Below are 288,358 nucleotides of genomic sequence, written 5' to 3'. Positions count from 1 at the left end.
ATGTGGTTAGAATCTAGTTAGAATTTAGTCATGATATACTAGTATTTGTGGAGTTACTTAGATTCTCTCTAGGCTGAATCCATTTATATTAGTGTATATATTTGAAGCATAACTATTTGTGTTAGATATTTGATGATTTATTAATTGGTATTTTATTTCATGTCTAACTGCATATAGGTGTGATACTTTTAGTGTTAGTGATATTTTGCATGCTTATATGTAGATCACTAATATTAATTTTTAATATTTTCTGCAAGGAGTTGTGTGAGTTTGCTTGTAGTCAATGCTTACATGTATAGGACTTGTGAACTTTTCTTCAACTTTCCCTCGGGCTTGCGAATATCTTTGTATGATTGTTATGATTCTAGTTGTTATATGCTGATCTAATAATTATATGATATTGCGTAGGTAATTATTATTTTATCTTAGTTAAATTGTGAACCATGACAATTATATGCTTATTTGTTTCATGATTGACTTTGATAGAATAATAGAAGCATGATTAATTCATTTTTGAAATATTTAATTGGTATCTCATTTTGATGCTTTATTGATGTTTTATTTGTGAATTGATTGTGATGTATTGGCACTGGTGAAATATTGTTGCATATTTCTTAAAACCACTAGTGCTAATATATTTTAGGTGTTTAATATTCTGAGTGCAAGGGAGACAACAAAATCTTTATTCTGTCTCGTATTTATGTTCTGGAGTGGTGAGTTTCTGTCAAGAAATTTCCTTATCAATTGATTTCAACAATTGGTATCCACTACTCTATTTCATAAATATTTCTTAGAATATTTTGCATCTATACATGTAGCGTCATAGGACGAGACATTGATTATCTTGTATTTGTGTACTTGGTGATCTTTGTCACTTGCAGCGTCTGTTTTGACGATGTACTAGTATGAGGTCTTTTCACTAATTAGTGTGGCGAATGCTTTATACACTGTAGCGCATAAATTTTCTTGTTCCCTTTTTAAATTGTAGTGAGAAACAAGAGTCTGTGTCTTTTTCAAAGACAAGTTCATTTAAAACTTTTATGCATAGATTCAGACTCTCGTACTCAAACAAGTTTTTAATGGAAAACTTTGATTCTTTCATCGGTTGTGATTGACATTCTTTATGAAAATCATTTTACAATCACAACTGATTCATTTTTCTCAAAAGATTAAATGCAATTGCTTTCATTTAAAATCATAGATTTTCTAAAGTGCATTTATATCTCATTATGTTCTTCGGAACTTTATCAGCCTCTTGGCTTTCCTATATAGTCATAAGGTTGAAAACCAACAATCTTTATCCCAGACTATAAAACCAAATTCAGAACACATCCCAACTTTCCCCCTGGAGTGATAAGGAACTTATTAGACTAAAGGTCAATAAGGGAGAAACTGTACTTGTTGCAGCAAATAAGGATGTGAGGGATAGTGTACCCACAGCTCTACCTCTCAAGAAGAAAAGGTGTTTTTGAACTTGAGGTAACTGTTGCTCATCTATATTTTCTCAAAAGAATATAGAGCTGAAAAGGCAATAAAACAGTCTCTGGAATCATTCTCTCAACAGGATGAGTCCATTGAAATTCGCTCGTCAGCCAGAGCATCTTGTATTGAGTCAAGCACATCATCAGTAATCACTCTGATGAAGAGCCTAAACAAAAATCTTATGGACACAATACAAGAGAGTGCACAGTAAGGTTAAAGGTTTTGTTCCAGAAGCAACTTCTTCATTCACCATTTTACGGTAAATAAGATGGTTGATGCCTTTACAGGTGTAAGGAGGAAACGAGGATCTCAATTGCCAAAGCTTCAGGATTCTCGTCTCCCTCCCCAGATAAGAACAGATCTGGATCCAATCGGAATGGATTTCCTATTTATAGGAGATCGGCAACTCTCTGACTATGAGTCAATTTATTGATGAGTCAGTTGAGGATCGGGGATTTACGAAACCCCATTGCACCGCCAGTGACCTCTCTTGAAGGGGCTATGGTGATTTTCTCATGCAGGTACAGAAGACCATACTTTGAGTGCTGAGAGAAACACTGTGAGCCAAACACTAAGAGTTAAACACTTGGTGAGATTCTGAGAAGAACCAGTGAGATATCTGAATGAGAAATATGTGAGCATGAGTGTGTGCAAACACATAGGAAATTGAGAAGAGTGAAACACTTGTGAGGTACATATTATAATATTTAGTATCGAAAACTCACATGTTGTTGAAAGAATTGACGGAAGCAACTACGGTTCATTCCATTTCACGGTGTGAACTTGTGGTTGATGATTCTCTTGAATCAAGTGTCTTCACAGACATTGAGGAGGACTTAGGCCTTTGCCATAATTAAGCCTTTGTCTAACCTCCCAGAGCAAACAACTCTGGATCCTTAATTGGATAAGCCACTTAGTGGTTGGCAACTTGTGGACCATGATTCGGATTTATCTGATGAGTCTACAGGGACTGGGAATTACGAACTCCCATTGCACCACCGGTGACCCCCTTTAAGGGTGGCTAAGGTGATTTTCTTGCAGGTACTCAGCATTTTGGAAGCTCAGTATTTGTGTGGAGGGATATACTTACAGAACTCGTGAGTGACACCCTTACCCAAACACCGAGAGAAATTTGAGTGTCGAGTGATACACCTGCAGAACATTTTAGTGAGACACCTACTAATTACCATATTTATACCTAAAGACAAAGTGGATGTTGTTACTGGAATGTCAGTTTTTATTCATTACTTTTCCGTTTGGAACCTATTCTTTCAGCATAGGGACCAACCCAATCAAAGTAAACCCTTCTTCTGAACTCTTTCTTTGACCCCAGCTTTAGCGTTGTTTAGTTCTTTATGGGGAGATTATCTTTTGGTACAGGAAGTATTGTACACGTTCCTTGACCTATTTGATACCACATATCCTCGGAGGATTCCACAACTAAGGGGGAGAATATATGAAAGGGGGAAGAAAAAGTAAGTTAGCTTTATTCTGCTGTCTACAACTAAGGAGGACGAAACTACTCTTTAGTGGTGTACTACTGAGGGGAGATTCTTCTTTCATCTAATGGAGGATAGCTACTTATAACTAAGGGGAACCAGATCAAGATAACGGGAGGAGAAGTATAAGGTGATACATCTATTCTTCAGTAAGTGGTAGACAGGAACTTATTCATTACCACTGAAGAATTCAATGAAGCTGCTGATTGTTCTTTGCATAATGGAATGTTTTGAATTCTCTTCAAGACAGACTATGAGGATTATCTGGCAGGTAAGCAAGAACCAGAGAAATAAAGGTGATATGCACATTTGTTATTTCTGTTCATGAAATCTGGAAATGTATTATATGATCCAGAAACTTTGTAGCATTATTTACTAGTCCAGGACTTTACTTTTTCTAGTGTTAGTTGAGTTATCCTCCAGAGGATTTGCTTGTTATGATTAACAAACAAATAGGGGGAGATTGTAAGTCTAAATGTAAAGACAACCCTATCTGTTACATAGGGATGATAACTCAACAATAGAACAGGACAAGTAAATAACACTACGCCTGCACCGGAATCGGAAGATACGAAGACAAAGGTTGAAGAAGCCATCTACAGTCTTGAAGGAATAAGTTCACTGGAAGAAGTTCATTAATATGTTCATGCCTCAGTGAAGAATAAAGATTGAAGTATTCAAGATTGTGGAAGCAATGAAGATGTTGTCCAAGTACTCGAAAGATTTCAGTGCAACCCCTGAAGCAAGATATTTCTATATATCTTGGTTGGTTATTTATAATCAACAAACTGAAGCATAAACTAACCCGGAACCGACTGATCAATGTTTGCTGACAAAGAAGGTACAATGTTTAACTTCAGTGTTAGTCGCTTGTGAACCAGACCAGTGCACTAAGCGTCAGCACGTACGGAGCTTTGCAAAGTATTTATCGATCGAAGAATTGATCCAGTCATATCAAGTCATTTGCTCCAAAGCCAAGCCAAGCCAAGCCAAGTCAAATGCTAGCTATGCCAAAGCTTACTGCTCAAATGCCATATGTCAAAGCTTCCACAGAAAGCCATATCAGGAAGTGACATTTTATATATGTGTGAACTTATATATTTGTATATGTACAAATATAATTATATATGTATATATGTATATTTAATTAAATATAATATATATAATATATATGTATATATGTTTTTAAACATATGTATATGTATATTTATATGTATATATATTTAAATAAATATATATGTATATAGTATATGTATTTATATTTTGCATAAACACTTATATATTTAAGTGTGTATATATATATTATATTATGTGCATAAATATGTGTATATTTATATCTATAGGTAATTATATATATATCCCTATATATATTTATATTTATATTTACATATAATTTTATGTATATTATATATATTTAAATATATGAGAATATATTTAAATATATGTATATATATTACTATATGTTTATGTAAATATTATTTATATACATTTATATATATATCTTTATTTATACATATATTTATATAATATTATGAATATAATATAAATATATGGATGGAGCAAACTTTGACCAAAGTCAAAGTTCGTCCCAAGAGATGAGAGAGAACAAGGGAACACCTTCACTATGGAGCACAAGTTGGAGTTTTTACTTAGAATTATTTCTAAGTCTTGGCTGAGTAACTGGGAAACAAAAATTGGAGCGCAACCTTTGACCAAGTCAAAGGTTGCGACTCTAATTCATCTCACTGTGGCACTAGTTGAAGTAACTACATTTGTCTAAGTAGAAGACTCTGTGGAGACCTGTGAGGCGCAAACTTTGACTAAGTCAAAGTTGGCGCCACACACACTCACATGGAAATCATGGCGCAACTTTGTTCACTTGGAATTTCTCCAAGTACTGAAGCAACAAGGCAACACAGTGAAGGAGTATGGAGGCGCAAGTTTTGACCGGCGCAACCTTTGACTTTCAAATTGGCGCAAGTTCAGTTTCTTGGAGTTAGATTTATTTTGTTAAATCGAATCCGTCCCGGACGAACTCAAGTCGTCCAGGACGAACTCGTTAACCATGGTTAGTTTATGAAAGCCTATAAATATGTGATTGTGGTTCTCACAATTAACAACATCCTTCGGGATGGATGGCCAAGTGCTATGCACAAACTCTCTCAAATATACACACACCCTAGCCTAGTTTTGTACCATAAATATTTGTAGTGGATAGGGCTTGTAATATTTAGAGGAGTGGTCATTGTAGCCAACCTTCGGGTTTGGATTTGTAGCACCTTCGAGGTATTTATCAATATACAGATATACCTTGAAAATATTGTGTGTTGGTTTAATATTTTCATATCCTCAGAAACCGACCCGAGAAATATCCGGAACACGAAACCCATTACAGGACTGCAATTTATTTATCCGCAAGATTCGAAAGAATTTTAAATTGTAGTGAGTATCGTATTCAACCCCCCCTTCTACGATACTTTGGACCTAACAGTATGTTTCCTGTTAATCAAAACCAGGTCTTTGAGAGAATCCCTGGGCTACAAGTCGGGCTTTATATCTCACAATTTCATTTCTCTCATTTCATTTTCGTACAAATATCCATCTTTTGCCAACAGGGACTACACCAGCTGGTGTTTGAACTACAGGTCCAAATATATTTCTTTTGCGCAATGATTGCAGTTCTTCTTGAATTGCAATTTTTCATTTTGGCCAATCTTCTCTTTGTCGACATTCTTCCACACTTTGTGGTTCAGGATCAGAGTTCATAATAATATCAAATGCCACGGAAAAAGCATACACATCATCAATTTCAGTACTCTCACGATCCAATAATTTCCCGTTATGTACATAACTCATTGAGATCTCATAATTCTTAGGTACCTTTGCTTCTATGGAAGCATTTGCCGCTTTTGGGGCATGTGCCTCTTTTGGGGCAATTTCCTCTTCAGGAGGTTTTGTTACAGCCACTTCAGGGGCTTGAACCTCTTCAAGAAGCAATACCACTTTTGGGGTATTTTTCTGAAACTCTTGCCACTTCTAGGGCAATTCCAATCAATTTCCGTTTTCGTGGTACAATATCTTTTGCACCAATAGGTCTACCACGCTTTTGGCGTGGCTTTGAATCACCAATCAATTCCTCTGAAATTGATTTATTGCCAGGGATTTCAATCCTGGCCGAAGCATTTACAACAGGTATATATGACTTCACAATATTTCTAGAAGCATTAAAAGCAACTGGCATTTGATTAGCAATATTTTGCATATGTATAATTCTTTGAACCTCATATTCACATTTTTTAGTACGTGGATCAATAGCATTTAATCCTGAGGCATTCCATGATATTTCTGAATTTAATTTATGCAAAATTTTATCTCCCACTAATGTAGGGAACATAGATTCATCAAAATGACAATCAGCATACCGAGCAGTAAAAACATCACCATTCAATGGTTCCAGATACCTTATAATAGACGGAGAATCAAAACCAACATATATACCAATTCTTCTTTGAGGTCCCATTTTAGTTCTTTGTGGTGGTGATATAAACATACACAGCACAATCAAATACTTTTAAATGAGAGATATTAGGTACTTGACCAAGAACCAATTCTTGAGGGGATTGTTTGTGGTAAGCAGATGGCCTTATTCTAATTATATTTGTAGGATGAAGTATCACATGACCCCAAACAGATATAGGTAACTTTGCTCTAAGGAGTAAAGGACGGGCAATAAGTTGAAGTCTTTTAATTAAGGATTCTGCTAAACCATTTTGTGTATGTACGTGAGCTACCGGGTGTTCGACTGAGATTCCTACTGACATGCAATAATCATTAAAAGTTGCAGATGTAAATTCAGCAGCATTATCTAGTCGGATTGATTTAATGGGATGATCAGGAAATTGAGCTCATAGTTTAATGATTTGGGCAAGTAATTTGGCAAAGGCTGTGTTTCGGGTTATAAGTAGACATACATGGAACCATCTAGTTGACGCATCAATTAAAATCATAAAGTACCTAAATGGGCCAGAAGATGGATGAATAGGACCACAAATGTCACCTTGAATTCTTTCTAAGAATTTTAGGGACTCGGTTTGAAGCTTAACTAGAGATGGTCGGACCATCAGTTTTCCTAAGGAACATGCTGAACAATGAAGTTCATCTTGGGTTATTATTTTTTGTGTTTTAAGTGGATGTCCTACAGAATTTTCAACGATACGACGCATCATAGATACTCCTGGATGACCGAGTCTTTCATTCCAAAGGGAAAGTAGTTTTGGGTCAATGACTTTGGGGATGTTGACACTATGAGATTCAATAACTCGTATACTCGTAACATATAATCCAGAAGAAATTGAGTGGAATTTTTCTAAGACCTTTTTATTGTTAGCGGTGTTTGAGGTGATGAGAAGGTATTCTTTTTCATTCTCATTAGTAATTTCAACGTGAAACCCATTAAGACGAATATCTTTAAAACTCAGTAGGTTTCTAGTTGACTTGGTAGAGTATAGAGCCTCTTGTATGTTGATAAGTGGTATTTATACACACTTATAGGCCTTCATTTCCACTTAAATTGATTGGTTGTACTTAAGTGTTTAGTGTCTTTTAATGTGTTTTTAGTGTTTTTCTGTGCAGGTCACGAGTTGAGGTGATGAAGTGATTTTCCATCAATTTAGGTTGTTTTTGGTGCATTAATTGCGAGAATGGAGAATTGTGGATTCATCACGACTTGGGATTTTGTGGGTACATCTTCTACAAACCCTCACGAGAACACACTCGTCCACTAGAGCTATCTAGGGGTTTAAAGGGCTTGTTGCATATGCTAAATGCAACCGTGATCACCTACGGAAGTGGTACTAGAAGCGAGGAAGGACATGCACGCGAGAATGAGCTGAAAACAAGAAAACAGGGCTGCATCACAGACAGTAGCGTGCCCGCGCTACAGGACAGCGCGCCCGCGCTATCTTCTGCACTCCCTAGCGCGCCCGCGCTAGGTTAGCGCGCCCGCGCTCAGCAGAAGTCCCCTGGGTCGATTTTGAAGCTTTCTGATGGATTTTTCGCAGCGGTCGAGGCCCGTTTGACTTGGTCAATGTATTTTAATTTCTCGTGTGTAAAACCCTAGCCAGAATAGAAGTAGTTTTAGTAGAGAGAACAATATCGAAGTTTTAGTTTTATCATTCAAGCACATTATCAGTTTGTATTAGATCGTTCTTTGCGAGGAAGTGACAGTTTCGAGCAAGATCGTGAACATCAAATCTGTAACGTGTGATCCTTATTATTATTATTAATTCAAGCATTTTTATTTCAATTGATTCTCGTCTTTTCTTTATCATGCTTTCACTAGAACCCATGATGTCGATTAGTTCGATTATGAACTAACCGCCTTCATGGGATTCTAATGGATTTATCGATGTAGTCTAGTAACGAATATTAATTACTTGATTTTGTGACGTACGTTGATTTCTTTGCATGAGCCGTACTTATTCTTCTTAGGAGCGTAGCTAACTTCTAAGTTGTTTGTTAATTCTTTCTGAAGCGAGAGTGGATGATTGAATTTAGAACCATGACATGTAAACATAGGATTATGTGAATGAAACATAATTTGTGGTAGACTTGAACTATTTTTATCACCCTGTGTAATCACGATAGACGACTTGCTATTAAACCTCTCTGCTTACACTACCGCTATAGAGATATAGGGTCTGAGCTTTGTTGGTGTCCATGAGATTTCTGTCTTAATTGCGGATTTTGATTGGTATGATATGTGTGCAACGAGAGTTGGCATGTATTACTTTCGTGTTGTCTGATTAGGATCAACAGTCGCATGTTAATCAGTAATTTCAATTCTAGATGAATTCGATAATGAAGTTAGAATCCCATGTGTTTTCCTATTCTGAATTTGATTAGTAATTTTAATTATTAGTATAAAAGAAACCAATCCTTGTTAATTGTCTTAGCAGTGATAGTTGATCATACATTGTTGCATAGGTGCGTATTCTTAATTCACCAGTCTCTGTGGGATCGAACTTAATATATTACTTGTGATCACGTGCGCTTGCGTGTAGATTTCACCGAACAAGTTTTTGGCGCCGCTGCCGGGGACTCGGTGTTAATTAATTAGTTTACGTACTTGTCATCAGTGTGCATTAAAATTCACTGACTCGGATTCTTTTCTCACTTTTCTTAGTTGTTGTTGTATCTATTGTTTTTGTTTAGTTATTTATAATGTTTCCTTTGCCTCCTTGGGACTTCAGTTCCAAGTGAAGTAGCTTTTACTGCGTTCTTGGCTGTGTTTGTGCTGTTACAGGGTTACAATGGAAGAAGTCGATACCTTTGCACTTCTATCTTCCATAGTTGAGGCATATTCGTCGAAAGCTACAGAGCCGACCTTGTATCCGATGAGTGTCGATGAGATGTCACAAGTTGCCCCTACAACATACAGCTTCTGTCAAGTTTGTGGTGTTCAGGGTCACTATAGTTATGAATGCTCTTATAACCACTTCAACTCTCAGAATACTCAGTCGGGACATGGATATAATTATCAAGAAGGATATGAGTACAATCAGTATTCTAATTCTTATGATCAAGAATGGATGGATCAACCAGATTTCTCTTACATGGACAACAATTTTGGTGATTTCCCATATCATGGTCAACATCAATTTCAAGAACAAAAATTTCAGCAACAATGTTATGAAGAACCTCCAATGCAACAATATGATCAGTTTGAGCAACAGTATTATCAGCCTCAATATGAGCAACCACAATCTCAACAGTATCAATATCCTCAAGTACAAGAGCTACAGGTTCCTCAACCCACTGTAGAAGTGCTTTCTGATCAAACAAATGAGGTATATGATATGTTGGTAAACATAAACAAGACGCTTAAGGAACTCAAAGCTACACAACTGATGATGGAGGCTCGACTTGAGCGGTTAGCTAGTTCTTTTACTGTCGAACAACCCGATTCTTCTCCACTTATAGCCACCCAAGTTGAAGATGACATAAATGCTACCATTCTTGCAAATGATGGAGATTGTGATAGTTTTTCGACCTGGGATGATGATGTGCCTATTAATAAAGAGGAAGATCGTGTCGCTGACGGCAAAATCGATGAAGTTGTTGTTGTGGACCGTGTGGGCGATGATGAGGTGCGTGAAAAAAGCAATATCGAGTTGATCGTAGTTTCTCCTACACCAGGTGTGCTTGAATTACATTTCCTGAAGGGGATTAGCTCAATCAAGGTTGCTCCATGTTCTGATATTGAAAATTTGGCTTTCAATCCAACCTCTACTCCTATACTTGAGAGTACATGTTTTAAAGCTGACATGATGATTGTCCAAGATGATCTTACACAAAATCTGGTGGGTTATCCAGTCCAAAAGGCTCTTACACTTCAACTCTTGGAAAAAGAGGATAGCAATTTCATCTCTTTATTCAGTGACATGAAAGGCCAAGAAGTTCTTATGACTCCTGTGAAAGTGAAGAGTTCTGAAAAACCACCACCCGAGCCTCCACCTTGTGTGAAAGTCGAAGGAGTTCGGTCCTTTAATGGATGTGAATTTTTTCGTTGTTTTATCACAAAGTTCTCTGAAAGTATAAATGTCGATCAATGGTTACTTCTTGAAGTGACAATTAAGTTTACTAACGTTTGTTTGGAGACTTTCTACAGGACAAAGACAATATTTGATGCTCTTGATTTTATTTGTGGTGGCGAGATTTTGTTTGAGAAAGTGGATACCCCATTTCTTAAACCTAAGCAATATCCTCCACCGGATTCACCTCCGGCAGAGGAGGGGGAGGACTCCGATTAGGTACGTGTTCGCTCTAGCCTTTTTACCGCTTTCAATGGGGACATTGAAAATTTTAAGTTTGGGGGTGGTAATCTAAGGAAGAGCATGTTATTGTAATTTTGTTTATTATTGCATGTGTTAGTTAGTTCATGTAGTTCACGTTTATTTTATTTTGCTTTGATTATTTCTCACATTTTTTTTTATTTTTCTCATTTTTTTATTTTACATGTTTAGTGGTAATTGTCGTAGTTAGTATCACGAGCATTTGCATGAATTATGAAGTTAAGCCAAGCTAATTGCCTATGATGAGTTATGTGCGTAGTTCTTGATTAGTAGTTTCAATTGCAATGCTAGGTTAGTACTTGGAAATTGCTTGTGTTGGAAATTGTAATTCACATATGTTCTTGAGATAGGATTTAGACGAAATTCCATGAATTCTAGGATTGAATTGAGCACCCTTCAGCTTAGGTCTGTAAATCTTAAGTTTGGGGGAACTGAGGGGTAGATATACCTTTCTAAAAAAAAAAAGAAAAAAAAATAGTAGTAAATAAATTCACTAAAAAAATAAGTGGTAGAATTAACTAGGTTGAGCTCATTAGTACTCGAGTAATTAAGTCTGAGGGGACTTTGTGCCTAACAACCTAAAGCCCTTCGTGGTTTGGGATTGTTGACCCAACGCTCGCTACATGGGTACTAGTGCATAAATCTTTAGGGATCTCAACCATTGCACGGTTAAATAAACCACTAGAATAGAGTGAATAATTGGTGTGTGAAGTCTTGTGGTGTTCGTAACGCATTTACACTGCGAAGCGCTCTGACCTTAGACCGAACAATTAATCACCAATAAAAAGAAAAAGAAAAAAAAATATAGTGAATAAAATAGAGGGGTGTGGACATTCTTTGGGACCTTGGCTTTTAGTTGGACTTAAGTGACGGGGTGTTAGTTTGAAACTTTTACGATTCTTGAGGGGGATTCTGTAGGAGTAGTAGTTTTTGTCTTGTCTCAATGAAAGAACATGCTTGCACACACGGGCACTCCACACTTGTAAATAGAAGAGTAATTGACTTGGTAGCGAGAGAGATGAAATTCGAGAACATTAGCACAATCTGAGGTATTAAAAATTTGCAAGGCAATTGCTTCATAGTTCACTCATTCATCACGTAGTTGCATTCATACATTGCATTGTATTATTGTATAGTGTCGTTGACGCTTGAGGACAAGCATCAGTTTAAGTTTGGGGGTGTGATAAGTGGTATTTATACACACTTATAGGCCTTCATTTCCACTTAAATTGATTGGTTGTACTTAAGTGTTTAGTGTCATTTAATGTGTTTTTAGTGTTTTTCTGTGCAGGTCACGAGTTGAGGTGATGAAGTGATTTTCCATCAATTTAGGTTGTTTTTGGTGCATTAATTGCGAGAATGGAGAATTGTGGATTCATCACGACTTGGGATTTTGTGGGTACATCTTCTACAAACCCTCACGAGAACACACTCGTCCACTAGAGCTATCTAGGGGTTTAAAGGGCTTGTTGCATATGCTAAATGCAACCGTGATCACCTACGGAAGTGGTACTAGAAGCGAGGAAGGACATGCACGCGAGAATGAGCTGAAAACAAGAAAACAGGGCTGCATCACAGACAGTAGCGCGCCCGCGCTACAGGACAGCGCGCCCGCGCTATCTTCTGCACTCCCTAGCGCGCCCGCGCTAGGTTAGCGCGCCCGCGCTCAGCAGAAGTCCCCTGGGTCGATTTTGAAGCTTTCTGATGGATTTTTCGCAGCGGTCGAGGCCCGTTTGACTTGGTCAATGTATTTTAATTTCTCGTGTGTAAAACCCTAGCCAGAATAGAAGTAGTTTTAGTAGAGAGAACAATATCGAAGTTTTAGTTTTATCATTCAAGCACATTATCAGTTTGTATTAGATCGTTCTTTGCGAGGAAGTGACAGTTTCGAGCAAGATCGTGAACATCAAATCTGTAACGTGTGATCCTTATTATTATTATTAATTCAAGCATTTTTATTTCAATTGATTCTCGTCTTTTCTTTATCATGCTTTCACTAGAACCCATGATGTCGATTAGTTCGATTATGAACTAACCGCCTTCATGGGATTCTAATGGATTTATCGATGTAGTCTAGTAACGAATATTAATTACTTGATTTTGTGACGTACGTTGATTTCTTTGCATGAGCCGTACTTATTCTTCTTAGGAGCGTAGCTAACTTCTAAGTTGTTTGTTAATTCTTTCTGAAGCGAGAGTGGATGATTGAATTTAGAACCATGCCATGTAAACATAGGATTATGTGAATGAAACATAATTTGTGGTAGACTTGAACTATTTTTATCACCCTGTGTAATCACGATAGACGACTTGCTATTAAACCTCTCTGCTTACACTACCGCTATAGAGATATAGGGTCTGAGCTTTGTTGGTGTCCATGAGATTTCTGTCTTAATTGCGGATTTTGATTGGTATGATATGTGTGCAACGAGAGTTGGCATGTATTACTTTCGTGTTGTCTGATTAGGATCAACAGTCGCATGTTAATCAGTAATTTCAATTCTAGATGAATTCGATAATGAAGTTAGAATCCCATGTGTTTTCCTATTCTGAATTTGATTAGTAATTTTAATTATTAGTATAAAAGAAACCAATCCTTGTTAATTGTCTTAGCAGTGATAGTTGATCATACATTGTTGCATAGGTGTGTATTCTTAATTCACCAGTCTCTGTGGGATCGAACTTAATATATTACTTGTGATCACGCGCGCTTGCGTGTAGATTTCACCGAACATATGTGTATGAGTGTCTAATTTGGTAGAATAAAACTAGCTTTCCCAAAACCTTCTATTATATTTGATATACCCGATACCGTCCAGACATGTGAGTTGGTTTTAGTCAACAGTGAGAAGTATTTTTGACTCTGTAAAATAGTGTGTGTGGTTGCGCAGTCAACAATTCATATATCTTTCATCTCTTATATAAACGAAAAACATCTTTATTAAAAACACACCGAGTACATTGAACAACAACATGAAACAAGTACATAAAACGAGTACATAATGAAAACACATAAAGCACAAAGGAGATAAGTAAAGTAAGACAATACATATGAAGCCTAGTCGTCTAAATTATAATAAAGATTAGCACCAGTGTCTATTTCATTTGAGGCCTTATTGACTGGTCCATTAACTAGATTATAATTAGCAAAGTTTGTTTCCACTCTCTTTCCAGTATTCCTTTTAAATGACTCGTAGAGATCAACAAGATGTTTGGGTGTGCGACAAGTACGTTGCTAGTGTCCCTCAGTTCCGCACCTATGACATATGCCTCGTTTCTCTCCTTCTTGGGGTGTCTTTCCTTTGTTTGGCACTTCACGTTGGCATTTGTTGTAACCACCACGTTGCCACTTCTGGTGGCCAGAGTTGTAACCATCACGTTGCCACTTCAGGTGGCTAGAATGATATTGATTGCGAGACCGACCACAGAAATTTCCACGTCCACGGTTTCGTCCATAACCTCGTCCTCCTCTATGCTCTTTCCCACGTTCATTCTTCTGGAATGACGTGTTATGTACTTCAGGTAACTGGGCAGAGCCTGTGGGACGTATCTTATGGTTTTTCAATAGAAACTCATTATTCTTTTCAGCCACAAGAAGGAGAGATATCAGCTCACCATATTTCTGAAAATTCCGCTCCCTATATTGTTGAGCTAGGATCATAGTGTTGGGGTGAAAGGTTGAGAGGGTCTTTTCAATCATTTCAGCATCAGTAATATTTTCACCACATAAAATTAATTTTGAGCTTATCTTGAAAAGGGCATAATTATATTCAGCTACAGATTTGAAATCCTGTAGCCTCAAATTAATCCAATCATATCGGGCAGATGGCAGGTGAACAAGTTTCTGGTGATCAAATCTATCCTTGAGATTATTCCAAAGGGTGAGTGGATTTTTGACAATAAGGTATTCAGATTTTAGGTCTTCATGGATGTGATGCCTAAGAATGATAATTGACTTTGCATTTTGTTCAACAGTTGAGATTTTTTTTGGGTCAATAGTATCTTTTAGGCCATTAGCACTAAGGTGTAATTCCGCATCAAGGACCCATGACAAATAATTATTTCCCGAAACATCCAAGGCAACGAACTCTAATTTTGCAAGATTTGCCATTCTGAATTTAAAAGACGACACAATGATATACAGTTGGTAAATAAAATAATTAATCATGTGTCATATAATAAAATTTATAATATAAAACGATAAATATTATAATCATGCAACATGAATCTTTAATTCAAACAACAATATAAACATATTTAAAAACTATAATAATGACAAGGGTGTTGATAATAACATCTATAAAATAAAATAAATAAGTTAGAGCGTACCTTCTTCGTTGAAATAAATCCCGGATAAAATCTAGTACTCCTTTATCGAAATAAACCCGGACAAAATTTTGTACTCCTTTATCGAAATAAACCTCGGGCAGAGACTCGTGCTAATAACGTGTTATGAAATAAAAACAGAAAGTAGGAATGTAGAAATGACGAAGAGCTGAATATGTTACTTATATTATCAAATATTCTCGTACAAAACTAATGCAAGCTGAGTCCTTTATTTATAGGACAAAACACAAGCCTCCTTCGGTATGAACATGTCAGCCGCGTCATTATGAATTTCGGCCAGCGTGTATTAGTAATAAGCGAAACACGGTAAAATATAGCTGCCAATTTATAAACTCCAACTTCAAGTACGTGTATATAAAAATGTGTTATTTGACAATCACGGCTTGCATTTATAACAATATTAATATAATATAGATTAAAAATATCAATTATACAATAATATAATGAACAAGAAAAACACTTCACATATCATTTAAATAATAAAATAGTACTGATAATTATAAGCAGTGGAGCATAATCAGAGTGATGATTAGCACTACCTCTTGTTATCAATCCTCTCTTAGTGCTTCATCAGCTAACAGGAATCAATCAGTTGTTTCTGTTTCTGAATCGCTCAGTTGAAAATAATGTTGATCCAAACGAGCTTAATAGATGAGGCGGTCAGATTCTACACCATTCAACTTTAGTAAGCAGCAAACAAATGAACCCTTAAAAAATGCTTGAACCGAGCAAACAGATATTGCGGAAGTGTTGCATCAATAATATTTTTTTTTATACAAAGTAAACCATATGAAAATTAACAACAAACATATTTTATGAACAAAACAAACATTATAAAAAAATAACCAACAGTTAATTTATTGACTTTTTCATCCATCAATATCATGTCAACACTTTATTCTTCTCCCGCGTTTGGATTTGTCGACTCCAACATTCGACAAACTCTTACTTTTATCAGCCAATCATCTGTATCGCCATTCAAAACACCTAGCATTGTGTAAATCATAATAGTATTAGACGGGGAAGATAAATAGGCTCAAAAAAATTATTTATGTTAAATTTTATGATGTCTGACCTCAATTTATAGGGATAATTTGAGAAAAGACCGGCTTATAAGAAATATTTTCTGTTTTTGATGTACACCTATTCCGAAAATATGGTCATAGTCTTGGAAGAAAATTAAGTCTTTTTTGGTATCAAAATAATTGGAAAAAAAGTTTCGAATTCTAATTTGATATTTATTAAGGTAATTTTTATTTTTGATATATTGAAAAAGGTAGTTTTAAAATTTTCTTCCAATATATCAAAGACTAAAAAAGGTAATTTTTATTTTTGATATTTTTAAAAATAAAATCATAATTTGAAACTTTCTTGCAATAATTTTGATACTAAAAAAGGTAGGTAAATTTTATTTTTGATATTTTGAAAAAGGTAGTTCTGAAACTTACTTTCTTTTGAAAATATCTACCTAAAAGTACAACTTTCAATTATATTACCACTTGAATATTTAATTATATATATTTATGTGTTTAATTTATTTTTCTTTGAATAATAATTTAAACGTTAAATTTTTATTTAGGAAAAAAAAACTTAAAAAATATTGTGAAACTATACTTTATAGGAGTTTCAAAATGCGTGCCAAAAATAACGTAAAAGACCTGCTTGGACAGAGGGAATATTACTTTTCAAGAATTTTGACTAGCCTAAATAACCTAATTTTAATTGAAATTTTGAATAACTTTTTTTAAATTTCAAAAAATCTAAAAATTCCATTCTAGACTATTGTTTTTAAATTATTATGTACTATATATGTACTAGCTATTGCACAGGTGATTTATAACATTTATAATTTTATTGTCTATATTTTAAATTTAATTGAAATACAAACCGATCATAATATTTTAGCTTAATTGATAATAAAAAATTATTAGAACACGTTATATATTAAGGAGACCCGTCAAATAATACCGACCGACTGATAAGACTCGACAAATCAATAAAACTATTAATATTTCAGTTTTAATAATAATAATATCCATATTCATAATAAATCCAAAAATGGTTTTTCCATGGTGTGCCCATGCGCACACAATAAGTACTAACTCCTATGAGTTTGGTTCATTTTTACTCGTCATCTAATCATAAATAAGGATGGTCTCCCTGCATTTACATAAAATCCACTAAACTCATCAAATTTAGTGTTTAATGTGCCCGCATGGGCATACACCAAAACGAGAAAAAAGGCCCTCGTTATCACAAATAATGAAACAAATGCCCAGAATAACGATTTTCTAAAATAAATCCCTAAATAACCATTAAAGACGCGTAACTATAGTAGCGTCTTATACAAGTAGCAAAACGTGACATCGTTTTGCGTTTTGTTTTATATATAAAGATAAAACGCAAGCACGAGCAGTGTTTTCACATTTATTATATAAGCTGCAGTGTGTTGCTAACCAGAGTCATAAACAATGAGTATTACGTAAACGAGATTCACACTGATTCATTAACAGTCACTTATTTATATTTTAAATTAACGATCGTTAACATTTAGGGTTTAATTTTGGGTTGTAGAATGATTAATTAATACTTTAAATTAAATTGGCTGACGGTTAAGGTTTAGGGCCTTTAGGCCCTAAACACTCGATCCTAAAAGGCCCTAAAGCCGAGGAACCGGTTGAATAAATAAATTAACAATCGTTAACATTTAGGGTTTAGGTTTGGGTTGTAGAATGCTTAATTCATACTTTTAAATTAAATTGGCCGACGGTTAGGGTTTAGGATTGAGGGTGTAGGTCCGGTAGGCCCTACTCCCTCGAGCCTAAACCCTAATTAATGCGAGGCTGCAGGGCCGAAGGCCTTAAAGCCGAGAAACCGGCGGAATAAATTAATTTACAATCGTTAACATTTAGGGTTTAGCTTTGGGTTGCAGAATGATTATTTCGTACTGTATATTAAATTGGCCGACGGTTAGGGTTTAGGATTGAGGGTGTAGGGCCGGTAGGCCCTACTCCCTCGAGCCTAAACCCTAATTAATGCGAGGCTGCAGGGCCGAAGGTCCTAAAGCCGAGAAACCGGTGGAATAAATAATTTTACAATCGTTAACATTTAGGGTTTAGCTTTGGGTTGTAGAATGATTAATTCGTACTGTATATTAAATTGGTCGACGGTTAGGGTTTAGGATTGAGGCTTTAGGGCCGAAGCCCCTAAAGCCGAGAAACCGGTTCAATAAATAAATTAATAATAGTTAACCTTTAGGGTTTAGGTTTAGAGTTTTAGAATGATTAATTTATACTGTAAAATTAAAAATATTTTTGTATAACATTTTTTATTTAATAAACTAATAAACAAAATAAAATAAATCAATAAAATAAAAAAATATGCATGTCAAACGTATAGTGCTTATGTTCAAATTAAATTTTTTTTTGTCGCAAGATACTTTCTCGTATACAGAGGAGTACAATAACCGCAGCTAGGAGTTTCTTTCGTTCAAGAAAGTTTACTATCTAATCCTCGGACATGCAGAGATGACCGGGAACACTAGACAATAAAACTTTAATGTTCAACAAGAAAACACCATAAGAGGTCTCGCTGTCATTAATCCATCCATTCTCCTACCCTGAAAAATACAATACAAAAAACATTATAAGGTCATGCCGACAATAAAATAAGAAAAACTATTTAAAATGACAGATGAAAAAGGTCAAAAACCATAATTAAATTAAAGAAATAAGATAAGTATATAATATAATTTTTTTTAAAGAACCGTAAGTCAAAACTAATGTTAAACAAATCATAAAAATCTACACCAAAGAGATTAGAGATCTCTTTGGTTGGATACATAATAAATCACATCTGAAAATAACTGACATATATAATAACAAATATTTAAAATAAGAAAATATAGTTTGGATATGGAAAACATAGTTAAGATATATCTAGTCAAATATAAGACAAAATCTTGGCAAAACAAATGTATCACGGTTATAGCTAATTATTATTATCAACGCAATACAAGTTTGGTATACACCAATCAATCAACCAGTCATTAATGGCGCAATAATACCTCATTAAGGCACAATAAATTTGGTATACACCAATTAATCCATCAACCATTAATGGCGCAATAATACCTCATTAAGGCACAATTAGACCATCTTATATGGCCCCATGAATTATGAAATTCAGGTACAGTAATCAGCAATAAAATATTCAAATTAAGGCAGGCATGTAGAGAAAGTCAAATTCCAAATTTGAGCAAATTTAAAAAGAATCAACTTGCCATTCAAAAAATAAAATTAATATCTACAATTACTATTACTAAAATCAATCTATCCAAAATTTCAATACTTAAAACTAAATCATGCAACAAAAATAGTCAATCAGAATAATTAATGGGCACTAATTAAGTCACCCCTACGCCACCTCCATTACCACCGTCCATGAACCTCCATTACCACCGTCCAAGAAATAGCAAACATTCATCAAGAACAAGAACACTAGCGAAAAACTAATACTTAAAAAGAGGATACTGAACAATACTAATCGAATAAATTTAAGTAGATTACACAAATCCAATCTTCTCAAAATCGGACAAAATAGATAGAAGTGACAATATACCACCGAAAAATCAAAACCACCGGAAAAACATTTAACAGGCCACTTCAAAACGCCCAAGAAACATAACATATCCTAAGATTATAATTATTTAAATCTTGACATACTGAAAGATAAGAATCCGAAGCATGAAGCAATCAAAGATTTCAAAATATACATAAGCATACAAATCTGTAGAGATGAGGAACAAAGATGTACCCGTGATGAAAGATCCTCCGGAACCGATCATCATCTGGGTGAATAAATACCTGATTATCGAGAAAATCGAGAATGTGAACGGTACCAATCCAAGTGCTGAGAGCGATCATGCGGTCGGCAATGGCGAGACACGTGGCGGCATCTACTAGTGGTTGCGACTTGTGTATATGTATTGCGCTGACCTTTGGAGATTGGACTTCTTCACAGTGATGGCGTGGGGAAAGTATTTCGACAACTAATCAGAGTTAATCGTCGATTGAATATCTTCGATGTTCAGGACCTCCACGCTTATGTTCAAATTAATTGAAAAGACTTAATTATCAATAAAACTATTAAACTTATGTAATTTTTTCATTTTAACCATAAAACTAATTTTGCTGCAGAATAATGCAACTAACTAATATAAAATCTATTTGAGGGAACCCCGTTTTAATGAATCTCTAACCATGGTTAATTCAAAGTTGACATGGATGTCACGTGCAGTACAAGACATCTAAACCTTCTTCAATTTCATCCCAACATCTTTTATCTTCATCTTCAGAGTTATATAAATCTTCTCCAAACAAAAAATTTTCATGACCAACCTCTTTCTCAATATTTGTATCTCGTCGAACATTCTCTTCCCATCTTCCACCTATGTACTGATCCACCTTAGTCTTATTTGTCTCAACAAGTACCTTGTTCTGTTTGTTCTAAATTTTACAATTTCATCATCACTATCACTGAGATTATCAAGAGAGGCTGCTATACTTTCAACTTCACTTAAATCATCTTCCATTATATCTTCTTCGACAATCCCGTCACCCGCTATCACATGATTGATACTTGGATTATTTTCATTGTCATAGTGTTCAACATAAATATCATATGTCCCGTATTTGGAGCCATATCGCAGCATCTACATCACGTCATTATCATCTTCTAATTTTAATCTACCATCAGACAATGTCTTATCATATAATTTGTAATATAGTGCAGTAACCTTCTTTGTAGAATCATCTTTGACGAATCCAATAATCTCAAAGTAAGAGAGTAAATCAACATCTATATTTTCCAGTTTCTTCTCACGACCTCCAACATAATGAAGAGTGGGTCAATCTAAAAACTTTCCATCATAGTGTATAACCAAATTTATCGCATCCATCCTGCAGTAATATATCGAAAACATAAGTAACACTAATGAACGGATAATAATCAAGAGTTTGATGAATTTATCAATTTGATATAAATCGCATGAAGAATTATCAATATACAGTACATGATAGATTGCATTGGTTTCAAAAAATCACACTAATATTGTCCGGTGGCTTCAAACATAGTTTTGGTACGCTCTGTGTTGTGTAAATTGGGAATTAGGATTTTGACCCGTAATTAAAGCCCATGTACCAAATAATTTAGTAATGATAATATATGTGGCACCCACCTTATTTTAACTTAACCATGGTTATTAATTAGTGAGATTGGGTTTTTAAAATAAAGTTTTTTAAAGTTACTTGCATTATCCTGCAGCAAATATATTATTATGGTTAAATTGAAAAAAACACAATAATTTTATAATTTTTTTGGTAATTAAGTCAATTGAAAAAGAATGAAACACCATCAGTGATAGAGTTTAATGTGATATTAAATGAGCCAACACGCTGGTATGTCTAGCGTTTTTGCATGTAGTAGTGTGGCCCAACCCACTTCCACCATATTCACTAAACATAAATGTTATTCTAAGTAGTATCTTCATCTTTTAAAAAAAAAAAATATTTAAACGCTAGCGTTTTGGTTAAAAAAACCAAACGCTACACCAGGATCGTCTCTAATTGTCAGTGAGAGCCTTTTATCGGGTATTTTGTTATTTGGAGCATTATTACCCCGAATTTGGTTATTTGAGGCCAACACCCCAGAACGACCCGTCTAAAAAAAGTAATTAATTGGGTGACAAAAAATAAATTTAAATTAAAGCCTTGAGCAGATAGAATTAAGGGCCCGTTGATTAGGGTTATTCAGGAAAGGGAAACTGATTGATTCCCTTTGTATGTGTTTGTTTTGTAAAAATCATCATTCCATTTCCTCTTTTTTAGTAGTGGGTTTACCCAATAATCCTCATATCTCATTCCCCACCCCCAGCTAGGTATTTGGATTCCCTTTCTCCAGCTTTTTTCTATTTTGAGTTATAATTCATATTTTAAACAATTAATATAAAAGATCATCATATAAAGTATTTTTAGAAATTAAAAATAATTTTTAATTTAGTATTTTAAATTAAATATAATTGTGACATAATTCACATGTTAATTTATTTAAAAAAAATAATAGTATGGTTAAATAAATTATATTAATTTATTAGAATGTAAATAAATTATCTTGGTATAGATATGAATACATTTAACTCTTTTGAAATTATATAATATTAAAAAATTCGAATATAAAATTAATCACACACATTTCCATTCCGTTTCTGCAACAAAACCAAACAGGTAAAACAATCCAGGATCATTCCTTTCCTTTCTCAGCATTTCCCTTTCTTCCCTTTCTGGATTCCATTCCGTTTCTCCGAAGCGAACCAAACGGCCCCTAATAGAAATTGTTTAAAATTAAACATTTATTATTGGATTCGATTTATTATAATGGTAATTTATGCATCACCTCCAGGAGACCCAAAATCGATGCGCCGTCTTGCTTATTGTTCCTTGGCAGGAAAGATCAAACAGCTTGGAAGCAATGTACAACTACTAACATTTGAATCAATTTTGTTGTTTTCAAGACATGAAACTCTTTGTGTTATCCCCCAAATCACTAAACCATCTCTACATTCGAACTAACACTTCAATCTCACATCATCAATCTCGTTACTCCACTACTTGTTCTATCTCAGACAACATTCTCAACTTAATCTCAACCGTTAATCCCATGGAACAAGCCCTTGAAAAGGTTGTCCCATTTCTCAACCACGATGTCATTTCTTCTGTTCTTGAAAATAACACTGACCCACGTCTAACTTTTCGTTTCTTTATCTGGGCTTGTCGTAGAAAACAGTTTTGTAGATTGAATTCACATAATTTTGTTGTTGGTATGCTTGTTAATAATGCTAATGCTTTTGATTTGTATTGGAAGGTTTTAGAAGAATTGAATAGTTGTAATGTGTTGATTCATTCTAGTGCATTTACTGTTTTGATTGATGGGTATTGGAAAGTGGGAAAGGCTGATATGGCTGTTGAAGCTTTTGGGAGGATGAATGATTTTGGGGTTAAGCCTGATTTGTTTACTTATAATATGCTTTTGCATATTTTGGTTAAGAAAGATGTCATCTTGTTGGGTTTGGCTGTTTATAATATGATGTTGAAGTCGAATATTGATCCCAATTGTTCGACCTTTAGTATTTTGATTGATGGGCTGTGTAAAAGTGGGAGCACCAAGGAGGCTCTGAAGTTGTTTGATGAAATGACCGAGAGAGGGATTGTGCCGGATGAGATTACACATACTGTTATTATTTCGGGGTTGTGTTTAGCGGGTAGGGCTGACGATGGGTTGAGGTTGTTTAATACAATGAAGGTTAGTGGGTGTGTTCCGGTTAGTGCTACGTATAATACGTTGCTTAATGGGTTTTGTAAGTTAGGGAGGATTGATGAGGCAGTTTTGCTTTTGGAGGGTTTTTTTAAGGAGGGGTATGTTCTTGATCTGAATGGGTATAGTTGTTTGATTGATGGTTTGGTTAGGGCGAGGAGGTATAAGGAAGCTTGTGGTTTGTTTTTAAATGTTCTTAGAGTTAATATTGAGCCTGATGTTGTGTTGTATACAATTATGATTCGGGGGTTATGTGAAGAGGGAAGAGTAATGGAAGCAATGGCATTGGTAGAGAAAATGAGAGAGAGGGGGGTGACACCTGGTGTGCAGTGTTATAATGCTCTGATTAAAGGGCTATGTGGTAAGAATTTAATGGATGAGGCAAGATCCCTTCTGGATGATGTTTACATGGTCGATCAATTTCCAGACACTCACACTTGTACCATTTTGATATGTGGAATGTGTAGAAATAGTCTGGTAAAGGAAGCATATGATCTTTACGAGAGCATGGAAATACGTGGATGCTATCCTTCTCTTGTGACCTTCAATGCCCTTATCGATGGACTATGTAAAGCTGGCGAGCTTGAAAAAGCTCAGCTATTATTTTACAAGATGGAGATTGGGAGAAATCCTTCGTTGTTTCTTCGGCTTTCTCAAGGTGCGAATCAGATTCCTGATAGTGAAAGCCTCCAGGAATTAGTTTCTAAATTGTGTGAGGTGGGAAAAGTTCATAAAGCTTACAAGCTACTTATGAAGCTTTCTGATAGTGGGGTACTGCCAGATATTGTGACTTATAACATATTGATTAACGGATTTTGCAAGACGAAAAACATTAATAGTGCTCTGAAACTCTTCAAGGAGCTCCAATTTAAGGGGCATTCACCGGATACAGTTACATATGGAACACTCATCGATGGACTCCAAAGGGTTGACCGAGAAAAAGACTCCTTTGCTCTCGTTGATTTAATGACTAGCAATGGGTGTGCTCCTAACGCATCAGTTTACAAGACTCTCATGACATGGTCTTTTCGAAGGAGAAAATTTTATTTAGCCTTTACTTTTTGGTTCAGGTATTTAAAGAGCCTTTATGGTCAGGAAGAAGAAATTGCTTCGATTGAAGTAATGTTCAGTAATGGAAATTTTGAGGAGGCAGTTCGGAGTTTACTTAAAATAGAATTTAAGTCAAGGGAATTTGATTCTGCATTTTATACAATATTTCTAATTGGATTATGTCAGTGGCAGAAAGCTGAGGACGCTTTAAAAATATTCTCTATTCTCGTTGAGCATGGGGTCAATTTGACTCCTGCAAGTTGTGTGATGTTAATCAATAGTCTTTGCAAAGAAGGGATGTTAGATCAGGCAGTAAACATCTTTGTCTATAGCATGGAGAAAGGTTTTATGTTAGGTTCTTGGATTTGCAGCAAGCTTATAAGGTCTCTTCTTAAATTGGACGGCAAAAGAGAGCATGCATTTGATCTTGTGGGAAGAATGAAGTGCGTGGGATATGATTTAGATACCCATCTTACTCGAAATACAAAAGGGTTCTTACTTAGAATTTCTTACATGCAGCAAAACGAGACAGTAATTGATGCATGTACAGTTAGATAGCGTTAGTTTCATGAGGAAGAGTTGATTAGGCCAGTAAATCTACCTGATAAAAGGTGTCTTCATTCATCTTTTTCAGTTTGTGACCCCTAATATCCATATGTCCTGAATTCATCAAGTGGGGTACAGCTCCTGCCATGAGTACTTTTTGTAATGTGTTTGGATTCTGAGCAGGGAATAAGATGATTGATTTTGGAAGGAAAGATGTGGAAAAAGTGAAAGAGGATGATCTAAGAGAGTATCATCAAGAACTAGGTACGTCTCACATCGATTAAGTTGCATCTAAAGTTAATTTGTTGATTTTAAGATTACATCTGTAAGGTTCTCATATTTGTTTACAACAAGAGTGTATATAATCTACATTATAAATTATAGTCAGTCATCTGTTTTAGGCTTCCCATAATTTTGCATGTGCGTCAAATTGATTGGTTTAAACCAGACCTGTTTCACGTTGCTTCTCCATATTAAATCTGCTGTTTGTTTGGTTCAAGTTCAATAATAGTTGCATTACTGTCAACTGTAGGTTTTTGCTTGAGTAATGACGACTATAATTTGATTTAAAACTTTCTGGAATGGAGTCAGTGCTAGTGGTGCTGCAGTGACTGTGGATATCACGGTAGCTATAGGGAAGGGGCATGATCTTTCTGCAAGAGCAAAGGCATGTACTTGGAAACTATATCATTGTTCAGAAATGTTTACCAGAAAAATAGAATTGTACTGGCAGGTTTGTTCTCTACGGATAGATTCCTTAATGGCTTCAGCTTTTGTATCAATATTCTTCAAAATGGAATTTTGATGGTATATACCTGATATTGAATTCTATCCATGTGTTTGATATATATATGTTGTATATTGTGATCTTTTTTAGAACTATAATATTATCTTTTCAAGTATTCTGTTTCCATTCAAAGTGCTTCTCATATAGATGGCAGAGTAGCCTCCTATGTTATTCATGGATTTACTAAAAGTTTTTTTTATAGAAGTTGACTGAGTTTTTTTAGTGTATTTGGCAAAAAAGTAAATAAGATGCTATTTTAGAGTAGCAAGCCAAGGTTCATACTTTTTCGGGATAATGTTGATCTGCTTTGGTAAGTGGGGACTGGGTGACTGCAAGGAAAAATCTGGAAACAAACATACACAGGGATGCCTCTTAAACGTAATTTCCTCGAACAGGCTGTAAGGGCAAATAGAAATGCCAAACTAACGGTCAAACCTAGTTTAAAACGACAACCTGTACCTCTATCCACAGTTACAATGATTAAAAGATATACATCTGTTTGAAATTATTTTAAAATTGAATGACAATGTATATCAACTAATTTGTACTGTAGTGTTTGAGAATTTGGTGTAGAACTGCTTTTCTTTTCAGCTAGATAGTTCTGTTGACTCAATTATATTGATCTACTTTTATTTCATGGAATATTCAGTAATATGATTCATTAGACTTCCATTGGATGAACTATAATGTTACATATTGCCTTTAAAAGTGGTCTGGACTTTTAAGAGTTAAATGTTTTTTTTGTTCCGTTATTAGATTCATGCATTTATTTGTTTGGACCTTGAGTTAAGGTTTTTCTAGCCTTTTTTTTTTGTATTTACATCTATTTTGTAGATGTATTGCCTCTTAATTTTGATATATGTATCGTTGGCTCCATGGTTTTGTTTGCTATTCATTAGAACCTGATTCCTAATTCCTATTCAGGATAAACCGGAAAACACGTAGAATAGTAAGCTGATTCTCCTATTCTTGGTCAAAGTGGGTAAATTCTGAGGCATGCAGGTATGTATCTAGAGGACCTGATCAGTTATCAATTATAGGACTGTAAACAACCAAGCTATGCATGAACAAGCTCGAGCTCGGCTCTTTTAAAATTTGATTTCAAAATCTATGAATATGTTTCTGATTAATAAACAAGCTTGATCCAAGCTTCATACTTGTTAGGCTCGTGTTCCTCGGGCTCGTTCAACTCGGTTCGGTTTGTTTAAATTCGATTAAACTATATATCTTATAATAATAATTATATTATTTTTCGAATATATGTATATATTTATAAAAGTATAATTGTTCGTGAACTGCATCACTCGGCTCAGAGTTCAGCCCGACTTTAGTTCACAGTTCGACTCAAGTTTGCTAAAAGTCAAAGTTCAGCTAAACCACACCTAGCTGCATAACTTTTAGAATTGTTGCCTTGTAATCTTGTAAACTGTTTCCTGCTGTGCACCTGAAAAGGGCTATGGTCTTAAAGTTACACAAGAGTGAAAAGTAGCAGAGCTATTATGTCCCGTTGCTTATCCTATATGCTATTCTATCAGTCTTATCAGTCTCATTAAAGTTACACATATCCCTGCTTATTTCATCAGTCTCATTAAGGTTAAACTTGCACAAGAGTGAAAAGAAAGCATATGTACAATGTCCCTTTGCTTATCATATATGCTGCTCTATCATTCTCATTAAAGTTACACAAGAGTGAAAAGAAAGCAAAGCTGTTATATGTCCATTTGCTTATGTTATCATATACTCCCTTCGTCCCATAATATATGACCCTCTTTGACTAGCACGATTTTCTAAAAAAAATGAATGCTTGACTTAATGTTAGCCACATAAAAAGAGGCGGTGGGTATTAAATGAGTGTAGTTTATGAATTTGTAGTTGTAATAATCTTAAATAGATGCTATAAATGAAAGGTTGATTCCTTTTTAGACATCTAGAAAAAGAAAGTGGTTCATATAAAATAAGACGGAGGCCGGAGGGAGTATGCTTATTCCATTGGTCTCATTAAAGTTACACAAGAGTGAAAAGAAAGCAGTTGCTATTATGTCCCTTTGTTTATCATATGGTTTATCATATATGCTACACTATCTTTCTCACTAAAGTTTCACAAGAAGTAACAGAGATATTCCCTTTGCTCGTCGTATATACTACTCCATCGGTCTTATTGTTCAACCGAAACAGGATATAAATCTAAAGAAGGCTCACACTTTACAGAGGCAGGTTCAGCCAAATAATGAAACAATAAACAGCAATTCAAGAAGGGAAAACTATTCTATAAATTACTAAACAGAATTGTTGAGAGAGAGCTAGTATAAATTACTCTAAACAAATTATAAATATATTTTATATACATTTTTTTTTGACAAAATGCAAATTCATTCCATCAAATTATAACATGTCTTGTCGGGACAAATCCGCAATTGATAATTCAATCAGGTTGATAAACAATAAAATGAGCTAAACAAATAGCCGCATAGTTTCCAGACTGCTTAACACACTTAATCCAAAGATTCTTGAAACTGAATTCCAAGGATTCTTGAAACTGAAAATGAATACAAAGGTTTCTCGAGTAATTCAGCCTACATCAATCCCGAAAATGGTATCTTCACAATCGACCTTCACAATAGTTTCATGGCTGTTGCGGTGTTCAGGCGACTCAGTTGTAAAAACTAAGCAATGAGGAACAAAAGTTCTCAAATAATGAACAACTATAATTTGTGAAAGGTGAGCACATGCGATCGCCACCGTTCCAAGCATACCCCGGCAATCTACATGCCGGGAGCCAGCTATAAACATGCTGAAAATATTAATAATGCGATAAGCCAGATCTCCCAAAACTTCATCCCAATCATTCTCATTGATAACATAGAAAGGCATAACAACCACAAATATAACAACGCAGAATCACCCAAAAATTGGGTACTAAATCAACACACGCCAAAAGGCGAGACGGGAAAACACAATCGGATTTTTGATTTATTCAGAAAACAATCAAGCCCGAGCTCAAATCCGAAACAGATCTGAGAATAAAACTCGATTGGAATCTTCGAGGTTTAAGCAACACTCGATTGTACTCCCTCCGTTTCAAATTACATGTCCACTTTCAAAAAATCACATAGTTTAAGAAAAGTGGATTTTGAGAAAAAAGAGGTGTATTAAGTCATTAATTGAACTTAATATGTGGTGCATAGTTGATCTTGGAAATATAAATTTGAAATATCTGAAAGAGAGTTGATTTTGAAAATATAAATTTACATTAAAACTTGAAGTGGACAAGTATTTTGAAACAATTTTTTTTTTTTTCAAAAGTGGACATGTATTTTGAAACGGAGGGAGTATTGAAAAACAAAAACCGTTAAATAGTGGAGAAGATGGGAGAGCGAAAAGGATTTGGTGGATGAAGAGGATGAAGGTGATGGAGAAGTGACGGCTAGCTTTGGGAGTCGACTCTTAAAACTCTAATTTGAGAGAGAATATCTTATTTTATATACGTTTTAAAATACCTCACAAGCAGGAAATAGCTCTTAACGAGTGTAAAACAAGGACTAACATATAAATTTGAATTTCTGTTAGAATTTATTTTATATTTTATTAAGAAGATCGATTCAAATTTCTAATTAGTATCTCAGAAATTGTCAAGATCAATTGATGTAATAAAAATTCCTCACATGTTGTCGAATATGGTTGTTGGTGTTACAAGAAGAATCGTAAGAGCATATAGAATTGATATATTCTATTTTAATAATTTAAAATATTAATAACATGTTATTTTTCAATTATATTGAGCTAATATAATCATACTAATGAAGCATTACAGCCTTACAGGTTCAGCAAATTTTAACATAATGTCTTGCAGGATGTAGGCACTGACAGTCATATTGATTAATAATATGGCCCTAATAGTCACGTTGTGTTAAAAGGTCCTCGCTGTCACACCAAAACTCTACTTAATATCCCATTTATACATAACGCCACTTAGACGTCTTCAATTTTTCCGTAGACAATTTAGCATTCAATCTAGTGGGCTGGGCTCAAATTGCAAACGTGGATTAATGTCAAGTTCAGCTTCTAGACGTGACTTAATCTCACGTTCATGTCCTTTTTTAATTTTTTAAAAAAAAATCTAAAAGACCTTTCGACTTAAGTTTAAGTGGCGTTTTGCTTAAAAACATATCTTTAAGTTGCGTTTTACCTCCAAAACGTAACTTAAATCTGTGTTTTGAATATTATTTTTTTAATTAATTTAATTTCAAGATAAATAAATCATTCTAAAATCTAAATATGAACCCTAAAATAAATCATTCTAAAATCCAAATATGAAATCTAAAATATTAAAAACTATTAATCAATATTTTTAAGATTAATTTCTTATTTTGGTTCCTCGACTTTAGGGCCAAACTTTAACCGTCAGTCAATTTAATTTAAATTATAAATTAATCATTTTAAAACCCAAATAAAAACCCTAAATTTTAATGATTTTATTTTTATTTTATTCTATTAAACCGGTTTCTCGGCTTTAGAGCCTCCTCGCATTAATTAGGGTTTAGACACGAGGGATTAGGGCCTAACGGCCCTAAACCCTCAATCCTAAAGCCTAACTGTCGACCAATTTGATTTACAGTATGAATTAATCATTATAAAACTCAAAATCAAACCTAAACCCTAAATGTTAACGATTGTAAATTTATTTATTCAACCGGTTCCTCGGCGGGTTTAGACTCGAGGGCCCTCAATCCTAAACCCTAACCGTCGGCCAATTTTAATTTACAATATGAATTAATCATTCTAAAACCGAAAACCAAACCTAAACCCTAAATGTTAACGATTGTAGATTTATTTATTCAACCGATTTCTCGGCTTTAGGGCCGAAGGCCCTAAAGCCTCGCATTAATTAGGGTTTAGGCTTGAGGGATTAGGGTCTAACGGCCCTAAACCCTCAATTCTAAACCCTAACTGTCGACCATTATTTTTAAGATTAATTTTTTAATTTGGTTCCTCGGTTTTAGGGCTCTAAAATCTCGCATTAATTAGGTTAGGCTCTAAATAAAAACCAAAATGTGAACTTTAAAATATTAACTAATGTTAAGTTTTTTTATGCAAGTAACGGTGCTGTGGCAATTTAAAATTCTACTACGTTTTGTGCGTATATTAAATTTAAAATACTAAACGCAACTTCATTCTACGTTGTACATTAATTACTTTAAAACAAAAACTCAGAAACGTGGATGCGTGTCACGTTTTGTCTGTTGATTGTAAACGCCGCTTGAAGTGGTGTTTTGAGGTGATAATGAGGGCCATATTTTGCGAGTGCGATAACTGAGACATTACGCAATTAAAAAGAGACATTGGAGGCTTTTTCTCTGTCTTTAGCCAACGATCACATTGCTCTGATCTTGTTTATTTTCAGAAATCATAATTGCGGCAACAGTGATATCTTATAATTGATATCTTTTGTTCATTTTCTTCTTAATTTTCAAAGATTTTTTAACCACTCGATTTTGTTTTGCCTATAGGAAATAGTTATAATTTTTAAATATGAAATAAAGATATGATAAACTAATATTCTCAATAAAATTAATTTTATGATTAAATCAACTTATTAAATTGTAAGTCAATATAATTATTAAATTAAATATGTCCAATATTACGTAAAGTCATGAAATTCACCTTTTTTAGTTGAAGAATTATTTTATTTGAAAATATTGACATGAACATTAATCATCTCAAAAATATAATTTTTAGTCAATTTAACTTGTCATTATATTATAAATTAATAAAAATATTTAAAATTCTATTTGTCCAATATCATATATACTGATATACTTTAAATAATTTAATTGATATAAAGAAATATTTTATCTAAAAAAGATTTATATGTTTATGATATTTTTATTTAAAGGAATAGATGTTCTAATAAAATCACAAGAATAAGAAATCGTTGGAATGAGTGTTATATAATTTGTAAATTTTATTCAAGTACTAAATGAATATCGGGGAAAAGGTTTACGGAAAATGTAATTTATCGGTTTGATTAAGTGGATGAATTCTGGTATGACATAAGCGGGGAAGTTCTCAACCCCCATTCCCCAAATATCGGGTCCAACTTGAGAAAACAATGACACTAAATGCAAAACAGTCGATCACGGTGGGACTCGAACCCACAATCTCCCGCTCCGGAGGCGAGCGCCTTATCCATTAGGCCACGCGACCATCTGTTATTAGAATTTCCCGAAATTTATATTTAGTTGCACGAATCAGAGAGGCAGTGAGATTACTTTCTTCTCTTCAATCTAGCAGGTTTTCACTTTATCCTATGGTTTTCGTTTATAGGTTTCGTTTGGTTAGATTCATCTCCTTGAAAGGACCATGTGTTCATTATTGTTTGACGGAAAAATTTGATAATCAATAAAGATGAGTTTTGTGACTGGAAAGTCTGGAATCAATATATGTCATGATGATTTTGTTATCGAAGTGTGGTGGTTTTATGTTTACGAGTGACTGAGATCAAATGGATTGTAGGTTACTTCCGAACTCTTAACTTCCAATCTCTTTAATGTGTCTAGGTACTCTGTATTTATAGGGAATAAGTATATATAGTTTTTGGATGCCAAGAAACCTGAATCAATTAGAAGTAGGTTTCTCTTGGATGAGCCAATAGCCAAGACGCTAACCCATGTCCTGGATAGATCTTCTACAGAGACAGTCCAGATATATTCAGAGGCAGAGTCCATTTCATCAACGCCAGCCGTGAACTTCAATACCTCGCTTATAATCCAAATACATCACTGATTCGGCATTACCCCTAACTATTAGAGATAACATTAATCGCTAGTTTTCTATCTTGAACAAAGGCGCATGGTATAGTTATGGCCATCCTTAATGCGTATAAACGAATCCTTACCCCAGTAAAGATAAACCACCAGAGTACATGGCAAGATGTCCCCGTAAAGATCTCATTTCCCTGGTGAGGATAACCCACTAAAATGCAGGACCAAGATATGCGATAATTCTTCATACTACCCCGGAGGGTCTTCTATAAGAATCGTGATCACCTTAACCCTTGCACAAGGATAGCCTGCCAGAATACAGGATTGATCATTGTAGATCATGCTAAATGGGCTCCAGTCGCCATGTTCCTTATATGGAAAGGGTGGATTTTCAAGATTATTCCCAGAGGGGTGAGTCTTTGGTTTTATCCGCCGAAGGGGTGAGTATTTACATTATCCTCGGGAGTGGTGAGTCTTCAATATTATCCCCGGGAGGGATAGGTCTTCGACATTATCTCGCGGAGGGGTCTTAAGTGTTATCCCGTGGGGAAGTGAAGTTTCGATATTGAGTCCTCAATGTTTTCTTAGGTATTTATTTAAGCACACCCTTACTAGTGAAAAGGCTCTTCTACATTCTAACTATCTAGCCATTTAACACAAGGTCCTTTTATAATTAGGTCGTCAGAGGGGCGTCCTATTAATACAAGTTATACAACGCTACTAGATCATACACAACAAGACACTCATAGAATGTCGCGTCTATGGCCGCTCCATATGACTTGGTGCGAATACCTTGACACGCCCGTGCTCCCCAACGAGGATAACTCATCAAACTCCAAAGCAAGGTCTGCTGGAGACATTCTTTAGAAGATCCTTCAAACTCCTTGGTGAAAAAAATTCACCGGAATATAGAGTAAGGCCTCTCGACAATATTCCAATACTATTCAATGAGGGTGGCTCATAGAGATGGCAATTCAACCCGATCCGATGGATATCCAACCCGTACCGACTCGTTTGGATTTTACCGAACCCAAACTTTCGGGTTTGGGTTTATTTTTAGAACCCGAACTAGTTTCGGGTTGGGTTTGGTTTTTGGTCATACCGCCTTGAACCCGACCTGAAAACCCAAAACCCATTCCGAACCCGATCCAAACCCGAACCCGATTCGAAACCTATATATATATATATATATATATATATATAATATTAATATATGCCTATTACTTCATATATATATTTTAGATATAATAATCCAAATTATAAAAGTCTCACAGCTTTCAAATGATATATGTGCTTGATTCTCAAAACTGCTCCCTAGTTTATTTAAACAAGAAGTATGAAACTCAAACAGAATAAAAGAATTAGTTTTTTCTTCTTAGCTATAGATAAGAAGATAGTATAATTTAAGACAGTACACAACAAATTCACTTTGTAAATAATTAACCTGTCAAGACTTGCCAAATAATTAGCCCATATTGATCATTATGGACGCTTTAAGGTTTATTCGCAGTTATGGAGCTATGGACTGAGAGAACTTTATCAAGTAGGAGAAATGTAGAGAAACTTTCACATAAAAAGATTTTTCTTTTCAACACTAATACAATTGAGTAGCAAATTATGACAAAAAAAAAATGAGTAGCAAATATATTTCGGGTTTCGGGGAAACCCGAACCCGTACCGAATCCATTGGGTTCGGGTTTGGGTTTGAAGGTTCGGGTTTTTTCGGGTTTGGGTTTGGGTTCGGTTTCGGGTTTGGTCAAAAAATTCGGGTTCGAGTTTGGTATTTCTGAAACCCGTTCCGACCGATCCGATTGCCATCCCTACTGGCTCACTAGAATACAGAACATGGTCTACCAACATTAATGACATAACTCTATCTGTGTCTAAAGACGTCCCCGTAAGTATGATATGGCTTCTCGTGCTCTTCAAATCTTTATTTAAATTATTTTCATATTAAACTGTTCAAATATGTCGTCTCCACTCAATCATGACGCAATCTGGTAGAGGTCCGAGACAAATGAGCTCGTAGTGAGAAACCATTTGAACTCATATATATGTTATATTTTTAACGGGAAAAATATCAAATTGGTGATTCGTTCCATATAAATATATCAAGTAAGTTACCACTTCCCAGTGTGACTCGTATTGGTCATCGAAGTGACTCTTTTGTTCAGCCCGTTGGAGACAAAGAAGCGAACCGATCATTTTTAACATTAAACGTTAAAATAAATATTAAATCAGCAGAATACCGCCATGCGGAGATGAGTTAGCATGCTTACTAGATTAAGACAAAAATAAACCGAAAGAATCTCGGACAAATATACACATATACATATTGCGCAGGAACTGAAGGACATATACATATATACATGTATATGTGTATATTTGTCTGAGATTATTTGGGTTTTATTTGGTCTTAATCTTGTCGGTATGACAACTCATCTCCATGTGGCTTTCTTTTGCTGATTTAACGTTTATTTTAATGTTTAGCGTTAAAAACGACCGTTCTACTTGTTTGACTTTAACGGACTGCACAAAAGAGGTACTTCAGTGACTAACTTGAGTCAAAATGGAAAATGGTGACTTACCTGATATATTTGAATGGAACGAGTCACCAATTTGATATTTTTCCTTGTTTTTAACCATTAGATCTAGGGCTGAGTATTCGGTCGGTTCGGTCCAGAATCGGACCGAAACGAAAGAACCGAAAACCGAAATTTAAAATTTTTTCGGACCGAACCGGACCGAATTTAGCATATGGACCGAACCGGGACCGAACCGAATTCGGTTCGGTTCTTTCATTAAGAACCGAATTTATTTTATCAAAAAATGAAAAAAATAATAAAATCTTTGATAAATGCAGCAAACAAGATTAGTTCTGGATAAACAAGATGGTAGCGAACAGAATTGCTATTTAATTACATTGAAAGGTGAAAATGTGCTCCCCAGATGGTGGGTGGTGGGGGAGATTAGTGAATCAATCTCCTTACCATTACGTACTCTGGTGTTGCTTGTTGGCACAGACTGGCTTACCGGACTACCAGAGTAGCAACCTCTGGCGACAAGATCTATGGCGGGCTCAAATCTCTACTTGTTGTGATTGAGGAGGTATGTTCGCGAGTCTGTGACTAGGGTTTGAGGCAGGACAGCTGGTTATGTGTATGTGGTATAAGTCGAATATAATTTGTAAAAGATATAATATATTTAATATATTAAATTATTAACATAAATAATTCGGTCTATTCGGTCCGAAACCGAAATTTTTTGAAACGGACCCGACATTTAATTCGGTCCGGACCGAAAAACCAAAAGAACCGAATTTCTAAAAAATTAGAACCGAACCGGACCGAATTTTCACGGTTCGGTTCGGTTTTTCGGTTCCGGTTCGGTTTTGGCTCAGCCCTAATTAGATCTATACATAAATAATCTTCTTTTTATAAATTTTAATATTTAATTTAAGTTTAAATTTTTACAAAATATGATTTAGTCACCGCGATCATGCATTAAGTATTTTCGTATATACTTAATAATATTTATTAAGTTCATAATGATCATTTTGTAATATTATGTTTATTTCGGACAAAATGTGATTATAGAATAGAATAAAAAATATTATTTAATTATAATGAATCACATTTGTCTCAAAATTATATAGATCATAAACTACTCGACTAAAAAATAAAATTTATAATATCAGATTATTTTTTAATTCAAATTCGAGTTTTAAATATCGGGACTGATTTATAATCCGAATAAAGCGACCCGCTAAGTGCTAACCCACCAAGCTAGACACGTTAGCCAAAATCAGTGAAATATTTTTAGGACCCCTGATTGTACACGAGTATCCCTGATCCATACATACACATACACAAATAGATAAATATAGCACATGTAAAGTTATTGGTCCATTTCATTTCCGTGTAATAAATGGAGTGAACCAACTCCAGAATCAAATTCAATCAATTAAATCAAAACATCATCTCAGGTCTCATCCCAAGTAATTGATTTGTAAGTAAACCCTTTATTGTTTTTAACCGTTTCAGCTATATACATCATTAATTAGATTCAAGGTTTTACTATCATTCTGGATTTGGTGAGACCTATTTTTGTGTGGTTTCTTAATAAAATTATTGATATGATGAATATTTGTAAAGTGAATGTGTAAAGTTTTAATCTTTAAGCATTTTGTGTTACTAAAATTATGTTTAAGGTATAACTTTTGAAGATTGACATGAATTTGTATGTGAAGGTCAATTTTTTTTTTACAAGTGTTTTATTAATGAATTGTTTGGTTGATCAGAAGTGGTGGTTTGTGAAGTTATTTAATGTATATATATTTTTTTATCAAGTTTGGATAGTACAGGGGTTCTTTTTCTTTTGTGGGTAGGTTACAAAGTTTATTTAGAGTACTAGTGGATGGGGAATGAGGATTTAGACCCATGATTTTGTCACAGGGGAAGGAGTTATGTTGCGGGGATGGCGGTTGCCACTAGGCTATCCCTAAATCCTAATGACTCATCTGTTCGCTTGCATCCAAAATTATGAGTAAACAGGATTATGATTTCGTACTTGGACGTTCAATGAATTTCAGTTGATTAGTGTTTGCTTGAATGATTTCTTCTATACTTTGTTGTCTTTCTAAATTATCCTATCTACATTATATGGCTGAGTGAGTTTGCACCTTCCAGACAAACTATAGTCTAAAGATTCTCTTATTATTATGCTGATCCTAAGTTCCTAATTACCAATTTTGCAGAGGTACAAATTTCACGTCAGAAAACTCGGGAACTCTATCTGTACACTATCATGGGTTGTACTCCAGAAGCATTTCTTCAAGTTCTTTCTGCGCCAGGAACCAACTTTTACCATTGGAATTTGTGCTATGAAAATTCAACCATGTTCCTGTCAGACAAGTACAGAAGAGGAAGAGGGTGTAGGTATTCACAGTCCGGAAGATCTAGTCCTCAAAATTTTAATAGAATCATTGCGGATCTTCGTGTTGATGGGATGACTTATAAGAAGAAACGACCATATAGTTTGGAAAATCTGACTTGCAAATGTGGACGGTCAGAAAGTGTTAGTGCGGCGGCTAATGAAGAGGAGAATAGAACATGGATTAATGGCATAGCAATGGATTCAGATATCTCGAAATTTGAATTGGCTCAACAGTTGAAAAATGAAAATGGTGCTGTCTTTTCCAATATTGATTTAGGGACACCTGGGGCAATTAATAGTAAATTGAATGGGGTCGGTGATTCTTTTGAGGATGAAGCATGGGACTTGTTACGAGCGTCAATGGTATATTATTGTGGCAATCCTATTGGAACAATTGCTGCTAATGATCCAAATGATTCCAGTATATCCAACTATGATCAGGTTTTCATACGGGACTTCGTCCCTTCTGGGCTTGCTTTCCTTCTGAAAGGAGAGTATGATATTGTACGGAGCTTCATCCTTCACACACTTCAGTTGCAGGTAATATTTTAATGCTTAAATGTAGTTTAACTGGCAACATTTTAGTCACATGCCTGAAGTTCTGCGATTAGCTGTTAGGTTCCTCCGTTTTCCATGATAAATTCTCAAGATATGATTTAAATAAGTCGTCCTCTTATTTAGGATTAAGTGGCTTCTCTTCTAAATGTAATGTTGGCTCCATTTCTTAACAAGTTATCATCTCTTGTCACCTTGTGATTGTTAGTTGCAGGGTTAATAAACAGCTTTCAAAAAGAGTACTAAGATATTAGAATTATAAGAAAACTAGTATGTTTTTATTCATTCAGTTGAATTTTGTTTATAAGACTTTGTTTAAATTTAGATATAGCATAATTAGCACATATCCTGGTTCAAATTTAAACTAATCTGACTTATCTAAATATCTATATATAACCAACTGATGTCCTGCCATGAAGGACTGTTATTGACTAGTAAGTTCTACAGACTTTTATTTGACTACTTCAGCTGGTTACGTGACAGCCATATTAGTACCACGTCACTCCTGATCAGCAGCTTTAATATACATTTTCAACAGTAATGAATATGAGATTTTAATTTAACTTTACCACTAAACTAAGATATGGTTTACATTGTCAGCATTCAGCAATAGACTTGCTAATCTTTTTTTTTTTTTTGTTGTTGTTGAATTGTATTCGGTTAATCTGTTAGGAATCCTGTTACTTAATTTTGATTCAATAAGAGGGAAAAAGGCTGGTTCTTCAGATTTAGGGTTATAAATACAGTTAGTTAATGTTTGACTGACAGGGAATATAGAAAGTCTGGTGATATATGACAAAGAGAGTGAATATGAATCCCTCAATACCAGCACCCATCTGCTATAATCAATGTTAATTACCCTTCTTAATCTCCAATCAGCCAAAGTCGAAACTCTACAGCTCTGTCTTCTATCGATCCTACTTTATTCATAATTTCATACCCTCTCTTTACCAGTTTTAATTAATCTCAAAAGGAAATAAAAGATAAGAAAATTTTGTATAAGTTTACAATGTTACCAGTAGGGATCTGCTTTAGCATTGGGACATGAGAAAAAAAATTTCTATCATACATTTTAAATGGAAGACAAGAACAACATGTATAAATTTAAGATAAAGGACACTTGAAACGAGTGGGCAATCCATCGGTTACGTCGGAATGTGTCATGAAGATGTCTTCACCTTATAAATAAAATATAAAGGGAAAAGTTTTGAAATGGAGTAGTAATACACTTACCGGTTCTCGGTAGTTGATGGTGCAAGAAAAGGAAATTTGGTGGCTTAACATTTTGATCAGTTGGCCAAATAATAAGTGGAACTATAACCAAGAGAAAGTTCCAACTGTCTTATTATTGAAAAAGTGGCACTTTTGTAAGTTGACATAAAAAGTTAAGATGGCGAGTTGGATGATGTAGAATGTACATTGTGCTTTATGCGCAGAATTACCCTTTATTAATGATACCTGAGCTATCAGGGTTGATCAATCCAAAATTGTTGATACTCACTCGGTGTGTAACATGTTTTGAAATTCTTTTTTTGTGATGAATCATGCATTACCAGCTGGCAGCTGTAATATTTTTCGCAGTTTGCTTCTAGCCACATTATCTTCAGTTAAACATTTCATCATGTTGTTAATCCTGCTTATAGGCATAGTCAAGTAGGGCTTATTAAATTGAGACTTTTATGTGTTCAGCATCAAGATCTGCTAATAAAGTTCAATCGATGGAATCAAATGTATTGAAACGTTTCGTTAGTTATATTTTTTTAATTGGAGATACTCAAGTGCTAGGTAAATGCCTCAGCTTTGTCTAATTGCGTCTCTAGTATATTTAAACCTCAATCGGCTTATCATGAGTTATTTCATTTTGCAATTTTTACTTGCAACAAATAATCTGATGTTTTGGCATATCTGCTGTAATGTATATCATCATTCTCAGCCAAGTTTGTTCCTAAAATATAGATACTTACATGAACCTCTCTTTTAGCTTAGAAGCACTTTTATGCTTATTTTTTGAAATTTATCATTGTGTTCCACTTGGATCTCGACTGTTTTCCATTTATTAAGTTACTTTTTACCAGAGTTGGGAAAAAACAATGGATTGCCATAGTCCGGGGCAAGGGTTGATGCCTGCTAGCTTTAAGGTGCGCACAGTTCCGCTTGAGGGTGATGATTCAGCAACAGAAGATGTTTTGGATCCAGACTTTGGGGAGGCAGCAATCGGTCGCGTTGCACCAGTCGATTCTGGTAGTTTAACTTCTTACTTCGTTAAAAATACTTTAATCTGTGGGTCTATTTATTTATGATTTCGAATACTGACTTTAGAGGAATTGTGCTACAGGATTGTGGTGGATTATATTGTTACGTGCATATGGAAAATGTTCCGGGGATCGTTCTGTGCAGGAAAGGGTTGACGTTCAAACTGGAATCAAAATGATTCTGAAGTTATGTCTTGCTGATGGTTTTGATATGTTTCCTACTTTATTGGTGACAGATGGTTCTTGTATGATAGATCGCCGTATGGGAATTCATGGCCATCCATTGGAAATCCAGGTAGTCTTTTTCTCTGAAATTATATCTCTAACAGGAATGGACTTTATTTTTTATTAAAAATGAGAAATGCAACCCGGACAGTGCATTTGTTTTTGCTACATGCGCAATGCATATTTAAGAACAAGTTGCTAGAAAAGCAACCAAAATTGTTTTTATTTAAATTTTATGTACTGATAGCAACTGTAATGCATTTGGGGAATGCGTTACACCTAAAATTATATTTATCGGTGTAATGCATTTAGGGATGCATTGCACTAAAAAATGTTGAATGAGTATCATTTTGTGGGCTCTAAGATTAGTCAAGTGTTACCGCAAGAGTACAACACACTTTTACTGGCGTTATGCGAGTGCCTAAGTTGTGGGCCATTTTGGCTCCTCGGATGTTAATCCCTCCGTCCCGTTTTTCTTGATCATTAATCAAAATCTACCAATTATTCAATCATAACAATATGTCATATGTTAACAAAAAAATTATATTTTTTTTAATGTAACATATAATTTATCATATTAACTTAATGTGGATATGTTCTTTGGGACCAGAAAACCGGCACGGAGGGAGTATTTTTTGTTGGTATGTTGGTCATTTTTCCCTAAACTATAACCAGATTCCGGCAACGAAATGAAATTCAGATTTATGCTTAAATGTCAATACAATTGCTCTTTCGTATTGCTCTGTCGTTTCTTTTCTCAAAAAAAGAAGAAACAATGGATGCAAACAATGAGATGACCTATGCAATGAGGATTATACTCATTAAAAAAAAATCAAGTTTTCTATATGTAATGTCATCAAATAAGTTCTTATTGTTATGCCCAAAATTTGGCCATAGATATTTATGGAAAGAGGAGCTCGTGAATATAGTTGGATAGGGATCTATAAGGAAGTTGTGTGCCATCCTTTGAAGGAAGGCACATTCCCTCAAAATATGAGGTCTCGGAAAGTGCCCCTGCCTTGCCTTGCCCTATCTTGAAACAGCGGACCTTTACCTTGCAGGGCGTGCCGTGCGCCCTTATGCAACTTTACATCATATTATATCCAAAATTTGACTGGGGATATATAGGCTCTACTATTTCCTGATGTACTTGACAATATGGGCCAGTTCTGGCCTTCTGAAGAAGAAAGTGAGGGCTCCTGATCTGCTGTTTCATCATTAGACCCCTTTTCTACTGCAAGATCAATGAACTGGGTCTGCTTCAGAAAGAAACCTCACCTGCAAAAATAACATAGTACAAGCACAAGTCACAGATAACAGGACATGGCGATTTCATTCTCAAAACAAAATAAGGATAAAAAAAGAAGAGGAATGTAGAGCAAACCTGACATAAAAACTGGTCTGAAAATATGCATATATATACACTGGTCTAAAATGGCATGTGAAAGTTTTTAACTCATAACATATTTAAGATAGAACTGCGAAGAGACAAATGAAGAGGTAAGCGGAGGTCCCCGCCATACCATACGTCTCCTTTAAAGGTATGATTAGTGTTACCTTAGGGGTAATTCTGTATCAGTGAAGTTGCTAGGTTGGAGTGAGATATGGTAGGAGTGATTAGTGTTACCTTAGGGGTCAGTGAAGTTGCTGGTCGGAGTGAGATAATGTGTTTTATGACGGGGCCCTAGGGTGATGGGTTCTCTCTCCAAACATATTGGAGCCACTTTTTTAAGGTATTCTAAAAGGTTCCCCTGCCCTTGGGTCACCTCCTCAGGCATAGGTTCTGCAAGAAACTTAACTCTAGTAGGTTTAGGAGTTGGCTTGTTTTCTATATATATGGGGTACATAAGCACATTAAAGAGATCAGGAAGTTGAAAGCATTGGAAGCAACCTACAATCTCTTTGATCTTTGCTACCAATTTACATAAAATCATCACCCTTAGATGGATTCTCCGCCAACAAACCAACACCTTGAATCTTGATTCAGGCCAGTAACCTTGAACTTTCTGATAATCAGATTCCTTCATCGACACTTATATATTAATAATCTCTATTTTCGTCACTAGAATTAATAGATAGGTCGCAGCTATAAAATCGTTTGCCTATTGGGTCCTTCTGTATGACTATTTTCTTGAGGATACGCTTTCTCTGTCCTCAAATAGTCAAATGAACTGTAGAAATGTGTTGTAAACTGAAAAACATAATGAAAAAAGAAGAAGAAAAAATATGAGAGTATAATAAAATGTACCTCTAATGTGTCCCAATTATTACTTTAAATAGGATGGAAGATGAAGGACATAGTTAAAGTAGTGGATCACACTTAGTAGCTTGAGGTTGAATGTGCCCTTTTACCAACTGTTCTGTTGTTGTCATCCTACAATAATGGTTTCCATTATTCTTTTATTGTTTATCGGACATAAATTCTTATATCAATGCTAAAGTTACACTGTCCAATTCTACAGGCACTATTCTACTCGGCTTTGCTTTCTGCACGTGAGATGCTTGCTCCCGAGGATGGATCAACTGACCTCATAACAGCACTTAACAATCGTTTAGTTGCGTTACCATTCCATATCAGGGAGTATTATTGGACTGATATGAAAAAGCTAAATGAAATCTACCGTTACAAGACTGAAGAGTATTCATATGATGCAGTCAACAAATTCAATATTTACCCTGATCAGATTCCTCCGTGGTTGGTCGAGTGGATGCCCAATAAAGGAGGCTATTTGATCGGAAACCTGCAGCCGGCTCACATGGACTTTCGCTTCTTTTCCCTTGGAAATTTGTGGTCAATAATTAGCAGTCTTGCCACAAACGAACAGTCACATGCTATATTGGATCTTATAGAAGCCAAATGGGCAGAATTAGTAGCTGATATGCCACTGAAGATATGTTATCCTGCTCTTGAGGGTGAAGAATGGCGAATTGTTACTGGCAGTGATCCCAAGAATACGTATTGCACTTGTCTCTTGATAGCAGTAAGTTATTATCATTCCCTTTATGGTCCTTTGCATTGCCACTTAACCTGTTTTCTTTTTGGATGCAGGCCTTGGTCTTATCATAACGGGGGCTCCTGGCCAACTTTGCTCTGGCAGGTCAGTTTATGATTATTGTTCACAGGTCATTGATTTTAATTTGTTATTTAAAGTCTTCTTTTAGGATTCCATTTCAACTTGAAAGAATCGTGTATGACACAGTTGTATCGTCATAACTATATATTACTAATAGGTATATAACAAACTTTAGTATTTGCATTTATTATGAGAGGGACCGAGGGAGTATTTATTATGGTAAAAGGGAGGAATAAAATAAAGGGAATTTTGCAAAAATACCCATGTCTTTTAACTTATTTTCGAAAATACAGTCAAAGTTGCATATGAGGTTACAAGTTTGGTTGAAAGCGGTTGCTTTCTGGGTTGCAAGATTTGCAAACGAGGTTGCACCGTATTTTGAATATTTTTGACAGAAGCCAATAAATATATCCAGTCCAGGGGTTTTCAGTCCTAAACAGAACCGTTTTTATAGGGAATATGAAGGATGGAAGACTGACAACAATAACTAGGTCTGGTCCAAACAACCTACCAAGACCGGTGTGTTGTGCACCATTTGAGTCTTGAGAGCTTATTTTTTGAATATTATCTATTATGCCAATAAACTTTTAGGTCCACATGTAAGTGAGCACTTCCATATAACCTCAACTTTGAATCCAGTTGCATTTTTATCAAATATCAAGAGAAACATGTGTTCTGTCGTCACTGGTTAGTTTCACATTCTTTTTGTTTGTTAGAAACATATATATGCATAATATGTTCTTCCATTTACAGCTCACGGTAGCATGCATAAAGATGAATAGGCCTGGAATTGCTGAAAATGCGGTGAAGATTGCTGAACGGCGCTTATCTAGAGACAAGTGGCCAGAATATTATGACACCAAGCGAGGAAGATTTATTGGTAAACAGGCACGCCTCTTTCAGACTTGGTCAATCGCAGGATATCTTGTGGCGAAACTTCTCCTTGCTAAACCAGAGTCGGCAAACATTCTTGTGAACATAGAAGATACTGAGCTGGTAAATGCCTTTTCTTGCATGCTTAGCGCTAACCCAAGAAGAAAACGTTCTCGGATGGGAGCAAAAAAGAGCTACATTATATGAGCATATCTCATCATCAGTGATGTCTGAAGGATCATGCCTTCTGTGTGAAAGTAAAAAATTTATATATTTTTAAGCATCATATGTACAGGTCGACTCTCAGGGATAATATTTTTTTTGCCAAAGAAGTTCATTTACCCCCAAACAACTTCAGTTATAGTATTATTTTATCCCAGTTCTTGCAACACATTTTTAGTTGCAAGCTGTGTTAATACACTAGCGGATGTTCAATAATTTTTGGGAAAATGGTCAAATATTGCAATTATTTGTGCTTGAATATTTTTTTTTTGTGCTTGGTAGCGTCATATTTGATTTTAATTTCAATAGATGAAAAATTATTTAAACTTGAAATATGTAATTGTTAACATATTATTATTATCTACCTCACATATTCTTAGAACGGGACAAACGATATATAACACTAGCGTTTTACCCGTGCTACGCACCGAATGTTTTTTTTTAAATAAAAATAATTATTTAATATATAAATTCAATTATATATTATTTTGTCATCATTTACACAATTTTATTACATAAACATAAATATAATTTTTTTTAAAACAAATATTATTTTTTAATACTCTAGATTTGATCAACTATAAAATATCCCCTTATTATGTTAAATAAAAAATAGAAAATTATATTTACTTTTCAAATAAATATTACATAAAAATCGATTATCGGTTCAAACATCATATAATGCAATTTTTTTCTCCCAATTTCAAACCAAAAATCTGAATAATTTGGATTCAGTTTCATCATGATTTCTGAATTTGTACCAACACCTATCTAGTATTAATGTGCTTTTTGATCCCCGTTGCCGTTCGAACGGGGATAAAAATCGCGCAAGAATTTGATAGAATCTTAAATAATATAAAACTGATTAATTTATATATTGCAATATATTTTGGAAAATTAGTTCTCTTTTTCATTTATAAGTATAAGAATTCGAAAGAATAACTAAATCCATAATATTTGAAATATTAGTTATGTTTTATTTTAAAAAATTTGTATTGGTTAACTGTAACTTGTATGTAATTAATATATTGGTTAAAATTATATGGAAAGAAAGTCGGAGAATGGATATCAGTCATTTAAGATTTAGAGATGACTTTATTGGTGTTAAAAATAATTCCTTTCTCAACCTGTGCTACACATTGAACGTTATTTTTTTAACAAAAATAATTTTAGTATTATGGGGCAGTTTGGCAACTGACTTAAAAGCCAGCTTCCAGGTTTATAAGTTAGAAGTGCTTATTTGGTATTATTTGTGTAAAAGTCAAGAATTATTTATAAAACGAATTTTCTATGGTGTGCCCATGGGCACACAATAGTCACTAACTCCCATAAAAATACTAGTTTTTGATTGGTGGATGGGTAATAAATGATAATGGCCCCCTGCATTCACATTAATTCCACCAATCAAAACAAGCCATTTTTATGAGAGTTAGTGCTTATTGTGTGCCCTTGGGCACACATTAGAAAGACCGTTTATAAAAAGTTAGGAATGCTAACTTTTGTTTCAGGATTTTCACTTATTTACCAAATACTTTAATCACTTATAAGTTTTAACTTGTTTCTAACTTCTACTCTTATTTATTTTAAGTAAGAAGCGCTTATTTTAAGCTAACCCAAAAGGCCCCTTTATAAGCTCAACTTGATGTTCTGAAAATCTCCGATTTATTAATATAAATTATTAATTAATTTTTGATTAATTCTTAAAAAAATTCATCCGTTTGCCGATTACACTCTAATTTTATTAAAAATCCCAGAAAATCTTCGATAAATTTTTCCAAAACAAATATTTATATGATAAATTTTTATTTTGTGCCAAAATCGACAACTATTATGTCATTTTAGTATCGGCCTTCGAGGAGCACAACCCATGTTTCTAATTTCAGAATCCGAAATCTGGGACGAATCCACCCCGATCCTAAACTCCATTTCAACAAATATAAGTTTATCACAAAACTTGGGATTTATTGAGAAATCTCTCTCGAGATGCTAATCTCCCATGGTGCCTGATAGGAGATTTTAACAATGTAAAGTCACAGTTAGACAAAAAGGGTGGGTCGTTGTATCCTAATCACCTAATAGAGGGATTCAATGAGTGTTTACATGATACAGACCTATATGATTTAGACATTATTGGGCATCAATTCACGTGGGAAAGAGGCAGAAATACTGATCACTGGATAGAAATTCGATTGGATAGAGTGCTGGCTAACACTTTGTGGCTTGACAGATTTCATATGGCGAAAGTCTACAACCTTGAAGGTTCCCCATCTGATCATAGTCCTCTTCTACTAATTCCAGAACAGCAGACAAGAGGAAATAAAAAACGCCATTTTCGCTTCGAAAACGCATGGCTTACTGAACCCATGTGTTTCCAGATTATTAAGGATGGTTGGGCAGAAGAAAACAATGGTGACGTCATGCAGAAGATCAAATATTGTGCTGATAATTTGGAGGTTTGGGGTCGTGAGATTACGGGCTGTTTCAGTAAAAGAATTAAGGAATGTAAAAAAACTCTGAGTTTGCTGAGAGGTAAACGAGATGCTCACTCAATCACAGCTTATAATGATGCAAAAAATCAGCTGCATTTGGTGTTAGACCAGAAGGAAATTTTCTGGAAACAAAGGTCCAAGCAAATGTGGTTACAAGCAGGTAACAAGAACACTAAATATTTTCATGCTTCGTGTAGCAGGAGAAAACGCAATAATCACATCCAAAGGCTGAAAAATGAGCATGGGACTTGGGTTGACTGGCAAAATGGATTATCAGAGTTAATTAAAAATTACTTTCAGCTATTATTCACAGCGAACCAAACGCATACAGAAGAGGTATTAAGCTGCATCACTAGGTCTATTTCTGATCAACAGAACAGAGACTTACTTGTACCTGTCACAGAAGAGGAAGTTAAAGTAGCAGCTTTCAACATGCACCCTGACAAAGCCCCGGGGCCAGATGGCATGACCCCGGCTTTCTTTCAGAAGAATTGGCTACTTGTGGGAAATGATGTAGTAAATGTGACAAGACAATTTTTTGAGACCGGAGTTTTGCCGAATCATATGAATGACACCAATATCGTGCTTATCCCCAAAAAGAAACATCCGACCTTGCTCACAGAGCTTCGCCCCATTGCCTTATGTAATGTGCTTATGAGAATAGTTACCAAGGTGATTGCTAATCGACTGAAAAAGGTGTTGGATTCTGTTATCTCGGATACACAAAGTGCATTCTTGCCAGGGCGCTTAATTTCTGATAACATCATGGTTTCTTTCGAAATCATGCATTATTTGAAGCGCAAGAAATTTGGGAAAGACGGTTTCATGGCTCTTAAACTAGATATGTCAAAGGCGTATGATCGTATAGAGTGGAAGTTTCTGAGTGATATTTTATCTGCTATGGGTTTCAGTGACAGATGGACTCATTTAATTCTCCGGTGCGTATCCACAGTAGAGTATAATATCATTCATGGTGATTTCGAAATGGGTCCAATTATTCCAAGTAGGGGACTGCGACAAGGGGATCCGTTGTCCCCCTATCTCTTTATCATTTGTGCAGAAGGCTTAACAGCATTAATCAAGCATTATGAGACGAGCAAGTGGATCCAAGGTGTGAAAATATGCAAGCGAGCTCCTGTAATCAGTCACATGCTTTTCGCGGATGACAGCTATCTTTTCTGTAAAGCTGAGTTGAATGAAGCAAGCAAAATAAAAGAACTTCTGTCAACATATGAAAAAGCTTCAGGTCAGCAGATTAATACCAACAAGTCAACAGTTTTCTTCAGTGCCAATGTAATCGGGTATAACAAAGAGCTAGTCTGTCGGGAGCTGCAAATCAAAGAAGCTGATGAGTCCTCCAAATATTTGGGATTACCTAATATGCTGGGAAGAAACAAGTCTGCTGTTTTCGGGTATCTTAAGAACAAGGTGTTGAATAGCATTCAGAATTGGAATGAAAAGAATATGTCGAGACCTGCAAAAGAAATTTTGATTAAGATGGTGGCACAGGTCCTTCCCTCATACGCAATGAATGTTTTTCTCCTTCCATTAGAGCTCACACGAGATATTGAGAAGAGTATGGCAAAGTTTTTCTGGAGTTCTTCGAATCAACAAAGCTCAAAAATTAACTGGATGTCATGGGATAGAATGGCGAGACACAAGCAGGCTGGTGGTTTGGGGTTTCGATATCTTCGTGATTTCAATTTAGCAATGCTTGGGAAGCAATGTTGGCGTCTTGTAACAAATCCAGAAAGCTTGGTGGCCCGAGTGTATAAAGCTAAATATTATCCTGCCAATGGTTTCATGGAAGCTAAATTGGGTGGTAGCCCCAGTTTTATTTGGCGAAGCATTCTTGAAGCTAGGAAAGTAATCTCAGACGGAGCTGCTTGGAGAATAGGCAATGGAAAGGACATTCAGATTTTAAATCAGCCTTGGTTAAACAGTAAAGAGAATCCATATGTCACAACTGTCTCCCCAGTCCTGGTAACTCAAACAGTTGACTCTCTCTTTTGCATTGGAACGACAGAATGGGACACAGATATCATTGAAGATGTGTTTGATGGCAGAGATCAGTGTATCATCTTGAACACCAGAATTGAGCAAGACTTAGAAGCTGATGTTCTAAGTTGGAAACTAGAGCACACAGGGCAGTATACAGTCAAGAGTGCGTACAAATTGTTACAATCACAGAAAGGAGAATGGAACTCAGATGTTCATGATAAGTTATGGAAGGAGGTGTGGAAGATTAAAGCCCCTCCCCAGGTGGTGAACTTGATTTGGCGAGCTGGTACGTATTGCTTACCTACATTGGTTCAATTGCAATCAAAACGTGTAAATATCAGTAGTAAGTGTCCTGTTTGCAATGATGGAATTGAGACAATTTTTCATGCTTTAGTTCAGTGTAAAGTAGCTACTGCATGTTGGAAGATTTTTGATCCAGGGATTAACACAGAGGAAACTATGGAATTTCCAAACTGGCTAGATCTGAATTTACATGGAAAATCGAAGGAATATAAAGCAAAGACCATCTCACTCTGTTGGTCGATTTGGAGGGCAAGAAACGATTTTGTCTGGAACGATAAGCGAGGGCCAGTGATGAGGATTGTTGCAAAGGCTTGGGAATATCTTTCACAGTGGGTAAATGCTCAGAGTAGAAATTTTGGCGCATCTCTAACACCTTCAATCGCAGGTGATGGTGCGGTTTGCTGGGTAAAGCCACACTTAAATGAAGTAAAGATTACAGTTGATGCAGCGATTTTTGAGAGCCATGGAATTTCAGGCATGGGTCTTATTGCCAGAAATCACAATGGTCACTTACTCTTCGCCAAGTCAAAAACCGAAGCAGAGGTACTGAATCCAACGTTAGCAGAGGCAATGGCCATTAAAGAGGCGTTAAGCTGGGCTAAAGATATGGAGTGGTATGCAGCTATAGTGGAGTCGGACTGTCAGGTAGCAATTCAATTTATACGGAGCTCAGTCCCCATGAGATCTCGGCTAGGTAAAGTGGTAGAAGATTGTAGGGAGTTTCTTCGAAATTATAACAACGTTAAGTTGTATTTTATCAAACGGTCTGCGAATATGTCGGCACACGAGTTAGCACATGTGTCTCATATGTATCCTGATCGTACCTTTGACTGGAGGTCTGTTCCAGCCAGAGTGAAGCATTGTATCGAGCAAGAAGCTTGAAATAAAACCTGCTTTCTGTCAAAAAAAAAAAAAATATATTGGAAGGCATAAGTTCCTTGGAGACCAGGTTTAGTTGGAGTATTGGAGTCCTCCCATCTGGACCGTTAATCCAAAACCAATCCAACGACTTTTATTATTTGGCAGGCTTGTATTATTTTGTATAATTTATTTGTGTACACATTCTGTTTGCACCTATACTGTAGTTTATACGTTTACAACAAACGTAACCGCTAGTAAAGACGCAACATCATTTTAAGAAATTAGTTTTTCCGATTGGTTAAAGTGCTGGATAATGTTGATTGTCCCCTGTTTTTCTCCGTTTAGTTACTCAAAACAACCTGTTTAGGGAACATTCAAAATCGACGTAAGCAATTTAGGGAACAATATGCAATTATGCAGATAAAAAACATTTCTCCAAGTTTAACAATTGACACCCAAACATTGCGGTACAGAGGAGACAATCAAACAAACCCACATTATCGAAATCAAAAACAATGCTTGCATTGTACTTGAACTCATTTTCCCAGTTCCGAAACACCGTTCCCAGAGGCAACAAGCAGCAAAATAGCGAAACCCTGAATTTGAATCTCCTTTAAACCTTATCTTTACGGTAGTTTGATTTGATTTGGTTCAAAAATTGAAGGACAGTAATTGTCTTGTAACTGTTTCCTAGTTTAGAGCAAAAAGTGGGATGTTAATTGATACTATGCTGTACAATACGGTCCCGCATAATTAGTATACGGTTTTGCAGTTTTTTTAATTAAATGAATGCCACGTGCCACTATTATCGGCCCTCCATATTATTTTGTTTTAGTGGTGTAAGATTGGGTCTCCAAGGACTCCAATATACCCATACTCCAAGGAGCATATAATATTTTCCATATACTTATTTAAAATATTATTGTTGAGATACAAAACTTATTATGCATTAACATATTGATATTTAATTATGTCTAAATTTTATTTTTCAAAAAAAATATATTTTCAGAATACATGTTATGATATGAATTTATTTTCAAATGGTACGTTCTATTTTAATAAAATCATTATGTTGTTTTTTATTTTAAATAGATGGAAAAAAAATAAATCAACATATATAAATTGGCCGAGAAGGTATTCAATCTTTCGTACAACTTAATTTTTTATTTTATAATTGTTTAAGACGTCTAATAAATATTATTAAATGCAACGCTGATTAAATTTCTTGTAAATTTAATATTGATATATATATATATTTGTCAAATTAATCTATACTATACTATTAAAGTCGAAACATTAAAAGTTTGGTCGGTCGGTCGGTACTTGGGCCAAAATACGGTCCTATCTATATAACCCATTATTCTGGGCCTATTTATATAAATAATTATTCTTTTTAATTTGGGTCAAAGTACGGGCCTATCTATATAACCAATTAATAATAATCCTTTTAAAACTGAAACATTAAAACTTTGGTAGGTCAGTACTTTATGTCGCCCATGTCCGTATTAATTGTAAAAGATTAATTTTTTAGTTGGAAGATTTATAAAAAGATAATATATTTTAGTTAGAAAAGTAATTACCATGTTTCTCAATGTTATTTTAGAAAATTGAGTTTTTTAGTCAAAAATATAAAAAAGTAATATATTTCAATTAAAAGGATTATCTGGTTATATAGATAGGCCCGTACTATGGCCCAAATTAAAAAGAATAGTTGGTTATATAGATAGATCCAGAATAATTGGTTATATAGATAGGCCCGTATTTTGACCCAAGTACTGACCTACCAAACTTTTAATGTTTCAGTTTTAAAAGGATTATTATTAATTGGTTATATAGATAGGCCCGTATTTTGATCCAAATTAAAAAGAATAATTATTTATATAAATAGGCCCAGAATAATTGGTTATATAGATAAGCCCGTATTTTGGCCCAAGTACCGATCGACCGACCAAACTTTTAATGTTTCGGCTTTAATAGTATAGTATAGATCCGTGATTTCACCGATTAAGTCCGATTTTCATTTTTTACACCACTGGTTATGTGTATTACAAATGTACACACATATGTTTTGTGTCCAAGTTAAAATTATTGCACCTTGATTATTGTGAATGATCATATATTGATATGCGGAGGTTTGACGTGATAAAGAGGTTGATGTAGAAGTAGTCAAGTAGATATTTAAGTTCGTTCAACTGCATTTTAATTTGAGGTAATTAATTAAATTCTAATTTGATTTATTTGGTCTAAAATTCAGTAGCCTTTTCTGATTATAATTTAATGAATTTAACTGTACAGTTTATCTTGAGTTGACTAATTAAAAGTTTGTTTTAATTTGATTGGTCTAAATTTAAGAGTCTTCTCTCATTAGTCCTAAATAATTCAAGTTTTCTGATTGGTTAACTGATATGTAGTTTAACTTGAGTTAACTAATTAAAACTTTGTTTTAATTTGATTGGTCTAAAATTTAGGAGTCTTCTCTGATTGGTCCTAAAATAATTCAAATTTTCTGATTCATTAACTGATATGTGGTAGACTCAGGGATTATATAATATATAGGATATATAGGATACTAGCTTATAACCCGTGCAATGCACGGGCGGTTAACATATTTGTTATTTTATTATATATATTTTAAAGTTACCTAATTTTATTGTAAAAATAAAATTATGATAGAATAACATGGTTTAATAAATTTTTTACTTAACAGTTGGATAAATTCTTCACAGTTAAGTCCGTCAAATGGCTAATTGAAAATTAGGTCGAACATATATATTTTAATGAGAGACTTTTGGCACACATCTTTACGTATAAATATGTCGCCCATGTCCGTATTAATTGTAAAAGATTAATTTTTTAGTTGGAAGATTTATAAAAAGATAATATATTTTAGTTAGAAAAGTAATTACCATGTTTCTCAATGTTATTTTAGAAAATTGAGTTTTTTAGTCAAAAATATAAAAAAGTAATATATTTCAATTAAAAGGATTATCTGGTTATATAGATAGGCCCGTACTATGGCCCAAATTAAAAAGAATAATGGGTTATATAGATAGACCCAGAATAATTGGTTATATAGATAGGCCCGTATTTTGACCCAAGTACTGACCTACCAAACTTTTAATGTTTCAGTTTTAAAAGGATTATTATTAATCGGTTATATAGATAGGCCCGTATTTTGACCCAAATTAAAAAGAATAATTATCTATATAAATAGGCCCAGAATAATTGGTTATATAGATAAGCCCGTATTTTGGCCCAAGTACCGACCGACCGACCAAACTTTTAATGTTTCGGCTTTAATAGTATAGTATAGATAGGATGCAGACCGGTAAATAATAGTAATTTTTTTTTTTGATAAATGCGGGCTTATATGCCTTACAAATTAATATTTGTTTTAATAATTCTCGGGGTGTGCCAGAGTTGAACTCGGTGTCCCGAGACTGACAACAGAGGCTGATAATTCAACCAATCTTTCAACTTTAATTTTTTAATTTTAAATTTAAATAAAATAAAAAATAGTGTTTTTTTTAAATTTTAATTTAAATAATATATTTAAAAATAGTGTTTTAATAGGCAATTATTTAAAAAAATTTGGAGTTTCATCTCCCTTCTCTCTTTTAGAATGCATTCGGGTGCTCTTAATTTATAATAAATATTAATTCATTTTTTTTTCATGTATTATTCAATTCTCTCTTCCATCTTTTTTTCAATAATAATAAAATATAAATAAAAGAGTAAGTATAAAGAGTTATCAAGACAGACATACATATGGTCCGACTCCAATAAAAACCACTAAAATACAAACTAAACACATATTAATGGGATTAAGTTTCATGAAAGCCACTTTGTATTTGACACTTTAGAAATTGTATATATCTTTGAAGTACAAAATAGTAAAATGTATTATCTTGCGGAATATGTTTAACTCGCAATTCGCAAAATATGTATGATATTTAAGATTTTCTTTTATATAACTTTTATGTTAAAAATATTTCATAATACAGTTGAAATATCGAAATATCAATTATAATTATTAAATTACTTAAATATATATAATTATTTCTCATTGAAACAAGTATTAAATTTAGTTACTTAAAATGTATCTATAATTAATTTTTTTTTATTATTATTATCATCGTCTTAAAATTTATTGGAAAAAAAAAAACGAAAAGTTTGCACACCGCCTACTCCTCTAGCGCAGGCCCATGGATAAAAGGAAATGATTGATTTGACAAACCCTAGCGCAGAGCTGAATAAAATCGAGGAGACGACGACGACACAGAAATCAAATCTCGAGGATGAACACCAGCAGTCTGTGGGTGGGAAACTTGTCGTCCGATGTAACGGAATCTGATTTGTCGAGATTGTTCGGGAAATTCGGACCGATTGTGAAGATAACTCTGTATTCTTCCAAATATTTCGCGTTTGTGCACTTCAAGCTCCCGCAAGACGCTAAATCTGCCAAGGATTCTCTCCAGGCCACTCTTCTTCGTTCCTCTCCGCTTAAGATTGATTTTGCGAAACCGGTTTGTTCGATCTTTTTCTTTTCTTTTGTATCGTTTTGTATTGTATACGCTCGGATTTATTCTTATTGGATCTCTTCCGTTTCAGATTCTCTTGATTTCTCCATCGCAGCAATCGATTCTTTGCTTTTGTAATGTAATTAGTTTTGTGATTATATGCGTAAAACACGATTAATTCATCACTTTGTTTTCCAAGGCATTCATTTTAATTTCACCTTTTAACCTAAAACGTAACATTATACACGATTTCTACTACAAACTCAGGTTCTGGATTATTTGATACTTGTGATAAATTCGTAACAAAATTTTACACAGACTTGAAAACGACCAATTACAATGGCGAAATTCGTATTATATACATTTGAGCGGGTTCAATCCAATACACAGATTCAAAAAAACATATTGTAATCAGTATAACTTTGTTTTTCCAAATCAAAAGACGACAAGTTTTTATTTATTGGATTCTTAATATCTCAGTACAAACTTGCTACAGAGGCAGAAATGTTTATATCCTCTTAAGTCTACTTCTCTCAACCTCATTATTCGACAAAGTGGTCTCTATCAAACCGTTCACAAGCATGATAAATTTGAATTTATAAACAAAGTTGCAAGTCAGTGCAAGGCTAAATAATCAAAATTTGGCATATGTTATGTTATTTGCATTCCTGCAGTACTTTTCAATCAAAATGAAGATGATACATCATTCAGATAAATTGAACCCAAAATTATGTATGAATATAAAATTAAAAAAATTTACAGCTACTTTTAGTCAAAAAATGGCTGATACCGGTGTGTACTATAAATCAGATTTGTGTTGGACTGTTGGGCCATTATTTTGTTAGCCTGTAACTTGAAGATAGAATATAATTTTCTTAGAAGTATCATGTCGACTTTTAGCTTTAAAATATTCAGGATTAGGGGGGACCAGTCTTCTAATCTTCTTATGTGTACGAGCGTAGTAGTTCACGTATGTTGTTCCTCTGAATCACAATGTTGTTTTTTTTGTTTATCAAGAGAAAAAGAGCAAGAGAGATGAAATTTGAAACCTTAAATGCGAACATGCTAATACATCCACATAGTTGGATGTTTGACTGTGATCTTTTTCTCACTCTCTCTTAATACATTCCCTTGCAAGTCCTAAAACTGTTCCTTGCTACTCTGACCTGAATATGTCATTGCATCATATATAATTGCATAATACAGCATAATCTTCGAGGGTCATGTGGAAAAACCCAATGATTTGAATAAATTCTATGAAAGGTCAAGTATATTATGTAGTTGACTATCGAGTTAAATTTCATATATAGTTTTAACTCTTGAGTGATGATCAATACATCGTGCCAGGTTTGTATCATCTTGTTGTAATAAAGATGAGGTTCAGCTATTTCAGTTTTATTTGTTTGTCAATTTATTGTGGCACCTAAATTCGTTTTCAGGCTAAACCATGTAAGAGTTTATGGGTTGGTGGGATCAGTCCATCTGTCACAAAAGAAGAGCTTGAGGAACAGTTCCGTAGATTTGGCGAAATTCAAGAATTTAAGTTTCTCAGGGAACGTAACACAGCATATGTTGACTATTTTGTGATGGAAGATGCTACTGAAGCATTGAAAAACTTAAATGGGCTAGAAGTTGGTGGTAACATGATACGCGTAGACTACCTTCGTTCTCAGGCTTCTAAAAAAGTAAGTTAGCAAATATAAGAATTTCTTTTATGCCTGTATTGTAACAAAAATCAGTTCATTTAATTAATTCAAAAAAGTGTTTGTGGATTTTTATGCACAAGATCTTTGATCTTATACATTAGGGGCCTTTCTTTGGGAATATTGATGTCAATAGTATATAATGTCTCAGTGATTCAACACAGAAGCAACATGATTAGGCAGTTCTATGATTTGGTTTAGTTGGGAAATGGTATTGATAGGTTGTGTTGCATTAGATGGCTGGTTGGACATAATGCAATACTTATATTTTAAGTTGTCTCCTAATGAAATTTGGTGGTTGTAGGCTTTGTTATGGAGATGATAGGTTCTAAATTAGTTGGTGAACATCTAAGTGTGCAACTGGTTGGTTTGATCAATGATCAGGAGCCTTACACATGAACATGGATAAAATATATGATCAACCTTCTTAAATTTTTTGTGTTAGGAAGTTGAGCCTATATTTGTCGGCCCTATTAATATTATAAATTTTGGTTTAGAGTAACTGATTCCTGCTGTTATTCGTTTAGTATTTCCCCAGAGTCAAGACCTGTGTGTGTGTGTGTGTGTGTGTATTTTGTTTTTACGAAGATTGAGTCTGTTCCTATTTATTATCAAGCAGGAACAACCTGACTTCCGTGAAGCAAGGGACACACAATCTCTTAACAGAAGCACAGGGGGCTCTAATCCATCATGGATACCTCAACATCCTCTTAGAAATATCTCTGCAGCTTATGGGGATACAAGGCCACAAGTAAATGTCATCTATTAATTTCTTTTTAAATAGAGTAGATATTTATACTATTTATCTATACTATGCCATCATAGCCGAGCTATTACATCTTTGGTAGTCCGGTCATTTGGGCCTGGTTGATTCAATTAAATATTTACTTCTCAAAGAGATCTTCAATATTATGTAATATATGAATCGGCCAGCCTTTCTGGCCGAGTTCTATAGTAATAAAAGTTTTAAATTACCAACAGTAGGATCTTAGATCATAAATGAGTTAAAAAGGTGACATTTCGATTAATAAGTTTATTTATATTGTATATACAAAATTTAGTCTTAAATATGTATTATATAGTTGAATCAAAGAAAAGGATGGCGTTTTAAAGATAAAATTTAAAGGATTTTTAAATTTTGTCATACATGTACTACCTATTATCATAATTTGACTAATTAATTTTCCCTTCATGATTGTTTATTATTTATATTCATATGTAAGATAAGTTGCGGTTAATTTGGTTATAATATGTTGGAATTAGATAATTATATTAGTAGAGATTTTTTAGGAAGTTATTAGATGGGATTAGTTTACTATTATTAAGGTTGTTGTTAATTAAGTAATGTTATATCTTTATATACAATTTTTAATCATCTTTATTGGTTAGAGTTGGGTTATATATGAATAAGTCCAAGGATTCATTGTGTCTCGGCGATTCCAGACCCTTGTTTGAAGGTTGTCCGGCATCAATTCATGTACTTTTTTTTAATAATATTTTGACTTTTGAAAGTTAATTAATATATAATACTCCCTCCGTCCCCCTGAGTTATATACATTGGGGGACGGGGACGCGGCACGAACTTTAATGCTCCCGTAAAGTATAGTTCTATAATTTATTTTTAAGATTTTTCTTTTCTGTATAAAAGTTTGAATGTTATATTTTTATTCAGAAAAAGAAAATTTTAAAAATAAGTTGTAGAACTATGTTTTATAAGAGCATTGAAGTGCGTGTCGAGCAGTGAAAAAGAAACGTATAGAATTAAATGGGACAGAGGGAGTATATATTAGTGCCGCACACAAGGCTATTCAATGCTTGTACACATATATGGTTGTCTATTTAGATGTAAATGTTTAAAAGCTAGCAAGCGTCAAGTCTTATCTATCCCAAATTATTAATGATCTTGATTTTAACAACTTTTTTCTTTGACAGCATATACAGTCCCCAGTAGGTCCAAAAGGCGATGGACAACCAAGTAAGGTTCTTTGGGTATCGTATCCTCCCTCATATCCAATGGACAAGCAGATGTTGCACAATGCTATGATTTTATTTGGTGAGATAGAAGGAATAACACTTTTTCCTTCGGGCAATTACTCACTTGTTGAATTTAGAAGTGTTGAAGAGGCAAAACTTGCCAAAGAGGGACTGGAAGGTCGCCTCTTCAGTGATCCAAGGATTTTAATTATGTATTCCAACAGTGAGGCTGTACCTAGCAATGGGCAATCTGGCTTTTATTCTGACGTAGAAGGTCCTAGGACTGATGTGTTATCTAACGATGTTCAGGGATACCCCCAAATTGTCCCATATAGCATTGCTGGAAATGTACCTTCTCGTGGTGTGAGTGGACCTGGTATATTGGGGAGGCCTTTGGGGCCTCTAGGAAGTTTTGAACCTCTACAACAATTGTCTTTGACCAAGCATCAATCATTACAGGACTCTAATACCAACCTTTTGGTAGGTGTTTCTAACAGGAAAAGGTTATCTCCATCGCCTGGGATTCTCTCATCTCCTTCACAAGCTGTTCAACCATCCATGAGACCAGCTTCTGGTACATGGGATGCGTTTGAGGCAAGCCAACTGCAGAGAGAATCAAAGAGGTTTAGGGTTGGCGGTCTTTCAGCTTTATCAGACCGTTCTCTGGAGAAAATGGATGAGCACTACATGATTTTGAATCAATTTAACGGGCATGGACAAGGTGGAGCCATACGAGGCGCTGCAGCTACTGTTTCAGGCATGAATCGCTCAAGTACAGTAGAACCAAGAGTTTTAACTGGAGGAACTGTTCAAGGTCATCCTGAACATGACTGCATTTGGCGTGGAGTTATTGCTAAAGGTGGTCAACATGTATGCCGTGCCCGTTGTTTTCCTCTCGAGAAGGAGTTTGAGTTTGAGATGTAAGTATGCGTTTCATGTCACATCTTTATGGCCATTTATTTACTGATTTTATATTCACTTTAAGGTTAATTTTTACTTCATGTCTAATTTTTAAATTTATTTGTATGAGGCCAGATGTATAATTTCTTGTATTCTTCAGCAACTATAGCTTATTGATACGACATAATGTTTTGGTTATGATCTTGTATATGTTTTCAGTCTTTGCAATTGTTTTCTCTAATTTTTTGTATATTGTGCAGTCCTGAAGTCGTAAATTGCTCAGCCCGAACTGGATTAGATATGTTGGCCAAGCACTATGGTGATGCTGTTGGATTTAATATTATTTTCTTCTTGCCCGATAGTGTAGAAGATTTTGCTCCATACACAGAATTTTTGCGATACCTGGGTGCCAAAAATCGTGCCGGGGTTGCTAAATTTGATGATGGGACCACCTTGTTCCTGGTTCCTCCGTCTGATTTTCTAGAAAGCACCCTGAATATTGCTGGCCCTGAGCGCTTGTATGGAGTGGTTCTAAAGTTCCGAAGCCATGTTTTTGGAAGCACAGCTGAGCATACCTTGCAGCGGAATTACATTGATCGACCAGTGATGCCTCCTCAATTTGATAACAGAGTAATGCTCCAGGAGGAGAGACTTATGCAAACTGATTATAACAGATCTATGCAAGGGAACCCAAATACTTTCTCAAACTCAGTAGCTCCTTCAACAAATTCTGTTCCAGGAGAAGCTTTCCCTGCAAACAGTACTTCACTATCAAATGCTGGAGTTACTCTAACACCTGAACTAATTGCTACACTGGCTTCTTTGTTGCCTGCTAAAGGTAATACATTAGGTGCTCAACCATTGTCTGGGTCTTCCAACCCAGGACCTATGCAAACTCCTGGAGCAACTGATAGAAGACACCCACATGGATGGGATCATGAGCAGACAAAAATGTCTGAGCCAAGTGGTCATCTTATAAACCAAGCTGGATATCATTATAATTCCCAAGCGCAAATCCCCTTGGACCATCATTATTCACTTGGCCAGAATCTACCTAACCATGCAGCTCAAGGAGTTGCAGCGAACAACCGAATTCAAGATGCAACTTTCAATATGAGAAATGACGAGTTTTCATCAAGGCAAATAACAAGCTCTGTATCCCACCCTCATGCTGGACAGTATTTAGTTTCACCGCAAAATAACCTGCAGTGTAAAGTTGAAACATCGCAAGAAACTAGACATGGATATGTTCAGGGAATTAATGCTTCAGCGGCTTATTCTGCATCACCTCTTCTACCAATAACAAATTCTGTGACATTGTCACACCAGGTAAGTAATTCAACAGTTTCACAGCATCTCAGCAGCAATCCTAATGATGGAGGAAATTTTGGTTTGGACTCTCAAAAACAAATTCAACCTGCTCAATCTCATCTTGGAGCAGTTCAAGGAACGTTAAATGAGGAGACAGATAAGAATGAGCGATACCGGTCAACACTACAATTTGCAGCTAACCTCCTCCTCCAGATACAGCAGAATCCGGGATCTGAAGCAGGACAAGGCCCTGGCAATAACTAATGGGATATCTTTACTCTAGGTAAACCTTTGCATAACCTTGTTTGCTTAATAGTTATCAGTCATCATAGTTATAGATATAGCTGTGTTAGTTCTATTCCTACCTGGAGTGGCTTAGTTAGCTTACATGTTCGCTTGGAGTTGCTTGTCTATTTGTCTCTCCCAAATTAAGCACTGGTGATGTCGGTATGGGGATGGGTAGAATACAGTAGAAGAAAGTACAAATATACACTAGTCTCTTTTTATGAAGAACCTAATTAAATAAGAAGCTTATGCTTTGTTTAGGTTATAAAAGGGCTAGAAAATGTGGTTAGGTAAGATTGTAATACTATATTATTAGTTGTCGAAGACTTAAATATGAGGTAAGACATAGCTTGCGTGCAGATACCTAATACTTGTGCAAGGTTGAGTTTGTGGCTGAGAACAGACAGATTCTTTCTTTCTGGAGCGCTAATAATGGCACGTCTGGTAAATAAGTTGGATTCTGCAATAATGTAGAATAGTTAATAAACAATCGTTTGCATTTAATGCAATTAGTAGGTAAGCATACTGATCTGTATGTTAGGGGAAAATTTGGTTCCCTAATTAAAGTTAAGAACTAACACACATGTTAATGTTTTAGTTATAGCATGACTAGGATTTAGTTTCTAGGAAAAATAGTTTTTAACGGTGTGTCAGATGTTATTACTCCCAAACACAGGGAATCAGTAGCAACTCTATAAATCCATGACAGTGGATATTTGTGTCCTGTTAAAATAAATATATTGCTCATTATGGGTAACAATACATAGAATAGTTTGCAGCAACTTGGGACATGTTTATTGATATTGGACCAAATTCTTTTCCCTACACCATCCGTGTCATGCGATCAACTTCAATCAATGAGCGGACATTACTTTTAGCTTGTCACTTTGATTGCGTCTTGTTTGTTTCTAAGTTGAATAGTTTACATATGATGTTTTATCGAGTTACTTGTCAGTAAACAACTTGAATGTTTGGGTTGTAAACGTCAGTCATGTCCGTTGTTGCAAATAATTAGTCGTTGCGCTTGCTTTTGGCTCGGGTTATTTGACATGAAAATTAGCAGATTACAATTATATTTCGACTTTCAAGTATAACAGGCTAGCATGTGTGACTTCTTCTGATACCCAATGTCATCCCCAGTATCTAACTTCTTCATCTTGTACCATACCCTGAACATCTATGGTTAGCATTCTATCCTAACTGATGATATTAAGTAAAAAAACAAGTCTTTTAGCCTATTAGGGATTGCAAAAAACCTTCCCTTTGTGACACGTTGAAATGCAGAATTAGGCAACCCATCAAACACATAACAATACTCATGTGAATTGTATCCAGGACTAGATATCAAGAGTATGGTCAATTACAATCTGGATTGTGTTGCTCCAGTTAACTGTTCCTTTTCGTAATATTGACTTTACCATCATATAGTGGTTAGCTGTCTCACATGCTAATTTGTTTTTGATCTTTTTGGTATGTTTTTATATCTTTCCTGGTTTATGGAGTTATGTGACTATCGGTCCTAATTGATGTCTAAAATGCAACTTTATTGTATTATGTTATTGACCTGTTGCTTATTACTATAATATTTCTTCTGCCTACATGTAGGAGTCTTATATATTTGTCTTTTTGGATGTAAATTGTTACTTTAGTATATGCTTTTAATACCATGTAGCATATTTTCGTTTTACCTATCATGCCTAGATGAATGCTTTAGTAAAACTTTGGTCAAGGCGGAAACGTGATTGTAATGGTTTGTTTTTCAGTGACTTGTGAATCTTAAAATACGTACGAAGTCAATGTCAAAATGATTTATAAAAGGATATAACACATTATTGTTTAGATCGGAAGAGTATTGTCACTGAATCTTAAAATACGTACGAAGTCAATGTTAAAATGATTTATAAAAGGATATAACACATTATTGTTTAGATTGGAAGAGTATACTACTACAAACTTCGAATTAAGTGTACTTTTAATCGATAGCCACATAATACTCTCTTTCAAGGCAATAGTTATGCTTTAAATTTACCTTTATATGTTAATTAAGCCATATGATTTATAAATTTTAAAATAAATAAATGGACAATCCATTAAGTGCACTTTTAGTCGGTAGCCACATAATACTCTCTTGCAAGGCATTAGTTGTGCTTTAAATTTATCTTTATATGTTAATTAAACCATATGATTTATAAATTTTAAAATAAATAAACGGGCTTGTCTGAGCAAACAACAAAGTAATTTCAAATCAGATATTGATATTTGATATTTATCGAACAAATGAAAACGTAGAAGTTTTTGGATTTAGAAGGGTAAACTTGTTGCATTTGACCAAGTAAAATATCATGTATGAGTAGTCTACATTAATCTAAATTTGAATTTATCATATATTTTAAGAAGTTGGCAATCAAATTGATCGACTAAAATTTGATTGAGATATTCTTACTCTTTGTTAACCAAGTCATGAAACTATACTTTTCACTAAACTATATATTTGAATAATAATATCTCTTATGTGTATGACAAGCTGTAATTGAGGTACAACTATTTTTTATGAATGTATTGTACCATTAAAGCTTTATACGGAGACGCGTTAACAATTTATCAGAAGAGAAGAAAAGGAGCGGTATAGTTGAATTAAATTCATCAAAAGAAAAAAGTATAGATAACTAGTGAATGGAGAAAAAATTGACCTAGAAGATTTAAGGGCTTTTGACTTTAAAAAAAATATTATATCTCTTACAAGTGTAAATATTTATTTGTTTATATATTAAAATATATGAATATATGTGTGTCTTTTTTGTATATAAGTAGTGAGTGCATATTTTGTAACTTTTAATATTTCAAGCAAAAGTTAGGTAATAAAAAAGGGATCATTTTGGGTGTGAATTTGTCTAATAAATTGTGAATCTCTTTGGCTGAAAATTTGTCTAAAAATTTGAGAAATGATTTGTTTGTATGGTATAAGAATTTTTACACTTTTTAGAAATGTATTCATATTGCCAAATTTTCTCATGTTTGAAAATCTTAAATTATATAATTTGGACATACAACTTGAATAAACTTTATATTTTCGTCATTTTGATTCGGGCATATAATTGGGATTAATTTTTGTAATTGTTGTTTGTAACTAAAATAGTTAATTTTATTTTTTTTATAAAATAAATACATAGATTTAATGGATAATAAACTATTTGGGAGTTCAAATTGTCCCAACACCTTGTTTGAGAATAGGAAGATAAAATTGTGTGTGTAATTATTAATATATATTTTGTTTCTTTATTACTATTTGTATTGTAATACTACTATCGAGATATTAGCTTGGGTAATATTGTTTCTCCATTTTCTTAAATTATTTTAAGTAATATTTATTCATTATTTTTGAAACATTTGTGAAAAAACATTCATGTAAAAAATTAAGTATTAGAATTTAATATAACAATGTTAAGGAGAAATTTTATGCAAAAGTATATATTAAAAACTAAAAGGGAATAAATGGATAACATTATATTATCAAAAAAAAATGGATAACATTATCAAAAATATAAGTTGATGTTCGGAATCAAAGATATATAGTTCGATGTATGAGTTTAACATTGTCTTTTATGTCCAAAGTATGGCACGTGGAATTGCATCACTAAAATGATCAATGTGGGATGTTATTGTTTTAAATAAAAAAAGGAACGGGAAAGAACAAAAATGAAGATAATCAAGTACATTATTATGTTCTATACAAGTGATATTAAAAAATAGAGCAAAACTTATTTATGATAATATTAGAATTATTTATGATAGTACTTGAATAATATAATACATAAATTCAAAACGAAGTAAAAATTTGTTTTAAAATGTGAAATAAAATATATTATAAATATTATATATAAATGCAATTTAAAAATACGATATCTTGCAAATTTGCTAAAGAAATTAAGATAGTTATCACGAAATAAAAAAATTGAGAACATGTGAATCATGTTACATACATAGGTGAGGTGGTACAAGGTAGCGTAAAGAGACATTATAATGTTTTATAAGAATGGTTTAAAAGATTGAGACAAGTTTCGTTAAATTATAGCTCGAGCCTATCAGTCCGGCTAACCGTTAATTTATTACCAATGCAGATAGTTTGGAAGTCGGGAGAAATGACAGCATTCCATGGTGTGGGCTTTGCTATGCTGAAATCTTAAAGTTATAAGTTTGGGAAATTTGACTATTGTATTTCTTTTCTTTTTGCATTGTGTTTCAAATTTCAAAGTAAGAGTTGTATTTGTTGGATTCTCTTTTGAAACTTGAAAAAAATTATGACTTTACCTTCTCCTTGGTGTGTTCTTGACAAATTATATCCTTGCCTTAAAATCAAAAATTAATATTCATGCAAAAAATAATTTCCTAAAATGTTTTACCAAGAATATCACCTGAATCTTCTATAAAAAGGGTTTTTATAATCGCTATTAAGGTACGTCTCCTGCATATATAATTGTTAAACTTTTTATATGATAGAATATTTGTACTAAGATATTTATTAAAAAATAGCAACTATAATTTTAATGTATCTAGTATTCACACTTAACTTCTCTCATAGTCAATATACTTATATAAAGGAGAAGCGAGAGGCGTGTAGGTGGCGCTTCTCACATCGCTCCGTTCTATTTTTCTATTTTTTTGGAATTTTTGGATGAAAAATATCAAAAATTAGAGCTACCTTTTTTAGTTTCAAATTAGAAGCAAGTTTCATAATCTTGATTTTATTTCAGATTATTTATGAAATATAGTAGCTTGAAATTTTTAATCTGATTTTGTTTCTATATAAAGAAGAAGCGAGGAGCGTGTCTGTGGCGCCTCTCACATCGATCCGTTCTATTTTTCTAATTTTATGGAATTTTCGGATGAAAAATATCAAAAATTATAACTACCTTTTTAGTTTCGGATATATTAGAAGCAAGTTTCAGAATCTGATTTTGTTTCAGATTATTTATAGAATATAGCAGCTTGAAAGTTTTAATCTGATTTTGTTTCAGATTATTTAATTATGGGAAAGAGTAACACACAAGTCTCTCTGCACCTATAAATACCCCTATAAGTTGTAAGGGTTTGGATCATCTAAACACACACCTACTCTCTCTCAATACCACAACCCTACCTCTCTCTGGTGATAGTTTTTTTTGCTCGATTTCTAACTCGGTAGTGCCGTTCTTCTTCAACGATAAGTAAAGGCTGTTTATACGACATTAAAAAAAATAGAGGTTGTTGCAAGCAAAGGTAGTTATAGACCGCTATGTGGGAGTCGACAAATCCAAACACGGGAGAAGAATATAGTCTTGACATGATATTGATGGATAATATCAATAAATTAACTATTAGTGATGTATGTTTGTTGATTATTCTTTTATAATATTTGTTTTGTTCATCGCACATGTTTGTTGTTGTTAATTTTTATATGATTTACTTTGTACACAGGAAAAAATTATTCATGTATTATCAGTTTGCTCCGTTTAAGCAACTTTTAAGTGAAGTGTTCATACAGTATTAAAAAATAAAGGTTGTTACAAGCAAGGTAGTTATAGATCCCTATCTCACGGATTTAAGTTAGATGTTTTTGTGCACAATCAATAAAAAAATTGGAGGAAGGTGACAATGCAAGAACATGATTACTTTAAAAAAAACACAAATAAAATTAAGATTCGTTGTACTTTAAATTGTTAATTACATGTAGAAATTTATTTTCATTTTTTCAACATGATTAATAGTCCAATTTGCAATTTTATATATTAGTATTGGTATTAAATCAAGATTTTTATAATACAAAATGTATTTTATCCTACAAATATTAATTTTTAATCATTAATATACTTTTTTATAGACAGCCGCAAAATTATTACATTCTACAAATATTAATATTGAATCATGAATATAATTTTTATAGACCGCCGCAACGCGCGGTTTCTCAACTAGTTTATAACATAAGGGACAGTCTCGAGAGTTTACTTCAAAACTTAAGAGAGTTTAATACAAAATTTAATTTGACATAATACTTTTATATATATATATATATATATATATATATATATATATAGAGGGGCTTACTCTACTAGAAACTAAATTAGCCTAGAAACTAGAAACTAGTCTCTGGCTAGTTTTTCATCATCGTTCTTAACTACAAAAATCACTTATTTTAATATCAGAAATCACTGATTTATATATGCAAAATCTGACAAATATAGATATATAAATACACATATATATATACATCGTATATCACCATCATGTTCAATCATACTACATTGATGAAACTCTTGGTATCACTATCAACCTCTTTCGCTACTGCCCGCTTCACTTACAACCATGATTTGCCTATCGCCGTTTGTCATAATAACTTGCCACTACTAATGACTATTTACCATGACCACACACCTTATCCCGTCATTTGCTACCATCATAGACCTTCTACAACTATAATTGATCATCAATAATCGACCACCAATGTCAATCATAAATAAATTTTCTCAATTATTAAAAATAAAAATACTGATGAATATACTGTATAAAATAGTGATTAAGAACATAGAAATTGGTGATTTCACTAGTTATAAACAGTGATTCAAGGAGTGGTTTCTAGTTTCTAAAATAAGATTGGATTCTATTTGATCACTTGCCTATATATATAATAGAGAGAGAGAGAGTAAAGTTCTATGGAGACCACTTTTATTGGATACCGTGGAGACCACTTATGTTCTGCAAGTGAAATATTGCATAAAAACATTGCAAAACGTATAGTTGTGCACATCATGTTGTACAAAATCATTATTTCACTTTAAAATCTTGAATATCATATAAGTTTCGCATGTATTTAGTTTGCAGGACATTGTTCAACTTGCAGAACATACATTATATACATATGAAACATAGATGATCTTCAACAATTTTAATGAATACATGATATTTGTTGAACATACTTCACAAAATAATGTATTTTATAGTGTTTTGATTGCAGAACATAAGTGGTCTCCACGGTCTCCAATAAAAGTGGTTTCCATAGAACTTTACTCTCTCTCTTCTCTCTCTCTCTCTCTCTCTCTATATATATATATATATATATATATATATATATATATATACCGACTCATAATCAAATATAAACTGCCCCTTAAATAAAAACTAAAAACCGGTACAAATTAGTGATATGCTCTTTAAATTTTAATAATATTCTTATTAGAATTTAGTGATTTGTGTTATATAAATTGGTGAAGAATTTGGTGATTTGTGTGATATAAATTGGTGAAAACTTCTAAAAACAAATGAAGTTGGAGAGCGAGCTTGAAGCAGGGGTTTAGGCAGTGGTAGCTCCGCTGCGTTTAGAAGTAGGAATGAGTTGGGGAAAGATGTATAAACGGGGGGCTTAAGGAGGTGGAAACAGCTGCCATGATCGGCCTGATGAAGATGGAGGTGGAGATTGTGTTGTTAGAGAAATAATGGAGGTGGACACGGAGGTGTGCTTATGGAAAGGTCGGGCGACATAGAAGTGGAGGTGGTGATGACGGAGGTGGAGGCAGTGGCAGAGGTGGAAGTGAGGTTGGTGAAGATGGAGGTGGAGATGGGGTTGTTAAAGAAGTTAGTGGTGTTTGCTTTAGGATTTAGTGATATTTCAGCTTGGTTTTTAGTTGGTAGAATAAGAGGGGTTCGTAGTGGAGTAGTACTCTCTCTTTCTATATATATATATATATATATATATATATATATATATATATATATATATAGGCTCATGATCAAATAGAAACCACTTTTAAAATAAAAACTAGAAACCAGTTTCTCTACCACTATTTATAACTATGGGTATCACTAATTTATACTGCACTAATCACTGTTTTTATACAGTATGTAAACAGCGAATTTTATTATCAAAATTGAGAAAATCTACTTATCAAAACTATTGATAGTCGATTATAGATGATCAATTTCATCCGTAGGAAGGTTCTTGGCGGTAGGAAGCCGCAAGAGAAGTTGTATGATGATGGGAAGTAGTCGTTAGTTTTGTAAGTTATGATGGAAAGTGTATGTGACTAGTGGTGATGATAGACAATGGTGGCAAGTCATAGAAACGTCTGGTAATGGTGGTAAGAGGTCCATTATTACGATTTGGGTGAAGATAATGGTCATATACGTTGCATATATATATGTGTGTGTGTGTGTGTGTGTGTATATATATTGTTAGGTCCTATAAACTCACTATATAAACAGATATAGTGAACACAATCAATAACACAATTCGTCAATATAAGAGATTGAAAGCAGTAAACTCTTATTCACAAAGCTTAATCGGTTACAAAAACTCTCTCAGTGATTTATATATTATCACTAAGAGCTGCTAGGGTTCTTAACAATGTACTCGATAACTCAACTCATATAGAGTAACCCTAATCTGTGTTTATATAGACACAGTTACAAAATCAATCTCTGATTTGATATCCTATAAATCAGCTATGTATTCTATCAATCAAAGATTGCTACTGTTTTCTGTTTAGTTTCCATAGTCAGCAAATCACTCCTCCGCTTCTATCCTTCCTTGAAGTATATCCGCTTCTGAGCTCTTTCCACGTGTAAACTCTGACAAGCCTTGACTATGTAAACTCTGATCAGACTTTATCAAACTCTGATCAGCTTCAAGCTTAAACTCTGATCACTCCTGTTCTAAAACAAACTTTAAGAACATTAGTAATCATCAATTATATCTAACAATCTCCCCCAACTTGTGCATAAATATGTTATGTGCAAGTTAACAGATAATTGATGATGTCAAAACAAATAAGTCAAATGCAACAGAGTTTAGCTACATAACAGAAAACTTTTAAAACTTACAAATACTTTTACTCCTTAGCTTCATAGACACCATTGGCTGTCTTTAAGTATTCTCTGAGGAGTTCCCTTTCAACTTCTGCAAGTGCTGTGATCATCTGTCTCTTGATCTCTCTTAGTTCTGGATCTGAAACTCCAGTTTGATAAATTGCAGCTCTGAGATCATAGATCTTGTTTCTTCTCATGTCTTTATCCAGCCTGATGTTGTAAGCTTTATCAGACTCTTCATTGAATGCAAGAGTACTGATTCCAGCTATTGTTTCTATTTTTGCTGAATTCTTCTTCATCTCAACTAGCTGACCTTGATAATTCAAGTACTTTGGAACAAAAGGTCCAGCATTCTTGTTTCCAGTTATACCCATTTTCCTCTTGATTTGATCCTTGATCAGATTTGAGATGTGCTGACATGATTTGTTCTTCACTTGAAATATGTATTGAACATATCTCAACTCTTCCCAGTGTTTAGCATAGAGATCTGCTTCAATAACTCTAAACACTGTTCCATTAGACATGAAGTAGATAAGAATGTTATCACCTCTGTCATTCTTCACCAGTTGGACTGAATCAAGTTTGTCCATTCTTTCTTGCAATGCTCCAGTCTTGGGAGCACAGAGAGATGAGGGGTCTGTTGACATTGATCCTATACTCTGATCAAATTTTTCATATTTAGATCCTAGTCCTCCTTTATCTCTTCCTGCTTTTCGATGAGAGATTGGTTGAATTGAGCCCTTTTCAAAATTTATCTCAGTCATCAGACTTGGCTTTGCAAATCCTGGCAATGGGGTTGTTGTTGGTTTAAACACAGCTTGAGCCTTGTTAGAGGTTGTGTCTTTCTTTGCTTCCTTATTAACTTGAGCTGTGTCAGAGGTTAATTTTTCTTCTTGTGATTCCGCAATATGAGCTTTGTCAGAGATTGCAGCTTCTGATTTCTTTTCTTTTACAACTTGATCTCTGTCAGAGGTTGTAGGTTTCTTCTTAATCCAGCCTTTCTCAAGTTGATCATCTACTATGCTTTTGCCTTTGCTTGTATATTCATCTTCAGAGTATACCTTTTTGATTGGTAAACTCTGATCAGCAATAGTAGTTTCCTTGATCATTATTCCTTTTTCCTTTGGTCTGGCAGTTGATTTTGCAGGTTTCTGGATTTTGCCTGAGGTTATAGCTTCAACATGTTCTTTCTTCAGTTCAGCTTCCTCTGCAGCAATCAACTCCAAATCCAATTTAGCTTCTGGATTCTCTTGTTCAAAAATCAGTCTAGCAAGTTCTTCATCAGTCATTGGTTTATCTGATCCAGCCACTGGTCTTTGCTTTGATCCAAATGTGACATTGTGTGTTAGAGCTGGAACAGACTTTGAGCTTTGCTTAGACTGTTTTGCACTGTCAGAGTTTGAAACTCTTCCACCAGTTGCAGCTTGAAGCCTCTTGTTCTTTGTGAAATCATCCACATCATCATCATCATCATTTTTCTTTCTTTTCAGAGTTTGAGAAGTAGACTTGCATTTGACTTTGGCTACTCTCTCCCCCTTTTTGACATCATCCTCATCAGGAATCAGTACTGAAGTTATCAGAGAAAGTGAAGATTGGATGGCTTCCAGCTGCTTGGTCATTGTAGATTGGGTGGCCTCAATCGAAGTCATCCTGTGCTCCAGAGTTTGTTGAGCAGTCACCAGCTTTTTCACATCTTCTTTCAGAGGTAGTAAGTGCCTTTTCTTGTCTATATTCTGAGTTTCCTTGAAGTTAGCTACCTCTGTTCTAAGACCATCTACTGACTTAGATGTATGAGCATGAGCAGGATGAAATATCTTCAGATAAAGAACTGTAGCTTTGAGGCTTGACATGACATCAGAGTTTGTGATTTTATTCTCTGCCATAGATAAGAATTCTTCAGCTTTTGTTGGCTCCAGAGAATGCTGGTGACTCAGCCAGAGTTTATCCCATACTTCATGAGGTGGATCAACCTGAAGATCCCTGGGAAGAGGCTCAGAGTTTGTCTTCAAAGTCTGCAGTCTGGCATTGTATTGACTGGTAGACTCCCACTTCTGTTGTTGAAGAGACAAAGGGACTTCATCCTCATTTTCATCATTGTCATCTTCATCATCCTCATCATCATCAGATGCAGGATCTTCAACATTTTCAACAGGATTTGGAACAACAGTCTCTTGAGCTGCAGATTTTGATTTTGATTTGCTAGGCTCTTCACTAGCCTGAGAAAGTGACTGCAATACCTCCAATGCAATCTTGTCAGAGTCTTCAATTACAGCATCTGACTTGTAATTTTCTGGAGCGTATCATGAATGATGGCACCCTCAGGAAACTTCAATGGAGATTGAGGAATTGGAGTGGAGGGTCCATGATCAGAGATTGGAGTTTGAGGATCAGTCAGTGTTGTCCCAGCTTCAGCTGTATCTTGTTCCTTGCAAATTATTTCCTCATCTACCTCAGATGAAGTAGAAGATGCTGTAGCAGTTGAGAGTGGAACAGCTTGAAGAGGATGCACCATCAGAGCTTGAGATAAGTCAGGAATAGTAGTAGATGGTGCTTGCTCTTCTTCAACAGTGAAATCAGTTATCTCAGTGATGGGTATCTTTGCCCTCTTAGGCTTGTTTGCCCTTGCTTTAAATCTGACTGTTTTTGACTGAGGGCTAGCCTGAGTAGGTTCAGAGTTTGTTGCAGGAGAGGGTTCAAGGTCATCATATTCATAGGCTGCAACAAGTCTCCTTCTTTTCTGCTTTGGTGGAGAAGCATCTTCAGTGTTTAAAGTCTTAGAGACTGTATCAGAGTTTATTGTAGGAACAGGATCAGAGTTTGTTGGCACTGGTTCAGACTTTGTCTTCAGAACTTGTGTAGCAACAGAGGTTCTGGTCTTCTTAGTGGAAGGGGCTGCATCAGACTTTGTAGCCCTTTTTGTCTTTGGTGTAGATGATCTGGGTTGTCTGGTGGCTGTAGGAGAGACTGGAGGTTGAGGCTGTTGTTGTTGTGGTTGTTGTTGTTGGACTGGGGGCATATCCATCCTAGCTCTAACTGGAGCTGGAATTAGGAGAGGCCTCTGAATTGAATACTTCTCATCTTTGGAGATGAGGTCCTTGAACACCCTTTTATGAAGCCTAAAGGGCTTAATCTCATCATCAGCAGCAAAATCCACCTCACCAACAGTGGCATTAAACAATAATTGACAGAATCTTGAGAAATATATGACTTGTCTATTTTCATGCATTCTTTCACCAATATTTCTAAGAACTAATCTACCAAAATCAAAATTAGTAGAGTAGATCAGAGAATACCCAATTTGTAGCATATCCATGGGTATAGCATCCCAGTTGGTGCTTTTCTTCTGGAAAGCCCTTGTGACACAGTCGAAAAAGAAGCTCCATTCCCTTCTTAGTCCTGGACGCTTTAATTGTCCCAGTTTATCAAGTGATTCACTGTAGCCCAGAGCATTCATCATCCCCCTGAGATTGGTATCTCCATTTGTGATGTAAGCTGTATTCTCTGGCATGTTGAATGCTTGACGAACTGTGGCTGGAGTGACAGCATACTCCTCCCCTTCATATGAGAACACAATGGACGGTGATCCATCTGCACCACCATTATCATATTGCCCTGTCCTCCAGAAAGTGATGATTTGGCTTCCAGAAAGTCTGGCAGGAGCGGTAAGAGCAGTAGCTAGGGCACTTTGTGCCAGGAATTGCTGGATGGGATGATAATCCCTTGGAGCATCTGCTGTGTTAAGAATGGCAGCGTGGTTGTTGGGAACAAATTCCACACCTGCATGAATAAACGCTGAAGTCGCCATTAGAACAGAGTTTGTAGAGGAAGAAAGGTGTTTGAGAAAGTGTGTAAGAGAAGATTTGAATTGCAGAGAGAAAAGCTTAAGAGTTTGTTGAAAGAGTGTGTGTAAAGATGAAGTGTATAAGTGAATAATAAGCAGTAAAATCTGATGTGATAAACTCTTCAGATTTTGTTTAGCTGTACACGCTTGGGCTTTTGTTCAGCTGGACACCTGTCAGATTTTAACTGGTAGATGAGTGTTAGTGGCATGGAGAAAAGAAAATAGTAATCATGAGCGCAGTAAAACTTGTGCAGTTATAAATGCTGATTACACGTTCTCCTATTAAAATGTTTTACATGTAAGCCCACTAACAATACAGCCGTTTGGTACACTCTCTTCACATTCTCTGAATATTTAAACTCCTGAGATGTACAAGATTTTAAAAATCAAGATCAAATCCCTCGAATTTTAAACTCTGAGATTTAAAACAAAGAAAATAAATTTCTAAGCACCTCAGAATAAGACATAATGTTTAGAAAATTCATAAAAAATCAGAGTTTATCATAAAATCCATAGCTCAATAATGTGCTTGTGAAATAATGTGTGTGATTTAACATATTAAATCAGAGACTAAAGAATTTCACAATTTCATAATTATAAGGTAGACAAAAATAATTTATTCAAACTCTCAAGACATAGACAAGGGACATACTCTGATGAAGTAATATATAAAGTAAACTACCCCCTTTTTTTTTTCTTTTTTTTTTCAGGACGCTTTTCAGTGTAAGTGAATCACGACCTTTAAATAATTTTGCAACAGTATTTCTCCAGTAATCAGAGATTGTGACTGGTCACCATAGATCATAATGTCTAGACACTTGCTTAATACCAGCAAATGTTTGGGTCTTTCCAGTCACTGTCACATAGACATCTAAGATCTCAAAGGAGTACCATGCTTATTTTCAGGGGTGTGTATAGCATCAGAGTTTATAATCACTATCTAATTTACTGAGAGAAAATGCAAATTAATCAGTCTCACTTATAATTAAGATATGTGAAGTAATAGAGTCTCAATGATATCAACATGCATATTGTGAAAAATAGTAGCACAAAATTGAGATCAGGATTAAAAGAACTTAACTGAGATTCATGATTACTAATTCAGATCATGCTTCATAGTATCTTCACAGGTTATTTGTCTCAAAGAAATAAAATGAGATCATTTAGCACGATTCAGAGTTTACAAACATCAGAGAATGTCGTCAGAGAATGACAATCAGAGTATAACAAACAGAGTATATTATCAGAGAATGTCATCAGAGTTTAACAATCAGAGTATATCATGGCAAATTTGTGAGCAATACATATGGTAATTTGACAATTTAACTTGAAAGATCTGACCATTATGTTTACTCAGTTCCTGATATCATTCCTAGCTCATTCACCAGCCTAGTAAAGGTTGCTTCACTTAGTGGTTTGGTGAATATGTCTGCTAGCTGCTGTTCAGTGGGAACAAAGTGAAGTTCAATGGTTCCTTCCAGCACATGCTCCCTTATAAAATGATATCTTATACTGATGTGCTTTGTCAGAGAATGTTGAACTGGGTTTCCTGTCATAGCAATAGCACTTTGGTTATCACAATAAATAGGAATTTTAGAAAAGGATAACCCATAGTCCAACAATTGATTCTTCATCCAAAGAATTTGAGCACAGCAGCTGCCTGCAGCTATATACTCTGACTCTGCTGTTGATGTTGATATTGACTTTTGCTTCTTGCTGTACCAAGAAACAAGTCTTCCACCTAGAAATTGACAACTCCCACTTGTGCTTTTTCTGTCAATTTTGCAACCTGCAAAATCTGCATCAGAGTATCCAATTAGACTAAAATCTGATTCTCTAGGATACCATAATCCCAATGATGTGGTTCCCTTGAGATATCTGAATATCCTCTTTACTGCAATCAGATGAGGCTCTCTTGGATCTGCCTGAAATCTTGCACATAGACATGTGGCATACATTATGTCTGGTCTACTTACAGTCAGATAGAGCAAAGATCCAATCATTCCTCTATAGTTTGTGATATCCACTGATGCACCAGTATCTTTGTCTAGCTTGGTTGCTGTTGCCATAGGAGTAGTTGCAGCTGAACTGTCTTGCATACCAAATTTCTTCAATAGATTTCTGGTATACTTGGCTTGATTGATAAAAATCCCATCTTCAGTCTGTTTAACTTGTAAACCCAGAAAATAACTGAGTTCCCCCATCATGCTCATTTGGTACCTAGACTGCATGAGCTTGGCAAATCTTTGACAGAGTTTAGCATTAGTGGAACCAAAAATGATATCATCAACATAGATTTGAACTAAAAGCAGATCATTTCCATGATTCAAATAAAACAAGGTTTTATCTATGGTACCTCTAGTGAATCCACTTTCAAGAAGAAATTGAGCCAGAGTTTCATACCATGCCCTTGGAGCCTGCTTTAGTCCATAAAGTGCTTTGTCCAATCTATACACATAGTCTGGATGCTTTGGATCCACAAAGCCTGGAGGTTGTTCAACATATACCTCCTCATCCAGTTTCCCATTAAGAAAAGCACTTTTGACATCCATCTGAAATACCTTGAATTTCTTGTGTGCAGCATAGGCCAGAAAGATTCTGATTGCCTCCAATCTTGCAACTAGAGCAAATGTCTCATCATAATCAATACCTTCCTGTTGTGAATACCCTTTTGCCACAAGCCTTGCTTTATTCCTTGTAATGACACCTTCACTGACAGTTTTGTTTCTGAAAACCCATTTTGTACCAACTATGGATCTATCTTTGGGTCTTGGTACTAGGGTCCAGACTTTATTTCTCTCAAACTCATTTAGCTCTTCTTGCATTGCTTGAATCCAGTCAGCATCTTGAAGAGCTTCCTCCACCTTTTTAGGTTCTGTTTATGACAGAAAGCAATGATGTAAACACTCATTTGCTGTAGCTGTCCTTGTTTGCACACCTGCTTTTGGATTTCCAATTATTAAATCAGGTGTATGAGATTTTGTCCACTTCCTAGCATGTGGAAGTTGGCTGCTTTCATCATTGGATCCTCCCCCTTGATCCATGCTCTCTTGATTCTGTTGATCATTCCCTGTAGCTCCCCCTGAATTTGTGCTATTAGAGTTTGAATCAGTATTCTCTGATGAGTTTGAGTCAGCATTCTCTGATGAGTTTGAGTCTTGGGTAGAGTCTGAAACATTCTGACGCTCCCCCTCAACATGTTCTTCATCATCATGAACTTGTAAATTTTCACCAGAGTTTGCTGTATTTTGCTCACAGTCAGAGTTTGACTGTTCATCAGAGTTTGTCGAATCAGAGAATATTTCTTCATTTTCAAAATGCAATTCTTCATGATCATCCATATCTGCTAAACCCATGATTCTCTTGTCATCAAATGACACATGTATGGATTCCATGATCATCTTGGTTCTTAGATTGTAGACTCTGAAGGCCTTTGTTGTCAGAGGATATCCTACAAAAATGCCTTCATCAGCTTTTAAATCAAACTTGGTAAGCTGTTCTGGATGAGTCTTCAATACAAAGCATTTGCACCCAAATACATGAAAGTACTTCAGATTTGGCTTCTTTTTCTTCACCATCTCATATGGGGTTTTGCCATGCTTATTAATCAGTGTTGCATTTTGAGTGAAGCAAGCTGTTTGAACAGCTTCTGCCCAGAAATAAGTAGGTAATTTAGCCTCATCAAGCATAGTTCTGGCAGCTTCTATTAGAGTCCTGTTTTTCCTTTCAACTACACCATTTTGCTGTGGTGTACCAGGTGCAGAAAATTGTTGCACTACACCTCTTTCTTTGCAGAACTCTTCCATTGTTGAATTTCTGAACTCAGTTCCATTATCACTTCTAATGATTTTTACTTTATCTTCAGATCCATGGTCCAGTTGCTTCACATGATCCATCAGATGCAAAGCTGTTTCATCTTTAGAGTGAAGAAAATATACATAAGTGTATCTAGTATACTCATCAACAATGACAAGAGCATATTTCTTCCTTGCAATGGATGGTACATTAACTGGTCCAAATAGATCAACATGTAGAAGATGATATTGCTTCTTTATTGAGAATTCAGTCTTACTCTTGAAGGATGTCTTTCTCTGCTTGGCCTTTTGACATGAATCACATAGACCATCTGAAGTGAGTAGTGATTCAGGGAGTCCTCTCACAAGCTTTTTCTTTATAAGCTCATTGATGGAGTTGAAATTGAGATGTGAGAGCTTCTTATGCCACTTCCAACTTTCTTCTGCAGAGATTCTTGTAGATAAGCAAATTGCTTTTCCTTCAGAGTTTGTAGGCAAGTTGATTTCATAAATATTTCCATGTCTGTGAGCAATCACTGCCACCTTGCCTGTTGACTTGCTTACTATCTCACTGTGTTCTTCATAGAAATCAACATGATAACCTCTGTCACAGATCTGACTGACAGAGAGTAAATTATGTTTTAGCCCTTGAACAAGAGCTACATTTGAGATGCTGACATTTCCAAGATTAATGTTGCCATATCCCAGAGTCCTTCCTATGTTGCCATCTCCATAAGAAACACTTGGGCCAGCTTTCTCCACAAACTCTGACAGCAGGGCCTTATTTCCACTCATGTGTCCTGAACATCCACTGTCCAAGACTAGGATATTCTTCCTGTTGCCCTGCAATCACAAAGACCACTAATTGTTAGTTTTAAGGACCCAGACTTGCTTGGATCCCTTGGCCTTATTAAGTTTGTTAGCTTTTGCAGCGGAATTATTATTATCAGAGTTTGAGCTAACAGACTTTGGATCAGAGTTTCTACTAGAAACAGATTTTGTACTTGCAGAGTTTTTATTAACCTTTTTCAAAGAAGGTTTCAATTGATAATAATCATAGTACAAACTATGATATTCTTTGCAAGTATAAATAGAATGCCATAAATTACCACAATGAAAACATGGATCTTGTGGTTTATATCTAATACTACTTTTTCTAACTCCAGACTTTGTAGGTAAGGAGTTAATATCCTTGTTCTTCCTGCAAAAATTAGCAAGATGATTAGTATTTCCACAGTTATGGCATGTCTTCCTAGGTGCATTTGGAATAGGCATGTAGTTATTACTCTTGTCTATTCCAACCTTGCCATTTCTATTTTTCCTAGGCTCCTTGTCTTTGTTATCAGACTTTACCTCTTTAAGCTTATGCTTAAGCTGTTTCTGAGTCATCAGTCCTATGTTAACCTGTTTGGGCTTATCAGATTTTAAATTGTTGTTAATCTCTGGGTCTACTCTGTTTAGACTTAGAGGATTCAGCAACAAATTTAACAGGTTTAACCTTAGGTTTTTCAGTTTTAACAAACTCTGTTTTTGATGACTCAGCTTCTGAGTTATCAGTGTAACCTAGTCCCTTCTTCCAGTTTCCACTACCTAAGATATCTTGAGTAGTTTTGCCTGAATTAGTCCATGTCTTAATAATATCCCTTTCCTTAGCAAGTTCTGATTGAAGAGATGCATACCTCTTTAATAATTCATCTTTGACAATGACAGCATCATCTCTCTCTTTCTGAACTTCTAACATCTGAACTAATTCTTTTTCTAGATAATCATTCCTTTTCTTTACACTTAGAGTTTCAGATTTTAATCTTTCATTTTCTAAAGTCTGATCTCTAAAGCTGATATGCAAAGTTTTAAGGAACAATCTTAACTCAGTTATATCTTCAGTATCAAAGGCAAGAGTAGAATGAGGTACCTTGGCAGTAGATTCAGAGTTGTTGTCAGTGTTTGCCATCAGAGAATAATTGACTTCTTCCTCTGAATCAGATCTATCTGTCCAGTTTCCTTTCTTGGTGATAAAGGCTTTTTCTTTTTCTTTCTTGGCTTTCTTGCATTCAGATGCAAAGTGACCCTTTTCACCACAGTTGAAACAGGTGTACTTGTCAGCTTTTCCAGCTTTTCCTTCCTTGCCCTCATTCTTCCTGAAGTTCTTCTTATCATAAACTCTGTCAGAGTTTCTGTCTTTCCTTGAGAAACTTTTGCCTTTGTTGAACTTTTTGTAAGCCAACTTTTTGAAGCTTTTCACCATCAATGCTGCTAACTGCATCATATCATCATCACTGTCTTCAGAGTCTGAGGGAACATCAGAGTTTGAGTCATCAGAGTTTGATGACTCAATGTCAGACTTTGTGACATGAGCTTTTCCTTTGCTCTTAGCAGCTTCCTCTTGAACTTTTAGAGCAACAGACTTTGATTTGCCTCCATGACGTTTGCTCCTCTGCTCCATCTCAAGTTCATGAGTCTTCAGTCTTCCAAAAACATCATCAAGAGACATTTCTCCAAGATCAAGATTGTCTCTTATTGTAGTGACTTTCAAATCCCATTTTTCAGGAAGAGCCAGAAGGAATTTGAGGTTTGAGTCTTCAAGATCATATTCCTTGTTCACCAGAGATAAGTCATTCAACAGTTTGACAAATCTGTCATACAGATCTGTCAAGGACTCACCAGATTTTGAGTCAAAGTGCTCATATTCCTGTGTAAGGATGGTTTTTCTGTTCTTCTTGATGGCTTGAGTTCCCTGACATCTGGTTTCCAGAGCATCCCAGATTTGTTTAGCAGTTTTGCACCCAATCACCCTATTAGACATTGCATTATCAAGGGCACTGTGCAGAAGGTGTTTCACCTTTGAGTCTTTACCAATTGACAAGATGTCCTCAGGGGTATAATCTTTCTTTTCTTTTGGAACCATCTTCTGAGGTTCATCTGCAAGCCCAACAGAGAGCTTGGTGGGCATATGTGGTCCATCATAGATCCTGTCAAGGTATTCTGGATCAACAGAGTCTAGAAATATAATCATTCTCTCTTTCCAGACTGGATATTCAGATGCCTTAAGGATTGGAACTCTGAAGGACGAAGCTTGTGATTTTTCAAACATGATTGTGATTAAGATCTCACTGTAGTTATCGTAACAGAGCTGGCTCTGATACCACTTGTTAGGTCCTATAAACTCACTATATAAACAGATATAGTGAACACAATCAATAACACAATTCGTCAATATAAGAGATTGAAAGCAGTAAACTCTTATTCACAAAGCTTAATCGGTTACAAAAACTCTCTCAGTGATTTATATATTATCACTAAGAGCTGCTAGGGTTCTTAACAATGTACTCGATAACTCAACTCATATAGAGTAATATATAGACACAATTACAAAATCAATCTCTGATTTGATATCATATAAATCAGCTATGTATTCTATCAATCAAAGATTGCTACTGTTTTCTGTTTAGTTTCCATAGTCAGCAAATCACTCCTCCGCTTCTATCCTTCCTTGAAGTATATCCGCTTCTGAGCTCTTTCCACGTGTAAACTCTGACAAGCCTTGACTATGTAAACTCTGATCAGACTTTATCAAACTCTGATCAGCTTCAAGCTTAAACTCTGATCACTCCTGTTCTAAAACAAACTTTAAGAACATTAGTAATCATCAATTATATCTAACATATATATTTATATATATATTCGCGAGATATGCTACATATAAATTAGTGATATGTTATGTACAAATTAGTGATTTCTGTAGTTAAAAATAGTGATAAAAAATTGTCCAGAAACTGGTTTTTCGTTTTTAGGCTAATTTGGTTTCTATTAGAGTAGGACTCTCTCTCTCTCTCTCTCTCTCTCTCTATATATATATATATATATATATATATATATATATATATAGAGAGAGAGAGAGAGAGAGAAAGTCTTACTCTAATACAAAACTCCTTATTCTACAAACTAAGAACTATCACTAAATTTCTAAGAGAACATAACTAAATTCTCCTACAACCCCACTTCTCCTTCTCCTTCTCCAAGTCAGCCTCTGCCTTCACCCCATTTCCGGCAGTTTCACCGCCCCCATCTCTACCATCTCCACCCCTCCACCACATCCTTCTCTTTTCCGTTGACAACATCACCAACCCCTACATACCGCCTAAATATATACACATACATTAATGCATGTTTTACCCCAGGAGCTTCCATCTCTAATAATCTCGACATCGATAGTGAAATTCATCATACACACCCACCAATACCAGCAAACACCAGTTTATCACTTTATCTACAACTACAACAACCCCAGTTTTGCGACACCCACCAATAAATCGTAACTATTGTTCCATTAACTCTCTTTATGTCTACCACCTTCAACTCCACCTCCACCACCACCTGAATCAAGTACAAGAACAGATCCACAAATTTTCATCAATTTCTGGAAGATTTCACCATTTTTTGTAACACAGATCACTAAATTTTAAAGAGAATATCACTAAATTGTATTAAGAATATTACTAAATTATATCAAAAATATCACTAAATTGAATTGATTTTTAGTTTTTATTTAAGGGTTGGTTTTTATTTGATCAATAACATATATATATATATATATATATATATATATATATATATATATATATATATATATAGGGTAACACTCCATAGCATACCCTCTTATATAGAGTTACGTAGCACACCATTATAAATATATACATAATATATATTCTATTATATTTTTTATGAAATATAATTGCAAATTTTGATTATTAAACTGAAAACGAAGTTATACAATTTTTTTATTCCAAAGATCATCTAAAATTATGCAATATCTCAACATGATTCTATAACAGAATTATAATCATCCAAAATTATTCTGTTGTAGAATCAGTTTCGAAAATATACTTTTTTTAATCAAATTTTAAGTGTTAAATTACTTAAAATAGATTTATTTTATAGTATTTTATACTAGAATCACGTTTTATATGTATTCTATAACAGAATTTATAATAAAATTGATGATTTATAGTGGCGCACTATGTAACTCCATATAAGGAGTCCATCTTTTGAATGTTGGCCTATATATATATATATATATATATATATATATATATATATATATATATATATATATAGTACTACTCCACTACAAACCCCTCTTATTTTACAAAATAAAAATCAAGCTGAAATATCACTAAATCCTAAAGTAAACATCACCAAATTTTTAACAACCTCATTTCCACCTCCATCTTCACCAAGCCCACCTCTACCTCCACTTCTATGCCGCCCCCCTCCCTCCATAACCACCACCTCCATGTCTAGCTCCATTATTTCTCTAACAACACAATCTCCACCTCCGTCTTCATCAAGCTGCTGCTTCCACCTCCTTCAGCCCCCGTTCATACATCTTTCTCCAACTCAGTTCTACTTCAAAACGCGGCGGAGACGCCACTGCCGAACCCCCTGCTTCAAGATCGCTCTCCACCCGGTAACGACACAACGATTACGGCCGCCCCGACCTCCGCTAAAGTCGTCCTTCCTCCATCTCCACCTTCAGCTCCCCTATCTCCACCACCACCACCACCACCTGAATCGACAATGTGAACAGATCTGGAGATTTTCACCCGTTTCTGAAAGATTTCACCAATTTATGTAACACAAATAACTAAATTCTAAAGAGGATATCACTAAATTGCACTGGTTTTTAGTTTTTATTTAATGGGTGATTTGTATTTGATTATGAGTTTATATATATATATGATGTTTATTCGCCAAAGATGTAATTATTAATGTATTATTGCAATAGAAATCATTTTTATATGTTCCCAGAAGATAAGGAAATGCTCCTCCGCATTATAATTGAACACTGTTGCCTGGACAACTGCCCGTGAAACTTCGAATCTCTGAAGCTAATGGCGTAATGCAGACGGTTTATAAATGAACCTCATTTATTGGTGAATGTTAAGTGACCAATTCTCCTAAAACCTCAAGGTGTTAGGAGTAGGGCTTACCAGGATCATATTCTAACATTCCCCCTCACTCGAATGCCCATTTATGGGTCGAGAGTGGATCACGGGCGCCCATCTTTTTGGGGCATAACATTGCCTTCGTGTCCTTAATAAATTTTGAGAATATTGGGGGTCACAGGGAGTCGAACTCGAGTCTCCCGCGAGCCTAAGCTCTGATACCATGTTAAGTGACCAATTCTCCAAAATCTCAAGGTGTTAGGAGTAGGGTTTACCAGGGTTTGGGCCCCAAATAACCAAATTAAGGTTAAAAATGCCCTAAATAACCAAATACCCGAAACTTGGCCCTCATTAACCAATAGAGACGCTTCTGGTGTAGCGTTTTTGTTAAAACAACAAAAACGCTACATCGTGTAGCGTTTTGATAAAATAATTTTTTTTAAAACACGAAAACGCTACACGTAATAGCGTTTCAGTTAATTTTTTTTTGTAAATTGTAAAACGCTACTTGTAGTAGTGTCTTTGTTTAGGGGATTTCTTTTTTATTCAGCTTTTAGCACACTGGCGTTTTAACTAAAACGCCACACTAAATTACGTTTCATATAAGTAAAACGCGAATGGAAATAGCGTTTTGTGTGTTTGAATTTTTTTAAACAAGTAAAACGCTACTTAGAGTAGCGTTTTAACCTATTTCTTGTGCCAAGGCAGAAGCCTTCTGCCTTACTGCCATGTACCACATAAAAAACAATTCTATGTAAAATTCCCACCACAACTCAAAAACCAAAACTTTTAAACTACCAATTCAATGTAAATTGCATAGACAATATAAACTAATTCATAACAAGATAAAATTTAATTTATATCATAAATCATTCATACAATATTCGCCAAATTCAAACAACCATATCAAATTGTACTTGAACAATAGTGCTACAACAATAAAAACAACTACAGAATTAACTGTCTCTCGATGAAGCCCCTCCATGCTTTCCCCGGCTCTGAAAATCCATCTCGTTCATGTATCTCGTTGCTTTTCTTCGCCCCTTCTTCTTCTCCATATCGGGGTCATGCACAACTCTCGGGAAAGCAAGCTCTGTAGGATATCGAGGATCACCCTTGTTTGGAATTGGCTCAAAGATACCATTATAAATCTTCGACTGGTTCTCTAACTTATACCAATCTCCAACAAACGCATGGAAGTTCATCTTCACATGTGAACAACATGCAATTACATGGGAGCAAGAGATTCTATAAGTTTGAAATTTTCCACACGTACAAATAGACTCCATAAGACGAACCGTGTGTGTGTTTCCTCATTTCAACCCATCCCTCCTTGTAACTACTTGGAATAACCAAGTCCCCCGATCAAATATCTTCACACTATGACCCGTGGAATGTCTTATAGCACGGTTCAAGAAATGGGATGCATATTTGGTGAAAATCTGACCTTTTGATACTTGTGTTGCAATCTCAAGACGACGTTGATCAAAGTACTCAACCGTCTTATGGAATAGTACTCGCACCAATGAAGTAAGCGGGAGCCTCCGAGCATCGACAATTGCTTTGTTCCAACTCTCAACGTGGTTGGTAGTCATGATGCCAAAACGATGATGCTTGTGGTCATGTGCCAGTGACCAGTTTCTTACTGGTTTGTCCTCAAACCATGTAAGTGCTCGGGGCTCTAGTGCCAACAACTCCCCCCATAGTAGTTCAAATTTCTTAGGCTGGACCTGATATGCCAACTCAACCAATCTATCCTTCAATCTAGCTTTCTTGAATTTGGTGGCAAAGTTTGTGGCAAAATGTCTCACACAGTACCGATGATGATTAAGTGGCTCACACCATCCCACCTTCTGCATAGATGCCATGATCCCTAAATGTTTATCAGAAATGACACATATCCCGTGCCTCCGACCAACCACCAAGCTCCTCAACCTATCCATGAACCAATCCCAGCTAGAGTTGTTCTCCGACTCCACTATAGCAAACGCCAATGGTAGAATGTCACTAAACCCATCTACAGCTGTTGCACTCAGAAGAACACCCGGATATGGTCCATACAAATGAGTCTCGTCTATCAGTATGACGGGTCTGCAATACTCGAAGCCATCAATGCAGGGCTTAAAAGCCCAGAACAATCTCTTAAATGTCACTTCCTATTCCAAATAAATAACAAACATTACATTAGAAAATGAATAACGACGTCCGAATACTTAATGAAAATGATTTAAATTACACGGTGATAGAACATACCTCTAGTTGCTCTGCATCATCCTCCCTAAAGCACCAATCCACCTTCGTGCCCACATTGAAGGACTGAAGAGCTTCCATCAAATGTGGCAAGTCCTCGTATGATCCTTCCCACGAGTCATGAATATCCTCCATTGCAATCTTATTTGCATTCCTAATCTTCTTTCGTCCCGGCTCATATCCAAACTTATCTTTAGCAGTGGCTAGCAACACCTTCTCCTTAATTGTCGGATCAGCAACAATTTGAGATTTAATCACTCCAGCAATCTCCGAGGATGTCAAGTTGGGATGGTCTCGTGTGATGGTAGTGCTCAAGCAACTATGTGGTCCTACACTCTCCATGATTTGAAATTTACCATGTGAACTCCTCTTTCTAGCTTTCAACTTCCAAATGCAACCATCATTTCTATACTTGCACGCAACATACCAACTACTCGGATCTGATCGTATCACTCCAATCTCTAATTGATTCTGAATGTGGTATTGCTTCACCACATGCATCAAATCCTCTTTCGTGCTAAATAACCTCCCATCCTTCAACTCCAACGGGACCTCATTATTCGCAACCTCGACATCGTCGAATGAGGTCATCCTCTCTAAATGGGAAGTATCGACCGACATGAAGCTATCAACCACATCATGGTCATGTCTAAAACGACTACCACCCGAATCACGCCCACTACTCTTCTCCCCCACACTCGAACTACTCCTTAACAAATTCCCATCACAAGACAATTTCTCTACATAAATTTCAACAAAAAAGGGCATCCCTTTTGACACCACAACACCAAACATTAATTCTACATCATCATCATCTTCAATTGGTACAATCCCGAATTTCAAATCATCGGGATTTTTACACCTATAAAATAGCCTCAACCTACTACTACTACTATCAATCTTCAACTTGGAATGTAACAAAGCACATAAATTAGCGTTATTCATAGACAAATCTAGCCTAACATGCTTCGAAACAGGTTTATCATAAACAAAACCTTCTAATTCAGATTGGATGATATTACCGTCATTGTATATCCATCCAAGAACCGTATTCCCAGCTTTCGAACCCGAACCCGAACCCGAAGCCATGTTTGCATCTATGAAATGTTTGAAGTATGAATTAGAGCAGATTTTGGGTGAATTAGGGCACAACAATGTTTGGGTGAATTGTATGGCAGTGTGTATGGGCAGTATACTGGGTTCTGGGGGTATATGGAAAAAAAACGCTAGACGCACTAGCGTCTAGCTAATATATAGAATTTATTTTAAAACAAAACGCTATTGTAACAAGCGTTTATGTGTATTAAACTTAAAACGCTATACGCAAAAGCGTCTAGGTTACATAATCAATGAAAACGCTACTGCCAGTAGCGTTTTCATCTTATTAATTTTTTTTTAGAATATTTAAAACGCTGATTTTGAATAGGCATATTAAATTTCTTTTAATTTTAAAACGCATTTGTTTGAATTAAAAATGATTTGTTTTGATGTATATTGAAATAAAAATAGGTCAACACTAATTTTGTATTTTTGTTTTAATTTGTTTACAAAATAGGTAAACACTAATTTTGTATTTTGTTTGAATGAAAAATGAAATGGTTTAAAATGAATTAATAATTCTAAAACCCAAAACACTTAATTTGAATTTTGTTTACCTATTTTGTATTTTTTTCATTTACTTAAAAACAAAAATATCAAATCTTTTTTGATAGAAATTTGAATTAAAGCCTTGCATTAATTTAAGTTAAATTAAAGTATAAAATTATCATTCCGCCGGCGTCTCGGCTTCAGGGCCTTCGGCCCTTCAGCCTCGCTTAATTAGGGTTTAGGCTCGAGGGAGTAGGGCTTACCGGCCCTACACCCTCAATCCTAAACCCTAACCGTCGGCCAATTTAATATACAGTATGAATTAATCAGTCTAAAAACGTAAACCCTAAATGTTAACGGTTGTAAATTTATTTATTCCGCCGGTGTCTCGGCTTCAGGGCCTTCGGCACTTCAGCCTCGCTTAATTAGGGTTTAGGCTCGAGGGAGTAGGGCCTACCGGCCCTACACCCTCCATCCTAAACCCTAACCGTCGGCTAATTTAATATACAGTATGAATTAATCTTTCTAAAACCTAAACCTAAACCCTAAATGTTAACGGCTGTAAATTTATTTATTCCGCCGGCGTCTCGGCTTCAGGGCCTTCGGCCCTTCAGCCTCACTTAATTAGGGTTTAGGCTCGAGGGAGTAGGGCCTACCGGCCCTACACCCTCAATCCTAAACCCTAAATGTTGGCCAATTTAATTATTAAAACATTAACGCTATACTAAAACAGAAACATAAGACATGAAATTAAAATATTTACAAGATCCGTGCTATCATATATCACAAGTTCAGCATCCTATAACTAGAAATGTCATCAAAAACCTACAAATATCATCATCCCCTATGTGAACCAGTACCACAATCAGGAGCCTTCCTATCCCTCTTTGACCGGCGAACATAAAAGACCTCAGGATCAGCCCGATCAACTCTAACTGAACTCTTCTGCGTACCAGGCTGACTAGGCTGCGTAGATTGTGTAGACTGTGAAGAGCTGCCCAAGTCAAAAGGGGGTACCTCTGGTGTACCATGCCAAGGCCGAAGTCGGTGCTGACGCTGTACAACAGGAGGAGGCTGCTCTGTACTGGTATCAAGCATGTGAGAAGTCTGCTGCTTAGGTAATGGCTGTGAAGGCCAGCTTAGGCCTAGAGAAATACTAGGAAACCAGTCACCGGCACCAGTAGTAGTAGCTGTGGCGGCAGCAGCAGCAGCGGGGGGAGTAGAAGCCTCGTAGCTGTGGCAGATACAACAGCAGAAACATCACCAACAGTAGCAGTAGCAGCAGCAGTAGAAGACTCTGGGCCTCGATCCTCGCCTGTACCTAAATGATCATGTTCATCAGCATGATCAGCATCATCATCCGGCTCATCAACTAATCGTCCACTGCCTCGGCCTCCACTACCACGAGCACGGCCTCTCCCGCCACCACCACGGCCTCTCCTGCCACCACCACGGCCTCCTCTATCACCTGCATCCTCCCCTCCCCCGTCCTGTCTAGCATCCTGCTCCTCAACTTGAAGTCGATCAAACTTGTATGCATTCCGATCTCGGAGATGATGCAGACTCTGAGTGGCTAGTTGGGACATATCCGGGAGGACGTCTGCTGTCCTGGCTGCTATAGTCTCTAGCACAACTCCCTGAAATACAACGAATACAAATGCAATATCAACTACTAGAACCCATCAAATAAAGCATGACGACTAATACAACTAATACCCCAACTACAGATTAGGAAAACACATGACACATATCACAGAAAGTGCAGATATAATAGTCAAAAAATACTTACCAGGTGGGTATGCAGTGCACCCAACTGACTAATGAACCTCACAGTCCGAGGCAAGTACCAATCCATGTACTCTGGGACTGTAGCATGACCATCAATCAGGTCATCAGTCCAAATATGCTCCAGACGATGCTACCAGTGTGTCATACTCGGCTGATGTACGACTGCATAATCCAAGACCTTCTGGCCCCTCAGCATCATAACGTGATGCTCGTGGGAGTAGTGTGGCTGATCCGGAATACGCTGTATCATGCCAAACTGTCTAGCAACTCTGTCCGGCTGATGTGGCTCGACTATGTAAACACATATCATGGGGCCGCGAAAGCACCAGAGAGGACGGCCGGCTAAACAATAATCTGGCAGTGTATCAAGAATCCCAGCATAAGGCTCCCAAATAAACTCATCTGGAGCAAGCGCATCCAATGCCGCCCGAGACGTAGTCACAGTGCTTCCATCACTCTCAACGAATGAATGTCCAACAAGCCACCTATAAACATCATAGGAATACAAAAAAACACATTAGTCAATTTAAAAAGACAATTCACAACTTGAAATGTACAAACCAGTAAAAACACAGCTACTATGTACCTGGCTCCATGTGGTCCTGGAAGCTGATGCTCCCAAAAAGCAACATCCTCTAATGGAACAGTGGTCCGAACAGGGGCAAGAGTGGGCAACCTCTCCCATGCCCATAGCTGCAGTAAGAGAAGGCATCCAGCTACCTCCTTAATACTCGCTTTGCAACCATTGCAAAGCTCCCTGTATAGACGGGCTAGAACAGCTGGACCCCATGCATAACCTCCAAGCGCCTCCAGGTCACAAACAAAATGAACCCACGAGGAGTGTATAAGTCCACCAGAATGGTTGGTGAACAGTGACCCCCCAAACAACTGTAGCAAGTAACACTTGGCGTGAAGCCTGATCTCCTCAACCCCTGCATCATCATGTAATCTCGCTGGAGTGAGATTCTCTACCCATGTGAGCCGTAGCCTCGAGTTATTGAAAGCCTCGGGTGGAGGAATCTGTCCAAATATCTCAACAATGATGGTCTCCCATCTCTGTCCAGGTGGAGGGCCTACAGGACACATCACGGGCTCTCCGTCAATGGGTAACCCGAGCAAGACACCAACATCCTGCAGTGTAATAGTACACTCTCCCATCGGTAGGTGGAATGAATGTGTCTCTGGTCGCCATCTCTCTACCAGAGCACCAAGCAAACTCCAATCAAGCTGAAGAGTGGATACCCGAGCTACCACATAAAAACCGGCTGCCTGCAGAATGGGGATCAATCGGACATCAATGTTCAAATCAGATTGGTTGGCGTCACGACGCCTGAAATACTGCAAGGGCGCAGCACCAGTTCTCCAGACAGAACGAGACCTATGAGTGGCCTGTAGGTGAAGAAGGCTAGGATCACGAGGTCCCTGGTCTCTAATAATAGCCTGTGAACAAAAACAAGGAAATACAAAGTCAGCACATCATACTAACCTTAGAGAGAAACTAATTAAATAAATCAACTAGTTAATGTTGAAATGGGAACTATAATTTGGTTGAGTGTGTGTGTGTTTGAATATTAGTGAAACAACTAGTTAATTAGCTATTTGATTAGACAAATGCACAAGTAAAGCAACTAAGTTGAAAGCTCATCTGCACACCACCAATAAAACAATAAAAACAAATAAAGTCTAGCCTAATCAACTCATCAGTAATTACACCATTAACTAAAAAGGCAAAGAATCTGGTATACAAATTAGAGCATCAATTAAAATATATATCACTAATCCCGATTTTAAATAGAAATCTAGTCAGATGCTAATGCAAGTTCATGTACATGTGGGACTAGGTCTTCTGGCAAAGTTTGAATTTATGCAAATGCAAGTTCATGGTAGCTGCATTTGTCCTCAGAAAGAAAAGGTAATGAAAATAGGGAGAGCCAATTAGCCACATTTCCGCGATACATGTGCCTTGAAACGTATCCTTAAATCGCTCTTAATCTTCACTGTCAATTCTTATAAATGTTTATATTACTCGACAGATACAATCACACATAGTTCTAGTATAAGTAAAACTTTAAGTTATCAATTATTGTACGACCACTACTATATCAAGGTTGAATGTGACCATTACCAAGTAAAAGATGCCATTTCCGCATAATATTATTGCTGGAAACATGCACCACGTATCATGTTTGGTTGAATGTTCATCGTTAAATCTCTTAGAAGTCGATTTTTTATAGTAAGATATAAAGTTCTGATGCCTTATGTAAACATCTTTCACTATTGTAATTTAATCCAGTCTGAATTCATAATTACAGTCATAAGTTTAAGTGCATGAATCTGGAGGCTGCTGGAAGTGTTATCTACCTAATCACATGGAAATCATGTAAGTAAACTATTTCTTGTTCTTGACATTTTATACTCAGAGCAGTTGCAGAACTCGATTCTCAAACTTGACAATCTTACTTATTCCAGCATTATGAACTGTACCATAAGATGCATGAATGAATGCATAAAAAGCAGTTTAAATGTTAAAAATAGTCCAAAAATTTGATAATTTTGATAGTACTTGTGTTGAAGGATCGGTAAAAACTGGTCACTTAAGTTAACGACCATTTTAAACGCCAAACTTGTGCTTGGCTATCTGTGCTTGAAGCAGATCAAAGCAACATAGAATTAGATAATCTAAAAAGTAAACTTTGTCATATCTAACATATACATAGCAAGCAGTCACACAAAAATGGTTAAATCAAATTCATACGGACATTTCAACAAACACATAGCAAGCAGTTAAACAAAGATGAAATTCATCCAATAAAATTAATTTAAAATCGTGCAAAGAGGTAGAACATACATTAAAATCCATTGTACTGAATGCCTCCGGAGTATGCACTTCACTTTGTAATAATTTGCAGCAACTTCACTTCGTAACTTCGTAGTTAGTTTCTTCTCTCGGTATGCACTTCGTATGCACTGCCCGTTAGCTGTTCAAAAAGTTGTTAATATAAAAAGATGAAAACGCTACAGCGTGTAGCGTTTATGCACAATAATAAAAATTTGAAAACGCTACACGAAGTATCGTTTTAACTTAACAGTAAAACGCTACTTAGCCTGCGTCTCTATTTGTCATTGGGGGCCATTTTTTTTAAAATTGTTATTTGGGGCATTAGCTCTGTTATTATTGTTATTCAGGGCCATTTTTCGGCTTACCAGGATCATATTATAACAGTGAAGTACAATCAATTCGACTCTAGTAACTCTTCTGGATAGTTTCCGACGAAATTCCTAAATAATACTTTTTTCATCCCAACATGTTCTTTTATATTATTTTTTGACACGCATTTTGAGTCTCATATGAAGTATAATTTTATAATATACTAGCCTATAACCCGTGCAAAGCACGGGCGACTATATTGCGATATAATTTTTATTAGTTTTAAGCTTTATATCACATTATTAGTCATTTATTTGTAATATAATAAATTAAAATGAATGATCCTATAATTCAGATAAAATAAATTGACATGAATCTAAGCAGAAGTGAAGTTGTTGTGAATTCTAATGGTCAGGGAACAGTTTGCTCATCAGTCTTATAAGCAGTAACACAAACTCCTTGAGTTTCTTGTGCAACAGACATGCAGATTTGTTAATCGAATGAAAGCATATTTCTTTAAGATTAGTACTAAATGTTGTGTACCAGATACTCGAGTGTTGTAGGAAAATCTAATATTGATGTTACGCCAGCAAATATTACAGCTACAGGAGTTGTTCCAAATTCTGTAAGATCAGAAGATATATCCATGGCTGCACAGAAGTAACAAAGAGAAAGATCAGTGAACATAAGAACTCGAGTTTTACGTGTGATAGCGCAGTTTTCATCAGAAAACTTTTTGTATGAATCACTCAAACTAAGGTCATATTTTCATCCATGTGAAACGGGAAGATGGAAAAGTTCAGTAGAAGGTGCTGGCTTGACAAAGAGTCTGTGTCAAGGTTGAGGATTGCTGTCAATTTATACTACGAAAAACCTATAGAGAACCGTACTCGACTCTGTACGGAGATACTAATAACAGATGATGTTTTTAAAGAATTAATGATTCAGGGAGATCATCATATTTGAAATAAGATATGGATTAGGGGGTAAAAGAAAGGAAGCATACTCTCTATATACATAATTTGGGGCTCCGGTGCATAGACACAATTACACTTATAAAGGGTGTAAATGGCTGAGTAATGCATGAAGTAATGATCATAAAATTGACAGGTAATACAGAGATAAGTTGATTTTTGCCAAGATTAGTAGAAGTTATATCACTTGTTACCGGTCACTCTGAAGATGAAACTTTCTCAGTTTTGTCTTCCACAATAGCAATCAACGCCAGATACTCATTTATGGCTTCCCCTTCTTTAGTCAATGTAATGTCATAGTCAGACAAAGCATCTCCTCTCTAAAGTTCTTCAGTCAATTCATCTTCCATTTCCACGTCTCGCTCCTCTTCCTGATACTGAGTCGATGTCTCACCGTTACTACCATCAGAAGTATCAGATTCAACAGATGAGTGCGACCCCAGAACGTTTTCTCCACTGATAGTAGCCACTGAATTTGCAAGATTTGCAACAGATGAGTCGAAAATATGTTTTTGATGCACCAAGCTATCTGTTAGCTATATAATTCACAATTCATTTGAGCATAATTCTATAGGTCATCACAGATAAGTTGAGCAAATATAAAAATATCAGTTTGAAATTATTTAATCAATTTCTTACACCCTGCTTTTCCAATTCATTTGGCACCAGAATAGGCAATTGTATTGATAATTAAACTCTCAAGTCAGAAGAATTTATTTCATCAGTTAACTCTGGTAGTTAGAAACCACAGGCTTTTCTGGTGCATTTTTTAGGTCTAATAATTACAAAAGATCTGGAGTAGTCTGTGTTTTCTTGTTCCCCTGAAAAACATATGAATGGAAGCAATGTTAATTTTCTTAGATATTCTTTAACATATCCGTTTTTACTAAATTTTGTATAAAAAGTTGTTTAAGTAGTTTGATTTTCAGAAGGAAACTCTGAAAAAAGAGTATTCATGGAAGAATAAGAAGTCGATACAGTAGAATTAAAAGAGCCAGGAGCTAACTCTGATAGTTAGAAACCACAGGCTTTTCTTGTGCATTTTTTAGGTCTAATAAATACAAAAGATCTGGGGTAGTCTGTGTTTTCAGGCTATTACCATAAATTAGTTCATAATTCTTTGTGTCAATTAACCAGAAACTTCAACCATAGTTTATAATTTAAAGCCTGGGCAGGCTATTGGACCGGTCCAAATGCAACATGATTCCTATTTCCCAAACCAGGCCATGTTGAATATTGATTGGTTCTGCATCAGATACTCCAGTTCTAAGACTAACCAACGCCGATCCCTGAGGGTACTAATGCTGCTATATATTATAAGTAAACTTAAGGTAGCTAGAAACTAACAAAAATATACCATTGGTCTGCTTTCTACAGTAACATTATTCCCTGTCATCTAATTAAGATATTAGAAAATTTGGCAACTTACCAGCTATCGTGGTATAAGAGCTCATAATAAGGGAGGCCCAAATTTAAACCTGATGACCTCAATTTTCTTTTAATTTTATTTTGCAAGTTAAGGTTGAATATTTCCCCAGAAGAGGCATTGTTGAAGGCTGTCAGCAATCCGAGTGTGTTCTTTTAGCAGGGGAGGTAAAACCATGAAAAAACTGAGAATGAATGATGCAGGTAAACTGTTTGATCTGAAAGTTGTTTGAAACTCCGAAATGCGGCCATGATACTATTAAATGACAATTCATATAATAACATAAAATTACTCAATGAATTAGTAATGCTTATATAAAACTTTAAATTTAAACCTCTAGAAGTTTGCAGGAAGGATAGGGAGTCTGGAGGGGTGTTTTTATGGAGTTATGCGTCTATTCTACTATTATCTTCTATTACTACAAAAGCACGAGGCTTTAACAATTCTGCAAAATGTATTTCTCATGACAGGATATTAAGAAACAATATCCACCCGGACTCATGGCACTTGGCAGTAATAAAAAAATGTGGTCGTCGCAACCGAATGTTTAAGCAACACAGTAAAAAGAATTCAACAAACGGATAATTCAAATTGAAGCATTCTCAAAGTTAAACAGCCTAGCATTTATAAAATATTCATCTTTGACCTGTTCAAGGACTGTTAATAGTACTTAATTTGTGCACTAAGCCTGAACCACGATGCAAAAATAAATTGTGTGAAAGAAAAAAACTACAATGACTACTTTGCGAGTCCTGGCCTTAGCAAAGAAGTATTAACTAAGATTCTGAAACCCTGTATCTTGAATCTTCACTTACAGAAACTCTGCGTCAAGCATCAATGCATGTCATACAGTAACCTCAAAGATAAAGTGCGGAAAGCTTAGCAAGAGTATTAAACATTTATGGTGTTAACTTATAAACTCTAATCAGGTGTTAGTCAGAGAGCAAGACATGGACACCAAAGACTGTTCTGTAGTTAAAAATATTGCAAAATTGTGGCTAGGTAAAGTCATGATACAATAAACATAAAAACAAAAAAAATTTAATTTATCACCTAAACACTTGCTTGGAAACAAAAATCTCATTCGATTAATATGACCGTGCTTGATTCAGGTAGCACCTGCAAAGCACATATGCTGAATTCCCCTATGTTTTTAAGCATAAAGCTGCTGAGTTATGGAGAATTGTTTGTCAAAAACAACTCCGAATGCAATTACATTGACTTAATTTTTCAAACAACTCTCAGATCAAACACATTACGTGCAAAGAAAGACAACAACCAGGAACCAAAGAAAGAGCACAACAAAGGCAGCTAAAAACAAAGATCAAATTAATCAATTCTTATAAGCAACTAAATTACTGAAATTTAAGATAAATAACCAATGGATAACAAACCCATATCCATATATTTTCAGAAGAGAAACAACTTCAAATATAATTGATTATATATGTATGAAGAACAAACCTTCACCGCAGATGAGGTTCTTGAGAGATGGAATGATAAGTAGAATAAACGTCCAGCTACGGAGTTCGCCGAGACGGAGAGGAAGACAGAGGGCGGTGGTTCAGAGACGGAGAGGGCGGTGGTTCATAGACCGAGAGGAGGTGTCTGTGGTAGAGACGGAGAGGAAGTGTACGTGGTGTGCACTATTTGCTTTAGTCTGTACAATCAATGTCCAGGAGATAATAGAAGTCTAAGAAGAGCCGTTGTTTATTACTAACAGGAAACGAAGTAACATAAAAAAAGACCAAAAAACAACGACCAAACCAAAATTTGTGAAGAAAAAGTAGGACTACAAAATATACCCATGTTGGCTTTTTATAGTATAGTATAGATTTTTAAAAAATTTTATTCCCGGAACAAAAATTTGAAGTTTAAACTTATATATTAAAAAAAATCTAAAAGACGTTATGAAACTATATTTTATAAGAGTCTCACAATACGTTCAAATAATGGACGTATACAATCTGTTGGGACGGATGGAGTAACCGTGAATGGGACTGAGTTTTCAACGACCATCGAATCTTACATCACCTCTTAAAGGCTTCCTGGCCTTAGCAAGGGTCATCATGGCCTTCATTAATGAGACCCAACAAAATATATTAAAATATTTAAATTTGAATAACAAATAAAAATGTATTTAAGTTAACATAAAAATACAGAATCGAAATAGAAATAGAAACGAAAATAATAATAATTGAGGTGGATGGAATTAAATGCCGGTGGTGTGAGGAAAGAGAATAAGGAAGAAGAGGAGAAAATCAAAAACAATACTCGCAGTCTCTGTAAATCTATTTTTTCAAGCCTCGGCCTCTCTCACTCGTATCATTTATTAATGTGAAGGTAATCAATTCTTTCAATTTAATACATACTTAATTTTGAAAAAAGATCTGCTTCTTGTTGTTGTTTTAGATCGAGATGGAATTTTGTAGTTAGTTTGATCCGATGATGTTTATAGTTAGTTTGATTTGGTAGTATTGATGATGCTATATGAATTTTGTTTGAATCAGTTTGTAGCTACTGCTTGAATGTGATCCTTGGTATTTGTTGTACTAGAATTGTTGAAATTTGATCTTACATAGCGTAGAGTAGGTGGTGTTGACAGAATTTTGTGTAGGAGGAGGAGGAGGGGCTTGAATTCGAAATGGGGGTTATGTCGAGGCGGGTTGTCCCCGTCTGTAGCAACGTGTGTTTTTTCTGCCCTTCGCTTCGGGCGAGGTCGAGACAGCCTGTAAAACGCTACAAAAAGCTTTTGGCGGACATCTTTCCCCGCTCTCAGGTCAGCTTACTTGTGATGAATTTACTGTTTCTTTTGTAATCATGTTTCATTTTTACTGCTCTTGTGCGTTGTCTCGGGATTAGTTAGTTTACCATTGCCTTAGTTTCTTTGAATAAACAGCAACTGATACCACTTGATATTCTTAATATAATCTTGTCTAGTTCAATAAACTTTGTGGCCTGAGTATGAATAGAATCTCTGTGTAGTGCTTGTGTGTTCAAGCACTAAATTTGTTGACAAATACTTGATGTTATGGATCAGCCATTTATCTATACCTGTCGATAAAATTGTTCTTTTCTTGAGTTTAAGCATAAGCTGCAGCTGCAATAGTTGCATTTGATAGTTCCAGTGATTTCTTGTCTGTAGGCATGCTTCTTGTATTTTTAAATTATTCCTTCAAGGCCTTGATATGTTATCAATATCCAATTTTCAGGATGCTGAACCAAATGATCGAAAGATTGGGAAGCTTTGTGAATATGCTTTAAAGAACCCATTACGTACACCTAAGGCAAGGCTGATATTCCTTTTCTATATTCCACTTTATTTAATTATGAGTTATGACCATAAAGTAATTTTGCACCTGTACATGTCAAATTAGGTTTCACATCCCGAGTTGACAGGCATTCACTGTATTGTAGCTTTTGGTGTTCTGTATGTGCTAATCATGTGATGCTTACTAGAACATTATATAACAAACCAGTCCATCAGAATCTTCATTTTCTGTTGTGTTGGACTGCCTGCTTTTTTTGGGACATGATAATAACTTGGAAAAAATGTACAAAACTCCTTTTCTATAGTCTCACTGCCTAAGAAGATATCTAAGTGTATTGTATTATTAATATTACCTAACCGTTGAAATGATTAATAGTAGAATTCTTGGTTTTCTAAAACTTTTAATTGTAACGTCCCATCATCACTAATAAATTTTGAAAAGAAGGCATTTTGGTTTAGCTCAATTTATATACCTTTCATTGTCAGTCTGCATTTTTTTTTTACAGATTACTGAATATTTAGAGCAAAGATTTTACAAGGATTTGCGGAATGAACACTTTGGATCTGTAAAAGTTGTGTTGCACATTTACAGGAAGTTGCTCTCTACATGTAAGGAACAGATGTAAGTTCAAACACGTCAAATTAACATAATCAATTAGCATTTTATTTCCTTATTGAGGATGTAATACCTATTCTCTGAGGGAATTTATGCTCCATAATCTACCATGTTAGTAGAAGAGAAATGGAGTACATTAAAATGTTTTGGAAGCCCCTTTTGCTCGTTTTATTCGATTTTTTTATATTTGAATAGCTGTTTTCATAGTTGAACCTGATATCTCATGCTACTGCTTCTTCGATTGTAAAATTGTTGATTGGCGGTGTTGCAGTTGCAATATTAGTTTTTTTTTCCCTTCTAGTGTATCCTATAATTGAATTAAGATATCTAGTCAATATATGTGGAGACCACTCTTTTATTGGAGACCATGTTGTTCTCTTAGGAAAATATTACAAAAATATATTATCTTATAAAACATATTCTAAGAAGACCACTATTTCATTAAATATGTTGAAATTTATGTAAGTTTTGCAAGCAAAAAATTGCAAAATGTATTGTTCTTCTGTGCAAAACATGTTTTGCAAGTTACAGAACATGTTCTTCTTATAAAACATACATAATTTTTTAAGATTTTCAGAGAAATAGTGGTCATTATATAACATGTTCAACAAAATAATATATTTTCTATTATATATGGTCTCCACTGTCTCCCAAGAAACAGTGGTCACCATAGAACTTTTGTCTATATATATGTGTGTGTGTATTATTTGTTGATAAATTATTAATATTACACAATAAAAATTTATAATTTCGAAGACTAAATCTACTAATGTGAGATTATGAAAAGTTTTTTTTTTTTTTTATTTATCCTTTTATATAATTAGTGTTTTTATTATCATTTATGTTCTTAAGTAAAAGCCCTAGATGTATTTGATAGCAACTTGTATTTTGATATATTAATAATATTTTGTTAGTTGAGTAGAAATTATGATAGAAATGGAAGCAAAAGTAAATTAGAATTGATGATAAGTTGCTTGCATATTTGTTTTGTATGTCATTATATTTCTGTGAGTGGTGTTAAAGGAGCTGTAACCGAGGTGCAGTAAACTCTCCACGGTTTCCCAATTCAAGGCGATTTGAAAGAGGCATACATGTTTAAGCTGAGGCGCAAGAGGCATACAAAGCACTTATTATATTAAAAAAGCCTAATAAGACTAAATTGGCTGTTTTAATTCTCTACATGGCGTGAACCTCGCGTCAAGCCTCACGCACCTCACTCCACACCTTGCACTGTGCCTAGTCTCAAGAGAAACTTTTGGGCCTCAGTGCACCTCCTAAGTAACACCTATGACCTAACTTTTAACAAAGTTGATGATATATGTTTAACCTTAGAATGTAATGTGTAATTATACATTTCGTTATGCCTCGTCTTTGTGAACATCTTCTATGGAACCACTTTATTATAGGTTTGATATCTAACCTTTCTACTCTAAAGTTTATAAACATTCTTATGTTGGGGCCTGGTACCGCACAATATTGATATGGGTGGTTTTCTGTTGAATTCCACTGGATATCTGTTTACACTTTTCTCATAAGCATTGGAATAATAATGCAACACTAAAAAGAGCACAAGGACTAACTATTGTAAGAATTTAAAAAGTTAAAGTTTTGTGTGTAGTAACTCGGTATTTATCTTTATTATTTCTTTAAAATATTCCTTTATTTGAAAAGAAGATGCCACCAGTAATTGGTAGGAATTATAAGTTTGAGATACTTGATTCATTTAACTGCCTTTTATCCAAAATGAGCCATAAGGTCCACCTGAACACTATTTACAAGTTTATTCTATTCACTAGACTTATGTATAATCTACATGTTTGCTGATGAACTACTGTAGAAACCTAGGATGACATTACTGACTAGGATTATATATTTATGTATAAAATAGAACTCTGGCATATATCGCATTAATGTTGTTTAAGTTTGATATTGTGGATGCTGCTTGATTTTGCTGTAAGATTATTGCCTGCATTGTACCACTTTCATCACATTCATCACATAAATCCCTTTGAAGACTTGGCTACAAACAGTATTATTGATAATAGCTTGTGTTGTTGGCAGGCCACTTTTTGCTAGTAGTTCGTTGGGAACTGTTCGAACTTTATTAGAACACACAGGGGAAGATGAGATGCAAATTTTAGGTTGCAATATTATTGTTGAGTTCGTGAACAATCAGGTACATGCTGTATTAAGACTTGTGATATTGATTATGAAGAAACAGGTTCTGTTGATAGAACTTGTAATATTTAAATTTCAATACCTGATCTTTGCAATAGAAAAAGAGAATAAAAGTATACAATTTATTGCTAGTTACAGAATGAAGTTATTATTAAAGAATTGCAGGTGGATAGCACATATATGTTCAACTTAGAAGGACTTATCCCAAAACTTTGTCAGTTGGCCCAAGAAGTTGGTGATGATGAAAGAACATTACAATTACGGTCAGCAGGACTTCAGGCTTTAGCTTTCATGGTAGGCTAATTCATCGTGCATACATGTTTAATGATGATTATCATCAACCACTAAACTGTGAATATTACCGACAGTTTTTTTGCCAACTATCTCATGAAATTTGAACTTACATAATATAAACATTATCAGTTTTATCATGTGCAGTTTGATTAATTTCACTTGAGATAATTTATGAGTTGCTATTGTGTTTAAACTATTCGTTATATATATTTATGTGTGTGTATATATATATAGGCTCATGATCAAATAGAAACCACTATTAAAATAAAAACTAGAAACCAGTTTCCCTATCACTATTTATAACTACGGGTATCACTAATTTATACTGCACTAATCACTGTTTTTATACAGTATATAAACATCGATTTTTATTATCAAAATTGAGAAAATCTACTTATCTAAATTATTGATAATCGATTATAGATGATTAATTTCATCCGTAGGAAGGTTCTTGGTGGTAGAAAGCCGCAAGAGAAGTTGTATGATGATGATAAGTAGTCGTTAGTTTTGTAAGTTATGATGGAAAGTGTATGTGACTATAGGTGATGATAGACAATGGTGGCAAGTCATACAAACGTTTGGTAATGGTGGTAAGAGGTCCATTATTACGATTTGGGTGAAGATGATGGTCATATATGTTGCACATATGTGTGTGTATATATTTATATTCGCGAGATATGCTATATATAAATTAGTGATATGTTATGTACAAATTAGTGATTTATGTAGTTAAAAATAGTGATAAAAAAACTGTCCAGAAACAGGTTTTTAGTTTTTAGGCTAATTTGGTTTCTATTGGAGTAGGACTCTATATATATATATATATATGTATATATGTTTGTGTTGTGTGTATATACGTGTACATATATATGTATGTATATATATATGTGTGTGTGTGTGTATGCAAAAAAACATTATATATATATATATATATACAGGTGGCCCTTTTTTGAAATTTGACTTCACTGTATTTCTCCATCTCCCAACGATCAATTTGCACCATATGTCCTATATTTTAACGCGATTTAGCAAATAATTTAGTTTAGGTTCTAGTTTTTATTTTAAGAAGGTTTTTTTAATGTAAGACCCTATTATATATATATATATATATATATATATATATATATATATATAGGCAAGTGATCAAATAAAACCAATTTTATTCTAGAAACTAGAAGCCACTCCTTCAATCACTGTTTATAACTACCGAAATCATTAGTTTCTATGCTGCGAATCACTATTTTATACAGTAAATTCATCAGTTTTAATTTTTAATAATTGAGAAAATTTACTTATGATTGATATTGGTGGTCGATTATTGATGATCTACTATAGTTGTAGAAGGGTCCATGATGGTAGCAAATAACGGGATGAGGTGTGTGACTGTGTGGTGATGGTAGATAGTCATTAGTAGTAAGTGACGGTGATAAGCAAATCATGGTTGTAAGTGACGGCGGCAGTAGTGGAAGGGGTTGATAATGATGCTAGGAGTTCCATCAATGTAGTGTGATTGAAGATGATGATGATATATGTTGTATATATGTGTATTTTTATATCTATATTTATCAGATTTTGCATATATTATATAGTGATTTCTGATATACAATTAAGTGATCTTTGTAGTTAAGAACAATGGTGATGAATAATTGGCCAGGGATTAGTTTCTAGGCTAATTTAGTTTCCAATGGAGTAAGCCCATATATATATATATATATAGAGAGAGAGAGACTATAGGCTAATTTAGTTTCCAATTGGAGTAAGCCCCTAAAGGCCAAAGATCAAATACAAACCACTAATTGTGAACGAAGAGAAACTAGACTTATATGACATCACCCACCCCCTAGATGTCATCACCCACCCAGGGCCCACTCCTGACCCCACTCAATTCACCTCGGGCCCTCTAAAGCTTCATTAAGGCTCCGGATAGGACCCAGAGATGCTCCAGACAAGCTCAAGAGCCAATACTTTAGCCCACCCCCTTCCCACTAGGGCACACCCCTGTCCACTAGCCCCACCTAGGCGTTGCCAAGGCCCACCTCGGGGTCCATTCTCAGGGTCCACAAACCTTCCCATAAAGCATTGGTTCGCATTTAAGTTTGTATTTAGTAGTTTAACTGGAATAAGACTCTCCCCCCCCCTCTCTCTCTCTCCCCCTCTCTCTCTCTCTCTCTATATATATATATATATATATATATTTTGAGATCGCATATGTTTTACCTCGAGAGTCAAGAACATTATTTTCCCATTTTTTGTATCCTTATGTCTATACGCTTCTCTCCCATCTCTAAACTTGATGCTTGGAAATGGAGAAAATTTTAAAAATAATTTTTGGTAATTGTGGGATGCAATATATAAATTACATCTCTTAGTTCATCTTAATGAAATTTATTAACTGGCCTACCTTTTCTCTAACATGAGTCTTGAGTCTTGATTGATTGAATTGTAATTTACACATACTAGCCGAATAATGTAACCAAGAACACGGGATTGTAACTCCCCAAGCAAAAGAAGATGAAATGTATTGATAAAGTTACTTGAATTGATGATAGATCTTAGAAATTACAAAAGAGCTTGGACAATTTGAGAGGTTCAGCCTCTCTCCGACAACCTAATTAAGTTACGCAATATCAATAGCCTCCCTCGATCCCCTTTCCCTCGTGGGCCCACCACTCCTGTTACTTCTTATAATTTATTTATTTATCTTTTCTCCACTCGGTTTCATTAATAATTTATTGTTCTTCCCTGGAGTCCTAGACATCCTTCCCATTCTTGTGTGACTAAAATACGTTTTTAACACCTTGGGCCTTTTTGTTTGGCAGAATACTGATCCATTTGTCCATTACACAGTTCTATATACTAGTGAGTAGTACAATTGTATATTTGCATCATAATTAACATCAATATTCAGTTTAATTATGCCACTTGATATTTTTCGCCTTTTGGGTGAGTTGTAATGTCAAACATATATACAAAAAGGCAGGGCAAAAACCGGTCATACCACTTGTCTTCGTCTTCACAATTGGAAACCTATAAGGGGCCGTATGGTTTGTCTAATTTCCGGTATCAAGTACTAGTTTAGATAAGCTAAACCTATACCAAGTGTTTGGTTGGAGTTTTTTATATTTTAATATTCATACCTCAAACCTATAAGGTATAGGTTCTTGAAACCTTAGGGGTGAGGTGGTATCATGACAGGTATGTGGAATGAACTTTAGTTACACCTGTTCATCTATTTTTTGATTGTTATTTTCAAAACAAAGTAAAATCTTAATTTTTGATGCTAAAAAATAATAAATTAATTTATTTTCATCAATATAAACAATTATTTTAATTATAAAACACTTTAAACACATGATATCAGTAGTCAAATTTTAATCATGTACCCCACAAATCTGATTCTTGCTTTGGGCTCCAAACCCTTACCACCCGGCGAACCAGACGTTTCTTTCACTACTATCTATATTTCCGAAAACTTTTGTTTTTATCATATACTTTCTTTTTGTTGTGCAATATGGATTCTGCAATTTGATTTGGGATCTCTAATCTGTACTAAAATATTGCATCATTTCCCTTTCATGATTTTTTAGGTTAAATTTATGGGGAATCATTCTCATATATCAATGGACTTTGACAAAGTAAGGTTTTCTTCAATTTCTTTTTCTTTCTCTTCTTTTCTCTTCAGGAATGATAAACTCAAACATGAAACATGCACCGACTCACATGTATATAGACATATGTGCATGTTATATATCAGTCTGCATTTCGTTTCTTCTGTTCAAACTTAATATTTTGTGAAGGTTTGTTATTGCTTGTAACTGGGTTATGACAGAGGAATGTAAACTTGCTAATTGCTGTACTTGGTGTCTACTTAAATTCATGCATGTATTTTTGAAATAGATTATATCAGTGACTTTGGAGAATTACATGGATCTCTCCATGAACCCAGAAACTACCAAACAAGATGGGCATAGTACTCAATCGCAGGAACAGTGGGTCCAAGAGGTGCTCAAAGTGGACAATAATGGTTCATCATTCCCGAATATTGGCATGAAGATCTCATCTACAGATAACCTCATTAATACTAAACGAGGCGTAGCTGACATGATGTAATGTCCATATTCGTTACTTGTTAATATATATATGCATTTACTCGATATTTAATGTTTACTCTTCCTCATCTTAAAGGGATACACATGGAACTCCGTCTTACTGGTCTAGAATCTGCTTGCATAATATAGCTCAATTGGCGAAGGAAGCAACAACAGTGCGTCGTGTACTTGAACCTCTATTCAACAGTTTTGACAATGAGGATCTTTGGTCCTCAGATAAAGGAATTGCTTGTTCTATGTTGACATATTTGCAAACACAGCTGGAGGAATCAGGTTACATATCATCCTAAAGTGTTATTTTCTTTTTTTGGTACTTGAAGTGAAAATATATTTGGCTTTAATTTAATTAAAGGTTTATTTATTATTGGGACTATCAGGAGGAAATTCTCATTTGTTTTTGTCACTCTTGGTCAAGCACCTAGAGCATAAAAATGTTGGAAAACAGTACAGTATGCAGATAGATATTGTCAACGTTGCCACACAGATCGCGGAGAATGTGAAGCCACAGTCCTCAGTTGCAATTATTGGTGCACTAGCTGATCTAATGAAGCATTTACGCAAATGCATTCAGAATGCAATCGAATCACCAAACCCTGAAGATGGCTCATATAAATGTAATTTGGATCTACAGATTGCATTGGAAAATTGCATCTCCAAGCTTTCGCATAAGGTTTGCCATAATGATTATAGTCTATGTTACTCAACTCTTCTGTTTAGGGAGCCGTACACGTGTACGACACTTGGACACTCCTTATTCCGTGTCGGATCCTTTTACTAAGATGTGGACACATTAGCCAACTTTAAGACTACATATAAGTTGAATATACAATGGAAACCCAAAAAAAAAAAAGCAAAAATAAAAAACAAGTAGAGAAGATCCTAAATTTACAAAATTTGTTACAAAATTGTATTTAATCAGAATTTGATTGTTACTTTTTGTTAAGGTATTTACCTACCATTCTTTATTATTACTGTATTATGCCGTATGCCTGTACCCGTGTCCAAAAATTTGGACAGCATCCCCTGGATTCCCCAATTTTCAGATTTTTGGAGTCCGACACTTGGATGTGTGTCGTGTCTGACACTTCGTACCCGAGTTAGAGTTGAGTAACATAGTTTTTAGTACAATTCTTAGAGAAACTTAATTTCTCATGTTAACCTAGGATTATAACTTGCTAAAGACAATATCGGACAGTAACTATGAGTTTTTGAATATTTATACTCCATATATTTTGCAATTTATTTCCTAGCCACTCTCTTTTCCTGTGGAACTTACAGTTGGAAATATGATGATCATATTTTTTTATCTTATATTCAGTCAATGGTCCAACTTGAATTTGGGGTGAAGGGGGATTTTTTATGTTGCGTGATTAGATTTTTATCTATGGATTTTTTTTGAAGTATTTATCATTGTTATGCTGATATTTTATCTACGATAAAATATTATATTACTTTTCTAGAAAAACACTATATTTCCAAAAATGGCACTATTATTATTGCTATTCTTTTAAAGCTATTATGATTGTTATTCTTTTAAAGCTAATACAAATAAATTTACATAGAATTGAAAAAGTGTATGATTTAAGAAAATTAACATGCAAACTATCTATGTGAAGGATTATACTATGCACAAGTGCACATTGCGGGACTTTAGTTTTTAACAAAAAAATATCAAACACTTTTTCCTTTTGATTCGGGGTGTGGATGCAACCTACCTTTGCCTGTCTGCGTGCCCGTCCACCGTCCTCAATTCCTGTACATAGATTATATAATCTTGATATTTTCTGGCTTGAACCACTTCTTCTTTATGTTTATAAGGATTATTGTATGATATTTCAAAAACTTTAAAATTGGAAGTGTCGAAGGAATATTCACTTGATTCTAGGCGTGGTATAATCGTAATAGGTCTCCCAGCTATCGTCATTCTTATTGGCGTTCTATTTATTTCATAATGTGTAATAGTTCTCCAGACCATAGTTCTTTTTCTGGACTTTTGGTACTTTAAGCAAGTGAAGAGCTTTATCGCACTTTTACTTTCTTGATGATTATAGTTCTTGATTCCAAAGTGTACATAGAATAAAAACCTTAAAGATATTTCGTATAACCAACTAATAAATCCAAGGACAAGCATGTTGTCAGAGATTGTTCATTCTGTATGTGGAACCACGTTTAAGTCTTGTAATAATGCTGAAGGCAGATTTTCTACCAAGTTCCTGCTGGAATTACAAAATATGTTGTTTACAGAACTCATTGAGCCATTATGTTTGTAATAGTAGCTGGTTATACGATATGTTATATGTACAATAATTTACTTTTATTTGGCAGGTTGGGGATGTGGGACCGATTCTTGATATGATGGCTGTGGTACTAGAGAACATTCCAGTGACTGGAGTATTAGCTAGGACAGCAGTTTATGTTGTTTATCGGACTGCACAGATTATATCTTCTCTTCCTAATGTATTATATTACAAAAAGGTAGTATAAACACCTTTGCTTAATACAACCTTTGCTGCACAACAGATATGTGATTAGTCAAGGTAATCATTGATGTTGCTTTTTTACTGCTTCAGGCCTTTCCCGATGCCCTCTTTCACCATTTGCTCTTGGCGATGGCTCATCCTGATCATGAAACACGCATAGGGGCACACCATGTTTTCTCCACCGTCCTATTACCATCCCTTACTACTCCTTGGTCAGTTCATGGTGGATACCCTTCACAAGACCTACTTGGCCCTCTATTAGTGGGTAGCATTGAAAGGCACTCTTTTCAGAATGCGAGCAAAACAAACTCTGGACGTATGATAGCACCAATGGAAGCTAGTGGAGTTGTCGGTATGCATCTAGATAAGCCGAAGGAAAAGCCATCGTTCGGCCAGACATATAGCTTTAAGCATTCTTCTACTGACATTAGCAATGTATGAGAAAATTATTAAGTGCTGTTTTAATTATCTGCAAGTACAATATGTGATTTTGACAGTGCCATGTCTTTTACGTTTCTTTCCAGGAATCGACATCCCTTCGTTTAAGTAGTCATCAAGTGAGTCTTCTACTCTCCTCGATCTGGGTTCAGGCAACAACTTTCGATAACACCCCCACAAATTTTGAGGCAATGGCACATACATATCATCTCGTGTTGTTATTTACTCTGTCAAAGGTGAGTGCTCTGTGCTGCACACCATCTACTGTTTTTATTCTAATACAGTACTGTTCTGCTGTAGATCATTAAGAGATTTTAATACTAAATTCTTTTTGGTTCTCCACTCAAATATCCTTCTTTAATCTCCCATTGTCCCTCTGTTTGTGAACATGTCTTTTATCATATCTTTTGTGGGGGGGGGGGGGGGGGGGGGGGATTTTAATATCTTAATCTCTCTCTCTCTCTCTCTCTCTACACACACACACATGTATATGTATATGTATGTATGTATGTATTTGTGTGTGTGTGTGTGTAAGCACACGTGTATGTGGGTGTCTTCTCTTGTGTGTATGTGTACACACAATTGTTAGCATATATGTTCGCTTCTATTTTTGGTTTTGTTTTATTCATCATATGTAGATTAAGTGATAAGTACCAGACCTTATCTAGATTAGTATTCCTTGTTCCACCAAGGCTTTTAATCTGTAAATTTCTTAAATTAAGAATTTGACATGCCTTGCATGTTTTTCATTCCATATTCTCTCAACAGAGTTTGCACTGATCATGGTTGTTACGTCGGTAAGTCGAGTCGAGTCGACCAGACTCTCCAGCAAGTCGAGTCGTGACTAGTCGAGACTAGTCGTAGACTAGTCGACACTAGTCGACAAGGTATAAAATTAATAATATATATTATATATACTTATATTTATATGTGTAATAAATTATATATGTGTGTTCCATATTTCCAGCCCGGATCAGTAGATTTGGCATCCCTTTTGGGATCATTAGACGAGTCATAAACAAACCTCGTTCGATGCATCAGCTATTCTGTAGATTAAACAAAGCTACTGTAATTGTGAGTGTGTCCTGGCATTAAACAATGGCTACTACAACTAGTGAATACTGACTACTGAGTACAAAGTGTGCAAGTGTGTGTATCAATGTGCAAGTAATAACAGAGTGTGTAAGTAATAACAGATTAAACAAGCTATTGTAACTCTGTAAGTGTTTGTGTGTATATATATTACTGTGTTTGTGTGTGTGTGTGTGTGTATGATATATCAGTGTATGTGTGTATATATATAAGTGTGTGTGTGTGTGTGTGTGTAAGAGGAGAGGATGAAGAGCTGTTGGAATCGACCGGAGGCTGCTGGGCTTTCATTTTTAGGTTTTAATACAACTGGGTTTTATGTTTTATGCAACTGTATTACTGGGCTTTTGTTTTTTTTTGAAATTGAACTCCAGTCGACCGACTAGGTCTTCCAGTCGACCAGTCAGTCATCAGTCGAGCGAAATACCTACATTTTTCCAGTCGACCAGCCCAGTCGAGCCCTTCACACCGACTGCTCGACTAGTCGACGACTAGTCGCGACTAGTCGAGCGACTCAACAACAATGGCACTGATATAACTGATTAAAAAATGTAACTTAGTGTTGTTCCTCTTTAGAATTTTTGTTTTTTGGTATTGTACAATTTTTTCAAAATTTTTTAGTGCAAGTTACACCTTTTTCATTAAATTACTATATTTTGTTCAGTCGTAGTAATCCAGATTTGGATGATATATCAAAACACCTGTCAGGGTAATTTTGTAATGTACCCTGATTTTAAAATTTAGTATAATTTTGTCGGTTGTTATTACTGCACCTTTTTGATTTCATGTCGTGCATTTTCCGAACATGGAATGGTTCTATTCACTGTGCACTGATTGCCTTTGTTCAACACAGCACTCCAGTCATAAGGCTCTTGCACGGTGTTTTCAGTTGGCATTTTCCCTTAGGAGCGTTTCTCTGGATCATGAAGGTAAGTTGGCTTTGTTGAGCACCCGTCTTCAGACGTGATAGTCAGATGACTAAATAGTTTTGCATAATTATCACAATCTATGATGTCATTTAAACAGAACACAGGGCTTTATATATTCTACGACTTATGATAAATAAGCTACCATATATCACTAGAACTTTATATATTCTATGACTTATGATAAATAGTTAGCATCATTAATGTTCCATACATCTTTTTCAAGAGGCCTTCTGTAATTACAAAAGAGGGAGAGAGGGGGGGGGGGGGGGGGAGATATTTTTAACAGAATTTCCGCTAATCTGGTGAAGTTTGTATTATGAAGACTTTTGGACATTTTAATTATCTTGTAAACTTTGAGTTTTATGAAGACAATAGATTCCAGAATAAATTTTAAAATGTTAATCAAATGGAGCTACTATTAAACCAATTTTTTTTTCTCTGGATTCTGAAGGAGGTATGCAGCCGTCACGAAGAAGGTCTCTCTTTAATTTGGCATTGTACATGCTTATAGTCACAGCTCGAGCGGGAAAATTTTCAAAACTAATTTCCCCTGTGAAATCTTCTTTGACTAGTGAAACAGTAAGTCTGTATCTCCTGTTCTATATATATAAGTTGATACCGCTGATGATTAGTAAGACTTCATCTCTGTACTATATATAATATGATATTGGCGATGATCAGTAAGTCTGTATCTCTTGTTCTATATATATAAGTTGATACCGCTGATGATTAGGAAGACTTCAACCCTGTACTATATATAATATGATATTGCCGATGATCAGTAAGTCTGTATCTCTTGTAACTTTTTTAGGGAAAATGAATTTTCTTATCACTCAACTATCTACTTGTTTAGAACTTTAGAAACCTCTCACTGAACCAGGGCCGGCCCCAAAACTTAGAAGACCTCACGCGAACTTAAGGAAAATGGCCCCCATATATAAATAACAGTAATCTAATCTCTTTTAAATTGCTATACAGGCCCCATGCCATTGCATGGGCCGCATGGAGTTAGAGCCAGGTCTGCACTGAACTAAAATCATTTTTATTCTTGTCACTAAGGTTACCTTAACATTAGAATTCAAGCATTCCGTTAACTTTTATGCTTCCCGTAGTAACTTGAGAACATACTAGAAATTGTTCATCAAAATAGACTACAAATAAGCTAGATGACACTTGACAACAAAGCAATTCTTTGAACTCTATTTCCTCGATTCACTTCTTAGAAAAACAATTTTGCCACCCTTTTTCAGAGGAGATTTAGATGAGCTTGGCTGAATTGAACCTGGTTGTCTTGCATCTCTTCCGCAGCTTGAGTAGTGGTGCTTGGTTGTGAGTCTGTCAGTAACTGTGGACCTCGATGAGGACATGTAAGTCTGTCCATCATCCTCAATGAGAACTCCAATAACACCTTGCTTTTTTCTCGCTTAAACTCCAGTATTTGAAACCTTTGGTCCCCTTCTCTTTTCTTGAGCTATCTCTGTTGGGACCTCGTGATTTGAAGGAGCCTGGGGAGTTGATTGATCTGTTGGAGGTTGCTGACTTGAAGTATCTGTGGGAGGTTGTTGACTGTGGCCTTAGGAGATTTGCCTCTTTCTTTTTTCTTTCTTTTTTGTCATGCACCTGTTGAAGACTGAGCCCTGCAGACTACAAATTGTAAATCATAGGTCAAGTTATTTCTTAGATATCAAATAATGTACAAACAAGTTAGATATCAAATAAGGTAGACTGTAAAATATACATCATGGCTGTATTGTTTTCCTGTCAATTGTCATTTCCTACTAAGTGAATCATAAAAGTTAACGGAATAGATAACGAAATGCTTATATTCTAATGCTAAGGGATAAGAAAAAAAATGTTAATAGTTCAGTGTGTGGTTTCTAAACAGGTAAATAGTTGAGTGATAAAGAAATTCATTTTCCCATTTTATTTATCTATTGCATGATTGTGTTCAAGACATTGGATTGTTTAATTGTGCAAAATTATAATCTGCTTGCCTTGGTGAATATCATAAGAAACATAATATATGACAGGCTGATCCTTTTCTTGAGTTGGTTGAAGATAATAAACTTAAAGTTGCACGTTCACAACTGGGTGATGCAAGGAATAGTTATGGTTCACCAGAAGATGAAATTGCTGCTTTGAAGTCCCTTTCTGCTGTGAAATCAGGAGATGAGGTGTTGAAAGAAATGGTAGTTGAACACTTTATTTCCTGTAAAGAGTTGTCTGAGGTAATAATTCACTTGCTTTTGCTTGAATATATATTTATCTAGATCACAACGAGAGTTCCATTTTACCCCAAAGGGTCTTCTTTATTTGTAGAGCAAATTTGTGAGAGAACAGTATTGTATTAGTGCCTTGACTTTAAACTTCTGACACACATTTGGAGGTATTAAATAATTATGTATATTATATCATTTATTGTTTTTTATGTCAAATAAATTTGAGAACTATATCTTATTTGACATGATAATGAGAAATTTATATTGATCTAAATATTTCTTGTGCACCTCGTATAAACTGTGCTAAAAAAGTCTACGGGACTACTGAAAGGGGATAGAGGGACTATTGGACATTTAAAATACTGTGGACTACCACTTATTAAAATTTATTCATCACTTCGTTGATACTTCTTTTAGAACTTGAGAAGGGATTTCAATCGGTATTGTAGGTTTCAAAGTCAGCAGGAATATGAAGCTCGGCTATATGTTACTTTATAGTTTTCAGTTTTAATGTACTTGGAATGCTAAATGTATCACTAGATACAGCAGTATTTATATATTAAATATACACTAACTGGTACATATGTATTGTCACAGGAAGAGTTATCAAGCATAAAGAAGCAACTCCTAGAAGGATTTTCTCCAGATGATGCGTATCCATTGGGCGGTCCCTTGTTTATGGAGACTCCACATCCATGTTCTCCACTTGCCCGAATGGAGTTTCAGGCATTTGATGAGGTCACAGAAGCAACTTACTAATTCAATTCCTCCTAGTACTTCATCATGCATTATTTAATCTGGCAACCATATTGATTTCTTCCAGGCAATGCCCTCTGCATTAATGGATGAAGAAGCATTTCCTGATCTTTATGGTAGTTCATCGGGACGGAAAACAGCTCTCCCTGTCAAGTCAATTGATATTTTGAGTGTGAACCAGCTCTTAGAATCAGTAAGTTGGCCTCTCTTTTGAACTGTATCACTCTGTTTGGCTGTCATTGTAAATTTGCTTCTACCAACTATATCTTAATTTTTCTAATTGTAAATCTGGTAATTTGAAAATTCTTCCTTTCTATTTTCTTATCTCTATAGTTTCAATTTTGGAAGTGAAATATTTGTATCGTTTCTTCTGCTTCTTTTTTTATGACTTGGTTTCTATAACTATCAACTTTAGGTTCTGGAAACAGCTCGTCATGTCGCGAGCTTTCCTATCTCCTCAATGCCCATTCCATATGATCAAGTGAAGAATCAGTGTGAGGCCCTAGTAACAGGTAAACAGCAGAAGATGTCAGCACTTCAAAGTTTCAAATCGCAGCATGAAGCCAAGGTGGTACTCTCTCTCAATGATTCTGAAAAGGAGACTCCTTTGGCAAATGGGGTGAGCTTGCTGCCATTTCATACTTCAAAAATTGGAATTTAATCATATATGTGATTTGAAATACTTCATGGTTACTTGGTATATTATTGTTACTCCTTGGGGTGTTTTTGGATTGGGGTTGGGGGAGGGAGAGGTGAAGCCCTTTTTTACCCCAAGTGCCAGACATTCATGGGGCCAATTTCAATATTCAAACAGGAATGCTCTGTGGGCATACCTCATTTTGTTTTTCCATATTTGGAAGGAAAAACAAAACGAAATATGGTACTCTGTGAGCATACCTCATCTTTCTTTTTCTTCTCTTGTGGTGGATTGATCGCAAAAAGGTCATCCAATTGCAAAAGAATCACTACCCTAGGGCTTCTCAACTGGTTTTTGAACTTCAGAAGAGAAGGACTTGTTAGAGGATCGGATTGCAGCTCATATCAAACAAGAACAATTATACGTTAAGCTAAAAACGAATATAATTCATTAAAATCTAATATAATTCATTTTTTTCATAAAAAATGAGAGAATTTGATACCCAGTTTGTAGTGTATAATCTGCACGACTTCTGAGCCGAATAATATTGGGTCATATTTATCAAAGGCTACTGGCTTGAATCGTATCTTGTTTTTTTTTGTATTACATATGTATCATTTACTCATTTGTATTAAAATTATACTAAGTGAACACATATTGGAGTTTGGTAAATAATCATTTTTGAGTATTCTTAATTTGAATCTAGGTTGAATCTGAACGAGTATTTAAAAGTTAGAACCTAATCTGATCTTTGCATTTGTTCAACTTGATTTCACCCCTATAATTTAGAATATTCCTAAATATATAGTTTAATCATTCAACTATATATTTTTCTTAACTGTCCTGTTACCTAGCTTTCACTCAACCGGTTTATCCAAATACGGGAAGGGTCTTTCAAACTTATAACTAAAGTTTAGGATTTTGGGGTTTCTTGCCTAGCTAAACGGAAAGCTTTGGGATAACATTGAGCCATTGTAATAATATTTGGGGCTTCATATGGAATATTCGGCTTACACGTCTAAGATTGGTTTCATTAATTACAAGGTCTTTGTTTAAAATAAAAAATGGTCTTGCCTTTACAGATTTGCTTCAGGTTGAATTGAATGGTTGATAGATTGATATTTTGGGAGGTTATGCCTTCAAAAAGTTCATGTGTTTGAAATTCTGGAAAGCATGATCTCTACATCCGTTCGTTTGAAAATACACATTGAATTGCTCTGCACTTTGTTTTCAGGTCCTGAAGGTTCCCGAGTTGGATGTTACAGTGGCAACCTTGGAGCAGCCGAGTCAGCTTGTTGTCTTTCCACATGAACATGTGCAGCAACAATCTTTCAGGTTACCGCCTTCAAGCCCCTATGACAAGTTCTTGAAAGCAGCTGGATGCTAAATAGTCCTTGCTGTTTGTATGTAACTATATGCCTACTTGGTCTCGGTTACCAACACCCTATAAATTTAATAGTAAAACGCTTGAGGGTTGAAAAACACAATTGTGTCTGTGTTGTGGGGTGGGCGGGAAGTTGTTATTGTTTCATTCTTTATATGCTCATAGAGAGAGTCGTCAATATATGGTTTTGTATTGTATAGAAGTTCCACTCTATAAATGTGTGCAAATCTAGTACAAAAGATAAAGCAGTGTCCGTATCCGCTTCTTTTATCTTTTCATTAATGCACTTGTGGAAATACCTTGCAGAAATCTTCATAAAATCTGCAAATCTTAATCCTAACACAATTTTTAGTATGCAGTGTGCTAACGATTTACATATCTTGTCTGTTATTTTGGTGTCCAATGTTGGTATTGTTATCTTTGAAATTTATTTGTGGCAAGTGTACATCAAATCATCTGATCTTGCAAAACCTCTTTGAAATATCTTTTAATAATGTACAATCTTGAGAAATCATAAACACAATTGTGCTAAAAAGCTGAAGGCTGCTATGTTGGCATTTGTGATCTAATTTGTTAAATATTAGCTCCTTGGACGGGAGCTATTTTCTTGGTTGTGGGAGGAAAGAGGAGTTCCGGTTTTGTATACTTAGAGCATCTCTAAGGGATCTCTGCACGAGCTCTTTAGGTACAAAAAATAAAGAGCATTGGTTTAAAATGAAGATTCACAACATTTTTATGTTGTGTTTACTTGGATGGAATGGAAGTAGAGAATGAAATAAAAAATCATAAAAAAATTTAATGATAAAAGAAGAAAGCATGAGACAATAGTGGCTAAAAATATGAGTCAGTTTAAATTTTTTATGATGAAGATTGTTTGGAAACATGATGAAGAGTGGATTAAGTATTCCTTTTGGAATATGTGGATTAGATTTAAATAAGCATACCGTCTGGAACATGTGAGTTAGATTTTTACTTTAAATAGTTGGAATGGAATGACATAATTAATGAAAATTATATACATTTTTTCTACTCATTCCTAATTTATAGAACAAATTTCATATCATTCCAACCTTACCCGTTCTTTGTGAATTTAAGAGTTTATTCTATGTCTTCCATCCAAGTGAACTATAGCCTTAGAGGCTCTTTATTATGAATTTAAGAGCTTATTCTTTCTCTTCCATCCAAGTGAACCATAGTTTTAGAGGCTCTTTGTAAACTTAAGAATTTATTCTCTCTCCTCTTTCTAAAGAGAATGCACATGACTCTTAGCTTATTTTTAGTAATAAAAAATACATTCTTTCCTAGTCATCGATCACTTTCCTTCTTTTGTTTCATATATTAATAAAATATAAAATAAAAAAAGAGTATAAAGAAGATTTTTGGAGTAGACACTCTTCGAGTATCTTCTAAAGGCTCTCTACATGAGTTTTTAAATAGAAAATTTGAGAGTCATCGTTCAAATAGAGTTCCAAGGGACTTTAAGAGTATCTCTAAGAGGTTTTGTACTAGCTCTTAAGTAGAAATAAAGAGCCTTGATTTAAATGGAGGTTGAATAGACTCTTGGAGGTTTTCTTTTATAAATTTTAGATCTTATTCATCTCTTTTAGAAGTTCACATTCGTCAACTTATTTTTAGTAACAAAAAATTCATTTTCTCCAATTCATCCATCACATCCGTCTTTTTTGTGGTTCATATATTAATAAATATATAACAAAGGAGTATAAGAGGACCGGTGGAGTTGACACTCTTATATCATCCCGCAGAGACTAGGGATGGCAGAAAAAACCGATCTGAATGGATACCCGACCGTTTCGACCCGAATGGATCTTACCGAACCCGATATTTTGGATTTGGATTTGGATTTGATTTTTGAACCCGAACGAGTTTGGATTTGGATACTAAGTATTCCGTATCGAAACCCGACCCGAAATCCGAATCCGATCCAAACCCGAAACCCGAAAAAAATCCATATATATACATACATATATATATATATATATATATATATATATATATATATATATATATATATGTATGTATATGTATGTATATGTATATGTATATATATATGTATACTAATATACTTTTTTTCAATTTTAAATCTACTAAATTTTGTTTATATATATATATATATATATATAGGCTCATGATCAAATAGAAACCACTCTTAAAATAAAAACTAGAAACCAATACAAGTTAGTAATATCCTCAATATAATTTAGTGATATTCTCTTTAGGATTTAGTGATATGTGTTGCACGAATTAGTGAAAACTTACGGAAACTGCCCAAAATTTCTGAATCTGTTCTAGTTGCCGATTCAGGTGGTGGTTGCGGTGGTGGAGATAATGGAGGTGAAGGTGGAGATGGTGGTGGTGGACATGGAAGGAGCCTTTAGCTTTGTCCGGCAGATTTTTGGCAAAGATCTGGAATTTAAATCGGCATTAAGCTAGATATACGGTACTCTAGGTGAGGAAGACCGAGGTGGAGGTGAGGACGAAGGTGCAGGTGGAGATGGAGGTGGAGGTGGAGGTGGAATGGAAGGGGCGGTGGAGGCCGGAGGGGGTTGGATTTGGTGGTGATATAAATAATGGAGGCCGACATGGAGGTGGTGGCTATGGAGGGTCGGGCGGCATGGAGGTGGAGAGAGTAGCAGAGACTTGGCGGGGGTGGCGGGGTGAAGCTGCCGGAAGTGGGGTGGAGGGTTGGTGGGTTGGAGAAGAAGAAGGAGAAAGTGGGTTGTTTGAGAATTTAGTGATATTCTCTTAAAAATTTAGTGATAGTTTCTAGTTTCTAGGATAAGGAGGTTTCTATTGGAGTAAAACTCTATATATATATATATAGGTAGAGTGTGAATGTATATATTCTTGGGTTCAAATAGTGCTCTTAGAGCATCTCCAATGAAGCTATAATCGTTTGCTAAATTTGATCTGTAAGACATTATGTAAAATTGGCCGAACCTGTAAGACATTGTGCTTCAGTGGTACTGACTATATTGGTTGACTATAATTTAAAAAATATATGTTATTAATATTTAAATTGTTATAAATAGAATATATCAGTTTAATATGGTACTAAATAATATGTAATCAGTGGGAAGGAAGAAAATAAATTGCGGGAGATGACGTGGAATTCGCTACGGATCTTTAGCGGATTGACAAATATAGCCATTATACATAAGGGGTTGGTGTGGTTGGAGTTCTATTTTTTGTGAACATTGCCTATAAAATTTAATTTTATAAAGCCACATGTACTTTTAGCTAAAGGCTTCTGAGGGTTGGAGATGCTGTCAGAGACTTTTTATAGACTTAAGAGTTTATTATCTCTCAATTCTTCTAGAAGACTCCACATGATTTTAAAGTTATTTTTAGTAACTAATATTTTTTTTAGTTCAAAATATTAATAAAATATAACAGAAAAGAGTATAAAAAGTATTGTTGGAGTTGGGAAAATGTGCACCAGTTTCTTAAGAGCATCTCCAAGAGATTTTTCAAACAAAAAGTTCTTAACTTTAAATTCAAAAACGTGACCCCTTTTGGAAAAAAGCACCTGAATAACCAGATTAACTAAACCAATGCCCAAAATAATCATTTTTAAAAAGTTGGCCCTGAATAACAAGTAAAGACGTATCCAAAGTAGCGTTTTACATTTTTTAGGCCCAAGCCCAGGACTAGTTACTTTTGTTTTTTTTTTTGCTTTTTTAAAAATAATTTGATAACCCCTAATAAAATAATAATTGGAACGTAAATTAATAGTCGTTAATATTTTAGGGTTCATATTTAGGTTTTAGAATAATTAATTTATATTTGAAATTAAATTGACCGATAATTAGGGTTTATGATTTAGGATTTAGGGTCATTAACAATCGTTAATATTCAGGGTTTAGGTTTGGTTTTAGGTTTTAAAATGATTCATTCATACTGTAAATTAAATTAACCGACGGTTATGATTTAGGATTGAGGGTTTATTCCCTCTCCTTCCATTCCATTTATTTTTCTTCAATTCTCTCTCCAACTTTTTCTTCAAATAATAATAAAAATAGAGAGCATGTATAAAAAATAATGTTAGAGTTGTTAATTGCGTACCCAAAATCAACTAACCCATTTGGGATGTAAGGAGCATCTTACATTTATTTACTAGGTTTCTCTTTTAAAAAACATTAGATGCAATTACACTACTGAGTAAATAAAGTACACTCGCCTCCTCTTAACAAGTCTCTTGCAATTACAACAGAGTAGCAATCTGTACTCGTTAAAGCTATCAATATTTAGTTCAGCCTTGTAATTTGATTACATGATTACAAATGTGCTGTCAGCATTTTCCTCCAGTATCAACTAGGTACTACATTATCAGTGTGTTGCTTAGATTCTTAAGAAACTCACTGCTACTCATGCACGTATTAAGATGAGCGGTTTAGTCATTTCTTGCAGAAAGCAAAGCAAGAGTAGTATTTTGGCCTCAAAACGGGCAAGAATGCTCGATTTTCTTAAGTGGTGAATTTCCCTGGTCGCATTATTGACCTGCTACCATGAATTTCCTTGACTGCTTTGTACTTCGGTCAAACTCCTAAACACCATCTTTCCGCAATAAATTAATGTTGCCAACGCTACTAGATAGAGCATAGGAATCCCAATCATGCAACCTCCAGATGCAAGATTAACAAGTGTCTGCGAATGTTAAAAGAAGATCAGAAAAATATAGAATTGAACGAGTTAAGTTGCAGTGATTTAACAAAACACTCCAATAAACAAGCTAAGTTGATTATTTGATTATTACTTGTTTAAGAATATTTTACGCTGGAATAAAACAATATAGATTCAACAGGCAGTAACATTTACTTACAACTTTTACAACTGAGATTGCTGTGACAGAACATAACTACTGTTTTTCTGAGTTGTGGACACTATATTTCATAAATTGCATGGCATATTTATGTGAGCAGTTCAAGGTACAGTGTGGTGCACTGAAAATTATTACCAGCATTCCTGCAACCAGGTGAACTATCGGAACAAACAATTGATCCACCTTATTCTGTTCTGCAAATCCTTTGAATGCAATGACCATGGAAAAAGTGTGGATTATAACAAAAGCAAGAGCGATCATTGCTGCATATCAACATGCAGTAATAAGAAGATAATTATATTCAAACAGTATAACGGAGACATATTTGCATGCATATTAATAATGATGGTGGGAGTGTGACACACATGTGTGTTAGGCCCTTTAAGTCACGCATATTAAGCATTCTTAATTATAGATTTGGAGTGAAGAATATGCTAAATTTGGATAGGAATATTCTGGAAGACTTGGTGGAGCTAATAGTGTGCCATGTTGTGTCAATTACAAATCTGAAAGGAGGATTTGTCGGGATCAATGATATCAAACGTATGCATGTGGGGTAGGCATGAGTGTGTGGAAGAGTGGGTGATATTTACCATACCACCGAAGTGATGTGTAGTACTATGTGTAATTATCAATAAAAGTTTCAGTATTCAGTAGCTATTCTGATTCTTAATTTTACATATAAGTTATATGAAATGCAGAAGAAGTCATAACGAGTCAATACATTTGGCAGATCGAGAATTGAGTAGACCAAATTGAGGAATTATTGAAAGGAGTACAATTGGATGTTAGAGAACTAAAATCATATTTAAGAATTGATTTTTGAGAACTTCAATCAGGTACAGACAAAATCAAATTCAGTTGAAACTATTCTTGCTTTGGTTAAAAATTGGATGCATCTATCGAAAGGATGGATGAAAAGACTCGAATGCCACAACCGATGGCCCAGGTTTTACAGCAAACTCCTACAGATTCTGACAAAACAAAGAACAAGGGACATAATTGTTTGATGACTCACACCTCCAAGTGCATCCAAGAAGAAGACTTGAAACAATTGTGTTTCATGGAGGGAAACCTAAAGGTTTGTTGTTTGTGAAAAACGTTGCTTAAAACTCAATACTCTCTCATAAAAAACAGAAAAGTTCTTGTATGTGGCGGTATGCCTGAAATACGAATGTTTTGAATTGGCTACAAAGAAGAAGTCAATGGCCTTTCCACAAGTGGGAAAATTCGGCACACTTTATTTGTAATGTAAGGGCCTTTGTCTACAGCATATTAAATCCTCAATTACAGATTTAAAATGAAAAATATGTAAAACTTAGACAGGAAAATTCTAGAGGATCTGGTGTAGTTAATTGTGTTTCCTGTAGTGTCAGTTACAAATCTGAAAGGGAGGATTCGTCGGTAACAAAAGATGTTTCATTGCGAGTATAAACAGGAAAACGTTTGCGTGTGCAGCAGGCAGAGTATTTTAAGAGAGAGAGAGTCGTCTCTCGAATTTGACTAAATAATGTATGTTAGAGAGCCTGATCATCTATAAGAGTATCAGTAATTATTATAATTATATTGTCTCGTGGCTGATTTATATGCAGGTTGACATGCATATTATACAAAACCCGTCTGATGCACGGGTTTCCTTTCTTAATTTATTATATTATTTATGTTTTAATAATTTTATTTCATATATATATATATATATATATATATATATATATATATATATATAGGGGAGGGTTCTGGTACAAACTTACAAACTTTTTTTGTTCAACACATATATAACATGAGTTCAACATTTTTTTAACATATTTTGTTGAACATCGATTAAAATAGTGGTGGAGAAGTACGTAAACCAATTTTTAAATGTAAGAACTAAGGTAAACATGTTATATAACTAATATTTATGTTTCTAGACCCTACCCAAACCCCAGAGGTATAGTTTAAACATCTTTTTAGATATATTCAACACAATGATAATTAGTGTTCAACACCGATGTTGAACCCCAGTTATAAATGTGTTGAAAACGCGATTTATTTATGCGTTATTTTTAAAAATTGTGATGTTTTTTGAAGAATTTTCAACATAGATACTTTATATAACTAAGGATTAACACGATGAGAGAATAAAGAAAAGTTTGTAAGTTTGTAACTTAAAAAAGTTTTTATTTGATCCTATCCCTATATATATATATATATATATATATATATATATATATATATATATATATGGGTCGCCCTCAAGAGAGAACCCATCCTTAAAATAGAACCTTAGAACCACTAAGGTTCTACTGCAGTCTGTAGAACCCTAAATTTTAAATAGATTTTCAGGATCCTAAATACATGTTTTTTGCACCGTTGTGTGTGTTCAAAAATAATTTTAAAATATAATACATAAACGCAACACTTTTTGCATGTGCAGTTCTGCTGCAGAATCCTAATTAATACTAGAAGGTTCTAAGGGTTCTTAGGTTAATGGTTCTAAGAAGAACATGACCCATATATATATATTCGTAATTCCAATGATTCCTTTAATATTTTATGATATTTTTATTCCTGTTATGCTCCCTCCGTTTCAAAATGTTAGTCTTATTTGTCATTTTCACATATATTAAGGAATCTTAAATGTGTTTATATTTCTTTATATTTTTAGCACTCTTTAATGATTGTAAATCTTGAAAACCAGCTAAGTGCATTTAATAAGTTCAACTATTGTATGAGACTAACTCCCAGATAGTATAAAATCTCAAGAGAGCATTAAATATTTACTACAGCTGGTCAACTTTGAAAACAGAAGTTCAAAGTTAAGTTTTGAAAAGTTGCATTACAAAAAGAGTAGGACACATATAATGGGAATTTTTTTTTGAGAAATAGGACTAACATTTTGAAATGGAGGGAGTAATAGGTTTGGACACATATAATGGGAATTTGTTTTTGAAAAATAGGACTAACATTTTGAAACGGAGGGAGTAATAGGTTTTTTTATATGTTTGTTTTAGTTATTCTATTATATTTTTAATTTTTTATTTAGCACAGTGTGAAAAAATATTATTAGAATTATAGTAAGGATCAATACTTGCAAACCATGGTGAATGAAGTAACGACTTTATGTATTGTTCTATATCATGTATGTATTAGTAATAACAAATATAGAAGAGTTTGGATGCAACTATAAATGTATGACATATACTCGCATAGTTATCGACTCCAACTCAAACAAATCATGTAGTTAACTGCTACTACAACTATTATAGTGGATGATGTCTTTATTATTTGTACTATATCAACCAACTTTTTGAGTTTCGAATTTAATAATATAGTATAAATGTAAATGTAATATGTACTCCCTCCGTTTCAAAATGTTAGTCCTATTTGTCAAAAAAAAATTCCATAATATGTGTCCTACTCTTTTCCTAATACAACTTTTTAAAACTTAACTTTGAACTTCTCTTTCCAAAGTTGACCGGTTGTACTAAATATTTAATGCTCTCTTGAGATTTTATACATCTGGGAGTTAGTTTCATACACTAGTTGAACTTATTAAATGTACTTAGCTGGTTTTCAAGATTTACAATCATTAAAGAGTGCTAAAAATAAAAAGAAAAATAAACACATTTAAGATTCCTTAATATATGTGAAAATGACAAATATGACTAACATTTTGAAACGGAGGGAGTATTAATTATTATAGAGGTGGCCATAGAGAGTTACTACATATGTGATCCACAATTTGCATCATATCAAAATTTAGAAATAAACAACAGTCTAGAAGGATACAGCACTAAAAGTACTGATTCAACCCACCAGAAACAAGGAAAAATGGCATTTGTGAACATTTCTGAACATAAAAAGTAGCTGGGCCAAATGCAGGTGTTAATAGGCTAAGGCAAAAGAATACACCATGTGCGAGACCATGACCTAGACCACCAGCTGCGCATAAAAAATAGATTAGATAACTGTTAATTGTAAAACAAGGGATAATAATAAAATTATGTATGTTCACTACAATTGATAACTAAAGGAGCAGAACAACAACAAAGATAAGCAAAATGCTGAAAATTTGCTGTTAAATGTGTTCAGATAGCTGTGCCCACTTATCCAATTTTTGTATTCACTGTTAGTGGTGAACAAAAGTAATAATGCTGTCATGGTATTAGAGCCTCTAAATGCAGTTTGGCCCCATTTTAAAAGTAAGACTCTCAATTGCAAACTACCAGCCCCCCCCCCCCCCCCCCCCCCTCTCTTATTTTGATATATTCCTATAAATTCACGACTGTTTTCTACTATTTACGCGTGACTGGGACAGAGATCCTTGATTTGAACTCTTTGTGACTCAAAAATTCGATCATCCACTTGAAATCCCTTTTGTTGACAGTCTGCTATATCCCGCTAGTTTGGCTTCATTAAGTTAAGAATTAAAACTTGCATATACTTTTAATTTGAGTCTTTCCTTCTTTATGGTTCAACTTTTTTGTTTGAGACTGCATCTAATTTGTGATTTGTACATTCTTATGCTTGCAAGAACTATTTTTAAAATCTAGGAGAACTAAGATATTGCCTTTAGAGTGTACTCACAGCTGAAAAAACAAAGATATATATATCCACAGTCCAGAAAACATGAAATATCAACTTTTTAGTTTTAATAAAATGGACATTATATGGTTTTATTCAATTTTGCCAGTAGAGAAACATGACATTGACTTCCCTTTTTTAATTATTGTCTGCCTCTTTCATTCTGTACTGTTTTCTCTTCAAACATAAACTTATAGAGCCCTAAACTACATTTTGTGGAGATTATAAAGATTTCCTGGAATCTTTTTTTCCCTGCAATAGTCACTCAAACTGAGCAACTACCTTAATGATCATCCACTCCCAGCAAAAAAAGCTCTCATGTATATCAATGAGACTAAACACTCTAAAATGCAGCTAGAAACACTAGACTGCAGACCAGCTAAATGACACAAGACTGCAGTTCAAAGATTTAATCAAAGAATAACCAGATAGAAAGATGAATTGAACACACCAATTTTGCGCCAAAAAAGGCAGAGAACTATTTATGAAATTATCTTTGAACTCAAATTTTAATTCAGTTAGCAGGCTAAATTTATTAAATTAGCACAATTGTCATGTGCTTAATTCAGTTTCTTTAGATGGTTAATGCTATTTATTAGGAATCAGTTTAGTAGTAGTCTATAGTAGTATGAGGAAACAGAATTAGTAAAAAGCAATAGAATCATTTACTAGTCTATTCTGGACTGAGTTACAGAGTTCATGGTCTATAAATAGTTGTTAAGTTATGTACTTTCAAATTATGTTGAATATATGAAACGGAATGATTTCCAGCAATTCTCTTTCTCTCTTTACAACTGATTGTCTTTCTCTCTCTAGGGTTCTTAACCCCATTCTATCTCTCTAAGCTCTGCCTTCTCATTGATTCTCTCTACTTTCTTGTGGATCTACCTCTATTTCTGCTAATTCTCTGCTGTTTCTTTTCTTATCTGTTGTGCTTATCTTCAAAAACACCAAAAGTACAAAATTACATTGTCAGGCCCAGGAGTTCCTGAAACTACTCCATTAAAATGGTGCGCTATTATTAGTTTTAGAGGTACTGGCTCACCTACTGTTTACATAGTGCACAACTATTAGTTGCTAATGTACTGGCTAGCACTGTTAGTTCCATCCATTATTTCATTACATGCTATCAACTTCTACCTATATATGACTAGTATTTCTAGTTAATTGATTAGATACATGTATCATGTATGTAAACAGACTTCAAAAATTAGTTTTCATCAATAGAACATGCAGCATGAACCTTCACACGCATTTTAAGATTCAAAATTTAACTTGTCAAACTCTTGTGACTTTGACCGAGTCACTAATGAGAAAAGAGAAAGTTTTAAGAAGTTTGCACATATTTAAAAAAGACGGAAATCGGTGTTTATCCCCTCAATCATACTACTTCACATACCTCTCCTATATCATTCCAAATCCCTAACAACATCTTCCCACTACATTACTATTTACATATTGAATTGAAGCAAGAAGAGCCTAAGCAACAATCTTTTTCAGAACAAGAATAAAATACAAAACTATAAACACTAAACACAAAGAGAAGAAACTAGTGAACTAAGACAGTAAACACTTTGTAATTATTTGACAAAAAGATGTACAAACAGTGAAGTAAGTGTAGAGTGAGATTAGTAAATTAAAACTCCCTTTGTCCCATTGAGTTGCATACGTTATTTTCTGTGTTGCTTGGACTCTTCCAAAAACCCTGCCGTACCCGTGTCTACAGGACACGACACCGACACCGACACTTGGATCCGGATCCTAATACCATCTGGAAAATGGACACTTCATCTTGGACGAGATATAATAACCTATCTCTAATTATTTGTTTTACAGTATAATTTAATCCTTAAACTTTTGACATTGTCCCTATTATAAATTTATATATATATTAAATATTAGTTTACCCTTGTTATTCAAAAGTCTATATAGTATTTTATATATAATAATAGATATTTATTTATAAAAAGTATCATATTATCTGAAAAAAAATATTTGTCGTGTCCAAATCCAAGTGTCCGATCCTTATAAAACGTGTCCACGAGTCTTTGATTTTAGAACTCAAAGAATCGGACACTTTGATATGTGTCCATGTCGGATCCTTCTAAAAGAGTCCGAGCATCATAGGTTATTTTTTGGCACGTTTGTAAGACTTTTTTAAAGTATAGTTTCATAATATTTTTTTTTTAAATAAAAGTTTGATGTTTAAACTTTTATTCAAAAAAAACCATTATGAAACTGTACTTTATAAAAGTCTCGCAATGCGTGCAAATAGTAAACGTATACAACCTACTGAGATGGAAGCAGTAACAAACTTAGTAAGAAACTTTGTGCGCTCTTGGCAAAAGATAGGAAATAGAGAAAGTAAGAAGCTACGGGAATGATTGACAAATCTGCTTAGGCTATCCATGTTTACGCGGAACATGTAAGTTTAGGAGCAATATAAATGGAAACGGCACTAGTTAATAAAAAGTAGCGAAAGTGGGAGGCGATTACAACTGACCTAGAGCAATTTGCATCTTATCCGTAAGATAGAGGCGAGGTTTCGAGACTCTATCAGCGAAATCATTCAATACATGTTCCAATTTCCTGTAAATAATTACGAAATGAAGAATAAATAACATATATAGCGCGCGAAAGAAGATTAATGTTAATAGCAGGCAGCAGCAGCACCTGTAAGCTGTCCACAAAAGAAATCGAACGGCTTCCTGAAAAACGATACAAGTGAGAATGAGAATGAAATAGGACCAGCCAAATTGCGTTGCTTGGAAAGGAAGAAAAGCCCTCCAGAGTGCCGAGAGGACGATGAGAGTAATGAGCCACAGTAATGTACTAGAAACATTCAGAAACAAAGAAAGAAAGATCAAAACCCTAACAACATAACGAGTCCTCCAATTGAAGTGAAATTGAATACCTGGAGACAAGTGTGAGAATGAGGAAAGGCTTAGTGGAGATGAGGGCGGTGAAGAGGGCAAGCGCGGGGCCCAGAGCTATCAAGGCGTATCCGATCCCTGCTGCTACTGTCATCCCCTCTACTCTCTTCTTGCCGTGCCCTATGTTTTCACTTTTCACCCCCTCCGTCTTGTTGCCAAATTATACAGTATATACTATAATAACCACCCTCAAAAGTCAAATCCCTGCATTCGTTCATGGATTGTAATGGATTAGATGTGATTTTGATTTTGCGCGGGTTCTTGATAAAATGTCGCAGAGTTTATAGGATTTAAGCACAATGCTTCAAAATCTCTTCGATTTTGGTGGGATTTCAAAAAACTTAAAATACACTAAAGAATGTCACAAAATCCATCATTTTATGAAATCCAAAAATATCCATCAGCATTTGAATACCTTCAGATTTTAATGGATTTTAAACAATCTCAATTGAATACCATCGGATTTTAAAGCATAATTTGAAATCCCGATTGAATACCACCAGATTTTGTTGCATAATTTAAAATCTCAATCGAATACCTCAAGATTTTAATGAATTTCAAACAATCTCAATCGAATACCCTCGGATTTCATGAATTAAAAAAATGCTTTAAAATCTTAATCCAATACACCCCTCTAAATCATATCTTTCACTTATTTATTCATTTCATTAATTAAATCTTAATTTTATTAGTTTTTTATTGATAAATTCTTTTGTAATTATAAAATAAAATATATGTTAAGATATTGTTATTGAATAAACAAATTAATTTGATAAAAATGCTCAATCATAATCTAGTCTGGGAGATTGAAACTCACGTATGTCCCGAGTCATGTCTAATCTAGGCTATTAGATTTATGCTATTTTCTTGAAGTATGAGATTATTTATTAGATTTAGACTTGAAAAGTGTTATGTCAAAAATTGGCATAAGTCTCGGTAGGGTTATATTTGGACATGGATCAGCATGATATGTTCATTCACCTCAATTGGTTATCGGCTCTCTAGCTCAGTATCAAGATTAAACTAAGTCCTTTGTTCTATTAGGCCATTTCATATATGAGTTTCCTTTGCTTAGAAGATTATCAAGACTTTCTACATCACCCTTATTGTCATTATCCCAGGGATCATCAATTCATCATCCGAGAGAGGTCATCATCCCAGGAGTCGTTATACATTGACCTCGTCATATCGGGATCGTCATGGGTTAAGACTACTAGCCTAGGGATAACCCCCTAGGCTCATTATCTAGGAAGGCTCTCACGCCCCCATCATCTCTACTACAAGTTGGCCTCAACTAAGCGGCCATTAACTTTGTACACTAAGTCCCTTATGGGCTCTCTCTAGAACTACTCCCTCAATCCTGGGATCCCTCACCCCACTAGAGAATAATTAAGACATGAATGCTCATGACCAGTCTCTGCCAGGGCGCATGAGTATACATAATGAGATCTCTACCTTCATCATAATGAGGTCTTTACCTCCGGTATCTGGAAGTCTCAACCTCCGCATACTGAATCGTTATCCATTCACCGGCCCGTTCCATGATAGCCCCTTAGCCATATGATCTTGGGCCATGTGAGTACATGCCACCTTGATGGTGGCTTTCACAGTCTAATTGACCTGTCCCTGATGGACCAGACCGACACATATCTTATCAAGGTTGTTTGGCCTGAAAGAACTACGTGGTAATTTGAACTCCCTATAAATATGATACATAGGCCTCTTGTGGCATTAACCTGATTATTGTTGATAACGTTAAAGAACTCTTTCACTCTTGCTCTCGAGAATCAAACACAAGATCAGCTACAATATCCATCACTCTTCATCCCGTGTTCTTCACAACGTTCTTCCTACATTCAAGCAAGTAATTTCCATATTTGTTGTTAACAACTTTATCCCGCCAATAATTTGGCGACCACTATGAGAGATCTATATATCCAAGGAAGAAGGATGAGTCGTAAGAAGAACAGATCCAAGAGATCAAGGAGGGGCTCTCAAAGAGACCTCAATGAGGAATGCAACATAGTCCCTCATAATAATGAGTCCTAAAGGGACCCCTGGCGACGCCTAAGGGGGAGACCTCAACATCTGATCCTATCATGAAATATCTGCAAGCCCTGTCTAAGGAGATGAAGAATGTGACTTCGAAAGTGGCCAATATAGAGAACTGAACTCTCAAAAAGAAGAAAAGAGGCCTCAAAGTGTCTGGTCGCTTCTCAAAAGGTTGAAGAGGCTCAAAAGTGACCCTCAGAAATCTTGAGAAAGATTTTGAGCGAGAGGTCGAGGGGGAGAGGTCACTTGAGACGGATGAGGTGCCCCAAAGCCAAGTAAGGGGTGCCCCCAAGCCTTCCCACCGCAGCCCCACTTCATCTGTTGCTAGGACCACGAGTGTACTTATTGGGTGAGAAATAGATTGATTGAACAAGATCTGGGCTCAAGTTAGAGGCCAAGCAAATTGCAAGAAGCGAAAGGGAGCGCTGATGCAAGGAGGACCGACCCCCTCTCAACATGACGAGTGGGAGCGGTCTCACCACCTGGGATCTAGATTGGAGAGATCCCCTCCTCGTCATTCCCGCCTACAATCCAGGCTACGGAAAAATGAGGAGGAGGTGGAGTCTGGAATTTGGGGTGACAGGAGAAATGACCATCGCACATCTCTCCATGATGACAATTATGAGTGTGGCGCCCGTAATGAGGACGACTAGCTAGGGAACTTAAACGTTAATGATTTGAGGAGGATACTGGTACAAATGAAAGAAGAAAAGAGGCTCTCTTAAGCCATTGTTGTACGTTCTCCCTCCTCTCGGGTCATCCTAAAGTCGCCTCCTTCTGTTAACATGAGTCACCACCCCAAACTCACTTTCGACGAGAAAGATAACCGACCTCATATTACATGCGATTCTACATAGAGATGGTCCCTGGTCTCATTCGTTGTAGGCTCTTTGCCACCTCACTCCGCAGGTGCGCCCAACTCTGGTTCTCAAAAGTAGGCCCCGAGAATCGTTTGTACCTGGGAATAAATGGAGAGCTTTTTACCAGGTAGTTTCAGTCTTCCATGGCTTACGCTTCTCCAATGGCCACTCTGGCCAACATCAAGTAAAGGACTGGGGAGACCCTTCATGACTACTTCAAAAGGTTCAATGTTGAGATCCCTCACGTGAGAGTAGCCACTGATGAGGCCGTTAAAAAAAATTTGATCCTGGATTGAGGAGAAGCTCTGATTTCTGGAATAATATTCAGGCCCATGAGCCCAGCACACTTCACGAATTTTATTAGCAGGTTAAGCCTTACAAGATTATGGAACAATCTATGGTAGAACTGGAGAGGGGGATACCCCCGTGATAATTATCGATCTCGAAAACGAAAGAGAAAAACATCTGTGACTCCAGAAGAGAGGAGGAGAAGAAGTCCTGGCCCAAAGAAGGATCGTGTGAGGCGGGAAAGGACCCCTCCAAAAAACAATACAGGGGCCTCCGGAAGGAGACAAAATCAATTCACTCTGTTGATGGCCTCTATCGAGCACATCTATACCATCAACGATGATAAAGGAATTTTCAAAAAGCCTACCCCGATGAGCACATGAGGGAAGAAAGATAGATGCAAGCATTTCTCTTTTCATGAGCAGACAAGGCATGACACCGCGGACCGCTATCAACTCAAGCAAGCAAATAGAGAAACTTATCAGGAATAGAAAACTTACTGAATGGGTTGTGAAGGAAGTTAAGAAGCTCAAAAAAAGATTGTACATTTGTGCCCCCTACCTCTTGAGAAAGATCCTGAGCCCGCAAATGCGAATAAGGTGCCGCGAGTAGGAAGCATTCATGTGATTATCAGAGGGCCCCATATTTGAGGGACACTAGGAAGGCAATGGACATGTATGCCCGAGAAATCCTCCTCTCACTAATGTTCATCATCTTTCAGAGAGGCCCCCCAAGCTATTCAAGAGTGAGCCCAATGATATTATGTTTACAAAGGAGGACACTAAGTGGGTACACCACCCCCACTCTAATGCTTTGATGGTAAAAGTAAAAATTGATTCTACAAATACGTACGGGGTACTTGTTGAAAACGAGAGCGCCACCACCATTATCTCCTATGATGCTTACACTAAGAGGGAATTTCTTGATAAGGATTTGGGCACCACCCTCAGCCAACTTTATGGATTATCTGGAGCAACAATCGAGGTGAAAGGCTCAATCAAGATCCACATTACTCTTGGAGAAGGCCCCCTTTCTAACACACAAATTGCTTACTCGTTGGTCCTAATCAATACTTCGCTTTCAATGCTATCATATTTATTTATTTATTTCATGTATCTCGTCTCGTCTCGTGTACCCGAGACGTAAACATAAAACCGACACTACATCTTAGTCGTATATTTTGTGTTCGTGTATTTTTCGTGTTGTGTATTCAAAGTGCAAACACAAACACTAAATTTTTATGTCATTTTCATGTCGCGTAAATATTGGTCGGGTCTACTTGTTGGGATGAAAGAGCAAAGTTAAAATTTTGCACTATAAAACAAGGCGTCTATTATAAAAACTAGCTTATAAGCCGTGACATGCACGGGTGATTTATAATATTTGTAACTTTATCGTCTATATTTTAAATTTAATTGAAATACAAATCGATCACACTGACCGAATTATTAAATGTTTTGACTTAATTGATAATAAACAGGTTTATTAGAACACGTTATATATTAAGGAGACCCGTAGAATAATACTGACCGCTAATAAAACTCGACCGACCAATAAAGTTATTGATATTTCAGTTTTGATATAATAATAATAATAATAATAATAATAATAATAATAATAATAATATAGTATAGTATACTATAGTATAAATAAATAGTATAGATCTACCATATTACTTTTAAAATGATAACATGGAGTAATTAAAAATGACATAAATGTATTTAAGTTGAAACATATCATTAAGTTGTATATTAATAATTATATATAATTATAATAATACCTGACAAAAAGAAAGTTGTATATTAATAATTATATATAATCATATTATCATTTTTATATGTATGTTGCATATGTTATTTTTAGAAAATCAATTTTTTAGTTAGTAATATGAAAAAGATACTGTGTTTTAGTTAAAAAGGGTAGTTGCTATGTTGTCCAATATTATTTTTAGAAAATAAATTTTTTAGTTTGAAAATATAAAAAGGATAACAATTTTAGTTAAAAAAGATAATTGATTATATAAAGTAGATCCATAATTCGGCCCAAGTACCAACTGACCGACCAAACTTTTAATCTTTCGATTTTAATAGTACTAGCATTTAACCTGTGCGAAATACGAGCGGATATATAATTCGTAATTTATTATTTAAATTTTAACATCATTTTATTAATATTTTAGTATAAATGAGTTGTGGTATTGAGAGAGAGTAGGTTGTGTTTAGATGATCCATAACCCTACAACCTATAGAGGTATTTATACGTGCAGATAGATTTGTGTGCTACTCTTTCCCATAAATAAATAATCTGAAACAAAATCAGATTAAAGCTTTCAAGCTGCTATATTCCATAAATAAGCTGAAATAAAATCAGATTCCGAAACTTGCTCTTAATATATCCGAAACTAAAAAAGACAGTTCTAATTTTTGATATTTTTCATCCGAAAATTCCAGAAAATTAGAAAAATAAAACGAAGCGATGTGAGAGGCGGCCACCTACACGCCCCTCGCTTCTCCTTTATATAAGTATACTAGCTTATACACCGTGCAACGCACGGGCGGTTATAATATTTATTATTTTATTGTATATATTTAAATTTAATAATTTTATTTTGCAAATAAAATTACGATAGAATTATATGATTAAATAAATTTTTTATTTAACAAATGAATAAATTTTTAGTAGTTAAGTCTGTCAAATAGCTAATTAGAAATTACGTCGAACATATATGTTTTAATGAGGATGTTAAAATATATTATTTTATATGTTATAATTTAAGAAGACCTTAAACCCAAATATATATCAACCAATCAATATTTCGTTACTAATGATTAATAATATCATATAGAATATATTATAAGTTAAAGAGACACGTAAATCCAAATATCGACCCATCATACTGATCTAATTTATAATATTTTAGTCTAATAGAAAATTAAAAATATATTATAATATGTTATAAATTAAAGAGGTTCGGGGTCGAGAGTTTCGTAGAACAGATACTCAGGCTATAAGCCATATTTGGCTCACCCCGAGAGTTTCGTAGAACAGATACTCATTTGTAAGGCTATAAGCCATATTCGGAAAGAAAAAAAAAAAAAAAAAAGAGGTTCGGGGTCGAATACCAACCGACTCGCCAAACTCGATCGGCCGACCAACTGAATTTTTCTATTTCGACTTTAGTGATATAATAATATAAGTATAGTATAGATTTATAATATTATTTTTAAAGTAAGACCATTAGAGTATTTAAAAATAATGTTAATGTATTTTAATTGAAAAATGTCACCGGTTATTTATTAATAATTATATATCATAATATTATAAATTTATGTATGTGTCGCCCGTGTTAATCGTAGAAGATCTGGCTTTTTAAGTTAGAAAATTTAAAAAGGATAATGGGTGTTAGTTAGAAAGGTAAGTACTCTGTTGATATATGTTATTTCAGAAGATCGAGTTATTTTAGTTTGAAAATATGAAGATGATAATTTATATTAGTTAAAAAGAATAATTTGTTAGATCGATAGGCCGTATTTTGGCTCATGTATCGACTAATGTTTTACTTTTAATAATATCATATAGATATATAATAATATTGTCTTTTTTATACGTATGTTCCATGAGTTATGTTTGGAAAAATTCGTTTTTAGTTAGGAATGTGAAAAAGATAATATGTTTTAGTTAGAAAGGGTAATTGACATGTTGTCTAATATTATTTTTAAATAGGCCATAATTCGGCCCAAGTACCGACCGACTTCGTTTTTAGTTAAGAATGTGAAAAAGATAATGTGTTTTAGTTAGAAAGGGTAATTGGCATGTTATTTAATATTATTTTTAAATAGGCCCATAACTCGGCCCAAGTACCGACCGACCGACCAAACTTTTAATGTTTCGGCTTTAATAGTACTAGCTTATAGTCCGTGCAAGGCACGAGAGCTTTTTAATTATTTATAAATTGCTTAAATATATTTTAAATGGTGTGAAGAAATTTAATTTATAAATAATAAAATAAAATTCGAAATTATAATTTGTTTGTAAGTTAGAACTGTGGTAAATACATCATCACAGCCATTAATGGCTTCAAATAAACTATTGTAATGAAACCATTCCTTTTCTCGTATGTACCCTGCCAAAGTATTAAATTCTTTCTATCAAATTTTAATATATTTTGAGTGGAATACGTTATTGCCAACTCTTATTAGATTATATTTATAAATGTATTTTATATTAGAATTATTACAGTGTGATTTAAATAGCCCGCAAGGGTTGGTTTAGCTGGTTAAAGAGAGGACATGTATCCTCTTGGTCACAGGTTCGACTCCCAAAGAGATCCGAAGGGTAGCGGTTGCGGGTTCCTAGATTAAAAAAAATAAAAAAAATATATAATGTGATTTAAAAAATTTATATGGTTCTAAATTAAAATTGATAAACATAATTTGTTTTTGAATTAAGAAAAGGAATCATAAACATGCAATAAGAAGGTAGAATCTATTTTGGATTAAGAAAAAGTTTTTGTATTTGCTAATCACATAAATCCGGCTTATTAATTTTAAAATATATTATAAAAAAAATTGTGACGGTGAGATTTATATGATTCTACGAATAAAACTGGGAGGAAATATTTATTTGGGATTAAAAAAAATCATATACACGTGAAAGACAGAATTTGTTTTGGATTCAGAAAAAGAATTATAAATATGCAAGGTGATATCAGTTGCCTTGTAGAACAGAAGTTAATTTTCCAATCTAACGGTGCTTATTTGTTCAATATAAGATCCAACGGATGATAAGCTTTTGTACCAGAGGACCATATGACCAAATTATCTCCCTTACGCTTATTATATATAAGTATATAGGCAAGTGCTCAAATGAGAACCCAAACTAATGTGAGATATGAGATCTAATCTCAGCCACACATTTTTATCCCTGAATTAAATCACATCCACACATTTAAATCTTCATTTTATAATTCATATCTCTCATTCACACCACCAACCACCAGTAGTCCCCCGGCCGCTAGCAGTCCGCCGACCACCGCTGTTACACATCAGATCTGCTCCCCCCTCTCTCTCTCTTCCTCTCTCTCTCATCTCCAGCCATGTCGACCTCCTCTACCAGTCGAACCACTAGTCGAACCACCAGTCGCACCCACCACCACCACGGCGAGGTCAGCCCACCGCCTCCACCGGATCTGAACACCGCCGCTCTCTCTCTCTCTCTCTCTTTTCCAGCGCTGCTCTCTCTCCCGTCGTCCATGTCTCCACTCCCCTTCCCGACTTCTTCCTTTCCCTCCGACACCTCCAGTCGCGCTATCGACTCCGTTCCATCACCGCCAGGAGCCGCCCATTCTCCAAATCAAGTGATTCGGCGATTAAACCGGATTTATTATACTGAAGAAGAAAAAGTGGTGATTTTTCCACTTTTGATTGATTTGTGTTAATTTTAAGGTAATTTTTGGGGTGTTGTCGATGATTTTTTTGGACAGTGGATGGTCTTTTGATGGTGGTGACAATGGTTGGATTTGATAGGTAGAAGTAGTGACAAGGTCAGGTGATTTTTGTTTTTAAGGGTGATTTTGCGTTTGCAGGCCATGATTTTTCATTTTCTAGTTGTGATTTTTTTATTTGACGGAGACAATGTAATTGTATGTGATTAAATTTGGTGATTTTCGTTTTTTGGTGGTGTTTTTGATTTTGCCGATGGTGATTTTGTTTTGTAGTTGGTGGTTTTTTGGGTTTCGGGGTGGTGATGGTGGCTTGTAGAAGGTGTGGCGTGGTGATTTTAATTTTCAGGTGTTGATTTTTGATTTTCAGGCGGAGATTTTTAGTTTTCTGATGGTGATTTTATATTTTCCGGTGGTGATTTTCTGGTGGTCGCCGGAGGCGGTGGTGGTGGTTAGTGGTGGCCGAAGGTGATAGGTAGTTGAATTAGAAGATGATGAAATATTAAAATATTAAATGAATGGTGAGAGATGAATATAATGTATTTAAATGAGTGGCCGAGATTAGATCTCATATCTCACCATAATATTGGTTCTCCCTGGAGCATGACTCTAAGTATATAATATAATAGTATAGATTGATGATGGTTCTTTTTGAGTGCGAACCAACATATTAAAGTTGGAAAAGGTTATGTCATGATTAGTGTTTGTATTAAAATAGAACACGTTAGAGTTAAAAAAAAAATGTTACACGAAGGTTCTTGTTAAAAAAAATATTCAAAATTAGATAATAAAAAATGATAAAAAGAGCGGAAGCGGTGTAGGTGCTACTGTGCTAGTGCTTGATCACCGGTCACTTCAAACTATTCACATCGCCCCCGAGTCCAATCACCTGCCCTACGCTTTTGACAAATTTCACACCCACACAAACGTGTAGCTGTGTGTATTCATTATTCAAACTTCAAACACCTCCCTTCCTCCTCTTCCTCTTCACACAACAGTAGACTCATATAATTACAAATTACAAATACACACATTTGTATTTCTGGTCCCCTCTCTCTCTCTCTCTCTCTCCCTCTCTCCCCATCTCTCTCTCTCTGAATGCTAGTTTGGTCCCCTCCCCATCTCTCTCTCTCTCTCCCGCTCTGAATGCTTGTTTGGTCCCCTACACGACATTTTTATTTACGCACAAAAACACGCTACAGATATATATCAACTGGTCCCCTGCTCTCCTGTCCACTCATTCGTCTTATATCTCTATATGCTTTTGCTTTGTTTCGCTTCAACACGACTGTGATCGCTTCGCTGCTAAACGATGTCGTTTTCGAATCAACAATACTCCGACCACAACGTCGACGGGAGCTACGTCATGTCGCCGTCGGCGCCCGGGAGATCCCAGCCTCCGACGTGGCTCAACACCGCCATTTCGCGTAACCACTACAGAGACAACGCCAATTTTCTCAATCTTCAGACCACGCCGAACTCCGGCGACGCCACTCAGCCGACGTGGCTGGCCAGGCCGGAGATGAACGACGACGTGGAGGCGATTATGGCGCCGGAATCGCCGGATTTGAGTGGGGAGTGGCAGAGTGGTAAGTGGAAAGCTGAGGTGTTGGCGCATCCGTTGTATGAGCAGCTCTTGGCGGCGCATGTGGCGTGTTTGCGAATTGCGACGCCGGTGGATCAGTTGCCGAGGATTAATGCGCAGCTCACGCAGTCGCAACAGGTGGTGGCCAAGTATTCAGCTCTCGCAAATGCCGCTGCTGTTGATGACAAGGACCTTGATCAGTTTATGGTAGTTATCATTTTCTCTTATGCGTCTCTGTTTACTTTCTTTCCAGCTTCATTAATATGTTCCAATTTCAACTCAATGGACGAGTTATAAGTATTAAGCTCACAACAAATTTGGATAGGCTCCTCGTGTATTTAATATTCGCTTCAAAAATCATTTTAATTATTCTAACTACTGATTCAGGTTTAAATTGGGGTCAACTTGAGTAAATATATAATCTGAGGTTTCAAGCCAATCTCAAATTCACCATAGTTGGACAGAGTTCCAATTTTTACAAAACTAGTTAGTACAGACTACATAGATTAAAAAAATATAGGGGCCGTTTGGATAGCGTGTAGGAATGGGTATCACAAGGGGTGTGTAAGGAATGATTTACCCTCCAAGTGGGAATGAGGTTCCCATTCCATGCAACAAAATTGTTAATCCAAATACCAACATGTGGGTTAGAGGTTCCGATTCCCAACCATGAACCAAACGGCCCCATAATATATTTTTGTATTGAGAAGGGTAAAGTTAGATATTAACTTGTTTAGACTTGTGAACGGCGCGTGTCAGAATAATTCAAATATTATAATTATTACGCTCTAATAGCTCACAAATTGTTTGAGTCTTTGCTCTTTCTTATATAAGCTTTGTTAAATATGGTCAAGGATAATTAATGCTTATTTATTTTATTTTTTATTCACCAATGGAGAAGTGGATTATAAGTTTGTAAAATCAATTTGAATCTTCAAACTTCAATGTGAACACATGGGAACTATATGTAGTTATAAATGGATAAAATAGTTTTAGGGAAAACTTTGTTTAGTTTCTGTTTTCCACCTTCAATTGAACTGATTTCCAGTTTTCCACTCTTAAACACTAAATTGAAGCATCGATTTCTACTTTCAAACACACTGAATAGCACTGATCTCCACTTATTAAAACACTGAAGAAGCCTTTCACTGTCCTTGTAACTTCCAGGACATGGTATAGAATCTTATTATTCCAGCAGGAATCTATATCTTGATTATTCTTCTTGGCAAGCAAGTTACCGCTGGCTTGTTTTACTATTATGAACTTAAAAGTAAATTATTACTATGCATGCAACTGAACATTTTAAATTTAGACTACTAATTGTAGCCTTGGACTAAGGTCTGACCGCAATCTAAAGAGGACTTAAACGAGCATTCAAAAGAGACTAGATATTGATGGTAACATAAAAAAATGGCGCATTTTAGAGTCTACTATATACTTTTTTACATATCTGTAGATTTTTTTTATTAGCATCCATTTACAAACTGTTGGCCTAGCACATCTAGTTCTGTTTTCATGGAACCTTTACCTGCATCGCTGTTTGTCCCATGGGTTGACATTGTAAATCATTGTTCTAATTACATTTCTCAAATATATTATGCATGTTTCGAAAATTCTGCAGGCAAGAGCCTTTTCTCACACAGTATCTACCTCTAATTATTGTGCTTTTAATAATTAGGTACAATTTTGTTTGCTTTAGTTTTTTGCATAATGTTATCCCTTGCATGATCAATATTTGTTTGGATATCTGTTATTGCAAATGCTTTGAACATTATCTAATAACTTTATTTATTCTCTACATGTGCAATACAGACGCATTATGTTCTCTTGCTTTGTTCTTTTAAAGAACAACTACAACAACATGTTCGTGTGCATGCAATGGAGGCAGTTATGGCATGTTGGGAGATTGAGCAATCCTTACAAAGCTTAACAGGTGAGAATTATATACCCATTTAAAATTCCTGCTTGGTGCCAAAATATAATGATTATAAATAGTGGTAAAAAAAGGTGGCGTAACAGTTCAATAAAGTACCAAGTTTTCTTGTTTATGCAATTATCAATTTTGTGCCAGGTTCCTGCTTGTGTCACATTCTGGAAGATCCTTATTAATGTTGTAGTTGAGAGTCTAACCTGCTAAAATTATACCCTACCAAACATTAAAAGTAGGGAGAAAATGATAATGAGAATGTGGTAGCGTGTCATGTTTTGCTTGATGAAGATAATGTGACATACAAATTGGATATCTTTTTACCAGGAAACTTGAAACTTAGAGCATCTCCAATAAATGTAGCGAATTACATTGCCAACCATTAACATATCATTGTCAATATTATTTTTTATTTCCTCTCTCATCCATATCATTATTGGCAACCTTCGTTTGAAATATACTTCAATAGTTAGCAATCTCAAAGGTTGCCAATGTGGTCCCCTATGTAAATTATAGAAATGATATAATAAGATGTGACAGTAGAAGGGGTATAATTATATATGCTTTTGGACAATTGTATGTGTTTTAACTAGTTTGAGAAGTTGCTGATGTGGTAACCTTGGTTGGCAACTTCATGGCAACCTCCCAACTCCAATAGGTGGGCAACCAAAGTGTGTCATGCCACGTCAACATCTGGTGGCAACCCCCCCCTCTTCTTGGTGACAATATTAATATATTTTTGAAAGAGATGAAGTTGTCAAGGAAAGGGACGTAGGGTTTACTCTGGCAGATATCTAGTTGGAAATATGGAGATGCCATTGTTGATGCAGATAGCTAGGAGGCATGTCAGTTGAATGTAATATTCTAATAAATAACCAGAATTTAGGTTTCTTGTTAAAACGGTTTAATGGGAAAGTGTTATATATAATTAAGAAGGAGCTTTCTCTCTGTTTTTTATTCATGATTTTTTTCACTTCATCTGGCGTCACTAACATTATATATGTATTTGTAATTTGTAATGTTATAAATGCATAATACTAGTAATTTGTACGAATACAACCCAATATAATTCTCTATATGCGAGTTATGTAAGTGGTGTAGATATCTTTAAATCTGACCGCATAAAAAATTTAGAGTGTATAGAGCTATAACTTACTCATAGAGTGATAACTAGTAGATATATAAATTGCATTTACTACTAGTATTTTTTTTCACAAATAGTTACAATATATTTTCCCTTGGATACTTCACGTGTTTGGGTTAAATTATTACGGGTGCGCTCACATTATTCTACTGGGGGCACTAAAGCAAGTACTCATATTTTAGTACTTGGACAAGGATTTTGCCGGACAAATGTTTCCTCACTACCAAGGCTATCTTTTCGCCCCTGCTGTTATGGCAATCAGGAAATGATATGTATTTTATATCCTTGCTGATTTGGCATACATATCTTTTACTGTAGATCCTTATGGTATAATTAGTTTCAGTTGAGCTTTTATAAATTTACTTTTTCTGCTACAGTTTTGCCAGACTACCTATATTTTTCTTATTGTCATGCTCACAAATCCATCGCTTGAGTTAGCAGCTAGAAAATATTACGTCGAGTAGGAGAGATCTTTTGCTTGAAAGAGATTTCTGTGGTACTGAAACATTAGTGTGTGAGTAACCTTATAAGCTATATATTGTCCTTCATTTACTGCAAACCGTTGCTGGAAAGAGATTCTTTGGTGATGAAACACTAGTGTGTCTAACCTTATTAGCTATACATTATCCAATATTTACTGCAACCCGCATCATGGTTTATATTTACAATTCAATTTTTCACTCATTACTAAAGACGCGATAAATGTACCAATACCTTGGTAAAAACGTATGTTCTTGTCCTTTTACTTTCTTATGAATCCCACATCTTTGTTATTCAATATACCTGTTTAGAGAGTTACCGGGATCATTATACCTGATGACTTGGAGGCATTGATTCATTAAGAAATTCTCCCTTGTCAATCTGATCTGGATGAAAATTTACTAGAGTGGATACTTTATTATGAATGGTATATCAGCAGGTGCAATTCTCCATATGATAATGCTGAATAATATCTTATGCACTGTGATCAACTACATGATTGTCCATATTTCTTTGGTGTGTTCATATTATATTGGACAGAAGTTGGTGCATAGGCAGTTGCAATAATCTTGCAAAGAGAAGTGCTTATCCCTGAATTTTCTTTTCCCTTGGAAATTAAGTTTGGTTAATGTGAACACTTATTTTTAAAGTTAGAATAAATAGATATATAAATAACATTTTTTACTAGTATTTATTTTCAGAAATAATTATAATATTATTTTATAACCCCTTTCCACTAGATACTTGACTGCTTTTTTGTGTTTGGGTTAAATTATTATGGGTGCACTCACATTAATCTGCCAGGGGCACTGTACTATATACTCATACATCACTACTTGGACAAGGATTTTGCTGCCAAGGTTATCAATCTGCCGCTGCTGTTATGGCAACCAAGAAATGATATGTATTTCCTTTTCTTGCTGTATGTCCTGGCATGCATAGGCCCTTGACACTGTTTTGGCATACAGATCTTTTCCTTTAGATCCTGATCGTATGATTAGTTTCTGTTAAGCTTTTTAAAAGTAGTCTTTTTGCTACACTTTTTGGAAGACTGCCTATCTTTTTTCTTATTGTCACACTCAAACATCCATCCCTTGAGTTAATAGCTAGAGAATTGTACGTCCTGTAGTATAGATCTATGCTTGAAAAAGAATTCTGTGATACTGAAACATTAATTTGTAAAGTATACACTGTCCTTTATTTACTATAACCGGCGGTCATGGTTTGAATATACAATTTATTCTCACTTGTTACTAAAGACACAATTAAATGTACCAGTACCGGTAAAAACCTTGTCCTTTTAGTTTCTTGTATTTGTTATGCAATATTCCTGTTTAAAGAGTTTCCAGGATCATTAACCTGATGACTCGGAGGCATTGATTCATTAAGAAAATCTCACCTGGTCAATCTGATCTAGATGAAAATTTACTAGAGTGGATACTTTATAAGAATGGTATAATGCAGGCGCAATTCTCTAGATAATTATGCTGAATAATAACTTATGCAATTTGATGAGCTGCATGATTGTCCCTATATCTTTTTATATGTCCATATATTATTGGACAGATTAGTTGGTGCATAGGCAGTTGCCAATTGCAATAATTTTGCAAGAGAAGTGCTTATCCCTGAATTTTCCCTTGATATCTAAGTTCGGTCAACATTAACACTTACGTTCATTATTTTCAGTGCATGGGCATTTAATATGTTAGTGTATTTCAATTAAATTGGTAAAAGAAAAATTATAATGTAATACTTTAATCAAACATTACAACAGTATGCCCTCCTTTGGCTTCGTGAGGACCGATACAGTAGGTAGATATCTTTATTTTTTGTGTGGATGACTACGGAACTCTAAAGTTGATAATAATATTGTTCACATATGCCGATAAACAGGAGTTTCTCCAGGAGAAGGCACTGGTGCAACAATGTCAGATGATGAGGAGGACCAGATCGATAGTGATGCCAACTTATTTGATGCAAGTATGGAAGGAGGTGACAGCATGGGATTTGGGCCGCTTGTTCCAACTGAGAGCGAGAGGTCTTTGATGGAGCGTGTGAGACAAGAGCTGAAGCATGAGCTGAAACAGGTGGGGAACTAAAAAAATTATGTGTGCTTAATTTTCTAAAGTTTACTTAACATCAAGCAAGTATTTTCTTATTTTTCCTTCAGGGTTACAAAGAAAAAATTGTGGACATTAGGGAGGAGATATTACGCAAGAGGAGGGCCGGAAAACTCCCAGGTGACACCACATCTGTCTTGAAAGCTTGGTGGCAATCACATTCCAAGTGGCCATACCCTACAGTAAGTTTTGGCCTATCAATTATGTAGGACTTCATATTAAATGCTTCCAAGTGGCAGTAGGTATAAATAATGTTTGGTACTCAGTTAGGGGTAAGTTCTGTTTAGGACTGGATACTCGCTTCTCATTATTAGTTAAAGCATATACTATAAAATAAAGGCTACACGAGTTCTTTCATTTGTTGCATTTGACACACAGAAAATAATCTATTCCATGAATAAATTTACCTGTCCGAGATAGCAAGATGACACCATAACTAGATTTTCCTGTGCATCACTTCCAGTTACCAACTTATTATATGTCAAGAATGAAGATACATATGCATCACCCAACAAATGTTACAATTATGATCTCCTAAAATTCGACAAGGAATCTTTTGTAGGGGTAAAGGAGTATCATTTTATCTTTCTTGCACATACTTTTCAAGGCTCATCATATGCAAAGCCACATGCAGTAAATGCGGTCCCTTTTCCTCAATAAACTTTCTAAAAAATGTGCCTTATTCATTCTTTTCAGGAAGAAGACAAGGCAAGGCTGGTACAGGAAACAGGATTGCAGTTAAAGCAGATAAACAATTGGTTCATCAACCAGAGAAAGAGAAACTGGCATAGCAATCCTTCGTCTTCTACAGTCCTAAAAAGCAAAAGAAAAAGGTATTCATTTACAATGGTGACTCAATCCTCTGTGTTCTTTTAGAGCTTGTAACTTACTTGATCTACCTGGTTTTGAAAAAGAAGCAATGCAGGTGAAAAATCTGGTGATCGTCTTATGTAAACCAAGGAGTAATTTGGAGGAAGGAGATTAGCACATGCTCCTTGGCCTTTAGTGTCCGCCTCTTCAGAATTTCAAAAATCTCACTAAAACATTACATAAGCAACTTTGTTGCATAGTATTGCACGTAATACTGGCATAGCAAAACTTTGAATGTCCGGCTCCTTGAGGAAGATGAAGAACTTTTGTTTTCACATATATGCACAAAGGAGTCGAACCAAGAAGGTGTCTATTATGGCCTGTGATCAAGGCACTGGTATTTCTTGATATTTGGAAGAAACATCATTTCATAGAGACTCTTCCTGTTGTAGTGTGAATAACTAAATATGATAGTTAATAGGGCGAGTACAATGTATCAGCTATAGTGGCCCTTTAAACTATAATAGTTGATGGTTATAACTTATATATACTTCCTCCTTTCCCGTTTTTGTTGTAGTTTTGTAATGTCAACTTGTTTATAAATAGTTTCCTAAACGATATTATTACAACCATATTACAATATTTATATGTTACACTTGTGCTGGTATTACAATTTTATATAAAATGGTAAAATATCTAGCCTCTTATTAGAATTCATCATAAATAACAGCAGTGTTTTAAAAATGAGCATTTAAATCTATCTATATTTACATTAGAATTTGACTTTTATTATCAATACTATTGCAACTGAATTATTATGGCTAGAAAAGTTAGAAAAGTATCTACGTCTATATATATTTAGGATTCGACTTGTATTATTGATACTATATTAATTGTAATTGAACTATTATGGCTAGAAAATGTTTAATCGAGAGAGAATAAAGGACCAGTAATCGACGAATCCAAATACCATTATTTACAAAATCGATCTAGTTTTGATTCAGAGTACGCAGATACTAATTATAACTTAATTGTTATGACTAGAAATGTTTGATTGAGAGGGAGAATAAGAGGGGCTGAGCACTGGACAAATCCAAATGTAATTCTTTATAAAATCGGCCGAGTTTAATTAAGAGGGAGAATAAGGATGCCGAGTATTCGACGAATTCGAATACCATTCTTTACCAAATCCGCCGAGTTTTGGCTCCGAGTACTTTTACAAAATCGGTCGAGTTTTGGCTCCGAGTACTTAGATATTATTATGACTTAATTATTATGAACAAAAAATGTTTGATTGAGAGGGAGAATAAGAGGAGCTGAGTACTCGACGGATCCAAATACAATTCTTTACAAAATCGGTCCAGTTTTGATTTTGAGTACTCATGGTCTAACTTAAACTTGACGTTATCCAAAAGTATGGTCCAAAAGTATGGATAGTGGTCAGAGAAATTATATGTAACTAATTATTAAAACTTGTTTTATTATTTTGTCACAAATTATCAAGCACATAATTATTTGAACTCAAGTGTTGTCAATATTATTATTTATTTGTTAATGAATTATTTATGTCATTAGATAAATATTATTAATATATGACGTTACCTATATATTATATAACAAAATAAATATTATATTTAAGTTTCAAGTGTTTTATTCTAAAATTTGATTGAAATTAATTTAAATATGAGACAAAAAATGATATCAAAGTAGTTTTCCGAATAATTATTCCGAGCACTATTTGATTTTGTAAGTACTCACTATTTTGTAACAAAACCGAGTTGAATCGTTTTTCACTTTTTACAACCTTAAATAAGATATATGAATATTCTAGGAATTTGCTTTCGTACATTATTAAACACGCGCTTAAACTTAATTCACCTAGGATCGGAAATTGTGAACACTTAATTTATACAGATTATCTTTTTAATGATCGGTGGGAATTATAACTAATCTATTTGTGGTTGTTTTATAACCATGTGTTTTATTACTTGATATAAGTTTTTCAGACTCGGGGTAGTACAATTTTTAGTCTTTGTAGACCAAAAAACTTGTCATTAGATTTGAAAAGTAACGAATGGTTGAGATTAATTAAAGAACAAAATATTTTTATTTTCTAATTCAATACAATCCCGTATATCGCATAGTAGTATTAATTCGCATATCTTTCTAAATAATCGGATATTACATATCGGGCCTATCACTTGACATTACGGGACAATTAGCTCGTACATCAAAGCTCCATCATGCTTCTCTTCACCGACTTTAGCCATGTTTGCATAACATATCTTTGTTCTCATCTATTAACATATCTTTGTTCTCATCTTTTCAGTTTTTGGCATTTCATCTATCCCTACGTGTTGCAACAACATATATTAAAAATTTGTTCATGACCAACCTGCCCATAATGAATTATTTATAAGCAATATAATTAATCAAAACAATGGAGGTGTGACATGGTGGAATTTGTTGACTTCAAGATGAAGAATAAGAACGATGTATGGTGATGAACGACGAACGAAGATGTGCAGAACAATTTCAAAAGAGGAGAGATATACATGAAACACAAAACATGATAATAGGGGTTAGAAATGATTCTTAATTATTTAAGGATTATTTAAAAACCCGTGAATATAAAAACTCAGTGATTAAAGGCCTGATATATGGATATTAATTAATTTCATAATTACTTAATACATGCTACAAATTAGCCCCCTTGACATCCACGTTTGAGCTATGCGGACTGTCAAAACTCATGAAATAAGCATCCAGCCCTATCAAGGCCCAATTAAGAAAGCCTAGTCCAACCAGGGTACTTCAAGAAGAATCCAGAACCTTATTTGTACAAGGATTCTAACCCTTCAATGATGACCATCTAGAATCCTAGATAATCATCGATTACATAAGACAATAACTATACAATCTCAAATACGGAAGTCTACTTCTACGAGGATTTCAATATGTGGAATCTTACTTCCAATCGTTGTAGGCATCTCGACTTTCGAGAAATGTCATAAATTAAGGAGCTCACGCTTCGTTTTCCGATCTATAACATTTGGCGCCGCCTGTGGGATGAAGACAACAACCATGACAAGATCATCTAGACTACGCTCAGAAATTTCATGCTCCATTGAACAGAGAGAATGGTGGAAACCAAAATCCGACTGCTTTTCAAGTCACTACTCAAAACTAGAACTATGTTTTGGCTTGATTTATTACACAGCTAAAGATACTTAGACATCTCGACTTTCCAGAACAGTCATAAATCAAGGAGCTTACGCTTCGTTTACCGATCTATAACATTTGGCGCCACACTACCGAAAATTAGTGGAATTAAGGTTTGAGGAGATGTGGTTTGGCCACTGGCGGTGAGGGTCAACATGATTGGAGCCTGGAGGTGAGGTGGTGGCTGGGTTTGAGGATCCAGCTCCGTGGATGGAGAGCGGAATCGGCTTTGTAGTAATTACAGTGGCGACCTAGGAATTCATTATAAAGAGGGTGCTCGTTGACAATGAAGCTTCAGTAAACATTCTCTTATGGGATGCTTATGAAAAGTGGGATATACAGACTCACAACTAACGATGTCCGATATGCCCATATATGGTTTCAAACGTGTGGAGTCTAAGATCGAGGGAATGATCTAATTACCGGTTACGATTGGAATCCAGCCCGGACAGGGCCACGTATATGTTAAATTTTCTGGTTATTAAGGCTTCGTCGACCTACAATGCTATCCTAGGAAGAACAAGGATGCATGCCTTCAAAGCTATTGCAGCCACATACCACCTGAAAATTAAATTCCCGACAAGGAACAAAACGGGAGAAGAAAAGGAGGACCAGAAGATAGCAAAGAGTTGTTATGTTGCAGCTTTGAAACCCAGAGGGGTTGGGGGCAAGTTCTACCCATTAAATACTTGGAGTCCGAGAAGAAGAAAGGAGAGGAAAGCCTGCTGAGGACTTGATTTCCATCTCCTTGTATCCAGAAGAGCCTGATAAGGTTACTTATGTAGGGGCGTCACTCCTCGAAGACCTGAAATCAGAAGTTGTGAAATTCTCGAGGGACAACCGTGAAGTTTTTGCTTTGACAGCAAATGATATGTCAGGGATTGATCCCCTCTTCATGACACACAAGTTGAATGTTAATCCTGAGAGGAAGCTCGTGAAGCAAAAGAAGAGAAAATTTGCTCCCGAGAGGCAAGAGGATTCAATTCCCAGAATGGTTAGTCAACCCATCATGGTCACGAAAGCTAATGGGAAGTGGAGGATGTATGTAGATTTCACGGACCTAAATGATGCTTGCCCAAAAGACTATTTTCATCTCCCTAGAATTGATACATTGATAGACGCCATCGTTTTTCATGAGATGTTGAGCTTCATGGATGGTTTCAGTGGATACAACCAGATCTGGATGGACAAGATGATGTTCCTAAGGTATCATTCATTACTGACTTTGGTGTATTCTGTTATTTGGTTATGATATTTGGTCTTAAGAATGCAGGATTCACGTATCAGCGTCTAGCAATTAAGATGTTTAAATATCTGATTGGGAAGACCAGGGAGTGTAATATTTGTAAAATTAAGAAATCTCCATCATTTTATTGTTAAAATTATTTCGTATCATAATATAAATTAATTATAATAAGTCTAGTTTTATCTTTTATTTTTATGATAAATAAGGATTAATTTGAATCGACGCTTAAAATATTATATAAAAGTGAAAGAATATTATTATTATTATGACATACTAATATAAAATTTACCAAAAATTATATTATATATATATATATATTATAATTTTTGTTTTTAAAAGAATGTATTCATTGAATCCCCGTAGAGATCCTCGTTCGCTGTTTCAAGGTAGAAATGAGGGAGCGAAAAAATCTCCATTCGAATTTGGTGACGAGTTCGAGGAATAGTATTAGATTCGGGGATCGGGGTGGGGATAACACATCCTGATCTCGAATTGACCCGATTCTCATCCCTAATTATTATAATAGAATATCATGCTTGAATTTTACGAGCATAATTCAGAAATTAATCAAATAGTTAAGGTAAAAAATCAAAATATCAATCAGACTTATTAATTATTTATAATCAAATGTATGAAACAAATAATTTTAAATTGAGAAAAAATTATATTCATGTTTCAAGACTTTCTTACCCCTAACACGTAAAGATATATATCAAATATAATCTCATAATTTATTTTTAAATATTTGTTATTTTATGTCAAATTATAAATATCAAAATATTTTAAATTTCAAATATGAATATTAAAATACGTGTCGAGCCATCAACAAAATAAAATAGAGTGGAGGAGGAAGTAATAGTTAATTATTACTCCTTCCGTCCCACCAGGAAGTTTACGTACACTGTTTGCACACATTTTGAGTTTCTTATAAAATATGGTTCCATAATATTTTTCTAAATATTTTCTTCATTGAATAAAAGTTGAAATGTCAAATTTTTATTCGGAAAAAAAATAAAAAAATATTATGAAACTAGACTTTATAAAAGCCTCAAAATACTTATCGAAAAGTAACGTAAGAATGTGATTGGACCTGAGGAGTATAATTTTTACTTATATCCGTTTCTTATTTTAATTTAAGCTTACCCAAAATACACGGCAATATCCAGGGATGTGGGGTATAAATATTGTATGTTTTTCCGCACACCTTTTGTCTTAAAGTGTAGTACATTAACAAGTGTTGTCAAGTGTATAGAATAGAGAGAGAGAGAGAGAGAGAGAGAGATGGAGAGAGGAGGTCAAGTAAGAATTGGCAGTGATGATGAAGATGATGTTGTTGTGTTTGCAGTAAATGGAAAAAGATACGAGGTTTCAGTACACCCCTCTACCACTCTTCTTGATTTCTTGCGTTCTTCTACCCCTTTCAAGGGTGTCAAGCTCAGCTGTGGTGAAGGTTTGTCCTCTTTTTTTTCTACAAAAATTTGATGAATTTGGAATCTTTAGTCCTTATGTATCTCCATGGATTTATACTTTTACTCTCTTCTAAGACCTGTTTTGCTTTGATTTTCTTTTCATCTTGGCTCATTGTTATGGGATGCAGCAACATACCTCATATATTTCTAATCTTTAGACTTTATTTTGCATGTGGCTTCTTAAATTTGTAGTCTTTATTCAAAGTTTACAAATTGGGTTCATGAATTTGTAATTTTTATTCCAGTTTTGCAAAAGGCCTCTTAAATTTGTAACCTTTATTCTTGCTTTTGCAAGTGGCTTCCTGATTTAGAATCTTTGTTCTCCATTTCTTTGCTGTTGATTCGTTTTGTAACATAAAGTGGTTTATTAGGATTGCCAATATATGAAAATGCAATCTTTGTCTAATACTATATACTGTACAAGATAAAATTGTGGTGTCTTTGTTACTTTAAAAAAAATTAAAAGTGAAAAGCTACACTGTTTATTCAAATTTGCCATCTTATTTCTGGGCTGGCAACATGAATTGAATTTTTGGAATTATCAAATTTTAAAGATAATATCTATGAATATAGAATAGCATGTAAAAGTATGTTTGTTACAATTGCAGGTGGTTGTGGTGCTTGTGTTGTTTTACTGTCTAATTACGACCCTTTGCTAAAGAAAGTAAAAAGTTACACTGTGAGTTCATGTCTTACACTTGTTCATAGTGTAAATTATTGCTCAATTACAACAACTGAAGGACTTGGAAATAGCAGAGATGGTTTTCACCCAATCCATGAAAGATTTTCTGGTTTTCATGCTTCTCAATGTGGTTTCTGTACGCCCGGAATGTGCATTTCGCTGTTCTCAGCGCTGGTCAATGCCGAAGAGAAGCAGAGGCCGGACCCCCCTACAGGATTCTCCAAACTCACTGTTTCAGAAGCTGAAAAGGCTATATCAGGGAATCTGTGTAGATGTACTGGATATCGACCCATTGCAGATGCCTGTAAAAGTTTTGCTGCTGATGTTGATCTGGAGGATTTGGGAATGAATTCCTTCTGGAGAAAGGGAGAGAGTAATGAAGATAAACTAAGTAAATTACCTTCTTATAATCCGAAAGATGATGTTTGTACATATCCTGAATTCTTAAAAAGAGAATTGGAGTCTACAATGTATTTGAGCCCTCATAAAAAGTCTTGGTACAGTCCTCGCACTCTTGAGGAGCTCCGAACTTTCACTGACCCAAAATTGTCTACAACTCGAACTAAGTTAGTTGCTGGTAACACAGGAATTGGTTATTACAAGGACCTTGATCAATATGAGAGATACATCAACTTGAGGAATGTCTCTGAGCTTTCATCAATTAGTAGAAACGAGACAGGGATGGTAATTGGAGCAACTGTCACAATATCTAAAGCTATCTCAGCATTGAAAGAAAAAGTAGGTGGCGTCGTATGTTCAGATTGGGAATTGATATTCACCAAAATTGCTGAGCATATGGAGAAGATTGCTTCAGAGCCTGTTCGTAACTTAGCTAGTGTAGGGGGGAATGTGGTTATGGCACAAAGACATTGTTTCCCATCAGACATTGTCACAGTACTTCTTGCTGTGAGTTCTACAGTTGATTTAATAATCAATACAAAACGTGAAAATCTTACATTGGAGGACTATCTGTCAAAGCCACCATTGGATAATAGAGGGGTTCTATTGAGTATCCAAATTCCTTTCTCGACCTCATTTACAAGTAACTTCTCTACCAAAACTAGTAAGTTGGTGTTTGAAACTTATCGCGCTGCTCCAAGGCCACTTGGAAATGCACTCCCTTACCTAAATGCTGCTTTTTTAGCCATTATTTCACCAAGTAAAATGGGATTTGTGATAAATAAGATTAAGTTAGCTTTTGGTGCTTTTGGAGCTAAACATGCCATGAGAGCAAGGGAGGCTGAAGAATACTTGGCTGGTAAGCCTATAAGTTTGAATGTTCTCTATGAAGCTATTAACATAGTTCGAGCCACTGTGATTTCCAAAGATGGAACTTCAGATGCTACTTATAAATCAAGCTTGGTTGTCAGTTATCTTTTTAAGTTTCTTTATCCCTTGTCTGATGGCGTTGTTTCGGTTTCCAATGGTTTATCTACTCATAATTCTGCTAACAACTTTAAAGATGGAGACAACCTGTCAAATGATGCTAAAAAGCCTTCACTATTGTCATCTGGAAAGCAGCTGGTGGAAACAAGCAGAGAGTACTATCCGGTTGGTCAACCAATTGTTAAATCCGGTGCTTCTATTCAAGCTTCTGGTTAGTTATGCCTCCTCTGTCTCTTCATTTCAATTTATACCTGATGCATATTAGTGCGGTAAATGCATCAAGAAACATAATAACTTTCTAGACATTATGTTTGGGAGTAATTTTAACATTAGCTGATCCATGTTCAAATAGAAAATATCTTTCTGACTGTTGTTTCCCTCATCAATCATATAGGCGAAGCTGTTTATGTAGATGACATTCCTTCACCATCAAACTGCCTTCACGGTGCATTTATATATAGCACAAAGCCACTGGCAAGGGTGAAGAATGTCCGATTCAAGACCAAGTCACTACCAGATGGAGTAACTGCTGTTATAACCTACAATGATATTCCAAATGGAGGGGAGAACATAGGTTCTAAGACCATATTTGGTACAGAACCACTGTTTGCTGACGAAATTACCAGGTGTGCTGGCCAGTGTCTTGCTTTTGTGGTAATTTTGCTCTATCCTGGCTCTTGTATGTATTTTGATCTATGGTATAACTTATTTAATGACATACAACAGTCTTTTATGTTCTTTTTGTAATATCTTATTTAGGCTGCAGATACACAGAAGCTTGCAGATAGGGGTGCATCTCTGTCCCTAATTGATTATGATACTGATGATTTAGAGCCACCTATATTAACTCTTGAAGAGGCTGTTGAGAAATCAAGTTTCTTCGAAGTTCCTTCCTTCTTATATCCGGCCCCGATTGGGGACTTCTCGAAAGGCATGGCTGAAGCTGATCACAGGATTAACTCTGAGGTAATTGGTAATATGCTTTTCATTAATAAAGTACTATTTTTGTAAAATTGACTTTTGCTTCCCTTTCAAATTGTTTATATATTTGTGCGGTTGATTTTCAGATCAAACTTGGTTCCCAATATTATTTTTATATGGAAACACAAACTGCCCTTGCTATACCAGATGAAGACAATTGCATGGTGGTGTATAGTTCTATTCAGTGTCCAGAGTATGTACACACAGTTATTGCAAGATGTCTTGGTATACCTGAACATAATGTTCGAGTTATCACGAGAAGGGTTGGAGGAGGTTTTGGTGGAAAGGCAATAAGGGCCATGCCTGTAAGTGCACATGTCAGAATTTCCATATTATTTTAATAAATCCAACTTCCTACTAATTACAGAATATACTTATCTTTTAATTTAAATAATTCATGACACGACTTCATTCTTTTAATTTTTTTTTGAAGTAATGGATTGCATGATAATGTTGTTAGACGCTTCAATCGACTACAAGATGGATATTCTTGGATTTATACTTATATTGTTGGTAGGTAAACAATTAAATTATTCTTATCGTTTGGTAAACCAATTGAATTTTTATTGTTAATGGGTAAACCAATTGAGTTATTCTTGTTTTAGGCCATGAGGACATAAAATGAAAAGAACCTATATATTAATATGTATATATGAGTTTATACTAAATCGACATGAAGAGGGGGAGGGGGAGTGCTACCGTTGCACTTTAAGTTTCTCGTATAAGATACCACTCTGTTACCCAAAAGTTAGTCAAGTGTTAAAATATAAGAGTATCACATCTAAAAGTTAAAAAGAACGTTGGAAATGAGAGTATCACATGTAAAAGTCAAAAAGTTGCGGCATTAGCTGCTAAAGTCCATAGAAATTTGTTTCACAGAGAATAACGTAAACATAATTATTGTTACTTAAAAAGTTATTTCCTCCGTCCCTCTCATTTATTTACGGTTTTTTTCACTGCTTGGCAAGGATTTTAAAATGTATATAAAATATATAGTTTCATAACTTATTTTTGAAATTTTATATTTTTAAATAAAAATTTAAACATTAAATTTTTTATTCAGAAGTACAAAAAAGTAAAATAATTTATGAAAATATACTTTATAGGAGCCTTAAATGGCGTGCGAAACCATCTGTCCCAAATTTTTAAGAACCTGGAGGGACAGAGGGAGTAAATTTAATAAATCAATGAATGAAATCCATATACCTGGTCACTTTATTTGCTAGGTAAAACAAAATAACACAAATTACAGTGGAGGGATAGCACCCTATTGTATGTAAATTCGTATGGTATATATCATATATATTATGTTTTAAACTATATTTTGATGTCTTAGACTTTGTTTTTTTCCAACTATTTTGACAATGCTGTTTATCGATGTAGTAGATAGTTACGAATGCTGAAAGTGTGGAAAATATAACGTTTATATGGGTAATTATGTCATTTACTTATATTTAACATTTGTTTAATGTTCACGTAGTGGAATGGTATTGTATCTGCAAAACTCAAAATATAAAGGGTGGCACTCGTAAGTCAAACACATGAACTAGCAAATCTGGAATAGCCAAATATAGAAAGGTACTATTAAGAATTTCCTTTATCTATTGAACGCTTCATGTTAAATTCTCTCCAAAAATATATGTGAAATACAACATTTCATGCTGACACTTTACATCATTGGAGTCTTGTACTTCCATAATACTAAAAAACGTAATGAAAAGCCAAAGAAGCTAATATGTGAGTACTATATGGATGTATCTTATAATCTACTCCAGGTACAAGCTAGTACAAGCTAGTAGTCTTATATCTCTGCAAGACTGCAACTACTTACTATGTACAATGTTGATATCATACAGTAAACAAAATCAACAAATGCAGCCTGATCTTCTGACACTCCCCTTAAGTTCCCCTTTTGCTCAGTCAATTTTGACATTTATTATACCATTCTCTCAATGTAATATAGATTCCTACGCACAAATACTTGTTTAGACTCATCCTTTGCAATATTAGTCTTGTCATTAGATCTCTCATTTCTGTACATGTAATATACTTGGTATATCAAATTTTAGGTAGCAACAGCATGTGCACTTGCAGCATACAAATTGCGGCGTCCTGTACGAATGTATCTTAATCGTAAGACTGACATGATAATGGTGGGAGGAAGGCATCCCATGAAGATAACTTATGATGTTGGGTTCAAATCCGATGGAAAGATTACAGCCCTACACCTATGTATTTTGATCAATGCAGGGATGTCTGCAGATATAAGCCCTATTATGCCAAATAACATGTTGGGGGTGCTTAAGAAGTATAATTGGGGAGCCTTATCTTTTGACATTAAGGTATGCAAAACAAACCATTCCAATAAATCTGCAATGCGAGCCCCTGGGGAGGTGCAGCCATCTTTTATTGCAGAAGCTGTAATGGAACATGTTGCCTCTATGCTTTTCATGGAAGTAGATTCTGTTAGACACAGGAACCTTCACACATTTGATAGCCTCAATTTATTCTATAAGCATAGCGCAGGAGAACTTGTGGAGTATACTTTGCCATCTATCTGGGACAAATTACAGGTAACATCGAATTTTAGCCAAAGAACTGAAATGATACAACAGTTTAATCAAAAGAATTTATGGAAGAAAAGGGGAATTTCTCGAGTTCCCATTGTGCATGAAGTAACCGTGAGACCTACCCCGGGGAAAGTAAGCATTCTTTCAGATGGGTCCGTTGCTGTAGAAGTTGGTGGGATTGAACTTGGGCAGGGGCTGTGGACGAAGGTCAAACAAATGACTGCATATGCACTTGGTACGATTCAATGTGATGGAACTGCAAACCTTGTGGATAAGGTACGGATTGTACAAGCAGATACATTGAGCTTAATTCAAGGCGGGTTTACAGCTGGAAGCACGACTTCTGAATCAAGCTGCGAAGCAGTTAGAATTTGCTGTAACATTTTGATCGAACGACTCTCCCCTTTAAAGGAAAAGTTGCAGGCTCAAATGGCTTCTTTGACCTGGGATACTTTAGTTCTCCAGGTATATCTGATTTCTTGATAATTTAGTTCTTCAGGTATCTCTCATTTCTTGATAAGAATTTATCTAAACCTCTTAAATTTCCTCATATTATGTATCTCCTTGCAAGCACTTTGTTTTGTTTTTCACTTATGCGTGCCGTTGGCTTTATAAATGATATTGCATGAGGATATTCTTCTTAAAGGTGTACACTGTATATGTATTTAAGAGACCTGCATTATTCACCCGTCAGATTAAAAAACCTCACGCCATCATGATTGGATCAGAATTAAACTGCAATACAGTATATGCAGGTACTTGACTGGATTAATTTAAATGTACTAAGGATCATCAGGGATCAATACTTAAAACTGTATTAACTATTACGTGTTATTTGGTAAAGGTCAATAGCAAGAACTTAAATACTGAAGCATAATGCACACATGCTTTCACTGGTGCTCGAACCTTGGACCTCTTATTATCAAGAGAGAAGATGTATTCATTAGCGTAAGCCTTGCAGATTAAGTGCTTCGGATGGTAAATGGTGGTTATAGTTGGATTTTATTCAAGTCTAGTATGATGACAACATACCAGAGCTCTGTACTTAATTGTGTTCTATACTTATCAAGTATAGGAATAGGATCCTGACAAAAGAAAAGAGTATATAACAACAAACTTCTATATTTTGTGATGAAAACATATGAGAAAAATGTCTCCAAAGTTATTATAAAATGGAAATGATTTAAAACTGATTAAATTGAGCTGGAAGAACAAATACAAAAAAGAAAAGAGAAAAAGAAGCTAACAAGGAGAAAGTACGGCTGCATGCTACAGAGCAGCAAACAAAAATTTGTAGGCTCCATCCCCTAGTTTGCCAGTAAGCAGAAATGTCAAAACACGATTCAGTTAGCTTATTTAAGGATTTCTGAGAATCAATTTGAATTTATTAGACTTTACTCAATAGGCACTAAATATAACACTGCTGTGAAGCTCTAGACATTTAGTTAATCACAACTCATGGCAACAAGCTTGGACAGAGTATCTGCTGTATCTCATGCAGATAATTCCCTCAACATGCAGGCACACAGGCAAGCTGTGAACATGTCAGCAAGTTCGTATTTTGTGCCCGACTTCGGTTCCATGCAATACTTGAATTATGGCGCTGCAGTAAGTGAGGTAAGCTGCCTCCTGAATTCTAATACTTATTTTTCTTGGCATCTCGGTATATATTTAAAAAGATAAGTGTTTTGATATATATCTTGAACCAACCTTGCATGCAAACAATACTTTCTGTTGGTTTTATTGAGGGAAAAGAAGAAAATGTCAGATGATTTTTACTAATCTCATTTATGTATTCTGTCTGACAACCCTCAGATTTGGGGTCTAGATCTGGTGCCACTAAAACCAAAATAACATAAACTCGGAATAAGAAGAGAAAATAAACTCGACCCCCTAAAATAGGATTGTAAACAAGAAACCGAAAACTATTACATCTATTACAACATATGTTATGTCACTAGCAAGACCTCGACAAGAAGCGTTGCTAGCAATCCAAAAATATAAACCTGTTGACAACTTAAACTGAATACATACATAGCTCCTACATCTGCACAACATCCGCTGCCTCAAAAGATCAAGCTACCCGCCCACCTACATCACGTCTAAGAAACTGCAATGTATTCCTAGCAGCGTTCTTAAGGGTAGTCTTAATGATACGAACCATCCTTGCCCCTATCTGAAAGAGTTAGAATAATAGCAGTGCTCAGCTATATAAAAAGAACAAATGTAACAAAATGATAGGGATTAAAATGACTGATCTCAAATGTAAATTGTCAGGTATTTTCAACAATAGAGAACAACACAGATAGATTTATAAAAGTATGGCAATTACAAGGAGTTTAACATTTAAAAACTATTATGTGAAAATCATCCGCCTACGGTGCATGTTCTGCGTCGGTGATCAGCCGATCATCAAGCACTGGATACAGTCCCACATTCTGTCCCAAAAAGAACAAAGGGGTACCTAAGGCACACGTTGGCCTAAAATAATGTAACATGTAACTAACGATCGGTACCGCAGTCCAACAAATGAATTCCGCCTGGTTATGAGGTTTTATAATTAGTTAGTAACACTTCTATATTAAAAGCCTTTTTAAATTTTTATTTTCATTTCACTATACTCGAAGGTGTCAAATCATTTTAAATCAAAATTCATGGGGCAACTCTCCGTGTATAGCACTTTCCTGTTAACCAAGTTTAAAAATCAAGTTTAATGTGGTTTAGTTCAACATTCTCAATGTGATATAATGTCAAGGGAATATTGAACAAGATATAATCATTTGCCTCGTAAACAGGGTTATGTGTTTCCGAATAGAGATTCCCAAAAATTGTAAGGATCATTCCAGGTAAGACACAAGAAACTGAAGTCAGCAGTATATATGTATCATGGAATTGAATTATAAACAGGACAATGGAACTGTTACTGAAAGACAATAGAAAGAATAGAAGAGAGAGGGAACTTGCCCTGGTAACAGCTTTCTACTATATTTTAATGGTCTATTTACTGCCTGACCTGGTCTTCTAGCTGGTCCCCCCCCCCCACCCCCCCCCCCCCCCCCCCCCCCCCCCCCCCCCAACCCCATCCAGAATTCTGGTTTTGGATTAAAACGAGGTTGAAAACCTGTATGTGGTGGTGCTCCTTCAGCTGTCTCTGCCTTCCTCTTCTTGTTATCTTCTTCCTTCTGTGAAAAATCACTCTCTCCATCTGTACCACCGCTGTATATTCTCTTAATTCAAACATTGCAATTTGCTTCTGATCCACTACTTTAACCTCTTGTGAAATTGTTTAGCTCTTTTCACTTCTGAATCCATATAATCTGGAACAACCCTGGATAATTCGGTGCATTTGGCCTCGTAGTTTACTACACTTGAGTTCTCTTGCTTTAATTCTAAAATTTTTGATTTCAATCTGGTCCTGCATATACGTGGGGAAATACATATAAAGATTTACTGAATTATTCCTTGAGAAGTATTTCCCCATGTATATGCAGGAGCAGATGGAAAATCAAATTTTTAGAATTAAAGCAAGGGAATCGGAGTTGAGCAGACTATGATGCCACCAAATTCACCGAATTATCCAGGTTTATTCCAGATTATCTGGATTTAGAAGCGAAAAGAGCTAAACGATTTCAACAGGGGTTAAAGCAGTGAATTGGAAGCAGAGTCGCAATGTTCGAATTAAGTGAACATAGAGCGGTGGTACAGAAAGCCATGATTATAGAAGGAGAGGGCGATTTTTAACGAAAGGAAAAAGATAACTAGAAGAGGAAGGCAAGGACAATTGAAGGAGCACCATCATAGAGAGTTTTTCAACCTCGTTTTAATCAAAGACCAAATTCCAACCAGGGAGGCGGGAACCAGCTTAAGAGACCAGGCCAGGCAGTAGATAGAGCATTAGAAGATAGTAGAAAGCTATTATTAAGGCAAGTTCAAGTTCACTCTTTCTTCTATTCTTTCTATTGTCTTTCAATAAAAGATCCATTGTCCTGTTTATAAATCAATTCCTTGATACATATGTACTAGTGACTTCAGTTTCTTGTGTTTTACCTGGAATGATCCTTGGAATTTTTGGGAATCTTTATTCGGAAACACATAATCCTGTTTACATTAGTGGCAAATGAATGATTATATCTTGTTCAATATTCTCTTGATATTATATCACTTTGATAAGGTTGAACTAAACCAAATTAAACTTTAGATTTTCAAACATGGTTAACAGGAAAGTGCTATACACGGAGAGTTACCCTGTGAATTCTGAATTAAGATTATTAGATACCTTCGGCTTCGGGTATAATGAAAATAGAAATTGAAAAAGGCTTCTAATATAGAAGTGCTATTAACTGGTTATGAAACCTGTTAACCAATTGGGACCGTGGTGCCAGTCGTGAGTTACACGTTACATTATTTTAAGCCAATGTCTGCCTTGGGTATCCGTTCGTTCTTTTTGGTACACACTGCAGGACTGTACCTGGTGCTTGATGATCGGCTGATCACCGACACAGCACATGCATCATAGGCGAATGATTTTCACATAATAGTTTTTAAATTTTAAATTCCTTGTAATTGTGATACTTGTATAAATCTATCTCTACTGTTCTCTATTGTTGAAAATACCTGTCAATTTAAAGTTTATATCTAAAGTTCTATCATTTTGCTCTTTTTATATACTTGTTGAGCACTTCTTGCTCACTCTTGCTATTGTTATAACTCTTTCAGCAAGGGGCAAAGATTGTTTGTATCCTTAATACTACCTGTAAGAGCACTGCTAGGAATCCATCGCAAGTTATTAGATGTGATGTAGGTGGCCAGGTAGGTTGATCTTTTGAGGCACCGAATATTGTGCAGATGTAGCAGTTCATTCTGATCTCTGGCTAATTCTACTTATCCAATAGCTAACAATTTAAAAATAACTTTAAAATAATCTCGAAACTCCCTCTTAATTCTAAGTACTGACCGATGATGACATCATCATTTGCTAGAAACTTCTCTTCACAAACTTCTTATAGGTGCTCTTCTTACCAGTTACAGATGTTGATGCACTTCTCATCATCCACTTACTGCCTTTAGGACCTTTTTTCTTTAAATCAGGAGCACTTCTCACCGACAATTCTACTTCTCTATTTCACACATCTATGGTGTGCCAATGTTTTTCCTTTCCTCTTTGAACCTCTCGGTGTTCTCCCCTGAGAAGCTTTATCATCAGCGTCAGAATCTTTAACACCATAAAAAGCGTCTTTGTTTTTTGGCGGTTCACTCGTAAGCAGCTTATTTTTAACACCCAGTTTTCTCAATCGAACTAGCTCTTATAGCAGTTGTTGTTTTCTCATTGGAGAGAAAAGAAGAGAATGTTAGATGATTTCTACAGTTCTCATCTATACATATTGTATACATCAATTTTGATCTATATATTTTGAATACATTAATTTGCCTTTTATGGGCCAAGACATATTGATAAACATCCTTCAAAGATAGGATTCAAAATGCATACCACTACTAACTTATTCATTCTAATCTCTAACTAATTCTATCCGGTAGCAAACAATTTAAATAATTAAAAAAAAATTAAATAACGTTGAATTAATCTCAACACTTCTCTAACAATGCTTTTACGGATGATGAAACTCTTCTTTGAGGAATATGATATATAATGCATTAAGTCTCATTACTAACATGCTTAGGGAGAAATATATTTGTATCTCAGGTGGAGATAAATACTCTGACCGGAGAAACTACAATTCTTCGCTCGGATATCATTTATGATTGCGGACAGAGCTTGAACCCTGCTGTAGATTTGGGACAGGTTCGTCAAATTTCATAAATCAGAATTTCATTCTTTTTAATCTTTCATTTGTCATATTCTACTTAGTTCTGAGCAATTTACCACATTTGGTCCTTTACATTAGAAATATCTGATAAGACCATACTGACCAAATAAAGCATAACTAACCAGAGTTGCTAAAAAAAAAAGCGCAACTAACCCGAGTTGCTGATAAAGTACAACTTGGATGGATCCTATCTGATCATGTGGTGATTTTGTTTTTTTATGTGTATTCATAATATTAGTTTGATATTTAGTTGGTTGCAATTGAGTAGATATGTTTAATGATTCAAATAAGAAGTTTACTCGTATACAGATTGAAGGTGCTTTTGTTCAAGGAATTGGATTCTTCATGTCTGAAGAGTACCTTACTAATTCAGATGGACTAATGGTTGCGGATAGCACATGGACATACAAGATACCGACTATTGATACAATTCCAAAGCAGCTTAATGTTGAGGTACTTAATAGCGAACATCACAGAAACCGTGTTCTCTCATCTAAAGGTATGGCTGCTCTCTTTATTTGGCTGATTAGGTATTAAAAATCTAATATATAAGCATGCAAATGGGTTCGCAATTAAAATTGATGACCTGCTATTATACTAAAACTGCAAGGATAGGCGAAGAGATAAGATATCTAGTAATAAAATAAAATGTTAGTCAAAATCCACTTTACTAAAAAGGAAAAATCATTAAGAGTAACCTAACACCGCCTAAAATGGAAAAATCATCAAAATCTTTATTTAATAACAGTAACAGTTCTAAACACTTCTAAACACTGACCTGGTTGATGATTGCTACCAGGGTTATACAACTAACGTGATCAGCACCCTAACAATTTAGTTACAATTACATCCAGGAGCTTTTAGTATGGAAGGCAGGAAGAACTCTGAAGCCAAGAAAGAACTCAAGCAGCAATACTTATTATTATCTAGGCTAAATGCCCTTTTAACCCTCAATGTTTCGGGATGTGAACTGATGCGGCCTCAATGTTTTGACTCGGCCGATTAAACCCTCCAAGTATATGATATGTCCTGATTAGCCCTCATACCGGGATGAAGCCAAAAAAGGGTATATAACGGAGGACAAACTTGAGAATTACTATCAAAGATAAAGTTTGCTCGTTCCTTTAACCCCTAAAAGATAGTTTGCTTATTTATTTTAACCCCTAAAGAATATTAGATATGTATTTTAACCCTTTTAACCCTCAATATTTAATGTCCTTTTAACCCTCAGGAGTGTGAAATGTCATGTTTGACCATCTGTTATATACTGTTTTATGGTATGAGGGCTAACCAGAACATATCAGATATTTGGAGGGTTGAATCGGCCGAGTTAAAACATTGAGGACGCATCAGTACACACCCCCAAACATTGAGGGTTAAAAAGGCATTAAGCCTATTATCTATATAATGTTTTAAAAGATGTCAAGTTGCCTTCAAACAAATTGTGTTATATTTAAGTTGTTGCAAAGCTTCTCATTTAGTCTTGTTCATTAGATCATCTGCAAATGCATAGACTGGCACATACATCAGTACATCACCATGACCTAAAGAAGTTTTGGCCACTTGTATATCTACTTACTGAAGTCTATGATTACATTGCAGCTTCTGGTGAACCGCCTTTACTTTTGGCAGTTTCAGTACACTGTGCAACAAGGGCTGCCATAAAGGAAGCTCGAAAACAACTTCATTCTTGGAAAAATTCATCAGACCAGTCTAACGTTTCATTCCAATTAGATGTCCCCGCTACCATGCCTGTTGTGAAGCGACTTTGTGGAATGGATTATGTGGAGTCCTATTTGCAGAACTTGTTATCTTGTCAAGGAAGAAAACAGGCTTAATGTTTTTCTTTCCGCATGTCTGATGAGAACTGATATTATACACACTTCACTTGGAATAATATTGGGGTGGAGCTAAAAATTTATCTTGAGAATTTTTTTCCTTTTTTCTATAAATTTCTTTGATATATTTTATCCAATAATATGTTTACAAGAATTTTCTTTTCAGATTTCCAGTATAAATCAGAAAATTCGGGTTTCAGATATATATATCCAATCCGTTAAAACAGAATATGAACATTAATTATCGGATATCGAATATGGTAAAAATTCAGACTTGGATATAAATTTCTTCATATCCGAACACAGCTGACCCGATTGTCTAACTCTACCGAGAAAATGAACTCGATATGGGCTTTGAGATAAAGCCCAATTAGGTTCAATGAGACCAATATATGCATAGTGCATGCTCTTTATCATGTGTAACTACGGACTGAGTGGGAACAATTATCTGCCCAAAATGGGTAGTGCCGTTAAAGGTGGGTGACGATAAACAGAAGAGTTTTTCTTGTTCTTCTTAGTTTCCGTTCAAGTTATTTCTATTTAGTCTATATTTATTGTTCGTCGTAAAAATGAATCAGAGAAAAAGATAATAGCAACATGAATCATTGCAATAGGTTATAACAATAAAGCCTTTACACAAATTAACCTTAATTGTAACAAGGAGCATTTGTATCTAGTTTCAAAGAAATGGGAAGTCAAGTACAATTTTCAGAAGCAAGTAGCAAGAATGGAATTCCAGCCATTGATAAGAATTGTAAAATGCAATTCACTCAAGTTCAATATTGCAAGCTGGTTTACTTAAAATTTTAAGCTTTTCAGCATCTTCATCATACTAAACTCGTCACCTAGTACCTGGGGCAGGAGTGCATATCCACACCTGTGTTCTCGTGTAACTGTTTACGCTAGACAATCACAGGTCAAGTCCAAAAATAAAGAATTTGTGCGAAAAGCCAAACACAAATTTAATGGGCGTGTAAAGACGGATCACACACTTTTACTACTATTATCGAAGTAGCAGTATCCGGATTACTAATCTTTGGTGATACATAAACTATAAGTTTTCTCTAGCTAAACATAGACTTTGTACACCTCTGACTTGCATAGCACCACATAAGCAAGAAGTCAAGTAGACTGTTAACAATAATAAACATCATCATCACTTGTACAACACTAAGCAACAAACGCTAGTCTCGAGTACAACCACCATATCAGATATCTTTTATAATGACCTTTAAGCTCCCCTGGCACTGAAAGAAGTAGATACATTAGATAGAAGCCATTACAGTATAAATACCAGAAAGTTGCATGCAGACAAATTCTTTGGTTTTCAGGTGATTGTTCTTAATTATTAATCTAGTGCCACCTCGTTTTCATAACCAGCATATCGTGAACGGTTTTGTCTATTTCTTAGGGTGACGTAATATGCTAGTCTGCAAAGTAAGGGTCAAGGTCCTACTAATTAAAGCTTGTAAAGAATTTAGAAGATTCATACCTCAGTCAACCTTGTGAGACTGATCATGCTCAATAAAGTCTAATGCTTCTTCTCGTGAAACAACATTGACACGGCTAACCCGATTTTTATGTGTTACCCCATATATCTTGTCAGCGACTTTCACCAACTCTTGCCGGAAAGTAGTCGTTATATACTGTGTGTTTTGCATGTCTGCCAAGCGACGCACCATATCTATTAAACAAAACGTTAAGGATAACAGCAGATAAGTAACACAAACAAAAGGTATAGCATTGTGAATACAATGGTAGCAGAGCTAATCTCATTTATTTAAACCATGTGAACAGATAACAAATTTATGCTTTTAGAAAAAGCGAGCCAATATATAGTTCAGTCTATGACCCCCCCCCCCCCCCCCCACCCCCCCCCCCCCCACCACCACCTGAAAACACACACACACACACACACACACAACTAAGTACAAGAACAAAATGTTCAAAATTAATAAAGCAGTTCTTAGTATACAAAGCATAAAAGCCTTCTATATGTCCAGCAAGGTTGACAACCTCACCACATAGAGAAGCTATAAAGGTGCATGACAAGAGATAATATCGAAGATCCCATGGCAAGTGCTATAAAGGTCATGCCAAGACAAGCATTATATCATGTGTTATAACTGTTGCAAGCTTCAGGTGATAATGGCATGAACCATAGATGGTCAAATAAAATTAGAGGTTTCTTTTTAAACTTCAACCCAGTGTAGTCTCCAGGAAAAAGATCAATAACTAGATGCATTAGAACTGTAATGCTTCACGAGTTAAGTGAGTGCATGAAAGGATACTTCCAACAGCAGTTCTGTACTGGGGATCCAAGGCAGCATCTATCTCATCAAATAGGTAAAATGGAGCTGGATCGCATCGCTGTATAGCAAAGATCAATGTCAGTGCAACCACAGTTTTCTGACCCCCGGAGAGCTGCTTCATTGACTGTGTCTCTCCTTGCCCAGTGAAAGAAACCTATATTTTAAAAGCCAATATTAGATCACATAACACAGGAACTCGCTAACTAAAATTTCTACTTTTGGATGTTCTTGCCGTCTGCATGTTGACATGACTTAGAGGAACATTAAACTATAAAATGTATAGCAATTCTATGCATATTACTGCCGCCATTGCATTAACGGATACAACTTGCCTTTACTTTCACGCCAATGTATTTCTCAACCCTTCCTTCCATATCACTTGGACGGGGCCCGTCTTCATCAGGATCATCATCAAGTTGATCAGCATCCTATATAAATTTCAAAAAGATGACATCAGCAAGCACGCCTGAAATACGGACACACCCCTAAAATATACAATCTGCATTGACAAAGTAAAATGAGCAGCATAGGGCATAAATCATTCTATCAGTAAATTTGTAAGCCCATTATAGTTCTTTCTTAAAATCAGATATGAGCAGAGGATGTATTGAGGGTGAATTGATGCATAGATATGACCATATAGCACCACCTGATCATGAGGAGAAAATGTTCCGTTATAACACACAAGAGCTGAAAATGCACCAGTTGGTATGAAGCCACAATTGAAGGATAATACATTATGTGGAAGGATATAGTACTTGCTATTCTCTTAGGTTACATATATTTGGATGAAAAACAAGGAGAAGTGTGAACAGAAATAGAGGCAAAATGGAGTAATAAATTATAAAAGATACATGACTGACGCAAACGAGAACAATTACAGTAAAAGGTTAAAGTTCAAGAAAAGGCTGCGAATTCAATTGTAAAGGTTTCACTAAAGAAACGTATTTTAAAATTGTAGAATGAAATGGTTAGGATGCATAAACATCAACAACAAATCCCAATTGATTCTATATGTACCCTACTCTCTAATCCAACCAAGTGAACACATCTTTGGATTTGGACGAGTAGAACTGCAGAAACTTAAACTGATATGTAAAACTACAATAAACATCTTGTAGCTTCACCAATTTACTCCAACTGGCCTAAACTGGTGCAATTGTTTGGCATCAATTCATTAGCACAGTATAGTTTCCAAGGTAACTTAATCTTTTTTCCATTTGGATTGTTTATTCTTTTAATAACCTGAACTGTTTGGACTTCAGAATAAACTATTGTATAAACATTTATATACAGTTTACAGCAATATAAAACTAATAGGTGCTAGGCAAACCCTTAGCCGCCTATATCTCGAGGACCTAATATATAAATAGAGAACCTACCTTTTTCTTCATCATAACCAAATGACCATGGCCATTTTGAACAAGTTCTGAAAATACTTCACGAAAATGCTTGGCAACACCTTTAAATGTACGTTCTATTGATTCATCCTTCCTCAGATCCAACACTGATATCAATTCCTTAATTTTCTGTCAAAAGATAACTTACCGTTGAAAAATTATCCTAATATTGGAAGATCCATCAGTATTGTAAACTATATCTGGAAAAGGGAGAAAGCACCTCATCACCAGCATTCAGTTCTTCTTGTCTTTTCTGTAGCTCTTCTCGTTGATCTGTAAAATTTTGATATTGATCTAATGCTTTCTTGTTGACATGGCTGAATTGCTGCAGCTGTTCATTACACTTGTGAAGCAGTTTATATAACTCTTTTATGCTTTTCCTTTTATTCCTGGATAAAATGGAATAACGATGAATTAAAAATATATATAATAACAGTAAGCTTGAACTGTGCAGCATAATGCTGCAAATAACATAGAAAACATACCAGTTGCTAGCAGCAAACAGAACTTCCTAAATATCAGTTTGTTTATGAAAATATACGAGGTAACAGAATCACTCAATAATAAAATATCAAATCAGCAAAGTTTATGACGTTTACAGTTTACACCAACCACAGTCACTAATCCAACAACAGGCCTTAACGTTACATAATAGTAGTCTTGGTAGCAATATCTATTACTTAGTTACAATTATGTTGTTTTACAGAAAGGTAGAGAAAACAGGAATCCGTGTCTGGAAGTGGTAATATCAATACCATAACCAAAAATTAACATACCTTCATTGTCATGCTACTTTTATATGCAATGGTCAAATAAATCTAGATATACAACTGATATACTTGTTGGCTACTTAGCTATGTTCGGTTCTTTGTCTTTATTCATTTTCAGAGTTGTATTTAGTGCACAGCTAGGAGGCATTTAAAATTTAATAAGGAGAAGAATCCTAAAATGTGAGAATATATTAAATATTCCTCTGTTGTATAAGCTTTTGTTCCAGAGGATAACAAAAAAAATCTAGAACTAAATTAAACACTTACTAGTACAATATATAGGACTTGAACCCTCTGGTACAATTTCGGACTTAAACCCTCTTTAGCACAATTTTAGAACAGAGGATATGAATAACACAAGATACTACTTAACACTTAATCCCTGTTCTGTTAATACTGAAAATAGACAGGTCATCCTCCAAGGTGGACTAGTTAGATGTTACTGAAGAACAAGTGTACTAAAAGAATATGATTTCTAATCCATTTACTAAGACTTCCTGAAAATGAGCATAATAGTATCAGTAATAGACCACAAACATAATTCCTACTTCAACTGAGCTACTACTGTACTGCCTTGCCAGTGCAAATATAAACATAAATATATCTAAAAATGTCTCTTTCTCTCTTTGTCCGAATTTATGAGTTCATTTTAGCATGTGCAATGAAGAATGTGAAAAAGGTATTTATACATCATTGTTAATGTTATTTTCTTTTGTATTTTCTTCAAGTACCTCTTGTTGTATTACCTTAAGCAAAAGAAATAAAACAAACTTTTAACTCAAGAATTATGAACACAGTAAAATACTTTTGAAAAAGTGAACTATTATAATGCTTATCAAAGTTTTAAATAGTTTTATAATAAAGATATGTTCAGTTGTAAACATTAACACAAGAAGTAGCACTCAAATATGTGATGCAATTAATTAGTCATATTATTAGAATTATACAATTAAAGAATAAGAGATAGGATCCTTGCAATTTAGTCATATTAATATATTATTAATATTATACATGTAAAGAATAAAAGATTAAATCCTGCCACAGGTTTTCTTCCAGTATTCATATATATGCATATACACTTACGTATTGCATGAGTATGGAACATAAAGCCAGCGGATCCACTCAACTTAAAGTTCAGTTGTCTGACAAGATATACAGTTAAGCAACTACATCTAATTTACTTGCATTAGATTGCGATTATTAATCAGGAAGAGAATTACGTTTCAAATGCATCTGAAGATAAAAGACCCAGTTCCCTGATTTTCTTCGAGTACTCTTCTTGTTTGGCAAAAAATGTATTCCTTTTACTTAATAGATGTTCTAGCTCCTTTGCTTCATCCTGAAGGGTCCTCTGATAGTCATCCTCCAATGTCTGCATTTATTAGACATATAAAAGCAATAAATGAGACAATGACAAATTGACAACACATTATTGGCATCTAAAATTTTCAACTGAAAAGAATATAACCTTTAGCTTATTTTTTTCGTCCTTGATCTTTTTTAGTTTCTTCGTGCGTTCTTCTATGCTCTCAGAAGCTCCTGTGAGACAAATTTCGTTAGAAATATAACTTCTGATTATATTACACAACAGTGTGTTAATAAGGGGAAGCATACGAGTCTATTTACTTTTTAGCTGTTGTGTCATGTCATCCAGTAACAGCTTCGCATCCCTCAGTTCTTGTCTCTTAAGTTCAGCTTCACTGTGTAGCATTTCAGGCTCTGCAGACAACTTGACTGCCTCAAGTTCTTGCTTCCGCCTAACAAGATTTGTTGACAAATTGGTCTCCAGCTCTGATTTTCTCGTTTCAATCTAAATTGAAGACATACAGAAAGAATACATAAGCTCATGTAGCCAAATATGATTAGTAAAATAAGAATTTTTAGCAGACCTCTATACGATTTGTCCTGCATGAGATGAGCCTCTCTTTCAGATCAGTGATTTCAGGGTTCAATCGTGACAGAGAGTCCTTCTCCTCTGGACTCAAGTGATCAACAAGCTCTGTACCCATCTCATCTTTTTTCATGGCCATACTTGCTTTAAGCTGATCAATTTGACTCAATACGCTTCCAAGCACCTTACGCTACAAAACATCTTTGCAGTCAGAACAGTTATCTTCAAGACGCGATGGTTATGTGATTAATATACAGCTAAAACAGAATACCTTCTTTTCAAGCGCTTTAGAATCAGAAGCCTTCTGCTTTTTAGCATTGTTTATGTCTTGCTTAATCTGTTCCAGTTCAGATTTATCATGAGACAGCTTGGCGTCATTCTTTTGCTGCTCAGATACAAGTTTATTGATTTCCTGATCTATCTGTGAGAAGAATTAAGTGAAACCAAGTTCTGATTTCTGAACAATTGCAAGATATACATTCATCAATCCCACATTAAAGGCTCAACCAGATTCAGTGCCAGAGGAGTTTTTACATACGATTTAAAAGTGTTGCTTTTTGGCCACAGATGCACTAGTATTGACATAAAGTACAGACATACAACAAAATCTAATGGTGTAAGATTTCTTATCAACAAGAAGATAAGAATCTTTTTCTTAAATTTATGGGCGAGTAGAAAATCAGACCTTTTCCCACAAAAATCAACTCTATTTACAGTTTCCCAGAACATTATCCAACTTGATTACTTTCATGGGCTACACACCAGTCAAAATGTAAGTCTGAAAGAGGACCATAACCAATACACATACAATTTCACAAGAACCAGAAAACAACAGAGTATGGTCTAGAACCAATGAACAAACAGCTTCAACCTTTCTCTAAAATAAAAAGATAGTCATAAAAGATGCAGTATACTTTTTCAAGAAAGCTTTATACACAAAAATTAATAACATTTACCATTAGCCATTTTCTTAAATAAGCATCCTATATTATAAGACAGTACACATACCACATAGAACAGGAAACAGATCAATAGTTTACTGTTATCTACCATTCTACCTAGAAAATCTACATTGCACTTGCCAAAGGTACTTATGACAAGAAGAGTGACAAAAAGGAAACAAAAGCATAGACAATTAGCATATGAATTGTTTTCTGTAATTAAATTGTGATCACAAACAGTTCAAGGATATCTTGGAGCTGGATTTTGACCCTCTCCAGTTCCTGTTCTTTCTCACCAATAGACTGTGTATCCTTCCTTATTATGTTAATAAATTTCAGTTTTGAGCGTCTATAATCATAAAATCCTCCTGTCATCCCACCTTTCTTGCTCACTTGATCGCCTATACCAGAAACAGTGTGAACTTGACAAGCATTAAACCAAAACGCATAAATTAGCAATTGAAATATAGATATAATACCTTCCAAAGTAATGCAATCCAAGCCATCAGCTCTTGCAACCTTTGTTGCCACATCCAAATCTCGACAAATCACTGTTCTAGCAAATACCTGATTGTTAACAAAACCATAAACATACGAGGTAATTAGTAGGAAGATCTGACGAAATAAGAAAGTTTGAGAAGTGACTTTATGATAAAATACTGCCAAACGTTAAACAAAAACAAAAGGATGACATAAGCAAAAGTTGTGGTTACAACAATGGATATTGATAACATTAGGAGCATCCAGTAGAATTACATGAAAATTCTTTTTCCATAGTCATATATGTAAAAATACAATACAATTATTACACTGCCCACTGAATATTGAACCCACTACTGCTACTTTATTATACACAGCATGTATCATATATTACTGCCCACTACTACCCAATGGACCTAGGAAAATAGTAAAGATATTAGAATTTGGAATAGAGGGCTAAATGCCAAAGAAGATGAAAATGTCAAATCATGGCATCATTTGTGAAAATAATTACATGAAAATCTTTATTCAAAAAAGAGTGACTATGTGAAACACCTGAACAAATAACAACAGCAAAATATATCAACTCAAATAAATCCATGTCTTATCTTACCTGGGCAAATGCAGGATTGTACTGGGGTAAGAATTTCAATTTATTTAAAAGTGGAATCACATCTGAGCTCCGTGGATAAACAACATGAGGAGCCTTTACCCTGTTCAATGGTATAAATGTAACTCGTCCACCTTTTAGTGCATTAAGATGTCTAATTATTTGGGTAGATATCTCATCATTCTCCACCACCACATGAAATAAGCTGTCAACATGTAGAAAATAGGTTACTAACAATTTTCATCATGTCCACCATCAAGTGAAATAAGCGGTAACATTAAGGAAAAGGATACTGACAATTGTACAAGCATAGTATGCAACAGGCTAAACTAGACTTTAGCAGATGAACTAGCTGAAATATTCTAGATCTATCACATAAGAATATATACATATATATATATATATACAGGGAAAGGGAAGTGAGTGAGTGAGAGGGGGGGGGGGGGGGGGGGGGGGGGGCGAGAGAGAGAGAGAGAGAGCATTAAATCTTCAAACGCTACTGGCTTACCTATTTCCACCAGTAACTTCAACAGCTGTAAAGAACTTCTCATCACAGTCTAGCAACTCTATAATTGGACCAAATACTCCTGCAATTCTATATTCTCCACATATCCGCCGAACAGAATTTAACCCTCTTCTAATATCCTGAGAACAAGATTTGCCACTAACAGTATTAAGTAATCTTCTAATTTCCTAAATATAAAATGGCAAGAAAGAAAACAAAGTAAACATGTACTGACGGCAATTCTCGTATCCCAAAAACCGGGTGGAAGGAAAAATTTTCCTACTTTTTGTTTACAAAGAGAGCAATTTGGAACTGTGTTGTGTAGATCTTGCACAACCTCACAATTTACCCTTGAAGCCAAACTTGTGATAGTCACACAACCAGCATTTTAGGGTGCAACAGAAACAACTAAGAAATGAAGTTCCTTCAGATAGTCATGCAAAAGAATCCATGCACATGTAGACAAGTTTTGAACTAAATTACAGGAAAAGAGTTACTCACACCAGGAGTAGCATGATCTAGGCTTTTTTCTGCTTTTACAATTTCTGCTTTAAGCCTTTCAATTTCAGAAGAAAGTTCATTTTCGTTTTGCCACAAGGACCTGATTGAATTTACAACAGTTAATCATACTGAAAAATTCAGACTAAAACTAATCAGTAACTAAATACATTAAATGTGAAGATAATCCTACTTTCTCTCGTCATGCAGCTTATCCCTCTGTCTCTTATGCTGATTAAAGCCTTCCCGATACTGACTTATAAATGATTCCAAGGCTTCTGCATCATTTTGACGGCCATTAATATAGGCATCCTTCTCTTCTAGATCAGTTTCGAGCTTGTCAATTTCATCTGTAAGTATTTTCTCCTGAAAGATGCGCACAGGTTCAAGCAGGTGCTTTAAGAGTAACATAATTGAAAAACCCAAGAAACTATTGCAAATGGTAATAATATATACTTCATAGGCTTTTTTATGAAAAGGGAAAAAAAATTAGATATAGACATTGAGCTAGAGGTGCACAAGACCAGATGACCAATAGGTCTTAAAACCCAGACAGAAGCAATTTTCATACTTGACAGGATTTTTAGTAGAAACACTGAAAAAAAAAAACATTCCTGTAAATGACAATAACAAGACAGAAAAGTAAAAGCACACATATCATTTCTACGGTTTTGTATTACTCACGTGCTAGTAAAAATCCCCTAGGATCTACAAAAAATTACTAGCGCAGCATTACTTGGTCTTTCATTACAGAGCTCACAAGCTCACAGATTGACTTCCTTGGTAAAAAGCATTTGTCAAACAAGACTAATTAGCAAATGCTACAGCTGCCAATTCAATAACAGCGATTAGCCATGGCTAAATTTCAAATCCGCATCTATTAGAGATAGAGAAAATGAATGCTGCTGTGATTTGGGCATGTCGGTAGTCACCATGACACCGATAAGGAGAGAGGAGAGCAATTTGGTTAAAAGGGTAAGGAGACGGGGGACATGGGATGTACATGGCAGCCATTGACCTATGTAAATCTAAGAGTTCTCAGGATTAAGTAGCAGTCACCATAGTCTTAATATCAGGGAAAAGGTATACAAGTTCATGTGGACAACAATCCTTAAATTTACATGCGGGTTCTTAAATTAGCTCCACAAAAAGCACTTGTGGCTTAAATATAAGCAATGCAACAAAATAAATACTGCATCGTTGACTAAAAGGGGCGATATGATCATTAAAACTATCCTCTGACCCTTTAGAGTACTGAAATTAATAAATTATCATTCAACTTAACAAATAACATTGCAATCTCGTACCAAACAGTGACAATTGACAATATAGACAGCTTTCCAGATGATTTACAATGGCTTTTAGGCATTAAATAAATGCTAATTGACATGCTTCTAAACTGTATTCAATTATTACATTTTCAGAGGAAACACGACAACAGAAAGGCCCAACAAGCACACCCAAACCAGGTTCACAGCATAAAGTCTTTCAAACATATACAGAAGAATTATTACAGATAAAAAAAAAAAAAAAAAAAAACAGCAACTTCACCTGCGCTAAATTCGTAGATAAAGCCCGTTTGTATTCATCAATTTCCTTTTGGAGCCATTTATCACGTGCAGCTTTATTGGCAAACTGGGTTGCACGTCCTTGTTTCTGATAAAGAATGCTAAGACGCTTTTCACGCTCCATTATTCTACACAAATATAAATGTATGTATATATATTAAATCGTACTTTAATAATAATCCTCAATATATTATGTGCACAAAAATTCCTTATTATATTTAAATATGTACAGTTTTGTAAATAATAACAAAAATGCATTTTCATATGTACATAATATCTCTCACAGGACAACTCTATTCCCACCGTGATCGAAGAAAAAACAGGATAGAGGAAACAATGTTCTACAGAAAATATTAATTAGAATTTAGAGCACCTGACATAGTTAACAATGCACAGCTAATAGTTACTACCAAAATGCTTCATTTAATATGTATTTCTCAGGAAAGAATAAATTTATAAGTGCTCTTAACGAATAGGATGGGAGAAAATTAGCAACATTTACTCTGTTCTGACACAAGCCCAGTGAAATGCGTCACCATGAGTTAGAGAATTCTGAGATTTTCATACACAGACTTTAATGACAAGTGGTCTAAGAAAAATATGAACTGAGACGAGCAAAACTTTGTGGAGGGTGTGCATAAGATTGATAATTCATCTGCAAGGCTTAGCCTAGCAGATACCCCTCTTCTCTTGGTAATAAGAGGTTGCGTCTTTAAGGCTCTCTAAAGTCATGTGTGCATGACTATTAAAATAGAGCAACTGACCTTTACCCAAAAGCATAACAATGTTTGTCAGTCTGTAATTATTTTATGCAATTAAAGCTTAACAAACATGGCGCATTAAAATATATACAAAATCCCCGCAACAACGAATTAGAAAACATACTCTCTCGTAATACCCTCCTCCTCTCTAACTTGATTGTTATACAAAGGCTTAATATTATTAAGCTCTTCTGTTGACTCCTGAATTTCTCTCTGTAAAAGCTCAAGTTGTTTTGTTGCGTCATCCTACATCAAGAAATGGTTAGATCAGCACATAAAATAATGAGGTACATAATACGTCAAAAGACTCAAAACTAATGGAAGAATACCTTTGCTTTGATGTTAGTGAAGATCTTTTCTTGAAGATCTTTGTCATCAAGTTCAAGTTGTGCATGCTTTTTTATAGCTTCAGTCCGCTGCTTCTCAACAGATTCTTTCTCCTTGCTTAAACTTTGGATTTCTTTGGTAAAATCTTTAAATGTCTTGTCCAACTCCTTGGACTTTTCATGGGCATCTAGCACATTGTTGTACATTTTCGTTGAAGCTTCAGAAACTTTATTGCGAGCATCATCTATCTGCAGAACGTAGCACATGTACAGAATCAGTGTGTCTTTAAAGTATGGACAAAATTAAATTCAAAATCTTAACAGGAACTGCTCCTATGCATGGCACAAGAAGACATTCAAAGCAATTTTTAACGATGCAAATATAATCACTCTACAAGCTTATAAAGTACAGCACATATCATGAATTGATAACGCCCTGATAAAACGAAAACAAAATAATAAGATCAAATATAAGCAACTTAGTTGAAGTGACCAAATCTTTTATGATTAAATTTGTAGCAACAGCTTTCCCAAAAGAAACTTTATTCCAAGACCAGAACAAGGAGCAATTAAAATATACACAAAAATAAAGTTCACTAACCTAGACCTAACTGGCAGCACAAGGGAGAACATCATATTCCGACTAGTAAGATTACTATTTGACATTAATAAATAATAAAAGTTGCATTCTGAATGTGTTAATTTTATATCTAATTACAATAAGAAAACTGTAGATATACTGAGCTAGTAGATAATCAATTACTAAATACATCACTACCTAATAAATATATCCAGATTATATGATATAATATATATATAACCTGTAATATATCTTAATATATCAAAAAAATATTTAATTGTAATTAATAATATTTAACGATATAGTCTTTTTGTTAAGTTTGAGTTAAAGCCAGTTGGGAACATTAAATAATGTCTTTTTGTCTATAAATCAGAAAGCGACTTCAAAAAAGCAGCTTCAAGCCAGAATAGTAGAAGGTACCTTTTTGAACAACTTATTTTATTTTAATGATTTTAAATGATTAAAGGTTGTATCATCATTCAAATGGACAGCCTATCAAATTTATTTCTATTTTTGTATTTTTAGTAAACCATAAGTTACCCACAATATAAAATTAACCAAACAAATACTAACTTAATATATAAAAATTTCACTTGCAACTTCTTAGATTAATTCACTTCAAATCATAAGTAACTACTTTAAGCAAACCCAAACGGGCTCTTAATTTCTCAATACTTCTCCCGTATACAAAAAAAAAAAAAAAAAAAAAAAAAAAAAAAAAAAAAAACTCTACTATATTAACTTGCAAAACGAAGCAGCTGATTCTGTATATTAACTGAGATTTGAGCCCAGCTCTAAACTTTCATAATAGCAAGTACTGTATTATTTTATGGTCAATTCTACTATTTTATACGATGAACATAACTACAGCAGCGTGTGGCAGAGATGGTGGTAGACTTCCAAACTCATAAAGCTTCCCAGGAGGGTTCCTGGTAGCATCTCCGTAACATTACAACAGTTCCTCATTTTCTTTTGTGACTATTCGTTGGAGGATCCACTTAAATGGAATCTCTGGCATCAACATATAATGGAAGATCTTACTTGGTTGTGTCTGTTTCAGGTATTGAGTTGTGTTTGCTAATCTGGAGATTAGAGATCAATGATTGGTGTGGTTTGTCATTATGAAAGTCAGGCATGTGGAGAAATGATCAACAGATTTATTCATATTAGGATCGAAGAAAAAATTATGATTTGGCCATCAATTATCATGCACATGCCGAAACAATATATATCATTTTGATCCATTGGTTTTAGTATGAAGCAATCAAGCACCTTTTACCACATGAAAGATCATAGTATTCCTAACTAACAAAATTGACCTCCGTTAGAAAGAAATGAAGAGTAAAATGAGATTAATAAACAATGACATCTCTTAAAAAGGATAATCAGAAAGGAACATAGAAAAAATCCACACCAAAAGAACGTACGTTCATTTGTTAAGGATTGCAATAGCAAGGGGAAGCTCAAACAATTTTGGGTAATAAAAAGAACTGCTATCTGTTGCAAGAATAAGCTTCAAATAGAACAAACCTCCACTACTTTCTGCCTTGCATCATGTAGCTCTTTGTCATATATTGTATACTCCAAGGACTTCCTTTGCTTGTCAAGCTGCTGATATATTTTCAGCTCCGCCTTCTCTTCATCGAGCTCTCTTAGTCTCTCATCCAAGTATTGGACAACTTGAATAATTTGGTTCCTCTTATTACCTGATTTTAGAAATTAAATAATAAATAATTAGTCAGAAAACGAAATACTTATGCAGGAACAATCCGACAAAAGAAGGATACTTGCCAGTTTCTTGCATAATTTTCAGACTCTCGCGTCGCCTTTCTTCATAAACTCTAGTACCTCCGATTTCCTTCAGTAGATCCAGCCGCTCTGAATCTTTCATCAGCGTCAAGGATGCAATCTATTTTACAACATAAATTTATAAATCCGACTGAAACAAGCTAAATGTATAAATAAGAAACAGAACTACAGAAGCAGAAGAAGCTACATACTTTCCCCTGCTGCACAACGTAGTACGGGTTTGAGCGAGAGAAACCAGCACTTTCAAGTAAATTCATGACTTCCGTCTTCCTGCAGATTTCTAGTAGATATTATCCCTGGTATGCAAAAAAATATATACACTATAACACTAATAAAACTTTTTACTAGAAATACAGTATTAATACTCACGTGATATGCTTCCCATCCAAAAAATACTCATCTTTTTTAAGACCAATCGTTCTCCGAAGCCGAACTTCCTCCTTGTCGACCTACCAAAAGAATATGACATGTGGACCAAGTGAGGGGAACGATTTCCAATTGGTAAAAACAGAAGTAAAAAATTCAAGTCAAGCAGTTGTGACAGCTAAAGCAATTCAAAAAGTGTTTCCCGCTTATATTTGGACACAGTAATATAGTAACATATCGCGAAGATGTACAAAGCCAAGTCAATCCAAGACAAAATGAAGTCAAGATGCATGCTGACAAATCGTTCACAATGTATGATACATTATTGTTTTGTCCAAGTCACTCTATTGAAACATGTAGACAGACTTTAATTCATGATGATTAACTACAAAAGAATGGTACATTAACCCCTTAAGAACAATAATTAGTATCAGATTCTATGTCCCATAATATTCACAAAGAAACAATTAATCATAACAACAACTAGGTATAGAAAGCAGAACAAATTCAACCAAAGCATTAACTCATCACATAAAGCGAGTACCGGAATGCGATTGTCAGAGTTATCAAACACAATCTCCACAAAAGCAGATAAAACTTGGTGACCTGCACCTTCCTGAACAATAAAAAATGTGCAACAATATTATACAAATAATTTTTTAAGTGTGGATTAAATACATTAGATACTATCAACAAAATTAGCACAAGACCCATACATGGAGAAATGCGTGCCTATCTTCGCTTCGCAGGTTATGGAAGAGATCGCTAATTACAAAACGGATTGCTAGAGAGGGGCCAAAACAACAGATTTAATTAAGAACAAACATGTAACCATGCGGATGTTAACTACTCCGAACAGACTACAGCATAGTTGCACAGAATTGAACATAAACAGGTGGTATATAACTTAATTACCATGGAAAAAGTTAGACTTCCCAGATCCATTAGCACCAACTGCAGTTTACAAACCACCAGAATTGGTTAATTATAAGAAAGATAATACAAATAACTAAACTTTCAGTAGGATTATGCAAAAACAGATTACAGTAACTAAAGTTACCATAACTTATTCCAAAAGAAATTAAAGCGATAATGGTCAGATAGCCTTCACACATAGAGACAGAGAGAGGTGGGGCTGAACATGATTTAATCCGATTGTTTCAGCTGAGCTTATCTTATATAAACAGCATCATTAGGGATGGAAGCTCATAAATTTATAGATTGGGAGATAACCTCAAGCTACAGAGTTAATCTCTTGTTATTGTTTTATTATATGGTGTTCTATTTATATAAAAAATACAGACAAGGAATAGAGTTCTAATTGTTTTGGTCCATAAGCAAAAAAACTGAAAGTTACTAGAGGTGGTCAAAATAAGCAGTCACTGTTTCCAAGTCAATTAGTTCTGGCTAAGTAAAGAGGAAAGTGTCACCAGTGCCATGCTAAGGTAGATCACCTTAAAATAAGACTCCTATAAATAAGTAACAGAAGAATATGCTAGAAGACCCTTGTACTATTTAGGAACACCAGTATGAATTTATTTAAACTGGTTTGACAAAGATTGTTCATACAAAGCAAATATCATTATAATCAACAGAGACTTGTGTGCGCTGTATTTTTAATTTAACTTTCATTAGAGTTGATTTTTGATCATTGTCAATTATTGGGTTTAATACACCAACATCAGCTTGTGGGCTGATAGTGGTTTACGTCATAGATTTTTCCAAGCTACGCCTTCACAATGGTGATGTTTGATAAAGCAATAATAAGAATACAACCTATTACAGATTGTATACATACACATACAATCCGTGCAAAACAAGTTAGTTATTATTTATACATATATCTAAGCAAATATGTTAAAAGCCAGCCGTTAAAAAATAATTACCAACACAATTAACTTTAGAACTGAAAGGCTCTGTTGCAACTTGCTCTTTGTAACTCTTAAAGCCTTCAATAATAACCTACAACCAAAATCTTACAAACATCAATCGCCAATCAGTACCTCTATTACTCCTGATATAAAACAACACAACGTATGTACGTACCTGCTTAATAAACATATTGTAATACAATTCCTCCTACTTCTGTAGACAGAAAACAATTCATAAATTAGAATCATGGTTACTACATCACATACTTACATTCCAGCGTGTGTATACATAATACAATTAAACAAAACGAAACGTACCTAGTCTATTTACGATTTAACAGTGAAAATACTGTCTCGACTCAGTCCATCACCAACACATGTTCTGCATGACGAGATTAAGAAGAAAAAAAAGGCATCATAAACTCAAACCCTAATTCTCACTCTCCGAGTTCAAATCAGTACACATTCACATACACAGACAAATTAACAACAATTCAAGTAGCTATATACATATCCGAAAGTAAATATACACAGATTACAAGAAGTTACAAAAAATTAAAGCGAGAAATGATGAAAACAGTAAAACTATATGCACGAGTGCGTGGAAAAAGCGAAAGAGAGATGAATTTAAGTTGAGAAATAGTTACCTGAGCGATATGATTGTGTGAAACTATGAGTAAACGAAAGTGTGAGTGAAGAAATGCGAGTTGTGGAGAGTGAATTTGGGGGCAAAGTGAAGAATGTGAAATTTTTGGGTCGGGGTCTGCGCTTAAATTCTTCTTGATTTTTGTTTTTAGATTCATTTCTGGTTGTTGAGACTTGAAAATCCAATTTTTGGATATCAAAATTTAAAAAAAAAATCTGATTCGAGTCCTTTTGCCGCTGACATGGAAATGAAAAAATAAGTAAAACAAAATAATAGATATGAAAAATCAAAATTTCACTAGATGAATATGATTTTAGTAAAATATCCAAGTGTCTTGTCTCCGATTAAATTATTGTTTCCATAATTGAAATTGAACTTATATTCATAGTCAATTAAATCTTTTGACTTTAAATTTCAAATTTTAAACTAGATTTTAATCATAAATTAATATAAATTATGATAACATTATAAAATCTAAGAGTAAACATTACAAATCTAAAATAAATTTAAACAAATTTATTAAATAAAATTGATAAAATTTATAGAGTACATTTAGTCAAGTTTATAAAATATATTAATAAGTTTATAATAAACTTAGTTAATAAGTATAAAATAAATTAAATCAAATTTATAAAATAAATTTATTAAGATTTAAATATAAAAATTTATAAGTCCAGTTCAAATTTCAGTATCCGACAAATAATCTTTATTTTGACATGCGGACAAATTTATCAACACAAACCCGAGCTACATTTCCCGGAAAAACATTTCCCTGATCAAATATTACTAAGTTGTGTTATTGATTTTCCATAAAATAAGGATCTTCATCTGTGTATTAATCAGCCGACTCTCATACCAAGAAAATATAATAAATTTGCAGAAAGTCAGAGCACGTGTATTAATGCAATTAGATTTCATATGTGTAGTCTATCTCAGTGTCATTTTATGTTTGGGAAATCAACATCAACGTAACCTGAAATACATAAATGTAGAACATAGTAATTAACATCGGACTTCAGGTGTGTTTTCATTCTGAGTTTATACAACAATTTTTTTGATAAAAAAGGTACAGTACCAACTAATTTTCACACAGTTTAAATTGAAATCATACAGTAGTATTTAACATGCTTCGGACTTCTTACTCTTGCAAGACAGTTATCATCAACCCCAAGTACTTGAAAACACTATAATATTTGGTTAAGGGGGTATTTCAAATCCTTTAAGATAATAAACTGGTAATCCATCTGAAGAAATATAATTAAAACGAAATGCCCCAAACAGCCAAATCATATGAACCTTCTCAATATTACTTATTTTCTTAGTTAGAAGCTTTTAACCATGGCAACCAATGTGACGATAAAGATGGACGTGTTACACCAAAAACCAGAGAGACTCTGTAGGATAATAGAAAGCATTTAACATTTTCACATGTACTTGGATAACAATTAAACATATTAGTACAAGAGTAAGGGCTTGATTCTAAATTGGAAGTGCACTTATCTGGGGAAAGAGATTGTAAATTTCCAAAATGAAAAACACTCAGCAAGTGCCAGGATGCCTTGAAATTTTTATGATACACTAGAAATGTAGAACCCAATAGTCAGTATTCTTCTGTAAATTAATGGATAGGCGTGCTATGGTTTGTCAGAATGGCGACACTTGCTTTGAGTTCCGAAATGCTGCACCCATTGCTCAAAAGGGAAAAAGTTTTTGATCTGTGGCTGTACCAATTTCACGACATATTTTGCAGCTTTTTGTTCTGTATCTCGTCTCATCAATTACCAGTGCTGCATATTTCCTTCCTTAAAATCCATCACTGAGCTTTGAATTATTTCAATTTGAATTGTTAAATTTAAACTTCTGAAACTTTCTGGTAGAACGAGAATCTAATGAATAATCGCCACCATTTGACTTTTGATGTTTCTTGTGCCTACTGGTTGGGGTTGCAGGAGAATTCCAACCTTTGTTTCTGGCTTTCCGTCGGGGCAAGTCTCCAAGGTGTTCAGTGGTCCAACCCCTGCGGGTGGTAGATTTGACAGGTGTACTAAATTCTCTTTCATACCGGGTTCTTTTCCTTTTACAAGGCTTACCCAGATCACCAGGCCATGACTTCCTGCCAAAGGAGTCTTGCTGCCGCTTTGAATGCTTATATTTTGGAAACGAAAACTCACGATTTCTCTTTGAACTCTGGAGAATTAAGAACTAAAATCATCACTCTTTGTGAGAGCAGATGTGTGAAAAAATTGACATCCAAAAAATATATACCTTTGCTGAAGTAGTGCATTCACGAGCAAAATGCCCTTCTTCACCACACTTGTAGCATGAGCTAGGAGACCCTGAACCATTTTGATACTCATGCAGCCTTGTGTATGCCTACAATGGTGGTGAATCAAGAGACAACTAAAGCATGCAAATATAGTAAACAGAAAAAGAATAGATTTCGAACTTATTCTAGTTAGAGGAGCCTTTTTTGATTAAAAAGCATTGACACCTAACTCAGGACCTTAAAATAATTTGTTGTTGAAAATGAAGTTGTTGTAATTCATATTGTAAAATAGCCCACCTCCCATTAAAACAGTTAGTCTGTAAGGTGTACTGCCCAACATATTCAATTCCAAACATTCGGAGATAATAAACTTTATTTAAACAGAAGTATTGTCCAATTCCAGCGTACCAGAAGTTTTTTGCTTATACAATACTTTGTCACAATCCATGTTTATATAATTTGATTTATGTGTATATAATTTTAATTTTGTAAGTAAGTTATTTTGAATAATGTACGTAAATATAATTTTTTTTGACAAATATGGCTTATAGCCTTACAAATGAGTATCTGTTCTAAGATATTCTCGAGATGAGCCAGGGTCGAACCCAAGACCTGGGACGACAGAGGATAAGCCCTTAACCACTAGGCTATCCAACCGTGCTCCGTAAATATAATTTTTAATTATATAGTATTATTAATATAATTACAATTATACTTGATTATGTTTTTATATAATTAAGTTATCTTATTATAATATAACACTTGTATTAAGATTTCCAAGGAAGTCCATGCAGGAACCTCAGTTTACATGTGTATTGTGTGACTACAAAAGTCATGAAACAAACGAGGCCTTAATGTTAATAAATCGAGTCATTTTCCTAAATTATTGAATAATGCAGACCTGACAGCATCACAACTCAAGATACACACACACACATATAAACTAGTATCAAATACAAACCAACCCTTAAATAAAAAAACTAAAAACCAATACAATTTAGTGATATTATCTTTGGAAAATAGAGATTTGTGTTGCAAAAATTAGTGAAAACCTCCGGATCTGACCCTGTTGTATTGTAGCTAAGAAATTATTGATTATGAGGACGAGAAACTCAAAAAGCTGCAGGCGGAGTGGGGCGATGAAGTGTGGATGGTGGTGATTACTGCTTTAGTGGAGATGAATGAGTACAACCCTAATGGTAGGTACATGTAGGTACATCATATCGGAACTGTGGAACCACAACGAAGGAAGGAAAGCAACGCTAGGTGACGGAGAATCCATACTAGAGCTGACGAAAGGGTCAAAAAGAAGTTGAAGGTCCCAAACTCTAGTTGCCTGTACTATTTTACTGTAACCTAAAGGAAAACTCTTCCAATCTACACTTACTTTCAGGCGAAGATGGCGTAGGCTAGACGGGATTTATGGAGGGATTAATAATATTTGCTTTAGAATCTAGTGATATTCCAACTGAGTTTGTAGTTTGTTGAATAAGGGAGTTTGTAGTAGAAAAAGACTATATACATATATATATATATATATATATATATATATATATATATATATAGTTGCACTCCACACAGAACACCTTAAAAAGAGAACATCACAGAACACTATCATAACACCTTGTTGTTCACAAAAAAATGATTTGTTAAGATCATAATTACATAGTTAAACACCAATTAAACTCAATATATAAAATCTAAAATCCAAACTCATCCAAATTATTAATATGAAATATTATAGAATCCTGAATAGAATCCAGAGCAGAATCTAGAATGGAATCATATATGTATATTTTGCACGATTAATATAACATAGAATCATGTTATTTTTAATCCATATTTATTGTTAAACATGGAAGATAACATTATTATTCATAATAAAAGTTTAATTAGCTTAAAATTAGAGTTTAATTCAAGTTTTAGATGAGATTCTGTATCGGATTCTAAAGTGTTCTTCTTTGTTCTTATTTTAAGAGTGTTCTTCTTTGAGCAATGCCCTATATTATATATTTATATATTTATATATATATATATAGAGTCTTACTCTAATAGAAACCTTTTTATCCTAGAAACTAAAAACCCATCTTAAATATCACTAAATCCTAAAGCACATATCACCAGTACATACACCTTCTTCTCCATCTTCCCTGCCATCTACATCTTCACCTCCACCTCCATCTCCGTCACTCCACCTCCGCCTCCTCCACCTCTGCCACTGCCTCCTCCCCCACCTCTGCCGCTGCCTCCTCCTCCACCGCCTCCTTCACCTCCACCGATGCCGGCTCCTTTCCTCCGCCTCTTTCACCTCCATTGCCGCCTTTTAACTGCAACCCCAGCTGTCTTCCACGGCTCCGGCGAAGCTAAGACGCTTGAAACCACAGCGTCACTCCGTTGTCTACCTTCTCCGCCATCTCAGCTGCCTCATCTGCTACCTCCTTCGCCGCCCTGTTTTTGCCTTGCCCAATCCCTTCTATGCTCCTGCCCTTTCATGCTCACCTTCTCTCAGAATCGATATTACTCCCAGAAGCGATAACAAGCACAGATCTGAAATTTTCGCTGACTCTGGAGTTTTTCACTAATTTTTGCAACGCATATCACTAAATTCTAAAGATGATATCACTAAATTATATTGAGAATATCACTAATTTGAATTGGTTTCTAGTTTTTATTTTAAAATTGGTTTCTATTTGATCATGAGCCTATATATATATATATATATATATATGCTTGGCCAAAGATGAACATTACAATTATCTTTAATTTCAAATTGTAATAGAACTTCTGTAATATGTTCAAATATATCAAGCAAAACAGAAATAACAATAATATGATTGAATAAAAATATGAATATTACTTGGCAAAAATATATAGAACTAAAAAAAATCTAATAAATAGATTAATTATAAATTTAAGTTCTTGTTAAAAAGAAATAATCGCAAGTGCAGTATTGTATTAGCTTTCAACATAATAACTTCATTACATTTTTCCGGTAATTACAAATTATCCTTAATTTGATTAAAAATTCAAAAATGAAGTGTGCCTCTCTGCTAGTTTAAAAATCATACTCAATCACCACAATCACTAGCCATTTCCACACAATAGTCACAGTTTGAATGTTAGAGGCTCAAAAATAAACTATATTATAATATTAAGCAAACATATGGTGCATGCATTGTGAACTACACAATGGAAGAAGGTTAGGAATTAAAGAGCAAAAAGTAAATCGTGAAAAGTATACCTCTATTGAACTAGTGCATTCACGAGCAAAATGTCCTCTGCCACCACATCTATAACATGAAGTAGATGACTCCATTTCATATAGCCCTGCCTGCGACCTAGTGGTTGCCTACATAAAGAAGAGTGAAGTTAAAGACTAAGATAGGTCATATGACCAGATCCCTCTTTTACATTTTCAAAAAGATTTATAAACGCTATTGTAATAGTCGGGTCCAGTATATGCTAATATCTACTAGTACTCGGATCGCTATATCAATTACCAGCTTATAATTTTGACTGTATGGTCCATAATATCTGTGGTCGATTAGCACTGCTCCTAATTTATGTAAGATTTCACATGACTTGATTTTTACATTGATCCTACAGCAACATCAGTGATAGATTTAAATCTCAAAGCAGTGTGCTTTACGTCTGATTATAAAAACTTATCCTAACACATAATATTAGGATACTTCATAATACATGCAAACTAACAAGCATGCAATTCAACAAAGTTTCATGCTAGAGTTCAACAAAGTTTCATGCTAGCCTGTAGCCCTAAAAATGTAAACTTACTTGTATGATTATCAAAACAAGCAAAAAAATAGTTAAATTCAATGGTGGGGATAAATGAAAAGTATATGTTAACATCTACAGTGTTTTTGCCGATTCGTAAAGTATTTGATAGAACCTGAAAGGTTACATCAAGTCTGTTAACCATTATATACAATACTACACTAGAAACAAACTCAGACTAGAAACTAAAATAAAAAAAATTCCTAAATCGGGTCAATATATAGCACATATGGTATACAAATTGATCATTGGGAGATGGAGAAAAATACAATGAAAACAGATTTAAGAAAAAAAAAATATCACCGATTGACAAGAAAAATCAAATAAAAAACAGAAGAGATTGTGTGGGATCATGTGTGGGAGGGTGTATTTTGATTGTGTGTGGTGACTTCTAGAGAGCCATTAGATTAAATTGATCCAAGGGTTTACAATTAGTGTGTAGTTTCTATTCTAACATTTGTTTCTATTTGATCATTTACACACACACACACAGATATATATATATATATATATATATATATATATATATATATATGTTTATGTGTAACACAAACATGCATATATGTATATAGAGAGTGTTTTATCCCAATACAAACCAAATCAGCTTACAAACTAAAAACCAGTCTCTGACCAATTTTTAGTCACTAGTTTTAACTACAAAAATCACCCGTTTATACATCACAAATCACTATTTTATATATAACATATTTCTCAAATATAAATATATATACATATATATACAACATATATGATCATCATCCGGCAATAATGAACCTCCTAACACTATTACCAGCACCTTTTATAACTTGCCTACCATATATCACTAGTAGCCACCACCACTTGTCACTAGGGATGAGCGGAAACCGCACTGAAAATCAAAACCGAACCAAAAACCGCAAAAACGGAACGAAACCGCACCAACTAAAACTGCACCGAATAAAAACCGCACCGATACTTTGGTTTTGGTTTTCAAAATTTCTAAAACCGAATACAAACCAAACCGAACCGCAATAATATTTATATTTATTTAATTATTTTTTTACATATTTAAATATAATATATAAACTATATGTATTATAAAACATATAAGTAGATATGTTTTATACACTGCTGCTTTACATATGGTTGCATTCTAAAAATATTTGGCCAGGTCTGTATTTAGTTGCATTTTAAAAATATTTGGCCAGGTCTCTGGACACCTCTGCATAAAAGTGCATATGCATTATCAAGCATGTCTGCTTTACAAAATGAACAGATCAAAGTGCTACAAGTGATAGCATCTGGACAGATCAAAGCTAGGAATATTGGCACTTGCAGGCTACGGCCATAATTTTCACAGGTTAATATTTATTTTAGTCACTAGTCTGCATCACATACTTGGATTGGACATTTGTGTTGATATAATTGTCACCTCCTGTATATCAACTGTTTTGACATTAGCATTTGTTTTTAATATTCAGACTATTTCTATTAGGCTATTACACTTGCTGATATGACAACAATGTATTATTCCAATAGCACTTTTAATTTGCTCGAATTTAGATGATTAGCTCAAAATGTGGTGATGCTTTTCTTACTGGTGATGTGCCGCGGAAATATTAACAGGACTTTCACGGTTTGAGAACCAAACCGCACCATATGAAACCGAAACCGCTCATGTTATAAACCGAACCGCACCAATGGTGTTTGGTTTGGTTTCAGTTTTCAATTTTAAAAACCGCCCCTTTGTGGTTCCGGTTGCGGTTTTAGGTGCAAACCGCATCATGTACATCCCTACTTGTCACCATAACTTACAACAACTAGCGACTACTTAACATCATTATACACCTCCTCTCATCACTTACTATCATCTACCATCATGGACCTCCTACAACTATAATTGATCATTAATAATCGACCACCAATAATTAATTTAAGTAGGTTTTCTCCATTATGTAAACTAAAAATCACTTATTTTACTTTATAAAATAGTGATTTATGAAGTATAAAAAAGTAATTCTCGTAGTTGTAATTAGTGGTTGTAGAACTGGAATTTAGTTCATATTTGAGAATTAATTTGTATTTAATCACTAGCCTATATACATGTGTGTGTGTGTGAGAGAGAGTTGAGTTATATGCAGACCACTATTTCATTGGAGACCATGTATGTTCTGCGTGAAAAACATTAGAATATATATTATCGTATAAAACATATGCTAGGAAGACCACTATTTTCATTAGATTTCTTGATAATTACGTAAGTTTTGCAAGTAAAATATCGTAAAATATTGCAAATCGTATTGTTCTTCACACTAACTTTTGCAAGTTACAAAACATGTTTAGCTCATTGTAAATACATGATTTTTATAATTTTCAATGAAATAGTGATCTTCATATAATATATTTGGTGAAAGAATACATTTTTCAATATTTTAATCGAGAAACGTACATGGTCTCCACAGTTTCCAATGAAACACAGTCTCCGTAGAACTTTTGTCATCATATTTATATATGTGTGTGCGCGAGCACGTGTGTGTATAGACATTAGCAAATGCATCCACCTTAAACTGATATTGCAACAGAAGAAATGAAAAGAATCAATACTTAGTTTGTTGAGTTTAAGCAAATGATCTATAAGCTCGTCAACGATGTCTGCTATAATGGCCTGAACTTTAACGTATTATCCAAAATTCAAATATTCTAACATACCAGATGATTAAATTTATCAGCTGTAAGGGTAAAACAGCAAAATCAAAAGAACAGAAGGTATGACAAAATTTAGTACCATAGGTGAATTACTGCATTCACGAGCAAAATGTCCTTCACCACCACATCGATAGCATGAACTAGGTGACTCCTGTATATTTGGTCCTCCACGCAATCTTGTGGCAGCCTGCATAAATAATACAAGCTAATGAAGAATACGCTTTAAATTGGCTGGGTCATTAATTCTTTAGCCATGTATATTTCAAAATTTACATATGAATATGATACAAGATCTCTTGCTGAATGGGTAGAAAATGAAATAATTAAAATAAACTATAAACCTAATACCTGCACAATAAAATATGCTATTTGATCATAATTATAATTTATTCTGCAGACTTGTCTTCTAGAGAATACTTTCCAATTTGTAGTGCTTGAATTTTTTCTTCTTCTACTATATTTGAAGAATTTGATTAGGTCAACATAGATAACTACGTCTGTTCCGATGCTCCAACACGAATTTATCCATAAAACACAATGATGCAATACGGTCTATGTTAATACACGTGCATAGGGGCTGACAAGTAAAAATATTTAAAGCAGACTATCAAAAAAGACATACAAAATAAGAAGGAAATGCTAAAACCTCCTGCCCCATCATGTAAGACATATTAGACTTAGATGCACAAAGAAGAATGACAAGAATATCATTTATGTCCTGTTTGGGAACTTGGATTTCATTTAAAATTCTCGATTTGATCAAATTACATGTATCGATGCACAAAAAAAGTGGGATTTGAATTTCATTTGAAATTGAGGACATTCAAATAGTAGTATAAAGCTGCGAATTTGAAATGTCCCCTCCAATCATGTCATTTAGAATGAAATACGTGCTCACAACGTAATCTTGTCTTGCTTAAATTCCTGTATAATATGACTAGCAGCAATCTGCACTATCGGGGCAAAGAATTGAGATATTAACTGATATTGAAATAGTCTACCTTGATTGATTCAGTACATTCACGAGCAAAATGTCCTCCTTGCCCACATTTGTAGCATGTGCTAGGTGATTCCATTTTATTTGGCCCCCTTAACAACCTTGCATATGGCTGTACGGAATGGATGTCAAGTGTGAATTAACACACTAATAATGTATCTCAAGATCTTAAAGTTAATTTTCAACCTTGGGTTTCTACAAATAGAAGGAAAATAGAATTTCAATTTTATCAGATGATTAAAAAATGTTGTTGAACCAGGGAAGAAGCATCATTATGGATGTGACATAAACAGTGCCATCTTAATTACTTGAGAATTAATACGATACAGCACGAACCAAATTTTCAACTCCCACTACTAGTACTAATACCACTACATTGAACCATGAAACCTGCACAATCAGTTGACAGATATAAAACAGATGAGTGACACAAGAACCCCTTACAGTATGTAGACGTGTTAGGTTCACAATAAATATGATGAAGGATGATTAAAACAATAGTAAATATTTCATTTCATATATTCCAGCTAAATGTAATCAGGGCCAAGCGGCCAACCAAATGTATTACTGGCAGACAAACATCATGCAACACAGACACAAAATGCTTCTTCATATTGGTTAATGCCCTGCTGGATCCACAAGATCAGTTATAAAGATCACAAAATTCCTGAACTTGGTGACTACAGATTAGATTTGGAGAATTAGCAGTATACCTTCAACGAATTTGTGCATTCAAGAGCAAAATGTCCTCCTCCACCACATTTGTAGCAGGAATTAGGTGATTCAATTTCGTTCCGTTCTCCACGCAATATATTGCATGCCTGGGCAGAGAATAAGGCTGACAGAATAAATAAGATAACTTGGCTGGATCACAAAGTTATTTAATTAACACCAGGTTCTCATTACCTTGCCAAATTGTCCAATAACATTCACACGTGATTTTGAATATTTACGACTAAGTTTGATTTCCAATAAGATTCACATATTCATCCTTACTCTAAATATACAAACTGAAAATTTTCCCACAAGATCTTAAGGATGTCATTTAATTTGACGGTACTCGAGTTTTCTTGGCACCAAGAGTTATATCCTAATAGCTTGAGACAATTGAGCCCATGCCAATGCTTTAGTGCCGAATAACACTAAAGTCTACACTGCTATATAAAGGCACTTCGACACTGGCTGAGAGTTAAGCCCACACCAACGCTTACATGGTGTACTCACAATTAGCGTTTCAAATATTATAATTAAAAATCTCACAACTGAAATTCATCATAAGATAATCATAAGCATTGATGCTTAGACATGCTCATAACAATTACAATTTCGAGAACTTACCAAACCAGTATGACCAGATTGACCACATCGGTAACAAGAAACCTTCCCACCAACAGTAAATGTATACTTGGCACAACAAAGATGGCCAAATTCCTTGCATATGTAACACTGTATTTTCTGAATAAAAAGGTTAAACTGAACCAAGTCAGAGAGACATCGTAAAAGTAATCATTATATATATTATATACACCTGTGAGTGTGTGTTAGTATATTATACACACACACACCCCTGCAAGTCCACATTAATATATTTATATATTTCCGCAAAAAAGGATATAGTAATCGATATCTGCTCAAAGTAAGACAAAATTATGGACCTTGAGATCATCAGAAGAATAACTGCTTTGGCATGAAAACATTCCATGCCCTGATTGACCACATTTCAAACATCTAGCACATAAATGTAGCCCAGCTATATTCTTTTCAGGGCAATTTTTTGCACGATGGCCTCCTTTTTTGCAGATAAAACAATCGTGTCCCTACATAAACTTACCAAAATTAATACTGAAGTCTTTATAGAGCCCAATAAAGCAATACCGCATTATCAAGGAAAATATAGATGCAAAAGATTACCTATAAAGATATTATCAACAGCTAATTTATGTTCCGATGAAAATATAGATGCAAAAGATTGTCTATACAGATATTATCAAGAACTAATTTTCGTTCCGGTGAAATCACAGGTTGTTTATGATTTTATATCAATTACGTTTGTTTACTTGTAGCAAGTGTAATGACAGATTACTTCATGAATTTAGTCTTGATTGGCAAGTCATGGGAGTAGGGAAAATCTTCTTATAATCATATGTAAAAATTATTAAGTGCACTTTAAAATAATTAAGAATACTACAGTGGAATTAATCATCATAAACATAAAAAGGAAGAAGACCTTCATAAAGGCTAGTGAATATGCTAAAGGAAAATACAAATGTTGTCAAACAGCTATTACAAATATATGTTACTATCTTTTTTGTTTATCCCAGCACAATAAAGTAGTAATAGTGTTTATGTCTTAACACAGAAACACTCATTAGTAATAAGAAATTAAATAAAACCAATTCAACTGGTTCAATCTATCTACTTGTGCTTGTACATGTTTATAAGATTAATAACTTCAATGTTAGAGGAAGTAGGCAAGTAACAATTTGAAACCCTTCAGTCCACTATGGTTTGTAACCTAAGCTACGCAACTCTACACTGGTCAGTGGTCACTATGGTTTCTAAGTTGTAACCTACGCTCCACAACTCCACACTGGTGGCAGAGCAGGTGCACCGATGACCCATCTAATAGCTGCTTTTACTTGATATTAATGACTTAAGAAAACAACAAAGATCAATAAAGTACTCTAATTACTAACTGAGACAAATACTACTTCTAAGACAGGATATGCAATAAAATAAAAAATTCATTTGAAACACTATTAAAGATGAGATACACCTTAAGATATTCCAGACATCGACTGACTAGGGTGTGGGCTATAATCGACCTCTACTCTCCAAATAATTATCCTTGGATTGAACAGTTTCCCTCATAAAAATCATGACCAAATAATTACTTTTGACCACTGATAGGGATTTGTCAGTTACTTATTAATTATTATTATATTATTTAATATTATTAGATGTTTTATATATTGTTGGACTTATATAATTATAAGGTTTTATTATTAACCCATTTGTTTTGGGCCCTTAGTTTTTTGGGTTTATTACAGGTATATATACCTGATGGATGCATTCTTTTGTTACACTTGATTATATACTTTTCTTGAGAATTATAACTATTGACTATTCTTGAGAATCATATAACTCTTGCGATTAATCTTGTTTTATATACTGTCCTGCATCAACCACCCTCCTCACAAGCATAGATCACAAGAACAGATTTCTAGAGCAAGAGCACTAATCAACCTTGAACAATTGTCATCATACTTGGTACAAACTATGACACAAAACTTAAGTGAAGGTAATTTTATCGAGAACATGCAATTTGTCACTATAGTGTTACTAAGATTAAGAAAGAATATTATGCCGTGATTGGAGCTGTTATTCAATATTTGAAAATTCAATAACTCTAAGAGAATCAGCCCACCTTAGCACACTTCTTTGCATTATGTTCCAAGCTCCCACAAACAAAGCAAGGTTTCCTACGCTTAGCCATTGTACAACGCACAACAGTATGTCCTTCTTCGCCACAATTATAGCATGCTCCCCGGCCGCTATCTAGAAGATCAAAGTACCTAGGCCATCGCTGACAAATAACTTTAATACAGATACTATCAAACTAAAACTTTACATGAACTTCTAACATATTACTTCTACTCACAAGAAGCTTCCGCATCACAATATTATCAGATATCTCAATTTCATCTTCAATCGACATTTTATCCGCCAGAGATTCACATCCAACTGTCTCCTTTATTTCCTCGTCAGTAATCACCTAATTTGATTTTTAAAATAAAGAAAAACAAAAGAAAATGCAATAAGTGGATAATAGCAGAGAAGCAATGTCAAAAGTCGAGACACACTACATAGACCAATAGATGCAATTCGATAGCCCTTCATCCCTTCCATTTTATAACCAGAGTTTGTTCACACATGCAAGAATCCTATGTTTGTAACATAAACTTCATTGTTCCATAGTACAAAGATGACTGCAACGTCTTTGTAGAGCATGGAGCAAAATTGCTGCCCATTTTATTACCTATACCTGATGCAAACCTCTTTCCCTCTAGACAGTGTGAAATACTATTCGCATGCACTCGTGAAAAGAAAATTTGAAGCATTGGTGTTCAATGAGTTTTACATGTACTTCAGTACTTGTTATAATGGACACACTAGTAGTGCATATACAACTTTAAAATGGTAGACCTACCTAGTCTATGTGTTAAGAAGAATTTAAAAGCATAAAAACAACAGACAGTAACTTGATCAATGTCAATACGAACTAAAGTCAGTATTTAATATATCTTCACTAACCAAAGACCAACAATCAGTCTTTGTTTTGAGATTTATTAAATTGAACATAGATTAACAAAGTTAGCAATTCAGTTAGAATGCTTACATAGTCATCGTCACCAAATTCAGTCCAATCACTTGTCTCAGTTTCATCCTTTAATCCAGTAAAGATGCTTAACTTGTTATCATCTTTCGGAACTTCAGCTGGTTCTATTACGCCATCAATTTGAGTGCTTACAGTTTTATAGTCTTTTAGAACTTCAGCTGCTTCTATGCTAGCATCAATTTTGGTTGCATTTTCTGCTTTTTCCAAGACTTCAAAGCTCAAGTCTTGGTTAACTTCTTCATCATTGCTACGCAGGAGAGCAGTATTCAAGGTCAATATCATTGATCCCTGTAGTGGAAATGTCATTTCAAATTTAAGGCCCATTCAAGATACGAAATTTCAGAAAGCAGAAGCTTCTTTTTCTTTAAATTTTAAAATAGTTGCAGTACTATCAATCCAATAAGCCAGACTAAAACAAATGGCCTTTCTTTGAAACGTAGGAGAGTAAATATTTATCCTCGTCATTTTATATATGTACCTTTATATATAAACATATGCCGGCAGTAATAAAAGCCTATCTACTGTAGTTCCACAAATAACATATAGCAGCATAGATCACATCATCATTAATAATAACACAAGCAAAAGCTAGGCCAATAGGCTTTCGAAAGTAATCTATCTATATACAATTAAACTTTCCCGGATCATAAATTAAAATTAATCAAAATAACACAACAATACAGAAACTCATATATATCATTCAGTAAAAATGCTTACTTTGTGATCCCCGGCTTGAATCAAATCGGTTTTCTCAGTCGATATACAAACATTTTGATCATCTTCTAGAGCTTCGATCACATCATGGAAAGTAGCATTTTCCACCGTCTCCGGGACAATTAAGCTTAAATCTTTGTCAGATTCTTCATCATTGCGAACAGTATCCGATGGCAATTGCATCGATTTATCGTATAAGTGTACAAATCAATTCGATAGGGTCGCAGATTGGCAATCCTAACCCTAATTATACTGTACCACGCCCGAGGCTTCTTGGCTAAATTGGACCTGTAAGATAAATTTTGCTCAATCCGTAAGAAATTTTGCTTGAATGGTATTGGCTATATTGGTTGGTTATAATTTAAAAATAGCATGTTATTAATATTTTATATTGTTAAAATAGAATATATCAGTTAAATATGGTAATAAATGATGTGCAATCTTCCGACAGATTTCTTACAGACCTGCAGAGGTTCGACAAATTTGGTCATTCATAAGAGGTTGGCTAAATTTATAGACAACAGGTCACTATGGTTGGAGTGTGAACTTTTGAAGTGGTTGGCTAAATTTTTTATTTTTGGCATGATAAATCACCTTTTAGCTAAGGGGTCTTCATGGTTGGAGATACTCTGAGTACAGTACGGTGCGAGTAAGGAAGAAAGAATTTCTTATTCCATTCTTATTAACTACTTCTATTGTGTGCACACGATAAGCACAAAATTTTATAATTTTTTCTATATTTTGATTGGCTTACACTCCTTTAATAATGATGGCCCATGCATTCACACCAATGAAAACACACCAAATTTATGAGATTCCGTGCTTAGCATGTGCTCATGAGCACACACTAGACAATCCCTATAAACTATTCAAATCAAGACTCAAGAGTCTCTTATTTCTCATTATTTCTCATTGCTCCATCCTTAAAATTAAAAGATCCGCTCCATTAGCTTCTGACTTATTTTTAATGATAAAATATTTATTTTTTTCAATTATATTTGAAAGAATAAAATATAAATTTAGGAGTAAGTGTGAAAAATATTATTTGAGTTGAGATTCTTAAATTTGTATTAATTAGAAATCTAATATTTTATATTATATTTAAAAGTTAACTGAGGGATGTTTGGTTGGAGGGTTATAGGCTTGGGTAACGAGAATGGGCTTCTCATTTCGTAACCTTGTATTTGGATTAAATTTTAAAGCTAGGGGAATGGGACCGCATGCACCTCCAGCCTGTTAACACAAACCTGGCCTGTACCCCAGGTTACGAAAATTGATTCCTAGTTGATCTTCTCACTCGATATACATCTTATCCTTCGTCGTTTTTTCATTTCTCTTCATGTCCGTCGATCTCACCTCTCTCTCTCTCTCTCAATATCTCTCATCTCCATCACTCCCTCTCCCCCAATATCTCTCTCCACTCTCCATCTTTGTATCTTATTGCTCGATAGTCAAGGCTCTCTTCATTGAAAAGTTTTCATGGTAACTCTTTGCAACTCTCATCATATCTATACTCTCATTACAAATATATGCTTATATTTGTATACATTGGCTCACTATTTATGCAATTTACGGGTATGCTGAGTTGTGTGTTTATTATCTTGCTTATACATTGAAAATTGGTATCAAGGTGTCTGATTAAATGTAGTGAGAACATTATAGCTGAATTGAACAAGTTATGTTCTTCAATGTTTTGATTAAATGCTAATATGTCTTTTCCTGACTTTTTATATATAGTACAGGAAGAGAGCAGAATAAGAGAAATTGGAGTGATGAGGAGGATCATGCTGTCATTGAAACCCTTCAAGAAGTAGCTATTGATATAAATTGGAAGGGTGAGAAGGGATGGGGGGATGGTTACTTGGTTCGGGCTGAAGAGTTGATAGCTATGAAAGTACCTATGGCAGGTCTAAAAGCAAATCCTCACATTGAGTCAAGGTGGAAGTATCTAAAGCGAAAGTATCACGCAATAGCTGATATGCGAGCTAGTTCTAGATTTGGTTGGGATGAGAATACGAAAAAAATCCAATGTGACAAAAGCGTGTAGGACGAATGGTGTAAAGTACATAATTACTTTTCTAAATTGTTTATGGCTGTAGATCTTTAGTGCATTCATATGAATCCAATATTAACATTAGAATATAAAGATCAACCATATACTAAAATTTAGACTTATTCCAGTGATCAAGTAATGATGTGTGGTGGTACTTTTATTCCTCTGAATCTTTTTTGATTTATATACTTTTCTCGGAGTTGGGGGTTCTTAAACCTATATTTGAGAAAGAACCAACAGAATGTTCATGCATTCAGATTGATGCCTTAGTTTATACATGAACTATGTACTAAGTTTTTGTTTGAAGAGGCTTTGTTGAAGTGATTAATTTCACACCTATTGGATGTCTCTATTTGCTTATTTGAAGGATGAACTAGAGCAGCTTAATAGGTCACAGGTGACAGAATTAATAAGCAGTGCTCTGCTTAGGTTATATTTATTTTGTATGTATACATCTATGATCTACTCACTCGTGCATATTTGGCATGGCATTGCTGCTTTCATTTGCCTAATCAACCTTTTGTTGGGTAGATCTAAATAGTATACACAAGTCCATTGACATTGATGTTAGGTTCTTAATTTTACATAACCTTTTCTTTTTGTGATGTCGTGAATTTATGGAATAGATTAATTTGAATGATGGTTTTTTTTAAGGTTTACATACAGGTAGATGAATTGTATCAAAATACAATAAACCGCATCCGGGATATCTTTCTTTCAAGAATGTTTATCATCTAAGTTCTAACCGATAGTCATGCAAGCACAACTCCGGACGTTTAGACAATAAAGTTTAAATGAATGAGAAAAGAATACCCATGAAGGAGTCCCATAAACCTTGCTTCCAAAGTATCCTAAAAAAAAAAACCAAACAACACATAAATCAGTATACAAGAAAATAATGTATATATAAAAATTTAATTAATGTAAAAAAGATCGTAAATCTAATAAAAACAAAAAAAACAAAAGAATATATATATCAAAAATAGAGAGGAAATAAAATAAAGTAAAAATATTAATTAAACTCTAACCAAAGGAAAATCCTTTGGTTAGACACATAAAAATTTAATAATTTAACAAAAGAATAAAAATAGAGTTTAAAAAACAATTAAATATATTATATTTAGGCGCCCCTCTGATGCGATTGTGCAGCTTTCTCTCTGCTACCCACTGCTCTCTCTCTGAAAACCCTACGGCCTAACTAGCATGCCTTCCGCTGAAAAAGATCCAAACTTTTGATCAGAATGATATGAATAAGTATGGGAAGGAGTTGCTCTCATTCTTTCTCTGGGGTTTTGTTTCTTGCTTTTATGATGACCACGCTCAAATGTTTTAAGCCAACGGATTTGAGATCAAGACATGCCATGTCTTCATATATGCCCTTCGGTTGAGTTATATATTCAAGTATGTTTTATCTTTTTAAAATTGTAAAATCACATCGAAATCGAAATCAAGAGGATCTGTATCAGGCTATCAGGTTAGTTTTATCCTTCATAAAATTTATATCCTTGTATTTTAAAATCTCTTTTAATCATAAAATTTTTTTGATTTATCGTCAAACTTGTATATTTTCCTTGTCTTTGTTCATAATCTAGCATATATTATTTGTCTCGTGAACCATCATGTTTAGACTTCCGGTGAATCACTTTTATTGCTAAATTAGTTTTGGATTGTTTCTTCATTTTGATATATATCTTCTTGAGTTAGTTTGCATGGAGGTGCATTTTTATGAATTTATCGAATTTAAGATATATGATTATTTGTTCGTGATGCCTGTATAGTCTTTTGTACGAATAATTTACATTAAAATTCTTGTTTTTTCGTGACGAGTCTGAATATTGTTATTGATTGAGATCTTTAGATATAACCATAAAATATATTAGTTTGTGTGTGTTCATGATTTTCTTTATGTATCTTTATACAAAATTTGTTTCTCGGACTTTTACAGATTAAGTTATTAAAGATCTTGAAAATCTTTTACAATTTTCATATCATCATGTTTTTTAAAAGAAACTAAAAATTAGCATTTCTCAAATATGCTAACAGTTATATCTTAGTCAAGAAATTGTTTAATTTATATGTCTTAAATGCGTCTTTAATTTTTCATTGAATTGCTTTTTAAAAGTGTTGAGAGTTGCTCAATAATTTTTGAGTCAGTTACTTTCTTTATTACCTTTAATTATAATAGTTACGTTTTAAATTGTGATTGTAATTGAATAAATATTCTTTATGAATATTTAGTACCATTTATGGGGGGTCATTATTGATGACTTTATTGTGCCGTTAATGGCTTTGAGTGCCATTTTTATGGCTTGTGTTACCATTTCGATGGTCATAATATATAATATATTTAATTGTTTTTTAAACTCTATTTTTATTCCTCATTTAAATTATTAAATTTTTATGTGTCTAACCAAAGGTTTTTCCTTTGGTTAGAGATTAATTAATATTTCTTCATTCTTTTATTTCTCTCTAATTTTGATATATATATATTCTTTCGTTTTTTTCTTTTATTAGATTCACTATCATTTTTACATTAATTAAATTTATATATATAGGGCTATTCTAGTACAAACTAAAATAATCTAAAAACCTACAAACTAAGCCCAGCGCAAGACATAACCCAATCCACTACTGCCTACACCCCAAAACTAAACCCAAAAATAAATTTATCCGTACATAGCTAAATCAAAAAAAAATATAGATACAACATATACGCACATTACAGTTATAGAGAATTACTCCTCCGCACTGTTCATCTTCACAAAAGGTAAAAATCACTGAACATTTGTTCCAAATCACAGCGTCATCTCCGTTGTTCATCTTCACAAAAAATAAAAACAGTATCGCATACAAGATGCAGTATTGAAATTAGAATCAACTATCAATATTATTCGAACATCTTTTACAAAGTCTGATCAACTTTGATAAAAAGAATAACTGACAAACATTAGTATCAGAAACTTGTTTTCGTCAAAGTTTCCCTTTAATGTTGTAGTTGAAGAAAAGGAGAATCACTAACATGATGTACCTAGACATGGAAATAGATGAAGTGTGTACTGGTATATTTTTGAGCTTGCCAAGTTTATTTGAATTGTATACCTAATTAAAGTTACTAACTTTTATATATGTTTTGTTTTCATGTCGTGTGATTATTGGAATTTATGGAAAAACATTTCCGAAAACAGCCGGTATATTTTTAATAGACTTGACACTTTTATTTGTTCTTTTTCACTTTTCATTTAGACACAAAATAATCTCCATTTATTTGGTATGGAGGCACTTTCAAGATTTTATGCAACGGTAATTTTCATGTTTTATTTTTAATTTTTTTTGTTCTTTGGAAAGTTTACAACCTTATATTCGACTCATTAAGAAGATAGAGGTGTTTGAAAATGTTGCAAATCCCTTCGTGGGAAACCTCTTTACTACAAAGGGACATTAATTTATAGGATATATCTCGGAAAGTCCATGGAGGTCGCGTTCTTCGAAAAGATGATGGATATGGATATGAACAAATTGAATTAGGTTATAAAAATTGTAACATTAAGCCACAGCGAGGTAGTCTAATTTTCGCGTTAGTCACTTCGCCATACACTAATGGTTCGGAATTCTCCATTGCAATGGCTGATTTGAATGAGTAAGTATTTATTCATGTTTCTATTTCTGGTACTCAAACACACTCACAAACCTTTATTTCATGATTATTTTTATGTACGCATCTTTCCAGTTGGGATGGTATATTTGTAACATTTAATGAAGTTCTTTCTGGAATGGATGTGTTGTAAAAGATTGAATCCGAAGTAGAAACTGTTTGTGGTGTTCTAAAAAATCATGATTATTTTTATGTACGCATCTTTCCAGTTGGGATGGTAGTTCTTTCTGGAATGGATGTGTTGTAAAAGATTGAATCCGAAGTAGAAACTGTTTGTGGTGTTCTAAAAAATCAGTAGTTGTGGCTGACTGTGGTGAACTTTGTTGATTTTTGTAAATGGTGAGTTTCTAACGTCTCTATATCAATAAGTTCTTATAATTCATGCTCTTAATATTGCTCATGTGTTGAACAATAAACATTTTATTTATGTAGTAGTGTTTTGGAAGTTGCAGTGCTTTAAAAGTTTTATGGATGCCGCCAAGAATGTAATTAGTCTATTGTTGATTTATTCCATTGACTGTACCAGCATTTTGGTCTTTTTTTAAACTGTAGTGCAGTCATCAATGATAACCTTATACCAAGTATAGATAATTTTAATCTGAGTAATAGCAGTGGAGAGTTACCCTTTAGGAAGTATGTTTTTATTATTTCTGTGCAAGTTGCTAATAGATTTAGCATGGGTTCTTTAAAAGAAGCCATTTCTAAGTTTTTTTTTTTTTGCTTTTTCTAAAAGAACTAATATCAATATAATTAACTGAATTTAGTGTGAGTAAATAGATAATGTAGAGAGTCATATATTGTTCCTTGCTTAACAGGATTGTATTAGGATGTTATAGTATTTTGCAACTATTTCAAACCCTTTAATTATTCTACTTGGTTGAGTAGTTTAAACGTATTCTTAGGAGTGTTATACGTTTTTCTAAGATTCTGATGGACATAAAAATGGGTAATAATAATCTTTGCTTTTTTTTTTCCATGAATATTTCAAAAGCTTAAAGGTACCTTGATGTTTAAGGAACAATAACTTCAAGTGTTCATTTGGTTTAATACTTTTCAACTGAAATTAACCTCATTTCTTGTCGTGTGGAGTAGAATCAAATACATATGTCTGGTAGGCAGAGTATAAGGAAACTGACAATGGGGCCATTTGTGATGGTTAGGTTGTAACTTAAAGTGGTCTTTTTTTGTCATGGCGTTCTGCTTTGATGAATACTAGATTTTGTTATGTTGGTTTGACATTATTTTGTAATGTTGATTTTCTATATGTCTATTAAAGATACTCCCTCTATCTCAAAGTAATAATACTATTTGATTTTTCGATAGTCAAAGTGACTATTTTTTATAATTTTCAAAAATTAAAAAATATATCCTATAATAAATTAAATATGCATTCTAATGAAATGTTTTTTAAAATATTCTTTAATCATATAATATATATATAATTGTTGGTCAAAATTTGATAAGTTGATTACCTAACTAAGTCAAATCAAAACTAGCCAATTATTTTGACATGAGGGGGGGATTAAATATGTATGATTATTAGAGTTAGATTATCCTTTATTAAAATAGAGTTATTTTGGTTAATAGATTAAAACTGCTAGTAATTCAAAAAAAAAATTCCCAATAATTTTTCCATATACAATTGACATAATGTGATTGGTTATCAAAATAATGAATATAATACACCCTTATATTCACATCAATCACACCAATTAAAATACTCTATTTTTACATGTATGCACTGTCAAATCATTTCATAATTTTTAGAAACTTTTTTTGGGTTCCCTAGCATTACTCTACGTAATCTCTTAAGTTAGAAAAAAAAAAAAGAAACGGAAAAAAAGGAATGGTAAAACACCTTTGTCTAAGGGATGATATAAGATTCAATGTCCACCACAATTTATCAATATTATATCAATATCAATTTATTCTTAAATCTCCTTAGAACATCTAATTTCTACACTAAAAATTATATTAATAATCTTATAAAAATACAAAATTGAATTCAGATTAAAAAAATAAGTTGTAAAAACTAATGGATAAGTATTCATAAATTTAATCTCATATTCTCATTCATGTTTATTTGCTACTTAAATAGATAAATTTAAGATCACAAACACATTTAAATAACAAATAGACATAATATTCATATTTGTGTGCTCCTAAAATAAATATCCTAAAACAAAATTTGATAACGAATTTAATCTCGTATTCTTATTCATGAATTTAATATCATATATATTTCAATAGCAAACATATATTATAATATTGAAATAAAAAAACACACATACACAACAAAATCAAATAGACTGGACTAATATATCTGACATGATGAATAAATTTAATATATTCTCATATTTTTAATATGGTTGAATTAGATGGATTTTAAAACATTAAAGCTCGTCTATAAGAGCAAGTCCAATAGGTTACCTATATGAATATGATGTCTAAAACTTAAATTTAGGTAATGTGTCAAAAAAATTACACTCCAACACTATCCTCGTGTTATCCTAAATCACTAGCACAACCTTAATTCTCCTAGCCATTACCTATTTATAAGTAACCCCTGGCCATTACCTATTTAATATTTATGAATAAAATAATCATCTCTCTCCTTCTTTCTTTGTCTATTCTCTCCTTTTCCCTTTCTCTCTCAAATTTATTATTAAAATAATCTTAGGAGAACAAATATAGGGATTATTATTGGAGTTGACACTAAAAATAGATTACCTAAATCACTAAGACACACTAGCACTCATTATTTTATATTATTTATAAGTAATGGGATATGTAACTTATTGGACTTGCTGTAACCCAATTAACTCAGTTTAATACTTTTTAATCCAATTACATATCGGTTACAAATTTCGAATTCGATCGAACGAAATATGATCGGTCAGTCGGATTCAGCAATCCGTATACACACCCCCCTTCACCTCACCTACTCACCTCACCTACCCTGTCCATGTAGCGCGGAAAGTGAGAGAAATCAATCCTATTCTTCTTCTTCCTCCCCTTGCATTTGTTCACCAAACCCCCCACCCCATCCCCTCGGATACTTCTACCTAAATAAATCAAAAGTCCATGGCAATGGCGACTGGAATGGCTGCTGTCGCCTCCTCCTCATCTTTCTACCCAAATCAGACACCCACTTTCCTCTCTCCCCATCCCACCGTTTCTCACCTCTTCGGAATCTCCTATTCATCTTCTCACAAGTCGTCGCCGGGTCGGCTTCAATTGAAGGTGGCTGCTACCGCCAAACTCGTCATGGATCAAAAAACTCAACCTTCTTCTCTCCCTACTACAGTTGATGTTCATTTGGGTGATCGGAGCTACCCCATTTACATCGGATCCGGGCTTCTCGACCAACCCCATCTCCTTCAAAGGTCCCCCCTTTGTTTTTTCTTGATAGGTTTTGAGATATTACTTTGTGTATGTGTTTGAATGTATTTATTTGTGATGCTATAGCACTCTGTAAAGAAGCTTTAAGCAAACTAAAGCAGCTCTAGTAGCTGTTGAATCCGTATTAGATGTATCCGTCGTGTTAATTCTGTTCAATTTTTTGTAATTAGCCTTATATGGCTTCCAAACTAGTATCCATTCAGGAGGGATAGGCCTAAAATGGAGTATCATTAGTTTAATTAGTAGCCAAATTCTGCTGCACTTTATTATTCATGTTATACATTCATCATTTGCAGGCACGTACACGGAAAGAGGGTTCTCGTGGTCACCAACACCAAAGTTGCGCCACTTTATTTGGATAAAGTTATTCATGCTTTAACAGTCGGAAATCCTAATGTTTCTGTTGAAAGTGTTATCTTACCAGATGGAGAGCAATATAAGAACATGGTAATTAATTTCCAACTTCTTTTTCTTCGAATGGATTACTTGGTAATGCCTAAACGGATGTCGCCCCATGTTTCTTGTTGATAGGAAACACTCATGAAAGTCTATGACAAGGCAATTGAGTCACGGTTGGATCGACGTTGTACGTTTGTTGCCCTTGGAGGCGGGGTTATAGGTGATATGTGTGGGTATGCTGCTGCATCCTTTCTTCGTGGTGTTAATTTTATTCAAATTCCCACCACTGTCATGGCACAGGTCAGCTGCACATATCTTTATTGCCTCTCAAGCTTTACTTTGTGTTCTTTGTTGTGTGAAAGAGTATAATGAGCTACACTTTTGTAATATGTATCAGGTGGATTCTTCAGTTGGTGGTAAAACCGGAGTAAATCACCGGCTTGGTAAGAATTTAATTGGCGCTTTCTACCAACCACAGAGTGTGCTGATTGACACCGACACGCTGAACACATTACCAGAGAGAGAATTGGCATCTGGGTTTGCAGAGGTCATAAAGTATGGCCTTATTAGAGATGCTGAGTTTTTTGCATGGCAAGAGAGAAACATGGATGCTTTAATGGCAAGGTGAACGATAGTTTGTGTAGCTGATTACGCATGTGAGATCAATATGCAGCATTTTAATTTTAGGGAGTAGTTTATAGAATTGCACAACTCTTTTTGACTCTTTCTCGATCAATAGAATTCATTCTTTCTTATAATAAGTATGTTAGAAAGAAGTCCCTAAGTTTTGCAGTTTAATAACACTATGAGCTTCAAGGATTCCTTGAGAATTAACATATAGGATTGTTTTTCTTTCTTTTCTTAATAGATGTATACACTAGGTTGTTAATATGCATGAACCAATGAGCCTTTATGATCCAAAACATTTTACTTGTAAATTATCATCAGGAGATATTGCACCTATGAATCTAAATATACTCTTCTGCAGGGACGCTAATGCATTGGCTTATGCGATTAAGCGTTCATGTGAGAACAAGGCTGAGGTTGTATCACTAGATGAGAAGGAAAGTGGACTTAGGGCAACATTGAACTTGGGTCATACTTTTGGTCATGTAAGTTTGAGAAACTTCCTTGACTGTTTAGAGATTATATAATACCAATGTTTAAGAAGAGCTGTTGAAACAGTTAGGCCTTTGCTAGCTTGCCACTGACATGGTCATTGGAATTTGAATGAATTTATTTTAAACAAGTACCTTTGACGTTCTGTTTTTTATCAATCTTACCAATACCCCTATATTGCATGATATACCACCATTTCAGCTATTACAAAATAAACCTTTTAGGACAGTCTCAACCTTGTTCTTCCTTTTTCTTCTTTCAAGGAGCAAACATGTTACCAAGAGTTAAGGCTATTTAAATTTATATACTTGCTCGTATCACCACAGATTAAGACTTATTAAGAAAAACAGAGTTTTGTATTAAGAACTGCCCATGTGAGTGTGTGCATATATCTGATGTTTTATCTGGAACAACTCTTTACATTATACTCGTACAATTTTGGTTTGAATGAATGTTTTTTAATATATTGACTTCTTTTTGGAGAAAATTAATATATTGACTTTCCCTATACATGATTTCGTTAAATGGATAAGATTAGCAGGGTATTTCTAATTTTGTTGCCCAAATAGCATAATCACTTGGTGCAATTTATACATGTGTTTGCTCAGTTAAGGCACTTATGAGATCGTAAACTTGCATGTTCAATGAAATCATCTGACTGCCCTAGCTAGTGCATAATGGGAAGGACTAAGGAGCCTTTCTTAGTTGATCAGTTTTGTTACTATATTTCACACTAATTCGAATTTCATAACATGATGTTATATGCAGGCAATAGAAACTGGTTGTGGCTACGGAGAGTGGCTTCACGGAGAAGCTGTTGCAGCTGGCACGGTGCAGTTTACAACTTTAATCCTTAAGGATATCTTTGCAGCGATTTTACGCTGAAGTTGGTTTTCCTTTTTCCTTGCAGGTAATGGCTGTTGATATGTCATACCGTCTTGGTTGGATTGACAAATCAGTTGTGGAACGAGCTAACAAGATCTTAAAGCAGGCTAAGCTGCCCACTTGTCCTCCTGAAAATGTGACTGTGGACATGTTCAAGTCTGTCATGGCGGTAAGAATGAAGTCGAAAATTGAAATGGGTGAAATAAACAGTATATACGCGTGATGACTAGTGAATATAGTTGCAAGTTTCTGATTAAAAATGACATATTTCTCAGTGGCTCTTTCTTTTAAATGGTAGGTTGATAAAAAGGTGGCAGATGGTTTGTTAAGACTGATTCTTCTGAAAGGCCCATTAGGGAGTTGCGTTTTCACGGGAGATTATGACAGGAAAGCACTTGATGAAACACTCCACGCATTTTGCAAGTCCTGAAACCAAGTGTGGACTATGTATCCTTTCTTATTTTTGGTAGTGAAAATATGTATACAAATTTGTGTGTGTATATTTTAATAAAAACTTGTGGATTGTCACCCAGGCCTACCCTCTCTCAATAAATCCGGTTTCCTTACTGTCATATGATGTACTCGCATATAATTAGTTATACTCGTCTACATGTCCAGTGGAAGATATTGGCGATTGTGATGGTGTGAAAAAAGTATGAACAACTATGTGAAAAAGTGTTTATGATACGAGAACGGTTTATTAATAGTTGATGATGAATGAGGTAATAAAAATGAAGTAGAAGAAACAGAGTGAAAGTAGCAAGTGATTAACTCATGCCAAACATAGTGCCTGTTTGGCAACCAGCTTATGGCTTTTTCTTCTAAAAAACCAGCTTCTATTTTTCTTGACTCATTTGTGTAAAAAAAAAATCAAAAATACTTATAGAAAGTTGAGAATTTAACTTTTGTTTCAGGATTTTTGCTTATTTCTCAAACATTTTAATCACTTTTAAATTTTAATTTACTTCTCACTTCTAGTCCACTTATTTATTATAAAAAAAACATTCTTTTTAAGATTAACCAAACGGCTCTATAAAGTATTTTTTGCCACTAATAACAAATAAGCTTAAGTATAGTTAGAGTGGCATGTGACTGATCGAAGGATGGTCGGAGAAAATATGAGAGAGTGTTCGAAAAAGAGCAAAAACTGAGAGAAATGATGGAAGTAATGGTCATCAAAGATTGATTCAACTACTTCCCCGACCTAAATAATTTGCTGATGTATTTTTACCCCTCCCTACCAACTTAACCAAACTTGTTGATTTATTTAGGAATACTTATTTTCTATGTCCAGATTTCTTCTTTGTTATAGGTCTTAATTTCGCTATGTCTGTGGTCCTCTGTCTCGCATGTCAAGAAAGAAAATAATCTATGAAAGGTTAATTCATTGATTTTGTGTATAAAGACGTTATGTGAAAGAAAATAAATTAAAAATTATCCAAAGTGTAGGACAGCTGTTAGTGACTCAAAGATTTTCAACCAGTCGGTGACTCGGAGCACCCCGAGTTAGAGGGCGCCTACATTTCTACATACACACATGTCGTGTAACAGAAAAAAACAAGCAAGATGGAACTTATGGTTAAAGAAATATAATAGATCTCGCCAACATTTTCAAAGCTACCAAGATCTGGAGGGTAGCTGTTATACTCAAATATATGAAGACACACTTTTTGGGTTAGGACCATATAGAAGAAGAAGATATGTTGTTTGGACCAACACATTCAAGTATGGGCTAGACAATATGTGGGCACGCCCACATATCTGACTCCCCCAAGAAGGCCTCCAATGAGGGTGCGGCCTGTTTGAGGGAGAAAGATGTATCTAGCTGGTTTTACATGGAAATGATCTCCTTGAAGATTTAAAGGACAGTGAGGAACATGTTGTGCTTGGGGGACGCCCTTAAGTATAGATGGATCTTGCTATAGACTGTTGAGGACTATATCTTGTATTCTAATGAGCTATCCTTTTTGGGAGGTAGAGAATGAAGATCCGAGAAGACCTTGCTCTGTAGTCTGGTGAGTAATCCTCTTCAGGAGCTTGTGGAATCTTCTTGAAGGCATACCCTGGAAGGCTCTATCTTTGTAGACTGATGAGTAGTTCTCATTGGGGAGTAAAGACGCGCCCTTGCATTGAGGGTAAGTTATGTAGTGGCAATTGTGTGGAGTTTGGGAGAATCCGAATCCAAATGAGATTCAAAAGTCATGGGCCAATCAACATGCTTTGAGGCCCATGACTAGGCCTCATCATATTAGGCCTCTTTCAGGAAGGCGGCAAAAGGGGAAACCGAATCCAAGTAGGTTTCTTAGGTGATTAGAACTATGTATGACTTGATCCCTTATAAAAAAGAATACGTAGGCACATTGTAGACATTTGACGTTTCCAAAGAGTAAAAGATTTGTGGATAAAATGCTAGTTTTCTTTGTAATAAAAAACTCTAGGTTTACAATCTCAGGCTCTCAGCCACATCTACATGCATCATCACCCTTAATTCCGACTAGTAACCGTCGCCATAGATCTTGATTCCGATTACGACATCAACCTTGTTAACTCCCATATCTCTTCATTAACATTTATATACACATATTCAATTTCTGCGACTGGTTTTTTCGATTTTTTGTTTTGAGTTCTAACATTTATTTATTTACCAATTCTTATATAATCAGTATTGACTTATTTCTTCCGATGTATTTATGGCTTCATTTCTCAATGGATTTCTGAGGTGAAACATTATGCTCCCCACATTCTAATAATTCTCTTTAGAATGGACAAGAGATCACCGCGCGATCTCTCGAGCTACTTTCGATATCATAACATTGTTGGCGGTATCTTGAATTTTGCCTTTCGGGTGGTAGCTCTATCACCAATGGTTCAAAATTTGTTAAAATGTTTGACTAAATTAGATCTTTAAGACATTTTGTAAAAATTACAGAACTTGTAAGACTTTTTGTTTGGATGATACTATCTATAATGATTGGTTATATTTTAAATTTAGTATATTATTATTATTTCAATTTATTATAAATATAATATTTTGTTTTAATATAGTTACATATGATTTGAAATCTTGCTACATGTTTTTGTAGATCGATCGATATCAATTATAAATAAAAACATCCAATTTCTATAATTTTTCTTATCTAATTTCTATAATTTTTGTTATAAGCAGAACACGTTATTAGTTAGGCTTTATATTTGAAAAGTAAAAATGATGAAATGGGCCAGATTCCATAGACTTTTTTAGACTTCCAAGGTCAGGCCGTGGAAGAAAGAGACTGAGTCAGCACTCATCTCAGCAGCCAGTAAAGTTGTCATGACTCGTGACTCGTCCATTAGTTTAGATATTTTCTTTGCCTTGGAAGCCCACAGACCATGCATCTTCAGTGCTCTTCAAACCCACTGATTTCATCCTGGCCCACAGCAATACTTTGGGCCCACTATTGAAATTATTGCCATTCAATTATTCTTAAATTAAAATAGTGTCAAAGTTTATTTAATGCGTAACGTTTTTCCAACTAGCAGTAGTACTCGTAGAAATGTGAGAACCCGCTAAACAAATTTGAAATGTGAGAAACCGCTAAACCGATTTACAATTCAATTCAAACTTGAATTTCAAATTATATGTTTATATATGATGATCTTGAAAAATATTAATTTGACAGGTAAAACTTTGCATCGAATGAAGAGTCAGTATTATATAATAATATCTATAATTAATATTTAAGTGCAGGATAAAATATTTTCGATGTTCCAAATCAAATAGATTTTGCAAATAAAATATGTTCTATACTTTCTAAACAAAATAGAACGAGGATTTATAAACAAAATAGAATTAGATTTTATAATTGAATATCAACTTATATATTTTATATCTTCTAAATATTGCAGAATGAATCATTAAATTTCATTATTCGATAAACGGTTAAGATTAAATACTAATAATAAAATATATAATATAATATAAATGATATACAAAATCTAAATGATATTTTTAAATGTTCAAATTTCATTAAAAATAATAAAGTTTTGTAAATAAAATATGTCACGCAATGTTCCTTTTTATGTTCGGAAGGGAATGTAAAATCACATAAAAATAGGTTTTGTAACTAGAATATAATTTTTTTTCATTCTTTCTAAAAGGAGGTTTTGTAAATAAAATGTAATATATTTTATAAATCATAACTATTTAAACACATTTTTAATTTAAAACTATATTACTTGTTTTATTTAATAAAATAAAATTTAAACATGTTGAATAATGTTTTTTAGTCTCTCAGAGTTTGTAGTACAACTGTACAAGTGATATAAATCGATCATTTATATATAAAACTACCTTCATTTAAATATAAATATTTTTAAATATAAATATTTAGAAACCCTAGAGATTAATGCAAACTTAATCCTAGATTAACCTCCCTGACCTAAGTTACATAGCCAAGACTTTGAAACCTGCCAACAGAAACACCAAAATTGTACACATTAAACCTGGAAGGATCAAGCACTAAACCGGTCTGCCATCTAACTCTAACTAACTACTTAAAAACTACGAACCATGGGCATGAACCGGGTCTCCACTTTTTCCACCGTCTCCTTTTTCCGGCGCATTTCCAACACCTTCCGGTGACTGTTGGAGTGAACATCGCCGGAGAAAGTGGGACTACAGGCGGGTCTGTACTCCGGGAAGAGCCGACCGGACTTGAACCGCACACCACAAGCATTACAAAGTGTTTTTGGACCCAGCGGACCGGTCCTCCACTGTGGGGTCTTTTGAACAAGACAATGACTACATCTTCGAAACGTCTGGGGCCCACTGAAACTACTCTCGCCAGCTGTGACTTTTCTTGGTTTCTTGGCCGGCGGTTTTTGAACAGAACCGAATGAGTCCATGACTTGGACCGGATACGAAGGTGTTGAATCCTGATAAGAACACATGGAAGTTGAAAACGACATGGTGAGGAAAAGTAGTCCATGGGACCATGCTTTGCCAATTGTCCTGAACCGTTTAGTCCTCGGTTTTTTATGAACCGGGTTCGGCAAGTCCAGAACCGTGAATCTCTTCCGGTCCTGTTCAGACCGGTGGCCGCCGGCGGAGCACAACAGAGACACCCCGGAAACAGAATCATCGACAAATTGAGATAACCACTCCAGATTCTCCTTTTCATCAACCTGTATTATCAAACGTTTGAATTAACACAAATTCAAAAACCATTCTTGGATTACATAATCCAAATTCTGTTACCAAATGACGTGACATACAGACGACTAATTTTAACGGGATGATTGATGTGCATACTATTATTAGTATGAGATGAACTAACCAAATTCCCAAAACATTATTTGGGGTACCTAGCATTTATAACATGTAATACTCTCAAGATATATATATTTTTTTTAAAATAGAAAGGTGAAATGGTTACCGGAACAGTGAGTTGGCCGGCAAAGTCAGCGGAAGTCGGAGAATTGGCCGAGTTAGAAGAATTATTATCATCATCAACAGAAACAGACGAGTGTTTCTCCTCAAAAGTTTCCTTGAAATCCTTGTCGGAGAAATCAAGAAGATCATCAACAGAGAAATCGTCACAAGTAACGTTGTTAAGTCCCGTGACACACCAAACGTCATCATCAGCAATAAAAACTTGTTGAGTGCTTGATTTCATGGCCACCTGGGACAACAAACTCGACTTCAGAGCCCTAGCTTCCATGCAGTACTCCATTTGTTTAGCCTGTAACAAATCTATCAATTACAACAACTAACAAGAAGTTGTGTACAATATAATTAGATACAACAAACGTTTGTAAGGAACATATGTTATCATGTGTACCTGTTGTAGACGGAAAGAAGAGGATTGAGGAGAGAGAAAGATGTTGCAGAGAGTGGGGGTAATGGGATGGATGGAAGGTAAAGAAGGGATGAAGAATAGTAATAATAATAAAAGAAAAGGGACAGCAAGTGTGTTTTTTTGTATTAAAGCACTCAATTTAGGCCTGCTTCGTGGGAGAAACTGGTGGATTGATTTGATGCGTTTTTCCCTTCTCTTTTTCCTTTTTTCCCCCTTAATTTTCCGTATGTCTAGGGATGGGCATCGGGCCCCTTCGGGTCGGGGATTGCTATACCCGGCCCCGATCCCCGAATCCAAACTCAATCCCCATCCCCGGCCCGATCCCCATCGGGGATTATTTTTCGATCCCCATCCCCGGCCCGATCGGGATTCGGGGATACCCGCGGTGATTCGGGGATTTTTAATTTAAGTTAAAATTTCTTTTTAAATACTTAAATTCATAATTACGATTAGTTTCTAATATGTCTAATTAATACCTAATCATTTTAATAAACAGATCTTGAATGATTTAATTATGACCTTTTTATTTTTAAGACTTATGTTAATAGAAATAAGTATTAAATTTTATTTCAATAAATTTAATTATATTAAAGAGGTATATAAACATGTTAATAAATGATTATAAACATGTGAAAATCCATGACTGAAGTTGACCTAAAGAGGTATATAAACATGTTAATAAATGATTATAATATATATGTATATATTTATATAATATATAATATATAATATATAATATAATAATCGGATCGGGGATCGGGTCGACAATCGGGGAAAATCGGGTCGGGGTTCGGGGATCGGGCCGGGGGAATGTGAAAAACCGTACCCGACCCGATCCCCGATTTTTTTTCAAAGTCATCCCCGTTCCCCGGCCCGTACCCGAAAAAATCCCCGAATCCCCGCACCATTCGGTGCGGGGATCGGGTCGGGATCGGGCGGGTCGGGATTAATGCCCATCCCTACGTATGTCTTTATGATTACTTCTTGGGTGAGCACAATTCGGTTTGGACGGGTTTGGAAGTTCAAACTGAACCAAACTGAACCAAACTGTATTTTTCGGTTTTGAAAATTTACAAACTATATCCAAATCGAATGTTCTAAAACTAATCCAAACCGAACCGATTCTTAACGGATTGGTTCGGTTTGGTTACGGTTTAATACCAAAATATTAAAAAAAAGTGTACACTTTTAATAATATATCATAATTCTAGGTGCTCCTTTTTTTTGTCATTTAACAAAATACTTAATGAAAGATAAATGTAAAATTTGTATAACTCTTCGATGTAAATAATTGGACGCTACCTTTTATATATTGTTATGAAAATAAATAATTTATTTTATTTTAAAAACTAAACAAAATATTTTATTTAAAAGAGAAAATGAAGAAAGTTTGATTATTAATGAAGAGTAGATAAAAGAAGGATGAAGAATAAAGCGAAGAATAATTTTAAAAGTAAGAAATATTCATAATATTGATCAATATGTGGACACTTAAATACCTAAACTAACTATATATATAACTCTCTCAAAATTTGGTTTTGCAGTTTTGAGAGTCGACCTCCAAGATTCTAGCCGCCACTTCTCCGCTCTTCATCATTCATCCTCTCTCCTGATTAATCATCTTCGATCTTCCATCTTCTCTTATATTTATCAGTTTTATCAATAAAACCAAGATCTAATCCTTTTGGTTAAGTTCTTGTTGAGTACCTTGTCATCAAGGTTGTGCCCATCTTTTTGGGATGTTTGTGTTTGTTTTGATGTTTTCTGTGTGTCTTGTTATGGGTTTCGGTAACGTTTTCAAGGTGTTACATGATATTTTGGGTGATCTGTATGGCTTGCATCAAATATGGCATGATGGTAAATATCGCAAGAGATCACCTTTCACGACATAATATTGTTCATGTTTTGGGGTCATTTTTTGATCCAATATCAGTGGATGTAACTGATAATTCTGAACATTGGGCTACAGATGTTGCTGCTTATGTGAAAGTCGATTGTGATGCTACTATGTTCACAACTGATGTAAGTTGGATTGTTTGAGATTTGATTGTAATTCTTTTTGGTTCAAAGAATTTAAATATTCTATTTGTTAAGCGATCTGAAAACAAAGCGGCTATATGTTCAGCTCGTTTTTTGTTTCTTAATCAGGTTGTAATTCACAGTTCGAGGGTTTGTCTCGGTTGAGTTCCAATTATTTATTAAATTCTTCGCATTTCGTCAAAAAAAACACTAACTATTTAAAATATTAATTATATAACATATGTGCTAACTGTTCAGTTTAGATTTTTCAGACGGTTTGAAAATGAAAACTGAAACCAAACCAAAACTTTTCAGTTTTCTAATTACCAAAACCAAATCAAACCGTTAAGAAATCGAAATATTCGGTTTGGAAGGTTTGGATCGGCCGGTTTGGACTGATTTCGGATAATTATGCTCAGACCTAATTACTCTCAAGGTCCCATGTAACACTGTGTATGGATGGAAACGCGACCCAGGATTCTAAATTGATACAGACTATCCGATGTCCCGGCTTATATCCGGCTCGAAAATATGATACATGTCTCATATTCGTTTTGAAAACAATACAAATCTGGCGAAAAATTTAAGCCCATATAATATATGATCCTGGATACGAGCACCCCTATACCCGCTTAGATCCGGTCTCATATAATTTTTCATAATATGATCCTATCCGAATACCTGAATATGATCCACGGTTCATATTTGATTCGAACAAATATACATATTATATTTTTAAATCAATCACATTTGTACTTAAATAGTCATCATTTTATAAATTTAAATATCTTATTTAAGTTTATACCTTCATAAAATATAATTTATTTAATGTGATAATGCATATTATCTTCATATATATTTAAGAAATGATATATACCAATATATAATTATAATTTTAATTTAAAATTATTATATTTTATAATAGTATGTTTACTTAGACTAAGTGATAATTATTTGAATAATTGAAATAATAATGATATTTAATGTTAGTGGATCATATCCGGCTTATATTCAATGGATCATAAACTACCCGGTTAAAAATAGTAAATATGATACTGGATCATATTCGGTTCGGATCCGGATCTCAAATATTTATATCCGAATAAAATGATCCCGGACCCAAATCTGGACAAGCTAAAAATAATATGATCCAATACTTGAGTAAAGGGGTACCCGGTATCGCCCGGATCATTTTACAACCCTAATGCTACCCATATTTTAATGTTATTGTAAAATATAGTTTAAAATTTATTTTTAAAATATTTTTTGAAAAAAAGTTAAATTTTTATAATTTTATTTGGAAATTTTCTCAAAAAAATAAGTTATAATTTTTTTTATAAAAGTATTAAAGTGTGCAAACTCTGTCTGTAACTCACTAGAAGCCCAGGAAACAAAGACAAAATATGTACGAACGAGATATCCAGCAACAAGCAACGAGAAGAAGGGTCACAAAAAAAAATTTAAGAAATTGAATGGGCGGAGGTAATATCTATTCTCCACAACCATTAAAAAATTTCTTAATTAACATTTAAATATAATATAAAATATATATCAAAAGGCAAGTTTGATAATATCCCAATAATATTTTTCTAAGTTAAAAGTTAATATATTTTTGAAGAAATAAGTGTTCCTCATAGTCATATCTTAAAACATCGAAACATCCAACAAACGTCTTATTTTTAATGTGCATTATGCATGTCCTCAACCATTCTGAACACTAAAAGAATTATTTCTCCTTCCGTTTCAACATATCTATCCTTTCCTATTTTCATTTTCATCTTATAATAATTCAAATATATTACTATTTTAAAAATAATGCATTAATATAAAATATGTTGTTGGAGTTCATGTATTAGAATTATGTTCTAAATCACTTGTACAATATTATCTATTATATTAATAAGACACTTACAGTGACATTGTTAGACTTGGTTTAATACAGATTTAAGAATATCTACTCCAACAATACTCTTTTATTTTATATTTAATTAATATATGAACTCAAAAAAGGGAAAAGTGATGGATGAGTGAGAGAATGAATTTTTTATTACCAAATAAGTTAAGAGTCACGTATGACAAAAAAAGAAAGAAGTTAAGAGCCACGTGAAGACTCTTAAAATAGTAAAAAAATTAATATTAAGTTAATAGAATTCACTAAAAAATATTAGGAATTTTATTTGAATTAAATCTCCTTATTTTTTTTATTTTTTAAAAAAAAAGCTCCCTATTTTTTAACTTAAACCATCTCCAACGAGGTTGACTTTGACCTATAAGAGTAACTCCAACCATGAAAACTCTTAGTTAAAAATGATTTTGACATATTAAAAATAAAAAAATATAGTCAATCTCTTGAAAAAATCACACTCCAACCATACTCACCTCTTGTGTATAATTACGGATACCTATATTTTTCGAACCTCGACATGCCTCTAAGAAATCTGTAAAAAGATTACACATCATTTATTATCATATTGAGATGATATATTCTACTAATAACAATCTAAAAATATTAATAAGATAATATTTTTAAATTATAATCAACCAATATAGCCAATACCTCGAGCAAAATATCTTACAAGTTCAACAAATTTTAGATAATATCTTAAAAATACCTTAAGACATTATATAAAATTTGTTGAATTTATAACACATTTTATTTCGATGGTGATGCTATATTGATTGCCAATATTTTAAATATAGTGTTATTATTATTTTAGGCTGCTATAAATATTATGTATTATTTTAATATGATAACTGTGGACGTAACATTTGCTACATAGCTATATTAGTTTGACAAATATAGTCATCTATAATAGTTTGATTAAAATTATAAACAAGGAGAGAGTATTATTGAAGTGTGATATTTTTATTAAATTATTTATTTATATATATTTTAATATGTCAACTCCTTTTTTAATTAAGAAATATTTTATGAGCGAGATGACTCTTCTTATATTAATACAAATAAAATCAGACATGCTCTTAAGTCTTATAGTGCATCTGATTAGATTTATACCAGATTATTAGACTTTCTGACTGATAAGTGAGTTGCCATAAGCACCTCACATTTCCCCTCCTGCGATACGTCATATCACATTGTAAATCAAATCTGGTAAAAACCTTTTTGTTTATTTAATGTCAAGCTTGCCGGAATCAGCGCCGGATTCAGCAAGGGAAAGCAATATCCAACTTTGTTTAAACAAAATAATACTTTTTTTAATCTTATTTTTTAAGAAATTTAACAAGTATTTTTAAAGTATATATAAGATATATTTTTATAATTTAGTTTTAACTTTTCTATAAATATATTAACATTAAATTTTATGCAGAAGAAAAAAGTTAAACTAATTTGTAAATCACATTTAATAAGATTCTTAAAATTAGTGTCAATCCGGTTCCCCAAAATAAATTATTAGGGAGCACAGAACAGAAAGAGTATTTAGATTTGTCATCTATCATAACTACTACCCCTCCTTCCTAAATACTTTATATTTGAATTGACACTAAGGTTAACAAAATAGCTAAAGTAACAGTAAAAAAATAAGAAAAGAGAAGATGATGGTTGAACTGATTGATATTTAATGTAAATAAACAGGAGAAAAGTGGTGAGGTAATTGATTTTCATATTATTAAATTTATTATATTCAATAAGTTTTAGTATATATATATAAATTAGGCCAGACATTAAAAAAAGAAAGCATAGTATTAAGATATACGGCAGAGTAGGGGTAATCGCGGTGCGGGCGATGCGGTTTTCTTCTTAAACCGCAAACCAAACCGCTTATACGGTTTAGTTAAAACTCAAACTGCAACCGCACCGCGCTTGCATAAAAACTGCGTAAACCGCACCACAAAAATACGGTGTGATGCGGTTTGTACGTTTAAGAATAAATATTTTTGGTTAAAGTTAGAAATAAAATTTATATATACAATAATTAAAACCTTTTCGTGTAATGAATTTATATGATATTTATCATCTCAAAGCTACAACAACTACTAAATAATACAAACAAAAATATAAATATAATAATAAATATGAGTACTAAGAGACATATTATAATAATATAATCATTTCATACAAATTTGGTATAATAACAATGCGAGATTGATAAAATAATAATTAACTATTATTTGAAGAGATTTAACAAATATATATATATATATATATATGTGTGTGTGTGTGTGTGTGTGTGTGTGTGTGTGTGTGTGTGTGTGTGTGTATGTGTATAACATAATTATAAGTTATATATAAATGTATATAGTATAATTTTATTTGACGATCTCTAATATAATTATATATATTATAATATTGTGGTGCGGTGTGGTTTGAACCACACTAGTAATACGCAAACCGCAACACACGGCGCGGTTTGTGAAAAATTCAAATCGCAACCGCACCACGAAAATTAAAAATCGCGTTTTGTGGTGTGGTTTGGTGCGGGGCGGGAGGTTTTTTGATCACCCCTACTGCAGAGTGATAGAAAATTTTCAAAGTATAGTGGGCTAGGATGATTGTTATTTGTTAAGTTTCTAACGATTTGAATTGCAAAAAAAAAATCTCATCAAGAAAAATTATTATTATAAAATCGTTGATGTATAAATTAAAATTTTTAAACTTAATCAAACTAGAAATAATACTTATTTATATATATAAATTAATATGAGAGATATATCAATAATATTTAAGATAAAATAAGTTATTGTGAACGTTAGAGCTAAAAGTGATCCTTTTAACACAAATAACAAAATTATTCTAAAATAATCATTAACACAAATAACATAATCATTTCGATAAATACATAGCGTATATTTGATACGTACTTGATGTCTTTGTTTTGTAGATGACTCTGTAGTACTTGATATTTTGATTTCTACGAATTTGTGTACTTGATATTGGTTGGATTAATGTAGACAATTGGTATTTTGCAATAATTAAATTTCATAATTTTCTTGGTTGGACAATATTTTTGGCATTTATATTATTAAAAATGTGTATTGTTTAAATAGGTAACAAGACATCACATCATTTCATACAAGAAACTGATTTTAATGATTATAACATATATCAATACCCAATATTATATAACAATTTTTTTAAAGAACCAATGTTTACGGGAAAACATCCATTTAGTTTAAAAATAGATGTCTAAGTGTATTAATAATATCACATTTGACTAAACAATTATCCTAAAGGTAAAAATATTTTGTATTTTTTTTTAATAAGCAACTTTTATTATACACCCAACTCCAACAAGAGAAGGGGAAGCATACATACGACCTAGAGGGGAAAGCCCTGAACTTGACTTCTAACCAGCAACCAGCAGACTACAACAACCAAACCTAAAATTATTTAAGCACCCAGCCGAAACATATAACTACAGCTGAGGCAATCCTAGAAACAGAACTAGATACTTAGAAGCCTAGCAACACGGAGCTTTCTTCAGTCGACATCTTCGATAGGGGGATCGCCAGCAAACAAGAGGCCATTTTCCACCAAGGTTGTCTGAAGCACTTCTGCCTGTTCACCAACAGCTTCCACACCATTGCCCTCCATGAACTGACCAGCTGCAAGCATTTCTCCATTCTCCGCCGCAGGAGCACCATTATCATGCATGCCATTTGCAGGAGGAGCCATTGGAACCTGCACCGTCTGTTGGCCCAGAGTCAGACCATTCACTTGGTCTGCAATACCCAGTGCAACATCAAAGTTAACTGGGTCTGGTGCCCCCTCAGGGATCACCACATCCATGAAGTCTAGGTGATCAACACCCAGCCCCATATCCCAGTCCAAAAGTTCCTCAAGTGGGCCAATCATGCGGTTGAGCGTATAGAGCCTGTCAGCCACATCCCTTCCAAGACGAGGAAGGAAACGAGCTACATGGTTGCGGGCCGGAAAGACATAGGATCGCACCTATGCCAGAGTTATTTCCATTCTCAGAGTTGTGTCTATCATATGTTTAAATTGATCATGATACTATATTATGACCATATCTAAAAGTTACAAGTGCGTATTTTTTTAATAGAGATACATATATCTATTTTGTATAAGAAAATAATGTAGTATATCATATTATACACCGGTTAATAATTAATGTTAAAATCCAAAACTTTTAACATCACTCACAAAGACAACGGTTTCAAAATTACGGGACATCGGTTTTTAGCCGAAATCTATTAGCTTATTTCTAATAAGTGCCTTTATAGTGAGGTAGTTGTTGGTCATTGCAGCAGCCCCCGTATTGACATCTGCATAGGTTGGTTGGATATCAACATACTCTCAATCCACTCTAAGCAAGTTGTTGATCAAGTACACCAAGATTGTCATGTCGTATGAAGGATCCGATTTCTTGATTGCATCAATCGCCTCCCTGCACTCACTAAACACAACAACATTAGTTTTTTCTTGATCACAACCTATTTTTAGACCATAAAAAATGACTCAGAACTCTGCTGTTTAAGGGGCTGCTAATCCAATATTCCTCCCTACTCTCCTAAACCAAGCCCCATCTCTCTTCAGCACCCCTCCCACACTTGCACTCATTGCATTCCTATTGGACACTCCATTCACATTGAGTTTGTAAGCCATATATTTCTTTGGTGATCTGATTTGCATCTAAAGCTAAACAAAGGCGAGTTAATATAACATATTTCAGTGGTGGTTGGTTGTAAATACAGTCAAGGTCATGGAGAATTGTAAAGGAATTGCTCCTTAAAAGGTAAAGACTTGACTGTTGACAAGAAATGACCAACGCTTGGCATAGTCTATTTCGACAAAATAAAAGGACATATGCATGTCATTGAATACATTGACAAAATAATACCACCAATACTTGAAAGAGTGAACTGCTAATTACATGACAATTAAATCAAGTATAATAAAAAGCAAAACCAGGGCACAACCAGCCTGTTACATCTAATTTAAGATTTCATTGAATTGTAACAATTGTAACTTCAGTTATAAATGTTAAGTTGTCTGCATTTAAACAAAAAAATGGTAGACATATTAATGTCACCATTCAAGATATTCTAGGATCGAGATGTGATTACAGAAATATATTGTTACCCTGAGATGAGACATAACTTCATAATCAAAAATCGATACTAAAACAAAAGATTATAATTTCTGGCTGCAATTCATTATAATTTCCAAACTAGTCACTTATGTAGTACTGCAATCCTCTCATAAATGGCTTTTAAAAGATTGTCATGTTGGTTACTTAGGATCCAATTTTTGTCAAGCTTTGAGGTCTGACTTCCAATGCTATATCAGTAGGTATAGAAGCTTGTTTAGGAACATTAAAAATACCTCCTTGTGTAGTTAAGGTAGTAACATTAATTTTAGTAGTCTTGCTTTTCTTTTTCTTAGGCCTTGATACAATACTTGACTGGATAGGCAAAGGACCTTCTGTAACGACATTAGTAGTACTAGTTTGAGTGGAAGGTTGAAAATTTGCTCTTGTTGCAGTTGTAGTGGAAGGTTGAAAATTTGCAGTTGAATAATAAAAAATTGTACACATATCAAAGTATATAAAATTGATGTCACAATATATAAAATATGTCAAAATTATTCACCATGACTGCACATGTCCTTGCATTGCGCGGGACCTTTCAGTTTGCAATAAGTATAATGTGCAATGCTTCCAACCGTAACACCTTTTTCAAATCTTTGGCCTTATCTAGTGGAATATCATTTTTTATTTCTCTTTCTCTTAGGCCTGTCAGGTTGGACCTCTATCAAAGGTGGCAATGGTGTCGTAAAAGAAATCTTTTCCTAGAATTGCCGACTACTAATTGGTTCAATCATATGCTCATATGTCTTCAAAAACATTACCTTGTGATAAGTCTTGTGAATATAACATGACATATCTAAGTTTGTCCACCTAATACATGCACAAGCATGATAACATGGAAGTCCAGTTAGGTCATATTTCCTACAAGCACAAGTCATTGTCTCTAGATCAACAACCATTTCATGGCCACCATCACATACAGTGACAAAAAATTTAGTGCTTCCTGACAACTGCACAGTGCAGCCCCCACTCACTCTCAAATCCCTACAAGAAATAGGAGACATGGTAATTTAGTATTTGCATGGCATGTCCAATAATTCTAAAATAATAACTTCTCATTTTATTCTTACTTGCTCACTTTCCTCATTGCATTTGGACAAACTGAATTCAATTGATAGCTTCCAATTATTTTGCCTCTTCTAGTTTGGATACTTCACATGACAGCTTTATGTATCCTCTGTAATAATCCAATTATATGAAGGTCTCTATATTGCCCTATGATGTTGTTAAGACTTCACAATGATTATTTACAAACATGTTTGAATGGCAAGTGGTCCTAAATCCACACCTGGACCATTGAGATCTAGGTTCTTGCATGAGCCAATCATAATATTTTTTGCTTAACTTTTTCAGTGCAGTCATGTGCTTGTCAAACATGTATTCATTACTAGCTCTTGCTTCCATCCAAAATAGATCTAACAAACCCTCTCCCTTATGATCCTTACTCGTGTTATTATTGAGATGCACAACACAGAATTCATGTTCTACATTTGGGACCACATTTTCCAGAGCATTGGTCAAGCCCTACAACATTTAAAATCAAGCAGTCATACCTAATACACACATATAAATTAATAATATGGTTTTTATAATAACTAACTTTTGGTCTATCAGAGATAAAAGTTCATACACCACTGTTGATAATACCTGCATCATTTGCTACTAGTTGTAGGAACTAGTTTCATGAGTCTGTGTTCTCTGCCTCTACAATAGCCCAAGATATAATATGGTACATACCATCATTACAATCAACACCAACTGCAGATAGAAGTTGTCCACCATATGCACCATTAAGATGACAACCATCAAGACCTATTATAGGCTTGCAACCATCCTTAAAACCTTTTTTCAAAGGACCAAGACATATGCACATTCTCTTAAATCTTTTTTTTTTGGTCCATGTTCTGCTTCTTCAAACTCCACTTGAACTGTGCTATCATGCATGCTTTTTTAATCTCATGAATGTAGTCCCACAGAAGTACATATTTTGTCACATGATCACCCTTAATGTTTTCAAAGCCAGTCTTCTAGCCCATCTAATAATATGTCTACTAAAACATTACACTTTCAATCATTCTCTACCTTAAGTCTAAAGGCAGAAAGGGGTTAATTATCAAATTGGGCACTCACTTCACATCAATATATCATCCGGGGCACTCTCGAATTTTCGGTCTCATTTCAGTTGTAATAGTATTTATAGTCGTGTTTGGTTAGGAGAAGTAGAAACCGCTTCTTCTTTTCTTGACGCATTCGTGTAAATAAGTAGAAGCGCTTTTAAGAAGATGAAGATACTAGCTTTTTTCTCAGAGCTTTACTTCTTTTCCAAACATTTTATTTATTTATTTATTTCTCACTTCTACTCCACTTCTTTAGTTTTAGTAATAAGTCGCTTCTTTTAAGCTAACTCAAATGGCCCATATATTATTATTATAGAATGAAAATAGTAGGCTGTTATATTATTATAGAATAAAAATAGTAGAAGAAAGTAGTAAATGTAGAAGTTATTATTTTTGAAAAGTATAAAAATGACGGAACATCTCAAAAAATGAATTGGACGAAGGGAATAACGATAACCGAACAGTCTGCTGTCGACTGGACATCTGCAAGTTGGCCATCTTAAACCTGTAGCACAACTGTAGTATAAGTTTACATATAATATACTTTTAATTTTTTTTTTTCAATGTGCAGAAACAAATAGGGCAGAAAAATGACAATTTCCGACTTCCGTCATATTAAGATCTGCTAACGCGTCCACCGGTATATTCTCGAAATAAGTACTTGTGTTAGACAAAACTACCTAGCAGTAATCAACTGGTTATTGCATCTTTTAAAATCCAATGTACTAAAGACCGGTCAACTTAAAACTAAGCTACTACAAAACGAGGGGGCGTTGATATTTGCTGCTATAGCACACAAAGTTCTAGTTTTGTAAAACAAAAAACCTATCAGAAACAGAGTTGGAAGCCCCACTAAACTGAAATTTAATGTACATGATCCCTATCACATATACTATGAAATTTCATAATGAGTGCCGGAAACTGCAAGAATCTCCTCTCTTGCAATGCCCTGTGTCCTGGAACATATAGCATATTCCTCTAGAGCCGCCATGTCTAGGACCTCCACCTCCACCTCCAAATGATGACGGCTTGTTCCAATTTCTACCTGGTTGAGAACCCTGATCCTTTTGACTAGAGAACTTATCACCAATGCGATGGTGCTGGCTTCTGTTGTTCCCTTGATTCCCTGCTAGCGGGCCCCAACCCTGATTTGCATTTCCTGATGGTGCTGACCAGCCTGTATTTGCATTTCCTGGCATTTGTCCCTGAACATTAGATCCTAGATTCGAGATGGGTGCCGCCAAACCTGCATTTCCGTTTCCAGGGGCTGCACCTTGAGTGCTGGCTGCCATATTTGAATACCAGCCTTGATTTGCATTCATCGGACCAAGCATTTGTACAACGCCAACGGCATTGCCAGGTTGAGGAACCCAACCTGAATTTATGTTTCCAGGAACTGCCCCTTGAAAACCAACTCCTGAACTTCCACCGGGTATAACCCAGCCGGCATTCAGATTCCCAGGTTGTGCCCCTTGAACACTAGCCATCCAGTTCATGTTTGGATTAGGTCCTGACCATCCTATATTCGGACTTACTTGCATTGAAGCCCAACCAGAATTTGGATTATCAGGTTGCAAGTTCTGAGAAGCACTGTTGTCTGCAATTCCCGTTCCCCACTGGACATTAGGCTGCATGTTAGTTTGATTAGTTTGCATTGGAGGCCTCCAGGAGTTTGGTACCTGCGGGACACCTTGCACTGGAAAATTTATAGATGGATTCTGCACAGGAGTTGATTGAACCCCACTCCACTGAGCGTACACCGGCTGTTGGGTGGATGCTTGAATCGAAGAATTTGCTTCCAAACTCTGGGTAGGGGCACCAGCCCAATTCTGCGTTCCAAGTGCAGGGTTGTTAGCAGTGACAGACTGCACGATATTAGCATTAGTTTCAGGTGCAATAAACGGATGGCTGACATTCTGCCCTCCATGCAATGAAGCCACAGTTGACTGAGGATTTGGAAGAGATATAGTTGAGCCTAGAAGATTACCCTGTTCAGGGTTAGGTGATGCCCCAAAAGCAGGATGAGAAATTGAAGGAGTTTTCTCAGATGCCAGCATCAAGTTCCTGGTACTATCTGGGGTAGCTGCCGCAGGTGACTGCAAGGCTTCAATGCTACCAGGTAGAGAGACGCCACCAATAGGACGGCCCGCTTCCCCAGAAGACCTTTGTTTTGGGGTAGGGGAAGGGAGATTTACCAAATTGTTTCTGCCATTATGATTAGAATTTGTCCCGTCTGCAGAAAGTAGTGGGATCTCAACTGAATGAGCAGCCCAATTCCTTGATGCTGAATTAATATTTGAATCCATGGTAAAATGGTTCTGATCAGAGTTCAATTTCTCGGCATCTTGAACCTCCCGCCCTTGATGTAAAGAGTGCAAGGGTGGGAGATGAGGATTATGCAGGTTATTACTATTTGGAATCCCATTGTCTGGGAGCAGCTTTTGAAACTTCCCAGCCAATGCATCAGTCAAAAGCAAAGAATCATCTTTATTTCCAGAACTACTCCATATTCTGAGATCAGAGGGAAAGTATCCGGTATTGCTCCATTTACGTAACTGAGCCATAGAAAACGGGCCTTGAACTTTTCCATGTGGATCCTGGTAATGCCATATCTTGTCTATTTCACTGATGTTCAATGGAGCTGTAGCAACTGGAGCAAGCAAAGATGCAGGAGACTTTTGTGATTGTACATGAGAGGATGAATCAGATCTAGCAGCAGAATTTCTATTAAATCCAAAAGCTTCAGAACTTGTAACTGAATTTGGCTTCTCCAATATAATAGGTTTTTCTGTCTCGCTGCCTCTACCATTATTCCATGAGTTATCAGCAGATACTCCAATACTAAGAGGAGCATCTTCAACTGTATTTGCAAGATTCTTATCCGACAAATTTCTGTTAAGTTCCCAACCTTTACCAGAACTTCTCCTGCTACCAGTCCAGGATTCTTTCGCATCACCACTTCCAGGAGATATGGGCTCCCTTCCTCTCCTGCTAAACCCAGAACCTCTGGGCCTCGTATATATTTCTAAATAAACAAAAAGTAACTTTTAACAAAACAGTACAGTATAATATTGTCACATCAGACTACCAAGTGAAGACCAAACCTTGTTTACTACTGTCAATTTCACTATCATTATCTTCCGACACAAATTCAGGGTCCATCTTTGGGTCTGCATGTATCTCAGGAATATCTTCTAGTCTACGCCTACGCTCTTCAGGGGTCCTCAGAAGCTGTAAACTCTCTACACACTCTCTGAGTGTAATATTCAGTTAAGGATCACAAGTTACAACAGTTCAAATATGGTCCACACAGGAAGATACAATGACACTAACAACCAACGATGTGAAGTTTTACTACTAAAATAATTTGTCTTTACTGAATCCCTTCTCTTCGGGTTACCAAAAACTTTTTTTAAGAAAAATTTTATGCCCTACACCACAAGTTGATTATACGACATTCTACAGAGAACTGAAACTGCAGAAGGAAAAAAAATGACAGCAAAGGATATTGCTTCTTTTTGCCTAAATCGCTTGCTCTATCACGAAGATGAGTAAGCCGCTGTACTTCTGATTCAAGCCACTGCATCACAATAATTGAGCATGATAAATAACACATACAGGAGCAGTTTTATGTATAAAGTGTTAAAACATTATAACTGAAAAGATAACTGAAAAGTCAAAAGGCATGATTTTATAAGATGCTAAATTTTCAGGCGAAGATCCCTGTATTGAACTCAGCATTTAGGTATTACCGGTTCAAGACAAGTAGACAGTAAGAAATTATATTAAATAAAGATACTGCCTCATACATAATTTCTATTAGTAGATATCTGTACTATATATAATTTAACAAGAGTAACTATCAGGCTGAAACTAGAATCAACAAAGAGAATAAAATATTCATCATGGGTATACAAGCAGTCCCAACTCCCAACAGCAAAAATCAAGCAACGAAGAAACTTGTACTTCAGTTATATCATTTAGGAGTTCAAAGATATCTAAACCCGCACTAATTTTAGAAGATGAGATGTATTTGAATCCACAAAATTTCTTACTTTATAAATTAAACAAACATCATTTTATCTCTTGAAAATAAAAAACTTACAAATTCATAACACAGCACAAAACAAGAACACTGGCAAGGGCAATAGTAACTCCAAAAAAAGTAGACTGTTGTGCTTATTGATCAATTAACTCGAGCCTCCCGGATAACTATCACAGGACTGATTATGTGAAAAACCTTAGTTCTAATCTCACTCCTAATTCTAACCAAAAGAAAAAAAGGTAAATGCTTCTAGTATCATGTTCCTCTAAACACACCCCTGTGATAAGATAAGTAACTTCCATCTGTTTATTAAAATCCTGATATTAATGCATGGCAAGCAATATGTAAAGACAGAAATATTGTTCTCGTATACAGCTTTGACAACGAATTGTTTTTAAGACAAGGACAAAGAAACTATATGACACACGGGCAATTGTCAGCATTCCGTTAAGCAACTCGAATGCACCTCTAGGTTTTATATATCTAAGCAAAATTTGGCTATTTTAGAACCTTTCGCGTGAAAAGGGCAAAGAAAATTACATCGATTGTAATCCAGGAAACATGAAATCAATTTCTGATATACTACACTAAATGGGCATATAGTGGAGGAAGGGGAGTAAGAACATATATATACACAATGAAGGTTGAAAATGCCATATTATCACCTCTTTGTCCTTTTTGGATGCGTCCATATTTTCCTAAAATTTTAAGTAAGGTATGAAATGACACACATTATTCTTTGATAACACACATAAGTGAGCTTACTCTTTAATGTATAATATACATCCATACATACGATAACTATCACATAATTTGTAAAACAAATACACTAGTAAGATAATTATCTAGATAAATCTATATATAACTCAAATTTTAGTTTCAAACACAAGTGCAACACTTTACAGATCAACTTCTTAATAGTAATGTCTTTACAGTTTACATAAGTTTATATACTAAATGAGTTAAAAACTACAAACATTATAAATATTTAGTTCAATATATTTGACACCATTTATAATCACCAACATATTTTGTTTGATGTAGGCAACTCAATTTCAGTGTAAAAATTAAATACGGAAAATTTAAAAAGAATTTAAATGTGAATCATCACCAAATGTGACCAAATTAATTCTATTAATAATTATCAACAATATCTGTACTTTATACAATACTAATACATTTGTTGAGATTATACTTGACACCACCTTATACATAAATGTGGTATGAGTTAATCAAATAAAGTCAAAAAGTAAATATTCAATTGGATTGAGCATTGAGCATATATAAAATATTAGTTATACTTAAGTTGTAACTCATCTTTATTACTTAAAGCCCATGTTTTTTTACTGGAATACTGTAAAAAAAACTAAACAATGTTATATTTTTATCATCACTATTTTAATTAGACCCAATTACCGACCGACTAATCCAGCTAATTACCCCGATCACCAACAAACTAATCCGGCATAATTACCGACAGACTGACCGAATACCAAACCTTTAATATTTCGGCTTCAATAATATACTCGTATGGATATAACATGATGTATTATTTTTCCTTTTACCTTCCTTAATTCCAAGTTTAAATATCTAAAATTGAGAAAATTTAGTAATTCTGTTCTGTTACCATATTTCCGATTCTGTTACTATACTTCAGATAAATTGGTTATTTGATTTGTAATAAATTTTGGGGAGGTATCCAGTTTAAACCTAAATCAAAACCCAGTGGTTCAGGTTCCATTTTCATTTCTAGGTATCCGATTCGAACCTGAATTAAATGGTACTTAAGTTTGGTTTAAAACCTAAACTACCATAGGACCCATTACCAATTCTCTTTCCACCAGAAGTTAGTCTTCATGAGAGTTGAGCTTGTTAACATGTGAAACTTGAGCTAGATCTTAACAAGTTTAACGCGTTATTGCTGACTGCACAGACTATATCACTTGACCACTTCTCAGTTCAAAAGCCAATCAAATTAGTCTGGAATTAAAGAGCTCATCGACATGTTTATAATATCATCAAAATCACTAATCTTTATAAAACAATATATAATGAACCATGGGATCAAAGCCGGTTACACATCAACCAATCACTTTTATCTTAAAACAAAGCAAAAACCTACTACTATATTCACAAGGTACCAATATACAATAGTTCGGAACGAAGAATATAACAGATCCTAAGATCACATAGCAAACCTAAAGAGACAGGGGAACATGTGGTAGAGCGTTCCACGACATTCATACAAGGGAAAGATATAATATCGAAGCTATGACAAACCGGAATAACCCTGTGTCATTACCAATAGTGCGTCCATTTGAATAAGGACTTCGATACATGAGGAGATTTGTAATTCCTGATACTCCCTCCTCCGTCCCTACTTAGTTGTTACGTTTTAGGAAATCACACATTTTAGGAAAAATTTAATACATGACTTGTTTCCATAGTTGCCCCTAATTATTGAATTAAATGATAGCTTAGGAATGTATAATTAGTTGTATAGTCAAACATAGACAACAGAAATGTAGGGGTTGTTTTGGAAAAAAATTGTAAAAAATTGTACCGAAATATGTGAAGGACAACTGTTCAGGGACTTTATTTTTGTCAAAAGGGACAACTAAACAGGGACAAAGGGAGTACAACTTAACTTTTAAGCCGTTCAGCCATAATGTGCTCTAATTTACGCATTTAAGATGTGCATATTCAAATTTTAAAAACAACGTGATAAATAAATCAAGGATAAAATCTCGGTGCATAAAGAATATTGGAAACCCAATTACATTCTATGCTTCATCTTAAAATTAAAAAATAAACATCAAATATAAAGGAACATAATAAGAACAGGAATTAGGGCCACAAACAATGAGCTAACAGTTCAAGCTTTTAAGTTAATACGAAAGCATATTTTCATAGAAGAAGTATGTGATAACAGGCTGCTACAGGAGTCAGTGTCCTAAATAGGAAATATAATTTAATTGGATAATTCCTACAACGAGGAATTCTTTTTTTCAAGCTGCTAACTTAATGTACATAGTTTTCACTCACAGCCCAAAACCCAAAACTAATATCAGACACACAAGTGACATAACCATCACATTAACTATTAGTTCTCATGAGCAACACTTACATCATTTACTCTTGCAACCTGGACTTCCATGGCCTTGTCTTGAATGGCACCCTACAAGCAAACATAAAATGTGTCACAAGAATAAGCCGAATGCATGTATTGAATTTAAAGTTAAAGAAAATTTGGTGTGCATAATTACCACCGTCATGGGCGCGATGAACCCACACTTTATACTCTGGCGTAAACGTTTGCATTCGTCCTGGAGAACAAAGAATGATACACATCAGCTAATTGGCTTAAAATACACCACGTGTATGCTAACATAATCATAATCCATAATATAACAAAAAGAACTTTACAGATCATTATTTTCTTTTCGAAATAAGTGCCACCTTTATTAACATGGTTCAATATATATAAAAAAAAACGTCAGAGTAGGGAGCCTCTTCATACATTGTCTAACAGTAAATCATGTAATGGGTAACATTGTAATACATAACATTTATATACAAAAAAGAAAGGGAAAATGATGCATTATCATTAAACCAGCATACAAACAACTTAAATAAGTTGGTTAGCATTATATTCTTCTCAGTATGCTTACCTCCGTGAACTCCTGATTTGAAATGCTATCAATCGATATAACCTCCTTCTTGTTAAGATTTAAAATTTCTATCATCAGATTAGTTGTCCGCTTGCCAACTTTATAGAAGTCGTCTACTTTGGTCGTACCTGCATTGCAAAAAATTTATTTTGCCCCTTAATGACGATATCATGTGCACACCCTGCACAAAGTCTAAGAAAATAGTGAAAAAAATCACCTTTGACTTGGACTAGCCTATATATGTCTTGCTTCTGATTACTACCAGAAATTCTTATCCTCACAAAAGTATCAACCACCTTGTCACTAAAGGTTTCAATATCTTCCAGTAGATCCTCCATCAACTTCCTTCTTAGGTATATTAAGCTAATGTTATGAATATCAATGGCAGCATAATCATCAAGATTAGATTGACGTTCCCGGCCATCTTTCTTCCGTGTTTTACGTTTCCTATCCTTCCCACTTTTTATCACACATTCAATGTTCCCATCAGCATCAACATGGTTGGTTTCAGTATCAACAACACTACCTTGAACATCATCTATCTGTGTATCCTCCTTCATTAAAAAGTGAGATTCAAGAAGTTTTAACATTTCAAAATGTCCCACACGAGCTTTTCCAAATATATTTTCAAGCCTAGCATCACAAATGATTTGACTTTTTCGACGAGGATCACGAAGTTTATTTGTTTTTATGTATTCAAGCAATAGGGCCTGAACATCAAACTGAGATAGAACAGTTCTATCCCCATCTCTCATGTGCATAACAAATTCTAAAAGCTCTTTTGATGCCCATTCGGTGCTTTTAGGTGTAGACTTTCTTTCCGCGCCAGCTGTTATTGCTTCACTTGTCGACTCATCTTGCTTAGTAGCACGAGACTTTAGACGTTTACTGTACTTTCTTTTTTTAGGCTTACTCGCTTCAGGATTATCAGAGGCATTATCAGTTCCAACACCAACATCATCCTTTGTGTCAAGCTGCTCCCCAGGAGACTCATTTTTGCTAGCCCCTAAAGCAGATCCTTTCCATGGGTTTTTAGCCTTAGCAATTTCAACTGGAGAAATAGACAGACTTTCTTTAAGATCTATCCAGTAATCCTTGAAGAGGTACTCCCAGCTAGACTTGTCATCAAAATCAATTTGTGCCTGTGCAAACAGAGAAGAGAAAACAAGAATATTAAAAAAGGACAGACATTAAAAGTCGCTACAACTAGATGCCTGAATTTTGACTAAAAATTCTGCTATCTGTCAATTCTTGGGCAGCCCTTTTAATGTCCAAACAAAATCACTACATTTCTGTAAATGGCTAATATAGATAAAATATACACCAATATCAAGTAATAGGCATACAGTTGCACATGATTATAATAAAATATAAAAAGACATAGTATAAATCTATAGTGAATCCAAATCTTGTAAAAACCAAAATAGTTCCTCTTGAGAATGCTCCTTATGTCTCTTACAAGAAGTTTGCGTGCAATACTACAATGCATTGCAAATTTTGACCAGAAATTCTGCTATCTGTCAATTCTAGGGCAGCCCTTTTAATATCCAGACAAGATCACTAAATTTCTGTAAATGGCTAATATAGAAAAACTATACACCAATATCAAGTAATAGGCATACAATTGCACATGATTCATCTCAAAATATAACAAAATATAAGAAGACATAGTCTAAATCTATAGTGAATCCAAATCTTGTAAAAACCAAAATAGCTCCTCTTGAGAATGCTCCTTATGTCTCTTACAAGAAGTTAGCGTGCAAGACTACAATGTATTGCAGGAACCAAATCATTCTTCAACTTGGTAAAGGAAAGTAATTAATGTCCATAACCACCACATCCAATAGAAATAGATATATCAGCAGAACGAGTGAGTACCTGACTTCCTTGTGCATTATCTTCAATCATCATCACAATTTTAATGCAAGCTTCGCAAAAGCCTTTGTTTCCTCTAACACATAATATGACTGCATCCTTAATACATCCTTTGCACAAGGAAAAAGTACATGTATAGCACATATAGTATGCATTTTTCTGACAGTTTGTATGGCTGCACTGATGCCAACCTGAAAATTTAGAGTGGACACCCATCAACAAAATTCTTGTCGAAACAGTGAAATCATACTACTGAGTATTTACGAAGACCTTTTTCTTATTATTTCTTTTGGTATGGCACAAGTAGAAAATTAAGATGTCTAAAGTTGTAAAATTTAAGGGTCCAGAACTAATAATATTTTTTTTTACCCCAAATTAATGGATGGATATTTATCTGGTAAAATGTTTCCATGTCATCGTTGCAAAATAAAAACTTGAGCACCTAAAGGCCCAGAAAAACCTAGATAATTTGGGGGGGGGGGGGGGGGGATTACACCAAGTATTAATTCGATGTCCAAACAAAGGTAAGACGAGAGCTAATATCACCGGACATGCACATCAGAACATATCTCCAGTAGGGGTGCCAAATCTATATGGCATGGCACTCTTGGGTGCCACCTATTGCAGTTCCAAGGGTGCCAAAAGAAGTGGTTAACTTTTTGCACCCCTCAAAATGGATGAAACTCTATTCTTGAACAAAATGAATGTATCAATCTGGCCTCTTTTATTGTATCTAACTCTTCATATTTAATGATCTAATATGATAGTTAATGTGGGGATCATTTAGGTACCTTGCATGATATGCCAACTATTAGAGCTAAAAGTTTTCACATTTGACATGGATGAGAAGGGAAAAATATTATAATTTTCGGCAAGTTGGCAATGTTTTGCACCCCCAAAGGGTACCACGACTAGAGATGCTGAAATGCTCTTTCATCTTAGAGGGCAGAGTATGTAACTATGTTACATACACATCATGTTCAATAGCTATCAGCCCTAAGTAATAGTAAATATTGGAAAATTTACTATAGTTAACTTTGAAAACATTTTACCCTCTTAATATATAAAAGTCCAATGGTTTTTGCATTTTACCCTATCAGCAAGATTAATTATAATATGTTTGCTTTCCTGCAAAAAGCATATATGTTTACACTTTGCATAAAGAGAAGGCAGGTGTTAACAAAACATTTTTGCACATCTAATGTACACAGTTTGCTGTATGTGTAATTCCTATGACTTCTGCTTTTCAAGGGTCGAAGTATTGGCAAGACTCACACCCATCAAATCAAGTAACAGAAAGCTTGCAGAGAAAAGAAGTGAAACAAGTAACAGACCTAACTTTTCACATAATAATTGAAGTGGCCCGACACCAAGTAAGACGTTAAAGGTGTTTCTACTATGCTTTCATTTTTATTCGTTTATGCAAATAATGCAAAAGAGTTCACATGAAACTTACCACAATTCCAACGACCCTTGGCTTGAAAGAATTTCTCATTACGATTAACACAAGAAGCATGGTATGCTTTAGGGCAGTTCCTGACAGAAATGGAACATTTGATAAACAATATTAAAAAGGGAACGCAACATCCAGAATCCAATAGTTTATAATTAAAAGAACAGCATACTTTCGGTCGCACAGCACGAGGTCTCCACCATCAAAGCAAACAAAACAAACATCCTCCTCCTCAACCGGAAGTCCGACCATATTGAGTGGTTGAGCTTTTCCTGCAGCTTTTGTATTCTTTCCTCTCTTCCGCTTCCCTCCACTGATCTTCACTAATTCACCTGCATCAGTTTCTGTTTCCATTTCAACATCGGCAGCGGGAATCTCCTCGTCCCCCACCAATCTTTCATCTTCTTCATCTTCAGCCAACTGTGAATCGCCATCTGGTTGAGGAACCTCTCCTTCAAATTTATCCTCATCAAATTCTCTTTCAGTTTCCATTATATCTTCTTCATCTTCAGCCAACTGTGAATCACCATCTGGTTGAGGAACCTCTCCTTCAAATTTATCCTCATCGTATTCTCTTCCAGTTTCCATTATATCTTCTTCATCATCAGACTCTGGAGCAGAATCCAACTCATCATCTCTTTTCTTGTTTACACTTTCCATTACCAAATTCTTTTCCTCCATGACTGTATCTTCGGCAAGACCAATTAAACCGGAACTATGTTCTGCATTATCCTCAATATTAGCAGCCCTTTCCTCCACTTCATTCAGAGACTGACTCGAGACATATCCCATTTCCACTTTCTCCTCCTCCACCATATCATCAACATTCTTAACAGGCTCCCGACTCACTTTCATCTCAGTCTCAATCTCACTTTTGTTCTCAGCCTCATTGCCAACCTCACACAGAGCTTCCCCGACTACCTCAGTTCCGCAATCACCTTTAAGCTCCTCCGCTTTCACTTCCTCACATACAGCCCCTGCCTGTAATTCAACCCCAGCCTCATCTTTTATCTCACTCTCGGGCACAACTTTATCCCCCGCTTCTTCTCCCACATTCATACCACCTTCAACCTCCAATTCATCTTTCTTTTCCGCCACTACCTGCACGCAAACATTTTGCTTATCGTCAAAACCATCCTCACAAACATCTTTATCTTCCACCTGATCATTATCCCCCAATATCTCTCCCTCGTCGACACCATTACCTTCTACCTCCCCCTCTTTCGCAACCTGACACCCATAATTACCCTGTAATTCATCTTTCTTCTCCGCCACAACTTCTCCCTCTAATTCATCATTCTTATCATCTCCTCGCACAGTATCATACAAAACTTCTCCCTCAATTTCATCATCCTTATCATCTCTTACCTCAATTCCACTCGCATCCACACCGACCCCACTAACCTCTATTTCACCACTCAACTCATCCTTCCTTTCCAATTCCCCGGCTTCCACCTCCACGCCGTCACTAAACTTACCATCAATTTCCAGCTCCACACAATTCTCAGACAGATTTTCCGATTCGGTCACAGGAATCGAAGCCTCAGCTTCTTCAATTTCACGACCAACACACTCAAAATCGCTGCTTTTTTCACCAGCCACATCGCATTCTTTGGGCTCTAGCGTATCTACTGTATCATCAATATCAATAAGCCGAGATTTATTGGATAGATTATCATCGTTTTCCTCCATCAAATTAAAGAGATAGAAGCTTTCTAAACCCTAGCCCTCGATTGAATAGAATTAATAAATATCAACACACAGAGTATACGAAGAGCATAAAAACCTATATATATTAGTATTAGAGAGAGAACGAGGAGAAGAAGGGGAATGAATTTGGGATTATATGCTATGGACTTTGCCACCAAACGGGTTGAGGAATCGGGTTGCCTCTTTTAGATCTCTCAAATGATACGGCCCACTTCCTGCGCCTTTAACATTCGCTTTTTTACGTTATGACTCAACTTATTATTAGTTATAAATATAAATATTAAATATTAAATATATAATAATAATAACAGAAAAATGTGATTTATGAATGATTTATATTTGATTTTTATCAAAAACAAACTTTAAAATATTTAAGTTACCGAAGAAAGTATCATGAACTGATTTCTAATTTTAAATTAAGTTTCGGTTTTATTTCAAATTTATGCCGATTTCTGTTTTATTACATAAACACATGTTTTTCAGTTTAAACTCGACAATGATTTAAAAATTCGGGCAAGTTCGTTATTATTTCTAATTTATTTTATCCTACTTATTTCTTATTTTTAACTCACTCAGACTTTACACTAATTTCTTTTTTATTATTCAAATATACTTCTAGATTCATTCATACTTTTTAGTAATATTTTTGTACTTGAAAAAGATGAATATATGTTAATTGTTAATGAAATTTATAATTTAATTATTTTATGGATATAGAAATAAAGATGTTTATGCTATGATTTTGATTTAACACACTTTAATTATAGGAATATTTATATGTATACCAACTTATAACAAATTATTTACAAAAATACTGTCAAGTTAAATTTTTTTTTAAATACAATTTTTTTTCAAATTATTTACAAAAATACGATTTGTAACTTCTACAACCTCATTTGCAACATCTGTTTGCAACCATTGCAAATGAAGTTGCATAAGTTGCAAATAAAAGTTTTCATTTGCAGCTGTTGCAAACGAAGTTGCAAGTCGTATTTGTTACCAAAGTTGCAAATTAATTTCTCATTTGAAACTATTTACAACTGTCGCAAAACGTTGTTGCAAATGAGGTTGCAGAAATTGCAAGTTGTATTTTTGTAAAAAAATTTATAAAAAATGATATTTTTAAAATATTGAAAGTTTGCAATAATATTTTTATAAAAAATTTTAAGAGGTTAGGCAGGTATGAAAAAAACCCTTAATTATAGTGTCTGAGCGAAATATAATTATTTTTCATAATCATTATAATTCTAAAGAAATTAAATTATTATTTTTATCTATCTTCAATATGTGAAATATGCCAAATAGATGCCATGTAGGTGACCCGTAGATAAATTAACCAACATATTTTATCATTGGAGATGCTCTTATGCACAAAAAACAATAATATGCAACTTTTTGGGTAAGAAAATTTGAACGTAAAGGCGAAAAACTTCAAATTAAAATAACACCTTATTAATAAAATAAAAGCAAAGTAATTACAACTTGGTAGTGTGTGTATATATATATATATATATATTAAATGATTTTATTCCTATATTAGTTATGATTATATTTATCGATTAGATTTTAATATTTTAGTGTAAGTAAGCAATTTTAAATCGGAATGGACTTGGAGCAAATTAAAAGAAAATTCGGATGTTAGCATGAGAGTAATTTTCAAAGTCCAATACGTGCTTGTAGCTTATATAGAAAAAGTTTTCTTTCATTCTTTCCACCACTGCGAATATTCGATACAAGTCTTACCATATACACTATTCTAGTACGTATATCCAACATGGTGAAGGAATTTTGTTCGGAGTATATCATCATTAGGCCCGTACCCGTATCCGCTGACCGGTCAAAATACGGACATCTTTATCTACATGTAGAAAGGAAGGTCCTTGCAAAATATCCATAATTATGGAGGAAAGCTCCCTATTAACCAATATTTGCAATACATATACATGTATTTATATAATTAACAAGTGTCACACTTATACTTGTTAATCTAAGATTTTCTTATCTTTAATCTTGCAAGTATTGTGTTAATGTTAGCTTGTCTTGGAAGCCTCAAGGATGATTAAATTGCGATTTGTTTCGTCGTTCTCTCATCGATCGATCTTGTCGGAATATCCAAGATAATTAAATCTTCAAAGAGAATATTTCTTTTTATAAATATATGAATTCTTTTATTCTTGTCTTTTGATCATAATTCTTCGATAAACAATTTCCCGTAATTAATATCGACCCGTATTTAGAGAAATTTTAAGTTGCTCATTTATGTGATCCGATAAACTTTACATACACTCATTTAGCTCATATAACAACAATATAACTTCGGAATTTTCATTTATTCATCCATATATCGCATAGAAATCAGCAAAAAGTTACTATTCATTTCTCTCTTTTATGAGTACAAATTTCGGGGTTCTGACAACAACCCTCCAACAATAGAGGTTTAGCCCCGTAATCAACATAAAACAAGTGAAATTCATGAAGAGATATGATATAATACAAAGTGTAGATGTAGAAGAATTATCCCTATGATGTTGATCTTGCAATATCCAAGCACAAGTTCTTTCTCCTCCTCCTGACTTCTCCTCTTGGTGACTATCTCCCAATAATACGTATTATAATATTCTCTCCAATAACACCTGATACACAAGTCATATATATGACAAAATCAAATATATAAAGTCATGAAAAAAAAAACCCAGCCTCCTCTCTTTCTTCTTTTCACCGATTTTCATCGATGTCATAGATGTAGAGATTTCATCGATTTTCACCGATGAAAAGCTCTGAATCAGTTTATTTTGCTTGATTTATTCTCGTTTTCTCAATAATACTCCCCATCGGATCCGTTCCAAGATTTCAGATCTACTCGATTTTCAAGATTTTGATTTGATGGTAAATCAATTGAGATGAGTCAGGGATTAGTTATGCGACTTTAATTCAATTTCAGCCATAACCGATGATTACATATATTTATATTTGATAAGATAAGGATCGTGTGAATTGACCCCACGATAATGGTATGAGTTCGAAATCTTTTGTTTTAGTGGTTTTTAATATATTTGTCTTATATATGATTCGTCTTTGGTTTTAATAATTCTGCCCCTTTCGAGGGAGTTCCATAGTTGATGACTTTTTGATCGTATATTGCGATTGTGTTTGTCGTTTATTAACGATTGTGTCATTTTAGATGACTTTGTTTCGGTACCTGGCATAACCTCTCATGCTTGATTCTTCTTTGCCTCTTTTTTTCACCCTCTTTTTTCCTTTCCACGGATTTTGTTTTCATCGGGGTTTTCTTTTCGGTTATTGAAGTTTTATTGGCTAAATTTCCGGGGCCCCATCTCTGCATGACCTTTGGTTAGTCGGTAAACTTTTTTGAATGAAAGTTTTCCTACGGGTCTTTTCTTTCGAGTGTTTTTTCAGACATCGAAATTTTTATCTAATTTTTGTGGGGCTTTTCAACATGTCTTTTGATTAGATGAAATTTTTTCATATATGAAAAAAGCTCTCCGATCCTTTCAGTATTGTATTTCGATACAATTCACTGACATGAAATTCTTATGACAAAAAAAAACACCTGATACACAAGTGCTTTAATTCGAATAGGAATATACAAGGAAATTCCAAACTGAATAGTATTTACAAAGGTCAATATTCGTTGTTGACTTTCTCCTCAGTTCCTGGGTTGTTCCAGTTGGCATTTGGTACTCGAATCCATCTCGAATGATAGAAAATAAAATTATCTTCGCATGAATTGTTGAATCACCCAAATACAACCGCAACAATAATTCTTGCGCGGTACATCATTTCCGACCTACGAATTAAACAAACACAAATGCTTACACATTTATTATGACACCAATATGCTAAATTGTGAAGCAATATTTTGTAAAAATTTATCGTCATTATTCTCTTTTTGATCGAAGAAGTTAAGCTCGAAATCCATAAAAGCAACCGTTAGATCAAAAATTGTAATAAATGGGTCTAGTCGGAAGGTGATTCAAAAATATTGTATTGAGAATCAAAAAACATACCATGATGTTGAGGGAGATCGAGAATTTTATTGTAGTTTCCTTTTAGCTTCTTGATTGTCGCTGATGATATAGAAACTTGAAAAGTAATAGTATGTAACTGATTTTAGACAATCATGAGATAAATGGTTTGTTCAAAGTAGGTAAGATTAAAAAACACCCAGCTACCAATGTTTAAACTCAGACGAAAAGCACAATATTGTCCTCCCCTACAGATTTTAGGAAAGCAGAGTCATATAAATACGAATTAAAGAACAACCTCAAACCAACTTGAGAATACCAACTTAACAATTTTTACACATCAGTTGTGGACGTGGTATCTGTTAATACGCAACTGCACAGAAGTCAATCAGCACAACACTGCATCATGGAACTTGTCATATTATACACCCATTAAAAGTTATCCCACACAAAAACTCCAAAAATTTCAAACAGGCACATTCCAAAATATAGATCCAGATTGAGATCAAAAACTAATTCAGCACATTAAAATGTATAAGTTATAGAAACAAACCAGTAACAAAACCAAGGAGTCTATTATTCTAAAACTGAGATTTAACACCCCAAGTGCCACTCAAAAACAATAACTACCAGTCATTTTATATTGTGAACAATAGTTTTGGCATCAGTATCGCCTAGGATAGCGGTCCATGCGATCCATGCGGTCCATGCGATCCATAAACCTCCCTGAGGGGCACTCAAATGCCAAGTGTCCTCGGCCCCCACAGTTGTGGCAAATCATCAAGGCTACACAGTCACGGCTCATATGGCCCACCTGCTGGCAGTTCCGACACACGATATCACGATAACCACCACCGCGACTGCCACCCCTCTCATCAGTGATATTACCTTTCGGGCAATCTCTAGCAACATGGCCTGATATGTTACACATGTTGCAAACAGGATCATTCTGACAATCACGAGCCAAGTGGCCTGTCTTCCTACAGTTCTTGCATGCCTTGTCATTTGTACAGTCAACTGCTATATGTCCTTGCTTAAAGCAATTATTGCACAGCCTCAGATCACCTGGAGGCAGCTGAGGAGCTGAGCAGTCCCTTGCACGGTGACCTGTCTTGCCACATGTGTGGCAAATTCCCTCATTTGGACAGTTTCCAGCCATGTGTCCAGGCTCCCGACAGTTCCAGCATAGAGACTTTGTGCTGCACTCCGATGCGATATGCCTGGTTAACAGCTTAGTTAGTGACTATGATGACACCCAATAAGCAATAACTACTTACTTTTTTATCCATGAAAGAAAGTTGCAGGAACTTTAAGAGTTCAATGAGAATATAAAAAAATTACAGAAAGCTAAAGCAATTAATTTAAATTCACAATGATTGTGGCACTATTATACACTTCAAACACATTGGAAAGAAAGCAAATCATAAATCATACTTCAAGCACAGGCAACTGTACAGTGTTTCTCTCGGGGCATAATTAAGGCTTAAAGTACCAAGCATTGTGCAGTGTGGATGTAATAGCAGTTTAGTGTATCGAACATTGCACTGTGATCATGGCATGTAGCTTACCACAGTTGAAGTCCACAGAAAAAATACAATCACAACATATCCGAGGCATTCTGATAATGCAGGTGCATTTTAAGTACAGCTCTATGCACATTAATACAAGATGTATCAATTTCTACTTCCCAATTTTCGAAACTAGTCTAAATCATAACACACAAATTAGAAGTCAATTTCTAAGCTAACATTTTAGAGAGTAAACCTAAAGCGCCATTTTAAGTTGCGAAAATAAAGAGCTTATCACAAGAATTCTTACCCCGGAAGGCCACAATTGTGACAAATTGCCACATTAGAGCATTCCCTAGCAAAATGGCCTGGTTTCTTGCAATTCTTGCAAAGGTTGTTCTGGCTGGAGAAACAAACAAGGGTTAATATTGAAATTAAAACACACACATAAGGAGGGGGGAGGAATGAGCAAATATTTCAAAGAGATGATTTTGACAGCTCCAGTTCATAATATCACAAAGAAATACCCATCTAGTTTTGTTTTAAAAGATTACAAACAATTATATATTCTTACAAACTATTACGTTCTAGTGTATGCCAATGCTTTTCCTTGAAAAAATGCATATAAATATCTGATGTACCAAGAATAACGAAGGAGAAAAGTAGAGGCAAATATCAACTTCAAATTTGTGTTCGAAATTCAAATAGATTTTTTAGACCGTACTAAGCAGTACAATAGCAATATGTAGCAGAACCTGTACTGCTTCATGTTAAACAGTTGTCTATATATTATTTGCAACGATGTTTTAAGCAGTGATTTTGACAACTTAAAAACAGTGAACCTGAAACCCCGACGTGTCTCCCTCCTGTATGGTGCATCTCTATAGGAGTAGCGTTCTGTACGGATCTTGCGATCCATCGGGCTCCTGCTGCGGCTTCTGCTGTTGCTTCGGCTCCTGCTGATTGAACTCATTTTCAAACAAACACTCTTCAAACCAACCACCACTCCTGAGCAAAATTACTACCACCACAGTGCTGCCTCCTCCCTGTCCATTACAACCACACCCATTACCACATCCATGAGTCCAATCCAATCCATATTTTACCCTTCATGATATTAGACACCCACCCAACACTACAGAATATATTCAGCATGCATACAACCTCAACCAATTTAAAAAAATCATTCTAATCGGCACCAAAACTCGGTTTGCACGACATCCTCCAACAGATATTTACAACCACCGTGGTTATAAGCCAATGCCATTGAAACATAAAATACCTAAGTAGTTGTAAATGATTAGGCAAACAGGTCACCCAAATTCCAACATCTATAACAAATGAAAGAAATTCCATTTTTATAATCATTATAATCACAGGAGTTTGTTACAGAATTTGTAAGTATCGGAGCTTTAACTTCAGTTCCAATAGAACTACCATATGTAAATATAACTGATTAGAAAAGTGAAACCCCTAAAAGTAATCTATTTCTATTGTATTACTTCAGGTGAAAATAAAAAATCACAATTTCCAAGCACACAAGACATGTACTTACAAAAGGATGTAGCCAAATTCATATAGATAGAAAGACAAAACATTTTTCACCATAAGATGGCATGAAAGTTGATAAATTACTAACCCCTACATTTCAACACATGGGGCGACATGAACTGACATTGTAAGAAACATCAAATACATATAATTTAAGAGGGTTAATACTCTATTTGGTCATTGTACTGGACCAAAACTTTCAAGTGGTCTACCGAGTCAAAAAAGTTTTCATTTAAATAATAAAGCATCTAAAAACTTACAATCACATAACTAAGCTTGAAAAACATTTCACCGCCGTTAACCATGTGTTTGACTTTAACGGAAAACGTTAACTTTAACGGAATCGCATATATTTTCAGATTTACATGTGTAAATTAGGGTTCTTCAAGTTAGTTTGGGGCTTTCAGATTTTCAGACATAGAAGGCCGGGGGAGGAGAAAGATTTGGATTATACACAAACAGGAGCACTGTTTTTATACACAAACAGGAGCACTGTTTACGGACAGACGAGGGTAAAACTCCTATCTGTATCGAGGGTAAGATTGCCGACTGTTTTGTTGAAGACATTGCATGTGGCTCCCATCACATTGCCGTTTTGACTTCGAAAACAGAGATTTATACCTGGGGCAAGGGTGCAAATGCCAAATGCCATATAAACTATTAATTCATTCCTCAAGCTTGTAAAACTAAAAGGTAGTCACTGGTTTGTTTTATTATTCAGTACTATTTTTATATTCATTCTCATTGAAATCATGTGCCTAATGCATTGACACCATAGTAAAGGTGGAAGAAAAAATCAGGAGCATGAGGAGGTGGAAGGGAAATTGCTTGTAAAGTTGTCCTTTACTCGGTAGGGCAAATGAAAATTTTGAGCAAAAACAATGATGAAATAGAACATTAACACATTACGTTTTTAACGGAGACTAACGGAATGACCTAATTGCAAGTTCTAAATGTTACAATTAGTTGACTGAAAGCTTTTTTCACTCGGTAGGCCAACTGAAAATTTTGATCGAGTACAGTGATGAAATAGAGCATTAACCCTAATTTAAGAAGTACAATGAATAACTACTAGTGTCCCTCAACTCAAGGTCGGTACAACATTGTCATTGTATAAAACCAGCAAGGCCTGACTTCTATTTCTAACACAAGTCAAAAAGCGTTCTTTTTATCCACAGTGTCATTGAATCATAGCTGAAAATTAAAATGCCTACTATTATACACTAGATGCAAAACTGAAATTCATAACTTTTGTTTTTGCAAATCAAACCACCATCTTGACCCCAAGTAGCGAGTTAGAGCCAAATGCAAAAGCCCAATAAAAAGTCTGATTTTCAAAACTAAAAATAAGTATTCCGACTTATATTCTCCACTTGTGTTGTTTTTACAGAAACTGAGCTGATTTATAACTGCAATAATCCAACATTCCTCCATGTTATAACATTAATCTCACTATTTCCCCTCTTTCGCTTTCGAAAAATCCCATGACAAAAGGCAAAACCCCTCATTCCAATCAAAATAAGCGCAATCACACAAATACATATATCATACAGCAATACACAGACGCATAAGCAAACACATACAAAGCATTTCACAACAATACGCAGCAAATATCAATTAATTACACAGACAAAGATATGTATAGTCTACTTAAAACGACACCGATTTGACATGTAAACACACAAACAGATACGCATCTAAGAATGATAAGAAATCTATCCGGCGATTACAAAGCATAATAAATCAGATCCAAGAATAAAACTCAGAAGAAAGAGCAATTGAAAGAGAAACCTAGTTCTATCGAGACTTGGATAGCGTCGTCGCAGATCTAATCAAGGTTATCGGTGAGATAATAACTACTGGTAGTATGTGTGTACGTATATATCTAAAACCTATCACCGCTCACGCTTGTCTTTCCCGTATTACCCTCGCCTCACTCGGTCAAACGACTTTAAATTGTTTTATATTAACATAAATCAATATTTCCGTTAAACAAAATTTATCATCTAACCGTCAGGTAAGATTATCGAGTACATTTAGACAATAAATTTTTAATATCCAGGAAAGAATATATTTAAAAATTTATTAAGACACCCCTAAGTGAAAAATATCACAAAATATGAATATATAAATTATAAAATTAGATGTATAAAACGGTGCATAATTATACGAAATTAACATAATATATATATAATAAATATTCAAATTAAAAGGGACTTCTCTAATAATATACCTTAATTAATTAAACATAAAAATAAATATTATTTTATATATATTCGGCAATAACATAATTCTTTTGATTTCTTATTCTATTAAAATACGAAAAGGAGTAAAAACCGTGTATTTTGAAAGACGATGTTCTTTATCAAATACTCCCCCCGTCCCTCCCAATTCTTATCAAATGGGTTGGGGACGAAGATTAAGAAATATGAAAAAAGTAGTGAAAAACATAAAGAAAAGTGCTTTGAAGTGGTGTGGCCCATTGATTTTTAATATATAAAAAGAAGATAGTGGAGTAAAAGTGGTGTGAAAAGGAAAGAAAATTAGAGAAGTGGCGGGACACATTGACTATTTTTGATAAGTTTTGAAATGTAAAGAATTAGATGGGACACCCAAAAAAGGAAAGTGTAAAGAAATAGAAGGGAAGGAGGGAGTAGTAATCAACACATACATTACATAAAACGAAGATGAAAGAGATGTTTAAAGAAAAGAATCCGATCTTTGATGTACTGAATCATCCATAACACATACGCATTTGAATTTTCAGAATCATGGAATTTATAGGAAGTTACCACTAACACATTTGTGGAAGCAAACAAGGAAGATGTCGTTGAACATAAACTGCTTGAATAAAGGTTAAGTGCCCCTCTTTCATCAAATTATTCTTTTTTGTAAAGTACGAATTTCAATTTTAACTTTCTGCTTACTCCTCTATGAAGAAAGGCTTGTCGAAAAGAAGAGCGCACCAGTTGGACTAAGAAAGGCATGAAAGGTATTGTTTTAGTTGAGTTAAGTAAAGACTACATCCAACGGCTATTCAACTATAGCGAGAAAGATATGAAGATCATCCAGTATTGGAGTCCAATTGCGCGCTTGTAATTAAAATGTGTTGACGGCTTGACGCACTATGATGATGGAACTCTAGTGTTCAGGATCATCAGGCGGAGATTTGAACTTAGAGTATCCTCGATGGGTGTGGCAAGAGTAAGGGTGATGTGCGCAACTATTAGTTCTGGTGGTTTGGGAACATGTCCTTAAATGATGAGCATTGGATCAGCTCCTACGGTGATGGTTGGTATTGAGGCCGCCAGAATGGTAGTCGAAATTTTGATCCACAATGTTAGGCCCTGGACATTGAAAATCCACGAAACTCATTGTAGAAAGTCTAACATGTAATTTTTGAGCTCAAAGAATTAATTATCAAATCCAAAATAGTGCAATAATAAATGCGCCTCCTTCTTTTACACCATCTATAATTTGTTTTTTTTTTCCAGATTGTATTTCGACCCATATCATTAGTGGTAATATTTGACGTATATTTGGCGGGTTATAAAGTACTCGGTTAGAAAATAAAACATACAATAATAGTTAATATTAGGTTAAGATCCAGAACTTAATATTTAAGATAATTCAATATCGAATATTATAATATTTTATCATATGTGGACATACTAAATGAGAAAATAATTCGAGATCTAAGCAAATGAGTATCTCCTTTTATTTGAATCATTTTACATTCAATATACATGTTTGCGATTTCACATTGAAGGAAATTATTTCTGCTATGCCTGCAACTAGTCCACCTTTACGATTTCGCAACAGGTATTATCTTTTTCATAATATTGATCATGGTAATAAAATAGTCCAATCCAAATTAGAATGGAACATTTATATCTTTTAAAATTGCCTCATTCTAACACTTTCAACCACTAAAATGAAAAATCTATTCCAATCAAAGGTAAATACTTTCAGCTATAGGGTGGTGGCTCAGATTCTGGATGACACTAGAACGACGACGGTTACTCTTTTCAACAAAGAAGTAAAACAACTTATTCAAGTACCAATTCATAAGCTCATTGTTGAACTTGGAGAGGTTAGCATTTTAGATATTGTACTAGACGACAATGACATACACTTATCACCTATCTGTATGTTTTCAAATTAGCTCTATTCTAATATTAGGGATCAGACATGGAAGAAATTTCCACCTTCTGTCAAAAACATAATCAGAAAGTACTGCACTTTTCAAATTAAAATCTCTGACTACAGTATAACACAGAGTATACCGTAGCACGTGTCTCCGAATGCTCAACTACAAAAGCCTCCACTTCTGACACTGTGAACTCTGGCCACAGGGACAAACAGATTAGATTGGAATGACCAGCCATGTTTCCTAATATTTTAGATCTTTTAACCACTTAACGCGTTGCACTTTAAACTAGTAGAGCTGAAACCCAATTTAATTATTTCACAATAGACTCATCTTTAATATATGTTGTTGTGCTAATATTACTATGAATTAGCTTTTAACTCTAAATTACATTTTTACTACAAATTTAATGTTTGACAAATTGGATTTAAGGGTTTTTGTAAGACAATTTAATATAATTTCAATAGTTAAAAGTCTCAACTTGTACCATGAATTTAAAGCGATACACTCAGTCGTGGAGTTACTCATCATTCTCTTTGCTTAGGAGCACATATTTGATGAATTGCAATGAATCAATGATAATGAACCTGTGAGCCGTGAAGCAGGAATACTCCACTATACTGAAGAATCGCAGATGCGGTGCTGGAATGGTAGAATTTGTAATTTCACAATATATTAAACCCAAACAAAAAAATCAGGTTCGCATTCTTTACCAATCAATATGCTTTTAAATCCTCAATACAAAGAGTTTGAAAAATGACTATTTTTACCCTCCCCTCACTTTCCCACCTAATACAATTGGCTACCTGTTTTGGTCATTTTCTCATCAAATGGTCATTTTCTCATCAAATGGATAGTCCATGTTTTGTTGGGTGTGCTCCAACTTTCTTCTGGTGAAATCATTAGCAGTCTGCTTTATTAGTGTAATCAATTCCGAAGAATGTATAAATGAAATTGCAGAAGGTAGCAACTTTATTGCTAGCACACATGTAAAATCAGCTTTTAGTTCTCTTTTTGCATATTTGACATGAGAAACTAATTCTCTGGTTTTGTAGTTGGTTTTCTCTCCGTCCACAATTGTTTATGGGCAACCTGAAAAAATCACAACAGTCGAAGATTTTGAGCTGAAAACTATGACCCATATGGGCGCACTAAGGTATATAGCTACAACATATGTTATCACAAGTACCTAACAAATAGTTAATTACATCAGTATGATTATTATAACTTTAATAAGTTGTATTTCCGTGTTCTTTTTGCGCTTCCATGAAGAAATTGCACGAGATATGCAAAAGGCATATTTAGACTAGCAAATCATTTTGTTAAGAAATTTAAATCCTGTCGATGGTAAACTTGGTGAAGATCATAAATGAATTCCCAACAGTCTTCTACCTTATATACAACAAGTTGTTGTTGGAAGATTAAGTGAGTAAAATGTATATGATCATGATTATCCTACACCAGACGGTATTGCATTATGTGTGCTATATTCATGATGTGTTCACCATTAGCGCATTTTAATGATCTGCTTCAGTTTAGGTTATGCTGCCTATAAACACACAACTTTCTTGAGGCAGATGAATTTTTTTTTATGATTTCATGATTTTACATATTCGTGACTATATATATGATATGGACCTAACAGGTGGTCAAGTTGCTGCACTCAGAAAGATTTTCTCGACAGATAATATATATTGTAGATTATATGCATATACTGGTATTATTACTTTTAAACTTGAGCTTTTTAGGAAAGACCTCCATTTAATAAAAATATGCTACAAAAATTTCATCCAAAATTATGTCCCGCAACATATATACAAATACATATCAATAAAAAATATAAGAAAATACATGAAAAATACCGTAACATCAAATGCTAATAAAAGTAGACAAATCTTTATTCTTTATAAAAAAAATTAATAATTAAATTAATTTTTCTAATAGTTTTAACCTACAAAGAAAAATATTTCTTATTTTATTTTATTAAAAATTATAGTTTAATTTTGATAATTAAATTTTTTAATCATATTAAACATAAAACTTTATCAAATAACTAAAAAGACCCTATGCATTGCACGGGGATTACAAGCTACTATCTCTAAATATATATAAGTAGGATATGGTCTGTCTACACACAATATCCAATAATTTCAAATATTCACAGATTTTTCAAAATTTCTGAGAAAATACCAAATATAGAAAAAAGAAGAAGAAATTTATACGACGGCTCATAAAAAAAGTTATCAGTCACCCAGTTTGTGACACCCTCCAAACCAGGGGTCTCGATTTGGGGGTCACAACCTGACTCACAATAATATAATATGCACATCGGAATAAAATGCTAATATTATAAGACAATAATATGACCCCTACATGCAACTGTATCGTTCACAAGTTATGATATGAAACAAGCACTAAATAAAACCATTATGTGATTACACACTACAAATTGAATTAGTATAACTTCTACGTGAGTTACACTAATCCTCAAAAGTCTAGATAAGTTTTATAACTAAGTCATATTTTATTACACACTACAAAAGTTCTATGTACACCTTAGGTTTCTTCCTACCTGTGCGGGTAAATTAAACCTGAAAATCTGGGGGTGATTAAGAGGAGCCCTTTTCCTTGCAGTAAGACGAAGTCTTGGCATAATTAGGTCAAACTAAAAGATTAGCACAACAACAACAAAACAAGAATGAGCAACGGGAAGGCTCAACAATATATGTATAATGCTTAAATTCTAAGCAGGAAGAAGTGCTATCTTTCTGGAAGTAAAGAAATAATAAACAATAGTATCCAATGAAAAGCAAAAGCAATATCAGCTTAAGTAATCAACTTGTAACTTTTAGATTGGAATCTTAACTGACAGGTGTACTATCACAACTAGGGGTGTATACGGGTAGGTGAAACTAATCGAACCAATCTAAATCGACCATATTTCACCCGAACCAATTCGATTTTTTTTGACCCGATAGATAATTGGATTTAAAAATGATTAACCCGATTTAATTGGGTTGGACACGGGTTTTAGTTTATTACCGATCCAACCCAACCCGATTGAAAAATATTAAATCACATATTTGCCTTATTATAAGCAGTTTTTTAAGATGTTATAGTGTTTAACTCATTTTGTAGATAATGGGTATTTAACCTGCTTGCTGTAGTTTTAGAAGCGGCAAATAAACTACTTATTATCTATTTGGCTCTCTTAATATTGTTAGACTTTTTCTGTTCAAGTATCAGACTGACAGACTCTAAGTATAGACATTTAGTTAAAGTTCTATCTTTTGATGTGTCGAAGTTTGGATTTGCTTTATTATGGGGAAAAAATTATTTTATATTTCATAACCCGATCAAACCGATCCGAATCGAAGTAATACAAATTGGTTTGGATTATGAATTTAATTTTTATGTGTTGGGTTGAGAATTTGAAAACCCGAATTAATTGGGTTGGGTCGTTAAATCTTTAACCCGCCCAACCCGAACCGTGTACACCCCTAATCACACAGGATCACACTTCGTAGAAGCATGTCTAAATTCACATGTACCAAATATAAGGCAACACATTGGCCTTTGGCAGCAAAGTAATATCATATTTCGAATAATACCCAAATAGCCCTTCACTGGACCGTCGTCACGGCCTCGTACGCATACATCCAATCCATAAAAATATTTTTCTTAAGGGGTCGAATTAATTAACTCTCTCATTTAACCAACTCCCTATTTCACATGGTCCGGAGTAATCACAACAATTGATGGCAACATAACTAGAATAATTAATTATTTGCTTATCATGAACTCAAAATCTATACTGTACGGAGTATATCTGGATAGAATAGTTTGCATATCTATCTAAAAGTAATTCAAGGATTCTAGTAGAACGATTACTAGATAGTGGTGAATTCAATCATTGAAATGTAATGAAATCATTGGTTGAGTATCCGTATGATGTGTCTTACAATGATATATGAAACAATAATTGTAATTCAAGTTTATGGCATTCTCTGATTTGGAATACAAAATATGACAAGAATTGCCTTGGCAATAATTAAAAGTTGTGAAATAGAATCACTTGCCTTTTGGTGTGCTCTAAAGTGGTACTCGACTTATCACTTGATGTAATTACTAAACTCTTGAATCTATAAATCAAAAGTATTGATTCAACAACTTAGGTCAATTCAATTAACGTAATTGTACGTCTCGTAATAATAGAAACTACCCAATCGATTATACGCATCATGGTATCAGCACGTAAGTCACATATCACATAATCAAGTATTTCATATAACACGTGATTCATGTTAATAATTGTTAAGTATCGTCTATAGTATTTAAATCAAATACGTACCCACAGACGCCTTCTCGTTTGCCTCCCAACCTTAGCTTTTTTTTCTCCAGCGATACCTCTGTTTACAAATCTCCTCCACCAGAATCGTACCCTATCCTATCTACCTCCTGCGACAACACCGCCGCCACCTCTTCCCTTCTGATTCAACCGTTCAGCCCCCTCACACTACAGCTGCACAACACAACAATCAATACCTAGCATACAAGCGTAATACGAAGCAGGACTCGATTTACAGATATTAGTGAACCATCACCTTCGGATTAGCCGATTGTAGGACTGAGCAAAACCGAACCGAAATCGAAAAACCGAACCGGACCGAATAATTTCGGTCCGGTTTAGTCCTAATTTTCTGAAATTTTGGTATCTTCGGGTATTTCGGTCCGGAACGAAATAAAATACGGCCCGGTCCGGTCCCCATCAAAAAAATTCGGTTCTGTACCGAATGGACCGAACTTTATATATATAATTAATATTTTGATTTTATATATTAAATAACATATTCTATACAACTGGTAAACTATACTACGCCTAATCTTATACTCCCTCCATCCCATTTTAAGTGTCCTGTTTGACTTTTGAATGGTCAAATTGACCAAATTTTGACTGAGATTTACACATATAATATAATTTTTAAAAATAAAAAAAAATATATCACTATAAAGTACATACAATATACTATAGAATGTAATTTTTAGTTTTTAAATATAATAACAAATTTGTTCTTTATGTTTGGTCAAAAATTGGTCAATTTGACCGTTGAAAATCAAAACAAGACACTTAAAATGGGATGGAGGGAGTATGTCCTAATCTATTACTCCCTCCGTCCCATTTTATGTGACCTCATTTCCTTTTTGGGACGTCCCAAAAAGAATGAACCTACAATACTTACTATTTTTGAACACTACTTTTCACTATTACACCCACTACCTCTCTATTTTATACTCTCTTTTTATTAAATAAACACTATTACACCCACTACCTTCCTCCATTATCTCAAATCTATTATTAAATATTGATGGGTCCCACCACTTTACCCACTTTTCAACTACATTTACTACCTTTTTCTTAATCTCCGTGAAAGTCAAACCAAGTCACTTAAATTGGGATGGAGGGAGTACCTAGTTTGCTAATATCCCTTCCCTCCCAGCGCCGCGCGCACACAACACAGATCATTGCTCGTCAGATTAAAGAATCAAAGATACTCCACACTCCACAGAATCAATTCGAGCTTAGAATCACAGCCTAAGGCCTTCAGCCCCGTTAATTGATTTCTAGATTTTTCTCATTAATCATGCTTGATGATTTTCTTTATAATACAGATAATTTGAAATTTTTTTAAAATCTGTTCTGGCGGATCGGACCGGACCGACCGAATTATTTCGGTTCGGTTCCGGTTCGGTCCATATGCAAACTTCGGTCCGGTCCAAAAAATTTCAGAAATTCGGTCTTCAGTCCTTTCGGTTCGGTCTGGACCGAACCCAGACCGAACCGACCGAATGCTAGCCGATTGATTTAGTACTGAAACCCTCGAACTTTCTTCGCTCATTAAAAGGAATTTACCCACCGCCTCTTGTTAATACTCTTGTTAATACTATATGATGTTTATCTGTTAGGTTTTTGATTATATATACTAACTAAACGTACACGCGATAGACACGGAGCTACTACACAGTACTGATATAGCTTTTTGTTATTGGTTTATTAAAAAAATGCACCCCACTATTAATAAAAAGTTAAAGTTTTAACAATAATATAAATCTGGGGTCCGAAAATGTTTTCGAAACATCTAGCTAAACATACCCAAAAATCCTAAAATTTTCAAATCGAATAAATCCGTGAAAAGTTTTATCTATAAATACTTTAAATATTTAAATTAAATTGTCCAAATAATTTCTAAAGTGCAAATAATCAAAATAATTATTTGCAAGATTTATAATATTTTGAAATCTGTTTAAAACATAAAATACCAAAATTGAAATATTCTGATAAATTTTAATTGGACAAAATTTTGTAATATAAATAAATACGGATTTTAATATTTTCAAATCAAAGAACAACTCTGATTTATAAAATTTTTAATATACTCGATTTCTAAACTGTTCACTCGTGTTGAGAATAAACAATTAACATTACACAATTAATCATGTACCCCAATTTAATCAATTAAAGGCATCCATCAAATATTATTACAGTTAATCATATTAGTCACCAAAATCCACATAATCACAAAATTGCAATTATGCGAGTATTCATTTTATGGATAACCAATAAAATAATCATGCTCAATTAAATGACACCAAAACTGTGCATGTCATATAAAACATTTAACAGTTATTTACATGATTAAAATATCACAAAATTTTCCCGGATATAACACAGTTTGAAGAATCATGATTTAATATTTGATATTTGTTTGCATTCTCATTAATAGTTATATATTCAAAATTGACAACAATTGTTAATATAAATATAAATAGATGATAATCACGAAAAATATTAATGAAAAGCAACGAGAAATGGTGATATCGAAATTAATAAGAAAAATATACTCCTCTGATTCTTTATTCTTTTTCTGTTTGAGATGTTGGAACTGTTCATAATATTAGACAAATTATTAATTCGGTCTTTCTAATGTGTGCCCAAGGGCACACATTAAACACTAAATTCTATAAAAATGACTTGTTTTGATTGGTGGAGTTGATGTGAATGCAGGAGGCCATTATCATTTATCGTTCATCCACCAATCAAAAATGAGTTATTTTTATTGGAGTTAGGGACTATTGTGTGCCTTTGGGCACACCATTAGAAAATCTTTATTAATTTATGCATAATTTATAAGACCAAATATAGTGAGTGATTTTGTTAAATTCGTATTTATGAGTGCTTTAATACAATAAATTTTTTATATTTAATATTAATATGATATTAAATATATGATGAATAAAAATGTGTGTCGAAGTCAAACACGAAAACTGAAAAGTAAAAGATAGAGGGAGGAGTAAAATCGCCGTGCGCGCTAAGCACGGGTAATATCCAAAGTTGTAATAACAGAGGAGGGGTTTAGAGGAGCCCTAGTTGAAGCTCCGATCTATTCTTCTTTCGCGGCGGCTCCATCTCTCCGGCGGCTCTTTCTTCCTCACGTAAGCCCAAGACTCCTACTTTTACTGCCTTTTCTCTTCTTCACTGCTTCCGTTTCTTTCTCTTTCAGTGATTTCTTTCTCTTCAACTGACGAATTGATGTATTCAGTTTCGTTGATTGCCGACGCGTGTATATCTCTATTGTATATTTGTATCTCTAGACCACTAGACTGTATATATTTGCTCTTGCCCCGACTAATAAGACGGCTGCTCATATGTTGCACTCTACTTATTTTCTGTTTGCTTTTTTTTTTTTTTTTCTTCTTCTAATTCTGTTAATTTAGTACTGATTTGTTTTATAAATTGAGGATGAGTCCACTATGTGGGTGTATCCCCATTTTTGAAAATTTGCCGAATTTCCGTATGCCCGGTATGTGGTAGACTGGTAGTTATGCTGATGTGTGTTATCTTCCAGGGCTACTATTACCCAGCACTCGCTCTTATGATGTTACTTACTGAAGATGCTATGGAAAATCTCTTTCAAGCCTTGAATGCAGAGGATGACATGGTACAAGATTCTTCTTCGCCTCTTACTGTAAATCCTGCTAAATACGAGCGGAATGGGAATGTGCCTTCTGTGGAAGATGTAGATTGGGCAGATTCCTGTTTGGTTAACAATGCTGAAGATTCAGATCCTAATTGGACTCTCGTGCTGGATGCCTTAGCAGAGACTCTTAGTTCCCGTTCTGACGCACCTGCTGATTCAGCATCTCAAAGAGATGCTTCGACAGGAGTGGACACTGCGATTGCACGTACCAGTGAGGAAACGGAACCGTTAGTCTCTGTGGATACAATAGCCTTTAATTCTGCATCTACACTGGCTAAAAATAAATCAGAAAAGAACAGTGATGGCTATCCAATAGATGACCAGAATGATGCATTGCCCTTGGGAAGTACGTATGACAGTTTTTTCCTTCCGACTTACAAAGAAGATACGAGAGAAGTCAATGATTTTGTTGCTGAATTTGATTCTGAGTTTCCAGTATATGCAATGGAGCAAAGAAATCAAATTATCTTTAAGGAGTGGGATATAGACATTCCAGACGAGGAAGATGAGCTTACCAAACAGTTGGACAAAATCCTGTCAGGCGGTAATACTTCACAAGTAGATCCTCCAGGTATTGATGATACTGGGTTGTGGGAAGCATCGAGGGGAAAGTCCATGAATGATCCTCTGGCTGGATCTGTGGACCTGTCAATTGATGATCTTATTTCCGGAGTTTCTGACCTATCTTTGAATGGATATTCTGCTTAATAAACTCTTAGTTTGCACTATAGAAGTCAAATTGAACAACTTTACATTGCTTAGGTTTTCTTATATAATGTATATTAGAAAATTGCTAGTTTATATGGTACCGATGACCTGAGTTGGACAATGCAAGTAAAATTTGCAAGTGTGATATTGATCCTGGTCGCAAGGGCGAGCATGGACCTTGGTAATATCCTGCACCTATTAATGTGATTTTAGGACTGCTTTTGGAACTTTAGATTTAAGTTGAAGGATCAGAGACCAAGCATTCAATCGCAACTCATGTTTTGTTATATTTCTTTCTTAGTTGTAGTTACTCGTGCCTTGTCTAGCTAATATATTTCTTTACTCCTTCCATTTCACAATACATGTCCATTTTAGACAAAAAAAAAATGTTTCAAAATACTTGTCCACTTCAACTTTCACGCAAGTGGTTCCCGGGCATATTTACTTCACATATTTTTAATTTATATTTCCAAGATCGATCATATTCCACATATTATGTTCAATTAATGACTCAATACAACTCTATTGTTATCAAAATTCATTTTTTTAATATGCTTGATTTTTTGAAAATGGACAGGTATTTTGAAACGGAGAAGTGATAATAATTATAGTATAGAGAAATGCTATTTCTTTGTACTATGGGCAAAATTTATGCAGATTATAAGATTCACACACTTTTATGAAATATATTCTAAAGCTAATAAAGATTTTTACATTGAATGACCAACTTGGCAAGCTGCCCATTGGTATTGTGGAAGTTGTCATCAAAACGAGGGATTAGACATTGGCCATTAAATCCATTACAGGTAGCAATTAGCAAACAGAAAAAGAAGAAGAGATTAACAGATAATTAGAGCCTCTAACTCACTTTTCCATAGGAATCTCCATCTCCTTGCACAGTTACACCCAAGAAAGTGATGCATTTGTCTTTTACCTGAACATGTATGGCAACACTAAAGAATTCAACAAATCCATCTAAAACACTTGTCCAACAAATGCCAAGTAGACAAACTGATATCTACATGGCATGCCATGATTAGTCAATGTATAGCAGCCTCAAATTAGACATCTTTAGTGAAACACAAATGACAATTATAAATAGAATGATCAAGTGAAGGTACAATGAGTGGTATTGAGAAGTAGAGATAGCTTGAGACCAGATAAGATAAGTAAAGGCCAAGGCTACTAGTGTTTTTGTTTTTAAGAGCTCACACACTCAGTCTTCTGGAGCATAACAGGAACATACAATGGCCTCTGCATCCCTCCTCAAGTCCTCTACTATCCTCGACAAGTCTGAGTGGGTGAAGGGTCAGACCCTCCGCCAGCCCTCAGTCTCAGTTGTCCGCTGCTACCCGTCCGCCACCTCAGCCATAAACATCAGAGCTTCCTATGCTGATGAGCTTGTTAAGACCGCGGTAAGTTCTTTGTTTTTGTTAAGACTTGTTTTACATAATGTACAAATTTTAACCAATTTATGGACAATGCATACGACATACAAGTAAACAAGAGTCAGTGAAATTTATATATTTGTTCTCTTAAATTTTGCGGTACAGAATACTATAGCATCACCTGGGCGTGGAATTTTGGCCATGGATGAGTCAAATGCTACATGTGGAAAGCGGTTAGCCTCAATTGGGCTGGAGAACACAGAGGCCAACCGCCAAGCATACCGTACCCTCCTTGTCTCGGTCCCTGGTCTTGGTAACTATGTCTCTGGAGCTATCCTGTTTGAGGAAACTCTTTACCAATCAACTGTTGATGGCAAGAAAATTGTTGATGTTCTCAAGGAGCAGAACATTGTTCCTGGTATCAAAACCGACAAGGTACTTATTTTCATATCTCAAACCATGCTGATTTTGAACTCATAGCTAGGAGTATTGACTTGAGTCCCCCCTTAAGAGTAAAATAAAACTAAGCACGCAATGAATGGAATAATAATGAACAATGGTTTTAGTCAGTACTATTTAGCTAAGATGATTATCTAAGATTACGGGATAATATAATTGTCTGTTGATCCAACCTCTTGCATTAATTCAGTTGTAGTGTCACATATATTACTACTTTTGCTTAGACCAAACACATATTAGTACTATTATTGAGTTTTAAGTATAAGAAATATGACCTTTGGAAGTTGGAACAAGAATGTGAGTTTAAAAGGTAAAATCCTGTTTCAACAGGGTTTAGTCCCCCTAGCTGGTTCAAATGATGAATCCTGGTGCCAAGGTCTTGATGGCCTTGCTTCACGCTCTGCTGCTTACTATCAACAGGGAGCTCGTTTTGCTAAATGGTATGACTAGATATATGGATTCCTCAAACAATTCCTAGAATAAAATAAATTGTTCTTTCATTTTGATGGTCTAACAACATACCTATATGTGATCAATCAGGCGTACCGTTGTGAGCATTCCCAATGGTCCATCTGCCTTGGCAGTGAAAGAAGCTGCCTGGGGCCTTGCTCGCTATGCTGCAATCTCTCAGGTATGACCGAATCTCAGATATATGAGTATGACTTAGGTAATTAGGTTTAACATCTTTCACTTGAGTAATGTCTGTATAACAACATCTGACCTTCAGGATAATGGATTGGTACCCATTGTGGAGCCTGAAATAATGCTTGACGGTGAACATGGCATCGAGAGGACTTTTGAAGTGGCTCAAGCAGTTTGGGCTGAGGTCTTCTTCTATCTTGCTCAGAACAATGTCCTGTATGAAGGTATCCTCCTCAAGCCTAGCATGGTTACCCCTGGTGCAGAATGCAAGGAACGAGCCACTCCTGAACAAGTTGCTGACTACACTTTAAAGCTCCTCCACAGAAGAATCCCTCCGGCTGTCCCTGGAATCATGGTACAGATATTTAGAATATACTAACAATTAACAACGTTCTGAGGGAGTACTTGGTGAGTAATAAAAACGTTTGGTTATATACTAAGATGTTGAATTGTTTGTGGTTGGACAGTTTCTGTCAGGAGGACAATCTGAAGTCGAAGCAACCCTCAACTTGAACGCCATGAACCAATCTCCCAACCCGTGGCACGTGTCATTCTCCTATGCCAGGGCTCTTCAGAACACCTGCCTGAAGACATGGGGTGGTCGCCCAGAGAATGTCGCCGCAGCTCAAGAGGCATTGCTTGTCAGGGCCAAGGCCAACTCTCTTGCTCAACTCGGAAAGTACACCGGTGAAGGTGAATCAGAGGAAGCAAAGAAGGGAATGTTTGTCAAGGGTTATGTGTACTAATTATGACAATGCATCAAATTTTCCTTGGCACCAACAGCAGAGATTAAGGCGAATCTATAAAGAACATAATTTATTTTTATTTCTACTTATAAGTTATTATAGATGTCAAGACTATTTCTGTTTCATTTTTCGAATCTCGACCACTTAATAATCTAAAGCTTCTCTATGTGGAGATTAGTTAGTCTGTATCACCATTGATATTTATTAAACTTTCATGATATTATAGTGCGTATTTTCAATATTTGCTCCATGATTAAACATTCTCCGTCTGGTCCTTTATGGTTTACTCTTAAATGTCATTAAGCTGCATATCTTAACTTTGTTTTAGTAAAGAAACTTGTGATGGGCCTCAGCCCAAAAGACGTGGAGAAGCCCTGCTAGCAGGCCCAAGGTGAAAACCCAAAGATAAATAACACTTAACATAGATCTATAAATAGAAGATGAGAAAACTTGGAAACAAAGGAATAATAGTTGTTGTAATAGAAGAGATCCGTAAGAATAATTAATAATACAGTTTGTTTATTAATATTTGTAATAGTTAGAGATCGGTGAGAATAATCGAATACTCCCTCCGTCCCATTTTAGTTGTCACATTTCCTTTTTTGTTGGTCAAATTGACTAATTTTTGACCAAAGATTACAAGTCACTCTTTTATTATTTTAAAAAACTGAAAATTACATCTTAAAGTAGATTAAAAGTTATTTTCGGTGACATATTTTTTTTTATTTTTTCAATTGATAAAATATTAATAAATTTCAGTCAAACTTTGGTCAATTTTACCGGCACAAAACCAAATGTGACAACTAAAATTGGACGGAGGGAGTATTTTTGTTTATATCTCAATATTTGACTTTGGAAGGAGAGACCTCCAACGAACTCATTTAACCAGAATATGTCAAAAGGAAGGTTTGGCAAATACACTCATATCTGGTATAGGCACAATAGTAATTAAGATAGTTTGCCAGAAGTACAAGTAAAGAGTAAATTGCAACCTAGAAGGTTGTTCGTAAGACAATCGCCGGAAGGCTCGCATTGAGGCCTTGCATATTCAGAACCTACCAAAATAAGGAATGAGTGTGGCCTCATCATGACGATCAAAATTCTTAGAGGAAAAAGGGTTTTGGTGAGTGATGTGTGTTTGACTTTAGAAAAAATTAAATCCAAAAGAGGTTTGAAAATTCACCTCAACCCGCAAGATTTAAAGCAAATGAATATCTAACATGGAATGTGAAGATGGCTGTGTTTTAAGAGACTACAAATCCTCAATACCTAGACAGAATTTATGATGGACTACACAAGCCAACAAAACATTCGGTTGTAGTTGGAGATGAAAAGCAGAGAATGGTCCCTAAAGAGAAGAAATTTATTGCACAATGCTCTTAATAAAGAAATATGCTATAAATCATGATAAAGCATGTTGCAAGAATCTGTTGACATAACTGAGTGATAGGTTGCAAGACTGCAAAGGAAATCTGGAATACTCTGGAAGTAAGGTGTCAAGGCACAAAAACTATTAAGAAGAACATGAAGACTATACTCACAGAGGAGTATGAACACTTTGACTCAAAAATTGATGAGTCATTAAGAGATTTGCGTGACATGTTTCTGAAGTTTCTAAATGACATGTCATTGGTTGATAAAGAATATGATCCGGAAGATTCAATTATGAAATTTCTCTTACACTACCTGAGATTTGGGATGCAAAGGTCACAACTAACATAGACAATTATGATCTCGGCGAAATGTCTTTTGTTGAAATTTATGGAATGCTCAAAATTCATGAGCTTGAATGGAACAGTGGAGCAAGAGGCATGGTGGCAAGTCTAAGTCAATTGTCTTAAAAACTGAAGATAGGCATCAAGAGAAAAAATTGTGAAAAAGAGATAATCTAAGAGAAAGCCTTTAGTAGTAAAACCTGATATTGAGTCATCAAACTCTGATGATGACTCAAACTATGATAATCTCACAGACTCTGATGAAGATGACTGTGATGATGAGAAAGTTATGCAGCTTACAACTCTGATGGTTAGAATTTTCAAAAAGATGGCTTATAAAAATTTCAAGAAGGATAAGAAGTTCTCAAGGATAGCTTCAAATTCTGACCAAAAAAACTTCAGAAAAGCTGAATGAAAGAAAGGCAAGTCAAACAAGATGGATAAGTCCAAAGTAAAGGCTACAATTATGATGAGAAAGAACACTTTGCACATGTGCGTAAAAAAGGAAAGTTTGAGAAGGGTCAAACTCTTATCACCAAGAAGACTGACTGGGCTGATCCTTCAAATCCTGATGAGAAAGTGAACCATGCCTTAATGGTAAATGTTGAATCTGGTACTGACACTTCTGAAAATTAGGTATCTCATTCTACTCTTGCTTTTGACACTGATGATAATACTGAGTTAAGATTGTTTCTTAAAAGCATTATGTTAGTTATAGAGACTGAACTTTTGAGAATGATAGAATTAAAATTGAAAATCTTGTTCTCAAGGAAAAAAAAAATGATCACTTAGAATCTGAGCTAATTTTCACATTACAAGTTCAGAAGTAAAGAGATGTTATTTATGTAAAACAAGAATTACTTAAAAGGCATGCTTATTTAGAGAGTGAACTTGCTAAAGAAAGACAGATTATTAAAACATGGACTAGCTTAAGTAAGACTACTCAATGTATCGTAGAAGATTGTTGTAGGAAACAAGGATTAGGTTACACTGAGAATCCTAAAATTTCTAAAGATAAGAAAATTGAAACTACAACTATTGAACTAGTATCTGCTGAAAAGGCAGTGAAGTCTAATATCACTCTTGTGAAGTTTGTTTTAAAAACTAATGGACCCAAATCAGTAAATGAGAAAGGTTCAACATCAAAAGTTAAAAAAATACTGATAATCGACCTTGTGTTTGTAAGGCGAGTATTTGTATTTTAAGACAATATTGTCAAAGTTAGTGTGATAGTTTGGATTCACAGGATGTGGGTCTGGGAGCGTCACGTTAACTCTCTCATAAATGGAGTTGCCGCCTACTAAATAATACACACACATATGTGTGTGTATTTCCAAATTATAGAAATCGTGCCTAGAAGGAGTCATATGTATGATTAGAGAAACACCTACTAGAAGAATTGTCTAAATAAAGGATAGTGGCGCCTAGATGTGCAGGTGATGTGCAAGACGCTAACTAATGCTAATTTGGCTATATAAAAAGTACAGGTGAAACATAAAAATATAATGTGATGCCAAGTGATTATAAGAGTATGTATAAGGCGCCATCTAAGTGAAAAATGATTAAGTATTGGCAAGTGATGTCAACTGTGAAAATCTTGAAGTGTTTGAGAGGCGCCAACGGCTAGTGTGAAGTCATGAATGCGCTAAGTGAAATTTTAGTTGAAATAAAATTAAGTTTAAGCGTCAACTACACTTATACATACACTAAATATGCAAGGAACCAATTGCTTAATCAATTATGATAGATTGCGAACTTATAAATAAAACTCAGTACCATTTGAAATTAATGAAACAATACACTTGTGCACACCACACTTACAAACACTTAAAGAAGAATAGTTACGATAGATTTGTTGAAAAATCGAGAAACTTGTGATTCGTGGTTTATTGTCATCACAGCTAGCCTTCATGTTAGATTTATAGCACTTTCAAAATTTATATTTATATAATTTAAATATATTTCTTAAATTTGGTGGAATTGGATATCGATTTACGAACTTGAATAATATAATCCGCAGTCAAAATGAAATCGAGAATTTGGCAGTAACCTGTTCAACTTTTTACGTTATTTCGAAACTATTAAAATTTGATCAAATTTATTATTTAATTATATTAAAATCACATATAAATCTAGATATATAAAAAAATACATTACATATTAAAATAGATCCTAGCAAATTTGTAGTTGGTGAATAATAAAACGCTTAACAGTCGTTGGACCATAGACAATGGGGCCGTTTGGGCGAATTTAAAATAAGTGTTTCTTGCTTAAAATAAAAAAGTGAAGTAGAAGTTAGAAGTTAGTTAAGACTTATAAGTGATTAAAGTGTTTGGGAAAAAAGTAGAAGTCATGAAACAAAAGCTGGGAATCGTAGCTTTTTATAACTGTTTCTCGACTTTTTACACAAACAGTACGAATAAATGCTTATAACTTAAAAGTCCAGAAGCGGGGCTTAAAAGCCCCGCCAAACACCTACAATGTTGTTGACGCGTCCTGGTCATACTTTAATGAATTCTAACAGAGAATAACATACGGAGATTAGTCAAATTTTAATATAAGGATTAAGGAGGTGCTTTCCACGTCTTAAGTTGATGTCCCTGATTGAAGGTTTGGATTGCGACATATTTATGTTACTCCCTCCGTATCTTTTTTCTTTTCCTATTTGTAATGTCGGTATTGTTCATAACATGAGACAAATTACTAATTTACATCTAATCTATAAAACTAAATATAGTCATGAGTGATCTTGTTAGATTCGTATTCACGAGTACTTTAATACGGTGAAATTTTTATATTTAATGCTACTACGAAATGAAAGATATTAATGATAAAAAGTGTGTGTTGGCAAACGTGAAAAGTACAAACAGGAAAAGTATTTAGGGACGGAGGGAGTAGTAGAATAGTTAATTTTAAATTATTGAATCTTGTTTTATTTTAATTTTTTTATTTCAAACATTTTTCTCTATCAGATATATATTAAAATCATTTTTATATTCTTCATCAACTATGATTTGAAAAATACAATTTTCTGCTCTTCTTATAAATTTACTCATTCGCGCGAATATCTTTGTTTTTTTTCCCTTTTCTTTTGTAAACGAATTTCCTCATTAATCATTAATAAGCAATGTTGTAAAAAGCGGGAATTAGACTTAATCGGTGAAATCACGGAACAAGGATTAATCGGGGATTAATTGAATTGATCGGAGATTAATCGGATTGATGGGTGATTAATCGGAGATTTAATCAGTTCGGCGAGCTACTTTTAGAACTGAGTTAATAAGTAAGTACTTAAAACTTATTCAAATATTTTTTAAAACCACAATTTATTAAACAAGTCAGTTTAAGTTAGTTTAAGCTATGTGTCAGTAGTTTATTGCGGAGATCTCAGTTCTCATGTAAAGGATTAAAATCATAGTTTTCACATTCTCCCCAGGAAAATAAAGTCAGCAGAGCATCACGTGGTAAAGCACGACTCACAGGGCAAAATCGTAACTTTATCACCCGGCATTTAAAAAACTTCCACGCCCAGCAACTGGTTCTTGTCCGTTTCAGATCACCGTTTCTCTCGCTCAGTAATTTGCATTTTCTAGAGAGAGAAACCGTTGATCACTCTTACTCTTGGGACGGTGTAAGTAATATTTGTAGTATTTGATGGTTTTGTATATTGTGAGCACCCATATTAGTAGTATTTGTAATTGCTGATAATATGGTTAGATTTAGAGTTTGTATGTGTTGATTTAAATTAGGTACTAATCTTTTCTTCATTCTGCTGCTCCTGCTTTTACAATTTGTATGTACATACATACATGGTAATATAGGGTCCCATTTTCACCCTTGCTTGATATTGAAGCATAGTAGCCTTGCAATACAATAGTATTCACCAAAGATTAAGCAAGCGAGCACGGATAGCCCAAGTGGTGGGTTTATCTTCTGTGGTCCCGGGATATTCGGGTTCAACTTTTGGGAAGAAAAGACTCACTAAGCCGGGATCACTAACTATTGTTTATCTAAGAAGTATTAGAACAGATACTCATTTGTAAAGCATATAATGGCTAGATTGTCAAAAAAGATTAAGCAAGCTGTCTGCTTAACCACTCAACTAACCTTGATGCTTTCTTTTCTTTCTTGTTAATTATGTTTTATAATTAGCTTTCTGTTTTGAAATGACGCTGTAATCGAAACGTGGGTCATACTGTTTTTTTCAAACCCAACTACCCTGTTTCTTCCTTCTTAACTGCTGTAATTGTTAGATGTGGGTTTTATTGAGTAATTTGTGTTTTTTGTAACCTTCATCGGGTTTCAGGGACGACAGAGGTAAGAGATGGGGGCAATAGGTGAAGAGGAGTTGATGAAATGGGATAAGATGCAAGGAGGAACAAGTGCCCGTGAAGAGAAGATTCTTGTATTGGTCAGGTTGAGGCCATTGAGTGAGAAAGAGATCGCAAGGAATGAAGTATCAGATTGGGAATGCATAAATGAGACCAGCATATTGTTCCGGAATACCCTCCAAGAAAGGTCTATGTTTCCAACAGCTTATACATATGGTAAGGATATGATTCATGTCTTCTTATCTTTCCTTTTAAATATGCCCCTTTTTTTTCTGGTTTCATAACAGGAAAAGAAATAAATAAATAGTTATTCCTTGGGGGTTTTGTGATTATATCATCCTCAACTCAGTGCTATATGTATTTGGCAGCTTTGGATTTCATTCTAAGATTTGTACTCCAGTTATACATATACTTCTGTCACAACTATATAATCTACTAATATGGTACATTATCAACCAACATGAAGTTTGCTTCTGATTAATGATATCAAAATTTTTCTTTTTGAGGTTTAGTGAAATGCTTAACTATTATGTCCATGTCCATACATTTATTAATGAATCTGAACCACATCTATTTATCTTCTTCTAGTAGTATGATGATAAAATTAATTGGCCAAAAATTTGATGAAATGCTTAACTATTATGTGCATGTCCATACATTTATTGATGAATCTGAACTACATTTATTTATCTTCTTTTAGTAGTATGATGATAAAATTTATTGGCCCAAAATGTATTTTCCTTACAAGAGGCGCCCCTTTCATGTTATGATGGAAATATGACTTTACACTGCAACATAAAGATAAGTGACTGAGTATCAGTGAAGTTCTTATGGATCATCATTGAAGTTATCTTTTCAACATTAATCTAGATTGCCTATGATTAGATGTGTTGAAGGGTTTTGGTAGTACTTATGCATGCATGTATGCATTAGTTTTCTAATCTTCCCCTCTCTTTTTTCCTTGGTCATTATATCGGGATAGACAGAGTATTTGGGGGTGACTGTTCAACAAGGCAGGTCTATGATGCAGGAGCAAAAGAGATCGCTCTTTCGGTCGTCAGTGGTATTAACTGTAAGTTCAGTACTGATGCTATATGCAACAATCATTAGTCCTTGCGCTTATATATTATGAACATTGATATCTGAAACAAACTTTTCAGCAAGTATTTTTGCATATGGGCAAACAAGTAGCGGGAAAACTTACACCATGCTTGGAATAACTGAGTATACGGTTGCTGATATATATGACTATATACAGAGGGTAAGCATGACTTCACTGATTAAATTTGTCAAATGTGGTCAATTTCTGCAATTATGACTATTTATATATGACAATATTCTTTTTTATTTATTTATATATTATCTATATCTAGCACGAAGAAAGGGCGTTCGTTTTAAAGTTCTCTGCAATAGAGATATATAATGAAGTCGTTAGAGACCTTCTCAGCACAGAAAATATTCCACTTAGACTCTTAGATGACCCAGAGGTATTGTCATGATATTTGAATATCTACTTTTGTTGTATATATTTTCTAGTAACATATCATGTGTTTCTAGAAAGGGACGATTGTGGAGAAGCTTACAGAAGAAACTTTGAGGGACCAGAAGCATCTAAAGGAGCTTCTATCCGTTTGTGAAGGTATGACCTTTCTGCAACAGTGATTTTGTGGTATTTATGTATATATTTATTTATTCTGTTTGTTTCATTCGTTGCAGCTCAGAGACAAGTGGGAGAGACTTCTCTCAATGAAACAAGCTCTAGATCTCATCAAATTCTCAGATTGGTGTGCCCTTGGTGTCCTCTGCTTCTTTGCTTAGAATTTATATAAGTTATTATTTTTGAGATAACTATATGTCTTAATCCATCTGATTATTTGCTTCAGACAATTGAGAGCTCCGCCCGTGAGTTTGTAGGAAAGGGCAAGTCCACAACTCTGGCAGCCAGTGTGGTACAAATTAGTTAGTTTTCTTCTCGATTACTTACCTTCATATTGTATGTTTAGAAAACTTCGCCTTAACTCTTAAGTTCGATTGTTCTTCTTCTTTTAGAATTTTATTGATCTGGCCGGGAGTGAGCGTGCCTCACAGGCATTATCGGTTGGACAAAGACTTAAAGAAGGCTGCCATATCAATCGGAGCCTACTGACACTGTCAACTGTTATTCGCAAGCTAAGGTTGACTAGTTACTCATTAATTAATCTTTAAAGTTTTTCCTTACTATATTTGATATTTTTCCCATTCTTCCCTTAAATTTATGTTTTTTCACATACCACAGTATTGCTTTGGTTTAGTACAAAGTTGTGCGTGTGTGTGTCTGATATATATATATATATATATATATATATATATATATATTGTATATGTGCTTACAATCTTACTTCAATACTGAGCCTGTTTGGTAAAACCTAAAGCTGGGGGCTTAAAGTGATTTTTAACTTTAAGCTAAAAAATATATGTTTGTGTAGCAAGTCTTTGGAAAAACATAAAGCTAGGGGCTTAAAGTGGTTTTTGACTTTGAGCTGAAAAATATTTGTTTGTGTAGCAAGTCGAAAGGTAATTTGAAGTTATAAAAACAACATAAGCCAGAAGTTGGTAGGAGGTGCTTTCTTGAACACTTAATTTATTTTAATGATTTTGAATAGAAAAGTTTGTATAAGAGCATCTCTAATGGTACTCTTAAATCATTCTTTAAAAAATAATATAATATATGACTCCTAACAAGTTAATACATTGAACATTGTGAAAACTTCAACCCTCCTCTTTATACTTGCTCTTTATTCATATATTATTATAATTTGAGAGAAAAGTTGGAGAGAGAATGAGAGAGAAGTGAATAGAAATATATGGAAGTGAATATTCAATGATAATAAGTTAAAAGCACCTAGATGTTTTTTAAAAGAGAGGAGAGAGAGGAAACTCTTAAATTCTTAAAGAGTCATAAGGAGCCCATTGGTCCTCTAATTTTTCACATCCTCTTTAAATTTTAGAGTTAAGAGCTTTTTTGAAGAGCCCATTGGAGATGCTCTAATTATTCAAATGGACACAACCTATCAGATTTATCTATTTTATTGCATTTTATTAAATCACAAGTTACCTATATTTGAACCTATAAAACTAATGCAACCCAGACTGCTCAGAACACAGTCAAGTGCTTACTCTATTCCACATCTTATCTTTTCAGTTCCTACATGCTATGCAAAACATAATTAATGTTTTTTTGTACATTTGTATACTGAGTGCATGTTACAATTTAATGCAGCAAGGGAAGACATGGGCACGTAAATTACAGAGACTCTAAGCTAACAAGAATTTTACAACCCTGTCTGGGAGGCAATGCCAGAACCGCCATCATTTGCACCTTGAGCCCTTCTCTAAGCCATGTTGAGCAATCTAGGAATACTCTCCTGTTTGCCAGTTGTGCAAAAGAAGTTACTACAAATGCTCAAGTAAATGTTGTAATGTCAGACAAAGCCTTAGTTAAGCAGTTGCAAAAAGAGTTGGCTCGATTAGAGAGCGAGTTGAGAACTCCTGCCCCAACTTCTACTTCTGATCATACAGCATTACTGAGGAAGAAAGATCTTCAGATTGAAAAGGTAAATGTTTCTTTTAAGGTCACTGTAGTGTTCACTTCCTGTCCACCTATAAGGTTGTAATTCCGAAAAAATTATTGAATCGATGAAGATAAAGTCTGAAAAGATAATAGGTTTCTTTATGTTACCATTGTACTAAAAGTTAATTAAATCATATTTGTCTGATTTACAGTTTGTAGAGGTTGCCTTTAGAGCATGTCCAATGGTTGTGCTAAAATAGATGGAGCTATACCTATAATTAGCACCCAAAAGTGATTTTTGGTGCTAAAATAGCACCATGTCTCCAATGTCGGTTCTAAATCATGTTTCAAATTTATCGAACTTCAAGATGCATCACACTTTTGAATACAAATTTAACCAACTTCCAAGTATTCCACACTACATTTTTGTCTATTTTTCTCATTTTGTAATTTTTGATAAGGTTACAATTATAGTCCCATCTATCTTCTGTTCATATATATATAGAACAAATTATAGCACTGTGCTATTTTAGCACAACATATAGGACACAATTGGGGTGATAAATTTTAGTTTCTGTTTTATAATATATATATAGTGCAGGATATAGCACACCATTGGACTTGCACTAGTAGTGCCATATTTGTTTTGTAAACTGCCTCTGAAATGGTGTTACTTTTTCGTGATGCAGTTAGAGAGAGAGGTCAAAGAGCTAAGTAAGCAACGCGACCTTGCTCAATCCAAGCTCGAGGATGCATTACGAGAGATTCGAAATGGCCTGTTTTCTGACCAGGGCAACAAGAAAAATAGGGTCCTGTCCCAGCTCTCAGATGACGAGGAAGACCTATCCGATGGCACCTCTCCTTCAGTTTCAAATAGAAGGAAGTTCGGTCGATCTGGTCTGGGTCGGCAAGAGTTGGCGCTGCAAAATGGTGAAGATTCTAATGCCATCTGCAAGGATGTTCGCTGTATTGAAATGGATGAGTCCTGCAAGGATGGAACTGTTGATCTTCTTTCCCTGTCAACTGGTCAGGACGATGGGCGAGTGCCAGCATCGACATTATCCGGTACTGGAGATTCAGAAGATGAAGAAATCATGTCATCATCAGGTCAAGGAGTAAGGCGCCTCCGAAATTCCTTTAATTATGGTGCATTAGAGCAGAAAGTTCAAGATGTGCAAAAGACGATTGATACTCTATATGGCACTTGCCCTGCTGAACCATCTCCTTGGTCCCTCACAACTGATATGCCTAGTTCTGGAAGCCTAAAATTGACTAGGAGCTCTAGTTGTAGACCTAATCTCATGATTGGCTCATCTTCACCCAGCTATTATGAAATGTTACAACCAAACGAGAAAACGCCACCTACTCAGGCTGCAAAGCTTTTTACTGGAAGACCAGCACACTCTCAAAGGAGAATTCCCCCACTAAATTATAATGAGAACACTGCGAGTGTAAGGCTTTCAAGAAATGATTCCCAATCTTCTGTGGGGAGTGTCCTTTTGGATGAGCTGAAAGGTCAAAACAGGGTACCTGGAGATGAAGATATCCCTAGCATTGACATGTTCGTTGCAGGAATGAATGAAATGGCTAAGATTCAGTATGAGAAGAAAGCTGAAAATAATCAGGCTAGTACTTTTTATATGGCATCCACATTTCATGCATTTATATTTATTATATATATATATATAGGGTGGGCCGGTGGCACTCTAGAGTATATCCTCTTATATAGAGTTCAGTGGTATACCGTTATAAATATATAAATAATACTTATATTTTTTAATATTTTCTTATGAAATATTATTACAAATTTAATTTACTAAATCGAAAACAAAATCATACAAATTTTTTATTCCAAAATCATTGAATATTATGCAATATTCCAACATGATTTACAGCAGAATAATAATTATCAAGAATTATTTTACTGTAGAAAGTTATGCGTTGAATCATATTACAAAGACCCTATGATTCTGATGAACGTTTTTTTCCCATTATATTCAAAAGTTACAGTATTCTGTAAGAGGTGCATAACTCTCATTGTGCGATGACATTTGTTGTGTTCTACTAAACTATGATCTTGTAGTTTTTTAAATATTTTTACTTCCCACGTGATTTACAATATTGAACAGTGCAAGTTCTTGCAGCCTCTTTGAATATTGTACATTGAAATAATCTTTTGTGGGCATTTATTTAGGCTGGGGAGACAGATTTGAAGGATGAAATGTTTGTGAAGAATGTGAAAGATGTCGGTTTGGACCCAATGCAGGATGTAATGGGAACTCTTACAGACTGGCCTTTGGAATTTGAACGGCAGCAGAGGTCGATACTTGAACTTTGGCAAACTTGCAATGTATCACTGATTCATAGGACATACTTTGTTCTGCTCTTCAAAGGTGATCCCATGGATTCCATTTACATGGAAGTAGAACTTCGAAGACTTTCTTTCCTTAAAGAAACATTTTCGAGGGGAGGTCCAGCTGTGGAAGATGGTCGGGCTCTGACATTGGCTTCAAGGTCCTTTCTTTCCCCTTTGGTCTCTGTATTGTATGTGTGTGTGGTTAGGTATATATGTAAAGTTAATAACTCCTGTTTATACTGGCTCCTCCATCTCTTTGCTGACTTTCTTTATTTTGTGTTGAACCACACATCTTGCAAAGTTTCCTTATATTCCTGTTACCAAGTTGAAAACGTGGCCTGTATACTAGTGGCATGTGAACAACTAAATGCAGATCTTCATGTGCAAATATTGTAGAATTTATCTCATGAAGCATGATAACTTATATTTGAAAGAACCATATTTTGTCTTCTTGATTTGTTTGGACACTGTTTGTTCAAGTTGCGGGACTGAGTCGACTGAGCATATACTAATATTTCCTCATAATGCTTTCCAATTTTGGATTATCAGCTTGAAAGCTCTTCGTCGTGAACGAGAGATGCTGAGCAGGTTAATGTACAAAAGGTTTTCGGAAGAGGAACGAAACAGGATTTATGAGAAATGGAATATCACTTTGGATTCGAAAAGGAGGAGGCTGCAACTGATCCAACGTCTGTGGAGTGACACAAAGGATATGAACCACATTATGGATAGTGCTGTAATTGTTGCAAGGCTTGTTAGGTTCTCAGAGCAAGGACAGGCGCCAAAAGAAATGTTTGGCCTTACCTTTACTCCTCCACGTATGATGAGGCGATCATCGTTTGGATGGAAACAGAGCACTGCTCCTCTCTACTGAGCTTCACATATGCAAGGCAGTAATACTGATTGTTGAATATGGATGATTAACAACCAGTGATGATATTGATAGAAATGTGAAATGTTTGACTGGCCTGGTAGTTTAGATCAATGTTGAATATCTAACTTTCTTTTAATGTTTATTAAGGTGTGAACAAATTATGAACTACTTACTATTAGTCAAGGGAACTACTGTTTGGTTGATATTCGCATACAGTTTGGAGTAGAATGTTAAATCAGTCGACAATAAGTTTATCAAGGAAACTAGGCACAATTTGAACATTAAGTAACATTTGTTTAGTTAATTTTGTATTCGTTTTAGAGATCTTGCACATTTCTGGATTTAAGATCCAACTTTTTATCTTCTTTTTACAAAAAAATCAACTCACTATTCGAAGAATACAGAAGTAAGTCGTATAACAATCTCTTCGTCTTGCTAAATTTAAACCTCATATATTCTTAGCGTTCCATATATATTTTCAAGCTCATATGTTGTTAGTATTCTTCATGTACCTTCTCATGATTATAATCCTTGTACTTTTTAGTCCAGTTTCAAGATATTAAACAATTATTTTGACTATATATAAAAGTATTATCGATATTTTCGTCTTTCTTGAGATGAAAGTGTTCATACGGTTGAAAAGGGAGTTATATCTTCTTCTTTCTTATATGTCCTGAACCTTTACAAGGGATTTAAATGTTATTCCACATCATTGATATTATACATTATATCATATTATAAAACCTATTGTGATCATGGTCATTAAACATAGTGTTCAACAATATATTTGAAATATTACAGCAAAAGACAACAAATTTTTTGAGAAAATTGATGTATGATCCTACAATTGACATCGGGTTAAAAATGCCAGGGATGATACGCCGATTCATCTTCGGTGTAAAAACCAGTAACTGGATTTAGAAGTGAGTAAGATATGAACCGTAAGTGTTGTTCGTGTGTATGTCTTCTTTTAATCGGTGCTGTAAAAAGCGGGAATCAGACTTAATCGGTGAAATCACGGAACAAGGATTAATCGAGGATTGATTGAATTGATCGGGGATTAATCGAATGTTTAATCAGTTCGGCAAGGTATGGAACAGAGATTAATCGGTGATTAATCGTGATTACTCATTGACTTTTATTATCGTCGTTACCGGCCCTTTTATTATCGTCATTTCCGCCCTCTTTGATCGTGGCCGAGGTGACCGGGTGTTGGGGGGGGGGGGGGGGGGGGGCGGTGTTTAAAAAAAACAGGGATGCGAACGTTGAGGTCCAACGTCGCGTCAGGCCTTTTCGACCCTTTTATTATCGTAATTTCCGCCCTCTTTGATCGTGGCCGAGGTGACCGGGTGGGGGGGGGAGGGGGCGGTGTTTCAAAAAAACAGGGATGCGAACGTTGAGGTCCAACGTCGCGTCAGAACGTTGAGGTCCAACGTCGCGTCAGGCCTTTTGAAGATGTGGTCTTCTGTGTATTCAATGGACGAACTTCTGTACAAATAGACTTAGTTCGATTGGACTTCAACCCAGTATCCCTGATACTTTGACCTGCCTACACAGGCCACCAATAATTACATTAATATTTAATTTAATATATTAGTTTAGTTTATATTGTATAACATATCATTTAAGAAGAACTTATAATGATTAATCGGAATTTAAAAATCAAATCAGAGATACGTCATGCAAGAAATTAATTAGCTGAACATGAGATTTTTAGAATGATGGTTAACGGACACAAAAGCCTATATTGAAACATGTGGTAAGTAGTTAAGAAGATGTAAATAAATACAAAGGTGTGGTTGGAAGCCCCAAATCAATAAAAAAATGGTAGAGAGACGATTTAAGAGAAGAAAGAGGGGTAAAAATGAGCGGAGTGCCAACATACCTAGCTTGAGGGCAGCACAAATAGAGAGAGTTCGAATATTATATTGACGAGTTTCATCGGCCAGTCGTTTCTTCGGCAAGAGGGCTGGTTCCCATTCCGCCTACTTTGAGTACTATTTCTCAATCTCCTTTTTTTTAGAACTTACAGTCATCTATGCTCGTCATTTATGGAGCATGAGTTGTTATTCGGGCGTCGAGAGCAGCCCTTCATTTGCATTCGCTCCGAAGTCTAGTCGAAAGGAAGTGACCGCGACAGTCCTTGAAGTTGTGGCTCTGGTCGGCTCATTAGGGTTGATTGGTGATTCATTATCGGTGTATGCATGATTACTTGATTTGGTATTTGGGTTTTAACAGAGCTTGCTTATAATTCGCACATACAATGTCAAATGTTAGAGCAAGTTTTCTGCCAAGATGTGGTGATTAGACCAACCTATAAAGAGAATAATGCGAGGGATGACCCCTCAATTCACCTCTGATGTGAGAATAAGTAAATAAATTTATAAGTGAGTAAGATATGAATTATAAGTGCTCTCTATGTGTATAATGCCTTGTGTTAATCAAACTTCTATGTACCCTTTTATTCTAATCATTACAATTCTCTTCGATCATAGTCGAGGAGACCGGAAGTAGGGGAAGGAGTGGTACCACAAAATCAGGGATGTCAATGTTGAAGTCCAACATCCCTTAAAACGTGACCTTTGAGTATTTAAAAGTGAGGTTTCCATCCGAACTGGGTGATTGGGTTTCGACCACTCACTGGTACTTAGAGCAGCTGCATTGTAGGCCGCTTACGGTCTCGGGACACTCAAAATGGTCACGGACTTCAACTTTTCACATGACACAGTATTGGAGCATTTGAAAAAAAAAAAGGACGTGACTAGTGTACTGGCCACGACCATTTGCTCATTTTTTATTATTTTATTAATATATTTTTGTCAAAACTGAAAAAAGTCGATATGTACATAAAAGCAGTATAACGTTCATAAAAGCAGTCCAACGTTATAAATTGTAACGTTAATATTTTGTAACATAGATGTTAGTAACCGTAATATTTGTACCCATATATATACAAATTTTCGCACGATTATTAATCATATTCCCTATTTCTCCAGAAAATTAGATTAAAAGATGAATTCAAATCACACTCCTCCTACAAATTCTCAAAATTCACACTCTCAGTTTTCATATTTATATCCAAATCCCTTTTTTCCAAACACACAAAATTTTAATTTCAATTCTCAAACCCTGATTTCTGAATATCAATTTCCACATTCTATAAACTCTCAATTTCCATTTTCGTATTCTCAAAATTCTCCTTATCAATTTCCATTTCCTTTATTTTCAAATCCACAATTTGAAACCGAACAACCACCTACTCAAAATTCTCCGCACTCACAAGTGCCTGCATTTAATAATGCAAAATTTATTGATCTTAATGTTGATTACAAGGAAATCGAAAATTTATTCGTACCCATAATTTCATGGTTAAATGTATCGTTAATGTCTTGGTTGAGCACATCTCGCACTTCCTTAATAATCGTTAATGTCTTGTTGTACTATTTTAAATTGTTTATTTCCTCGTGTAATATTTTTAATTTATTGTTTTTAATTCAGTTGAATGTATTTTATTTTAATATTAAATTTCTTAATAATTAATCCTTTTAATTTAAATAATTACTATTTAAATATTATTTAATAAATTAAAATTATAATATAAAATATTATTTAACTTGAAACATAGTATAATATGAGAAAGAAGGCCCCACAAAATGTGGCAAGTTGGCACCTGGATTGGAGGAGTTTGCCCAATTCTTGTTATCGTACCCCGTTTTCCCACCAGGACGAAATGATTTGACATAAAAAAAGGAAAGGGGGGCAGGCAGCATTGCAGCTGCTCGTAGAGCATCCCCAATGCACAAACCCAAGTGCACTTACATGTGGGTCCTTTTTAATGCCACATAAGCATCAAGTGGAATGTGGTCACACTACTCCGATGCACAAGCCCACTTCCGCTTACAAATGGGTCCCATCAAATCTTTTCTTTCTCTATATAATGCTTATTTCAGTTTATAATATAATTATAAATACCTTATGATTATATAATTATACTTAATTTAAATAAATAAAAAAATATGAACATAAAAAAAATTAATTTCAATAAAATATTATATTTGATTCATAATTTTAAATATATTACATAATTAGGAAAAAGAACATTACAAGAACAACATAATAAAAAACAACACGAACAATACAATTAAACAAGTTAAAATTTAAATAAATTAACTGGTAATGTGGAACTGTGAGATATGCTCAACGAAGTCTGCTTGTAGTTGGCGGTGTTTTGGTTTATCACGAATCTTGATATTTCCTTTGAACGTAGTCTTCATAAGGAGCAAAAGGCTCCCCACCTAAATTCGGTTGTGATAAACCATCCACTGTATCATCGTAAGATGGAAGCGGACCAAAGGGAGTTGCATATGTGTCTCTTTCATCCTCAACAATTATATTGTGTAATATGATATATGCTCTCATTATTCTAGCGAGATCTCCTTTGTCCCTGAATCGAGCCGGACCACGTATAATTGCGAAGCGAGATTGCAACACACCAAATGCTCTTTCCACATCTCTTATTTGTCCTTCTTGATATTTAGAGAATAATTTTCTCTTCTCTCCTTGTGGGCGTGGGATTGTCTTAACGAATGTTTCCCATTCTGGATAAATTCCATCTGCCAAATAATACCCCATGTTATAATTATTGCCATTAATATTGTAATTTACCTGTGGAGCACTGCCTTCTAAAATATCATCAAATATTGGTGACCGATCTAACACATTGATGTCATTGTTCCTTTGGGACGAATAGGTTATTCCACATCATTTGTAGATGTTGGCGTTTCATTATTTGTAGATGATGAATAGTCTCCAGTATCACTCAATTTAGTTCTCTTCATGCTTTTACTATTTGTTGAAGGAGCTCTCCACTTGGGTTGTCTCCGAAGCTCATTCCAATGCTTATCAAAATTGGACTTCTTTTTGTATTTTTCTATGGGGAGTTCATGAGCTAGCCGAGTTATGTCATCCGAATTTGAACCACACCCTACTCTTCGCTCGGCTTGATCATAACACGCTCCATATCATTGAGCCCCTACATTTATCCGTTCCCAAAATGTTTCACCTTTTTGATCGGTACCGATCATGGGATCAGTTGATACATTTAACCACGCACTGATTAAGAGCTCGTCTTCATCCCATTTCCATTGACCCATAGCTTCTCGTATGTCTTCAACCTCATGACAATCATCGTTCAGATCGATTGTATCAGTGCCACCAAATGCAGAAAATTGTGAATTTGGGGAATTTTGATTATTGACGGGAGTTTGAAAATTTGGAGCAAATGGAAATTGATATTGAGGATTTTGAGCACCCGGAAAAAATGGATTTAAAAACGGAAATTGAGAATTAGGAGATTGAACATTTGAATTAAAATTTTGTGGGCTAGAAAATTGTGTATTTGGAACTTGAGAATTTGGATTTGGAAAATAAGAATTTGAAAAATAATATGGATATTGGGTATTTGGGAGTTGAGAATTTTGGTCTGAAGAGGAAGGATTATTTGAATTCATTTTTTGCTTTTGACAAAATAATTCCAAAAATATTTTATGTAGAGTGATAGAAGTGGCAAAGACATATTATGAAGAGTTAGTACTTATAGAAAAATTATAAAAATAGCCGTTACATTTTTAATGTTTAAATTTAATAAAATACAGTAAAAACTCTATAAATTAATAATGTCGGGACCGGAGAAGTTTATTAATTTAGAGAGTTATTAATTTATCGATAAATTAATAATTATTAATTTAAAGATTTTTAACCAATTACACTGTACTTACCAAACAAAAAAATATGTTGTATACATATTAATATACTAAACAAAAAGGCAAATTAGTCTATACCTCTTAGGACTAGGTTGCAGCGAATTTTAGGACTCAACGTAAATTACTCCCTCCGTCCCTTTTTAAATGTCCATTTTGAAAAAAAAACACATACCAAGAAATAATTGATTATATAAACTTTTTCATTAAATACCTCTAATTAATATCTTGAAAATGATGGAATACCCCTACTTTATGTATTGAAAACATGAATTCAACCAAGTTTTAAATAAGTCAAGCCTTGAAAATTGAAATTATGGAGATATATTTGAAAAACTATCATTAAATTAGTTTTGAAAATATAAATGGACAAATAAATAGGGACAAGTTTTTACTTCCAAAGTGGACAGATAAATAGGGACGGAGGGAGTAGTAATTATTGTGTTCATATGTTTTGGAAATCAATAATGACTCCTGAAGTATTATACAACAAATGTAAACAAGAAGAAAAAATGTGTTCAATATATTCTTAAACAAGTTTGGCATATATAAATTACATAATATGTTAGAGTATACAAACCATATCTCACAAGACGGCTTGTCATCTAAAAAGTATCTAAAAGGTATTGAAAAATCTAAAAGGAAAACAGAAAACTATTGAATCATTTTTTAATAAAGTATAATATATATTTTTTCATTTTCTATGAATTATTAATTTATAATTTTCTTGGGACCGAAAATTATAAAGGGATCTCCCAAAAAATTATTATCTTATTATTTTATCGAGTTTTTCAATTTTTTACACTGGCCCAAGTCGGGACCGGATAAATTTATTATTTTAGAGAGTTTATTAATTTACCGAGTATTAATTTAAAGAGTTTCTACTGTAATTTTAATCTAAAACGGTAATATTAACGTTGAAACTACATGCAACGTGTGTGTGTGTGTATATATATAGAGTCATGCTCCAGTGAGAACCAATCTTATGGTGAGATATGAGATCTAATCTCAGCCACTCATTTAAATACATTATATTCATCTTTCACCATTCATTTAATATTATTATATTTTATCATCTTCTAATTTAACTACCTATCACCTTCAACCACCGTTGACCACCACCACCAGCTCCGGCGACCATCAGAAAATCACCGCCGGCAAACATAAAATCACCATCGTCAAACATAAAATCACCACCGTAAAATATAAAATCACCATCGGAATACTAAAAATCACCGCCAGAGAACCAAAAATCAACGCCAGAAAATTAAAATCACCACACTGCCACCATCTAAAAACCACCACCGCCACCCCCAAATCTGAAAAATCACCAAATACAGAATAAAATCACCATCGGAAAAAATCAAAAACACAACAGAAAATCATCATTTCCAATTCATCACTAGTTACAAAACCAGCACCACCACCATGTACAAAGCCCCAAATATGAAAAATCACTAATTACAATCAATACACCTCAATCTGAAAAATCACCAGCGTCGATTTGACGCTTCCGGCGACGGCGAAAATGTTGTGGCGCTGTGGCCAGTTGAGTTAAAGAATCTGAAGACTAAAGAGTTCAAAGAGATTGTGCAAGGACGCGGCTTATCGACCGGTGGAGGAGGGCGACGTGGCTTGGGGCTAGAGATGAGAGAGAGAGAGAAAGAAAGAAGGAGAGATGAGCAGATCTGGTGTTGCGGCAGTGGTGGCCGGAGCTGTTGGTGCGTGGTGCATGGTGGTGGCCACGACCGCGATGACGGGAAGAGATGAAGAAATTGGAGAAGAAAGGGGGCTGAGATGCGGGTAGGGAGTGCGGCCGGTGGTGGGAGGGCGGCCGGCGGTGGGAGGTGGTGGAGGGAAGACAATCGAGAGAGAGAGAGAGGAGGCCGTGGGTGGGTGGGTGGATGGGTGGGTTATAAAATGTGTGGATGTGATTTAATTTAGGGATAAAAATGTGGGGCTGAGATTAGATCTCATATCTCATATTAGCTGGGGTTCTCATTTGAGCACTTGCCTATATATATAAACTGAAAAGACCGAAAAAGGTGAAAAAGTTGCTGAGGCCGAGCCTAGTGCGGCAAGCCTAACCGATTTTCTACTTTTGCTTCAGCGCTGCTTGTATGGCCATTTGCCACTTCACACGTCCCCGGCGCCAATCGGGCTCGCGCTGGGCTCGCGCCTCCAATAATTATAATTTGATTTAATATATTAATTTAGTTATCTACATAACATATTATTTAAAAGAATTTATAAATAATCGAATTTTTTAAATAAATATATTAAAATTAAAATATGCGGTAATTAGTTGGAAAATGCAGGTAAACACAACGACCTGTTTGGAAGCCCCAAATCAACGATTTAGTTTCAGAGAGACGATCTAAGAGAAGAAAGAGGGGTAGAAATGAGCGGAGTGTCAGCATACCTAGCTCGAAGGGCAGCACAAAAGGAGAGAGTCCGAATACTCTATCGACGAGCTCTCAAAGAAACTCTCAATTGGGCCGTCCATCGCCATCTCTTCTATCCAGATGTACTTTTTTCATTTCTCTAGGGTTCGCTTTTCATTTTCAATTTTGCTTCTAATCAATCATCTTCTTCTTATTTTGCAGGCCGATGATTTGCGTAAGCGTTTCGATGCTAACAAACACGTGGTATCCATCTCTAATCTAGATTCTTGTTTTTCTTTTTCATGATTATGTTTGGAATAATTAAGTTTCGTTACTATTTTATGTAATTGAAGAATGTGTTTGTAGAAAGTTCTCAATTTGTTTTCGGTGTTACATATTGATTACAGCTACTCGAAAGGATGCCATTGTCATTTAAGTTATGCGAATGTTGCCAGCTACTTGTAATTATCCTCGTAATAATAATTAAGAACACAAAACAGATGCTTGATTGTGGCTTGATTTGATTGATTTGTGCTAGACTCTAGCGCTCCTTGTGCCACTGATTTATGTTACGCGAGCTCAGTGGCGGAACCAGGACTAAAAATCAGGGGGGGCTGAAAAATATTTCGTCATCCATACTTGCATAAATAGCTTTCTCAATATATATCATCATACTATCATTCATTCATGCATCTTCCATCCTATTACACTGATAAGTCTTGATTGCTTTCATGGCAAAAAAAATTCTCTCAACAGTCGCGATGACAACGGGTAAAACTAGAACTAACTCAACCAGAAGATAAACTAAGGGATAAGCAGTGTGTCTGTGTGTTTTAACCATCATGACAGAAAGATTTCCTATATTTTGAAGTCCAGATTAATCTCCGCTCTCACATCATACATAAAATTGTGTAACTGATTTGGCAACAACTCCAGGTCTAGTAAAGAGAAATCCTTTGGATAAAATTGTGCAAGGCATACTAGTTTTGAGTTATTGAAACTTGAAAAATTAATTTCTAGGATTCAAAGAGCCAATACAAAGTAGTAGCTCTATGTTTCCTTCTGTAAAATGGTTATCCATCTCTTGGAAAATAAGATCAATAACCTTTTTAAAAAAAAGTTAGTAAACAAGTTCTATAGCAGTAAACATCTTCTAAAAATGTCTTCCATTCTTCCTCTCTTAATAGCTGCAATTTAATTTTCATACTTCGAACCATTGTCATAGTATTTATAATATTCCGGGTGTTTTGTTGTAAAGATTATGACAAATCATTAGTAATTGCCAGGATAACTTTCATCAAAATAACTCCACCGAGTTAGGGTAGTGTCAATGTGTGCGTATGACTTATGAGAGCATGCCCAAAAGCTTCTTCGTATGGGCTCTTTAGCCAAAAATTAAAGAATATGGAGATGAAATGAACTCCAACAAGTTCCCAGCACCTCTTCAAAAACTTAGGTGCTCTATTTGCTTCCTCAACAATGAGGAGCACACTTTCTCTCTTAACTATATTTTATATTATTTTTCTAATGGACAAAGTACTCAGCATGCATCATACAGTTTGCATGATCTAGTTGCTCTGAGTGTTTCTATTTGAATGTATTTGTAAATTAGACTCTCTTTAGACTAAGTGCCTTCTCTTTTCTTCTTTTATAATAAGTCTCTCTCTATGACATTTATAATTCAGCGGGACTAATACATCACAAATCCAGCGGGGGCTGGAAAAAAAATATACACTATTTTTTTGAGGTTAGGGGGGGCTCTAGCATCCCCTAGCCCCCCTCTGGTTCCGCCACTGCGCGAGCTTATATTTAAAAGTTTTGAAAATTTACGTTGAGTTTCAGGAAGATATCAATACTATTGATAGATTGATAGCTGATGGAGAAGCTGCCCATAACAAGTGGCGCCACCCTGATCCTTATATCGGTATGTTCTAACCAGAATTTTTTTGAGTTGGAAAATGGTGGGGGTTCATTTGGTAACTGGAAAGTAGGATCTTTGTATAGGACCACTATATACACCCGAAAGTAAACAAAGCCAAGATCCTTGCTGACTTTCACAGAAGTATATAATCAGATGGAATTGTGAAACTATTGATGATATCCACTCTACGATATGTGCTAACCAACCTGTTTTTGAACAGTTCCATGGGCTCCTGGCGGCTCCAAGTTTACAAGAAATCCAGAACCACCTTCTGGGGTAATTTTAATCTTCACTGTGTCTTCTTAATGGGATTTTGATGTATTGAAACTTGAACATAGTTTAGACTCGAATCTTTTATAACAATATAGATTGGATTATTAATGTTGTATTTTTTTGTCATTGTGGTATGTTGGTTCATTTGTCTGACAAGTCTGACACCAAACTTGCTGTTCCTTTTATATGACTTCACATTCATGAGATATATCAAATTGACGCTCGTCACAAGTTGAATCTGTAAAGTCATAAAGGAGAATTTTAAATCACTATGTAAGAAAAAAGTTTTTGAATGTGCTTTTATTTTAAAGGCATCTATCACATATTGTGGTCTTTATTGTCCTCTAATGTGTGTAATATACAAACCATACACCTCATCTTGAAGTACACTCTACATGATCTGGGATGGAGATTTCGCTTAATTTTGTGATGTGGTTATAACCACTTCTCTTCTGAAATTATCATGATTCTGCATTATACCTTGATTCTAAAAGGACTAGTGGCTTCTATTCTTATTTTAAATTTTAAATATTTTAAAAAAGCGAGATGATAGGGTGAGATATTATGTAGATATGTAGGTCTAGTCCCATAGTCTGTAACAATTTTTGAATCACATGGGTAAGGAATACAAGTAACACATGGAGAAAGAGAGACTCTAATACTTAGGGTGGTGTGTGTAACCATCGCTTAGACTACTTCATTATCGCATGCTTGTTTCTTTTTGTTGGGCAAGATGTTGCAAAGAAAGGGTCGAATATAAAATTTCAATTTCTCTAGCTTTAGCCAGAGGTTTGATATTCTTTAGCATTTGCAACACTTTTTATTTGGTTAGTATGTATGTTTGCTAGAGAACACTAAATTTTGGTGCTCTATGCTATGACTTCAACTTCAAGACTTCTCTTGTATGTTGGATATTACATATTACCTGCCTTCTGGTATTTAAATTAAGAATGCATGCTTTAATTGTCTTCTTGGCATGCTTTACCATTATTAGTGTTTGTGAAACTCTTGACTAATGTTTTAAAATATTAAATATTGCATACTTGTGATTTTCATGTAAAACTAAATAATAGATGAACAGATTCAATACTGGTACGAGTCACTCCTTAAGAACTGCTTGCACAACTATAATTCCTGGTTGCTTGTGCAGATTGAGATAGTTTATGATTACGGACAAGAAGCTGAGGAGGCTCTCTGATCCTTTTTATCCTGCAACAAATAAAGGTATGATGGTTGCCATTATCTTAGCAATCTTGTTGCTATATTGTGCTTGAGAATTCAGTCGGTTCAAGGTTTTATTAGCCAAGGGAATCTGTAATAGCTTTACCTGGAATAACATGGAACCTTTTTTCTTGGAAAATCGCCATTTTGTTGTGCTTTCTGTTCATAAACTCTTTATATTTACTATGATATCACAGCTCAAAGGCAAATGAACATACAAATACAAACATCTCCTTTTTATTTTAGTAAATTGAGGTGTTTCCAGGTGTCCTGATCTTTTCAGTTATTGTTTCAGGTTGACGTGGCAGGTCGATTTGAGATGGAAAGATTAACAACCATCTTCTTCGTGTTCTTTATTTTTAAGTTTTTCTGAGTGCGATCACTTAGAAGCTTTTGGCATTTTAATCTTTGCTATTGACCTGTGTTTTGATCTGTTATTATGTGACCTTGAATTAAAAGAACTAAAGATTGAATGTTTTAATATGTACCCTACATTTTCTAGCATCTTTACTATTTTACGTAATTTTCTAACATATGGAACTTGTTTGGTCAAGAGCTCACCTCCTCTTGGTATCTTGGGAGCAACAGGTGTAGGTTTGCGATTGCAGTAGTACAATTCCTTTACCAAAGAAAAAAGAAGTGAAAAACGTCATTTGTTATTTGTGATGCAAGATTATTGAATGAATGTATTCTATTGAATGAACTCTACTTTTAACCTGTTTAAATGGAATACCATACTTATAAAAACTCAAGACCGAGGGCATTTTTAAAATCATACTATATTTTTTCTTAACTGAATACTTGAGCAAAACTTTCTTCAACAATGCTTCCCGATTAGCTCCATAGCCAATAAAGGTAGGTATATCGGACCAACATAGCCAACACAAGGTAGGTATATCGGACTAACCGAGTGATAAGATTCAGTGGATGGGAACTTCCTGTGATAAGCACGGATGATTGGAACCTGATTGGGTTTACACTTTCAATGGTTTCAGTAAAAGGTCCTTGTCTGGTCTCTGACAATAACTTGTTAGGTTCCGTTTATTCAATATGTGGATTTTGGGCAGTTGGGATGGAGTCTTTGACGGTGGGGATTGAAACAAAAAAGTTAAACCTTCCCCACTTTTCTTCGCCGAAAGATGGCTTATTCACCGTTATTTACCGTAGAAACGAGAGCTGTCGGTGCTAATTAATTATGGAAGATCCGATTGCGTGGAACAGAGAGTTGTCCGTGCTAATTAATTGTGGAAGATCCGATCGCTCAATAACTTATTTATCCTTAAACATCGATGAATGAATAAGAGTTTGAAGGTATATTTATCTTATTTATGGTTAATCCAAAGCAAGGAAAAGGAGGAAAAAGAAAAAAGAAGAGGAAGAGTTACCCCAATTCCACCAATCAAATTATGTCATTTTCATAAAAATTAGTGCACACGCTTGAAAAACCGTTTTTATATTAATGCCAGATAGATTATTTGAAGATTTTGTCTCCAAGGAAAAAAAAAATGAGAACAAGGGAAGTTGATTAAGTAGATGAAGTAAATGCTAAATATGGTGTAGATTCATTTCATATATCTAGATGATGATGATGATATATTAGTTAGAAATAAAGATGCACGGGAAAGAGATGGATGAAAATCTTGATTATGGTGATATATTTTAAATAAAAAATGCAATAAATTCATATTTAAATCAAAAAATTTGGAAGTTTAGATGGGGTGAAAAGATTTATTCGCACATATCTTTTAATAAATGAGTTTGTTATTTGTCATAAAAACGTGTTCAACTCAACGAAATATATGTTCGTATGTTTGTACGCCGGTTCTCAGGGAGAAGCAAAGATAATAGTTGTGTTGTCGATGAAGCATTAAATTGGACAATCTTAACAAAAACATAGCTCGATATCATTTATTCACGTCGGTGAGAAGAATCTTTTAATCAAACCTAACCCTTAACAAAGTTACACTTGATGATGATTGATAGAGTATATATTTATATATATTTTAGATGATAATTATTCTCATATTAGTTATATTTTGCATTTAATTGGATATATATTAATTATATTTTAATATCTTATTGTAGGGAGCAAGGAATTCTAAATTGGAATGGATTTGGAGCAAATTAGAAGAAAATTCGCAACTATTGGGCTACCCGCATTCGGAATATTGTTTGGGCCATATCTTGAGTTCTAGAAGTCGGATTTGGGCGAGTAAACAGCCCACGCGAAAATAATTTAATTTTCTATCATTCTAGATGGGTCCAGATATCAAAAGTCCGCTGAAACAGCCCAGAAACAGGGGAGAAAGTCAACTGCGAATTTTGACCTTTTGGAAAACCTATTCAGTTTCGGAATTGCCTTGTATATTCCTATTAGTTTGTATTAGGTATTATTAGACAGAGAATTACATACGTGCTATTGAGGAGAGCCACGGAGAAGAAGAGAAAGGATCGACACTTTGTATCGTATTCTATTCTTTTTATGATTCTTACGTGTTTTACTATGACTATGATTGGCTAAACCTCTATTGTTGGAGGGCTGTTTTGAAGCCCTAAACTTTATGACAATGATATTTTGATTTTCCGAGATATGTTATTGATTGCACTTATATATACGTCAATGCTTATAGATATTCTTGAATTAACTGTGGTATGTGGACATCCAATTCAGTTATGTGATTGATATATCTGTAAAGTCAATTAATCTTTCTATGTGGTCCATGGGATTAATTGTATCAGTGTGTAATCTGTTTAGTCTTTCTATGTGGTCCATGGGGTTATCCGGATAGCAGAGCTTGTTTCTATGTGGGCCATGGCAAGTTCTCTATAAGTGTCTTTCAGAACATATCATAAGGGTTTCAGAGTATGTCATGGGTTTGGTGGTGGATTAATATGCTTTCCAACATGCTTCTTTAATTGTTAAAAACACATTTGCTTTAGTTTCATGATTAGTTTAATTAATAAATAAAACAAAATTCAATCGTTATCTCTTTGCAAAATATAAGTTAAGTGAGCCCTTGATTCCTGGCGTAGAACGATACTCTTACTTTCACTGCATTATAAACGATAGAAAAAGGGTTTAAATTACCACTAAATGGTCAATCCACAGCCTCATGAATGGATAACGCGAATCGTCTATTGTGTGTAGCTGGGAAGTTTGATTTTACCAAAACCTACAAGTAAGTGAATCCTATGTTTAGTCTTATATGGCTTGCTCCAGTTACAACCACAGGATGTTCATCTTTAGCAAGTTGTGTTTAAAGTGCAACTAAAATTTATCATGCACCGTCATCAATCCATCTCCAACCATGTATTAGATTTTCTTGCCAGCGTGAGTCTTATTCAACAGAGAGCTAGCTTCATAGAAGCAACAGGGGCCAGAGACAAAACAGGACTAAAGACTACATTCAACTTGCATCATTTGGAAACTAGTGTTTCCGGTTATTATAATCAATGTGATGTGTACTTGCACGAATTTGTTAGAGGTGGTAACTGAATTCCCCACCTCTTTCTATTTGCATATGCGATATCATCAAACATAAGAAATAGAAAAATTATCCACAAATTACTGCCATCAGATTAAAAGCAAGACTAAGATTTAGGGGGCTCAAACAGTGTTGTCCGATTCACGGGTCGTTCTCATACGATATGAGATATGAGATCGGGTACATAAAACACTAGTTCACGTGAATCGGGTATGATGACCTGCGAATCTGGTTTGCTTGATCATCCCTTTTAGTGATTCTTTATTAAACAATATATAGTCTAATTACGATTTTCATGATTAAAATATATATATTTTCCCCGAAAATAGAGAAGTAAATTAATCAGAAAATGAATTTTAAAGGTTATTTAATAAATGGTAAAGACCTT

At 34.7% G+C, this 288,358-nt stretch overlaps 19 protein-coding genes, 2 long non-coding RNA genes and 1 other non-coding gene across 32 annotated transcripts; 13 read left to right on the top strand and 9 right to left on the bottom strand.

Moving 5' to 3' along the window:
* The first annotated feature begins 22,608 nt into the window (after positions 1 to 22,608).
* Positions 22,609 to 27,375, top strand: LOC108227423 (pentatricopeptide repeat-containing protein At1g79540). 2 transcript variants are annotated; one of them, XM_017402551.2, is made up of 3 exons: positions 22,609 to 25,411; positions 25,680 to 25,880; positions 26,859 to 27,375. In XM_017402551.2, exon 1 carries the CDS (start codon positions 22,754 to 22,756, stop codon positions 25,157 to 25,159), a length of 2,406 nt encoding a protein of 801 aa, XP_017258040.1. In that variant the 5' UTR covers positions 22,609 to 22,753; the 3' UTR covers positions 25,160 to 25,411; positions 25,680 to 25,880; positions 26,859 to 27,375. The 2 variants fall into 2 exon arrangements, with proteins under 2 accessions (XP_017258040.1, XP_063934915.1); XM_064078845.1 differs by lacking the exon at positions 26,859 to 27,375 and having other exon boundaries at positions 25,680 to 26,046.
* Positions 27,376 to 32,065: 4,690 nt separating this feature from the next.
* On the bottom strand, positions 32,066 to 32,138 carry TRNAR-CCG (transfer RNA arginine (anticodon CCG)). Its single transcript has one exon. It is a non-coding gene; the product is annotated as a tRNA-Arg (tRNA).
* Positions 32,139 to 36,543: 4,405 nt separating this feature from the next.
* Positions 36,544 to 45,075, top strand: LOC108227424 (alkaline/neutral invertase E, chloroplastic). The gene is made up of 7 exons (XM_017402553.2): positions 36,544 to 36,703; positions 37,452 to 38,170; positions 40,261 to 40,426; positions 40,521 to 40,732; positions 43,125 to 43,618; positions 43,712 to 43,760; positions 44,490 to 45,075. Exons 2-7 carry the CDS (start codon positions 37,502 to 37,504, stop codon positions 44,814 to 44,816), a joined length of 1,917 nt encoding a protein of 638 aa, XP_017258042.1. The 5' UTR covers positions 36,544 to 36,703; positions 37,452 to 37,501; the 3' UTR covers positions 44,817 to 45,075.
* A 1,990-nt stretch (positions 45,076 to 47,065) lies between these two features.
* LOC108225688 (uncharacterized) lies at positions 47,066 to 50,506 on the top strand. Its single transcript, XM_017400617.1, has one exon. It carries the CDS (start codon positions 47,066 to 47,068, stop codon positions 50,504 to 50,506), a length of 3,441 nt encoding a protein of 1,146 aa, XP_017256106.1.
* A 4,159-nt stretch (positions 50,507 to 54,665) lies between these two features.
* Positions 54,666 to 65,490, top strand: LOC108227551 (flowering time control protein FPA). Of its 2 annotated transcripts, none has more exons than XM_017402759.2 (6): positions 54,666 to 55,011; positions 56,445 to 56,690; positions 57,328 to 57,459; positions 58,641 to 59,602; positions 59,843 to 61,176; positions 65,297 to 65,490. In XM_017402759.2, the coding sequence occupies exons 1-5, from the start codon at positions 54,784 to 54,786 to the stop codon at positions 61,155 to 61,157; spliced, it is 2,883 nt and encodes a 960-aa protein (XP_017258248.1). In that variant the 5' UTR covers positions 54,666 to 54,783; the 3' UTR covers positions 61,158 to 61,176; positions 65,297 to 65,490. The 2 variants fall into 2 exon arrangements, with proteins under 2 accessions (XP_017258248.1, XP_017258247.1); XM_017402758.2 differs by having other exon boundaries at positions 57,325 to 57,459.
* Positions 65,491 to 84,549: 19,059 nt separating this feature from the next.
* LOC135147164 (uncharacterized) lies at positions 84,550 to 86,932 on the bottom strand. The gene is made up of 3 exons (XM_064080015.1): positions 85,847 to 86,932; positions 84,937 to 85,749; positions 84,550 to 84,798 (listed from the first exon to the last, which is right to left on the bottom strand). The coding sequence occupies exons 1-3, from the start codon at positions 86,930 to 86,932 to the stop codon at positions 84,550 to 84,552; spliced, it is 2,148 nt and encodes a 715-aa protein (XP_063936085.1).
* Positions 86,933 to 93,446: 6,514 nt separating this feature from the next.
* On the bottom strand, positions 93,447 to 96,581 carry LOC135147347 (uncharacterized). The gene is made up of 2 exons (XR_010284894.1): positions 96,231 to 96,581; positions 93,447 to 93,809 (listed from the first exon to the last, which is right to left on the bottom strand). It is a non-coding gene; the product is annotated as an uncharacterized LOC135147347 (long non-coding RNA).
* Positions 96,582 to 96,954: 373 nt separating this feature from the next.
* Positions 96,955 to 115,520, top strand: LOC108227453 (protein SEMI-ROLLED LEAF 2). Of its 2 annotated transcripts, none has more exons than XM_017402592.2 (20): positions 96,955 to 97,109; positions 97,384 to 97,545; positions 97,979 to 98,053; positions 98,544 to 98,659; positions 100,715 to 100,829; positions 100,997 to 101,125; positions 104,713 to 104,760; positions 105,023 to 105,231; positions 105,311 to 105,507; positions 105,612 to 105,904; positions 107,560 to 107,709; positions 107,805 to 108,149; positions 108,239 to 108,388; positions 110,095 to 110,170; positions 110,622 to 110,749; positions 112,201 to 112,398; positions 112,987 to 113,127; positions 113,213 to 113,338; positions 113,561 to 113,764; positions 115,017 to 115,520. In XM_017402592.2, exons 2-20 carry the CDS (start codon positions 97,411 to 97,413, stop codon positions 115,167 to 115,169), a joined length of 2,988 nt encoding a protein of 995 aa, XP_017258081.1. In that variant the 5' UTR covers positions 96,955 to 97,109; positions 97,384 to 97,410; the 3' UTR covers positions 115,170 to 115,520. The 2 variants fall into 2 exon arrangements, with proteins under 2 accessions (XP_017258081.1, XP_063935097.1); XM_064079027.1 differs by having other exon boundaries at positions 96,972 to 97,109; positions 97,387 to 97,545.
* Positions 115,521 to 119,346: 3,826 nt separating this feature from the next.
* On the bottom strand, positions 119,347 to 127,679 carry LOC108192799 (gamma-secretase subunit APH1-like). Its single transcript, XM_017359290.2, has 6 exons — positions 127,487 to 127,679; positions 127,246 to 127,404; positions 127,076 to 127,161; positions 123,805 to 123,930; positions 120,142 to 120,269; positions 119,347 to 119,831 (listed from the first exon to the last, which is right to left on the bottom strand). The coding sequence occupies exons 1-6, from the start codon at positions 127,597 to 127,599 to the stop codon at positions 119,688 to 119,690; spliced, it is 756 nt and encodes a 251-aa protein (XP_017214779.1). The 5' UTR covers positions 127,600 to 127,679; the 3' UTR covers positions 119,347 to 119,687.
* A 9,408-nt stretch (positions 127,680 to 137,087) lies between these two features.
* On the top strand, positions 137,088 to 144,864 carry LOC108227833 (homeobox protein knotted-1-like 3). Of its 2 annotated transcripts, none has more exons than XM_017403196.2 (6): positions 137,088 to 137,937; positions 139,543 to 139,663; positions 143,175 to 143,368; positions 143,452 to 143,583; positions 144,098 to 144,234; positions 144,319 to 144,864. In XM_017403196.2, exons 1-6 carry the CDS (start codon positions 137,458 to 137,460, stop codon positions 144,353 to 144,355), a joined length of 1,101 nt encoding a protein of 366 aa, XP_017258685.1. In that variant the 5' UTR covers positions 137,088 to 137,457; the 3' UTR covers positions 144,356 to 144,864. The 2 variants fall into 2 exon arrangements, with proteins under 2 accessions (XP_017258685.1, XP_017258684.1); XM_017403195.2 differs by having other exon boundaries at positions 137,135 to 137,937; positions 144,316 to 144,864.
* Positions 144,865 to 149,886: 5,022 nt separating this feature from the next.
* On the top strand, positions 149,887 to 163,555 carry LOC108227368 (abscisic-aldehyde oxidase). 3 transcript variants are annotated; one of them, XM_017402475.2, is made up of 10 exons: positions 149,889 to 150,129; positions 150,757 to 152,427; positions 152,611 to 152,870; positions 152,976 to 153,182; positions 153,284 to 153,502; positions 155,267 to 156,232; positions 157,289 to 157,384; positions 161,469 to 161,567; positions 161,902 to 162,091; positions 163,195 to 163,555. In XM_017402475.2, exons 1-10 carry the CDS (start codon positions 149,961 to 149,963, stop codon positions 163,428 to 163,430), a joined length of 4,113 nt encoding a protein of 1,370 aa, XP_017257964.1. In that variant the 5' UTR covers positions 149,889 to 149,960; the 3' UTR covers positions 163,431 to 163,555. The 3 variants fall into 3 exon arrangements, 1 of the variants encoding a protein (XP_017257964.1); XR_010284220.1 differs by lacking the exons at positions 161,902 to 162,091; positions 163,195 to 163,555 and adding an exon at positions 159,259 to 159,690 and having other exon boundaries at positions 149,887 to 150,129; XR_010284221.1 differs by lacking the exons at positions 161,469 to 161,567; positions 161,902 to 162,091; positions 163,195 to 163,555 and adding exons at positions 159,259 to 159,690; positions 160,484 to 160,562 and having other exon boundaries at positions 149,887 to 150,129.
* A 462-nt stretch (positions 163,556 to 164,017) lies between these two features.
* Positions 164,018 to 180,922, bottom strand: LOC108227426 (structural maintenance of chromosomes protein 3). Of its 2 annotated transcripts, XM_017402556.2 has the most exons (31): positions 180,766 to 180,922; positions 180,437 to 180,500; positions 180,294 to 180,332; positions 180,134 to 180,209; positions 179,163 to 179,201; positions 178,964 to 179,031; positions 178,792 to 178,863; positions 178,251 to 178,330; positions 178,073 to 178,151; positions 177,864 to 177,981; positions 177,603 to 177,778; positions 175,496 to 175,741; positions 175,291 to 175,412; positions 174,389 to 174,533; positions 173,031 to 173,203; positions 172,841 to 172,940; positions 172,343 to 172,479; positions 171,838 to 172,039; positions 171,224 to 171,311; positions 170,996 to 171,145; positions 170,075 to 170,226; positions 169,802 to 169,993; positions 169,539 to 169,722; positions 169,381 to 169,451; positions 169,133 to 169,284; positions 167,363 to 167,531; positions 167,125 to 167,271; positions 166,075 to 166,170; positions 165,722 to 165,896; positions 164,923 to 165,114; positions 164,018 to 164,677 (listed from the first exon to the last, which is right to left on the bottom strand). In XM_017402556.2, the coding sequence occupies exons 3-30, from the start codon at positions 180,306 to 180,308 to the stop codon at positions 164,924 to 164,926; spliced, it is 3,615 nt and encodes a 1,204-aa protein (XP_017258045.1). In that variant the 5' UTR covers positions 180,309 to 180,332; positions 180,437 to 180,500; positions 180,766 to 180,922; the 3' UTR covers positions 164,018 to 164,677; position 164,923. The 2 variants fall into 2 exon arrangements, with proteins under 2 accessions (XP_017258045.1, XP_063935129.1); XM_064079059.1 differs by lacking the exon at positions 180,437 to 180,500 and having other exon boundaries at positions 180,766 to 180,899.
* A 1,133-nt stretch (positions 180,923 to 182,055) lies between these two features.
* LOC108224625 (uncharacterized) lies at positions 182,056 to 195,920 on the bottom strand. Of its 2 annotated transcripts, XM_017399298.2 has the most exons (12): positions 195,624 to 195,920; positions 194,907 to 195,194; positions 194,169 to 194,282; positions 193,935 to 194,093; positions 192,163 to 192,324; positions 191,846 to 191,962; positions 191,221 to 191,328; positions 190,512 to 190,619; positions 189,590 to 189,697; positions 186,272 to 186,379; positions 183,030 to 183,137; positions 182,056 to 182,951 (listed from the first exon to the last, which is right to left on the bottom strand). In XM_017399298.2, exons 1-12 carry the CDS (start codon positions 195,801 to 195,803, stop codon positions 182,598 to 182,600), a joined length of 1,914 nt encoding a protein of 637 aa, XP_017254787.1. In that variant the 5' UTR covers positions 195,804 to 195,920; the 3' UTR covers positions 182,056 to 182,597. The 2 variants fall into 2 exon arrangements, with proteins under 2 accessions (XP_017254787.1, XP_063934906.1); XM_064078836.1 differs by lacking the exon at positions 186,272 to 186,379 and having other exon boundaries at positions 182,463 to 182,951.
* An 8,275-nt stretch (positions 195,921 to 204,195) lies between these two features.
* Positions 204,196 to 207,697, top strand: LOC108228166 (3-dehydroquinate synthase, chloroplastic). Its single transcript, XM_017403676.2, has 8 exons — positions 204,196 to 204,711; positions 205,024 to 205,174; positions 205,259 to 205,426; positions 205,524 to 205,750; positions 206,115 to 206,238; positions 207,014 to 207,076; positions 207,156 to 207,299; positions 207,429 to 207,697. Exons 1-8 carry the CDS (start codon positions 204,410 to 204,412, stop codon positions 207,558 to 207,560), a joined length of 1,311 nt encoding a protein of 436 aa, XP_017259165.1. The 5' UTR covers positions 204,196 to 204,409; the 3' UTR covers positions 207,561 to 207,697.
* A 3,746-nt stretch (positions 207,698 to 211,443) lies between these two features.
* Positions 211,444 to 213,158, bottom strand: LOC108224818 (GATA transcription factor 5). The gene is made up of 3 exons (XM_017399548.2): positions 212,950 to 213,158; positions 212,545 to 212,850; positions 211,444 to 212,293 (listed from the first exon to the last, which is right to left on the bottom strand). The coding sequence occupies exons 2-3, from the start codon at positions 212,839 to 212,841 to the stop codon at positions 211,664 to 211,666; spliced, it is 927 nt and encodes a 308-aa protein (XP_017255037.1). The 5' UTR covers positions 212,842 to 212,850; positions 212,950 to 213,158; the 3' UTR covers positions 211,444 to 211,663.
* Positions 213,159 to 224,854: 11,696 nt separating this feature from the next.
* LOC108227217 (zinc finger CCCH domain-containing protein 19) lies at positions 224,855 to 237,076 on the bottom strand. Its single transcript, XM_017402255.2, has 10 exons — positions 235,390 to 237,076; positions 235,221 to 235,300; positions 233,768 to 233,955; positions 232,107 to 233,031; positions 231,890 to 232,017; positions 231,485 to 231,544; positions 231,346 to 231,396; positions 227,683 to 227,753; positions 227,278 to 227,432; positions 224,855 to 227,198 (listed from the first exon to the last, which is right to left on the bottom strand). The coding sequence occupies exons 1-10, from the start codon at positions 236,907 to 236,909 to the stop codon at positions 225,076 to 225,078; spliced, it is 5,301 nt and encodes a 1,766-aa protein (XP_017257744.1). The 5' UTR covers positions 236,910 to 237,076; the 3' UTR covers positions 224,855 to 225,075.
* Positions 237,077 to 241,392: 4,316 nt separating this feature from the next.
* LOC108227693 (zinc finger protein GIS2) lies at positions 241,393 to 245,905 on the bottom strand. Of its 2 annotated transcripts, none has more exons than XM_017402981.2 (4): positions 245,764 to 245,905; positions 243,264 to 243,467; positions 242,732 to 242,824; positions 241,393 to 242,133 (listed from the first exon to the last, which is right to left on the bottom strand). In XM_017402981.2, exons 2-4 carry the CDS (start codon positions 243,392 to 243,394, stop codon positions 241,578 to 241,580), a joined length of 780 nt encoding a protein of 259 aa, XP_017258470.1. In that variant the 5' UTR covers positions 243,395 to 243,467; positions 245,764 to 245,905; the 3' UTR covers positions 241,393 to 241,577. The 2 variants fall into 2 exon arrangements, with proteins under 2 accessions (XP_017258470.1, XP_017258471.1); XM_017402982.2 differs by having other exon boundaries at positions 243,264 to 243,703; positions 245,764 to 245,899.
* Positions 243,833 to 245,439, top strand: LOC135147047 (uncharacterized). Its single transcript, XR_010284410.1, has 2 exons — positions 243,833 to 244,132; positions 245,029 to 245,439. It is a non-coding gene; the product is annotated as an uncharacterized LOC135147047 (long non-coding RNA).
* A 9,529-nt stretch (positions 245,906 to 255,434) lies between the features above and the next one.
* On the top strand, positions 255,435 to 257,051 carry LOC108225108 (uncharacterized). The gene is made up of 2 exons (XM_017399923.2): positions 255,435 to 255,613; positions 256,027 to 257,051. The coding sequence occupies exon 2, from the start codon at positions 256,054 to 256,056 to the stop codon at positions 256,864 to 256,866; it is 813 nt and encodes a 270-aa protein (XP_017255412.1). The 5' UTR covers positions 255,435 to 255,613; positions 256,027 to 256,053; the 3' UTR covers positions 256,867 to 257,051.
* An 892-nt stretch (positions 257,052 to 257,943) lies between these two features.
* LOC108192787 (fructose-bisphosphate aldolase 1, chloroplastic) lies at positions 257,944 to 260,340 on the top strand. The gene is made up of 6 exons (XM_017359273.2): positions 257,944 to 258,281; positions 258,420 to 258,689; positions 259,044 to 259,153; positions 259,254 to 259,344; positions 259,441 to 259,710; positions 259,823 to 260,340. The coding sequence occupies exons 1-6, from the start codon at positions 258,114 to 258,116 to the stop codon at positions 260,099 to 260,101; spliced, it is 1,188 nt and encodes a 395-aa protein (XP_017214762.1). The 5' UTR covers positions 257,944 to 258,113; the 3' UTR covers positions 260,102 to 260,340.
* A 4,906-nt stretch (positions 260,341 to 265,246) lies between these two features.
* On the top strand, positions 265,247 to 273,130 carry LOC108227755 (kinesin-like protein KIN-7E). 2 transcript variants are annotated; one of them, XM_017403075.2, is made up of 13 exons: positions 265,247 to 265,447; positions 266,123 to 266,363; positions 267,130 to 267,219; positions 267,308 to 267,408; positions 267,521 to 267,634; positions 267,705 to 267,786; positions 267,864 to 267,931; positions 268,031 to 268,096; positions 268,197 to 268,321; positions 269,407 to 269,740; positions 270,387 to 271,322; positions 271,892 to 272,211; positions 272,603 to 273,130. In XM_017403075.2, exons 2-13 carry the CDS (start codon positions 266,141 to 266,143, stop codon positions 272,925 to 272,927), a joined length of 2,784 nt encoding a protein of 927 aa, XP_017258564.1. In that variant the 5' UTR covers positions 265,247 to 265,447; positions 266,123 to 266,140; the 3' UTR covers positions 272,928 to 273,130. The 2 variants fall into 2 exon arrangements, with proteins under 2 accessions (XP_017258564.1, XP_017258565.1); XM_017403076.2 differs by lacking the exon at positions 265,247 to 265,447 and adding an exon at positions 265,882 to 266,001.
* A 7,881-nt stretch (positions 273,131 to 281,011) lies between these two features.
* On the top strand, positions 281,012 to 284,989 carry LOC108227189 (NADH dehydrogenase [ubiquinone] 1 beta subcomplex subunit 9). Its single transcript, XM_017402212.2, has 6 exons — positions 281,012 to 281,213; positions 281,293 to 281,334; positions 282,913 to 282,994; positions 283,212 to 283,267; positions 284,415 to 284,488; positions 284,781 to 284,989. The coding sequence occupies exons 1-5, from the start codon at positions 281,088 to 281,090 to the stop codon at positions 284,460 to 284,462; spliced, it is 354 nt and encodes a 117-aa protein (XP_017257701.1). The 5' UTR covers positions 281,012 to 281,087; the 3' UTR covers positions 284,463 to 284,488; positions 284,781 to 284,989.
* The last annotated feature ends 3,369 nt before the right edge of the window (positions 284,990 to 288,358 follow it).

Source organism: Daucus carota, chromosome 6 (genome assembly GCF_001625215.2).
Source record: "Daucus carota subsp. sativus chromosome 6, DH1 v3.0, whole genome shotgun sequence".
NCBI lineage: Eukaryota > Viridiplantae > Streptophyta > Magnoliopsida > Apiales > Apiaceae > Daucus > Daucus carota.
The sequence above is the reverse complement of the archived record's forward strand: the minus strand, read 5'-3'. Positions and strand labels throughout refer to the sequence as shown.

What these genes read in the sequence shown, in the direction of transcription:
- LOC108224818 (XM_017399548.2), bottom strand. Translation starts at nt 212,841, where the DNA reads ATGGAGTACTGCATGGAAGCTAGGGCTCTGAAGTCGAGTTTGTTGTCC. An exon ending in CCGGCCAACTCACTGTTCCG is followed by an intron (nt 212,294 to 212,544) that starts GTAACCATTTCA and finishes TTGATAATACAG; the next exon opens with GTTGATGAAAAGGAGAATCT.
- LOC108192787 (XM_017359273.2), top strand. Translation starts at nt 258,114, where the DNA reads ATGGCCTCTGCATCCCTCCTCAAGTCCTCTACTATCCTCGACAAGTCT. An exon ending in ATGAGCTTGTTAAGACCGCG is followed by an intron (nt 258,282 to 258,419) that starts GTAAGTTCTTTG and finishes TTTGCGGTACAG; the next exon opens with AATACTATAGCATCACCTGG. An exon ending in GCTATGCTGCAATCTCTCAG is followed by an intron (nt 259,345 to 259,440) that starts GTATGACCGAAT and finishes TCTGACCTTCAG; the next exon opens with GATAATGGATTGGTACCCAT.
- LOC108227424 (XM_017402553.2), top strand. Translation starts at nt 37,502, where the DNA reads ATGGGTTGTACTCCAGAAGCATTTCTTCAAGTTCTTTCTGCGCCAGGA. An exon ending in GCCATCCATTGGAAATCCAG is followed by an intron (nt 40,733 to 43,124) that starts GTAGTCTTTTTC and finishes CCAATTCTACAG; the next exon opens with GCACTATTCTACTCGGCTTT. An exon ending in GGCAGTGATCCCAAGAATAC is followed by an intron (nt 43,619 to 43,711) that starts GTATTGCACTTG and finishes TTTTGGATGCAG; the next exon opens with GCCTTGGTCTTATCATAACG.
- LOC135147164 (XM_064080015.1), bottom strand. Translation starts at nt 86,932, where the DNA reads ATGGCTTCGGGTTCGGGTTCGGGTTCGAAAGCTGGGAATACGGTTCTT. An exon ending in ATGATGCAGAGCAACTAGAG is followed by an intron (nt 85,750 to 85,846) that starts GTATGTTCTATC and finishes TATTTGGAATAG; the next exon opens with GAAGTGACATTTAAGAGATT. An exon ending in GGGGGACTTGGTTATTCCAA is followed by an intron (nt 84,799 to 84,936) that starts GTAGTTACAAGG and finishes TCACATGTGAAG; the next exon opens with ATGAACTTCCATGCGTTTGT.
- LOC108227423 (XM_017402551.2), top strand. Translation starts at nt 22,754, where the DNA reads ATGAAACTCTTTGTGTTATCCCCCAAATCACTAAACCATCTCTACATT.
- LOC108192799 (XM_017359290.2), bottom strand. Translation starts at nt 127,599, where the DNA reads ATGACAGTAGCAGCAGGGATCGGATACGCCTTGATAGCTCTGGGCCCC. An exon ending in ATTCTCACACTTGTCTCCAG is followed by an intron (nt 127,405 to 127,486) that starts GTATTCAATTTC and finishes GAATGTTTCTAG; the next exon opens with TACATTACTGTGGCTCATTA. An exon ending in TAAGATGCAAATTGCTCTAG is followed by an intron (nt 123,931 to 127,075) that starts GTCAGTTGTAAT and finishes TTTTATGCGCAG; the next exon opens with CTGGTGGTCTAGGTCATGGT.
- LOC108224625 (XM_017399298.2), bottom strand. Translation starts at nt 195,803, where the DNA reads ATGCAATTGCCATCGGATACTGTTCGCAATGATGAAGAATCTGACAAA. An exon ending in AATCTGGTCATACTGGTTTG is followed by an intron (nt 191,329 to 191,845) that starts GTAAGTTCTCGA and finishes TTCTCTGCCCAG; the next exon opens with GCATGCAATATATTGCGTGG. An exon ending in AATGCACAAATTCGTTGAAG is followed by an intron (nt 190,620 to 191,220) that starts GTATACTGCTAA and finishes CATTCCGTACAG; the next exon opens with CCATATGCAAGGTTGTTAAG.
- LOC108227453 (XM_017402592.2), top strand. Translation starts at nt 97,411, where the DNA reads ATGGGGGTTATGTCGAGGCGGGTTGTCCCCGTCTGTAGCAACGTGTGT. An exon ending in ACCCATTACGTACACCTAAG is followed by an intron (nt 98,054 to 98,543) that starts GCAAGGCTGATA and finishes TTTTTTTTACAG; the next exon opens with ATTACTGAATATTTAGAGCA. An exon ending in CTTCTACTGACATTAGCAAT is followed by an intron (nt 108,150 to 108,238) that starts GTATGAGAAAAT and finishes GTTTCTTTCCAG; the next exon opens with GAATCGACATCCCTTCGTTT.
- LOC108227189 (XM_017402212.2), top strand. Translation starts at nt 281,088, where the DNA reads ATGAGCGGAGTGTCAGCATACCTAGCTCGAAGGGCAGCACAAAAGGAG. An exon ending in TCGATGCTAACAAACACGTG is followed by an intron (nt 281,335 to 282,912) that starts GTATCCATCTCT and finishes GTTGAGTTTCAG; the next exon opens with GAAGATATCAATACTATTGA. An exon ending in CCACCCTGATCCTTATATCG is followed by an intron (nt 282,995 to 283,211) that starts GTATGTTCTAAC and finishes GTTTTTGAACAG; the next exon opens with TTCCATGGGCTCCTGGCGGC.
- LOC108227755 (XM_017403075.2), top strand. Translation starts at nt 266,141, where the DNA reads ATGGGGGCAATAGGTGAAGAGGAGTTGATGAAATGGGATAAGATGCAA. An exon ending in GACTCTTAGATGACCCAGAG is followed by an intron (nt 267,635 to 267,704) that starts GTATTGTCATGA and finishes ATGTGTTTCTAG; the next exon opens with AAAGGGACGATTGTGGAGAA. An exon ending in GCTTCTATCCGTTTGTGAAG is followed by an intron (nt 267,787 to 267,863) that starts GTATGACCTTTC and finishes CATTCGTTGCAG; the next exon opens with CTCAGAGACAAGTGGGAGAG.
- LOC108227426 (XM_017402556.2), bottom strand. An exon ending in ATAGGCACGCATTTCTCCAT is followed by an intron (nt 178,864 to 178,963) that starts GTATGGGTCTTG and finishes TTTATTGTTCAG; the next exon opens with GAAGGTGCAGGTCACCAAGT. An exon ending in ACGTTGTGCAGCAGGGGAAA is followed by an intron (nt 177,982 to 178,072) that starts GTATGTAGCTTC and finishes GTTGTAAAATAG; the next exon opens with ATTGCATCCTTGACGCTGAT.
- LOC108227693 (XM_017402981.2), bottom strand. Translation starts at nt 243,394, where the DNA reads ATGAGTTCAATCAGCAGGAGCCGAAGCAACAGCAGAAGCCGCAGCAGG. An exon ending in GAGACACGTCGGGGTTTCAG is followed by an intron (nt 242,825 to 243,263) that starts GTTCACTGTTTT and finishes TTGTTTCTCCAG; the next exon opens with CCAGAACAACCTTTGCAAGA. An exon ending in CACAATTGTGGCCTTCCGGG is followed by an intron (nt 242,134 to 242,731) that starts GTAAGAATTCTT and finishes GCTGTTAACCAG; the next exon opens with GCATATCGCATCGGAGTGCA.
- LOC108228166 (XM_017403676.2), top strand. Translation starts at nt 204,410, where the DNA reads ATGGCAATGGCGACTGGAATGGCTGCTGTCGCCTCCTCCTCATCTTTC. An exon ending in CAACCCCATCTCCTTCAAAG is followed by an intron (nt 204,712 to 205,023) that starts GTCCCCCCTTTG and finishes CATCATTTGCAG; the next exon opens with GCACGTACACGGAAAGAGGG. An exon ending in GAGAGCAATATAAGAACATG is followed by an intron (nt 205,175 to 205,258) that starts GTAATTAATTTC and finishes TCTTGTTGATAG; the next exon opens with GAAACACTCATGAAAGTCTA.
- LOC108227368 (XM_017402475.2), top strand. Translation starts at nt 149,961, where the DNA reads ATGGAGAGAGGAGGTCAAGTAAGAATTGGCAGTGATGATGAAGATGAT. An exon ending in ATGGCGCTGCAGTAAGTGAG is followed by an intron (nt 157,385 to 161,468) that starts GTAAGCTGCCTC and finishes TTTGTATCTCAG; the next exon opens with GTGGAGATAAATACTCTGAC. An exon ending in CTGCTGTAGATTTGGGACAG is followed by an intron (nt 161,568 to 161,901) that starts GTTCGTCAAATT and finishes ACTCGTATACAG; the next exon opens with ATTGAAGGTGCTTTTGTTCA.
- LOC108225688 (XM_017400617.1), top strand. Translation starts at nt 47,066, where the DNA reads ATGGCGAAAGTCTACAACCTTGAAGGTTCCCCATCTGATCATAGTCCT.
- LOC108227217 (XM_017402255.2), bottom strand. Translation starts at nt 236,909, where the DNA reads ATGGAGGAAAACGATGATAATCTATCCAATAAATCTCGGCTTATTGAT. An exon ending in TCATCGCGCCCATGACGGTG is followed by an intron (nt 231,397 to 231,484) that starts GTAATTATGCAC and finishes GTTTGCTTGTAG; the next exon opens with GGTGCCATTCAAGACAAGGC. An exon ending in GATTTAGGCAAAAAGAAGCA is followed by an intron (nt 227,433 to 227,682) that starts ATATCCTTTGCT and finishes ACTGAATATTAC; the next exon opens with ACTCAGAGAGTGTGTAGAGA.
- LOC108225108 (XM_017399923.2), top strand. Translation starts at nt 256,054, where the DNA reads ATGATGTTACTTACTGAAGATGCTATGGAAAATCTCTTTCAAGCCTTG.
- LOC108227833 (XM_017403195.2), top strand. Translation starts at nt 137,458, where the DNA reads ATGTCGTTTTCGAATCAACAATACTCCGACCACAACGTCGACGGGAGC. An exon ending in ATCCTTACAAAGCTTAACAG is followed by an intron (nt 139,664 to 143,174) that starts GTGAGAATTATA and finishes GCCGATAAACAG; the next exon opens with GAGTTTCTCCAGGAGAAGGC. An exon ending in TGAAGCATGAGCTGAAACAG is followed by an intron (nt 143,369 to 143,451) that starts GTGGGGAACTAA and finishes TTTTTCCTTCAG; the next exon opens with GGTTACAAAGAAAAAATTGT.
- LOC108227551 (XM_017402758.2), top strand. Translation starts at nt 54,784, where the DNA reads ATGAACACCAGCAGTCTGTGGGTGGGAAACTTGTCGTCCGATGTAACG. An exon ending in AGATTGATTTTGCGAAACCG is followed by an intron (nt 55,012 to 56,444) that starts GTTTGTTCGATC and finishes ATTCGTTTTCAG; the next exon opens with GCTAAACCATGTAAGAGTTT. An exon ending in GTTCTCAGGCTTCTAAAAAA is followed by an intron (nt 56,691 to 57,324) that starts GTAAGTTAGCAA and finishes TTTATTATCAAG; the next exon opens with CAGGAACAACCTGACTTCCG.